The sequence below is a fragment of the Tribolium castaneum genome, chromosome 8 (assembly GCF_031307605.1).
Source record: "Tribolium castaneum strain GA2 chromosome 8, icTriCast1.1, whole genome shotgun sequence".
Classification (NCBI taxonomy): Eukaryota; Metazoa; Arthropoda; class Insecta; order Coleoptera; family Tenebrionidae; genus Tribolium; species Tribolium castaneum.
The window spans coordinates 17,398,657-17,654,693 of record NC_087401.1 but is presented as its reverse complement, the minus strand read 5'-3'; the positions used below and the strand labels follow the sequence as shown (position 1 = coordinate 17,654,693).

Genomic DNA, 256,037 nt, shown 5'->3' with positions numbered 1-256,037 from the left:
TCTGACCTGACCTGACCTTGACCTGACCTGACCTGACCTGACCTGACCTGACCTGACCTGACCTGACCTGACTCCTGACCTGACCCTGACCTGGACCTGACCTGACCTGACCTGACCTGACTGCTGACCTGACCCTGACCTGACCTGACCTGACTGACCTGACCTGACCTGACCTGGACCTGACCTGACCTGACCTGACCTGACCTGACCTGACCTGACCTGACCTGACCTGACCTGACCTGACCTGACCTGACCTGACCTGACCTGACCTGACCTGACTGACCTGACCTGACTGACCTGACCTGACCTGACCTGACCTGACCTGACCTGACCTGACCTGACCTGACCTGACCTGACCTGACCTGACCTGACTGACCTGACCTGACCTGACCTGACCTGACCTGACCTGACCTGACCTGACCTGTCCTGACCTGACCTGACCTGACACTGACCTGACCTGACCTGACCTGACCTGACCTGACCTGACCTGACCTGACCTGACCTGACCTGACCTGACCTGACCTGACCTGACCTGACCTGACCTGACCTGACTGACTGACCTGACCTGACCTGACCTGACCTGACCTGACCTGACCTGACCTGACCTGACCTGTAACCTGACCTGACCCTGACCTGACCTGACCTGACCTGACCTGACCTGACCTGACCTGACCTGACCTGACCTGACCTGACCTGACCTGACCTGACCTGACCTGACCTGACCTGACCTGACCTGACCTGACCTGACCTGACCTGACCTGACCTGACCTGACCTGACCTGACCTGACCTGACCTGACCTGACCTGACCTGACCTGACCTGACCTGACCTGACCTGACCTGACCTGACCTGACCTGACCTGACCTGACCTGACCTGACCTGACCTGACCTGACCTGACCTGACCTGACCTGACCTGACCTGACCTGACCTGACCTGACCTGACCTGACCTGACCTGACCTGACCTGACCTGACCTGACCTGACCTGACCTGACCTGACCTGACCTGACCTGACCTGACCTGACCTGACCTGACCTGACCTGACCTGACCTGACCTGACCTGACCTGACCTGACCTGACCTGACCTGACCTGACCTGACCTGACCTGACCTGACCTGACCTGACCTGACCTGACCTGACCTGACCTGACCTGACCTGACCTGACCTGACCTGACCTGACTTGACTTGACTTGACTTGACTTGACTTGACTTGACTTGACTTGACCTGACCTGACCTGACCTGACCTGACCTGACTTGACTTGACTTGACTTGACTTGACTTGACTTGACTTGACTTGACTTGACTTGACCTGACCTGACCTGACCTGACCTGACCTGACTTGACCTGACTTGACCTGACCTGACCTGACCTGACCTGACCTGACCTGACCTGTGCCATTTTGTAGAGTTTTTTATTCCGGTTATCCTCCATTTTTCCGTTTCTCGATATCTTAATAATAGTTTTGCCGTAATTGGCGACCGAAAATTGAAAAAAAGTGAAAATGGAAAACTTTTTTTCGTTTTTCTCAGAAACTGTAAGACTTAGAGCAACGGACAAAACATCATTTGATAGCGCTTAATTTTCTCTATTTTTTCGATTAAACCCGGAGCCGCTCCGGGTAACGGTTCCGGCTACAGAGGCGATCAAAGTTTTTCACTAAAAAAATTCATAAAAAAAAAAAAAAAAAAAAAAAATAAAAGTCGTAGAGCATTGCGGTTTGTTCGAATGAATTCTACGGCTCATTTTACATATTATATCGATTTTTCACAAGAATTAAAAAATTTAAAATTTTTTGCCTAAATTTAGGGTAGCCATTTGTCATAGTGGAAAATTTTATCCAACAAAAAAATTCATAACTCAAAAACTAAAAGTCGTAGAGCAATGCGGTTTTGTTCCATTGAATTCAGCGGATCATTTTCTGTATTATACGAACTTTTCATGAGATTTAAAAAATTTATTTTTTTTTGCTAAAATTTCCTGAGTAATACACATACTTTCAGAAAATAAAAAAATAAAAAAATTTTTTTAATTTGTTTTATCATACTTTTTCGTATTTATATATGCCTTTACAACTCTCTAGAGTTGTTAAAAGTCAAAAAAAAGTCCATATGTTCGATTTTTTGATGTTTGATTTTTTCAATTTTCGTCGCAATTTTTGTCGATTTTGGGTACCCGGAACATTTGTTGAGCAATAGCTCCGGAACTATCAGAGATAACCCCATGAAGTTTATTATCGTTGGAAAGCTCTTTGAATTATCTATTTTTTTCAAGAAAAATGTATTGTTCTCCAACTAATAGTTTTTGAGCAAATTGCAGATAAATGCAAAAATTGGTAAAATTTTAAAAAATTCAGAACTAAAAAACCATTGGGAATTTGGCAATTTCTTCGATGCCAATCGATTCCCCGGATCATTTTGCATAGGTATGGATCAAAACAGTCCCACTTTTTCAAATAGTTTAGTCGTAATTGAAAAAATAAAAAAAATTAAAAAAAAGTTAACACCCCCCCCTACAAAATGGTCAATTTTAAAAGTGTCTCAGAATCGAATAAAACCAATTTGATCTTATAGATTTTGATGTGCTCTTTCCGATCTAAAAAAGCGATTTCTCCTAGCTCTTTTAGTTTGGCCGTAATCGGCCTTTGAAAATTGAAAATTTTTTTGCGAGATATCGCCTTGAGTCCTATGCTATTTTGTAGAGTTTTTTATTCCGGTTATCCTACATTTTTCCGTTTCTCGATATCTTTAATAGTTTCGCCGTAATTGGCGATCGAAAATTGAAAAAAAGTGAAAATGGAAACCTTTTTTTGCGTTTTTCTCGGAAACTGTAAGACTTAGAGCAACGAACAAAAAATCATTTGATAGCGCTTAATTTTCTCTATTTTTTCGATTAAACCCGGAGCCGCTCCGGGTAACGGTTCCGGCTACAGAGGCGATCAAAATTTTTCACTAAAAAAATTCATAAAAAAAAAACTAAAAGTCGTAGAGCATTGCGATTTGTTCGATTGAATTCTACGGCTCATTTTACATATTATATCGATTTTTCACAAGAATTAAAAATTTAAAATTTTTTGCCTAAATTTAGGGTAGCCATTTTGTCATAGTGGAAAATTTTATCCAACAAAAAAATTCATAACTCAAAAACTAAAAGTCGTAGAGCAATGCGGTTTGTTCCATTGAATTCAGCGGCTCATTTTCTGTATTATACGAACTTTTCATGAGATTTAAAAATTTATTTTTTTTTGCTAAAATTTCCTGAGTAATACACATACCTTCAGAAAATAAAAAAATAAAAAAATTTTTTAAATTCGTTTTATCATACTTTTTCGTATTTATATATGCCTTTACAAATCTCTAGAGTTGTTAAAAGTCCAAAAAAAGTCCATATGTTCGATTTTTTGATGTTTGATTTTTTCAATTTTCGTCGCAATTTTTGTCGATTTTAGGTACCCGGAACATTTGTTGAGCAATAGCTCCGGAACTATCAGAGATAACCCCATGAAGTTTATTATTGTTGGAAAGCTCTTTAAATTATCTATTTTTTTCAAAAAAAATTATTGTTCTCCGACTAATAGTTTTTGAGCAAATTGCAGATAAATGCAAAAATTGGTAATATTTTAAAAAATTCATAACTAAAAAACCATTGGGAATTTGACAATTTTTTCGATGCCAATCGATTCCCCGGATCATTTTGCATAGGTATGGATCAAAACAGTCCCACTTTTTCGAATAGTTTAGTCGTAATTGGGAAAATAAAAAAAATTAAAAAAAAGTTAACACCCCCCCCTACAAAATGGTCAATTTTAAAAGTGTCTCAGAATCGAATAAAACCGATTCGGTCTTATAGATTTTGATGTGCTATTTCCGATCTAAAAAAGCGTTTTCTCCTAGCTCTTTTAGTTTGGCCGTAATCGACCTTTGAAAATTGAAAAGTTTTTTGCGAGATATCGCCTTGAGTTCTATGCCATTTTGTAGAGTTTTTTATTCCGGTTATCCTCCATTTTTCCGTTTCTCGATATCTTTAATAGTTTCGCCGTAATTGGCGATTGAAAATTGAAAAAAAGTGAAAATGGAAACCTTTTTTTGCGTTTTTCTCGGAAACTGTAAGACTTAGAGCAACGAACAAAAAATCATTTGATAGCGCTTAATTTTTTTTATTTTTTCGATTAAACCCGGAGCCGCTCCGGGTAACGGTTCCGGCTACAGAGGCGATCAAAGTTTTTCACTAAAAAAATTCATAAAAAAAAAACTAAAAGTCGTTGAGCATTGCGATTTGTTCGATTGAATTCTACGGCTCATTTTACATATTATATCGATTTTTCACAAGAATTAAAAATTTAAAATTTTTTGCCTAAATTTTCGGGTAGCCATTTGTCATAGTGGAAAATTTTATCCAACAAAAAAATTCATAACTCAAAAACTAAAAGTCGTAGAGCAATGCGGTTTGTTCCATTGAATTCGGCGGCTCATTTTCTGTATTATACGAAGTTTTCATGAGATTTAAAAAATTTATTTTTTTTTGCTAAAATTTCCTAAGTAATACACATACCTTCAGAAAATAAAAAAATAAAAAAATTTTTTAAATTCGTTTTATCATACTTTTTCGTATTTATATATGCCTTTACAAATCTCTAGAGTTGTTAAAAGTCCAAAAAAAGTCCATATGTTCGATTTTTTGATGTTTGATTTTTTCAATTTTTGTCGCAATTTTTGTCGATTTTGGGTACCCGGAACATTTGTTGAGCAATAGCTCCGGAACTATCAGAGATAACCCCATGAAGTTTATTATCGTTGGAAAGCTCTTTGAATTATCTATTTTTTTCAAAAAAATTATTGTTCTCCGACTAATAGTTTTTGAGCAAATTGCAGATAAATGCAAAAATTGGTAATATTTTAAAAAATTCATAACTAAAAAACCATTGGGAATTTGGCAATTTTTTCGATGCCAATCGATTCCCCGGATCATTTTGCATAGGTATGGATCAAAACAGTCCCACTTTTTCGAATAGTTTAGTCGTAATTGGGAAAATAAAAAAAATTAAAAAAAAGTTAACACCCCCCCTACAAAATGGTCAATTTTAAAAGTGTCTTAGAATCGAATAAAACCAATTCGATCTTATAGATTTTGATGTGCTCTTTCCGATCTAAAAAAGCGTTTTCTCCTAGCTCTTTTAGTTTGGCCGTAATGGGCGTTTGAAAATTGAAAATTTTTTTGCGAGATATCGCCTTGAGTCCTATGCCATTTTGTAGAGTTTTTTATTCCGGTTATCCTACATTATTCCGTTTCTCGATATCTTTAATAGTTTCGCCGTAATTGGCGATCGAAAATTGAAAAAAAGTGAAAATGGAAACGTTTTTTTGCGTTTTTCTCGGAAACTGTAAGACTTAGAGCAACGAACAAAAAATCATTTGATAGCGCTTAATTTTCTCTATTTTTTCGATTAAACCCGGAGCCGCTCCGGGTAACGGTTCCGGCTACAGAGGCGATCAAAATTTTTCACTAAAAAAATTCATAAAAAAAAAACTAAAAGTCGTAGAGCATTGCGATTTGTTCGATTGAATTCTACGGCTCATTTTACATATTATATCGATTTTTTACAAGAATTAAAAATTTAAAATTTTTTGCCTAAATTTAGGGTAGCCATTTGTCATAGTGGAAAATTTTATCCAACAAAAAAATTCATAACTCAAAAACTAAAAGTCGTAGAGCAATGCGGTTTGTTCCATTGAATTCAGCGGATCATTTTCTGTATTATACGAACTTTTCATAAGATTTAAAAAAATTATTTTTTTTTGCTAAAATTTCCTGAGTAATACACATACCTTCAGAAATTAAAAAAATAAAAAAATTTTTTAAATTCGTTTTATCATACTTTTTCGTATTTATATATGCCTTTACAAATCTCTAGAGTTGTTAAAAGTCCAAAAAAAGTCCATATGTTCAATTTTTTGATGTTTGATTTTTTCAATTTTCGTCGCAATTTTTGTCGATTTTAGGTACCCGGAACATTTGTTGAGCAATAGCTCCGGAACTATCAGAGATAACCCCATGAAGTTTATTATTGTTGGAAAGCTCTTTGAATTATCTATTTTTTTCAAAAAAAATTATTGTTCTCCGACTAATAGTTTTTGAGCAAATTGCAGATAAATGCAAAAATTGGTAAAATTTTAAAAAATTCAGAACTAAAAAACCATTGGGAATTTGGCAATTTTTTCGATGCCAATCGATTCCCCGGATCATTTTGCATAGGTGTGGATCAAAACAGTCCCACTTTTTCGAATAGTTTAGTCGTAATTGGGAAAATAAAAAAAATTAAAAAAAAGTTAACACCCCCCCCCTACAAAATGGTCAATTTTAAAAGTGTCTCAGAATCGAATAAAACCGATTTTATCTTATAGATTTTGATGTGCTCTTTCCGATCTAAAAAAGCGATTTCACCTAGCTCTTTTAGTTTGGCCGTAATCGGTCTTTGAAAATTGAAAAATTTTTTGCGAGATATCGCCTTGAGTCCTATGCCATTTTGTAGTGTTTTTTATTCCGGTTTTCCTTTATTTTTCCGTTTCTTGATATCTTTAATAGTTTCGCCGTAATTGGCGATCGAAAATTGAAAAAAAGTGAAAATGAAAACCTTTTTTTGCGTTTTTCTCGGAAACTGTAAGACTTAGAGCAACGAACAAAAAATCATTTGATAGCGCTTAATTTTCTCTATTTTTTCGATTAAACCCGGAGCCGCTCCGAGTAACGGTACCGGCTACAGAGGCGATCAAAGTTTTTCACTAAAAAGATTTATAAAAAAAAAACTAAAAGTCGTAGAGCAATGCCGTTTGTTTTATTGAATTCAGCGGCTCATTTTCTGTATTATACGAACTTTTCATGAGATTTAAAAAATTTATTTTTTTTTGCTAAAATTTCCTGAGTAATACACATACCTTCAGAAAATAAAAAAATAAAAAAATTTTTTAAATTCGTCTTATCATACTTTTTCGTATTTATATATGCCTTTACAAATCTCTAGAGTTGTTAAAAGTCCAAAAAAAGTCCATATGTTCGATTTTTTGATGTTTGATTTTTTCAATTTTCGTCGCAATTTTTGTCGATTTTGGGTACCCGGAACATTTGTTGAGCAATAGCTCCGGAACTATCAGAGATAACCCCATGAAGTTTATTATCGTTGGAAAGCTCTTTGAATTATCTATTTTTTTCAAAAAAAATTATTGTTCTCTGACTAATAGTTTTTGAGCAAATTGCAGATAAATGCAAAAATTGGTAATATTTTAAAAAATTCATAACTAAAAAACCATTGGGAATTTAACAATTTTTTCGATGCCAATCGATTCCCCGGATCATTTTGCATAGGTATGGATCAAAACAGTCCCACTTTTTCGAATAGTTTAGTCGTAATTGGGAAAATAAAAAAAATTAAAAAAAAGTTAACACCCCCCCCTACAAAATGGTCAATTTTAAAAGTGTCTTAGAATCGAATAAAACCAATTCGATCTTATAGATTTTGATGTGCTCTTTCCGATCTAAAAAAGCGATTTCACCTAGCTCTTTTAGTTTGGCCGTAATCGGCGTTTGAAAATTGAAAATTTTTTTGCGAGATATCGCCTTGAGTCCTATGCCATTTTGTAGAGTTTTTTATTCCGGTTATCCTACATTATTCCGTTTCTCGATATCTTTAATAGTTTCGCCGTAATTGGCGATCGAAAATTGAAAAAAAGTGAAAATGGAAACGTTTTTTTGCGTTTTTCTCGGAAACTGTAAGACTTAGAGCAACGAACAAAAAATCATTTGATAGCGCTTAATTTTCTCTATTTTTTCGATTAAACCCGGAGCCGCTCCGGGTAACGGTTCCGGCTACAGAGGCGATCAAAATTTTTCACTAAAAAAATTCATAAAAAAAAAACTAAAAGTCGTAGAGCATTGCGATTTGTTTGATTGAATTCTACGGCTCATTTTACATATTATATCGATTTTTCACAAGAATTAAAAATTTAAAATTTTTTGCCTAAATTTAGGGTAGCCATTTGTCATAGTGGAAAATTTTATCCAACAAAAAAATTCATAACTCAAAAACTAAAAGTCGTAGAGCAATGCGGTTTGTTCCATTGAATTCAGCGGATCATTTTCTGTATTATACGAACTTTTCATAAGATTTAAAAAAATTATTTTTTTTTGCTAAAATTTCCTGAGTAATACACATACCTTCAGAAATTAAAAAAATAAAAAAATTTTTTAAATTCGTTTTATCATACTTTTTCGTATTTATATATGCCTTTACAAATCTCTAGAGTTGTTAAAAGTCCAAAAAAAGTCCATATGTTCAATTTTTTGATGTTTGATTTTTTCAATTTTCGTCGCAATTTTTGTCGATTTTAGGTACCCGGAACATTTGTTGAGCAATAGCTCCGGAACTATCAGAGATAACCCCATGAAGTTTATTATTGTTGGAAAGCTCTTTGAATTATCTATTTTTTTCAAAAAAAATTATTGTTCTCCGACTAATAGTTTTTGAGCAAATTGCAGATAAATGCAAAAATTGGTAAAATTTTAAAAAATTCAGAACTAAAAAACCATTGGGAATTTGGCAATTTTTTCGATGCCAATCGATTCCCCGGATCATTTTGCATAGGTGTGGATCAAAACAGTCCCACTTTTTCGAATAGTTTAGTCGTAATTGGGAAAATAAAAAAAATTAAAAAAAAGTTAACACCCCCCCCCTACAAAATGGTCAATTTTAAAAGTGTCTCAGAATCGAATAAAACCGATTTTATCTTATAGATTTTGATGTGCTCTTTCCGATCTAAAAAAGCGATTTCACCTAGCTCTTTTAGTTTGGCCGTAATCGGTCTTTGAAAATTGAAAAATTTTTTGCGAGATATCGCCTTGAGTCCTATGCCATTTTGTAGTGTTTTTTATTCCGGTTTTCCTTTATTTTTCCGTTTCTTGATATCTTTAATAGTTTCGCCGTAATTGGCGATCGAAAATTGAAAAAAAGTGAAAATGAAAACCTTTTTTTGCGTTTTTCTCGGAAACTGTAAGACTTAGAGCAACGAACAAAAAATCATTTGATAGCGCTTAATTTTCTCTATTTTTTCGATTAAACCCGGAGCCGCTCCGAGTAACGGTACCGGCTACAGAGGCGATCAAAGTTTTTCACTAAAAAGATTTATAAAAAAAAAACTAAAAGTCGTAGAGCAATGCCGTTTGTTTTATTGAATTCAGCGGCTCATTTTCTGTATTATACGAACTTTTCATGAGATTTAAAAAATTTATTTTTTTTTGCTAAAATTTCCTGAGTAATACACATACCTTCAGAAAATAAAAAAATAAAAAAATTTTTTAAATTCGTCTTATCATACTTTTTCGTATTTATATATGCCTTTACAAATCTCTAGAGTTGTTAAAAGTCCAAAAAAAGTCCATATGTTCGATTTTTTGATGTTTGATTTTTTCAATTTTCGTCGCAATTTTTGTCGATTTTGGGTACCCGGAACATTTGTTGAGCAATAGCTCCGGAACTATCAGAGATAACCCCATGAAGTTTATTATCGTTGGAAAGCTCTTTGAATTATCTATTTTTTTCAAAAAAAATTATTGTTCTCTGACTAATAGTTTTTGAGCAAATTGCAGATAAATGCAAAAATTGGTAATATTTTAAAAAATTCATAACTAAAAAACCATTGGGAATTTAACAATTTTTTCGATGCCAATCGATTCCCCGGATCATTTTGCATAGGTATGGATCAAAACAGTCCCACTTTTTCGAATAGTTTAGTCGTAATTGGGAAAATAAAAAAAATTAAAAAAAAGTTAACACCCCCCCCTACAAAATGGTCAATTTTAAAAGTGTCTTAGAATCGAATAAAACCAATTCGATCTTATAGATTTTGATGTGCTCTTTCCGATCTAAAAAAGCGATTTCACCTAGCTCTTTTAGTTTGGCCGTAATCGGCGTTTGAAAATTGAAAATTTTTTTGCGAGATATCGCCTTGAGTCCTATGCCATTTTGTAGAGTTTTTTATTCCGGTTATCCTACATTATTCCGTTTCTCGATATCTTTAATAGTTTCGCCGTAATTGGCGATCGAAAATTGAAAAAAAGTGAAAATGGAAACGTTTTTTTGCGTTTTTCTCGGAAACTGTAAGACTTAGAGCAACGAACAAAAAATCATTTGATAGCGCTTAATTTTCTCTATTTTTTCGATTAAACCCGGAGCCGCTCCGGGTAACGGTTCCGGCTACAGAGGCGATCAAAATTTTTCACTAAAAAAATTCATAAAAAAAAAACTAAAAGTCGTAGAGCATTGCGATTTGTTTGATTGAATTCTACGGCTCATTTTACATATTATATCGATTTTTCACAAGAATTAAAAATTTAAAATTTTTTGCCTAAATTTAGGGTAGCCATTTGTCATAGTGGAAAATTTTATCCAACAAAAAAATTCATAACTCAAAAACTAAAAGTCGTAGAGCAATGCGGTTTGTTCCATTGAATTCAGCGGATCATTTTCTGTATTATACGAACTTTTCATGAGATTTAAAAAATTTATTTTTTTTTGCTAAAATTTCCTGAGTAATACCTTCAGAAAATAAAAAAATAAAAAAATTTTTTAAATTCGTTTTATCATACTTTTTCGTATTTATATATGCCTTTACAAATCTCTAGAGTTGTTAAAAGTCCAAAAAAAGTCCATATGTTCAATTTTTTGATGTTTGATTTTTTCAATTTTCGTCGCAATTTTTGTCGATTTTAGGTACCCGGAACATTTGTTGAGCAATAGCTCCGGAACTATCAGAGATAACCCCATGAAGTTTATTATTGTTGGAAAGCTCTTTGAATTATCTATTTTTTTCAAAAAAAATTATTGTTCTCCGACTAATAGTTTTTGAGCAAATTGCAGATAAATGCAAAAATTGGTAAAATTTTAAAAAATTCAGAACTAAAAAACCATTGGGAATTTAACAATTTTTTCGATGCCAATCGATTCCCCGGATCATTTTGCATAGGTGTGGATCAAAACAGTCCCACTTTTTCGAATAGTTTAGTCGTAATTGGGAAAATAAAAAAAATTAAAAAAAAGTTAACACCCCCCCCCTACAAAATGGTCAATTTTAAAAGTGTCTCAGAATCGAATAAAACCGATTTTATCTTATAGATTTTGATGTGCTCTTTTCGATCTAAAAAAGCGATTTCACCTAGCTCTTTTAGTTTGGCCGTAATCGGCCTTTGAAAATTGAAAAATTTTTTGCGAGATATCGCCTTGAGTCCTATGCCATTTTGTAGTGTTTTTTATTCCGGTTATCCTTTATTTTTCCGTTTCTTGATATCTTTAATAGTTTCGCCGTAATTGGCGATCGAAAATTGAAAAAAAGTGAAAATGAAAACCTTTTTTTGCGTTTTTCTCGGAAACTGTAAGACTTAGAGCAACGAACAAAAAATCATTTGATAGCGCTTAATTTTCTCTATTTTTTCGATTAAACCCGGAGCCGCTCCGGGTAACGGTTCCGGCTACAGAGGCGATCAAAGTTTTTCACTAAAAAAATTCATAAAAAAAAAACTAAAAGTCGTAGAGCATTGCGGTTTATTCGATTGAATTCTACGGCTCATTTTACATATTATATCGATTTTTCACAAGAATTAAAAATTTAAAATTTTTTGACAAAATTTAGGGTAGCCATTTGTCATAGTGGAAAATTTTATCCAACAAAAAAATTCATAACTCAAAAACTAAAAGTCGTAGAGCAATGCGGTTTGTTCCATTGAATTCAGCGGCTCATTTTCTGTATTATACGAACTTTTCATGAGATTTAAAAAATTTATTTTTTTTTGCTAAAATTTCCTGAGTAATACACATACCTTCAGAAAATAAAAAAATAAAAAAAATTTTTAAATTCGTCTTATCATACTTTTTCGTATTTATATATGCCTTTACAAATCTCTAGAGTTGTTAAAAGTCCAAAAAAAGTCCATATGTTCAATTTTTTGATGTTTGATTTTTTCAATTTTCGTCGCAATTTTTGTCGATTTTAGGTACCCGGAACATTTGTTGAGCAATAGCTCCGGAACTATCAGAGATAACCCCATGAAGTTTATTATTGTTGGAAAGCTTTTTGAATTATCTATTTTTTTCAAAAAAAATTATTGTTCTCCGACTAATAGTTTTTGAGCAAATTGCAGATAAATGCAAAAATTGGTGAAATTTTAAAAAATTCAGAACTAAAAAACCATTGGGAATTTGGCAATTTTTTCGATGCCAATCGATTCCCCGGATCATTTGGCATAGGTGTGGATCAAAACAGTCCCACTTTTTCGAATAGTTTAGTCGTAATTGGGAAAATAAAAAAAATTAAAAAAAAGTTAACACCCCCCCCCTACAAAATGGTCAATTTTAAAAGTGTCTCAGAATCGAATAAAACCGATTTTATCTTATAGATTTTGATGTGCTCTTTCCGATCTAAAAAAGCGATTTCACCTAGCTCTTTTAGTTTGGCCGTAATCGGCCTTTGAAAATTGAAAAATTTTTTGCGAGATATCGCCTTGAGTCCTATGCCATTTTGTAGTGTTTTTTATTCCGGTTATCCTTTATTTTTCCGTTTCTTGATATCTTTAATAGTTTCGCCGTAATTGGCGATCGAAAATTGAAAAAAAGTGAAAATGAAAACCTTTTTTTGCGTTTTTCTCGGAAACTGTAAGACTTAGAGCAACGAACAAAAAATCATTTGATAGCGCTTAATTTTCTCTATTTTTTCGATTAAACCCGGAGCCGCTCCGGGTAACGGTTCCGGCTACAGAGGCGATCAAAGTTTTTCACTAAAAAAATTCATAAAAAAAAAACTAAAAGTCGTAGAGCATTGCGGTTTATTCGATTGAATTCTACGGCTCATTTTACATATTATATCGATTTTTCACAAGAATTAAAAATTTAAAATTTTTTGACTAAATTTAGGGTAGCCATTTGTCATAGTGGAAAATTTTATCCAACAAAAAAATTCATAACTCAAAAACTAAAAGTCGTAGAGCAATGCGGTTTGTTCCATTGAATTCAGCGGCTCATTTTCTGTATTATACGAACTTTTCATGAGATTTAAAAAATTTATTTTTTTTTGCAAAAATTTCCTGAGTAATACACATACCTTCAGAAAATAAAAAAATAAAAAAATTTTTTAAATTCGTTTTATCATACTTTTTCGTATTTATATATGCCTTTACAACTCTCTAGAGTTGTTAAAAGTCCAAAAAAAGTCCATATGTTCGATTTTTTAATGTTTGATTTTTTCAATTTTCGTCGCAATTTTTGTCGATTTTGGGTACCCGGAACATTTGTTGAGCAATAGCTCCGGAACTATCAGAGATAACCCCATGAAGTTTATTATCGTTGGAAAGCTCTTTGAATTATCTATTTTTTTCAAAAAAAATTATTGTTCTCCGACTAATAGTTTTTGAGCAAATTGCAGATAAATGCAAAAATTGGTAATATTTTAAAAAATTCATAACTAAAAAACCATTGGGAATTTGGCAATTTTTTCGATGCCAATCGATTTCCCGGATCATTTTGCATATGTATGAATCAAAACAGTCCCACTTTTTCGAATAGTTTAGTCGTAATTGGAAAAATAAAAAAAATTAAAAAAAAGTTAACACCCCCCCTACAAAATGGTCAATTTTAAAAGTGTCTCAAAATCGAATAAAACCGATTTTATCTTATAGATTTTGATGTGCTCTTTCCGATCTAAAAAAGCGATTTCTCCTAGCTCTTTTAGTTTGGCCGTAATCGGCCTTTAAAAATTGAAAAATTTTTTGCGAGATATCGCCTTGAGTTCTATGTTATTTTGTAGAGTTTTTTATTCCGGTTATCCTCCATTTTTCCGTTTCTCGATATCTTTAATAGTTTTGCCGTAATTGGCGATCGAAAATTGAAAAAAAGTGAAAATGGAAACATTTTTTTGCGTTTTTCTCGGAAACTGTAAGACTTAGAGCAACGAACAAAAAATTATTTGATAGCGCTTAATTTTCTCTATTTTTTCGATTAAACCCGGAGCCGCTCCGGGTAACGGTTCCGGCTACAGAAGCGATCAAAGTTTTTCACTAAAAAAATTCATAAAAAAAAAACTAAAAGTCGTAGAGCAATGCGGTTTGTTCCATTGAATTCAGCGGCTCATTTTCTGTATTATACGAACTTTTCATAGAATTTAAAAAATTTTTTTTTTTTTGCTAAAATTTCCTGAGTAAAACACATTACCTTCAAAAAATAAAAACATTAAAAAAATTTTTAAATTTGTTTTATCATACTTTTTCGTATTTATATATGCCTTTACAACTCTCTAGAGTTGTTAAAAGTCCAAAAAAAGTCCATATGTTCGATTTTTTAATGTTTGATTTTTTCAATTTTCGTCGCAATTTTTGTCGATTTTGGGTACCCGGAACATTTGTTGAGCAATAGCTCCGGAACTATCAGAGATAACCCCATGAAGTTTATTATCGTTGGAAAGCTCTTTGAATTATCTATTTTTTTCAAAAAAAATTATTGTTCTCCGACTAATAGTTTTTGAGCAAATTGCAGATAAATGCAAAAATTGGCAATATTTTAAAAAATTCATAACTAAAAAACCATTGGGAATTTGGCAATTTTTTCGATGCCAATCGATTCCCCGGATCATTTTGCATAGGTATGGATCAAAACAGTCCCACTTTTTCGAATAGTTTAGTCGTAATTGGGAAAATAAAAAAAATTAAAAAAAAGTTAACACCCCCCCCTACAAAATGGTCAATTTTAAAAGTGTCTTAGAATCAAATAAAACCAATTCGATCTTATAGATTTTGATGTGCTCTTTCCGATCTAAAAAAGCGTTTTCTCCTAGCTCTTTTAGTTTGGCCGTAATCGGCGTTTGAAAATTGAAAATTTTTTTGCGAGATATCGCCTTGAGTCCTATGCCATTTTGTAGAGTTTTTTATTCCGGTTATCCTACATTATTCCGTTTCTCGATATCTTTAATAGTTTCGCCGTAATTGGCGATCGAAAATTGAAAAAAAGTGAAAATGGAAACGTTTTTTTGCGTTTTTCTCGGAAACTGTAAGACTTAGAGCAACGAACAAAAAATCATTTGATAGCGCTTAATTTTCTCTATTTTTTCGATTAAACCCGGAGCCGCTCCGGGTAACGGTTCCGGCTACAGAGGCGATCAAAATTTTTCACTAAAAAAATTCATAAAAAAAAAACTAAAAGTCGTAGAGCATTGCGGTTTATTCGATTGAATTCTACGGCTCATTTTACATATTATATCGATTTTTCACAAGAATTAAAAATTTAAAATTTTTTGACTAAATTTAGGGTAGCCATTTGTCATAGTGGAAAATTTTATCCAACAAAAAAATTCATAACTCAAAAACTAAAAGTCGTAGAGCAATGCCGTTTGTTTTATTGAATTCAGCGGCTCATTTTCTGTATTATACGAACTTTTCATGAGATTTAAAAAATTTATTTTTTTTTGCTAAAATTTCCTGAGTAATACACATACCTTCAGAAAATAAAAAAATAAAAAAAATTTTTAAATTCGTCTTATCATACTTTTTCGTATTTATATATGCCTTTACAAATCTCTAGAGTTGTTAAAAGTCCAAAAAAAGTCCATATGTTCGATTTTTTGATGTTTGATTTTTTCAATTTTCGTCGCAATTTTTGTCGATTTTGGGTACCCGGAACATTTGTTGAGCAATAGCTCCGGAACTATCAGAGATAACCCCATGAAGTTTATTATTGTTGGAAAGCTCTTTGAATTATCTATTTTTTTCAAAAAAAATTATTGTTCTCCGACTAATAGTTATTGAGCAAATTGCAGATAAATGCAAAAATTGGTAAAATTTTAAAAAATTCAGAACTAAAAACCCATTGGGAATTTGGCAATTTTTTCGATGCCAATCGATTCCCCGGATCATTTTGCATAGGTGTGGATCAAAACAGTCCCACTTTTTCGAATAGTTTAGTCGTAATTGGGAAAATAAAAAAAAATAAAAAAAAGTTAACACCCCCCCCCTACAAAATGGTCAATTTTAAAAGTGTCTCAGAATCGAATAAAACCGATTTTATCTTATAGATTTTGATGTGCTCTTTCCGATCTAAAAAAGCGATTTCACCTAGCTCTTTTAGTTTGGCCGTAATCGGCGTTTGAAAATTGAAAATTTTTTTGCGAGATATCGCCTTGAGTCCTATGCCATTTTGTAGAGTTTTTTATTCCGGTTATCCTACATTATTCCGTTTCTCGATATCTTTAATAGTTTCGCCGTAATTGGCGATCGAAAATTGAAAAAAAGTGAAAATGGAAACGTTTTTTTGCGTTTTTCTCGGAAACTGTAAGACTTAGAGCAACGAACAAAAAATCATTTGATAGCGCTTAATTTTCTCTATTTTTTCGATTAAACCCGGAGCCGCTCCGGGTAACGGTTCCGGCTACAGAGGCGATCAAAATTTTTCACTAAAAAAATTCATAAAAAAAAAACTAAAAGTCGTAGAGCATTGCGATTTGTTCGATTGAATTCTACGGCTCATTTTACATATCATATCGATTTTTCACAAGAATTAAAAATTTAAAATTTTTTGCCTAAATTTAGGGTAGCCATTTGTCATAGTGGAAAATTTTATCCAACAAAAAAATTCATAACTCAAAAACTAAAAGTCGTAGAGCAATGCGGTTTGTTCCATTGAATTCAGCGGATCATTTTCTGTATTATACGAACTTTTCATGAGATTTAAAAAATTTATTTTTTTTTGCTAAAATTTCCTGAGTAATACACATACCTTCAAAAAATAAAAAAATAAAAAATTTTTTAAATTCGTTTTATCATACTTTTTCGTATTTATATATGCCTTTACAAATCTCTAGAGTTGTTAAAAGTCCAAAAAAAGTCCATATGTTCAATTTTTTGATGTTTGATTTTTTCAATTTTCGTCGCAATTTTTGTCGATTTTAGGTACCCGGAACATTTGTTGAGCAATAGCTCCGGAACTATCAGAGATAACCCCATGAAGTTTATTATTGTTGGAAAGCTCTTTGAATTATCTATTTTTTTCAAAAAAAATTATTGTTCTCCGACTAATAGTTTTTGAGCAAATTGCAGATAAATGCAAAAATTGGTAAAATTTTAAAAAATTCAGAACTAAAAAACCATTGGGAATTTGGCAATTTTTTCGATGCCAATCGATTCCCCGGATCATTTTGCATAGGTGTGGATCAAAACAGTCCCACTTTTTCGAATAGTTTAGTCGTAATTGGGAAAATAAAAAAAATTAAAAAAAAGTTAACACCCCCCCCCTACAAAATGGTCAATTTTAAAAGTGTCTCAGAATCGAATAAAACCGATTTTATCTTATAGATTTTGATGTGCTCTTTCCGATCTAAAAAAGCGATTTCACCTAGCTCTTTTAGTTTGGCCGTAATCGGCCTTTGAAAATTGAAAAATTTTTTGCGAGATATCGCCTTGAGTCCTATGCCATTTTGTAGTGTTTTTTATTCCGGTTATCCTTTATTTTTCCGTTTCTTGATATCTTTAATAGTTTCGCCGTAATTGGCGATCGAAAATTGAAAAAAAGTGAAAATGAAAACCTTTTTTTGCGTTTTTCTCGGAAACTGTAAGACTTAGAGCAACGAACAAAAAATCATTTGATAGCGCTTAATTTTCTCTATTTTTTCGATTAAACCCGGAGCCGCTCCGGGTAACGGTTCCGGCTACAGAGGCGATCAAAGTTTTTCACTAAAAAAATTCATAAAAAAAAAACTAAAAGTCGTAGAGCATTGCGGTTTATTCGATTGAATTCTACGGCTCATTTTACATATCATATCGATTTTTCACAAGAATTAAAAATTTAAAATTTTTTGCCTAAATTTAGGGTAGCCATTTGTCATAGTGGAAAATTTTATCCAACAAAAAAATTCATAACTCAAAAACTAAAAGTCGTAGAGCAATGCGGTTTGTTCCATTGAATTCAGCGGATCATTTTCTGTATTATACGAACTTTTCATGAGATTTAAAAAATTTATTTTTTTTTGCTAAAATTTCCTGAGTAATACACATACCTTCAGAAAATAAAAAAATAAAAAAATTTTTTAAATTCGTTTTATCATACTTTTTCGTATTTATATATGCCTTTACAAATCTCTAGAGTTGTTAAAAGTCCAAAAAAAGTCCATATGTTCAATTTTTTGATGTTTGATTTTTTCAATTTTCGTCGCAATTTTTGTCGATTTTAGGTACCCGGAACATTTGTTGAGCAATAGCTCCGGAACTATCAGAGATAACCCCATGAAGTTTATTATTGTTGGAAAGCTCTTTGAATTATCTATTTTTTTCAAAAAAAATTATTGTTCTCCGACTAATAGTTTTTGAGCAAATTGCAGATAAATGCAAAAATTGGTAAAATTTTAAAAAACCATTGGGAATTTGGCAATTTTTTCGATGCCAATCGATTCCCCGGTTCATTTTGCATAGGTGTGGATCAAAACAGTCCCACTTTTTTGAATAGTTTAGTCGTAATTGGGAAAATAAAAAAAATTAAAAAAAAGTTAACACCCCCCCCCCTACAAAATGGTCAATTTTAAAAGTGTCTCAAAATCGAATAAAACCGATTTTATCTTATAGATTTTGATGTGCTCTTTCCGATCTAAAAAAGCGTTTTCTCCTAGCTCTTTTAGTTTGGCCGTAATCGGCCTTTGAAAATTGAAAAATTTTTTGCGAGATATCGCCTTGAGTCCTATGCCATTTTGTAGTGTTTTTTATTCCGGTTATCCTTTATTTTTCCGTTTCTTGATATCTTTAATAGTTTCGCCGTAATTGGCGATCGAAAATTGAAAAAAAGTGAAAATGAAAACATTTTTTTGCGTTTTTCTCGGAAACTGTAAGACTTAGAGCAACGAACAAAAAATCATTTGATAGCGCTTAATTTTCTCTATTTTTTCGATTAAACCCGGAGCCGCTCCGGGTAACGTTTCCGGCTACAGAGGCGATCAAAGTTTTTCACTAAAAAAATTCATAAAAAAAAAACTAAAAGTCGTAGAGCATTGCGGTTTATTCGATTGAATTCTACGGCTCATTTTACATATTATATCGATTTTTCACAAGAATTAAAAATTTAAAATTTTTTGACTAAATTTAGGGTAGCCATTTGTCATAGTGGAAAATTTTATCCAACAAAAAAATTCATAACTCAAAAACTAAAAGTCGTAGAGCAATGCCGTTTGTTTTATTGAATTCAGCGGCTCATTTTCTGTATTATACGAACTTTTCATGAGATTTAAAAAATTTATTTTTTTTTGCTAAAATTTCCTGAGTAATACACATACCTTCAGAAAATAAAAAAATAAAAAAAATTTTTAAATTCGTCTTATCATACTTTTTCGTATTTATATATGCCTTTACAAATCTCTAGAGTTGTTAAAAGTCCAAAAAAAGTCCATATGTTCGATTTTTTGATGTTTGATTTTTTCAATTTTCGTCGCAATTTTTGTCGATTTTGGGTACCCGGAACATTTGTTGAGCAATAGCTCCGGAACTATCAGAGATAACCCCATGAAGTTTATTATCGTTGGAAAGCTCTTTGAATTATCTATTTTTTTCAAAAAAAATTATTGTTCTCCGACTAATAGTTTTTGAGCAAATTGCAGATAAATGCAAAAATTGGTAATATTTTAAAAAATTCATAACTAAAAAACCATTGGGAATTTAGCAATTTTTTCGATGCCAATCGATTCCCCGGATCATTTTGCATAGGTATGGATCAAAACAGTCCCACTTTTTCGAATAGTTTAGTCGTAATTGGGAAAATAAAAAAAATTAAAAAAAAGTTAACACCCCCCCCCTACAAAATGGTCAATTTTAAAAGTGTCTCAGAATCGAATAAAACCGATTTTATCTTATAGATTTTGATGTGCTCTTTCCGATCTAAAAAAGCGATTTCACCTAGCTCTTTTAGTTTGGCCGTAATCGGCGTTTGAAAATTGAAAATTTTTTTGCGAGATATCGCCTTGAGTCCTATGCCATTTTGTAGAGTTTTTTATTCCGGTTATCCTACATTATTCCGTTTCTCGATATCTTTAATAGTTTCGCCGTAATTGGCGATCGAAAATTGAAAAAAAGTGAAAATGGAAACGTTTTTTTGCGTTTTTCTCGGAAACTGTAAGACTTAGAGCAACGAACAAAAAATCATTTGATAGCGCTTAATTTTCTCTATTTTTTCGATTAAACCCGGAGCCGCTCCGGGTAACGGTTCCGGCTACAGAGGCGATCAAAATTTTTCACTAAAAAAATTCATAAAAAAAAAACTAAAAGTCGTAGAGCATTGCGATTGGTTCGATTGAATTCTACGGCTCATTTTACATATCATATCGATTTTTCACAAGAATTAAAAATTTAAAATTTTTTGCCTAAATTTAGGGTAGCCATTTGTCATAGTGGAAAATTTTATCCAACAAAAAAATTCATAACTCAAAAACTAAAAGTCGTAGAGCAATGCGGTTTGTTCCATTGAATTCAGCGGATCATTTTCTGTATTATACGAACTTTTCATGAGATTTAAAAAATTTATTTTTTTTTGCTAAAATTTCCTGAGTAATACACATACCTTCAGAAAATAAAAAAATAAAAAAATTTTTTAAATTCGTTTTATCATACTTTTTCGTATTTATATATGCCCTTACAAATCTCTAGAGTTGTTAAAAGTCCAAAAAAAGTCCATATGTTCAATTTTTTGATGTTTGATTTTTTCAATTTTCGTCGCAATTTTTGTCGATTTTAGGTACCCGGAACATTTGTTGAGCAATAGCTCCGGAACTATCAGAGATAACCCCATGAAGTTTATTATTGTTGGAAAGCTCTTTGAATTATCTATTTTTTTCAAAAAAAATTATTGTTCTCCGACTAATAGTTTTTGAGCAAATTGCAGATAAATGCAAAAATTGGTAAAATTTTAAAAAATTCAGAACTAAAAAACCATTGGGAATTTGGCAATTTTTTCGATGCCAATCGATTCCCCGGATCATTTTGCATAGGTGTGGATCAAAACAGTCCCACTTTTTCGAATAGTTTAGTCGTAATTGGGAAAATAAAAAAAATTAAAAAAAAGTTAACACCCCCCCCCTACAAAATGGTCAATTTTAAAAGTGTCTCAGAATCGAATAAAACCGATTTTATCTTATAGATTTTGATGTGCTCTTTCCGATCTAAAAAAGCGATTTCACCTAGCTCTTTTAGTTTGGCCGTAATCGGCCTTTGAAAATTGAAAAATTTTTTGCGAGATATCGCCTTGAGTCCTATGCCATTTTGTAGTGTTTTTTATTCCGGTTATCCTTTATTTTTCCGTTTCTTGATATCTTTAATAGTTTCGCCGTAATTGGCGATCGAAAATTGAAAAAAAGTGAAAATGAAAACCTTTTTTTGCGTTTTTCTCGGAAACTGTAAGACTTAGAGCAACGAACAAAAAATCATTTGATAGCGCTTAATTTTCTCTATTTTTTTGATTAAACCCGGAGCCGCTCCGGGTAACGGTTCCGGCTACAGAGGCGATCAAAGTTTTTCACTAAAAAAATTCATAAAAAAAAAACTAAAAGTCGTAGAGCATTGCGGTTTATTCGATTGAATTCTACGGCTCATTTTACATATTATATCGATTTTTCACAAGAATTAAAAATTTAAAATTTTTTGACTAAATTTAGGGTAGCCATTTGTCATAGTGGAAAATTTTATCCAACAAAAAAATTCATAACTCAAAAACTAAAAGTCGTAGAGCAATGCCGTTTGTTTTATTGAATTCAGCGGCTCATTTTCTGTATTATACGAACTTTTCATGAGATTTAAAAAATTTATTTTTTTTTGCTTAAATTTCCTGAGTAATACACATACCTACAGAAAATAAAAAAATAAAAAAAATTTTTAAATTCGTCTTATCATACTTTTTCGTATTTATATATGCCTTTACAAATCTCTAGAGTTGTTAAAAGTCCAAAAAAAGTCCATATGTTCGATTTTTTGATGTTTGATTTTTTCAATTTTCGTCGCAATTTTTGTCGATTTTGGGTACCCGGAACATTTGTTGAGCAATAGCTCCGGAACTATCAGAGATAACCCCATGAAGTTTATTATCGTTGGAAAGCTCTTTGAATTATCTATTTTTTTCAAAAAAAATTATTGTTCTCCGACTAATAGTTTTTGAGCAAATTGCAGATAAATGCAAAAATTGGTAATATTTTAAAAAATTCATAACTAAAAAACCATTGGGAATTTAGCAATTTTTTCGATGCCAATCGATTCCCCGGATCATTTTGCATAGGTATGGATCAAAACAGTCCCACTTTTTTGAATAGTTTAGTCGTAATTGGGAAAATAAAAAAAATTAAAAAAAAGTTAACACCCCCCCCCTACAAAATGGTCAATTTTAAAAGTGTCTCAGAATCGAATAAAACCGATTTTATCTTATAGATTTTGATGTGCTCTTTCCGATCTAAAAAAGCGATTTCACCTAGCTCTTTTAGTTTGGCCGTAATCGGCGTTTGAAAATTGAAAATTTTTTTGCGAGATATCGCCTTGAGTCCTATGCCATTTTGTAGAGTTTTTTATTCCGGTTATCCTACATTATTCCGTTTCTCGATATCTTTAATAGTTTCGCCGTAATTGGCGATCGAATATTGAAAAAAAGTGAAAATGGAAACGTTTTTTTGCGTTTTTCTCGGAAACTGTAAGACTTAGAGCAACGAACAAAAAATCATTTGATAGCGCTTAATTTTCTCTATTTTTTCGATTAAACCCGGAGCCGCTCCGGGTAACGGTTCTGGCTACAGAGGCGATCAAAATTTTTCACTAAAAAAATTCATAAAAAAAAAACTAAAAGTCGTAGAGCATTGCGATTTGTTCGATTGAATTCTACGGCTCATTTTACATATCATATCGATTTTTTACAAGAATTAAAAATTTAAAATTTTTTGCCTAAATTTAGGGTAGCCATTTGTCATAGTGGAAAATTTTATCCAACAAAAAAATTCATAACTCAAAAACTAAAAGTCGTAGAGCAATGCGGTTTGTTCCATTGAATTCAGCGGATCATTTTCTGTATTATACGAACTTTTCATGAGATTTAAAAAATTTATTTTTTTTTGCTAAAATTTCCTGAGTAATACACATACCTTCAGAAAATAAAAAAATAAAAAAAATTTTTAAATTCGTTTTATCATACTTTTTCGTATTTATATATGCCTTTACAAATCTCTAGAGTTGTTAAAAGTCCAAAAAAAGTCCATATGTTCAATTTTTTGATGTTTGATTTTTTCAATTTTCGTCGCAATTTTTGTCGATTTTAGGTACCCGGAACATTTGTTGAGCAATAGCTCCGGAACTATCAGAGATAACCCCATGAAGTTTATTATTGTTGGAAAGCTCTTTGAATTATCTATTTTTTTCAAAAAAAATTATTGTTCTCCGACTAATAGTTTTTGAGCAAATTGCAGATAAATGCAAAAATTGGTAAAATTTTAAAAAATTCAGAACTAAAAAACCATTGGGAATTTGGCAATTTTTTCGATGCCAATCGATTCCCCGGATCATTTTGCATAGGTGTGGATCAAAACAGTCCCACTTTTTCGAATAGTTTAGTCGTAATTGGAAAAATAAAAAAAATTAAAAAAAAGTTAACACCCCCCCCCTACAAAATGGTCAATTTTAAAAGTGTCTCAGAATCGAATAAAACCGATTTTATCTTATAGATTTTGATGTGCTCTTTCCGATCTAAAAAAGCGATTTCACCTAGCTCTTTTAGTTTGGCCGTAATCGGCGTTTGAAAATTGAAAATTTTTTTGCGAGATATCGCCTTGAGTCCTATGCCATTTTGTAGAGTTTTTTATTCCGGTTATCCTACATTATTCCGTTTCTCGATATCTTTAATAGTTTCGCCGTAATTGGCGATCGAAAATTGAAAAAAAGTGAAAATGGAAACGTTTTTTTGCGTTTTTCTCGGAAACTGTAAGACTTAGAGCAACGAACAAAAAATCATTTGATAGCGCTTAATTTTCTCTATTTTTTCGATTAAACCCGGAGCCGCTCCGGGTAACGGTTCCGGCTACAGAGGCGATCAAAGTTTTTCACTAAAAAAATTCATAAAAAAAAAACTAAAAGTCGTAGAGCATTGCGGTTTATTCGATTGAATTCTACGGCTCATTTTACATATTATATCGATTTTTCACAAGAATTAAAAATTTAAAATTTTTTGACTAAATTTAGGGTAGCCATTTGTCATAGTGGAAAATTTTATCCAACAAAAAAATTCATAACTCAAAAACTAAAAGTCGTAGAGCAATGCCGTTTGTTTTATTGAATTCAGCGGCTCATTTTCTGTATTATACGAACTTTTCATGAGATTTAAAAAATTTATTTTTTTTTGCTAAAATTTCCTGAGTAATACACATACCTTCAGAAAATAAAAAAATAAAAAAAATTTTTAAATTCGTCTTATCATACTTTTTCGTATTTATATATGCCTTTACAAATCTCTAGAGTTGTTAAAAGTCCAAAAAAAGTCCATATGTTCGATTTTTTGATGTTTGATTTTTTCAATTTTCGTCGCAATTTTTGTCGATTTTGGGTACCCGGAACATTTGTTGAGCAATAGCTCCGGAACTATCAGAGATAACCCCATGAAGTTTATTATCGTTGGAAAGCTCTTTAAATTATCTATTTTTTTCAAAAAAAATTATTGTTCTCCGACTAATAGTTTTTGAGCAAATTGCAGATAAATGCAAAAATTGGTAATATTTTAAAAAATTCATAACTAAAAAACCATTGGGAATTTAGCAATTTTTTCGATGCCAATCGATTCCCCGGATCATTTTGCATAGGTATGGATCAAAACAGTCCCACTTTTTCGAATAGTTTAGTCGTAATTGGGAAAATAAAAAAAATTAAAAAAAAGTTAACACCCCCCCCCTACAAAATGGTCAATTTTAAAAGTGTCTCAGAATCGAATAAAACCGATTTTATCTTATAGATTTTGATGTGCTCTTTCCGATCTAAAAAAGCGATTTCACCTAGCTCTTTTAGTTTGGCCGTAATCGGCGTTTGAAAATTGAAAATTTTTTTGCGAGATATCGCCTTGAGTCCTATGCCATTTTGTAGAGTTTTTTATTCCGGTTATCCTACATTATTCCGTTTCTCGATATCTTTAATAGTTTCGCCGTAATTGGCGATCGAAAATTGAAAAAAAGTGAAAATGGAAACGTTTTTTTGCGTTTTTCTCGGAAACTGTAAGACTTAGAGCAACGAACAAAAAATCATTTGATAGCGCTTAATTTTCTCTATTTTTTCGATTAAACCCGGAGCCGCTCCGGGTAACGGTTCCGGCTACAGAGGCGATCAAAATTTTTCACTAAAAAAATTCATAAAAAAAAACTAAAAGTCGTAGAGCATTGCGATTTGTTCGATTGAATTCTACGGCTCATTTTACATATCATATCGATTTTTCACAAGAATTAAAAATTTAAAATTTTTTGCCTAAATTTAGGGTAGCCATTTGTCATAGTGGAAAATTTTATCCAACAAAAAAATTCATAACTCAAAAACTAAAAGTCGTAGAGCAATGCGGTTTGTTCCATTGAATTCAGCGAATCATTTTCTGTATTATACGAACTTTTCATGAGATTTAAAAAATTTATTTTTTTTTGCTAAAATTTCCTGAGTAATACACATACCTTCAGAAAATAAAAAAATAAAAAAATTTTTTAAATTCGTTTTATCATACTTTTTCGTATTTATATATGCCTTTACAAATCTCTAGAGTTGTTAAAAGTCCAAAAAAAGTCCATATGTTCAATTTTTTGATGTTTGATTTTTTCAATTTTCGTCGCAATTTTTGTCGATTTTAGGTACCCGGAACATTTGTTGAGCAATAGCTCCGGAACTATCAGAGATAACCCCATGAAGTTTATTATTGTTGGAAAGCTCTTTGAATTATCTATTTTTTTCAAAAAAAATTATTGTTCTCCGACTAATAGTTTTTGAGCAAATTGCAGATAAATGCAAAAATTGGTAAAATTTTAAAAAATTCAGAACTAAAAAACCATTGGGAATTTGGCAATTTTTTCGATGCCAATCGATTCCCCGGATCATTTTGCATAGGTGTGGATCAAAACAGTCCCACTTTTTCGAATAGTTTAGTCGTAATTGGGAAAATAAAAAAAATTAAAAAAAAGTTAACACCCCCCCCCTACAAAATGGTCAATTTTAAAAGTGTCTCAGAATCGAATAAAACCGATTTTATCTTATAGATTTTGATGTGCTCTTTCCGATCTAAAAAAGCGATTTCACCTAGCTCTTTTAGTTTGGCCGTAATCGGCCTTTGAAAATTGAAAAATTTTTTGCGAGATATCGCCTTGAGTCCTATGCCATTTTGTAGTGTTTTTTATTCCGGTTATCCTTTATTTTTCCGTTTCTTGATATCTTTAATAGTTTCGCCGTAATTGGCGATCGAAAATTGAAAAAAAGTGAAAATGAAAACCTTTTTTTGCGTTTTTCTCGGAAACTGTAAGACTTAGAGCAACGAACAAAAAATCATTTGATAGCGCTTAATTTTCTCTATTTTTTCGATTAAACCCGGAGCCGCTCCGGGTAACGGTTCCGGCTACAGAGGCGATCAAAATTTTTCACTAAAAAAATTCATAAAAAAAAAACTAAAAGTCGTAGAGCATTGCGATTTGTTCGATTGAATTCTACGGCTCATTTTACATATCATATCGATTTTTCACAAGAATTAAAAATTTAAAATTTTTTGCCTAAATTTAGGGTAGCCATTTGTCATAGTGGAAAATTTTATCCAACAAAAAAATTCATAACTCAAAAACTGAAAGTCGTAGAGCAATGCGGTTTGTTCCATTGAATTCAGCGAATCATTTTCTGTATTATACGAACTTTTCATGAGATTTAAAAAATTTATTTTTTTTTGCTAAAATTTCCTGAGTAATACACATACCTTCAGAAAATAAAAAAATAAAAAAATTTTTTAAATTCGTTTTATCATACTTTTTCGTATTTATATATGCCTTTACAAATCTCTAGAGTTGTTAAAAGTCCAAAAAAAGTCCATATGTTCAATTTTTTGATGTTTGATTTTTTCAATTTTCGTCGCAATTTTTGTCGATTTTAGGTACCCGGAACATTTGTTGAGCAATAGCTCCGGAACTATCAGAGATAACCCCATGAAGTTTATTATCGTTGGAAAGCTCTTTGAATTATCTATTTTTTTCAAAAAAAATTATTGTTCTCCGACTAATAGTTTTTGAGCAAATTGCAGATAAATGCAAAAATTGGTAAAATTTTAAAAAATTCAGAACTAAAAAACCATTGGGAATTTGGCAATTTTTTCGATGCCAATCGATTCCCCGGATCATTTTGCATAGGTGTGGATCAAAACAGTCCCACTTTTTCGAATAGTTTAGTCGTAATTGGGAAAATAAAAAAAATTAAAAAAAAGTTAACACCCCCCCCCTACAAAATGGTCAATTTTAAAAGTGTTTCAGAATCGAATAAAACCGATTTTATCTTATAGATTTTGATGTGCTCTTTCCGATCTAAAAAAGCGATTTCACCTAGCTCTTTTAGTTTGGCCGTAATCGGCCTTTGAAAATTGAAAAATTTTTTGCGAGATATCGCCTTGAGTCCTATGCCATTTTGTAGTGTTTTTTATTCCGGTTATCCTTTATTTTTCCGTTTCTTGATATCTTTAATAGTTTCGCCGTAATTGGCGATCGAAAATTGAAAAAAAGTGAAAATGAAAACCTTTTTTTGCCTTTTTCTCGGAAACTGTAAGACTTAGAGCAACGAACAAAAAATCATTTGATAGCGCTTAATTTTCTCTATTTTTTCGATTAAACCCGGAGCCGCTCCGGGTAACGGTTCCGGCTACAGAGGCGATCAAAGTTTTTCACTAAAAAAATTCATAAAAAAAAAACTAAAAGTCGTAGAGCATTGCGGTTTATTCGATTGAATTCTACGGCTCATTTTACATATTATATCGATTTTTCACAAGAATTAAAAATTTAAAATTTTTTGACTAAATTTAGGGTAGCCATTTGTCATAGTGGAAAATTTTATCCAACAAAAAAATTCATAACTCAAAAACTAAAAGTCGTAGAGCAATGCCGTTTGTTTTATTGAATTCAGCGGCTCATTTTCTGTATTATACGAACTTTTCATGAGATTTAAAAAATTTATTTTTTTTTGCTAAAATTTCCTGAGTAATACACATACCTTCAGAAAATAAAAAAATAAAAAAAATTTTTAAATTCGTTTTATCATACTTTTTCGTATTTATATATGCCTTTACAAATCTCTAGAGTTGTTAAAAGTCCAAAAAAAGTCCATATGTTCAATTTTTTGATGTTTGATTTTTTCAATTTTCGTCGCAATTTTTGTCGATTTTAGGTACCCGGAACATTTGTTGAGCAATAGCTCCGGAACTATCAGAGATAACCCCATGAAGTTTATTATTGTTGGAAAGCTCTTTGAATTATCTATTTTTTTCAAAAAAAATTATTGTTCTCCGACTAATAGTTTTTGAGCAAATTGCAGATAAATGCAAAAATTGGTAAAATTTTAAAAAATTCAGAACTAAAAAACCATTGGGAATTTGGCAATTTTTTCGATGCCAATCGATTCCCCGGATCATTTTGCATAGGTGTGGATCAAAACAGTCCCACTTTTTCGAATAGTTTAGTCGTAATTGGGAAAATAAAAAAAATTAAAAAAAAGTTAACACCCCCCCCCTACAAAATGGTCAATTTTAAAAGTGTCTCAGAATCGAATAAAACCGATTTTATCTTATAGATTTTGATGTGCTCTTTCCGATCTAAAAAAGCGATTTCACCTAGCTCTTTTAGTTTGGCCGTAATCGGCGTTTGAAAATTGAAAATTTTTTTGCGAGATATCGCCTTGAGTCCTATGCCATTTTGTAGAGTTTTTTATTCCGGTTATCCTACATTATTCCGTTTCTCGATATCTTTAATAGTTTCGCCGTAATTGGCGATCGAAAATTGAAAAAAAGTGAAAATGGAAACGTTTTTTTGCGTTTTTCTCGGAAACTGTAAGACTTAGAGCAACGAACAAAAAATCATTTGATAGCGCTTAATTTTCTCTATTTTTTCGATTAAACCCGGAGCCGCTCCGGGTAACGGTTCCGGCTACAGAGGCGATCAAAATTTTTCACTAAAAAAATTCATAAAAAAAAAAACTAAAAGTCGTAGAGCATTGCGATTTGTTCGATTGAATTCTACGGCTCATTTTACATATCATATCGATTTTTCACAAGAATTAAAAATTTAAAATTTTTTGCCTAAATTTAGGGTAGCCATTTGTCATAGTGGAAAAATTTATCCAACAAAAAAATTCATAACTCAAAAACTAAAAGTCGTAGAGCAATGCGGTTTGTTCCATTGAATTCAGCGGATCATTTTCTGTATTATACGAACTTTTCATGAGATTTAAAAAATTTATTTTTTTTTGCTAAAATTTCCTGAGTAATACACATACCTTCAGAAAATAAAAAAATAAAAAAATTTTTTAAATTCGTTTTATCATACTTTTTCGTATTTATATATGCCTTTACAACTCTCTAGAGTTGTTAAAAGTCCAAAAAAAGTCCATATGTTCGATTTTTTAATGTTTGATTTTTTCAATTTTCGTCGCAATTTTTGTCGATTTTAGGTACCCGGAACATTTGTTGAGCAATAGCTCCGGAACTATCAGAGATAACCCCATGAAGTTTATTATCGTTGGAAAGCTCTTTGAATTATCTATTTTTTTCAAAAAAAATTATTGTTCTCCGACTAATAGTTTTTGAGCAAATTGCAGATAAATGCAAAAATTGGTAAAATTTTAAAAAATTCAGAACTAAAAAACCATTGGGAATTTGGCAATTTTTTCGATGCCAATCGATTCCCCGGATCATTTTGCATAGGTGTGGATCAAAACAGTCCCACTTTTTCGAATAGTTTAGTCGTAATTGGGAAAATAAAAAAAATTAAAAAAAAGTTAACACCCCCCCCCCCTACAAAATGGTCAATTTTAAAAGTGTCTCAGAATCGAATAAAACCGATTTTATCTTATAGATTTTGATGTGCTCTTTCCGATCTAAAAAAGCGATTTCACCTAGCTCTTTTAGTTTGGCCGTAATCGGCCTTTGAAAATTGAAAAATTTTTTGCGAGATATCGCCTTGAGTCCTATGCCATTTTGTAGTGTTTTTTATTCCGGTTATCCTTTATTTTTCCGTTTCTTGATATCTTTAATAGTTTCGCCGTAATTGGCGATCGAAAATTGAAAAAAAGTGAAAATGAAAACCTTTTTTTGCGTTTTTCTCGGAAACTGTAAGACTTAGAGCAACGAACAAAAAATCATTTGATAGCGCTTAATTTTCTCTATTTTTTCGATTAAACCCGGAGCCGCTCCGGGTAACGGTTCCGGCTACAGAGGCGATCAAAATTTTTCACTAAAAAAATTCATAAAAAAAAAACTAAAAGTCGCAGAGCATTGCGGTTTATTCGATTGAATTCTACGGCTCATTTTACATATTATATCGATTTTTCACAAGAATTAAAAATTTAAAATTTTTTGACTAAATTTAGGGTAGCCATTTGTCATAGTGGAAAATTTTATCCAACAAAAAAATTCATAACTCAAAAACTAAAAGTCGTAGAGCAATGCCGTTTGTTTTATTGAATTCAGCGGCTCATTTTCTGTATTATACGAACTTTTCATGAGATTTAAAAAATTTATTTTTTTTTGCTAAAATTTCCTGAGTAATACACATACCTTCAGAAAATAAAAAAATAAAAAAAATTTTTAAATTCGTCTTATCATACTTTTTCGTATTTATATATGCCTTTACAAATCTCTAGAGTTGTTAAAAGTCCAAAAAAAGTCCATATGTTCGATTTTTTGATGTTTGATTTTTTCAATTTTCGTCGCAATTTTTGTCGATTTTGGGTACCCGGAACATTTGTTGAGCAATAGCTCCGGAACTATCAGAGATAACCCCATGAAGTTTATTATCGTTGGAAAGCTCTTTGAATTATCTATTTTTTTCAAAAAAAATTATTGTTCTCCGACTAATAGTTTTTGAGCAAATTGCAGATAAATGCAAAAATTGGTAAAATTTTAAAAAATTCAGAACTGAAAAACCATTGGGAATTTGGCAATTTTTTCGATGCCAATCGATTCCCCGGATCATTTTGCATAGGTGTGGATCAAAACAGTCCCACTTTTTCGAATAGTTTAGTCGTAATTGGGAAAATAAAAAAAATTAAAAAAAAGTTAACACCCCCCCCCTACAAAATGGTCAATTTTAAAAGTGTCTCAGAATCGAATAAAACCGATTTTATGTTATAGATTTTGATGTGCTCTTTCCGATCTAAAAAAGCGATTTCACCTAGCTCTTTTAGTTTGGCCGTAATCGGCCTTTGAAAATTGAAAAATTTTTTGCGAGATATCGCCTTGAGTCCTATGCCATTTTGTAGTGTTTTTTATTCCGGTTATCCTTTATTTTTCCGTTTCTTGATATCTTTAATAGTTTCGCCGTAATTGGCGATCGAAAATTGAAAAAAAGTGAAAATGAAAACCTTTTTTTGCGTTTTTCTCGGAAACTGTAAGACTTAGAGCAACGAACAAAAAATCATTTGATAGCGCTTAATTTTCTCTATTTTTTCGATTAAACCCGGAGCCGCTCCGGGTAACGGTTCCGGCTACAGAGGCGATCAAAGTTTTTCACTAAAAAAATTCATAAAAAAAAAACTAAAAGTCGTAGAGCATTGCGGTTTATTCGATTGAATTCTACGGCTCATTTTACATATTATATCGATTTTTCACAAGAATTAAAAATTTAAAATTTTTTGACTAAATTTAGGGTAGCCATTTGTCATAGTGGAAAATTTTATCCAACAAAAAAATTCATAACTCAAAAACTAAAAGTCGTAGAGCAATGCCGTTTGTTTTATTGAATTCAGCGGCTCATTTTCTGTATTATACGAACTTTTCATGAGATTTAAAAAATTTATTTTTTTTTGCTAAAATTTCCTGAGTAATACACATACCTTCAGAAAATAAAAAAATAAAAAAAATTTTTAAATTCGTCTTATCATACTTTTTCGTATTTATATATGCCTTTACAAATCTCTAGAGTTGTTAAAAGTCCAAAAAAAGTCCATATGTTCGATTTTTTGATGTTTGATTTTTTCAATTTTCGTCGCAATTTTTGTCGATTTTGGGTACCCGGAACATTTGTTGAGCAATAGCTCCGGAACTATCAGAGATAACCCCATGAAGTTTATTATCGTTGGAAAGCTCTTTGAATTATCTATTTTTTTCAAAAAAAATTATTGTTCTCCGACTAATAGTTTTTGAGCAAATTGCAGATAAATGCAAAAATTGGTAAAATTTTAAAAAATTCAGAACTAAAAAACCATTGGGAATTTGGCAATTTTTTCGATGCCAATCGATTCCCCGGATCATTTTGCATAGGTGTGGATCAAAACAGTCCCACTTTTTCGAATAGTTTAGTCGTAATTGGAAAAATTAAAAAAATTAAAAAAAAGTTAACACCCCCCCCCTACAAAATGGTCAATTTTAAAAGTGTCTCAGAATCGAATAAAACCGATTTTATCTTATAGATTTTGATGTGCTCTTTCCGATCTAAAAAAGCGATTTCACCTAGCTCTTTTAGTTTGGCCGTAATCGGCCTTTGAAAATTGAAAAATTTTTTGCGAGATATCGCCTTGAGTCCTATGCCATTTTGTAGTGTTTTTTATTCCGGTTATCCTTTATTTTTCCGTTTCTTGATATCTTTAATAGTTTCGCCGTAATTGGCGATCGAAAATTGAAAAAAAGTGAAAATGAAAACCTTTTTTTGCGTTTTTCTCGGAAACTGTAAGACTTAGAGCAACGAACAAAAAATCATTTGATAGCGCTTAATTTTCTCTATTTTTTCGATTAAACCCGGAGCCGCTCCGGGTAACGGTTCCGGCTACAGAGGCGATCAAAGTTTTTCACTAAAAAAATTCATAAAAAAAAAACTAAAAGTCGTAGAGCATTGCGGTTTATTCGATTGAATTCTACGGCTCATTTTACATATTATATCGATTTTTCACAAGAATTAAAAATTAAAAATTTTTTGACTAAATTTAGGGTAGCCATTTGTCATAGTGGAAAATTTTATCCAACAAAAAAATTCATAACTCAAAAACTAAAAGTCGTAGAGCAATGCCGTTTGTTTTATTGAATTCAGCGGCTCATTTTCTGTATTATACGAACTTTTCATGAGATTTAAAAAATTTATTTTTTTTTGCTAAAATTTCCTGAGTAATACACATACCTTCAGAAAATAAAAAAATAAAAAAAATTTTTAAATTCGTCTTATCATACTTTTTCGTATTTATATATGCCTTTACAAATCTCTAGAGTTGTTAAAAGTCCAAAAAAAGTCCATATGTTCGATTTTTTGATGTTTGATTTTTTCAATTTTCGTCGCAATTTTTGTCGATTTTGGGTACCCGGAACATTTGTTGAGCAATAGCTCCGGAACTATCAGAGATAACCCCATGAAGTTTATTTTCGTTGGAAAGTTCTTTGAATTATCTATTTTTTTCAAAAAAAATTATTGTTCTCCGACTAATAATTTTTGAGCAAATTGCAGATAAATGCAAAAATTGGTAATATTTTAAAAAATTCATAACTAAAAAACCATTGGGAATTTAGCAATTTTTTCGATGCCAATCGATTCCCCGGATCATTTTGCATAGGTATGGATCAAAACAGTCCCACTTTTTCGAATAGTTTAGTCGTAATTGGGAAAATAAAAAAAATTAAAAAAAAGTTAACACCCCCCCCCTACAAAATGGTCAATTTTAAAAGTGTCTCAGAATCGAATAAAACCGATTTTATCTTATAGATTTTGATGTGCTCTTTCCGATCTAAAAAAGCGATTTCACCTAGCTCTTTTAGTTTAGCCGTAATCGGCGTTTGAAAATTGAAAATTTTTTTGCGAGATATCGCCTTGAGTCCTATGCCATTTTGTAGAGTTTTTTATTCCGGTTATCCTACATTATTCCGTTTCTCGATATCTTTAATAGTTTCGCCGTAATTGGCGATCGAAAATTGAAAAAAAGTGAAAATGGAAACGTTTTTTTGCGTTTTTCTCGGAAACTGTAAGACTTAGAGCAACGAACAAAAAATCATTTGATAGCGCTTAATTTTCTCTATTTTTTCGATTAAACCCGGAGCCGCTCCGGGTAACGGTTCCGGCTACAGAGGCGATCAAAATTTTTCACTAAAAAAATTCATAAAAAAAAAACTAAAAGTCGTAGAGCATTGCGATTTGTTCGATTGAATTCTACGGCTCATTTTACATATCATATCGATTTTTCACAAGAATTAAAAATTTAAAATTTTTTGCCTAAATTTAGGGTAGCCATTTGTCATAGTGGAAAATTTTATCCAACAAAAAAATTCATAACTCAAAAACTAAAAGTCGTAGAGCAATGCGGTTTGTTCCATTGAATTCAGCGGATCATTTTCTGTATTATACGAACTTTTCATGAGATTTAAAAAATTTATTTTTTTTTGCTGAAATTTCCTGAGTAATACACATACCTTCAGAAAATAAAAAAATAAAAAAATTTTTTAAATTCGTTTTATCATACTTTTTCGTATTTATATATGCCTTTACAAATCTCTAGAGTTGTTAAAAGTCCAAAAAAAGTCCATATGTTCAATTTTTTGATGTTTGATTTTTTCAATTTTCGTCGCAATTTTTGTCGATTTTAGGTACCCGGAACATTTGTTGAGCAATAGCTCCGGAACTATCAGAGATAACCCCATGAAGTTTGTTATTGTTGGAAAGCTCTTTGAATTATCTATTTTTTTCAAAAAAAATTATTGTTCTCCGACTAATAGTTTTTGAGCAAATTGCAGATAAATGCAAAAATTGGTAAAATTTTAAAAAATTCAGAACTAAAAAACCATTGGAAATTTGGCAATTTTTTCGATGCCAATCGATTCCCCGGATCATTTTGCATAGGTGTGGATCAAAACAGTCCCACTTTTTCGAATAGTTTAGTCGTAATTGGGAAAATAAAAAAAATTAAAAAAAAGTTAACACCCCCCCCCTACAAAATGGTCAATTTTAAAAGTGTCTCAGAATCGAATAAAACCGATTTTATCTTATAGATTTTGATGTGCTCTTTCCGATCTAAAAAAGCGATTTCACCTAGCTCTTTTAGTTTGGCCGTAATCGGCCTTTGAAAATTGAAAAATTTTTTGCGAGATATCGCCTTGAGTCCTATGCCATTTTGTAGTGTTTTTTATTCCGGTTATCCTTTATTTTTCCGTTTCTTGATATCTTTAATAGTTTCGCCGTAATTGGCGATCGAAAATTGAAAAAAAGTGAAAATGAAAACCTTTTTTTGCGTTTTTCTCGGAAACTGTAAGACTTAGAGCAACGAACAAAAAATCATTTGATAGCGCTTAATTTTCTCTATTTTTTCGATTAAACCCGGAGCCGCTCCGGGTAACGGTTCCGGCTACAGAGGCGATCAAAGTTTTTCACTAAAAAAATTCATAAAAAAAAAACTAAAAGTCGTAGAGCATTGCGGTTTATTCGATTGAATTCTACGGCTCATTTTACATATTATATCGATTTTTCACAAGAATTAAAAATTAAAAATTTTTTGACTAAATTTAGGGTAGCCATTTGTCATAGTGGAAAATTTTATCCAACAAAAAAATTCATAACTCAAAAACTAAAAGTCGTAGAGCAATGCCGTTTGTTTTATTGAATTCAGCGGCTCATTTTCTGTATTATACGAACTTTTCATGAGATTTAAAAAATTTATTTTTTTTTGCTAAAATTTATACCTTCAGAAAATAAAAAAATAAAAAAAAATTTTAAATTCGTTTTATCATACTTTTTCGTATTTATATATGCCTTTACAACTCTCTAGAGTTGTTAAAAGTCCAAAAAAAGTCCATATGTTCGATTTTTTGATGTTTGATTTTTTCAATTTTCGTCGCAATTTTTGTCGATTTTGGGTACCCGGAACATTTGTTGAGCAATAGCTCCGGAACTATCAGAGATAACCCCATGAAGTTTATTTTCGTTGGAAAGTTCTTTGAATTATCTATTTTTTTCAAAAAAAATTATTGTTCTCCGACTAATAATTTTTGAGCAAATTGCAGATAAATGCAAAAATTGGTAATATTTTAAAAAATTCATAACTAAAAAACCATTGGGAATTTAGCAATTTTTTCGATGCCAATCGATTCCCCGGATCATTTTGCATAGGTATGGATCAAAACAGTCCCACTTTTTCGAATAGTTTAGTCGTAATTGGGAAAATAAAAAAAATTAAAAAAAAGTTAACACCCCCCCCCTACAAAATGGTCAATTTTAAAAGTGTCTCAGAATCGAATAAAACCGATTTTATCTTATAGATTTTGATGTGCTCTTTCCGATCTAAAAAAGCGATTTCACCTAGCTCTTTTAGTTTGGCCGTAATCGGCGTTTGAAAATTGAAAATTTTTTTGCGAGATATCGCCTTGAGTCCTATGCCATTTTGTAGAGTTTTTTATTCCGGTTATCCTACATTATTCCGTTTCTCGATATCTTTAATAGTTTCGCCGTAATTGGCGATCGAAAATTGAAAAAAAGTGAAAATGGAAACGTTTTTTTGCGTTTTTCTCGGAAACTGTAAGACTTAGAGCAACGAACAAAAAATCATTTGATAGCGCTTAATTTTCTCTATTTTTTCGATTAAACCCGGAGCCGCTCCGGGTAACGGTTCCGGCTACAGAGGCGATCAAAATTTTTCACTAAAAAAATTCATAAAAAAAAAACTAAAAGTCGTAGAGCATTGCGATTTGTTCGATTGAATTCTACGGCTCATTTTACATATCATATCGATTTTTCACAAGAATTAAAAATTTAAAATTTTTTGCCTAAATTTAGGGTAGCCATTTGTCATAGTGGAAAATTTTATCCAACAAAAAAATTCATAACTCAAAAACTAAAAGTCGTAGAGCAATGCGGTTTGTTCCATTGAATTCAGCGGATCATTTTCTGTATTATACGAACTTTTCATGAGATTTAAAAAATTTATTTTTTTTTGCTAAAATTTCCTGAGTAATACACATACCTTCAGAAAATAAAAAAATAAAAAAAATTTTTAAATTCGTTTTATCATACTTTTTCGTATTTATATATGCCTTTACAAATCTCTAGAGTTGTTAAAAGTCCAAAAAAAGTCCATATGTTCAATTTTTTGATGTTTGATTTTTTCAATTTTCGTCGCAATTTTTGTCGATTTTAGGTACCCGGAACATTTGTTGAGCAATAGCTCCGGAACTATCAGAGATAACCCCATGAAGTTTGTTATTGTTGGAAAGCTCTTTGAATTATCTATTTTTTTCAAAAAAAATTATTGTTCTCCGACTAATAGTTTTTGAGCAAATTGCAGATAAATGCAAAAATTGGTAAAATTTTAAAAAATTCAGAACTAAAAAACCATTGGAAATTTGGCAATTTTTTCGATGCCAATCGATTCCCCGGATCATTTTGCATAGGTGTGGATCAAAACAGTCCCACTTTTTCGAATAGTTTAGTCGTAATTGGGAAAATAAAAAAAAATTAAAAAAAAGTTAACACCCCCCCCCTACAAAATGGTCAATTTTAAAAGTGTCTCAGAATCGAATAAAACCGATTTTATCTTATAGATTTTGATGTGCTCTTTCCGATCTAAAAAAGCGATTTCACCTAGCTCTTTTAGTTTGGCCGTAATCGGCCTTTGAAAATTGAAAAATTTTTTGCGAGATATCGCCTTGAGTCCTATGCCATTTTGTAGTGTTTTTTATTCCGGTTATCCTTTATTTTTCCGTTTCTTGATATCTTTAATAGTTTCGCCGTAATTGGCGATCGAAAATTGAAAAAAAGTGAAAATGAAAACCTTTTTTTGCGTTTTTCTCGGAAACTGTAAGACTTAGAGCAACGAACAAAAAATCATTTGATAGCGCTTAATTTTCTCTATTTTTTCGATTAAACCCGGAGCCGCTCCGGGTAACGGTTCCGGCTACAGAGGCGATCAAAGTTTTTCACTAAAAAAATTCATAAAAAAAAAACTAAAAGTCGTAGAGCATTGCGGTTTATTCGATTGAATTCTACGGCTCATTTTACATATTATATCGATTTTTCACAAGAATTAAAAATTTAAAATTTTTTGACTAAATTTAGGGTAGCCATTTGTCATAGTGGAAAATTTTATCCAACAAAAAAATTCATAACTCAAAAACTAAAAGTCGTAGAGCAATGCCGTTTGTTTTATTGAATTCAGCGGCTCATTTTCTGTATTATACGAACTTTTCATGAGATTTAAAAAATTTATTTTTTTTTTGCTAAAATTTCCTGAGTAATACACATACCTTCAGAAAATAAAAAAATAAAAAAAATTTTTTAATTCGTTTTATCATACTTTTTCGTATTTATATATGCCTTTACAAATCTCTAGAGTTGTTAAAAGTCCAAAAAAAGTCCATATGTTCGATTTTTTGATGTTTGATTTTTTCAATTTTCGTCGCAATTTTTGTCGATTTTGGGTACCCGGAACATTTGTTGAGCAATAGCTCCGGAACTATCAGAGATAACCCCATGAAGTTTATTATCGTTGGAAAGCTCTTTGAATTATCTATTTTTTTCAAAAAAAATTATTGTTCTCCGACTAATAGTTTTTGAGCAAATTGCAGATAAATGCAAAAATTGGTAATATTTTAAAAAATTCATAACTAAAAAACCATTGGGAATTTAGCAATTTTTTCGATGCCAATCGATTCCCCGGATCATTTTGCATAGGTATGGATCAAAACAGTCCCACTTTTTCGAATAGTTTAGTCGTAATTGGGAAAATAAAAAAAATTAAAAAAAAGTTAACACCCCCCCCCTACAAAATGGTCAATTTTAAAAGTGTCTCAGAATCGAATAAAACCGATTTTATCTTATAGATTTTGATGTGCTCTTTCCGATCTAAAAAAGCGATTTCACCTAGCTCTTTTAGTTTGGCCGTAATCGGCGTTTGAAAATTGAAAATTTTTTTGCGAGATATCGCCTTGAGTCCTATGCCATTTTGTAGAGTTTTTTATTCCGGTTATCCTACATTATTCCGTTTCTCGATATCTTTAATAGTTTCGCCGTAATTGGCGATCGAAAATTGAAAAAAAGTGAAAATGGAAACGTTTTTTTGCGTTTTTCTCGGAAACTGTAAGACTTAGAGCAACGAACAAAAAATCATTTGATAGCGCTTAATTTTCTCTATTTTTTCGATTAAACCCGGAGCCGCTCCGGGTAACGGTTCCGGCTACAGAGGCGATCAAAATTTTTCACTAAAAAAATTCATAAAAAAAAAACTAAAAGTCGTAGAGCATTGCGATTTGTTCGATTGAATTCTACGGCTCATTTTACATATCATATCGATTTTTCACAAGAATTAAAAATTTAAAATTTTTTGCCTAAATTTAGGGTAGCCATTTGTCATAGTGGAAAATTTTATCCAACAAAAAAATTCATAACTCAAAAACTAAAAGTCGTAGAGCAATGCGGTTTGTTCCATTGAATTCAGCGGATCATTTTCTGTATTATACGAACTTTTCATGAGATTTAAAAAATTTATTTTTTTTTGCTAAAATTTCCTGAGTAATACACATACCTTCAGAAAATAAAAAAATAAAAAAATTTTTTAAATTCGTTTTATCATACTTTTTCGTATTTATATATGCCTTTACAAATCTCTAGAGTTGTTAAAAGTCCAAAAAAAGTCCATATGTTCAATTTTTTGATGTTTGATTTTTTCAATTTTCGTCGCAATTTTTGTCGATTTTAGGTACCCGGAACATTTGTTGAGCAATAGCTCCGGAACTATCAGAGATAACCCCATGAAGTTTATTATTGTTGGAAAGCTCTTTGAATTATCTATTTTTTTCAAAAAAAATTATTGTTCTCCGACTAATAGTTTTTGAGAAAATTGCAGATAAATGCAAAAATTGGTAAAATTTTAAAAAATTCATAACTAAAAAACCATTGGGAATTTGGCAATTTTTTCGATGCCAATCGATTCCCCGGATCATTTTGCATAGGTATGGATCAAAACAGTCCCACTTTTTCGAATAGTTTAGTCGTAATTAGAAAAATAAAAAAAATTAAAAAAAAGTTAACACCCCCCCCTACAAAATGGTCAATTTTAAAAGTGTCTCAGAATCGAATAAAACCGATTCGATCTTATAGATTTTGATGTGCTCTTTCCGATCTAAAAAAGCGTTTTCCCCTAGCTCTTTTAGTTTGGCCGTAATCGGCCTTTAAAAATTGAAAAATTTTTTGCGAGATATCGCTTTGAGTCCTATTCCATTTTGTAGAGTTTTTTATTCCGGTTATCCTCCATTTTTTCGTTTCTCGATATCTTTAATAGTTTTGCCGTAATTGACGATCGAAAATTGAAAAAAAGTGAAAATGGAAACCTTTTTTTGCGTTTTTCTCGGAAACTGTAAGACTTAGAGCAACGAACAAAAAATCATTTGATAGCGCTTAATTTTCTCTATTTTTTCGATTAAACCCGGAGCCGCTCCGAGTAACGGTTCCGGCTACAGAGGCGATCAAAGTTTTTCACTAAAAAAATTCATAAAAAAAAACTAAAAGTCGTAGAGCATTGCGGTTTATTCGATTGAATTCTACGGCTCATTTTACATATTATATCGATTTTTCACAAGAATTAAAAATTTAAAATTTTTTGACTAAATTTAGGGTAGCCATTTGTCATAGTGGAAAATTTTATCCAACAAAAAAATTCATAACTCAAAAACTAAAAGTCGTAGAGCAATGCGGTTTGTTCCATTGAATTCAGCGGCTCATTTTCTGTATTATACGAACTTTTCATGAGATTTAAAAAATTTATTTTTTTTTGCTAAAATTTCCTGAGTAATACACATTACCTTCAGAAAATAAAAACATTAAAAAAATTTTTTTAATTTGTTTTATCATACTTTTTCTTATTTATATATGCCTTTACAACTCTCTAGAGTTGTTAAAAGTCCAAAAAAAGTCCATATGTTCGATTTTTTGATGTTTGATTTTTTCAATTTTCGTCGCAATTTTTGCCGATTTTGGGTACCCGGAACATTTGTTGAGCAATAGCTCCGGAACTATCAGAGATAACCCCATGAAGTTTATTATCGTTGGAAAGCTCTTTGAATTATCTATTTTTTTCAAGAAAAATTATTGTTCTCCGACTAATAGTTTTTGAGCAAATTGCAGATAAATGCAAAAATTGGTAATATTTTAAAAAATTCATAACTAAAAAACCATTGGGAATTTGGCAATTTTTTCGATGCCAATCGATTTCCCGGATCATTTTGCATAGGTATGGATCAAAACAGTCCCACTTTTTCGAATAGTTTAGTCGTAATTGGGAAAATAAAAAAAATTAAAAAAAAGTTAACACCCCCCCCCTACAAAATGGTCAATTTTAAAAGTGTCTCAGAATCGAATAAAACCGATTTTATCTTATAGATTTTGATGTGCTCTTTCCGATCTAAAAAAGCGATTTCACCTAGCTCTTTTAGTTTGGCCGTAATCGGCGTTTGAAAATTGAAAATTTTTTTGCGAGATATCGCCTTGAGTCCTATGCCATTTTGTAGAGTTTTTTATTCCGGTTATCCTACATTATTCCGTTTCTCGATATCTTTAATAGTTTCGCCGTAATTGGCGATCGAAAATTGAAAAAAAGTGAAAATGGAAACGTTTTTTTGCGTTTTTCTCGGAAACTGTAAGACTTAGAGCAACGAACAAAAAATCATTTGATAGCGCTTAATTTTCTCTATTTTTTCGATTAAACCCGGAGCCGCTCCGAGTAACGGTACCGGCTACAGAGGCGATCAAAGCTTTTCACTAAAAAGATTTATAAAAAAAAAACTAAAAGTCGTAGAGCAATGCCGTTTGTTTTATTGAATTCAGCGGCTCATTTTCTGTATTATACGAACTTTTCATGAGATTTAAAAAATTTATTTTTTTTTGCTAAAATTTCCTAAGTAATACACATACCTTCAGAAAATAAAAAAATAAAAAAATTTTTTAAATTCGTTTTATCATACTTTTTCGTATTTATATATGCCTTTACAAATCTCTAGAGTTGTTAAAAGTCCAAAAAAAGTCCATATGTTCGATTTTTTGATGTTTGATTTTTTCAATTTTCGTCGCAATTTTTGTCGATTTTGGGTACCCGGAACATTTGTTGAGCAATAGCTCCGGAACTATCAGAGATAACCCCATGAAGTTTATTATCGTTGGAAAGCTCTTTAAATTATCTATTTTTTTCAAAAAAAATTATTGTTCTCCGACTAATAGTTTTTGAGCAAATTGCAGATAAATGCAAAAATTGGTAAAATTTTAAAAAATTCAGAACTAAAAAACCATTGGGAATTTGGCAATTTTTTCGATGCCAATCGATTCCCCGGATCATTTTGCATAGGTGTGGATCAAAACAGTCCCACTTTTTCGAATAGTTTAGTCGTAATTGGGAAAATAAAAAAAATTAAAAAAAAGTTAACACCCCCCCCCTACAAAATGGTCAATTTTAAAAGTGTCTCAGAATCGAATAAAACCGATTTTATCTTATAGATTTTGATGTGCTCTTTCCGATCTAAAAAAGCGATTTCACCTAGCTCTTTTAGTTTGGCCGTAATCGGCCTTTGAAAATTGAAAAATTTTTTGCGAGATATCGCCTTGAGTCCTATGCCATTTTGTAGTGTTTTTTATTCCGGTTATCCTTTATTTTTCCGTTTCTTGATATCTTTAATAGTTTCGCCGTAATTGGCGATCGAAAATTGAAAAAAAGTGAAAATGGAAACATTTTTTTGCGTTTTTCTCGGAAACTGTAAGACTTAGAGCAACGAACAAAAAATCATTTGATAGCGCTTAATTTTCTCTATTTTTTCGATTAAACCCGGAGCCGCTCCGGGTAACGGTTCCGGCTACAGAGGCGATCAAAGTTTTTCTCTAAAAAAATTCATAAAAAAAAAACTAAAAGTCGTAGAGCATTGCGGTTTGTTCGATTGAATTCTACGGCTCATTTTACATATTATATCGATTTTTCACAAGAATTAAAAATTTAAAATTTTTTGCCTAAATTTAGGGTAGCCATTTGTCATAGTGGAAAATTTTATCCAACAAAAAAATTCATAACTCAAAAACTAAAAGTCGTAGAGCAATGCGGTTTGTTCCATTGAATTCAGCGGCTCATTTTCTGTATTATACGAACTTTTCATGAGATTTAAAAAATTTATTTTTTTTTGCTAAAATTTCCTGAGTAATACACATACTTTCAGAAAATAAAAAAATAAAAAAAATTTTTTAATTTGTTTTATCATACTTTTTCGTATTTATATATGCCTTTACAACTCTCTAGAGTTGTTAAAAGTCCAAAAAAAGTCCATATGTTCGATTTTTTAATGTTTGATTTTTTCAATTTTCGTCGCAATTTTTGTCGATTTTGGGTACCCGGAACATTTGTTGAGCAATAGCTCCGGAACTATCAGAGATAACCCCATGAAGTTTATTATCGTTGGAAAGCTCTTTGAATTATCTATTTTTTTCAAGAAAAATTATTGTTCTCCGACTAATAGTTTTTGAGCAAATTGCAGATAAATGCAAAAATTGGTAATATTTTAAAAAATTCATAACTAAAAAACCATTGGGAATTTGGCAATTTTTTCGATGCCAATCGATTTCCCGGATCATTTTGCATAGGTATGGATCAAAACAGTCCCACTTTTTCGAATAGTTTAGTCGTAATTGGGAAAATAAAAAAAATTAAAAAAAAGTTAACACCCCCCCCTACAAAATGGTCAATTTTAAAAGTGTCTTAGAATCGAATAAAACCAATTTGATCTTATAGATTTTGATGTGCTCTTTCCGATCTAAAAAAGCGTTTTCTCCTAGCTCTTTTAGTTTGGCCGTAATCGGCGTTTGAAAATTGAAAATTTTTTTGCGAGATATCGCCTTGAGTCCTATGCCATTTTGTAGAGTTTTTATTCCGGTTATCCTACATTATTCCGTTTCTCGATATCTTTAATAGTTTCGCCGTAATTGGCGATCGAAAATTGAAAAAAAGTGAAAATGGAAACGTTTTTTTGCGTTTTTCTCGGAAACTGTAAGACTTAGAGCAACGAACAAAAAATCATTTGATAGCGCTTAATTTTCTCTATTTTTTCGATTAAACCCGGAGCCGCTCCGGGTAACGGTTCCGGCTACAGAGGCGATCAAAATTTTTCACTAAAAAAATTCATAAAAAAAAAACTAAAAGTCGTAGAGCATTGCGATTTGTTCGATTGAATTCTACGGCTCATTTTACATATTATATCGATTTTTCACAAGAATTAAAAATTTAAAATTTTTTGCCTAAATTTAGGGTAGCCATTTGTCATAGTGGAAAATTTTATCCAACAAAAAAATTCATAACTCAAAAACTAAAAGTCGTAGAGCAATGCGGTTTGTTCCATTGAATTCAGCGGATCATTTTCTGTATTATACGAACTTTTCATGAGATTTAAAAAATTTATTTTTTTTTGCTAAAATTTCCTGAGTAATACACATACCTTCAGAAAATAAAAAAATAAAAAAATTTTTTAAATTCGTTTTATCATACTTTTTCGTATTTATATATGCCTTTACAAATCTCTAGAGTTGTTAAAAGTCCAAAAAAAGTCCATATGTTCAATTTTTTGATGTTTGATTTTTTCAATTTTCGTCGCAATTTTTGTCGATTTTAGGTACCCGGAACATTTGTTGAGCAATAGCTCCGGAACTATCAGAGATAACCCCATGAAGTTTATTATTGTTGGAAAGCTCTTTGAATTATCTATTTTTTTCAAAAAAAATTATTGTTCTCCGACTAATAGTTTTTGAGCAAATTGCAGATAAATGCAAAAATTGGTAAAATTTTAAAAAATTCAGAATTAAAAAACCATTGGGAATTTGGCAATTTTTTCGATGCCAATCGATTCCCCGGATCATTTTGCATAGGTGTGGATCAAAACAGTCCCACTTTTTCGAATAGTTTAGTCGTAATTGGGAAAATAAAAAAAATTAAAAAAAAGTTAACACCCCCCCCCTACAAAATGGTCAATTTTAAAAGTGTCTCAGAATCGAATAAAACCGATTTTATCTTATAGATTTTGATGTGCTCTTTCCGATCTAAAAAAGCGATTTCACCTAGCTCTTTTAGTTTGGCCGTAATCGGCCTTTGAAAATTGAAAAATTTTTTGCGAGATATCGCCTTGAGTCCTATGCCATTTTGTAGTGTTTTTTATTCCGGTTATCCTTTATTTTTCCGTTTCTTGATATCTTTAATAGTTTCGCCGTAATTGGCGATCGAAAATTGAAAAAAAGTGAAAATGAAAACCTTTTTTTGCGTTTTTCTCGGAAACTGTAAGACTTAGAGCAACGAACAAAAAATCATTTGATAGCGCTTAATTTTCTCTATTTTTTCGATTAAACCCGGAGCCGCTCCGGGTAACGGTTCCGGCTACAGAGGCGATCAAAGTTTTTCACTAAAAAAATTCATAAAAAAAAAACTAAAAGTCGTAGAGCATTGCGGTTTATTCGATTGAATTCTACGGCTCATTTTACATATTATATCGATTTTTCACAAGAATTAAAAATTTAAAATTTTTTGACTAAATTTAGGGTAGCCATTTGTCATAGTGGAAAATTTTATCCAACAAAAAAATTCATAACTCAAAAACTAAAAGTCGTAGAGCAATGCGGTTTGTTCCATTGAATTCAGCGGCTCATTTTCTGTATTATACGAACTTTTCATGAGATTTAAAAAATTTATTTTTTTTTGCTAAAATTTCCTGAGTAATACACATACCTTCAGAAAATAAAAAAATAAAAAAATTTTTTAAATTCGTTTTATCATACTTTTTCGTATTTATATATGCCTTTACAAATCTCTAGAGTTGTTAAAAGTCCAAAAAAAGTCCATATGTTCGATTTTTTGATGTTTGATTTTTTCAATTTTCGTCGCAATTTTTGTCGATTTTGGGTACCCGGAACATTTGTTGAGCAATAGCTCCGGAACTATCAGAGATAACCCCATGAAGTTTATTATCGTTGGAAAGCTCTTTGAATTATCTATTTTTTTCAAAAAAAAATATTGTCCTCTGACTAATAGTTTTTGAGCAAATTGCAGATAAATGCAAAAATTGGTAATATTTTAAAAAATTCATAACTAAAAAACCATTGGGAATTTGGCAATTTTTTCGATGCCAATCGATTCCCCGGATCATTTTGCATAGGTGTGGATCAAAACAGTCCCACTTTTTCGAATAGTTTAGTCGTAATTAGAAAAATAAAAAAAATTAAAAAAAAGTTAACACCCCCCCCTACAAAATGGTCAATTTTAAAAGTGTCTCAGAATCGAATAAAACCGATTCGATCTTATAGATTTTGATGTGCTCTTTCCGATCTAAAAAAGCGTTTTCCCCTAGCTCTTTTAGTTTGGCCGTAATCGGCCTTTAAAAATTGAAAAATTTTTGCGAGATATCGCTTTGAGTCCTATTCCATTTTGTAGAGTTTTTTATTCCGGTTATCCTCCATTTTTTCGTTTCTCGATATCTTTAATAGTTTTGCCGTAATTGACGATCGAAAATTGAAAAAAAGTGAAAATGGAAACCTTTTTTTGCGTTTTTCTCGGAAACTGTAAGACTTAGAGCAACGAACAAAAAATCATTTGATAGCGCTTAATTTTCTCTATTTTTTCGATTAAACCCGGAGCCGCTCCGAGTAACGGTACCGGCTACAGAGGCGATCAAAGTTTTTCACTAAAAAGATTTATAAAAAAAAAACTAAAAGTCGTAGAGCAATGCGGTTTGTTCCATTGAATTCAGCGGCTCATTTTCTGTATTATACGAACTTTTCATGAGATTTAAAAAATTTATTTTTTTTTGCTAAAATTTCCTGAGTAATACACATACCTTCAGAAAATAAAAAAATAAAAAAATTTTTTAAATTCGTTTTATCATACTTTTTCGTATTTATATATGCCTTTACAAATCTCTAGAGTTGTTAAAAGTCCAAAAAAAGTCCATATGTTCAATTTTTTGATGTTTGATTTTTTCAATTTTCGTCGCAATTTTTGTCGATTTTAGGTACCCGGAACATTTGTTGAGCAATAGCTCCGGAACTATCAGAGATAACCCCATGAAGTTTATTATTGTTGGAAAGCTCTTTGAATTATCTATTTTTTTCAAAAAAAAATATTGTTCTCCGACTAATAGTTTTTGAGCAAATTGCAGATAAATGCAAAAATTGGTAAAATTTTAAAAAATTCATAACTAAAAAACCATTGGGAATTTGGCAATTTTTTCGATGCCAATCGATTCCCCGGATCATTTTGCATAGGTATGGATCAAAACAGTCCCACTTTTTCGAATAGTTTAGTCGTAATTAGAAAAATAAAAAAAATTAAAAAAAAGTTAACACCCCCCCCTACAAAATGGTCAATTTTAAAAGTGTCTCAGAATCGAATAAAACCGATTCGATCTTATAGATTTTGATGTGCTCTTTCCGATCTAAAAAAGCGTTTTCCCCTAGCTCTTTTAGTTTGGCCGTAATCGGCCTTTAAAAATTGAAAAATTTTTGCGAGATATCGCTTTGAGTCCTATTCCATTTTGTAGAGTTTTTTATTCCGGTTATCCTCCATTTTTTCGTTTCTCGATATCTTTAATAGTTTTGCCGTAATTGACGATCGAAAATTGAAAAAAAGTGAAAATGGAAACCTTTTTTTGCGTTTTTCTCGGAAACTGTAAGACTTAGAGCAACGAACAAAAAATCATTTGATAGCGCTTAATTTTCTCTATTTTTTCGATTAAACCCGGAGCCGCTCCGAGTAACGGTACCGGCTACAGAGGCGATCAAAGTTTTTCACTAAAAAGATTTATAAAAAAAAAACTAAAAGTCGTAGAGCAATGCCGTTTGTTTTATTGAATTCAGCGGCTCATTTTCTGTATTATACGAACTTTTCATGAGATTTAAAAAATTTATTTTTTTTTTGCTAAAATTTCCTGAGTAATACACATACATACCTTCAGAAAATAAAAAAATAAAAAAATTTTTTAAATTCGTTTTATCATACTTTTTCGTATTTATATATGCCTTTACAAATCTCTAGAGTTGTTAAAAGTCCAAAAAAAGTCCATATGTTCGATTTTTTGATGTTTGATTTTTTCAATTTTCGTCGCAATTTTTGTCGATTTTGGGTACCCGGAACATTTGTTGAGCAATAGCTCCGGAACTATCAGAGATAACCCCATGAAGTTTATTATCGTTGGAAAGCTCTTTGAATTATCTATTTTTTTCAAAAAAAATTATTGTTCTCCGACTAATAGTTTTTGAGCAAATTGCAGATAAATGCAAAAATTGGTAATATTTTAAAAAATTCATAACTAAAAAACCATTGGGAATTTGGCAATTTTTTCGATGCCAATCGATTCCCCGGATCATTTTGCATAGGTATGGATCAAAACAGTCCCACTTTTTCGAATAGTTTAGTCGTAATTGGGAAAATAAAAAAAATTAAAAAAAAGTTAACACCCCCCCCTACAAAATGGTCAATTTTAAAAGTGTCTTAGAATCGAATAAAACCAATTCGATCTTATAGATTTTGATGTGCTCTTTCCGATCTAAAAAAGCGTTTTCTCCTAGCTCTTTTAGTTTGGCCGTAATCGGCGTTTGAAAATTGAAAATTTTTTTGCGAGATATCGCCTTGAGTCCTATGCCATTTTGTAGAGTTTTTTATTCCGGTTATCCTACATTATTCCGTTTCTCGATATCTTTAATAGTTTCGCCGTAATTGGCGATCGAAAATTGAAAAAAAGTGAAAATGGAAACGTTTTTTTGCGTTTTTCTCGGAAACTGTAAGACTTAGAGCAACGAACAAAAAATCATTTGATAGCGCTTAATTTTCTCTATTTTTTCGATTAAACCCGGAGCCGCTCCGAGTAACGGTACCGGCTACAGAGGCGATCAAAGTTTTTCACTAAAAAGATTTATAAAAAAAAAACTAAAAGTCGTAGAGCAATGCCGTTTGTTTTATTGAATTCAGCGGCTCATTTTCTGTATTATACGAACTTTTCATGAGATTTAAAAAATTTATTTTTTTTTGCTAAAATTTCCTGAGTAATACACATACCTTCAGAAAATAAAAAAATAAAAAAATTTTTTAAATTCGTTTTATCATACTTTTTCGTATTTATATATGCCTTTACAACTCTCTAGAGTTGTTAAAAGTCCAAAAAAAGTCCATATGTTCGATTTTTTAATGTTTGATTTTTTCAATTTTCGTCGCAATTTTTGTCGATTTTGGGTACCCGGAACATTTGTTGAGCAATAGCTCCGGAACTATCAGAGATAACCCCATGAAGTTTATTATCGTTGGAAAGCTCTTTGAATTATCTATTTTTTTCAAAAAAAATTATTGTTCTCCGACTAATAGTTTTTGAGCAAATTGCAGATAAATGCAAAAATTGGTAAAATTTTAAAAAATTCAGAACTAAAAAACCATTGGGAATTTGGCAATTTTTTCGATGCCAATCGATTCCCCGGATCATTTTGCATAGGTGTGGATCAAAACAGTCCCACTTTTTCGAATAGTTTAGTCGTAATGGGGAAAATAAAAAAAATTAAAAAAAAGTTAACACCCCCCCTACAAAATGGTCAATTTTAAAAGTGTCTCAGAATCGAATAAAACCGATTTTATCTTATAGATTTTGATGTGCTCTTTCCGATCTAAAAAAGCGTTTTCTCCTAGCTCTTTTAGTTTGGCCGTAATCGGCCTTTGAAAATTGAAAATTTTTTGCGAGATATCGCTTTGAGTCCTATGCCATTTTGTAGAGTTTTTTATTCCGGTTATCCTCCATTTTTCCGTTTCTCGATATCTTTAATAGTTTTGCCGTAATTGGCGATCGAAAATTGAAAAAAAGTGAAAATGGAAACCTTTTTTTGCGTTTTTCTCGGAAACTGTAAGACTTAGAGCAACGAACAAAAAATCATTTGATAGCGCTTAATTTTCTCTATTTTTTCGATTAAACCCGGAGCCGCTCCGGGTAACGGTTCCGGCTACAGAGGCGATCAAAGTTTTTCACTAAAAAAATTCATAAAAAAAAAACTAAAAGTCGTAGAGCATTGCGGTTTATTCGATTGAATTCTACGGCTCATTTTACATATTATATCGATTTTTCACAAGAATTAAAAATTTAAAATTTTTTGACTAAATTTAGGGTAGCCATTTGTCATAGTGGAAAATTTTATCCAACAAAAAAATTCATAACTCAAAAACTAAAAGTCGTAGAGCAATGCGGTTTGTTCCATTGAATTCAGCGGCTCATTTTCTGTATTATACGAACTTTTCATGAGATTTAAAAAATTTATTTTTTTTTGCTAAAATTTCCTGAGTAATACACATACCTTCAGAAAATAAAAAAATAAAAAAATTTTTTAAATTCGTTTTATCATACTTTTTCGTATTTATATATGCCTTTACAACTCTCTAGAGTTGTTAAAAGTCCAAAAAAAGTCCATATGTTCGATTTTTTAATGTTTGATTTTTTCAATTTTCGTCGCAATTTTTGTCGATTTTGGGTACCCGGAACATTTGTTGAGCAATAGCTCCGGAACTATCAGAGATAACCCCATGAAGTTTATTATCGTTGGAAAGCTCTTTGAATTATCTATTTTTTTCAAAAAAAATTATTGTTCTCGATAACTCTAATAGTTTCGCCGTAATCGGTAGTCAAAAATTGAAAAAAAGTGAAAATGGAAACCTTTTTTTGCGTTTTTCTCGGAAACTGTAAGACTTAGAGCAACGAACAAAAAACTATCTGATAGCGTTTTCTCTATTTTTGCCGATATCTTCTGAACGATTTTTGCAGATTTGGATTCCGCTACGTTAGAAACACTACGTTACGTTAGAAAAACTTAATCATAAGAAAATTCTCGTGAAAAGTTGGTATAATACAGAAAATGAGCCGCTGAATTCAATGGAACAAACCGCATTGCTCTACGACTTTTAGTTTTCGAGTTATGAATTTTTTTGTTGAATAAAACTTTTCACAAAAAATTTTAAATTTTTAATTTTTGTGAAAAATTGATATAATATGTAAAATGAGCTGTAGAATTCAATGGAACAAACCGCAGTGCTCTACGACTTTTAGTTTTTTTTATGAATTTTATTAGTAAAAATCTTTGATCGCCTCTGTAGCCGGAACCGTTGCCCGGAGCGGCTCCGGGTTTAAACAAAAAAATAGAGAAAATTAAGCGCTATCAGATGATTTTTTGTTCGTTGCTCTAAGTCTTATAGTTTCTGAGAAAAACGCAAAAAAAGGTTTCCATTTTCGCTTTTTTTCAATTTTCAACCGCCAATTACAGCCAAACTATTTGAGTTATCAAAAAAACGAAAAAATCGAGAACAACCGGAATAAAAAGCTCTACAAAATAGCATAAGACTCAAGGCGATATCTCGCAAAAAAAATTTCAATTTTCAAACGCCGATTACGGCCAAACTAAAAGAGCTAGGAGAAAACGCTTTTTTAGATCGGAAAGAGCACATCAAAATCTATAAGATAGAATCGGTTTTATTTGATTTAGAGACACTTTAAAAATTTACCGATTTTAAGGGGGGGTGTTAACTTTTTTTTATTTTTTTTTTATTTTCTCATTTCTGGCTAAACTATTCTAAAAAGTGAAACTATTTTGTTTCATACCTATGCAAAATGATCCGGGGAATCGATTGGCATCAAGAAAATTGCCAAATTCCCAATAGTTTTTTAGTTATGAGTTTTTGAGCATATGATCTAATTTTTGCTTTTATTTGCATTTTCTCGAAAACTATTAGTCGGACAACAATATTTTTTTTTGCAAAAGATAGATAATTTAAAGACCGGCACTCAATAGTTTGACAATATTTTTTTGACAACCACCACCACGAAAATGTCATTTATAAGTGGCAAATTCAAACCGTGGGATTTTAAAGGAAAATTACAAAGTTTGACATGTAGTGATTTAGTGAGAATAATGATTTTTCGAAAATGTTGTTTTTGTGTGCCTTTACGGTGTGGTGCTGCTATGTTACTTGTCCTCCAAATGGCATGTTTGACGCCTTATACGATATACAATCCCACCGCAAAACTAATTTTCATCTCAATAGGAATCATGATCCTTTTGGCAACAGCTGCAGTGATATTTATGTGGGCTATTGTATGGGAAAAACCTAAATATCTTTATGCAACACTTGGATTATCACTGGGATCCATCATTTTTTATTTTGCCACAATAGATTACGACTATTCTTTTAAGACATCAACAACACCCACAACAAAGAAAGAAGGAACTGTTCATTTAATCCTCTTGATTAATAACACCACAGGAATATTAACATATTTTTATTTTATTTTTATGTTATACAATACATATGTTAAGTTACAACATAAAGCTAGAAAAAAACAACAATCTACTGTACTACCACAATAAACCATTTGTTAATGTGTCCGGTTTTGTCTTTTTACCACGGTCGGACTTTGCCTTGAGTTGCGTGAGTTAAAATCCATGTATTTTTCGGGTCTTTAACCATTGACATTTGTTTATGTCTACCGTGAGTTTTACAAAGGACATAAAGACGTTGCTCTCGCATCACAAAATAGCAGTCTTTACAACGTCTATGCAGCTTTCCTTTTACTTTGAAACCACAACACTGTGTTTGGTTGTAATTCACAGCGGCTAAAAGTTTGCTCGGTGATGTTGCAATCGACGGCGTAAATATGTGATAATTCTTGGAAGTTGCAACAACAACAAAGGGGCACTTTCTAATCACATTAATTACATTTCGAATGAGTGGAAACATTTTGTGAAAGATGAGGTTAGAAAACCGCTTAGGGATTTATCATTAGAAAAGTTACTAGGATTGGTGACAGACACTGCTGACTGTCACTGCTTGTCAATGTAACATAACCCAATTTTTTTATTGTTATTTTTTTTAACGATGTTTATTTACGATATGCCGTTTCTCGAACGTAAAAAACTCTGTAGTATTTTGGATCGGAATAATTGCTTTGAGGAATTAGCTGCGGTTCATATGCAATTTGATTCTGAGACGGTCCAAGTGAGTAAATTCGTATTTACTCTAAAGATACCTAATTAGCTTTACCTAATCCATTTTCAGAAAATTAGTCGCGAATTTTTCAGAGGCATTTCCCCAACTGAAAAACTCCTCGACTTATGGAGTCATCACAACCATACCGTTTTTGAATTGTTTATTCTCTTGTATCGAATGAAACATTATCAAGCCATGACAATCCTTAAACCACTTGTCGATTCAAAATATCATCATTTGATTAAACAAAGTACTTGTCTTCCTGAATTAATGGCCGATTTAAAATTAGAACAAGAGCCAATAACAAGTGAAAAAATACTAAACGCTCCAAGTTGTGAAAACAATGAAACAAAGCCCCAAAAACCAAACGGAATCTCGCTTATTTCTTGTGTGACGGAATCTGTGGGAGCTGTTCCTCAAATTCCCTATGATGATTTAAGACAGTCAACAAATGATTGGAACACTGGATCGATTCTGGGTCGTGGAGGCTTTGGGACGGTATTTAAGGGTGTTTGGAAGTGCACTCAAGTTGCTATTAAAAGAATTGAGAAAAAAGCGGATGACAATTCGGATCAAATTTTTCAATCCTATACAGAATTACATTGTTTGAATGCATACAGACACGATAACATTTTGCCACTTTACGGGTACGTATAAACCAATTCAAATTAGACATGAAATATTTATTATTTTTATTCAGGTATAGCATTGACGGACCTCAGCATTGTTTGGTATACCAATACATGTCCGGGGGTTCCCTCGAGCACCGTCTCCACATTCGTGATGCGTCACGTGTCCTTTCATGGCCAACTCGTCTCACAATCGCAATTGGAACCGCTCGAGGTCTTCAATTTCTACACACAATTCGTGACAAACCGCTTATTCATGGCGACATCAAGTCTGCCAACATTCTTCTCGACCTAAACGAAATCCCTAGAATTGGGGATTTTGGTTTAGCTCGTGAAGGGCCACCACAAACCGATTATGTTAAAGTGAGTCGTATTCATGGAACGAGGCCGTATCTTCCTGACGAATTTATGAAATATAAAAAATTTTCGACCAAAGTTGATACTTACAGTTTTGGAGTTGTTTTATTCGAATTGGCGACAGCTGGAGCTGCTTATTCAAATAAAAGGGTGAACAAGTTTTTGAGAGATCATGTCGTGTTTTGGGAAGGTGATGTGTTACAATTGAAAGATTCAAGGGCTGAAGGAGGAGAAGATTTTTTTAAGGGATTAGTGGAAGTTGGAAAAGGGTGTGTGAGGACGGGGGCAAAGGACCGACCGGAAATGGTTACGGTTTTATTGCAATTAGAAGCTGTGATGAATCAATAAATTTTTACATACATTTTTTACAATTGTTTCATTTCTCTAATCAACATTTTCCGTCAATTACTTTTATAATTTACGGCTATTGATAATCGCATTCTACACAAGGTTACAAGGTTATTCATTTCGACTAATTTTATCAGAAAAAAAGCAATGTGACAGTTGATCGGTTTTGTGGACACTACTACAATTCAAGGATTTCTTTATTGTATAATAATTAGTTTTCAAGTTTTCATTAACAAATAAGGTTTGTTAAATCTGCTGTTGGCTTTTAATTTTTGTCATTGCAGAAGAAAACATTTTGAGAGTCACTGGTCGACGACGCCTGGGACGTCTCGCTCTATCAAAGTGGGCAAGACGACGCCCTATTAACGTTACGACCACCACAGTTGTTTTTCCAAAAATATTATGTAGTCATCATAAATCAATTTACATGTAACAAAAAAAATATGGGAGTGCAAACCTTCCATCAAACAATGGATAATCGAATAAAATTGTAGAAATTTTAAGGTGAGTGAGTGTTTGGCAATAAAACAATTACGATTATCGATTTGTTTGTGTTTTTCAGGCTTCCAAGATCACGCGCGCGATTTACAACAAACAGTATTACAAAATTGATAGCAATACGAATAAATAAATTTTTTATAAGAATTTTGTTTAAAGAAAAATATTAAATAATTGTTAAATTTCCAATCAAAATAATGGACAAATGCATGTCACTAGAGTTAGATATTGGATCTTGGCAATATTGTTGTTTTTATATATAGCAGGCGTCTTATTTCTATCAGCGGTCACTCTACATGAACCCAAAAATTTAACACACGGAAAAGTAAGTAAAAATGATAATTATTGGTGTTATTTAATTGTTTTTAGCAAACGGACCGTAATCAGCCCTTTTCCCGTCTAAAAAACTATGAATATGGAATACCAGGACTTAGACCACCTCTTCGTGGTCGTTCCAAAATCCAATGGTGTTCCACAGAGCTGAAATACATCCATCCAGCTATACCACCCGTCGCCTTGGTATCATTTCCGGGAAGCGGAAATACATGGTTACGTTACTTACTTCAACAAGTTTCCGGTTTTTACACCGGTTCGGTTTACAAAGATTACGGTTTGTTGAAAAATGGTTTTCCCGCCGAAAATATCGCCAACGGTTCGGTTCTTGTCGTAAAAACACACGAATGGGGTTACAATGCTCGGAAAATCTTTTCGAAAGCGATTATATTGGTTCGTTCACCGGCAGCTGCGATCCAAGCCGAATTTAACCGACAAAGCGGTGGTCACATTGGATTTGCATCACCCGATAGATACAAACGGACTAAAGGAAAATGTATATTATTTATTGTATTGATAATTTTTTTAATAACTTATACTTTTATCAGATTGGCAACAATTCGTCAATGATAAGCTCGAAGCTTGGAAACAAACCAATCTCGACTGGTTATATAATTTTACAGGACCAACGCACGTAATTTTTTACGAGCAACTTGTCGATAATCTTGAACACACCCTCAAGACGATTATAAATTTTCTCGACATATCAACGGATGAAAATTTATTCAAATGTGCACTTGAACGAAAGGAAGGAATTTATAGGAGGAAACGTCGAGTGCTCAATTTCGATCCATATACGGACGAAATGAAACGAAAACTGGATAAAATACAAAAAAAAGTCTACGAGGCGATTTATAATTTTGCGACGCCGAGTTAACAACAACGTTGTTGCGACAATAAGGCCTTTTTAAAACGAAACGAGTGGCCAAATTTTTCTAGTATCTCTCTTATTCATGTAAACAGTGGCAATCAACACACGATTATAGGCCTAAAATAAAATTATACAAACACAATTTTGCGACTTATTTTCATTGCTCAAATTTGAATTTACATTAATAATAATAAAAGGTTGAGAATCGCTGAACTCGTAAAGTGATTTATCATTTTTCGACGTTGGTAATTCTGTTCCCACTATCATCAATAAATAATCAAGTTTGTAGTGGTAGAAAATTAGTTCGTTTATTTATTTTTCAAGTTTTTTCAATAAACAAAGGTAAGCCCCTTTATCCCGCCAATTTCCAGTAAATGATTATGTTTTTGTCGTACTTTTTACTCGATTTCATCCTCCTAACCTCTAAATGACACATGGCCATTTTGTTTCAGTTTTTTGAAAAGATGCAACAAGAGAACGCCGCCAACGGCCCCCAAAATGATTTAAATGTGGGGGCCGGAGATCAAGTCGAATGTGACAAATCGAAACTTATCGTTAATTACATCCCACAATTCGCAACTGAAGAGGATTTAGCTCTAATTTTCACTCCCATCGGACGAGTGGAAAGTATTAAAATAATGAGAGATTATAATACGGGCTATAGTTTCGGTTTCGGTTTTGTCAAGTATTTCAACGAAGAAGATGCCGCGAAAGCGATTCAAGTTATCAACGGAATGAATTACAAGTAATTGAAAATTTAAGATTAGAACTGTATTTATTACTGTTGCTATTGTCTTGTAGAAACAAACGCCTGAAAGTGTCATATTCGCGTCCTCCAGGTGCCGATATGAAAGCATCCAATTTATACATCACTAACTTACCCAAAGACGTGACTGAGGACGATGTTCACAGACTCTTTTCAAACTATGGAGAAATCATCCAAAAGTCCGTTTTAAAGGACAAAATTACCGGAATGCCACGTGGAGTTGCCTTTGTCCGGTATAATAATGATGATAATAATAATTATTAAAACTTTGTAAATAATAATTTGTTTTTCGTTTAGTTTTTCGCGAGGAGAAGAGGCCAAAGCTGCCATAGCCGACCTTGATGGCAAACTGCTTGAAAACGCAATGCTTCCGTTGAGTGTTCGCGTAGCAGAAGATCACGGCCGTCAAAAAGCTCAATATTTGGAAAATTGGAGTTTTTCAATGCACAACAGGGGTAAGAAACGGAGGTTTTGACTTAATTTTGGCATTTCGGGTGTTTAGGTTTTGTACCACCGTTTCGAGGAGGGACAATGAATCCCTTCAGGAAAATGCCACCACAGCCGCCTGATAATTTACAAAACCGTAATCGCTTCCAAAATTATAATTCGAATAATGTGAGAAATATGGGAGCAGGCGATAATTATCTACAAAATTCGTTTTTTTGTTAATTGCTTCATTTTTTCTTTTTTGTTTCTGACTGAGAATGGTTTTTGTGTTAATTGAAGAGTTGATTTTATTTTACAAAGTTTCTATATTTATTTTTATATTGATAGAAAAGCGTGCCAACTAATTGTATGTTGAACGCTAAATACAATAGACATTTATTTATTTATTATTATATATATTTATATAAAATAGGAAAAAATATGTACGCAATTGATGTGCCTAAGAAAAAACTTAACACCAGCTATGGTTTTTTTTTTCTTTTTGACACACAAAATGTGTTAATTTTTTTCTTAACCAACGATCTGAATAATTTATTGTAATTTATTTCTAGTTTCAAGTGAATAAAATTTTAATTGTTGTTTTCTATATTTTTTCCTTTTATTTAATAAATTACCTACTAGGTTTGGTGTTTCTTCATCTCTGCTTCTTTTGCCCTTTTCACTTGCATTTCTCTTTGTTGTTGTAGCACTTTTTTAAACACATCGTCTTCTTTTTCATTATCAACATCTAATAAAAGAATCAAATCAAATAATAAATTAATCAAACAAGTCCCTACTTTGTTGATATGGAGCCGCCTGTTCTTCACCCTCAGAGTCTTCACTACTGTCATTACCTGGATGTCTTAGAAAAACATCAGACAATTCGGCCCCAGCCGACAACGTAAAACATTGTTCATTATTTTTCGATTTTTCCAATTTTTGTGCTTCTGATTGTTGTTTTATTTTCAACCATTCGCTTCTATATTCACTAAAATAGATATAAATAAATAAATATTCCAGTAACTACAAAATATAGAAATAAAGTTATTACGTTTCGTATAAAATCCTAGCTTCGTCTATTAGTTTATATAAATCTTCAAGTCCTTGTCCTGTGGCAGCGCTTACTCCACAAACTTTTAAATTTCGGTAAAACTCATCCAATGTTAAAGCCATAGACCTCGTCAAATTGCTGATGTAGCTTTCGTCGTCAGCAGCTTCAAGTGCTTGTTGAAACGACTCAAAATCGGTCATCCAATCAACAGCATATGAATGATCAACGATATCAACTTTATTCATAACAACAATGAAAGGAAGACGCGTTTTATACAAAATCGAGCAAGCGTAAAGCATGTTTGACATAAACGTAACAGGAGAAGTACTTCGCACACAATCAACAACGTATAAAATGATTGTTGGTAAAGTTGAAGCCAAAGTTTCGGTAATAATCGAACCCGAAACCGACCAAGTAAACACCTCAATTTGACCAGGAGTATCCAAAATGCACAAATCATGATTCGACTTTTCAATAAAACCAATCACTTCAGAGAATTTCGTTGAAAATAAGTTCAAACTTGTGACGATAGCACCATTAGGGCCTAATTTGTACTGCTTCATAACCTCCTTGTAATTTACCGTATCTCTAATATCTGTAATTTAACATTAAATCCCAAGAAAACTTTGACGCCCGCGAATACTTGCCAATATTAGCGAAATAGGGTAAATTGAAACAAGCAGGGTCCAAATTCACAACGTACGGTTTTTTCGGAGAATTTGATAAGCGAGTAACAAGACAAGTTTTGCCAGAACCGGCCATTCCAAGCACTATTACACTCACGGGAGCTTTGCCCCCCGTTTCGGACATTTTTCATAAAATAAAGTGGAAAAAAAGTTTGGTTAGCTTCATGACATTTGACAGTTGGAACAGAAGCTGTGTATTTAGGTTCAAACAATCTTTGCAAATTTGTGCCTCAAGACAGAAAATTTTTGATTGTATATAATAACTTTTAAATCAATTCATGTAATCGCTTTTGCACTAACTGGATTTAAAAAACCCATAATTTAATTTTTACAAATTCTCCAGTGGCGTACTTTCTGGGGTTCTTTTTTTGAAAATTACATTTAAATCACAAAAATGTTCACTTCCGTTTCGGAATGATGGCATTGACCTATGATACTAATACTTTCATGTAATAATAAGCAATGCAATTATCTGTTTGGCCTTGATTTATGTTTACATCACTGATCTGTAAATGTGTCTCTATCCAACTCCAATCCAAAGTGCTCACGCAGATAAGTTAAAATTTCAAGTTTAGATAATAATTATTATTATCTCAAACACCTGTTTGAAACATTTAATCGAAATTACTTCTAGTCGTGACCATGGAGCTCTTACTCAATTTTTGTTATTACGTAACACTTTTTCTAATTCCGATCTCACTCTACGTTCTTGTATTCCAACATCGGACAAAAAATCGTTTTTACACAAACCGAGGTATTTATTTCTTTCCATAATTAATTATGTATTTACTTGATTAATTTTAGATTGGTTTTATATAATTAAATTCCTAATCGCAAAATCGGCCGTCAAAAAACATCAAAACAAATTCAAAACAAAAATTAACATAACCGAAAGTCCAATAGAAATTCGGACGGAAAATGTAAAACATTAAACTAATCTATTAGATAAGTTAGTATCAATTAATATAATTTTTTTTACAGTACTGTGATAATTATTTTATATATGGAGCAGATCAAAAAGGCAATAGTCTATCGTTACGTTTTATAATTGGGTCAGGTCTAGTAGGCGAGGTTTTTCTTTGTTTACGGCTTTCAACAGGCGCCATCTATACATTTCCTGGTAAACAATAATATTAACATATCTAACTGTAATTCTATTAATAAATAGGTGAAAAAAAGACAAAACAGTATAATCTATCAGATTGGCATTGGAAAACAAAAGACCTCCATTTGGAAATTCTGGAACCATTCAAACGTCACCGAGTGACATTTAATGGATTATTGAGCAACGCCACCAACGATATTGAACATGTCAGATTCAATTTGACGTAAAAATCAAATAAAATTAATTGGTCATATGATTTAAATCATTTTTGTTGCAGTTGGATTGCAACAAATGCTCCCCGTTTTCATCCCCAAGACGCCGCCACTGACTTACTCACCAATGCACTTGCACAGCACCCGTGGCGTGACGGTGATTGGCTATCACTGCTGTAAGAATAACCAATCAGATGCAATGTTATTGAATTTTTATTTTAAGAGGGGATGAATGCGGGTACGAACAATTCGGTGCTTTACACGGATTTATCAGAGGCGACTCGTTTAAAGATGACTTTTTTGTAAATTTACCGTCATGTCGGACAAGGTTTTGGGGTACTGCGGAAAAATTGGCCGTGTCAAAATGCCTTCATTTATTTGTTGCCGGCCATGATGGTACTTTGATTAGTATTTGGGTAAAATCATTGAAACATGGTTGCCATGGGTAAATTCCAAATTTTTATCTCCAGATTTTAGATAATTTAATTTTAGACTACAATATGGTAATGTCGTGATGACTAACGGTACCATTCAACCAATTACAGCAAGCGATATCAGATTTGATTGTTTGGGACAAAATAGCCAACTTCCCGAAACTTTTCTTATACATATTTACGGTAAATAGTAATAAGTTCACATTGTATGAAAAATATATATATTTTTTTTGTAGCATTGAAACAAACTTTCAGAATAGTTTTCCATACAAACACGATTAAAACAATTGTAGACGGGCATGACCTGTCAAATATTCCCGCCGATTGCGATTTAAATACCCAACAAGGTAAATCATTGGTTGAATTATGGCAAGGCGTAAAAAACACATCACGTGACAAACCACTCAAACCACTTTTAATCGAAAATAAAAGCAAAACATTACCAACGTGTTACGTGATCTCACTCGACGACGAATCAGCAAAAATTGTGAATTTGAGCGGAGGTAAAGGTTGTTCATTGGCAATGCTCACATGTTTGAAATCAGATGACGTAATAAAATTTTAAAAAATATGACAGAACCAAACACAATCGTTGCATTTCTAGTTTATTGTTCCTAATGGATTTATTATAACAGTTAATGCTTTCAATAAACAATTAGAAATGAATTTTAATATGAAGAAGGCAGTGTCTATCCTTGATGACATTTGTTGTGGGCGGAGCTTAGGCGATTTGGAGCACGCTTGTGCCCAGTAAGTTTGTACATATTTTAATATTTTTTTTCTCTCACTTATTTCTACTTTCCAGAACAATTAAAACCTTTGAAAGTGAAAAAATAATCCCCGAAGTTGCTTCGGTAATTTTGCAGGCTTTCCGTAATCTCAAGCCCCGCCCCACTGATCGATTTGCTGTCCGTTCGTCGGCAATTGGTGAAGATTCAGAGGATTTATCGGCAGCTGGTCAAAACTCCACCTTTTTGGGATGCTCCACCTTCGCCTCCATCCTTCAGTCAGTCTCCGCCTGTTGGGCGTCACTCTACACCAATCAAAGCGTGCGTTACCGCCATAAACACGGCATAGCTATCCCATCACAAATGGCCGTTGTTGTGCAAAAAATGGTACAAGCAGATTGTGCCGGTGTGTTATTCACTTGCCATCCCTCAACTGGAAACCCCGCCCATATTGTAATAACGGCCAATCATGGCTTGGGTGAAAGTGTGGTTTCGGGGCGGAGCGAACCGGATACAATCATACTTGAACGCACGTTCGATAATGACGTCACTATTCAATCGAAAACTTTAGGTTTGAAGAATAAAATTGTTAAAATGACGACGGATGGAGAGGGCGTGGTCGAATGTGATGGACTGCAAGGTTTTAGTCTGACAGATAATCAGGCGTTAGTTTTGGGGCGAGTGGGAGTGGCATTAGAAGAGAAAATGGGAGGAGCGAGAGATATCGAGTGGGCTTTTTCTCAAGGAAGGTTGTATTTACTTCAAGCTCGACCAATCACAACGCTGAATTTGTGGACCGATTACGAATTGTTACACGAATTTGACGTTGCCACATTGAGCGATGATGTTGTTTACACTGTTGCCAATACTGGAGAGATTTTGCCAGGAGCAATTTCCACTTTAACATTATCGACAGTTGTAAAGGCTATCGATAAGAGTATACAAATATCGGTTGAAGGTCACAGTAATGAATACTCTCTCAAATGTTTAGGGACGTTTCAAGGCCATCTTTTCGTCGATGTTATCACCGGGATACATCGACGTGTCAAAAATAAAATTGAACTGATATCAAAAATTGTCGATTTAGCAATTTTTGGACACCCAATCATCAATGAGAAAATTCATTACTTATCATTAAATCGATTCGGACCCATTGGAAGCTTGGAGCAATTTAAAGAATTGTACACTATGATCAAATTGGCTTGGTGTAATGAAAAGAACGCAAAAATGAGCAAAACAATTAACGAAACGTATCAAGTGGGCATCGATACAACACGCGACACTCTTAAAGATATCTACAACAAAATTGACAAGTCTTTGAATAAAATGGCGGAAGTTTTGCTCCTCCATTGTTACACAACACGAACATCCGTCAGTTATCAAATATTTGCAATGACTGTTCTTGCCGAAAATGCCCAAGATTTCACCATTGACCATTACAATGATATTGCCATGTTGTTGGCATCGTGCGATGAAGTCATTTCTGCGGAAATCCCCAACACTCTTGCCAACATAACTAGAATTTTGAACGAAAATCACCAAAACATGAAATTTGCCGAAATTGATCCGAATTTGGGGCGAAAATGGTTAAAAGACAATTCACCCGAAGCTAGTAAAATCTTTGAGCAATTTATAAAAAATCACGGACATCGAGCTTTGCGAGAGGTGAATACAAAAACTATCTCAATAAAATTTTCTATAAAAATTTTTTAGTTTGATATCTTTAATGAAACATGGGGTACGAATCCGGTCGAAGTGATTAAAATGATACAAACAAATTGTCGAAGTAAAAGTCCGAAACAGGAAAAAACAATTAAACCAATCGATGAAGTCATCGCCGGTTTGGTTTCACCGACAAAAACTTCTACGCGAAAATTTCTCAAGTTTTTGATGAATAAAAGTCGACGTGCTGTCGGGCTTCGAGAGCAAACAAAGTCAGAAAGTATTCGATTTGTGGACAAACTGCGTCAAAGTTATAGAATTTTGGGCCAAAAAATGGCCTTTCAAGGTTTAATTCCTGAACCGGACTTAATTTTCCACTTGTCGCACTACGAAATCGGGCAAATTCTCGATAAAAGTGACCGAAATCCGATCATAATAACCAAGTATTTTTTTGTATTTTATATATTATAAATCACGCAACGTCAACAATTTTTTTCAGAGCACTCAGACGCCAGAAATTGTACCCAAAATGGGACCGATTGAAATTCCCCGAAATTTCCTATGGGATCCCCTTGCCCGAAACTCGAGATTTTATTCCTCGAAGCGGCTCTGGAACAGTCAAATGTGAGGGAACACCGGTTTGTTTCGGTATTATTCAAGCAAGAGCGTGCGTTATAACCGATTTGAAGGAAATTGACCAATTACATGAAGGTACTTGTGCGGTTTTTAATAAAAATGATTAACCAATCAAATGTTTTTTTTTAGGGGACGTCCTCATTACGTATTGTACAGATATTGGCTGGTCACCGTATTTCCCCATGTTGGGGGGAATCGTCACCGAATTGGGAGGTTTGGTATCGCATGGTATACTCAAAAATGGCCTACTTTTTCGGGTAAAAATTTTAAATTTGTTTTTTAGGAGCCGTGATTGCACGAGAATATGGACTACCCTGTATTGTGGGGGCCAAAGGGGCAACGAAAATGTTTAAAACGGGAGATTTGGTTATACTTTCAGGGGAAAACGGAACAGTTGAGTTAATAGTATAATTTTTTTTCTAAATAAAAATTATGTTTATGCAACACACGATACACTAATTTAAGTTGATAATACACTTGCTCCTAACCCTACTTTTCGTGCAATGCAACAACTCTTAAAAACAATGCTTAGGCGATGTGCTACCAATATACCCCCCATATTTGACCATTTTACCCCAAAATGTGTATTTACACTACCAAAATGTTCACATAACCTCACTGTTACCAAGTCACGATTTTTCCATATACGGCCTCCGAACCGGGCTAAACTCTACACCGACGGTGAAAATGCCTACGCCTACATCATTTTACCGAAAATTGTTAAATTCACCACGTGTTATAACGCCCCAAAACAAATAAAAACCTCTGAACAATTCGACGAATTTTTAAACCGGAACTGGAGAGACTCTTGTGCTAGTGATATTGTTGAGGCTTTTGAATGCATTAAAGACTATTGTGTAGTGAAAGATATCAATGTAGGAGATGTACGGTTTGATAAACTCGTAGATGGATTAATGGATCACTGTGAAAAATTAACTGATGAGGAACTCTTAAGACTTCTCACACTATTGACAGAGTACCCCCAATGTGAGTCTAGCACTACACATAACTACCACGACATATGGAGCTGTCTCGATGATATCTGTTGTTGGAAAATGAGCAATTGGAATTTTCAAAAACTCTTCACTTTTGCCGAAATCTGGTATCGATTGAATTTGGGGCGTCTGTCCGACTTTGTTTACGAAGTTATTGACAAAGCTGTTAAAAAATCGCACCGATTACCCAACGAGTTTCTGGTCTATATTTGCTTTTACTTAAATGTGGCGAGAAAAAAAGAGGTGCCATTTGATTTCGAACACACTTTAGCGGAAAGAATCGATGAATTTAATGTTGAAGAACTGACAATTGTGGCAATGGCATATTTCAAAACAAAAAGTAAAGTAAAACTTTTACCAATTCTGAATGCTATGATAAGAGCTATAAATGCGAATTGTGACAGTATTAACGAAATCAGTTTAACAGCAATGTTAAAGGTATAATTACAATTTTACACTTGTAAATATTTAAGAAATGTTTCAGACGATCCGTTTGAGCCAACATATTCAAACAGCCGACCAAATTCCTCCATTATTGGACAATTTAATGCCACAAATCCCACGTTTGTCAAAGTTGGCAATATTGCATATAGCTCTTTTGGGGACAAGTCTCCAAATCAAACACGAAAAATCCCTGACACGTTGCGCACAATCTATACTCGAGGATATTGAAAATGTCCGTTTAAAAGACCTTGAACGCATCCTTTTAGCCTGTTCCATGTTCAATATTGACACAAATCCGAGCATTTTTGATTTGGTTTCAAATGAATTAAAGAAAAGCAATCGACAGCAAGAATCAATTCAATACAATCGGAGTCTTGGCAGCACTATACACTACCTCACTTTTCGTCAAGTTTATCCGTTTGAATTAATAAACAAAGTCTTGGATACCGAATACATAAACGATGTCTACGGCAATTCATCGAGAAATTTTCCACGAGAATTATTTTCCCTCGATTGTAGCCTAGAAATCGAATGTCCAAACTATTCGGGAAATCGTCTAGATCCGGTTAAAAAAACCAAATCAGCCAAATGGTTAACCGATTATACACCAAGTCACACTCAGTTTAAACGCTTAACTTTAGCTGACAAATTCTATCTAGATGTCGCTGAACATGTCTCAATCGCGATAGGCCAAAACTGCGTACGTCACTATCACGTGTTACCCCATTTTAGCAAATCAGATATCGTTATTTGTCGCGATTTGAGTGATGGAAACTTTGTTGTACCAAAACTACTGGATCGATACGTCCTCGGGGACATTATGAGACCATTTGGTGATTTTGATTGGTTCGCATTTATTGTTATGACAACGAATTTGACAGTTAGAGGCCGAAATGAGCCTTTAGGAAGCATGGTTATGAAAGAGAGACAGTTGCGAAGAATTGGATTCAAACCGATTTTTGTAAGTTGGCAGTTCTACGAGAGATTTATAGCAAATTAAGATTTTAGGTTTATTGGAGCGAGTTTGGGGAGCTGGGAACAGAGAAGGAAAAAGTGAAGTTTATTAAAGCATTGCTGAACATCGATTAGTCTTCTTTTTTTCGTATTGTATTAAATTGTGAAATAAAATTAAAAATCCACAAAGATATTCTAATTTGCACTTACCGGAGTCGATACACGTTGTTTTCCCACAAAAACTTTTATTATTTCGAATTTTATTTTGCAAAAATTGGCCATCACAAAATTTAATTAGCCGCCATATTTTTAGTACCAACTTTACGTGTCAATAAATTACTAGAAGTAGCGGTTCCTAATTCAAGCTTTTTCTCACAAAACATTAAATAATAATTTACCACTTTCAGTGATGATTGACTCGTAACGAATTTAAAATTGTGCATTAAAAAGCGAAAATATGCCAACGTGCCGTTAGCCACGTGTAATGTCAATTTTTGAAAAACGCAGTGTGCGTTTTAAATCAGTTGTTAAATATAAACAAGTTTAGTTTTTTTATGTTTTTCTTTGAGAAATCTCTTCCAAAAAATAATGAATAAACTTTATAAACCCAAAGGTAAGTGATTACTTATGATTTTAGCGACGTCTACGTTCCCTTGTAGTAACATTTTCAGATAGTTTAACAAAAATATCGAAAAATGTCCGTCGGGAGATTCGCCCTCGTAGTCGCAGTGTCTATACCACAAGTTCGTACATTAGCGATGACCTGGGAACCCCCCGCGATCTCAAATACGAGAATCCATCGTCATGGTCGCCTTACGTACCCAAACCCATCGTGGTTAAAAACTATTACCCCGATGACTTGAACGTGTGAGTCTGAATCATGGGTGATTTAAAGGTAGTTATTTGGGTTGTAGAGCGAGACATGGGCGGATGATGGAGGCTACATGGGTGGCACTACCATCACACCGCATGGTGTTATCTCGTTGAGACTGCACGACCGGATTCGAGTCGATATTTCACTCGATCGAGCGATTCGAATTATTAATATGAAGAATTATATTGTTTTGGCATTAAATGCGAGCGGAAGTTCCTCTGCTTTGATTCATCCCAATGGAAGGGTACTGCAATATGGGTCAAGGGTCGAGATTTTAGCCCATGATGGACAAGGCAATAACAAGTAAGTGATTTTTTTCACACAAAAGAAAAAAATAAACAATGTGAAATAACATAGATATGCAAAAATGTGGTACAAAGGAGTGAGTTTTACGAGTGATCAATGTGCCCTCGTCTATTTGGTGGATTCTGCCGGAACACGCACGACCACTGATACGTTTACTGATTTAACTGGCGATATCACACTTGATGTTTTCTACAATCGGCCAAATTGTGGCCTAGATTTTGCCTGTGTTACGCCTGGCACTCATCTGGTGAATGAAGCTGTTAGTGTTCTTCAGTCAGCCAATTACTGGTTAACTGAAGACAGAACCGATAATTGGATCATCAACAATGTGCGAATCTCGCAAACGGCCGATGGTCTAGTTAGGGTGGGGCGTAATAGTAACAAGTTCTCGCTACGTACCTCCCCCACAAATGGGTCCGCCTCTGTCTCCTCCCCTTATCTCCATTGCACCGGTTCAATGGGTCAGACACGACATTTGTTTGTGAGGCGTGGAGAACGTCGTATGCACTACGATGGAACCACTTTTATCGTACGAAATGCTGGCCATTCAGCCGGATTCGACGAAAGACACCAGTTGAAAGTTTATTGAATTTTTTGTGGGGGTGCATGGGGGGCAAATCAAGTGTTTGAATTTTTTTTATACAAAAAGTGAAAGCAACGACCAAAAAAAGTGCAATTTTTCTTCAAATAGTGTTACACTGCATTTCGTAATGAATGATTTTTTTAAGATACATTTAGCCATAATTCATGTCGAAGTTTGGCAAATAAATGGTTTGATGGTCAACTGCTATTTTGTTTAAACTATTTATATCCAGTCTCTTCTCGCAAACTCTCCAACAACCAGCTCCAGCTTGGCCTTGTGCAGATCACTGCCCCCCTCCAAACTCTTGAGGAAATCCTCCACTGTCATCTCTTCCAACTCCTTGACACTTCCTTTTGGTGCAAAAATGGGATTCAACATAAACACAATGTGTCCGAATTGTGTATTCCTAGCCTCCAATTTTAACTCTTGTTGGAATGTTTCAATAGTAAACTCAATATCATCGCATTTTAGTTCGCGTTGGAGTACCGAAACAAAATTTTCGTAGTAGAGTTGAAGCAAATCGTCACAACTTGACTCCAAAACGTGATTTTCAACACTCGTAAAAAGAAAAAAAATCAAATCGCGGACCGGTGAAGCGTATCTGGGTCGTTGAAAATCGATAAATTTGACTTCATTTGTGGATTGTTTGAAAAGAATGTTGTTGACCCAGAAATCGTCATGGGTGAAGGTGGCAAAAGGTTCACGAGGAGGTGGTGCAGGTTCTAACATCTTCATAAGGATTTGACGTGCTTTCTGAACGTAAAGACTACAACCAGGCGTTTCTTCTATCAATTTTGCGAGCGTTTCAATGATTCGAACGTCCTTGTCTGGGATGGACGGTGCAAGATACTTTTGAATTTTCTCGTGGAAAATTTGCGGTTGCTTTAGCTTGAGGCCTAGTGATAAGGCGTGAAAATAGGCCAAATGTTTCACAATCACTTGTGATACTTGCAAATTGAATCCTTGAGTGCGTTCAACTGTAGCGAAATTTTCAAATTTGAGATTTTCAAGGAGGAGAATTGCGTCCGAATCAACTTTATTATCGGTACTATTGTTTAAATTAATGCGACTTGTGTAATATTTCGGAAAAAGATTTGCAATACCAGTGGTAGAGATTTCTTGATCTTGTTCAAATTTTTCCAAAGTTGGTACCACCTTCTTGTAAAAGGCTATTTCATTCTTAAATGACTCTGGCGTATTGAAAATTTTCTGGATTAATTCGTTGGGAGGCACAGTTTTGGCTACGGAATGAATGGTTTTGGTACCATTCGGTGATTTGATGATAAAATCGATTTGTAACATGAGACTTCCGTAATTTTCGCCCGCTGCTGTCAAACGCTGTACCTTGTAGTCAACCATGGATTCGGAAGGACCCAATGGAACGATTTCCTCGATTTTTTGTATGTTCATCGTGACACAAACACTTTGAGATTTACGAAAGACTAACGTTAACAAGTGCCAATGTTAGACTTTTATTTTTTATGACAATGCTTATCATAAAGATAAACAACGTGTTTATTTGTGAATTCATTGCTATTATTTATTAAGTTAAGTTTAAATTTGAAAATTACGCAGTTAAATTAAAACCGTATTATATTTAAACCATATGATAAGTACAAATGAATTTACCCGCAAGAAATTAAAACATTGTGCTGAATTAGTAAATGCAACAAGAAATCTCTTCGTATAAAACTTTGGCCAAATCGTAAAAATTTGGAAGCACAACACGAATCAGTCAGGCATTTCAATGGAAATAATGGGCAACACGGGCTTTAACAAATCGGCTTTTTTTACATTTGTTGGGTCACTCTTATCACTTTGCGTCTGTAATTCAACACCATTGGTGCGCCGTTCGCTGTGATAGGCAATATTGGCATATTCCTGAAGAAGGGGGCACGCCCCTAGAACGAAAGCACAAAAGTCTTTTCTCATACCGAACCACCCTACAATTATTTCAATTTCTCTCTAACAAAATAATTCAAAGTACTACTTACATCGGTTGCCCCCTTTGGCACTAAAAGACATCAAAATTAAAGTAATAAATGAGACAAACAGGGGACTAACAACTGCAGTGTACGACATACGAATCTCCCCATCCAATTTATTGGCTAATAATACCTTAAAAAAAAAAACAGTTAGTTATTCGCAAGCGAATAGCAACAAACTCACTTGAAATATTAATATCGGGATGACTAAAAAAGTGTAACCTAAAGCTGATTTAAAACTAGAACGTCTCTGTTGAGCGTTGACTTCTGGCGTCCGTAATAAAATCGCAGCAAAAATAATTGTGTACAACACTCCAACAAGTGATAAACACATAACGATCCATAATGGCACAAAAACAACTTCCCACGACCATTTAATAAAATCGTCTAAACGCAACGCCAAAAAAATAAATTGCAACACGTTTACGGCACAAAATAATTCGAGCTCAAACGATCGGTCGTGTTTTACCGCCCATATGCATACCGCTATACTAACAATTGATATGAAAATCAACGGTATAAATACCAGAATCCACAAATGTCTATTTGACTCTAATTTATCACAAACAAGCAATTCGAACATTAATAATATCAAATGTAACGCTAACGAAATCAACATCGATTTGTAATGTATATACGCTTCACAATCGAGACGAAAATGAGGATACCTCCACCAGACATAACTCCCAACTGTGGCCCCCAAAATCACTAAAACTTTCCATATCCAAATCGGCGCAAAAACGCACCAATAAGACCACGTCACGTAATCATCGAGACGTATAGCAAAAAGGGCCGTAAACGTTAACAGGCACGTGTGTACCACAAATTTACTAAAAGACAAAAAGTTTGGTTAGGTTTTGTTGCACAAGACGTAAAAATTCGATGTAGGTTAACTTTAAATATATTAAGGCTCAAAAGTTAGCTACCTGGGATTAAAATCTTGGAAAAGTGTCTGCAAATTCATTTTTTCATAGTTATTTACAAACTTTTTGTTTTGGATATCATTTTGACAAGTTGTGGGTTCGCGCTACTGCCAACTTTTGCTGTTCAAAGTAACCAGATTTAATTTTTCAAATTTTATAAAACAAAAAAAAATTCAAATGGGTTAATTAACGGTTTCACCACCTCCTTATTGTATTTGCTTAGAAATTTCAACAAAATAAAAATCTCCTGTTTCTCTATACTTAAATACGAAATTTCTCTCATAAGCTCATTGATTGTGAAAATTACTCGTAAAATGTCTGACCGAATTGCGCAAATTTTCTCACAAAAAACAGTGCTCATAACTGGCGCCACTTTTATCAGTAAATTAATTGTTGAAAAAATACTACGGTGCTGTCCTAATGTTGACAAAATACATATTTTGCTGGATTCAACATTAAAAAACCTAACTGATGACCCGGTAAGTTACATTGAATTCTCTTCGGCAACTTCAATTTTTTTCAGCTTTTCGAAACGCTTAAAATTCAGCAAGGGTTTGAAATTTTCAATAAAGTCGTTCCCATTGCAGCCGATATGTCCCACCCCGAGCTAAATTTAAATGTTTCCAAGCGTCATGAAATATGTAAAAATGTTCAGATTATTTTTCATTGTGCTTCAATTGATTCAGACTTAAAAAAGACAATCCTTACCAATGTCAGAGGCACCAAATTGTTGCTCGAACTGGCCAAACAGTGCAAAAAACTAGAAATTTTTAGTTACATCTCTACAATTTATTGCCAACTTGACGAAGAAATTGTGCACGAAAAAATATATCAAAGACCGGAAAATGCACAGAGAATTATCAGAATTTGCGAAATTCTCGACGACGATATGCTCATATTAATCAAACATAAGTAATTCGACCACTTCCGATACGCAATGTTTCTAATAAAAAATTTTCAGAATTTTGGGTAATTTTCCCAATTCTTATATTTTTAGCAAAGCACTGAGCGAAAATTTAATCACCGATGAAATAAACAACCTACCTATTATAATTTTTCGACCTTCAGTTGGTATGCTTGTCCCAAATTTTACCAAAGCTGGAATAATGATTAATTTACAGTGGTGCCAGTCTGGCGGGAACCATTGCCAGGTTATGGTGACGACAATATGGAACTTTTAATAGGTGCAGCAGGAAAAGGACTTATTAAGACTTTGTATTGTAAAAACGACGCAAATTTGGATTATATTCCTGGCGACATTCTTGCCAACACCCTCATGTTTAGTGTTTTTGATTTTATTACCAACAATGGGTAAATTATTACTTCTTTTCAGATAACAAACAACAAGTTTTTAATTTAATTACAGACAACGGCGGGTGTACAACGCCGTCTCCTCAAACAAACATAAAATTACTTTTAGTCAAGTTGTAAACATTGGTCAAAATATAATTGAAACAAGTGTACCATTAAATTTCGTTTGGTGGTACCCCGGGGTTTCCCTCACTCAATCAAAATTCAAACATTACATATGTCTTGGTTTGCTTCACCTAATTGACGTTATTTTGATTTTATTAAGGAAAAAACCAATGTGAGTAATTGTATTTTATGTATTCCATGTTTACTCTTTTTATCGATTCAATAGTTTAGTTGACATACAAAGACAAGCGTCCCAACAGTGCGAATTTTATGTTAACAGAAATTGGAATTTTAATAATTCTGATAGTTTGAAAGCAATTGAAAATAATTTAAATCCATGTGAACGCAAGACTTACAAAATGGACGTTTCCGGTATCAATTTTAGGGATTATTTCAAGAGTTGTATACATTTTATGAAAGAGACTAAAACAGATGATCAGATTTATAAGGCAAAAAAACAGATGAAAATGTAAGTTAAGTAACACTGAGCAAAAATCAATATTTGAAAATTTATTATTATTAAAATTTCTTTTTCAGAATGCAATGTTTGGATCAGTTGGTGAGAGTTGTTTTCTTTACGTTGGCAATATATTATACATTTATAATTTTTGGTTACTGAATAAAAAAATACAAAACTATTAAGGCTGGCTTTCACTCTCTGATCTTTCTGTGAGATGACGTTACGTTTACTTGTCCCATTTGGATCAAAATCACCAGCAAAGTATTAACAGTGGCGAAAATCTGCAAAATTGTATTCTTGTCAATTTCGAAAAAGTCCGCAGCTGTGAATTTAGGTAAATTAACGACCACCAAATTAGTAAATTCATATAATTCTTGTTTTTGAATGTTTTCCGTCACAGCCCAACGCAATTTGTACGTCAGGCTTACCAACTTGTAACTTTCTTGCACGACTTTGCTACACGTCAAAATCAAAGACACCGTCATACACTGTGTATAATAAAAACGGTAATATACTCAAAATTGATAATACAATAACTTACCAAAGTAATAGAAATTAGTGACATTTGTACGACAATAACTTCAAAACTTTCTTCGTTTGTTATCATAAAATATAAATATATCAAAAATTGAAGCAACGTCTGATAAATAATAAAAAACAAGGGCCAGCCATACAAGTCATTAAAAATATTGACAGTATCTTTTAAATGACATACGATATATGACATTTTTCGGCTCGTACTATCATAGAATCTCAACTTTTTGGTGACGTACGAATTCAAAATGGTATTTAATTTTTTGTATCGTGTAAGCAACATTCCCAAAGTAATTGTCAAAAAAAGACTATAGAAAAAATGTATATAATTCTCCATCCTTCTTATTCCGAACTTCTTTATCATTGTTATTCCTTCAATTCCGTACCAAACACATGCATTGTACACTCCCACAGCAAAAAAAATCACATGACTGATTAGAAAAATCGTAAATGGATAATCTCGACGATTGTCATATGTTTGTGTCAATTTATAACTCATATTAAATTTCTCCCAAAACATTTTCCACTGTTTCCTTTTCCAGAAAGTAATAATAATAGTGACGTAGAAATTCAAACAAACGAAAATGACATCGTTGGTGTACAAAAAAACGTTCTTCATGAAAAAGTAATCGTAGTTTCGTTCAATTGTTGAATAGATGGCGCCGGCGAAAAGTAGCGTGAAAATCAAAATCGTGTACACTTTTCCTAGCGTATTATTTTGCGGCATTATGGCCAAAACATTGCCAACTTTAAAAAATAGGTGTAATTGTGAAGTGGTCATTTTATACTGGCGTGTTATTTTAGGGATTGCATGATCGGCGCGGCGTTTGTTTACTCAAAAGATAAAGAATTTTATGTTTTGTGGCAAGGTTAGATACAGTCTAAATCAATTGATTTTACGATATAATACTTAAAGTAATTTTTATTTTAAAATTAAACTTTTCACCAAACTTGGCAACACCGAATAAACTATTTGCAGATGGCGCTTTAGTTGTCACGTAATTTTAATAAGGTTACGTTGCTGTTATCATGTCCAGAATGTGTATTGTTTGTGGGGCAAGTCAGGATGACGACGAGATACGAGCTGTTCATTCTTTTCCCCAAAATAAGCAACGGTATTGTTTTTTGACCAAAGTAGTGTATGGCAACATTGAATTGTTGGTAACTTTTAGGGCCCAACTTTGGCGCCAATCAATGAAAATCAAATACACAGGGGATTTAAAAGGTTATCGATTATGTAGTAAACATTTCACCCCTGATTCGTATAAATCTCCGGAAGCAACGCTTTTAAACCACAACGCGATCCCGACTTTATTTCCTTTAACGTCCAATATGGACGATCCAGAAATTGGTAAATTACAGAAAACTGAAATGATTATCCCAAAATTTAACTTTTAGATCCTACTGAACAAATCATGCTCTTGGACATACTAGACGGTAAGTTTGACTTATCATCACGTTTCTGTCTCAAATTTAAATGATTAATTAGAATTTGAGCCAATTAAAGAAGAATTAATTGAATTTACGGGAGGTAGGTAACATCTAAAAATTACCTCCTCTATTAGCTACATAAATAAAATTTTAGAAACACAAACAGCAATTCCCAAATGCGATTTTTGCTTCGAATTCACTACAGATTCGTTTCAGCTAATGGATGAATCCGCAATTCAGTCATCAATTTGTAGAAACATTTTTGAATTCTTGTTTACTGATTTAGTAAGTTATCTCCCGCAATTTTTTTTTCTATCTCTGAATAACTCTCTAGGAACTTAACCCCAAGGAAACCCCACAAATTTGTACAAACTGTTACGCTTGCCTGTTTCAAGTGTATCTTTTTAAAAAATTTCTTTTGGACTCGGGATTGTGCTTACGAAAAATCACTTCAACCATCAGTATGGGAAAATCGTTGAAAAATGTGGTTTTTGCAACCCCTCAAGACCACGATTACCTTCCAAACGACACAAAACCTCCGTCCTATTTATGCGACACTTGTGGCGAATTTTTTATCACACTGTTCAATTTAAACCAACACACTTGCAAGCGTAAACCGTTATCGTTTGTTTGCCACATTTGTAATCACACAATTCGAAACATTTCGCCACAAGTTCATGTACGTCAAGTACACACCGCCAAACCGTACAAATGCCAAAAATGTGAGCGCAGTTTTGTCTATAAAGACTCGCTTGAAAGACATAAAGAAAGACACACAAAACCGAACGTAGTTTGTGAAATATGCGGCCAGATCGTACATAAATCAGGCCTTCAATGCCATAAAAGAAAACACGATACAGACAACTGGTTTAAATGCACTGTTTGTAAACGCAATGTTTCAATCAAATCGCGAGAAAAACATTTGAAATTTCACCAAAATGGTGGTTATAAATGCCTGACATGTGGAGCAGTGTTGCCAACTGTTGTAGCGTTTGCAGAACATACGAAAAATACCCACGAAAAAAGAGGATTTTATGAGTGTGCTTTTTGTGAAATGTTGTTCGAGACTGAGAGGGCTTTGAAAGAACATGTGACTGAACGGCACGAAATCGGCCAATGATTTTGGTTTTTCACAACTGGTCAAATTGTAATTAAAAAGTTGTGTCACTTTGAAATAATTTATTACATCAACCGTTTTCATTACGAGTTGTTTTTTTTTGCTTTTAAAGTACGCTTTACTGTACTAATTCCAGAGCCAACCCTGTGCTCTGTATTAAACATACAATAGAATGAATACAATTGTTTATCTTAAACCTTATTTTTGTACAATTTAAAAACTAATTATTATTTACAGCAATATCTTCATTTGTAAAACATCCACTTAACCTCAGATATATACGTTTTTTTTTCTCTTTTTTTCTTTTGCATGTACAGTACAATAATAATAATAATAATAATAATAGTATAATAAAATAAAAAGTAATACATCAAGGCCAGAGATCTAAGAACAGGGCTTTGGCCCTGTTTATTTCAGACAGTGCGAAACCCCGCGGCAGGATACCCGATTTGAAAACAATTTCTTTGTAAAAAAATCGAATTAAAATTCATCTTTAAAAAATGACTAGATTATCTAATCAGTTAAAAATCAATAATATGGAATGTGGTGTAGTCAAATCGGGCTCCAACAACAACACGGCGTCCAACCTAGTAACAATAAAATAAAAATCACCGTAAATTAAAAAAAATCACATGATAAAAGAGTTTGAAGAAACATTCATGCTGTCAACTCAATCACACCAAATGTTTTTTGAGGCCACTAGCTCGGTCTGCTTACAACGACCACTGGTTTGACCACGTATTGGGCGTTTACCAATGGAACAACTTTGCCGTTTATTTGCTGTTGGGTGATGAAATGTGTTGATACGAGAGGCGTCAGTTCGGTTATGCCTTTCGGAACGATGAGTTTTTGCAAAACTAAACCTTGAGGTACTGAATAACCGACAGGAAGTACCGACAAAGCTGTTGTCTGGACCGGTTGCTGACTCACCTATTGAATAAATCGAAAAATTCAAGTTTAAAAAAAATACTCTATGTACCTCTTTGATTGTTCCAACTTGAGTTGTTGCGATAGAAATTTGCGTTTTATTCGTCAAAAGCGGAATCTGTATTCTTTCGCCTCCTGCCCCATTTTGACTCGTACTACTAACCGTTTCGAGTTTAACAACCTCATCGGTTGTAACTGGAACAACTTCCGGTAAAATTTTGGAAAAATCCACATTATCATAATGCGAGGAAATATCCTTTTTTAACACAGCCAACTTTTGCTGAGCGGCAATTTTATCTCTTGCTAATCTTTCCATCTCGTGTTCTAATTCGCGTTCTTTGCGTTTCAACGACTGAATGCATCGCAACGCCGAATGTAAAATACTCAAATTGGAGGTTTTTTTTTCGTCTTGTGTTTGTGGCAGTTGCTTTTTCAACACATCGAAGCACTCTTTGAGATGTGCACGTCGATGTTTCTCCAATTTGTTGTGCACTTCTCTGGTGCCGGCACGAAACACCAATGGGGGCTGTTTTCGTTTCACTTCGGCGTTTGTCTCGTCGATGACAAGGGGGTTCATTATATCGAAACTGTTGTGAAGGATGCGTCGAGGAGGCTGCGGTGGTGGTGCTGCTGTTACGGTACTAGAAGACGACACTACTTGTTGCTGTTCAGCTTGGGGGGCTGCGGCCTTTTTGGCCGTTTCTTGCGTCAGAGTGAGTAAATTTGGCGATGTAATCAAAACTGTTGACAATTTATGGTGAACGGGGGGCGAAGTCTTTGAAGGCCCCGCCACCTGATGATGCTGTTGCTGCTCTTTCTGTTCTTGCATTTCCAAAAATTTTGCTGCTTCGATTAAGGTGTTCAAGCTCATTTTGACACTGGAAAAATGACATTTCGATACGACGAGTGTCACAAGGGGGAAATTTTGGGGCGCAAGACAAGAGCCCCCCGAACGTATAATACGTCAAGCAAACTAAATTGGTGGATACACGAGCTATTTTTGCAATTAATTTCACATTGACGTTTGAATTTTTGAAAATTGGCATTTTTAATACCAACTGTTCAGTGCCAAATTTAAATAATCGGGATTTGTTGTGCCTGCCGCACCTATTCGTGAAATGTCGGCTAGGTTCGTCGCGCACCGTCACTTGTTTTGGTTTACGCACGCTTGATGTTGCCTAGGCTGACCTAGACCAATACGCCCCTTATAGAAAAATCATCGAGAGAGCTGGCTGCTCCACGTGGCATGCGGTGCCGCAACGTTGCCACATCTCTCAGCGACCACTACATATCGACCGGTTTAAGTTTTTTATGAAATTTCAATAGCGCCGTAAATTTCCCCATATTTTCGGTAATGTGTTTTTTTTCCCTAATAAGACAGTTTATTGAGAAATGTCGATTTCTAACTGGGTGTGTACAAATATGGCAACATTGCACACCCATCAGCAACGTGTCCGTTCGTTCAATCCGACCGAATAATCAAAAAGCGTAGGCTTTGCAAATGGGGGCTCACTAAATTTAAGGGTAAACAAAGGCGTTCAGGTCGGAGGGGGGCTTCGACCAATGGCAGCGACGCACATGCTAACGTCACGAGGTGTCCCGGCCAATGCACCCAAGTCGGGCAGGGCAGGGCAGCCCCAAAATGCAGCCCCCTTACCTGCAGCCGGTGTGTGAAGTCCAGGGCACTCGTTGTAGTACGAAACGACCGACGACACTCTCGCACACTACAACAAGAACCACCACATCACGTGCGTGTTTGGCTGTATCGACCAATGGGAGTGCGCGTGATTCGATTGTTCCCTGGCCGCCGACGATTGGGGCGGTGGTGGAACACAAGCAAGGGGGCTGCTGTGCTGCACCAGCCCTTGCAGACGACACCTGGAGCCTTGTGGTGGAGGACACGACCTTGCCTACGTGACCGAAACGAAGGGAAGAAAGAAGGTATCTGCTGCAGGAGGTGGGGATGGAGGCCGCGTGCCCACAGCTTGTGTGGTGCGCAAATTCGATGCGCGATTGGGGGTTAGAGTACGTGAAAGGTGGGCTCTGTTGCCACATTTAACACAATTTCTTACAACTATCACTCGAAACACACTAATTTTACACAACACCACGAAACAACACTAAAAACCGCACTAAATAATTTACACAATAATCATATTGTGCCGTGATATTGTTGTTGTTGTTGTTGCCGGTTCGAACTGGCACCGTCGCAAGTGACTAATTATGACCTGTTTTTAATAATCACGTGGCCCCATTATTAAGAATCATCAGAACATGTCAGAATAGGGACTATTTTCGCAATAAAAACAAATTCGTCACAAATTAATTACACTAACCTGTATTTAATTTAGGTTGGTACCACTACATCAACTCATCAATCACATCAGTGAAAAAAAATCGCAATTTAATCGAAAAAAAAAGGTGAAAATAATGTCGAGACCATCCGGCTACGACTCACACAGCGAAGGCCCAGGTTTTGTTGGCATTCGCTTTTGCCAAGAATGGTAAAATCATCTCTAATTTTTAAACCTAACCTCACTCACTCATTACCAACTTGTAGCAACAACATGTTGTACCCCAAAGAAGACAAAGAAAATAAAATCCTGTTGTACGCGTGCCGAAATTGCGATTATAAACAACACGCCGACTCTAAATGTATCTACGTTAATAAAATTATGCACGAGATTGAGTAAGACCATGGAAAGCCTCCATCAATCGTTTATAATTTTTTTTTCTAGCGAATTAACCCACATCGTACCTGACGTCATCTCCGATCCGACATTACCGCGCACTGAAGACCACCACTGTCCCGAATGTAATCACAGGTAATTATAATAACATTAATTACTAGAGCAAAAAAATTGAAATATTGGTTTAGGGAGGCTGTGTTCTTTCAAGCCCAAACGCGACGTGCCGAAGAAGAAATGCGATTATATTACGTGTGTACAAATCCGATGTGCGCTCACAGATGGACGGAATAAAAGGCTCAAATTTTTCCATTTTTTTTATTCAAATACATTATGAGCAGTCTTTAAATGCTGTTTAATGTACGACTTGTCAATAAAACATTTATCACAAGCAGGACAATGAAATGGTCGCTCTCCTGTGTGCGTCCTTATGTGCTTTTGTAGTTTATTGTTTGCGAAATAACTCTTTGGACAAATACTACAAAAGTATTTTTTGATCCGTTCTGGTATTTTTACATCGCCAATCCCATGTATTTTCATCATGTGTATATCGAGACTTTTTTGATACTTATATCCTTGTAAACACAGATTACATTTGAACGATTTCACAATAGAGTGACTTTCAATGTGTCGTTTTAAAACCGATCGATTAATACATTTCCTATCGCATAAATGGCACAGAAAATTCCTCTCTCCCGTATGAGTTTTTGTATGTGTGTCGAGATTAGTCTTCAGAGGAAATCTCCTCTGACAGAAACTGCACTCGTATTTCCACTGCGATCTATCCTGGTGTACACAAATTTTGTGTTTATGTAAATCTGAAGAAGTGTTAAAAGCCTTAGGGCAAATGTGACATCTATATGCTCTTTTATTAGCATGAATTTTTTCATGGTGATACAAATCACTGGCTGTAATGTACCCCTTACCACAGAACGAACAAATGTGTTTTCTCTCGCCTGAATGGTACCGTTTGTGTGCATTTAAATACACAGGTGATGCGAATTTTCGTTCACACAATTCGCATTTAAATTTTTTCTCAGTTGCGTGCACGTTTTTCAAGTGCCGTTTCAATAAATATTTATTACTAAACGACGAACCGCACACATCACAAATATTCAACGGTTTCGTATCGGTGTGTTTGTATTTGATGTGTTCTTCAAGAACGCTCTTTATTTTGAATGTTTTCTCGCAATGGAAACACACGAAATGGTCGTCGTGTGGTGGAGGCTTCTCCTCTTCCAATTTGATTTCGTTTTTTCGACTAAGGTACGATTTTATGCACAAATCGCGAAATGCGCACACATTTTCTAATTGTTCCAAACACGTTTGACATATCTGGGATTCTATGGACCATTCCTGAGGCAAATGTCTCAACTTAACCTCACTATAGTACAAACACTTACCACTTCGGGGACGCATTGGCGCAGTTTTGTTATTATTTGGGTTTGTTTTGACGTGATTTCATTCAAGTTTTTGAGATTCGCTGTATTGTTTACGCAAACAATGCATAATAGTTTCGACATTACACAAATTGTTTACAGACAGAAAAATGACAGATGACAGGCAATCCCACCAACTGTTTCGTGTACGATATTTTATTAACCCTAAATAATTTAATAAAAATTAAAAAGGGTTAGTTCTTTTCTCTAATTTATTGATAATACAGATTTATGATGTACATAAAAACAGCAAGAAACCAAACACATTTCCTAAGGACGTAAATTAAAAATTATCACAAACGAGTTATTAATTAGTCTAAATTGAAACTAAACAGAAGCCGATTTGTTATCGGCTTAAATTGGTGACGTAGATATGTTTCAATTCGGTTTTTGGTATATTTTCAAAAAGGGCGGCTCTGTTTTGCCCTTCGCCTTTTTTCACCCAATGTCCATAAACTCGAAACGCACAACCATCAACAATCTGAAATTATTCTGTCTTTAATTGTTACAAAACAAAAAATAATATCGCACTTTTCTCAAAAGTTTAACACGATATGGATCGGTCCTAGCCGTATCCAAACTCAAAGGTTCCGGTGTAAACTTCAATCGTTGTAAACGTATCATTGCCCTAACCACCAAAATGGCCCATTGGAATTTTTGTCGGGCTTGAAACTTACGATGATGTAATTTCTGTAAGTGTCACAATCACTTCATTTACAAAAAAAAACAATAAATTTGTTATTAAAAAAAAATCGAGTTAGTGGAGAAAAAGACACACACATTGTTAGTCGGTGCAAGCTAAACATTTGTTTACCAAAGCCATCTCTGAAATTCTACTGAATCTGCGACTGTTCTTTCGCAATGCATATTTCAATGGTGCGATATCCTGATCCCACAATTGCTAGAAAAAATTACCACAAAAGCTCAACGAAAATTAAAGGAAAAGACGCCATCTAGCAGTGGTGATACATACCATCGTATGGAAGAACGGATGCCTTAACGCGTCATCAATTGAAATGCGTTGTTTCGGGTCGACTACTAGTAAACGTCGAATCAAATCCTTTGGTTCCTCTGATATTTTTTTTATTTATAGAAAAAACAACCAAAATCGTCGTATAGTTAGTTACCTGAAATATCGGCCCATTCGGGCGAGGAAAACGAGTACTTCCCCTCCATTATGTTACGCAACATGACCATTTGTTTGCGGTGCCAAAACGGGGGACAACCTACTAAACTAAAATAGATAGCGTCAGATGACGCCACTTGTGCTGACTTAACTATACTCACAGTGTGTACATAATGACACCACAAGCCCACCTAATAAAAGAAAAAAAACAGAATAAAAAATGATAAATAAGGTGACTTGACCTACACGTCAACTTCATACGAATAGCCGGGAGCGTCTTCAAACATGCTACACTTTAAAGTTTCCGGTGCTAAATAACCCGGAGTTCCACACAATTCATGAACCAATTCTCCCTCTGCTAATTTTTTTGCAAAACCAAAATCGGTAATTTTTACGTTGAGATTATCGTCAAGAAGGATATTTTCCGGTTTAAGGTCTCTATGGACTATATTTCTAGCGTGTATATGCGCCACTCCTTCCAACACCTGCCGCATTATATACCTTGTTTTTTTCTCTGACAAAGTCACCACTGAGGTGAGATAATCAAACAATTCACCGTTTTTGCACAATTCAAAAACCAAAAATATGAACGTGGGTGATTCAAAAACGTCTTGTAATTCAATAATGTACGAATGGCCGGCCACGTGACGCAAAATGGCAACTTCTTGCTTCGTTGCCTCTTTAGCTGAGACACCTTCACTGTTGTTATCATTGCTTAAATCGATTATTTTTGCCGCAAACGCTTTACCCGTTTCTTTTTCAATACATCGGCGAACGGTCGAACTTATTCCTCTAAAAGCATTTGAAAATCAAGCCGGATGTTAATTGAAATTAATTGTGCTGATTCAAGGTCATGTATTTACCTTCCAAGAATTTCCTTTGGTTCATATTTTGCATAAAACTCTTTTGCAGCATCTTGATCTGGTAATTTATCGTCTTCTTCTTCTTTAGCCATGATTTTATCCAAATTAAAACTAAAAATAACAATGAACCATCATGGTACCCTTCGCAGAGGTTAAATTGGAAAAGTCGCAGAAATACTCGAATTAACAAAAATTAATTCAATTTCAAGTCAATTGTTAGATTAATTGGACACAATTATGAACAAATTACTTACTTTTAGAACTGTTTACACGTTTTAACCTTCACAACAAAGTTTTTGCCACTAACAAATGTCAAACTCTTATGTTGGCAATAAGAGTGAAAATGAAAAACACTAGAATTTTAATTTTTGAAATAAAACATCCGATTCAGCGCATTTTTTGAGTTTTCAGAATTTTCAACAACGAAAGAAAATGAAAAAATTAGTACATAATTATAGATTTATTTACTAAAACCGTAAATAAACGTGATATTCAATTTGGGAAAAATGTCTTCGATTTCTTTGCGATTTTTCGTCTCTAGTTGGTCGGGACTGAAGAAAATTCGCTCCAAATTCGGAAGACTTGCTACCAACTTTGTCACATTAACTTTAGTAAATTTGTTGCGTTCCAAAAACAAGACTTTTAACGATTTCAATCCATCAAACTCATTCCATGTCAAATCTAATTCGTTGTCGGCCAAATTTAATACTTTCAGTTGGCTCAGCTGCTCAAAACTTCCCGGTACTATAGTTCGAATTTTATTATATTGTAAATCCAAAAATTTCAAACTCTTCAAATGTATAAACAAGTCTTTTTCGATTATTGTATAGTTTGAGTGTTGCACAGTTAGAGATTTCACCGAGTCCAGACCTTCCAAACGTGGCGGGAAAATCGTATTGTTTAGTGTCAATGCCTGAAGTTCTAAAGCATCAATCAGTGCGTTATTCTCCATTTGAAGGTCGTCTAAAATGATTCGTTTAATGTTTTGACATCCCTGGAAAACTTCTTTGGTGATTTTCGGAAATTGACGATTGTTTGAAATTGTGATCGAAGTCAAGTTAGGAAGGAGAGAACACAAAGCTCCGGCTGTTACACTTGTTATCTGACTTTCGCTTATTTTAAGCTCTGTTACTTGGAAAAGTTTTGCAAAATTTTCGGGTAGTATCGAACCTTTAGCGTTACGAATTGTCACTCTGTGGGTGGCAGCACTGTTTAATGTTAGATTGGGGTAAAATGTGTAGTTTTCACAAAATGTTTCTTCAAATTCTTTGTTGCAAACTGAAGATGTCATCAAACGAACGAAAAGAAATACGAAGAAAGCAAACATAAAATGCTTCATTTTGAGTTTTTTCGATGCAAGTTCACCGGTGACTGAATAAGATAAGGTCAAGATGTAATAAACAACTGAAGGACGCCTCGGACGTGTTTACTTAATTAACATTAATATGTTTTTCCGCAAAATCGCAACAATTTTCCAATATTGGAAATTAACACATTTTTAATTAAATTAATTATGTTAATTGTCATTGGCTATCACAGAGGTGTACATATTACATTATATTTTGCACATAACTGGCAGCAGTTAATTTATCAGAAATATTAAAGATTTTAACTTGAAAGTTTTTTTTACATTTTTAACATTGCTCCTATTAACAATTTTATTAAAAGCAAATCTTTAGTTTCAAAATTTCTTGTAAAAATTTAATAAAAAAATGTTTCAGTTTATATTATTTATTTTTTTCAAAGTTTCTTTCCGTTGAAATTGTACAAAATTTTTGTTATCGGAAACCTATAAACGTTCGTTTATCTCTCGTCGCCAACGTGTGAAATCACGTCTGCTTCACCTCCATTATTACAGCAAACACATCGCTTTAAAAAGTGAAAGGCATTGAAATATTCGTCATTCAGTCGTACTCTTCGCCTCAAGACGTTCCATCGCGTACCAAAAGTGAAATACATTTACCAACTTAACTTTCCGTGACTCAACCACTCATCCAACCCCAAAATGTAAACTCCCTTAAAAAAAACACACGGTAAGTCAATTAATTTGGAAAAATGCACATTCCGAATTTTGTTCTCTCAAATTACGCAACTCAAATTCTCGGAAACAATTGAAATTCTATCACTATCTTATCCCAGTCGGTTTTGATTTCACTATTTATATTCGCATCGCGTCTATCCGGTCGCGATTTTCAGATGTTCTACTCATTGTGGGTGCTACTATTTATTACATTTGGCTCCGCCTATGATTATCGCCACGCCCTCAAACTCTCCCTCCTTTTCTACGAAGCACAACGTTCCGGCCCTCTCCCTGCCTCTAATCGCATCACGTGGCGTTCAGACTCCGCCCTTGACGACCATGGTCTTAACAACGAAGACTTGACCGGTGGTTACTACGACGCCAGCGATTACGTCAAATTTTCATTTACGATGGCTTTCACAACCACGATTTTAACATGGGGGATGTTATCATTCCGACACGCCTATAACGAAGCCGGCCAATATCAACACGGTCTCGATGCCATCAAGTGGGCCACGGACTATTTTATTAAATGCCACGCATCCAAGTACGAGTTTTACGGCCAGATTGGTGATTTTTCGCTTGACCACGCCTTCTGGGGGCGGCCCGAAGAGATGAATATGACACGACCGGCCTATAAGATTGACATAGAGCATCCAGGGTCGGATTTAGCGGGAGAGGCGGTGGCGGCATTGGCAGCCGCTAGTCTTTTATTTGAAAATTTCAATCAATCATATTCAGACGAATTGTTACGCCACGCGACTGAATTGTACGATTTTGCGACAATGTATCGAGGGTTGTATCACGATTCTATACCAGGGGCTAAGGTCTATTACGAGTAAGTGTAGTGTAGGGGACAGTGGGAAAAAAAGTGACAAAGATTTAGGTCTACAGGGTACGGAGATGAACTAACGTGGGCTGCCATTTGGTTGTATAAAAAAACCAAAGATGTGAAATATATCGAACAAGCCGAAACGTTTTACACGAAATTTCGGATTAAAGACAGACCGAACGAATTTTTCTATAATAAAAAAGTGGCCGGCATTCAGGCAAGTGTTTTTTTTTGGGCCTAATTCAAATTTACATTTGTTATTTTAGCTTCTTTTAGCTGAATTAACACTCCGCCCAGAATACATCTCGACAATAAAAAATTTCTGCGATTATACAATCAAAGAACAGATCCGGACTCCCAAGGGCCTTATTTTCATCGACAAGTCAGGGACACTATCACATGCCGCTAATGTCGCATTCATTTGCCTACATGTAATACATTAGATAATGAAAAAAAAAATACAATTTTAATTTAAATCATTTTTTTCAGGCCGGTCTTACTTTAAACATATCGCAGGCGGCTTATGTCAGTTTTGCCAAAGAACAAATCAACTACATGTTAGGCTCAACGGGTCAAAGTTTTGTAGTTGGCTATGGCCAAAATTACCCTAAACAGCCGCATCATTCAGCCAGGTGTGTGTTCGTATTAGTTTTGTTTCATACTGTACATTTTTTACAGTTCCTGTCCGAATTTGCCCGAACCTTGCGGGTGGAAACAATTTACGTGGAAAGGGCCGAATCCACAAATTTTGTATGGGGCCCTTGTAAGTGGCCCCGATCAAAATGATCATTACGAAGACGTAAGAGAGGAATTTTTGTATAATGAAGTGACACTGGATTACAATGCGGGATTTCAAAGCACTCTAGCTGGACTTATTTATATTGAAAATGAGAATAAATTGTGATTTTGTGATAAAAACTTAATAAAAACTTTTCTACAATTTTGTTGTTTTATTTTCTACTTAAAATAATTGTGAATAGGCAATTTTTTATACAAGTGCGTATACAGAAAGTTGCATAACCAAACAATTGCATATTATTTAAATCTTTCAGTTAGGTATTTATTTGTGATTGGACATCTTTGTTTTAGAATGATTTTTCAAAAATGTACTTTCACTGGAAAGGGGTCATAAAAATCGCCTTTACACAATTCCTTTAATTTTTCTCCAATCACGCTTTCAACCTTTAATGACACCTATTATGGATTCAGTTCAAGTTTCATAATTAAAATCCGATAATTCTGCGGTATTTTGAACCGGTCGACACAATTTTTCTAATGGTTTAATATGAAACCAAAAAAAATCACTGTTTACACCAACAATCAAGGTTAAAAATTTCACAATTTGCATGATTTTTGGTATTTTGCAAGCAAAACGAAGCTTTGTATTCATAATTAAAGCAACTTAACCAACCATTATTCGGCTTAATTAACCGTATTTTTTTGTTAATTAATCGGCATTGACAAAATTTTGTAAAAATTTACATTTTTTCAATGGCGTTTGTGCCACCTGTTGTTGGCAGTTACATAAAACTTGACATTTAGGCTTACGATATCGATTGAAAAATTGTAATAGTAATTATAACAGTTGATAATAAATATTAAATGTCACAAATTCGTTATTAGAACGGTGAGAACTGATTATATAATTATTGAACCGGGTGCCGTGCAATTTTTTTCACAGTCTCTCGTATTGAATTATAGAATTGTGGCGTAACTTTTACTTATGAGAACGTTCATTCATCTCAGAATTGCAATAATATAAACAAGCGACTGATATAATGCCGGAAAAATGGTGATATTATTACAACGAAACTTTTGATCTAGTCATCTAAGGTAATTTTGATTCAGACTAATCAAATTGCCTGAAAATTTCAGTGTGGTACGAGAGGTCACACTTAATGATTACCAACTCCCAACATAAGGAACCATTTTGGGTTCCAAATTTTGAGTTTGCTAAACTTATCAACCTATACAAGTGTGGCACATTGATCCACACTAAAATTGACTGATTGAAAGTTTTAAGAAAAAATGTTAAACGTCAAATTAATCATAAGCTAGTTGTTGAAATAAAGATGGATAAAAAAATAAATTTGGTTTTTAATTCAACTAAACAATTCCTTCTCGAATTAAATCCGCATTGCCCACCTCCATAGCTCTCTACCACTACCATACTCTTCGTCTTTGGACCACAACCAGTGCACCGTACCATTCAACTCGGTTCGGTTCTTTTCTCGTGGTTGCAAATCCGGAACCAAAAGTGCAGTGCCCTTTAGCCTGTGACCCATTGGGATTACACGCAAATCATCAAGAACGGTATGTCCCACTGGTGTTCAAGCAAATTTCTTGAATTTATTGATGAAACCGTTCAAGCGGAACAGAGGTCAAGTTTTCGCACATAAATTTTACGGTTGTGTGAACACTGAATTATGCTATGGATGGACATAGGCACCCAAATTTATTAAAACCCATATAGTACCAAGGCTTTCACTTGCACTTTCAGCACGATTTTTTCGGTTATTTAAATAATAATTTCTCGGTTTGGTGGCAAGAACTCTACCAGAACCTCCTTCGAAATTAATTCGATTTGTAATAATAAAAAATTATGTAAATAAAACAAAAAATATAAAAATAATTTGAATATGTTTTATAGTTGGGCTATTTCAGTCTGAAATCGTGGGCAACACTACGATTTCCAAAATGTGGTACCAAAAAATTAATTTTTTTGAAGCTTGATTCGGTTCGTGTTGCACTTTACTGTTTCCGTTTTTTTTTTTATTTGAATGCATCTGTGCCGTCACAATTCATCGCTTTAGCATCTCATTCTTAAATACCGAGGGAAAGGTACTTCCAAGGTTCTTTCGTTTGTAGCTCTTCCTTTTGCGATTTGAATCAAGTAGCTTACAAAAAAAACGAATTGCGTAATAATAAAAAACAGCTTGAAAAATGTACCGTGAAAGCTACACCAACCGGTAATCAATCATTAAATGGGAAAATGGCGGTTCATTTAAAAATAGAGCTGTTATGTCATTTGACACATGTCATCAAAGTAAGCCATGTAATTACCCGTTGACTTGATATTTCGAAGCGTTACACAAGAATCAATTTAGGGTTCCATTCTATCGGAAATGGCACAGCGCGAACCTTGAACCAATCTAATTCTAGGTCGTGAAAAAAAAAATTGGGTTCCACTTTTTGGGTTCCAATTTTTGGAATCCGAAATCCCGTAGTGAAAGTTTAAAAGCGTGTTTATTGTGAGATGAGGAACAATTGAGCGTCCGTGACGTAATTGTTCCCACACGATTCGCTTTTGTTGCATAATTGGTTCAGTTGATGTGATCTAAAACGTAACCTTGAAACGAATGGAGGTTAGAGTGAAAGTTGGGCGAATCTGGAGTGATATGGGTTTTGTTGCGTGATTGGTGCCGTTGACTTGTGAGATTACCCCGAGGGGGTCATTAAAGGCACCAGTTTCTCTTTAAATACTTTTTTTGGGTACCTACCGGGGTTTTTGACACTTGGAATTTTTGTAGCAAGGCGAGGCCTGCTAAAATAATTATATCATACGGTCTAAATACATTTTGCAGCTCTAGTTATGTGGGTACCAATTTAGGTTCCAAAATTTTTGATTATAAGTGTAACGTAATATGATACCAAATATTTTAATCCTTACAAATTCATATTAATTTAAATGTACAGAATACAAAGCACTGAGGTGCATATCACTAATGGAATATTTCACCTTAGCCTACTCTGATTTTATCTCTAAACCTTAAACTTTCTTGCGTATCTTCACGATAACAATCAAATGTGAATTTTATTAGATATGCAATAATTATACACTTGAAATTGCGAATTAAACGACGTTGCATTTTTTATTAAAGTGTTTACACATTCTCAACAAGTGATTTAACGACTAATTTAACATTATTCAACAATTGCATAATGTTTACATCTTCTGTATGCCTTTAATTGGCCTGACAGCATCGTGAAATGCAAATTTAGTCATTTTATAAATGATCCTAACATTACTTTTACTTTTTTTTAACGTGTATATGTACTATAATAGTACAGATTTCCCCTCCCGGGGCCATGATCTGATCCAATAACCTCCCCTACAGCCGCCATAATTTTCGGAAATCTTCCATTTCATAGCTGATGCGTTCACGTTTGCGTAATTTTCTAATAAGTGAAAGCACGCACTACCAAAACAATCCAATTTATACGAATTTTAACACCGGAAAAACAAAACAAAAGCCGAATCAGAGCATAAAAACCGACCACTTAACCTGTCAATAGTTCACCACACACACGTTTCAGATGGCTTGCAATTGTCCCGTGACGCAACCAGGCCCCACCCTCGCCTCCACCTGTGGTGGTGCCCAATATATGCTTTTCATGGGTTTATTGGAGGTGTTTTTGAGGTCACAATGTGACCTTGAAGACCCATGTGGCCGACCCCATAACACCCCCGTTCTCCCTGAATACGATTTTATTATTGTCGGGGGTGGCAGTTCGGGGGCGGTGGTGGCAAGTCGTCTCTCGGAAATTCCCGAATGGAATGTACTTTTAATCGAAGCAGGCTTGGACGAACCAACCGGTACCCAAGTACCGTCAATGTTTTTAAATTTTATTGGTTCGGAAATTGACTGGGGGTATCAGACGGAACCAGAACCTTCAGCGTGTCTGGCAGAGACGGAACAGAGGTGCTATTGGCCAAGAGGGAAAGTACTGGGTGGTACTTCGGTCATGAATGGGATGATGTATATCCGAGGGTCGAGAAAGGATTACGACGATTGGGCAAAAGCTGGCAATGAAGGATGGAGTTATAATGAAGTACTACCCTATTTTCTAAAGAGTGAAGATAATAAGCAAGCGGATAGTATGGATAGGGGGTACCATTCAACAGGGGGGTTGTTGACAGTGTCACAGTTTCCCTATCATCCACCACTATCACAGGCGTTGCTAAAGGCGGCGCAAGAGTTGGGGTACCCAATCAGGGACTTGAATGGAGCGTATCATACTGGGTTTAACATTGCGCAAACAACCAATAGAAATGGGTCGAGGTTAAGTACGGCTAAAGCTTTTCTAAGGCCGTTCAAAAATCGAAGAAACTTGAATATTTTGATGAACTCAACCGTAACCAGAGTTCTCATCAATACAACCACGAAACAGGCATATGGAGTCGAAGTTATTAATAATGGCGTCAAACAAGTAATTTACGCGAGTAAAGAGGTTATAGTATCTGGGGGTGAGTCAAAAATAATTTTTATTAATATCACTAGACTGAGCAGACAAAACTAGCCTGGAAGGATGGGTCACACTTGATACTTGCGACTAATCGAAATCAATGGTACCACCTAATATTGAATTTTCAACCTCATTTTAAAATACAAGTGTGACATATCATTTCAGGCTACAATTCACCAACTAATCGTTTGGCGTGATGCATTTTTATTTTAGGTGCTATCAACTCGCCCCAAATCCTACTTTTAAGTGGCATAGGTCCCAGTCAGGACCTCCAACAGGTCAACGTTCCTGTGGTGCACAATCTCCCAGGTGTGGGCAAAAATCTTCAAAATCATGTCGCACATTTTGTCAATTTCAATATCAATGATACAAATAGTGCACCTTTGAACTGGGCCACAGCTATGGAGTACCTTCTTTTCCGTGACGGTCTAATGAGTGGTACCGGTATATCCGAAGTGACTGGATTCATAAACACGAAATATAACGATCCAAGACTGGAGCACCCCGATATTCAGTTGTTCTTTGGAGGATTTTTAGCAAATTGTGCAAGGACCGGACAAGTGGGGGAGCGGGTGGATAATGGTACTCGACAAATTCAAATGATACCAACTGTCTTGCACCCAAAAAGTCGCGGAGTATTAAAATTGAGAGATAACAACCCTCTCAGCACACCTTTGATTTATGCCAATTATTTCACACATCCGAATGATGTCAAGGTTATCACTGAAGGGATCAAATTTGCAATGAAACTATCGGAAACTAAAGGTAAATCAATTGTTAGAAAAATTCTAGCCTAAAAACATGTATCACACTTGACATTAATCGTAGTATGTACCAAATAATGGTACCACTTTACGAATTTGTAAACTTGCCTCAAAATATCAAGTGTGAACCATTATTTCAGGCTAAAATCACTCAACAAATCAATTGGTACCAAAATTGTATTTCTAGCTTTGAAACGATACGGATTCCAACTTGACCGGACACCGGTCCAGGGCTGTGAATCCCTTACTTTTGGTACAGATCCGTATTGGGATTGTGCCGTAAAACGACAAACCGGTCCAGAGAACCATCAAGCCGGTAGTTGTAAAATGGGTCCATCCAGTGACCCCATGGCTGTTGTTAACCCAATGCTCCAGGTCCACGGTATTGACCGGTTACGGGTTATTGATGCAAGTATTATGCCAGCGGTTACAACCGGAAACACCAACGCTCCCTGTATCATGATAGCGGAAAAAGGGAGCGATTTGATCAAATCAAGGTGGCTAACACCACAAGCTGGGTTCTTTTACACAAATATGCCCAACCAAAGGATAGACAGGCAATGGGGGTCCTGGTGATGGGGTAGTGCAATTGTAGGTTTACTTGTATTTATTTTCTGTAGATTGTGAATAAATTTTTAAACAGAAACCGGGTTTAATTGATATTATGCAACTTCATATACAATAAACGTAAATAAATCAATTTGCAACTAGCATTTACATAATTTAATTATTATTTAACACCTATTAATTACCAGCTAATTTGCAAATAATCATATTCAAAACAATATTCCGGGGTTAGATTTTTGCAAATTTTGTGGTTTTATCTGCTAGTTGAAATAAATGATCTTGAGAATTACAAGTCGTTGAAATATGGGCTTGTGACCCCTCAAACTTCGCATCTTGATTTGATTGCACGACTTACGGTGTTGTTGGAAGTTTAAGAGAGAAAACAAGCCGGATTTAATTTTGTTAATGAATTATTTTCATCACGTTTAGATTTTTATTGGCGTTGATTTAAAAATCTATTAGTATGGGGACGTGACGTACATAACAATTATTAGTTTGATGCACTTTCGGTCTCTAATTCTATGATAACTGAACAAATATTTAATAAATAGACTTAATAAGTTAATGGTTATCAGTATCAAAGAGTTCGAAGTTCAAGTCAACAAGTCATCTAGCTACGACGAAACGTAGGTACAGTTGACCCCACTGTCCCTTTTGTTTGATTTAAAAAAATAGCCAATTTATACGAGTATCTAGCTACAATTTAAAAAATTTTGCATAAGCAAAAAATCAGCGAAATTTTATCTCTAATTTAAGAGGGTACGTCGAAGACTATAAAAGAGTTGTTTTGATAACAAATTAGTTTCAGTGTTTGATTGAGAGTCAACAAGGACGCACAAAATGGCAGCTCGCATAGCTTTTGTCTTCTTCGCCGCTTTGGTGATATTTCAGGCAAGTGATCAGTTAAGTGATGATTTTTTATTTAAATAATATTTCACAGGTGTTAATGTGGGAATCGAACGCCACTGTCATCCGACGTGACGTCGCCGACGACTCAAAAACGGCTCAACAAACCATCGAAGATACTCTTCAATCATTCAAATCTAGTCTTGACGATTTGGTGAAAAATATTCAGGTAATTTCAAATAAAAATTTAAATTCATTAGATGATTTTAACTTAAAAATTACTTTTTTAAACTGTTTAAACACAAACGACCGATTGGTCTCATGTAAATTAATTTTATTTTTCAGAATATATTTTATAAATTAATTTATTTTTTCAGAATAACGAACTCGTCCAAAACGTCTCCGTGTCCTTGAAAACACTTGGCGAACAAATCCAAACCCAGAGCCAACAACTAGTCGCCAAACTCCAAAATACGACAAAAACCAATTAGTTTTAGCACATTTTGTAATTACGTAAACGATAATAAATGTTTTTAATGAAACGTACGTCCTTGTTGGTTCCTGACCTCTTACTATCAGTGATTTCGAGGATTTGCTAAAATTTGATTACTGACACATACCGGGCCTTTGTACAAAGGTCGTAATAAGTTATGTAAATTTGTTTTATCTTTTGTTTATGTTTTTTTTTTGTACACAAGTCACACGATCCGGGTCTCGACTCCGTATTAGTCAGCATCCTTAAATGATAATGGAAAATAATTCAATCAAATAAAAATTTTATATACCGACACATTTGGGCACGGATGATTCATTACAGAGCTATGTTGATGAGATATTTGTACAATTTTTTGATAAGAAACCAAAACCCAAGTTTGAAAATTTACGTACTTTTATTATAAAACGAAAATAAATGGTAATTTTGGAGCCAGTGTTTAAATTTGAAAGTAATTGTGGACCCCAAGTGCGACCCCTTGTTTCAGATCAAAATTTACCGTTGATTTCGAATACAATTTTTTTTTCTAACACGGAAATGAACCAATATTTCGGAAACTTTTCAATTTTTTGCATCATCTTTTCGTAATAGTTGTAAAATCAATTCGGATAAAACCGGTAAAGTATTGCAAAATTAACTTTGACCCAATCCTCGTGTCTATTCAAGCCAAAAACCGCAACACGAGCCCTCGTCTTCATCGTAATTTTTTCTTCCTTGATTCATTGACCTAAATTGGAGATGAATTTTTCCACAATCTGTGTTTACTCAAGTGCATACTCCGAATTTTCCCCGCACTGTGCAAATAAGCGATAACCAACCACGAGAGGTCAAGGTGGTAAAGGTCCGGGTGGTAAGAGGGCATTCTATAAAAGCGCTCGCTTCTACCACTCGTCAGTCACACACTTCACAACCTTTACAATGGCCAAAATCTTCGTTTTCGTTGTCGCTCTCATCGCCCTCCAGGTAACAAACTTTAAAACTCTTTGAAAAAAAAAATATATTTTTTTTCATTCAGGGCGTTTGTGCCAAACCCAAAGCCAAACAACAAGAAAAGTCAACTTTGGAAGAATTAGCCGCCCAAACGCAAGTTTTGGTCAACAATGTCACACAAACATTAGGCATCAAAGAACTGCCCGATTCCAAAAAGGTCGTCGAAGTTTTGAACACAAATGCCCAAAATTTGGCCAATCACGTGCAAGAAATCGTCGAAAAACTCAAAACTGAAGCCAAGGCTCACCAACCAGAGGTCGACAATGTCATCAAACAAGTTGAACAAAAATTGAGCGAAACTGCCGCCACTTTACAACAAGCAGCCGGACCTGAAGCCACCGCCAAAGCCAAAGAACTCAAAAAGAACCTGGATGATGGACTCAAGACTGCTGTGGCTCAAGTCGAAAAGTTGGTCAAGGCCGTCGAACCCGACGCAACCAGTAAGTACTCAAATTACAATTTTAACTCCACAAATGCATTACCCGGAAAATTCTACCCTGAAACGATAGGTCACACTTGATACTTTTGACACGTTTTAAATTTAAGGACCCAAATTTTGGCACCTTTTTATTTGTTTAAATCATCCTACACCACAAGTATGGCATATTAAATCAATCTGCAATCTCCCAATTTGTTAGTTTAAGACACTTTTGTAACAACTGGGCAATTTTTAACAATTTTGTCTGTTCGCAGAAGCCAAAACCGACATCCAAAACGCCGCTCAAACCCTTCTGAACCAAATCGCTGAAGTCAGCAACAATTTGCAAGCGCAAGTCAAACAAACCATCGCTGAACACGAAAAAACACACAAAAATTAAATAATTGAAATGTATTGAACGGCCTTTCTTGCCGAAAATTATTTAGGGGCTATGATATTTTAATTATGAAACGAAAATAAAGTGTTGAGATACATTTTGCGTGTTTTAATCAGTTTTACAACAAAATGTGATTTTTTTTTCGTAATTAAAAAAAATACAATAATAAATATGAAATATGTCCGTGCTGACACCATGAGCATTACCTTCTACCATATATCATATAGACTCGCCGTAAAACGAGTTTGTAGGCAGGTTGTTTGAAGCCAACATGTAATGGCGAGAGGAGTGAGAGGCAAGAGGAAGCTTACTCCTTATTCAATGGCAGCTCATAGTCAAGGGGCAAACAATTGAAAAAACATTACAAGTTTCAGAAATAATTTATGTATACAAGTTTAAAAAAAAATGCCTTAGTTAAAATACTTCTAATTTTACCTTATGACATGCGCTCAGAATTATAATATTCAAAAATATTCAGTATCAAAGCGGAAAATCAGAATACGTTACGACGCCACTGGTGTGTTTCCATATTTAGGTTAACACGAGTAGTTTCGTAGTTACGGATGGCATTACCGATGAATAAGCCCTTGTTGTGGATACTTTCTCCTGTATATTTCGACGTAAGAACCGAATTTTATCCATTCACAAGTAAATTTAAGCCCAAAATTCACAATTTTTCCCTTTAATCACAATCGTGAAGCACGAAGTTAGACGAATATTAACGAAACACTTGGAAATATTTTGAATGAACCAATCAGAGAAGGGGTACCTAAGGGTCAAATTCGCGTATTAAGCCTCATTTCCCCTGCACATGTTGGCTTCAAAACAAATCTCACCTTGCCCAGGCTATATGAGTTCACACCAGGAAAATTATCAAAATACTCGTAAATCATAATAATAAGCTGTTACGCTTACTTGCACATCACATTTGTAGAACATCTCCTGGCCATAATGTGTTTCTATTACAAATTAAAACTAATTTCTGCATTTTTTATTCTCATACTCAAGCAGTGCAAACTAATTTTTTTCAACCCCTTTATATTCTGCAATTTTCTTTATTTTTGCAGGAGGTTAAGCCCCATAAACACCTCTTGTGTCAACAGAGACAACGTTGTGTCTCGAACGGTTCACACTTGAGTACTGTCAAAATGCTGTGTCTCTGGCTGTGATGGGGCACAGAATAAATGAAACTATTAACTTGTCGCAACCCTTCGATATTTCATTGTATCTTCAGGCGCAGAATTTGTTTTGATTGAACAAGTGCGGCACGCACATAGATGAACAAAAGTACATTTTTACAGCCGACATACCAAATTTCCAGTTATACAAGATCCTTTTCAAACTGAGGCTGATCACCTTGTTGAAATGTGTCGTGTAAAAATCAAAGTTTCGTGTGCCGGGTGTAAAACTGTATTTTTGTTCATCAAATATCTTTGTTTCTTTTTCAATACCGAATGGGTTTGAATTTTCCTCCAAGCGCAAGCGATACGACTAGCGCTTACGTGACGTTACCAGTAAGTAATTTGAATGAACAATTTGTGGTGGGGACGACAGAGTCGCCAATCTACAACCATTATAATATCCATAATGGAAACTTAATTCGATTTAGTTTAATTTTGAAATTAATCTTAATTTTGCTCTGTGTAAACGGACCTTTAAATATTTAAGGATTGCTCTAATTAGTCAAAGTAATAACTAATTTGTCCAGCAAGAACCACGTGGAGGTTTAGAGCATTCTTGCCAGGAAAAAAGGAAATACGGATGAGGTCTAAAATTATAAAAATTTCGCATGCAGTTAATGGAAAAAAAAAATGCATGTTTTTAGTTAAACAGAAACTGGCAATGTGAAATTTTGGTGCGAAAATTAGTGGTATCGCAGTGCGTATAGCCACAAATTGTTTGGTTTGTTTTGTTGAAAATTCAGTAGGTTCGAAAAGTAGAGTTATGTTGTTACCTGGAAATGTAAAAATTTACACTTTTATGAGTTTTGTCTCCATTTCTGCCCTTTCAGAGCGTTATGATAGCGATATTTAGCGCAGAAATATCTACCTTGCGTCAAAAATTTATGTGCCAGATAGAAACAAAAGTTCAGAAAGTAGGGTTATGCTCTCTTCTGAAGTGTTAAATTTTAACTTTAATGGGTTTTGTGTGCTTTTCTGTACTTTTAGAGCGTTATTATTATTGAATATGTTTAAGGGCAGACAAATCTACATTGAGTCTACGACATAAACTTTAGTGTGATTTATTGAAATGTATATAGGGCAAAAATAAACTTTTCGTGCCAAACATTTTCATGAAAAAGGGTGTTTAATCGTTTATAAAGGGCGTGTTAACGTGTGTTAAGTTTACCACATAATAAAACATAAAGTACAACAACTTTTCTATAAAAGCATTTTGCAAAATTCTTATTCATTATTTTCACTATTTTCCTCCTCTCCTGTAATAACTGATCGCCCTTCGGGGGCCATTCTGAATACTGTTTCCACTTTTTTTTTTAAAGAGTATCCCTACATTTGATTATTATGTATACACTCACAACATCTTTTTTTATTTCGCTTTGGGACACTGAGTGGAGCTGCCACCAGAAACAGCTTTCAAAGCATTCGAAAAAAACATTTTTTATTGCATTCGATTAGTAAAAAAGTGAGGTTAAAAATTTGACAACTTGCGCTCTAAAGTAGCTACCGCGCAAGCTACAGAAATACTTAATAACAGAATATGACATAAAATTCGACAAATACAAAAAGGTGGTCACAATTTATATGTATTTGATAACATTAAACCAGTTACACCCAAAATGCACTAATTAATTAAAAAACAGTCATTAAATTGATACTTTTCGATCGTAAGAACGCTCGTCAAAAATCCCGGTCTGTGCGTAATATAATATCTAATAATGTTTGCGTATGAAAATTTCAAGTTTTCTAATTTTTATGAATAATAAGATCTTATGAAACTATTTAGACAAGTGAGCTTGAAGCATTACATCATCTTACACTAATTGTGGTTGACTTTTTTTTTAAAAATCAGGCAGAACTTCTCCATAGTTTGACACTTTGACAGTTGACAAATAATATGAAATCCAGTGGACCATGGTTAAGAAGTTGAGATCAAACATAACCCTTACAGACTACAAACTTTTTGTGCATAGAGGTATTAAAGCCGACTTATTATACAATTTAGGTAAGAATTTAAACATTTCTACTACGCCAAATTGTCTTAATTAACGTTAAAAATAATGTTCATTAATCATTACTGAAATGTCAACTGTCATTTTGACAGAACCTCAATTTTTCGCTTTGTATTGTTTTTTAATTTTTTGCTTCTGCACCTCTCATTTGCCCCCGGAATTTTCTATCAACAAACGTCATCAATTCTGTCAAATTCGGGGGCATGACTCATCGCCGCCAAGCCTTTCCTTCTTATCTTTTCTTTATTGTGCACGATGACGGAAAGTGACGCCCCAAATTGGCTCACAGAGCTCGAAAAAAAACGCGAAATTCGTCTAAAGACCCGTTTGGGTCACGAAGCTGGTGCCGGTGCCCCATGTATAAAATGTTCGGAAAAGTGTCCCGGTCTCGACTTGCATTTCTGGCGGAAAATCTGCAAGAATTGCAAGTGTTCGAAGGAGGATCACGACGTCCACGATGATGATATTTACGGATGGGCCCAATTTCAATTATTAGGAAGTAAACCAACAAGAACCAAGCGAAAAATTGGTGAGTTATTGGGGGTTTTGTAAGTGTGTTAAATTTAGACAGCCGTTGTTGTTTGGTGGCAGTTTTGCCGGGGAAAAAGGACGAAGTGGAGTTGGAATGGGCCCCCAAAGGCAATACCGAGACAATTGATCGCTATTTGAAAACTGTGGCGCCTGAAACGTTGCCAGTTAAGGGATCACAAGCGGCTCAAGAGCGCAAACAACTCCTCCAGAAGCAGATTCCAATTCATGATTTGGATCCGAGTTTGTGTCACGAATTGACCGATTCGGAATTGAATCAAATGCAAGATTACATCAAACATATGAAAGGGAGTGCTGGAGTGGGGCAAATCATACAATTTGGTGTCAATTATGGGAATTTGTACCACTTGGGAGAACCCAACACTGCTAAAATCGTCTCTGACCGAATTCCCAAAACAATTCCAGCGAACGAAACCGTCCAATTATTACCAGGGCTCCACCCCAAACAATTTGAGAAAAAATTATCAATGAAAGACCAAAAAGAACTAGACGCTTTCTTCGATAAAATACCCAAACCTGTTAATATGACAGCACATGCAGAAAAGTCGGGTTATGTCAATTCGCCCAATTTTGTCACTTCCGCTGGACAAATCACACAATATACAAATCCTGAGACGTCCGAAATAACCCCATTGGGATCCACACTTCCGGTTTCACGCTTTGCGCGCGAATTAATCCCTGATTCGAACCTAACCAGTGACGTGACCAATCAAAACCTTCCCGCGAAATTAAAAAATGACCCGAATTCAAACAAACTCCCCGAGTACAATCCAAGTCGTTTAAATGTTCCGGAAAGTCAACTAGTACCAAATCCGGTCAAAATTGGCTCAATTCGTGATATTACCTACACTCCAGAGATTAAAAGTGCCATTAAAACCGAAAATCCAACACCCGGGGAAACCCCAAATGAGAAAATACCACCACCAATCGAAACCAAACACTGTCGCAAGTGTCGTAAACAATTCGCACCGGGTGAATTTGCGATTTTTGTCGAGAAATCAAGCGATTTGTTTCACAATAATTGTTTTAAATGCGCCGGTTGTAACCAAAATTTGGCCGATTTATTTTATTTCTACGATAAAGAATCGGGTGATGTTTATTGCGGACGTGACTTTGCAAAAATTCGGGGCATTCCCCGATGTAAGGCTTGCGATGAGTTGATATTTGTTAAGGAGTATTGTTTGGCTGAAAATTCGACGTTTCACTTGAAGCATTTTTGTTGTTTTGAGTGTGATGAGGCTTTGGCTGGTCAAAATTATGTTGTTGAAGATTCCCAACCGATTTGTTTGCCTTGTTTTGAAAAAGTCAAAGCGAATAAATGTACAAGTTGTTTGCGAGTGATTCGACCAGATGAAGAAGGTTTGACGTTGGCTCAAGGAATACATTTTCATACGGCTGAAGAGTGTTTTTGTTGTTCGGTTTGTAAAAAACCGTTATTGGGGGCCAAGTTGTTGTTCAGGAATGGAAAGTTGTTTTGCTCGCATGAGTGTTTTAAAAGTGATAAATAATTCCATTTTTATACACTTGTATTTTTATAAGAATTTTTTATAAACTAAGTGCCATTATTTTATGAAATAAACGTTTTTCAAACACATTTGTTTTTTTTTGTTTAATTAACTATCATTAAAACATAAAAAAGTCAAGATGGCTTAAACTGTATCATGATTAACAAAAAATTGGTAATGCTGTATGTAATACCAAACAGCGTGGATTTGTGCAGGGAGAAAAAATCGGCAGCTTTGAATTCGGGCCGATTGTGTAAAATAATTCGATTCAATAGAATGAATTTGTGACCAAATCGATTTTTTCTTAATTTTAATTCACTCACAAGTTCTTCAATTTTATCAAATTCCTTCAACACAGCATCACATAGCAAAATATTGATCGTGATACAAATCTAGAAACGAAAAAGCTTCATCACAAATAAAAAACCGAAATTATTACCCAATATGAGCAAATTCCGATCATGTGTAACATCTGATTGAGTACCTCAGTCATGGTACGCGTGTCGTACGTAAAATGCCCATTACTTTTAATAAAAACATCAAGCGTTATAAGCACTGTAATGGACGCAGAAAAAATATTTGTAAAACATGGCCATCCGAAAATATCGTTGAAAACATCGATTGTTTTTTTCAAAACGTACAAATCGCGTCCAACTTTTCGTGTTTGCGGTACTTTGGACTCGAGCGTCCATAACTGTTGTCTGTACTTCCCCAGAATAATATCCAAAAGGATACAACGTAAAATTAAGAAAAACATCTGAAAGTAGCGACGAAAAAAATTGACAAACATCAAAAAAGCCAACTGGTAATTGGTGAAATAGGTATAGTACACAAGACCAAATACGCACTCAACTAATAAAAAAAGTTGCGACATTATGAACCAGAAATAATGAACTTTTCGCCGATTTTTTCTATTGTTAACCTTCCTAAGTCCTCGCGACAAGTCCAACCAAAAATTTCGCCAACATCTCACGAAAATAAAAACGTAAAAATCGTGCGTGTACACCGCAACAAGTGAAAATATCGCTAATATGTACTGAACGCTTGTCAATTGCTTGTAAGTCACATGACTGATTTTGTACGTTAAAGACGTAACAACAATGTACGTCACAACAATGAAACAACTGTGAATTTTATTTGGACTCGTTTGTAATAAACTAGACGGTGTTATTGTGAAGATTTTGCCAACTTTGAAAATCAAGTCAACCACTTGCAAGTCCATTTTTCGGACTGGCATAAACAAATTACAAGTCAATTTTCTTTAAATTGGATCATTACGAGAAGAAATGTTGTCAGTGAGTTCAAAACGCTGAAAAGTGTTGAACGATCGATTGAGAAAAATCGCGCCGCTTTGAATTCAGGACGATTATGTTGGACTACGTCGATAAAAATTTGGACTTCGTCCGTTTCGTACGTTGCAAGGTCATCAAAGGAGGCTTCGAGTTTGTACGCTTGTGACAAAATATCGTCCACTTTTTTTAAAATTGTGTCACAGAGAAAAATTGTTGATAAAATGCCCACCTATAAAATGAATGTCATTTTTTCAAAAACAAATAAAACAAAAAATTTACCCAAAGAATAAAAAGCCACACATTATCGAAAATGAACACGTCACTATTTTGTTGCGTCACATTTTTCTTGATAATCATGTCGATGTAAATAAGGCTTTTTGCGGCCGCTTCGAATATATTACACAAAATAATCCAGCCGAAAATATCATTAAAAGTATCAACACTTTCCTTCAAGATGAAAATATTTGATTTGGTTTTTTTCAAAATTGTGACAATCTGTTTCGAGTATAGTAAATTTTTCGCTTTTGTGATCTGAAGCAGCGTGACATCTTGTTGCCGATATTTGGCCAAAATCAATTTAAGTATCACAACAATGAAGAGAGAGCAGAAAAAAGTGACGTAATTTTCAAAATCGGACACAAGATACGTTTTTACAAAGTTTTCAAAACCCGACTCTTCAACCACGGTATAAATGTGATAAATTTCCAACGAGACGAAAATTATGAAAGCCATTGATATTGTGATGTAATACCATTTCAAACGCATTGTGTCGTGAATTGTAGCCAAATTTTGAATAAGTTTGAACCAACATTGTCGTTTAAATCGCATCACAATTATCACAATATACAAAATAAAGAAAAACTGGTTTGTGATACTCATTATGGCCAAAACGAGTTGTATTGACGTCAAGTTTGTGAAAATTCCATCCGTTGAAGTAATAAGTAGAAACAGACGTCCGCCTAAATATGCGAGAAAAACCGAAATTTCGTACAATTTTTGTACACATGATGGATTTTGGTTATTGGTCGAGGATGGAGTTAGTGATAGAAATTTTCCAATGTTGAAAAACAGTTCGAATAAGCGGTGGCTCATGGCGGATTACAAGGCTATAGTTGGAAAAATAATTTGTTTATAACGTCTAATCGATGGAAAATTATACACATTACAAAGATAAACATTAAGTGTTGTTGAGTGGACAAACAGAAGGCTTTTAGTGGAAAATACACGAAATTAGTTTTGGTAAACATGTTTTGGTTTAAACACCGAAATTTGAATGAAAATTGATCATTATTTTATTGTTACAGGATTAAGATGGAAGAGGAAATTACGGATGAAGAAATGGACGAAATGTTGGAGGCACCACTACAAAGTAAAATAACGACGTTACAGCCTTGCGTAAAAAGAAGCTTGAATATTTATTATTTTCGCGAAATCAAAACACTGGTTGATAATTTGCCCCCAAATAAAAAAGTAAAACTTGTGGGAATGTATAAATACTGTGGAGGAAGCCATTATTTAACTTTTAAAGATAATTGTAAAGTATTGTTAGACATGTCATGTGTTAAAACATACCCGATTTTTGATACTTTTATTGAAATTCTTGGTATTGTAAAAGTGCAAGAACCTATGATGGTCTTGGTCCATTTTTTCGGACAGTTCCAATACAACATTCACGAAGTTGAACAATATTTGAATATTTTAAGAAAACTTGTGTCAAAATATTCTTTACAATAAATATTTCTTTTTGTTTTTCATTTATTTCGTATCAAATTGTACCAAAACAAGAAAAAAGGTGATAAACGTATTAACAATTTTGAAAAGTAATAATTTATTGATTTGGAAAAAACGAGAAGCTGTGATTTTTGGCCGATTATTTTTCACGTCCTGAATAATTTTTTTCATGTTGGTAGTCGTATTATCAAGTTTCTTCGAATTTAAATTAATTCCATCCAATACTTTTAAAATATCGTCAAACTGTGCCAAAATTCGTTGAGACAAAATAACAATCGTCACAATTGAACCCTAAAACCAAATCTTTTAGTCATTAGAATCGGAATTAGGGATTTTTTTTACCCAAAATATTGTCATTATTCCACACTGAATGCAATAAAACAAATTGTTATTAACCCCTGGGCCTGCTTTTTTAAACGCCAACTCTTGTTTTGTAATGTTGTCAAGGTAAATTAAAGATTTTGCCGATATATACAGAATGTTCCATAAAATCACCGCTCCGAAAACATCATTAAACACATCCAAAGTCGCTCGAAGTGTTATCAAATCATTTTTCACATTTCTCAATCTAATCATATCAAATTTAGTTTCTAGTAACTTTCGTTTTTGCAAGTTGTACCGTCGCAGTACTAGTTTTAGTACGAAACAAGCAAACAACATGTAAAAAAATTGACTATAAAACTCATAGTTTTCCACTTGGTACAATTTGAGACATTCCGCACCCAATGCACCAAAACAACCATAAAGCATAAGACCCATTATGGCCAAAAACCCGAAATGTGCAAGTACAAAAATTCCTAAATCGTGTTTTCCCCTGACAGGTGTACCAATCTTTTGCATATTTTTTACCAGTTTGAACCAGTTTTTGCGCTTGAACCAAGTTAAAACCACAAAAATGTGCACTAAGTGACCGTAACGCGTCAAATCGGAAAACAACCAAAGTGTGGCTTGCAACGGACGCAATCTCATGTAGAGACTTTTGCGGAAATTTAATGTGACAATGGTGCCAATATTGCAAACAATGAACACTAAAATCGAGTAAAACCTCTCAAGCTTGGTTGGTTTTTTCGAAAAAGGGGTCAAAGCAAAAAAAATTCCGATTGTGAAAAAAGTTTTTACCATGTTGAGATTCATTTTTACACTGATTTGCTGACAGAATTTATTGTTTTGGTTACGACCTAATTGTGGGTTTTACAAACATTTATTATTGATTTTTTATAATGGCTAATTTTCCTTAAATTGTAGCACAATTAGTAAAAAAGTGGTCATTGAATCCAAAATGTTAAAAATCAAGGTCATTTCAATCACAAAATATCGACCAGCAGTGAATTTGGGCCGATTTTGTGACACGTTTTTGATAAATTCACAAATTTCGTTTTTATCGATTATCAAATCCAGGTCACAGTTTTCAAATCGATACGCCAGTGATATCAACCCTTCGAATTCTTCAATAATGGAGTCACAAAATCGTATCACAACAATAATACAAATCTGGAGAAACAAAAGCGTAATAATCGATAATGTAACTTGAGACTCACCCAAAACAGTAGTAGCAGAGTGATTTGTGATACAAATTGTGACGTACTATGTGTCACAAGAGTTGAGTAATTTTTAACTGCGATATCCAAATATATCAAAGTTTTAATAGCAGCGAAAAAAATATTGTATAGAATCGTCCAACCGAAGATTTCGTTGAATGTACTATCCGTACGTTTCAAAATAACTAAGTTAATCTCAATATCGTGCATATTTAAACTTGTGATTTGTTTCATTACACTTTCTTCTAGTATTAATTGTTTTTGATATTTGTACCGAAACAGCAACATTCTAAGAATAATACATGCGGAAAGAATGAAAAAAAATTGCGTATACATCTCAAAATATTCGATAAGATAAAAGCGAATAAAGTCGAATTTGAAACAAGTCCACCAAATATAAAAATTCAAACTTAAAACAGCCACCATTGTGATATACCAACCGAAAAATACGCAGTGATATTGTGATAGTCCACCAAGTTTGATTTTTTTTATATTCGTGACGAGACGTGTCAATTGATTTCGTTTCGTAATTCCAACTATTATGAAAACGTAGAAATTGTGAAAATACAAATCACAATTTAATAATAGTCTCAAAACGAATTGCATCGATGATAAAGTCCAATAACTTGAGTTTTGACGTGCGTGAAACTTGACAATTATGCCAACATTGTAAAGTAGAAAAAATCCAATTGCGAAGAGTTTGTAGAATTTATTTTGACAAAGTCCGAATGGACTTCCAATTAAAAAAATGCTTTTGAGGATGTTGTGATCCATTGGCGTGTTGAATGAAATAAAAATTGCATGTAATTTATTATGGAACGAACCACAACGAACAAAGTAAGCAAAGAGTTTATCATTTTGAAAATTGGTGTTTGTATAACACAAATTTACGAGTTTGTGTAGACTTTAATAATAGAAAAAAGAAAAAGCGTTTTTTGTGCAAATTGTGTAATTGTAATTCTGATATAATAACATTTTCACACTAAAGATTCCGTTTTGATTTGAATTATGACGATTAGAAAGGTGACAAGCGAATTAATGATTTGGAAAATCGTCGATCTCTTAATTAAAAAAAATCTCGCCGCTGAAAATTTCGGTCCATTACTCGTTACCGCCTTCAGGAAATTTTCAAATTGTTTGTTATCGTATAAAATCAAATCGGTTTGGAGCAATTTTTGCACTTTCTTTGTGATTTCTTCATTTTCACTAACAATAGCATCACATAAGAAAATCACCCAAAAAATCAAAGCCTGCAAAAATGTCTACGTGATTTTTTTTACTAGAATTGGACTCACCCAAAACAGCCCCAAAATTCCAACATGTGTCACTTTCGTTAGAACTAAAATTGGTGAATTATAAGACGGAGTGTGGACCTCTTTAATCATTTTGTTAACATAAATAAGACTTTTGGACGAATTGTAAATAATATTCAAGAGAATTGTTCCACCGAAAATCTCACAAAACGTATCAACGGTTTGTTTTAATTGCAGTTGGTTGATTTTGATTTGGTGCCAATTTTTTTGCAAGTGGAGTGTGTTTTTAAAGTGTTGGTACCTCAAAAGTATCATTTTGAGGATGATTGGAGCAAACGACAAGTAGAAAAATTGAGTAAAAATTTGTACAAACTCGACGAAATATAAACGGACAAATTCATACAAGTCAATGGTATTATACAAGACGAAGAAAATACAAGAATAAATGAAAATGTAGCAAAAATATGTAACAATAAATTTAAAATAGAGAGATTTATCTTCAGAATGACCAATTGCAATGTTCGGTTTTCTCAAATTTGTGAATAAAACAAACCAGAACTTGCGTTTAAAAATCATCACAGAAAGAAAAATGTAGAGATTGTGAACGTAGCGAGTGACATCAGTGAAAATCCATAAGAATGCCTCTATGAGGGGATAAGTTATATAAGCAAATAATCTGTATTGAAAGCCAGCAGTGGCACCAACCGTAAAAAAAATAAACACCAAAACTTTATAAATCCTTTGCGAAAGTGTTACTTTAAAATTGTGAGTTGTTGTCGGTGTCAAGGCAAGATTTCTTCCAATTTTGAAAAAAATTTCAATAATGTTTAAATCCATTTTGGGTTGGAATCATTCTGAACTTGGACTTTAATGATTCAAAAAAAAATTCGTTTGAATAAGTTATGAACAAACAAAATCAAAATGTTTACACACAAATGAGCGTGTAAACCCCTAATTGGGTCATAATTAGTTTTAAGTCAGGATCTTGAATAAACAAAAACTTGGCCCAAACTTTTCACTTATAAAAGAACAAACTCCTAGTCAATTGATTCAAACCGCGTATTTGTTTGCTTAGTGTAATCGTCAGTATAATGGATTTGAATAAAATTCAAGTTTTTTACAATTTCGGCAAAGTTTTAGCAATTACACCGTCACATTTATGTAATCGAAGGCGCAATTTCAGTCAAAAATTCCATTTTTTTGTACTTATTGTGATATACATTGGGAGTGCCATAAGTTCGCAATATTTTCGAAATTATACAAAATCAAAAACTTGCGAATTGGCGATGAGACTTTTCAAGGATTTTCTTCGTCACTCTCACACTTTTTACATTATGGGACCTTTAGCCACAACCAAACGCCACCATTGGTTTAAAATGATCAATATTTTGCGAAAAAATGACACTCCAGGAGTAGATCGGTTTTTTTTTTTGGTCTTTTTCAGCCTGGCATTGCTTATTTGTTACGATTATTGTGATATGGATCCGGCTCTGTTTTTTGCTACTTGGTTTAAAACTAATCCAAACACATGCATACGAATATTTCCAATTGTATTTTCAAGTCTATTTCATGTTTTTTGCTTGTGTTTTGCTCGAAATGTTCCGAAAAAGGTACGAATTGCAAAAAAAAGCATTGGGTCAAATGATTCCATTCCAACAACACTTTCTCGAAAAGTTTAAGATTGAAATTTTTCGACTGGCTTTAGGAATTGATAGTTTTAACAAAATTTTTGGTCCGATGTTTGTTTTGAACATATTTTACATTTCCGATTTGTTTCTTCTCTACATAAATGGCTTGATCAAGAGTAGAAATTTGGTTGATATTTATATTTGGCTGGTTGTGTACCGAATCGGACTAATTACGTTTTATTGGGTACGGAATACAAAAAAAATCATACAATAAATGTAGGTAATTTTTACTTCTAGCTTCATGTGGTCGCACTTGCTGTTCGATCCGAAGCAATTTCGCAACAATACGATGGAATTGTTCATTTAGCGAACAAATTACGAGTTATTTCGACGAAAATGGACCGAAAAATAGTTGAAGATTTTATCGATTACATCCGAGAAAATCGACCCGAAATCGACGCTGCTAATTTTTTTCACTTGAAACGATCGACAATTTTCACCATTGTCAACTGTGTTATCTACTTTCTTGTTGTCGTAATTGAATTTAAATAAACAGTGTTTTTTTTGTTGTAAACAAAGTTTTTACTTTAAACTATTTGAAACGGTAATACAGAGTGTTCCGTCTAAACTCCACATTAGATGAATTGAAAATTCTAATAAAGATATTTATTTGAAAATTGGTACTCAGCCATAATCCGTTGAGTTCTGCTGAATGAAAATATTTTCCAGATGGCGGTACTTCCGATTATACCGGAAATCGCTATCAACTTTCTTATTTTCAATGGAAAGCAATGTTTTTCACTGCGTTTTTGGATTAGTTGAGTTATTTCAAGGCTGTTTTTATGAAAAAAAATTGAAATTATTTTGAGAACTTGTGGCATTTCGATTGAAAAAATTGAGTTATGAGTGCTTAAAGTTCTGAAAACTTAACTTTAAACATTTGGGGTTTGTTATTCTTTTTTAGAAGTTTGAAAATACCAGAGGAAAGATATAAGCTTTCTCTTTCAAAAGAGCTAAAAAATATTTTTGAATTTTAAAAAATGGCAGAGTTATCGATTTTTGAAATGCAAGGTGCAAATCCAAAAAAAAATTAAAACCCAAAATATTTCGTAAACGGTTAAATTTAGGTATAGGGAAAGCTTATGAAAACTACCTTAAAATAACCCTAGTAATCCAAAAACACATTAAAAAATATAGCTTTCCATTTAAAATAAGGAAGTTGATAGCTACTTCCGGTATTACCGGAAGTGTCACCATCTTGAAAATATTTTCGCTGAGCAGAACCTAATAGATTATGATTGTATACAAATTTTTAGATGACTATCATTATTAGAACTACTATTACTTCTAATGTGGTGTTTAGACGGAATAGCCTGTATAATAATCAAATGTGGAGTTAGAACAAGGAATTTTCCGTTTGTGAAAATTGTTTCGATTGTTATCGGGGCTAGGGCGGGAGTGACGTCATCACCTTTACGTTTCTATTCAACTGCGAGCTCATTTGACGTCGTACAAATGTGCGGTTTTCGCTAAAATTCTTAGAAAAATCAGGCTTTTTTCTAAGATAAACATGTATTTCGAGCTAAGAGGGCATTTAACAATTCTCGTTTATTTAAATTGAACTATAACAATAAGAAAGTAGATAACAAAATTCAAAATATTGAAAATAGTTGACCTCTTGAGAATAAAAAATTCGGCCACGTCGATTTCGGGCCGATTTTTGCCAATAAACTCAACAAAATCTTCGACTATTTTTCGGTCCATTTTCGTGCAAATTAATTGCAATTTGTTTGCTAAATGAACAATTTCGTCATATTGTTGCGAAATTGCATCGGCAAGAACAGCCATTACGGCCACATGAAGCTAAAAATAAAATCATGCATCACTTGTATGAATTTTTTATTTCGTACCCAATAAAACACAATTACTCCAATTCGGTATGACAGCAATAAAATGTAGAGATCGGGCGAAATTGTGTGTCTTTTAGTCTTCATCAAACCATTAACGTAAAGCAAAAACATGTCGCAAATGTAAAGTATATTTAAAATAAGCAAAGGTCCGAAAATTTTATTAAAAATTCCAATCCCTGAAGTTAGTCGAAAAATATCAATTTTATATTTTTCGAAATTCGTTGGACGAAATCTGATCATTTGATCCAGTTTGAGTTTTCTTGATTCGTAAAATTTTCGGAACATATCCAGCAAAACACAAGCGAAGAACATGAAAAACAGGTGCGAATACAATTGGAAAAATTCCACAACATACACTTCGAGGAATTTCAAACCAAGTAATAGAAAACAAAGTCGGATCCATATCACAATAATCGTAACAAATAAGCAATGCCAGGCTAGAAAATAGTAGAAAAAAATTGGATTCGCTCCAGAGATGTGATTATTTTTTCGAAAAATTTTAATCATTTTAAACCAATAGTGTCGTTTAGTTGTGGCTAAAGGCCCCAGAATGTAAAATGTGTGACAGTGCCGAATAATGTCCTTGAAATATTTCAAGGCCATTTCGCAAACTTTTGACCTGCTGTAATCTCGAAAATACTGCGAACTAATAGCACTAGCTGTGTACAACACAATGACCACAAAAAAATACAATTTTTGGCCAAAACTGCGCTTTCTGTTGTACAAATGTGACGGTGTTAAAGCTAGAAATTTGCCAAAAGTGAAAAAAACTCCAATTTTTTCCATCGTATTGACACTAAAACTGGGTTTGTTAAACTAAATACATCGTTTCAGTTTGCTATTGATTCAAAATTTGGTTTAATTATGTTTACTCATCATTTATTTATAACAATTACTACATAAACGTAAAAAACCTAAAATTCAGAGTAATTCTAAACATGGATCTAAACATTATTCGGCGGTTTTTTCAAGTGGGCAAATTTCTAGCCCTCACACCTACAACTTTACGCGATTATAGTGCAACACCTTGGCAGAAAAATTACACAGTTTTGGTGTTTTTCTTTTTTACAGTTGGTGCCACTGCTGCTTTACAATTCTGTTGGTCGGATTACATGTCCGAAAATCCCATTGCGCTAGTTTTATGGATTGTGACTGACATCACTCGCTACGTTCACAATCTCTACATTTTTATTTCTGTGATGATTTTCAAACGCAAACTTTGGTTTGTTTTAATCGCAAATTTGAAAAAAACTAAATTCAGGATTGACTATTCCGAGTATAAATTTCTCTATTGTGCATTTATCACGAGTCATGTGTCATTTTCAATCATCATGTCTTGCATTATTTTCATCTGTTTTCAGTTAGATGATTGGTACACTTGTCTTCGTTATTATTTCGTCGAGTTTGTGCAAATTTTTACACAATTTTTCTACTTATCGTTTGCTCCAATCGTCCTCAAAATGATTTTTTTGCGGTACCAACACTTTAACAAAACGCTACAGACTCAAAAAACTTGGCACCAAATAAAAACCGGTCAATTGAGATTAAAACAAACCGTTGATACGTTTTGTGAGATTTTTGGTGGAACAATTCTATTGAATATAATTTACAATTCGTCCAAAAGTCTTATTTATCTCAACAAATTGATCAAACAAACCAAAAGTTGGTCGAGCGGTTCGCCAATCGTGATTTTAATGAAACTGACTCAGATTGGAATAATTGGCCTGTTTTGGGTGAGTTTCAGTTTTATTGAAAAAAAAAAAAATGCACTTGGATTTTTTTACAGGGTTTGATTTTTTGGGTAATTTTCTTATGTGATGCAATCGTTAGTCAAAACGAAGAAATAAGGAAAAATTTGTACCAAATGCTTCAAGCCGACCCGATTTTTTACGAAAACAAACAATTTGAAAAGTTTTTGAAGACGGTGCTAAGTAATGGACCGGAATTTTCAGCAGTGAGGTTTTTCTCAATTGATCGATCAACTATTTTCCAAATTATGAATTCAATTGTCACGTTTCTAATAGTCGTGATTCAAATCAAAACGGATTAGGGATTTTTTTGCCCTAACACACACTTATGTAATTATAGGTAAAATAAAAAAAACATACTTAAAAACTAGACGGAAAGCAAAAATAGATAAAATAGGTACAAAAACGCTACTACCAATGTAACAAATATATTTGCACCAAAAGTGTAATTTTACTACAATAAATAAATAGTGCTAATAAGAATTAGGCCATTTTTTCGTTCAATTCTCCCACATATTTCGCACAACTGCAGCAACAACAATCCTCATCATGCGACCTTGGTACCACTTCAGGTTCAGTCACTGGTACCACTAAATACTTGACCACTTGTTGGGGCCCCAAAACTGTCAAAATTGGTGGTTTTTGATATGCTACACTTTTCACCGGATCTGAATAGTACCAAGAACCTTCTGAAAATTTATATCCAACTGATTCACTTAAAGGCCTATTAAAAATAGGATGTGTCACTAAAAGTTTCGGCCTGATTTGGCCACTTCCCAAGTAGGGAATAAGTGACTCTTGAAGGTCACGCTTGTCATTATCCGGATTTTTTGTCGGTACTTGACTCAAATCCAAAGACACGAACTTAACGTTTGGTGACACTTGTTTGGGATCAATTTTCGAGGACACGTCCTTGAGACATTTTTCAATGTCGTCCACTGGTTTAATGGCATCATCAGGAATTTTGATAGTATCCAAAATGACAGGATGTTCATTTCTGACATTTTCTTCTATTTCATCAACCACGTTTTCGTTCAATTCATTTTCGGCCAATTTTGGTGGTGGGGGAAGCTCCGCTTTGACTGGCGGTGGCAGTAGTGGGGGAACATCTTTCATTGGTTGAGCATAGAGTGGGGGTAAGTAGGGGTAACAAGGCGGCAAACACAAACACAAAGGATAAAAGGGGTAATTTCTTCCTCCACAACATTTGCAATTGTTACCGCAAGCACAGCCCTCCTTATCTCCACCAATTCGGAGCAGAATTTGTGCATTTGCGTATGATTTTGGTTTTTCGTTGGGGTAATTTTTCGATTCTGAATTTTCCGATACAAAATTTGAGCGTTCAAGAATTTCGAATTCGTCGTAATTACGCTTGTTTGGAGTGCGAAAAATTGTTTTAAGGTCTTGGGTAGACGTTAAATCGACCTGGTAAAAAATAAATGAAACTAATTTTTTAAATTACTAATGTTTTTACCTGAGAGATTGTGAGTAACAAGAGAAGTGATGCGATTGGTGGCATTTTTGTGACTGTTTTTTGGTGTGAAATTTTAAGACTTTTATAAGTGAATTAAGTGAAGAGAGGCACGTTTTTTGCGACCGTGGTTCGTAATAAAGTGCTGACTTTGTTGTAAACATGACATTGAATGCAATTTTAACGGTTAACGCTTGAACGCATACTCCCAGTTCCACCGTCATGTCTTGGCTTTGATAGGTTGGGCATATTGTCAGTAAATTGAATTAAAATGATCAAATATGAGACAATAGAAGCTCCCATCTGTGAAAAATTAATTAAAATGGAATTAAAAAAAATAAAAAAAATTGTACCGAAAGTAACACAGAAGGGTCCAAATGAAACATTCCCAAAACGCTCAAATGAGCACGGTTTTCCTTCATTAAAAAATAACACTCAATTTGCTAAAAAATTAATTGATTTTCACCAATTTCTAACACAAAACTTACTTCTTTAAGACTGGTTTTGGTTTTGCCATTGACCGAAAAAATTCTAGGTGAAAGCGAAACAATTTCCCGAATTTTCTTATTCACCGAATAAAATACAAAAATAATTAAAACAATTTGACCAAAATGTACGAGAAAAAAATTAACATTCAACACAAACTGAATGGTATTCAAGTGCATTTTCAACATCAAATACAAATTAGTTGTTACAATCACAAAAACCATAAGAAAAGTCGTTGCAATTTGTAGCGAAAAATTCGCAACCATCGAATTACAAATTTCATTCAATTCCAAAAATAAAAGCGTGAATTGTTTCAAATCAAGCAAGCTTTCCTCACGCAAAATTTTAATTAGAATGGCTTCCAAACAAGAAAAACGTTCACTTACGAGAAATAAAGTCGAATAAATGATAAAAAGCCCGAAAGAATTATAAAAGAACGGGAAATAAAACGAAATCCAAGTAATTAAGTCCAACTTTGCTAGAACTATTTCCCCGACGAAATCCACCGTAGCCACTACAAAAAAAATCACCCAAAAAACACCAAATGATGCATAGAAGCGTTTTTTCATATTATTGTAATCAATTTCAACCGCCGGTTTGATCTGATAATCGAAAAACTCCAATCTGATTAAACCCCGAATGAAACTTTTCGAATTAAACCAGTTGGAGCAAATATTTGCGGAAAAAACAGCAACGTAGCACAAGACATGTAAATAAGTTACGACTTTACTAAGTGACTGTTCCGTTTTTTCTTGATTTCCCAAAAATCGTAATACTAGAATTGCGACATAAAGTACGACCAAAACCAAACTGTAGAGAAACAGCCTCCAGTTTGTTTTACTCGGTGTTTTTGCGGACAAAAGTCCGAAAATTTTCGCTACGGTGACCACAAGGGTAAAAGGGTGTGTCACGATGAGCGACATTTCACCAACTAATCGAACTAATCTTTTCCTGACCCAATTAATAAAATAAGTGTTATTGCAACATTCAATTTATTGATTGATTCAAAAATGGCGCGTTGCCAATGTCATTTGTTGATTATAAATAAAATCAAAATTCCCTAGCTATTTTCACACTAGTGCGTGACCGGTGTTTCGTATTTTTCTCCTAAAAAAATGGCAATTAGTTTATTAAACCCGAAAGCCGAAGTGGCAAGGGCTGCTCAAGCCCTTGCTGTGAATATTTCCGCAGCAAAGGGTATCCAAGACGTCATGAAGTCCAATCTGGGGCCCAAAGGGACCATGAAAATGTAAGTGTGGGCGAACACATGGCTATAATTGTATGTTTTGGGGCTTAATTAAAGGGTTTGTGCGATTATTATGTACGTATTTAGGTTCGTTTGAGCGAAATTGCGCAAATTTTGCATTTTTTCTAATGAGTTAAGTGACATAACCTCACTTTAATAATTGTGATTTTTTTTACGCCAAAGTCTCCCAATTTAGTAAATTGCATAATTTGGTCGATTTTTAATAAATAAGAATGACGTAAGCCCACTTTTTGTCAAGGGTGTTTTTGTGGGAATTGGTTGGGTAAAAACCATTGGGAAACACAGTCTGGAATAGATTAGGGTCGTTTATTTTAATGGTTTGTGTGGCGATAATTGAATTAAAAGCGATCAGAATTGGGAAATATCAACGAAAAAATGGAATTATTGTTATTTGGTTGCCATGGTTTTCCTAGGGATTTCACAATGAACAAATTATTGAATTGTTGTTTGGTTACCATAGTAATTATTAGAGATTTTTGTATTTGATTACTCTTTGCCCCAGGTTGGTTTCTGGTGCCGGCGACATAAAAATCACCAAAGACGGCAACGTACTCCTCCACGAGATGCAAATCCAGCACCCGACCGCCTCACTCATAGCACGTGCTTCAACCGCTCAGGACGACATGACCGGGGACGGCACCACGTCCACGGTCCTCGTTATCGGCGAACTCCTCAAACAAGCCGATATCCTCATCGGCGAGGGGTTGCACCCGCGGGTCGTCACCGAAGGTTTTGACAAAGCACGTGCCAAAACACTCGAAATTCTCGATTCGATTAAAATCGCGATTGAAATAAATCGCGAGAATTTACTTGATGTTGCACGGACTAGTCTACGAACTAAAGTGCACCAGATCCTGGCCAATGTCCTTGCCGATGTTTGCGTTGACGCTGTGTTGGCCATCAAAAGTAAGGACAAGCCGGTAGACTTGCACATGGTCGAGTTGATGGAAATGCAACATAAAACCGAAACTGACACCACCTTGATTAAGGGTCTGGTGCTTGATCACGGCTCCAGGCATCCAGATATGCCCAAAAGGTTGAAAAATTGCTACATTCTCACGTGTAACGTCTCAATGGAATATGAGAAAAGTGAAGTCAATTCGGGTTTTTTCTACAAAACGGCAGAAGAACGCGAGAAGATGGTTCAAGCTGAGCGTGAATTTATTGAACAGAGGGTGAAAAAAGTCATTGCTTTGAAGAAAAAACTTTGCGATGGCACTGATAAGAGTTTTGTTGTTATTAATCAGAAAGGGATTGATCCAATGAGTCTTGATCTTTTGGCCAAGGAAGGTATAATGGCCTTAAGACGAGCCAAAAGACGCAACATGGAAAGATTGGCTTTGGCTTGTGGTGGAATCGCTTTAAATCATTTCGATGATATGCAAGAATCGCAATTGGGTTATGCTGGAGTTGTCTATGAACATGTTTTGGGCGAAAATAAATATACTTTCGTTGAGGAATGCAAAATACCACAGTCGGTCACCATTCTTATTAAAGGGCCCAATAAACACACTCTCACTCAAATCAAGGATGCTGTGAGGGATGGATTAAGGGCCATCAATAATGCCATAGAGGACAAAGCCTTGATTCCAGGTAATAAAAAGACAAAACTGAATTAAAAAAAAATTAAATTATCCTTTTTATGAGTTTCTACATGGGAATTTTTGCTGAATTTCATCATAAATCTCCCAAAAAATCACCAAATTTGTGTATTTTTTAAATTTTGTAGTCAAGAATTGTAAAAAATCTAAACTATCGTTAAATTTAGGCCGTTTTTCAAGCATATTTGCACAAAACTACAAAATTAAGCCCAGCATTATATTATTTTTGAACTTTTTTTAAGGTTCCAGCGCATTATTTTTCAGTCAGAAACTCACTCATTTCCCGAAATTAACAAAATATCTAGTTGCTTAATGGATGACGTCACAGTCATTTTGTGACGCGTCTTAAAAATGTGCGTTACTAGGCTTTGAAATTGTAAATAGGGGTCAATGACCTGACCTGGCCACACAATTGTTAATTTATTAGACTCACAATGCGTTTTCCGTTTAAAATAGAGCTCAAAAATTGAATTTACGAGTTGCTTCAACTACTCCCATCACCAAAAACCCAACTTCGGTACTTACTTGTCAATGTTGAAAATCGCCGTTTAGATCAACACATCGGAACACTGAAAGTCTTTGAACACTTTTGCACAAACATTTGCACGAAATAACCGATTTAACAGCGATTTTTCCCGAATTTACTAAGCGGTAAGCGGCCATCACGAAATTTGATGCACCGCCAATTGTTTCGCTACCAACCGTACCAATAAAATCACTAAATGTCATAGCGCTTAATTCAAATTGATTTTGCACACAAAACAGTTTTTTGTGATATTTTTCAGGCGCAGGGGCTTTTGAGGTGACCGCCCACAAAGAATTGATGGCTTACAAGGACACCGTTAAAGGAAAATCGCGTCTTGGAATTGGTGCTTACGCGGAAGCCCTTCTTGTAATTCCCAAAGTTTTGGCAACGAATTCTGGTTTCGATGCTCAGGTTTGTGTGATTTTCTCATTGATTGTTTTATAGTTATTTGTTGTTCTTAGGATACTATTGTAAAACTTCAAGAAGAATCTCGTAACAATAAGGAACCAATTGGGCTTGATTTAGCTTCAGGACAACCGATTAATCCGAAAGATGCCGGAATTTTCGATAATTACATCGTGAAGAAACAAATAATTAATTCGTGTTCGGTGATTGCAAGCAATTTATTGTTGGTTGATGAAATAATGAGAGCCGGAATGAGCAGTTTGAAAGGTTAAATGGATTTTTTTTGTCAGTAATTTTATTCACGTATTAATGCTTGATTTTGTAATTATTATACAACAATAATAAAGGATTTTAACACCCATTTTTTGGCCAAAGCTATTATTTGGCGATCGTATAGTAATTTTGTGTGTCTGAAGTTGGTAATGTGTGTCTATTTACGCCAAAAAAAAGACAGGTTATTGTGATTGACGTGAGTGCGATAGAGACGGGGATAATTGTACCCGATTGGTTGGTTCAAAAATCTCCAACGAACTTTCTCCATATTTCTTCAAACGAGCCGTTAAAAGTGTGTAAAAATTAACAAAACTCGTGTGCTTTGAATAAAATATCGTGTTTGTGGTCGTGTAGGCATTGCAATTTGACGTTATAAACGTCATTTTAAGTGGAAAGTTTGGTTATATTGGGGCAATGTCGAAACAGGGGGCCAACATGGATGACTTCCTCAAGATCGAAAAAATTGGTGAAGGCACTTACGGTGTGGTGTACAAGGGCAAAAACAAGAAGACGGGTCAGCTAGTCGCAATGAAAAAAATCCGACTGCAACCCGAAGACGAAGGTGTGCCTTCCACAGCCATTCGCGAAATCTCCCTCCTGAAGGAGCTCACACACCCCAATATAGTCTCCCTGGAAGACGTGATGATGGAAGAGAATCGTCTTTACCTAATTTTTGAATTTTTGTCAATGGACTTAAAGAAGTACCTCGACACCATCCCACAGGGCTCCTACATGGACCCCCAACTCGTCAAAAGCTACCTCTACCAAATCAACGAAGCCATTCTCTTCTGCCACCAAAGACGAGTCCTTCATCGCGACCTTAAGCCCCAAAATCTGCTCATCAACTCCGAAGGGGCTATCAAAGTGGCCGATTTTGGACTAGGGCGCGCCTTTGGGGTCCCGGTTCGCGTTTACACGCACGAAGTTGTCACTTTGTGGTACCGCGCCCCCGAGGTGCTCCTCGGCTCTGCACGTTACTCGTGCCCTATTGATATTTGGTCTCTGGGCTGCATTTTCGCCGAAATGGCCAACAAAAAAGCCCTTTTCCAAGGCGACTCCGAAATCGACCAACTTTTCCGCATTTTTCGGTAATCAAATCATGTAACTATAGAAACGAAAACAACTTGCATTTTTTTTCGATTCAGGGTTTTGAAAACACCAAGCGACGAAATCTGGCCAGGGGTGTCCACATTACCTGAATATAAGGTTACGTTCCCTAATTGGAAATCATGTACTTTGGAAAGTCAGGTAAAAAATATGACTAGCGACGCTATAGATTTGTTGAAACAAATGCTGATTTATGACCCGGCCAAGAGGATTTCGGCCAAAAAAATCGCTTTACATCCGTATTTGCAAAAGGTTGATACGTCAATAAAGCCGATCCTTAAATAAGCGGTTAGGTTTAGGTTTATCGTGTTTAGTATGACTATTTTCTAAATATATTTGTTTAAAAAATCTTTTGTGTTTGAAAACCTCCTTAATACATCATGCACGAGCTGCACGTGTATATTGCTATGGTGATGCGTCAATGTAGCTATGGTAACAGTGAAAGGAAATGCGGGACAGTGGCGCAACATAAAGCAGATCATTTGGGAACATAGTTTTAATGAAACAATTGAAATAAATACATTTTGTGCAATTCAACAACGTCTAGAAAAATAAATTGTACCCTAAAGTTTAATTAAGCGTTGAAATGTTTTTTGTGTGAATTAATTTGTGCCATTTAGGCATTTATTTAAAAAATTGCATACGCTACTCACGTAACTTTCTTTATTTTCGGTGTAGTGTTTAACATGAGGACTTGTTTCGTAACAGAGAGTTGTTACATCGATACCCAGAGATTTTCGATAGTTGGCGAAATATTCAATATCCTTGAAAAAAAAAAAAAGATGATTGGCTACAATAGTTAAGATGGTTACCGTATAAGGAATAAGAATGTCTTTTTTCGAGTAGATAAAATGTTGGGGACAGTTGTTTTTATCATCTTTCAAGTTTTCTAACGGGTTCGATTGGAACGTTTTTTTCGGACTGATGTAATTGCTAACAACCTACAATAATAAATCAAGGAATATTTAAAGTTTTTGGTGCGAACGCACCTCGTATAACCAAATCATAGACAAAAACATAGTCATGAGGACTGAAGCGGGAATATTGTAAAGGGGCCTTCCACCCAAAATTGCCGAAATGGCCCGAAACAGACTCAGAACGCGACGTTTTCCGGGCGCTGAGTCGAAAATCACTCCTTTTATCTGCACAAACAGTACATTTTGTCCGATACTTTAAACAAACATTTTATGGCAAAGTTAACAGCATTTCAAGGCTTATTTTTGTATCTCATGAATAATCATTATACATGGAAAGTTTTACCTGAATCGGTTTGGGGCTCTTTTCAAGCGCCAGCGTGAAATTCTGATACAGAAAAGCGCCCCCATTTGAGAAACAATGCACAATAATCGGGTGATTCTCAAAATTTAAATCAACCAAAAGCTTAACGAGTCGTTCTCCAATCGTGATCATCTGCAGTCGCTTCCAAAAGAGGCATTTCACCGGAGCGGTGTATCTCAAAGTTATCAAACTGTTAAAAAAAATGGAAATTGAAATTTTGTAAAAATCAAAAAATTATTCTCACCCTCGGTCTTCGTAAATTTGCGAATATTTGGCCAAATACTTATCCTGACATCCGGCCCAACCGAAAAGTAGGATAACGGGGATTTTTTCTTCATTGACGACAAAAACGTAGTCACTTTCTCCGGTGCCATTCGGTTGGCTGTAGTTAAAATTTGGACTGGGAAATTTGATGTAATATTCGAGATTGTCGAGATCGGCGGCACCGGCCATTTTTCAAAAACGGTGCGCATCGATCGATAAATGAACGTGGATGACGGCGCCGAAGCTGAGTGACGTGGGGGACGACGTCAGTGACAATTTGTGTATTGTTGGTTACATATACTTTCCCAAATTTAAACGATTTCTCGACTAACTCAAGCGCTTTTCAAACAGTTCTAGATTAAATTGTTATGCATTACTCATATCAGTGGAGTTTTTTCAATAATAATCTAAATGATTGCATATACATTAGCAAGTTTTTGGCCATTGCAAACAATTTATTACGATTTCTAAAAAACTTTAGTCCTGTTGTGATTTAGTTTCACCAAGGACAAGTGTTTATTGCAAAAATCGTAAAATACTTAAACATAGATTAAAATACAATTATTTCACTACATAGATAAGAGATAAGCGCGTCTGATCTCAACTCAAATCCGCTGAGTAAATAATGAGTAATGTAAATAATGAAATTCTCACTTTTTTTCGTAATAATTACAATACCACGTGACCGATAATAAGTCACGTGTGCCTTTATTCGAAGGTTGCTTGATAAAATTCCGCTTTTATTGATTTCATAAAAATAAAAAATCACTCTAACCGAATTATTTTCGTGATTTATTCACCAAATTCTCAAAATTGATGATTGAATTGAACACTGACGTAAAAATTTAATTTTGGTCACGACATGACTAAGACCAAGCCTTGGGTCAGGTGTGACAATTGCGCCGAATTGCGAAAAACACGGCAAAAGTGGCGCCAGGAAGACACCCCGGACTTTTCCAGGCGTGGAAACTGTCCAACAAAAGGTCTTCTTTTACAATTTTGATAAAATCGCTCACATGGTCCGACCTGTATCACTCAACCCTTGACCTTGGACCCACCAATCGTAGCAAAGTTTAGGTGACGCATGCGCATTTAAATAACAAAGTGGCATTGTGTCAAGTCATTTGTACGAGTGTTGTCGTCCATCTTCAAATCATTCCTTTCTGTTGCCCATTTCGGCGGAAAAAGACCCATCAAACAGCGGAGGCCCATCGTAACCTTACCATGGTCACCCACATCAACGATAAGGTAAGGCCCATGTGGGCGTGGCACATTTTCCGGAAACGCAATAGATTTTTGACAGATCGTGACCTTCGATTAGCCGGAACAAAAAATTTAATATACAGAGTGTTTGTTTCACAGGCCGACCTTGTGTCGAAGCTCACCGATGCCGGCGACCAACTTGTCGTCATCGACTTCTTCGCTACTTGGTGCGGGCCATGTAAAATGATTTCGCCGAAATTGGAAGAGTTGGCTCAGGAATTCCAAAACGTGCACATTTTCAAGGTAGGCGGCTGTGTGTGTGTATCTATTTGACGTTTGTTTTGTCAACGTGTTTTGTTTTAGGTGGATGTGGACGAATGCGAAGATATCGCGATGGAATATAATATTTCGTCAATGCCTACTTTTGTTTTCGTGAAGAATAGTCAAACGATCACGCAGTTCAGCGGCGCCAACTATGAAAAGCTCAGACAGTTGGTAGTGGAGAACAAGTAGATTGTTTCGTTTTCTTTAATTTTTTCATGTACTTTTAACACAAATATTTGCAAAAAAAAATTGTAATCCGAGCATTTTTCTTGATTCAATGCGTAGGTTCTGTTATTTTTTATATTAATTGTATTTGAAAGCGTGAATTGTTGTATATTTTGAGATTCACCAAGTAGCGCCTTAAATGATGTAAAAGCAAAATAAAGTCATTAAAACGTAACAAAACTGCGTTTTTTTAAATCAAAAAAACAATTTATTTTACACAATCACAAAAAAATAAAACAATATTGCAATAATACATGATATTTACGCTAAAACTAGTATTTGTTCATTTATATTTTTAATTCTATAAAATAATAAAAATTTGTCAAACAAGAAAAATATTTTACAATACGATAAAAGTCTAATCTACACATTATACAATTTATTGGACGGACGAGAAAATTAAGTACATTATATGAGTCATAATCTAAAAACGCTACAATATTTTTTTGGTGCTTTTTCATTTTACACTAACTAGAAAAGTGTTCAAATCTTTCAGATACAGGTACTTCTACAACTAGGTGATGCTGTAGTAACATCGAACACTTTGATAAAACAATTAAAAAAATATAATATTTAAAAAAAAACACGTAAATAAATAAATGTCATGCATTTCTTGTTCTTAGTTTCCTTTTTTTGAGTAGTACGTATCGTTTATTCATCACAGTGCCGGTAGAAATGGAAATTATATTCGATAAATTCATCCAAGTTGCTCAATTTACACGTATTCTGCGAAAACAGAAGTAAATCGATAAATTTAATAGCATATTCGAAGCGCCCAGACAATTCCAGTCTGGATCGATGGGTCACAATTGGTTAAACCACAATGAAATTTCCAAAAATTGTCAAAAAAAAAAATTGTCAAATGACTCTTACCTGATTGGCTCGACTCGACGCTCGGTACGTCATAATTTTCGACTGAAAATCGGCCATATTGACCTCAAAAATGACACTTTGTGTACTAATCAACTGACTCGGACTGTGCTCATTGACTTTATGTCTTGTTTGCGGCTTCTCAAAGGCACATCCACGTTCCTTATAGTTATTATTGCAATACTCGACCTCCTTGATCGATTCTTGAGTTGATCTAAAAAAAGTGTCAAAAAAATTTTTTTCCCAAAAAATTGTCAAAATTCACCTGAATATGAGATTAATGAACTCGTCGGGCATATATTTCGAAATAGGAACGGAATAGGAATAATTATGCGGCTCAGGCTGAGCTATTAGATATTTATGCGTCAAGGTCGTGTTAAAGTTACGACCTTGAACAATAATCAAGAAAATCTGGTCATCTGTGAGTGAACAAAACAGTTAAATCAAGTTGACAAACTATAAAACAATCAATCACCTGGCATGTCAAACGAACTTATCTCGCCTGTCAAATCATAAGCGTCTCGTTTTTGTCGTTTGTCAATCTCATTGGTTGTCGAGTGAAATGGCGTGGCTAATTTCGCTTGTTCTAGATTTAGGACTGTACGATTCGTTGATTTATCGCCATAAATTGAATTGGGCGATTCCGGTGGGGGAATTACCGGTGGTTGTGTTGCTGCGCAACAATAAATCTGACAAAGATGGCTACTTTCAAGGTCTTGATCAACCGATAGACAATCGGGTGGTCGGCCGATGATAGCCGAAGGCCGTTTCGTTAAACTCGGATCTATGGTGATACGTGTGACGTCATCGTCTTTGTAATTATTGTTACTTGTTTTGTGGTATTCGGTGTGTCGTGATTGATGGTTTTTCGGCACTTTCATTTGTCGTTTGGTTACTATGGACGACCGATGGGTTTGTTGGAGGTTAGTTCGGACGAATTGGTTGTGTCGTGAGGCTTCCATCAGGTACAAGGTTGTTATAGCGGCCAAACTAGATTTTTGACAATTTGGTGTCAAGTCAAAAATTGTCAAAAACTTACCAAAATGCCATTATAAGAACCAGAATGACGATAATTATTTGAATAAATTTATTCGAACAGAGTTCGTCGTCACGGTCACAATGATGTTTGGAACATTTTTGCATTGAATTGGAATGTTTCAAGCTACTCACTGTTGAAAAATTATCAAATATTTTTTGACAATTTAACTTAAATTAAAATACCCACCTGTACTAGTCGATTTGAGACTATCACCACGTTTCAATTTATTCAATCGGCGATTGATTCGTTCTAATTGATCGATTCGAGTCTCCAAATTATCAGTCACTTTACATAATTCCTTAACAGCACCGATATTTTCCATAAAAATGCGCTCCTTGTTGACTACCAAAAAATTATCAATGGATTGACCATTCTTTAAGACAAGGTCACCAGCCGGTCTGACCGCTTCCGGGAGGATTTTAGCCACTTCCTGAGCTATCACACCGGTATCCGAGTGTTGTGAATCACGACTTAACTGAGATGCAAACGACGGTTCGTAGTCATACCTTAAAAAAATCACTCAATCGTCTCTAAAATTGGCTTAGTAAGGCGATTGTAGCGTGAAATGAGGTGTCACACTATAGGCTAAACGTTCAAGAAAAATCCAAAATTTCGAAAAAAAGCTATAAGTGGCCCACTTTTTGCAAAATAAAAACGCGAAAATTGCACTATGGTCTTAATTGGGTGATTGTAGTGTAAAATAAGGTGTTACACCGTTAAATAAAATTTCAAAAAATCGCCAAATTTTCAAAAAAACCTCACAACAAGGTTAAAAAAATCAAAAATAGGTAAATTGAGTCGTTCCAGATTGGCGCACACTTGGGGTCAATTCTTTAAAAAAATTATCAAAAATTTCCAAAAAAAAAACCTACAAATCGTCCGATTTTTGCGAAATAAAAACCTACCTAACAACTCTGAGTTTTTGGACGTTTCGTAGCTGCTCAGCCGTGTCACATTCGACGATATTTTTCTTCGCCCTTATGTCACTTGGTTGTATAATATGTCCAGTTACTTTAATATTACCATGGACGACCAATGATTCGTCCGGTCTGTCCGTATTAATACCAACTTTCCCATTATGAAAAATTGAGTCCTCCAACAGAAAAGAAAACCAATGAAAAAGTCCAAATTGCAAAATTTTGACTTACTTGCGTCTGGCCTTTTTGCCAACACAATTCAACGTCACTTTCAAATTGGCCAGGATTTGAAGCCCTCACAATTATTTTTTGACTCGCGTGACTTATAACCGGAAAATTACCATTTGTAGTATGTGCATGTAGACCTACAACCAACTAAGTACGCAAAAATTATCGAATATTTATATTTTTTGTGGAAAAAAACCTGAAAATATCGCTGTTCAGGATTCGGTTTACCCTTTTTTCGCATGTTATTCGACGTTGTTTCACTGAAATGTAATCGGCCTACTGTGACCTTTGTTACTTGTGAATTCACAAGTTCGACCCTAAATTAACAAAACTTTGTAATGCATTATAAAAAATTGTGTAAAAACGTACAAAACGGGATGAAATGGTTTTTTGCTTCTATCACTTTGACTTTGCTCAACTCGTATCGTTTGAGTCGGACAGTCATGTTTAACACCGTAAAAGTGTAGATGGAAGCTTGAGATCTTTTGGAAACCGTCGGGAGTTTTAACAAATTGTGCGTCACCCAATAATTGGACGTGGCAAGTTATCTAAAAGCGAAAAAATGTGTACAACTCGGGCAAAATTAACTTGATTGAAAAAAAAAACTTGCTTAAACATTTCTAGCCTGGAAACATGGGTCACACTTGTGCCCAAATCTGATTCAAAAATTCGTCAAAATTTCAAAAAAAATGTGAACAAATCGTCACAGAATCATCCGATTTGGACGCAACAAAAATCAATTTATTCGTTTTGATGTCACCTACCTGGAAATGGTTCTTTTTCTGGCATACAAAGGCATCGTCGGCGTTTGAAAAATTGAAGCCTTTATCGGCATCAACTCGATAATGTGGTACCGGCCTGTAAACACGTGATTTATTTTTTTTTACAAAAAAAGGGCAAAAAAACACACAATTCGGTCAAACTTTGATCGCAGAGTGCGTGCCATTGTGGCTGTTGAAAAGGGCTAAATCTAATACATTGATATTGAGATTCAGAAAGGCAAGCTTCAGAAGATGCGTACTCTTCATCCAACGGTGTGGAAAGAGGCCCAGGAGGGCTCAATTGACTCGTCGTGCAATTTTCTAAAATTGAAAAATTGTCAAAAAAAGTCAAAAAATTTTTTCAAAAAATTTTACCCGGCTCACTTTTGACCAAAGGCGAATCTTGCGATAATTTTCGTTTTTTGGGGGCACTTTGTAAATTCGTATAAACCGTTTGTATGTTATCCAAATTCGGTTCACACAAGTTATTTTCAATAGCCGGGGTATAGCCCAAATGTACCAAATTCTCATCCCCTTTATATATCCCTCTATCTGTAAAATTCTGATTCGAATCCTCAGGGATCATCAATCCCGTATCTTGCATGATCCCATTTTGCTCGGCTACTACGATGTGTGAGCCCAAAATTAAATTGTCGCCCAACATGGGGCCAATAACTGGTTTGTAGATATTTGGCCCCAAAGTGGTGTAAATATTCTCAGAGGGGTTAAGTGGCTCGCAACCCTCTTGGGGGCTATAAGGGTGCTCTGAACTGCTATCAGGAGGGCTTTCGGGCAAAGAATGGCCCGCATTTCGCTTGTTTTCCACAATAACATTCAGTAGTTTACCTGAAGGTGGCGTCGAATTTAGCGATTCGTTGAAATAAGGGTTCGTACTTTGGGAGCCTTCGCTGTTTATGAAGTCTTCCAATTGGGAAAAGTCAAGGGCTTCGTTATCGATGCCGCTGACAAAGTCCGAACCGCGACCTGTGAAATAACCACGGAATTCGCTTATTTGAATCATTTCAGTCTGAAATGATGGGTCACACTTGGCTAGAAATCGCTTTTTGAAAACTCAAAAATTGTCAAAAATTTTCGAAAAAATGCCAATTGACTATTAAAAATGACCTGAATCGTCTATAATAGGCTAGAAGTGCGCCCAAACGTATATTTTAGCAATTTTAGGGAACGGTAAAAAAAATTGACAATTTTTGAAAATGCCAACTTGGTGATAAACACCATGTGTGACCCATCGTTCCACACTATTTTCGTCCAATTAAACCAGCGGTCGTGAATTCGGTCTGATTTGATCATTCATAACGTCGAAAAAACCCAAATTCTAGGTTAACCGGACCGCTCTGATGCAAAACATTCAATCACGCCGGTTTTAATTATTTTCTTCGTGTAATAAACGACAATCGACTTAACAGAGCATATCAATGCCGAAGAAATGCTTTTCTTCAGTCGACGAAAAGAAAATCGAAACCGTTATGATTATTATTGTCTAGATTTCGATTGACTTTCGCTGGATAATTATTTTTATCATGATCATTAACAGAAGAACATTGAAGCGAGAAGAAAGAGAAAAAAAAACACGAATCAAGTTGGCACGCGCTTTTGTTCACTGAACGAGAGAAGAATGTTTGAGAATCGATTCGGCAACCTGTTATTCGCCAACTAGGATGAAAAATAATATGTTGTTGCCAATAACAACGACGATAAACAATCAAGTGTACTATCGACTAAACAAACCACCATCGCAATAATGACTATCGAAATCTTCAAAGGGGCGAGGAATGAGAATTTTTATCGCTTATCAAGTTGTCATTGAACGCGATTTAAAAATAATACAAAAAAATGGAAATAATTTGATCTAACAAAAAGTGCAAATAAAGACGTGTTACGTCACAATTGGACAATATTTGATTATTTTTACGCTAATAGATGAATAAGATGTTTTCACATACTAGTTGGCCAGGCTAAAACAAATGAACTTATCTGACATGCGACAAAATTATGATTATTGTAAGCCTAAAAAGAGTTTAAAACCAACTAATTTAAGATAAAACTGGTTTCAAAACTAAGTTGATTCCTTTATTCAATTAATATTAAATAAAACAATACAAGCGTATGTCCAGAAACAAAAATTTACGTAAAAACTAGCAAAAATGTCAAAAAAGCACAAATTCGTCGCGTCACCTTTGCTCAGTTATTCATTTATCTTTCACTCGACACGTTTAATTAAAATTTTACATTCAAAAAACCTAAAGAAAGTTGCGAAAAACAAATGAAAGTATTGTAAAACGTGAAATTCGAAAAAAATCACCTGGCCCACTACGATGTCTATTCTCTCTACGATCGTCCATATCCCAAAATTCCATAATTCCAATCACTGACACATTCCAAACAGAACAAAAAAAAACACCAAAAACAAACAAAAATTTATATTTCCCGAAAGTGCAAAACAATTACGTCACACAATCATGTCATTTTCGCCGCCGCATCCAGTAGGCGTCAATTTTACAGAAAACAAAACACACAACAATCTGTTGCAAAGATAACTGGATTATTTAATAAAATACTTAAGGAGTTAAACGATATTTAACCCACCAGCCGTTGCCCGGCAACTTGTGTGGGGGAGGGGAACGAAATCGAAAATTTCCACATTGGATTGGAAGAGGCGGAGCTTGGACGCGTGACCGACCAATGGGAAACACGCGCAAAAATCGATCGCTGCTCTGATTCGTTCGATGCGGTGGGAAATGGACGGCCGACAAAATATAGCAAAGATGGAGGATTTTTGCGAAAAGGGCCTACTTGATTTTCGGGATAATGTCGGGATCGCGTGTAAATGCTCGTTGACAACTGCGTTTGGTCGATACAGTGATGGGCGCGAAGGGGGAGGGAGGGGGTGGACAATAATTCCATCATTTTGATCAAGTGGCCACGGTTTTTGCAAGAAATGTCAAGTTTTTGTGTTTTTTTTTATAATTTAGATTTTTTTTATTCATACCCTTGTAATTTTTTTAATGAAATAACAATTTTATTCTATAGAATCATCAATTTAGCTTTATGATGACATACTGTGCCTGACAATTTTTTGTCACAATATGACAAAATAGTAGTAAATAATTAGAAAAATATAGATGACAATATAACAATTATTATAAACTTTTATTTACTAACTTAAGCAAAAACACCAAATTTTTGACACTCCTAGATTAAAATCACGTCTAATCTTATTTTATTCGAATAACTGGTCATTTTTAAATAAAATTTCAACCGATTGACACGTCGCGATTTTTCCACAGTTTAAAATGAAATAAAAGTGGTTTCATAGGTAACCAATTTTTTTTGAGTATATGTATGAGGTGTCATACATATTTTGATTTAGAAGTTAATTACCCATTAAATGGTGCAAAAAATAAACAGGGTGCCATTGAAAAAAAAAGGTTGACACTCACAATTTTGACATACGTCATCGTAAAGCGAAGTTGATAATTTTATCCAGTAGATTTCGTCAATTCATTCAAGAATAATATTTGGTTTATTATACATTTTGTTTAATAAAAAAGTACCAAGGGTGAAAATGGAAACTGAAACACACGGTATAAAGTTTTATTAAAAACAAGTCATATGTTAATTGATTTATTTTTTAATTGCAAAATACATTTTTAATGGATTTATTTTAAAATTTTTATTGTTTTTCTTACTCTTTTATTTTTTTTGGAACATAAAAAAGTTTTATTTTGATTTTATTAATAAAATAATGATGTAGTTCATATCCTTTTGCTGAGATTTTTATTTCGTAGATATTTTATACCGATTCAAGTAAACCAAAAAAAAAAATAAATAAAGTACGCGTTTTAACATCGTAACTCAATTTTTTACCACAACTCCCAGAAAAATTGCCGGATTTGACTCAAATTTTCACACGAGTTGTGTCAAAGCCTGTCCTAAAAACCCCCCAAATATAAACCTCTTCGAACGTTTACAAGTCCAATAAAAACAATGCTTTAAAAACCTACATTATTTTTTCTTTCCGTTTAAATCGATCGTCCAAAAAAAGGGACCGAAACGTTGCTCACCTGTCGAGGGTGTGTTTGATACCCTTTTTAAATCGTCGATAAATGCACAAGCTGCGTTCACGCATCAACGACCCGAGAAATTATATCGATACGTTAATTTTGAAACAAAACACAGTTGTAACGTCACGATTTATCAAAACAATGTTCTGTTTTCGGTCTTATCAACACGTTGTGATTAGAAAATCATAAATCAAAACAATTAAAAATCATTGACTAGGCAACCAAATATACACTGTCACAATTTTTTGCTCCAATTTTACACAAAAACTAAGTAAACAGTTTTTTTTTTAACGAAAATGATTTAATTCTTGTGTTCTTCCCCTAAATGGGACACAGCCCCTAAGCCACCTGTCGCTCCTTCCGGTGCAAATTCACAATTTCCGGTCAAGGGACTCCCCGAATGACCCTCTTTATTTCATCAACAATATTCCCCTCAATTACCAATTTATTCAATTGAATTCAAGTTAATTCGAATACAATGCCCCCCTAAGCCCCCCTACACTCACCTAAAATCGCCTGTAGCGCCAAATCGGCCGATAATGCGTCCATTTCTTGCAAAATATCACATCAAAACTCAATCATTTTCACGTTTTTTTTTCGCATCACTTGAATGAATTTTGAACGATTTTCTACAAGAGATTGTGTCAAAAACAAGACACGTTCTTTGACATTTGACAGGTGGCCATAACAAGTCGCTCAGTAAAGGATGCGCGACCAATCAGACGCCGGCTAAGTGCGTTAAAGCCTCTGATTGGTCAATTTTTTAACAACAAATCATAAACACGAAATTTTGCAAGATATATTTGCAAGTTGTTGCTTGATTGTAGCAAATCAGATGAAAATATTTTTCTTTTTAAGTATTTGGTGAAGTAGGTTCCTGTTTTTTTGTTCGCGTCAGTGGTCACAGGTGGCGTTCCTTTGATTTCATTCACTAAACAGCTGAATCGATCGTCCACAACTGGTCCGAAAGTCATACACCTATTTCAATGCAAGTTAAAGGAGGTAATTTTGTGTTTTTGGATCGGCTGTATATCAGATTGACCTACAGACAGCTGTTTACGATCTTTGCAATAATGGCCGACTTGTCTTGCCCTAGTCGTGTTTTAAAAATGTTTCCAACGAATTTAAATTTCTCCCCGATTTAAACGTGACAAAAATCAAGTGTACCATGACCGTAACAACAAGCAACAATTGGTATGACTGCCCAAATAAAAAGACCCAAAATATAAACAAAAGTGTGAATTTCGATGTGAGTCACTAGATCGATTCAAAGGGGTAGGTTTGAGCCAAGAACCCCCCGATTTATATTTTTTTGCTTGGGATTGTAGAAATCGGGGGTTGGTATCGCCTGACATAACCTTCAAAAAAATTCAAAAAAAATGGACGATGAAGCGAAAAAAGAACGCACTTTCCCCACATTGGAGTTAACCCCCACGGGGGCAACGTCCCCCGAGATCCAATCCCCCAAAACGCCAACTCTATCACGCAAACTCAAAGCTGTAAGTCTCGATTCGGAGCCCCCCAAGCAATCGACAAGTCTTGAAGTGTCTCGAGATGTGTTCTCAATGCCCAACACCCCCAAAAGACAAGCCAAACACAAGCTGGAATTCGACAACAAACCTGTAACCCTAACCCCAAATTTTAGCTCAAATTTGAAGAAATTTGCATCGAATAATAGCATCTCAGGCTCACAAACACTCAAAACACTACCAGAAATCATGACATTGCAGGACTTTTCTGATGGTCGCACCAGCGAACCGGTGCGAGTCAAAACAAGGGGGCTGCTGGAGCGCCGGGGCTCTAATGCCAGTCTTACCATCGATTTGGGCTCAAACTCGAGCATTGCCGAAAAAACTACAACTTTTATGCGACTCAATTCGGCGAAAAGTGTCTCAAATTTGAATCTCTCGACGTTTGGCGATAGGTGTGCATGCGCAAAGTCGGAACGACGCAAATCGCAGGAGGCTTGTGGTAATTGCATTATTTACGAATCAGTGCCCAGTAAAGCCAATGGATGCAAAACTAATAAATGTGGGGCTATTGCCAAACGGTGCAACTGTCGACGGAAGTCACTCTCCAATGAGAATCTCTATGTGCCCCCTTGTGGCTTTTGCCAAGGGGCCGCTACCAAGCATTGCAAAGGCTATCGCAAGGCCTACTATCCAAGACAACCCGATGTGGACTCGTCACAACTTCTATCAGAAGATTTCAAAATGCATCTTGAAAATGTACAATACCTTCAAACGGCCGGGAGCGTACTTTCCATAACCGACTTGAAGATGGCGTGTGAGGTAAATCACGTGACTGACTTGACACAAATGTCAAGTCAATCTTTTGACATTTGATATGATTTTTACACCGAAAAATAATCGATCCGTTTTCGTTACATCTCAATTAACATGACTGTGAAATTTGTTTGATGATTCGATTCATCAAATGTCAAAATTTTGACAGCTGAAGTGACATAATCATATGTAAATTGCACCATTGTTTCATAAGGTATCACGAGTGCCGAAACTGCACTCGGAATTCTGGGAAGTCCCCTTAAATTTGCAAGAAAAGTGTTACGTGTCGGGTAGTCAGAGTCGTAACCGGTATAAGGGTGTATTACCCAATGAACACAGTCGGGTTCATTTGCCCGGTCCGCAAAGTTACATCCACGCCAACTATATCAAGGTAATCGGTTATAACCGCCCAAATTCGGTTTAATTCGTTACTTGACAGGGCCCCGATTACACTGAAACTGCATATATCGCAACCCAGGGCCCGATGGCTCACACTTGTCTCGATTTTTGGGACATGATATGGCACACAAACGTAAGTAACGACTCCACCCACTTGACCACTTGACTTAAACCCCTCTTTCTGATTAGTGCGTTCGCATCGTAATGTTAACCGGTTTGGTTGAAAAGGGTCGGAGCAAGTGCGAACTGTATTTTCCATTGGGTAAGAAGGACCAATCAGCGTCCAAATCCTTCTATTATGTCACAACAATCCGCGAACGCGACCAAACCGAAGAAGAAATCTTCAAATTTGAAGAACTGAATCAAGTCGACTACGTTCCCTACTCCATAAAATATATCAAAAAAGAGAATCTCGATGAATGTGTTATCCGCCATCTTGAAATTATCCATACGAACAAAAACGAATCGCGTACAATTCGCCATTATTGGCTGCCAAATTGGCAAGATCACAAAATGGCCAATCCGGAGCAATTGCTCAAGATGGCATTGCATTTGCTCAACGACAATAAAACCGAAACGGTTAAAACCGAAAAACCGAAATTGAAACCGATACGACGCGAACGTCGCCGATCTAGTGACAGTGGACCGAAAGCTCCACCTGTTGTTGTACATTGTAGCGCTGGGATTGGTCGAACTGGTTGTTTTCTCGCCATCTTGAACGGTATTCAACAGTTGAAAACTAACTTAAATGTTGACGTTTTGGCCATTTTGTGCTCGCTGAGATTGAATCGAGGCGGCATGGTACAAACAGCCGAACAATACGAGTTGATACATCGCGTATTGAATTTGTATGTTGACACAATGTAATAGTAATCAAAATTTCAGGACAAAAAAATCCATGATGATAATCATTTGTATAGAATGTAAATGTGATAATTTTGTAGGATTAAGCGATATATTTTTTTTGTTGTTGTTCTGTTGCGTCATATTTATTACGATTTGTTTTTTATATAAATATTTAGGGAAAATCAATTTTAGCCGTTGGTAGTATTCATGTTCGCAATATACTTTTTTTATAGGTTAAGTTCATCTCATCGCACAATTGTGATTGTCAGGTTGGCACTATTGACTCATTCGTTTCATATACCACCAGTGGTGCCAATTTGAATATTCAAAAGAGTGATTTTTTACCAACCAAACGAAACGAAAAAAGCATTTTTTGATGAATATCTCTCCCAAGTACAAATTGATTTATCGGTGTTTTTCAATTATTTAATTAGGAGTGTTAATTAGACAATTGAGGAAAAAGAAAACAACTCTAAACACCAAATACCAGACTAATTTGTAAATTAATGTGTCAAAAATAATAATAATAATAATGTAAGACTTAAAACTGGTGTTTTTTTTATTCCTGCAATTCCGCCAAAGCTTTCTGAAACTTAAACTGCGTTTCCAACAAGACATGTGTCTTCACTTCAAATTCTTTCAAACTTTTTGTAAAGGCGGCTTTATCGAAATCTTCATCCTTGGCCTGCTGGATTTGCTTCTGTTTGGTCATTAACACCTTATTATAAACTTCCAAAACCTGAAATTTTAGGTGTTTTAATTTTGTTACCATGGTAACACCAATCAACAAACTTCGCCATCTACTACATCCAGAGCTGCTTTGATTTCTTGCCGTTTCAAATCTTTGACAACTATAGCTTTCAAACGTTTCAATTCCTCAACATTATACTCATTGACAGCTGTCAATTCTTGTTGACATTTTTTTATTTCTTGTAAAATCTCATCGTCGGGCATTGTTTTAGATAAATCCTCAACACTTAATAATCCTTGTTCGACTAAATCTTTCTTAAGGCGGCGATCCATACATATGGCAGCACGTGGACCACCAGCTGACTTGATTATATTCAAATCGGACGCTTTAAAAGTGAATTAAATGAGTTTGAAGTTACGACAAATGTGATTTTATTACGTTTGAGTTTCCCAGTAACACCCGGAAATGACGTCATCACTTTCTCCTCAATCAAGGCGGCCAATAGGCGTTGAGTTTTCGGGTTTGAAAATGAATCAACCATTCTATTGATTGATTGTAAATTTTTTTGAACTTTATGACTTGATAAAAAATACTTACGCACTCAAACCGTTCTTTTTCAAATCAAGGCCAACTGTTTTAGAGGTTAGCCCCAATTCTTGTTCCACTCCGGTTGCATTATCTGACCACTCATTGGCGTAATATTCGCCCAAATCGGGTATTTTTACATCAATTTCTTGCGAACATTCCTCGATTAATTTATCGAGGAACTAAAATTTTTTTTGTTAATACATAATTATAAAATTGAAAAAATCAATCAACCGTAGCGTGTGAATTCGTAACGGGGGCGCAATAGGGCTCCACAGTCGCCCAAAACTTATCCGAAGTATCATTCTTGGGTAAATTAATTTTGGGCATTTCATGCCTCAAGGGCACATCCACCGGAAGTGGATAATGACGTTTCAGGGGGCGTGCGCCCCCTTTCAAATCACGATACTTGGCCTTATCATCGGGCCGTTTCCGTTTGAGCCCCCCTTTATCATACGATTTGCCCTTTTTGTCTCTTTTTTCCTCAACTCGATCAATCGATTCGATTTCGCCCCTTAAAAACCGGTTACGCACAGCACACGTCGAAATTAACTTCTCAAGGTCGAGTTGAAGTTGATCAAGGTCGTCCATGTTCACTCCATCGTCTTCGGTGCGCCCCAAAACTAAAAACTTGCTCATTAATCAAAAGGGGCAAAACGTTAGGTTAGGGTTGATTACTGGATGAAAAACGGGGCAAAAGCTTCGTGTTGTCGCATTGACGGATCAAAGGGACGGTGTTTATGAAGTTTTCGGTGTCAGGAGGGATGGAGTCGTGACGGGAGGACGAGGGGGCGTCTTTCGCTTTGCCCCCTCGGGGGGCGTTTTTTGACATGAGGTGGCGTTTGGGGTTGTTCATATCACGCTTTAGGCACAAAGAACATGCAAAATGTTAATCATCAATGTTATTTTAGCCAATTTCACACAATTTTGTTGTTTGTTGACAATCGATACATAAAAATTGACACTTGAATTACAGGAAACTGTAAACTAAATCGAACATAAAGGGGGAAAATTTAATACGTGTTTCCGAAACGTAGGGCTTTATTTACTAATCAAGTAGATACACCTGGAGGCACAAATAATTATTAATTGATTACTGGACGCACTGAAACGTGATTAAATATGATTAAGATTTGGGCAGTACCATGTATCAAAAAAAAAACGGTGCAAAATTTTTATTGATTTCGAATTTCTAAAGGCGGGCGATCAAAATGCCGTATATTCCTCGGCATAACCATGTCATGTTGCCACTTGGCCACATCTTTCATGTAATTACAAACGGCCAAAATTAAATTTTCGGGGACTTTCGGCCCGATTCCTGGAACTGGATCCACGAACACATCCTCATACTCAATCTAAAACAATTATAAAAAAAAATTTCCCACTTTTTTTTTCTACTTCTGGCGCTTTTTCCTTGACGGACGGTTCACTTGTCGACGTTTCGTAACTTTTAAGTGACTCATTAGTGAAAATTTCACTCTCAATTCGTGTTTCAAAATGTTCAGGTGCATCAATTTGTGATTGAGTTAAACCAGCTTCAGCTAAAATACTAGCTTTGAATTTCTCAACTTCGTCGTCACTTTCACCCATCATGGCTTCCTGTAATGACTAAACCCGAATTTATTTCGGGGAAAAACCTAGTAGACTAGTCGGTGAATTACCCGAAGTCTTGCCAAATCTTCCATAAGATAAGTGTCTTGTTTCAAATCCTCTTCATCTTTCTTCAATGATTCACTCGGTGCTGATGACATTCGCGTACTTTTCGAAACAAGGTCATCTTCAACCGGAAATTGCGGAATTTTTTCGTCTTCAGCCAACTGTTCCGGAAATTTTTTTTCGGAAACAGCGACCGATTCTTTACGTTCTTCAACTTCTTCTTCTTTCACTTCTTCATCAACAGGTTCCGTCTTTTCTTCTGTTTCTTCCTTTATTTCTTCGTTGCTTTCTTCAAATTCGCCTTCGGCTCGTATTTTCATCAACAATTTCATGTAGTTGTCCGGATCCTGACTTGTGACACTTGGACACGAAACAACCGAACCCTCATCGTCTTTTTTCGTCTCCCTTTCACTTTTTTCCGTCACTTCGGACACAATCTCGCTCATAAAATCCGTTTCGAGTTCCTCTTCCACCGGTTTTTCCCCTGAATCTTTGGCAATTTTCTCGCGAAACAATTCGAGAAACTTATCCAAAAAATAGTAATTTTTCAAAGTTTGTGGCAACGAAGCATCAATTCGTGCTAAAAACTCATACAAATCGAGAAAAGTCGATAGAGGAATCATTGCAGAGCCACCTTCAGGCTCTTCGGTCAATATCTCACAAATCAAAATCATTGTTTGAGTGAGACTATCGGTCAAATGTGCGGCACAAAGTGCAATAAAACGCAACCAAGGCACGGCTTGATTATCGTCAAAGCCGCCCAAGACCAGAATTTGGATTAAGTTTGGGTGTTGGAGACATGCACCAATCCAACGATCCCATAAAGTTTTAAACGTGACGGTTTGGTGGCCTGCCATTTGGTACAAAAGGGCACGCAGCCAACCAGGCGTGAGACCATGATGGTCCCGTGGGATAGGGTATTCGAGCCGGGGTTTTACCGGTGGTGGGATGTTCAATGATAGGCATCGGAAGTACGTTGTGGCCCATCTGGAAGGTGATAACGACTTGGTTTTATCACCAATGATCAAATCGGGAAATTCTAGAGTGGAATGATGGGTCACACCATGGATCTAGCTCACATTTAAATTTCCAAAAATTGTCAAATTTGACAATTTTTTTCGCAACAAAAAAAATTACTAGTAGAGTGACGTGGCTATCACTGTTTATAACAAGTTTGTGATAGTTTTTTATAATTGAAATTCAGTCCGCGATAAAAACGCCAAAACGGGCCAAAATTTAATTTTTACGTAAAAATGTGTATCACCAATCGACTAATTGGTTAATTTCAGTCTAAAACACTATGCAACTATTCTGACTTTAATTTTCCAAAAATTGTCAAGTTTGACAATTTTGAATAAAAATTTCGCGTTTAAGGCAAACAAATCGTTACCAGTGCACTTTAATCACAAAAATACAATTCAAAAATTGTCAAATCGTCCAAAATAATCGATTCTGGTGGTGTTTTTAAGCAAAGGATGTTTCAGAAAAGCTACAAACTCACTTTAAAAGATCGTTGGGTTGCGTCCGAATGGCAGCTTTGGCAAACTGTCGTAAAAGGTAAGGAAAAGTCGGTGGAATACAGATTTGTTGCGAGCAATACATATCAGCCCCCATTTCGGGCATTTTGACAGCACTTTTAGTTGCTATCAAAGGGTTGCTATAGGGATATTGATCGAAATTAGGAAGTTTTTTAAAAAATGTGCAAATAAAAATAAAAACAAGTCGGAGACCTTGCCACGATTTGAATAAATGATTGAAAACTTGTTTAGGAGTCCGCAGTTTGGGTTTCAATGTCGTTGCGAGAGTGGTTTTGAAAGTGAAAGATGCTGCTGTTGCCACCAACACCCGAACAAAGAATTCACACGAAAAAAATTTTTAACGAGAGTGAAAATGTTGAAAGGGACTTGGAGGAGATTAAACAGTGGCTGAGGGAGCAACCACACCTTCCGGATTCTTGGGGTATCAAAAACAAAATGTTTAGACGTGTAGGCAACCAATAATTCACTGTACAATGGGTTGTCTAAACATTAAATATTGTTTCGGTAATTTTTTTTCACACGTCAAGCTTTCTATTGATATATGTTTTTCAATTCCTGTTATTATTAACTAAAAACTGGTTATTACGTGTGAGGAAAAAAACCCAAATTAATTGCAGCCGATTGCATTGAATTTTAATCCATTTTATTATTTTCGAGAATTAACAAAAAATATCCGGTCATATAATTTTTCCCTTGACACTAATTAGCGGATATCAAATGCAAAATTATCTAACACCATTTGAATTAATTAACAGGTTTTGCTCATATAGTAAAAAATTGGAAAGAAGAATGTTCAAGGGCGATAAACTTGACCTTGTTTTTTCATCTAATCTTGGGTCCATATTACAATTTTCGAAAAAAAAGATCCTTGACACAAAAATTGTAAAATAATTTAGAAACAATTTTTTTGCGATAAGTGAATAATTTTAATGCAATATCCAATGTCTTTACAATTGAAAAAATTGTCAATTGTCAAATTGCCAGGCTAGTATCATTTCCTGAAATAGTTTTTAAATCGTTGATTTTTTCAGACGACAGCCGCCTCCTAACATTTTTGCGCGGTTGCCGCTTTTCCCTCCCCCAATGCAAGAAAAAACTGGAAATGTATTTCACAGTTCGTTCCACAATGCCTGAGCTTTTCTCCAATCGCAATATTGCAAATCCCGGCTTGCAAGAAGTCCTCGACGTTGCGTAAATCCCCCAAAACTGATGTAATTCCCCTAATTAACCCGGTTTTCCCTCCAAACAGAGACGGAGCCGTCCTTCCTCATCTCACCCCCGACTGTGGTCGTGTTTCAATTATCAGAGCCGCTCGTCCACACTTTGAAACCCCAACGCCTTCCGAATTCTTTAAATTGGTTTTTATGATCGGAGATCTTCGGCTCGAATTGGAAGAATTCGGAGTACCGTTTGATGTGTATATTTTGGATGCGGGGTTTCCCTGGTTCGGTCATTTTCTCAAAGTGTCGCCATTTTTGTTCCGGAAGGCTTTTATTTGTATACAGGAGGCGTATCCGGTTGTTATTAAAGAAGTGCACATTGTTAATGCCAACTCGTTTATTGACTTTGCCATCAGTTCGATTAAACCGTTTTTGAATGAAAGTCTGAGGAATGCCATTCATGTACATCGAAACGTTGAAACTTTGTATGATTTTGTCCCTCGGGATATCCTCCCGGAAGAATATGGTGGGAGTGGGGGTAAACTAACGGATTTGAAACAATCCTGGATAAGGGAATTGGAGAAATCAACTCAATGGTTTGAAGAACAGGAAGATATAAAAGCTTCAATTAAATCAACTAGTTTTTGGAGTGGTTTTTTCGGTTTATGATGTAGGCAACCAAATATACAATAAAGAATTTAATTCGTGATGAGTTTGTTTTTCTATGTGTGAGGCTAAAGGTCGCAAATGAAACGAGGAAAAGTTTCATTTAATTGTAAATTATCGATCTTATGGCTCTTGTTGGGAATTCTGCAACAAACAATGAATGTTTATTGCGGTGTGACAAAACTTTGCAATTACGCTGTCATAAAGATAATTGCCACTTCAAAATCCATTAAAATAAAGTAAAACGTTTCCTGGATAACGACACGAATTGTACAATTATCGTGTTTCAATTGTTACGAACAAATGTTACAGATAAGCTGGAAATTGTTTTTTTTTTCTACTACACACAAAAATTGTAAACAAGTATTGTTTAACAAATTGTCAATAAAAACACCAACAATGTTTGTGACTCGCTTTTCACCAAAATAACTACTATTTTTATTTTTTTAATTGTTTGTCTAAAATTTCAGTGGTTATACCACTTTATTTTTTTGAAACTTAAAACTTTGAAAAGCTATATCTCGTGAAAAAAAGGTCAAAAAATTTTTTGTCATAGGAATTTTTAATTCAGTTTGATGTCCTTTATCAGCACCCGAGAAATTGTCCGGTACTTTTGAATCACCCGGTATACTAGTTTTTGCAAAATTTGTTTTTTGAAATTTTTTGCCTGAAAGTCAATAATCCAAAATTTTTAAAAAATTTTTAAATAAAAATCATTTTTCCTAAAGATTTTAAGTATTTTCACTAAATTGTTTCATTAAAAACAAAAAAAACCTAGGTCAAACCGATTTGCACAGACGAGGTTGATTTAAGATGTTTTCTTAACTTAAAAACGTAACGTTAGGTCAGTTTAATTAGTTTTTCCCCATCAATTAGGATAATCATTACAATCGACATAAACAAAATAATATAGTATATAGAGTAGAAAGAAATAAAATGTCCGCAATAGAAGACTGATTAAATAAGTATCGTTTAATTCTTTCCACTCTGTGAATAAATTATTCTACGATTAATTGCCATAATAAGTGATAATTATTTTGTTGATTTTAATTAGCGTAATGTAACGAGAAAAAAACACGTAAATATAATATTTGTTGTCAAAAAAAATGTTTGAGACTTTTTTCTGATGAACAAATTTAAGTTAAAGGGTGGATCAAACTTAGTATTTCCTAGACCTAGAAATTTCTCTTTCAATTTTATTTGTTTTTTTCGTAACAAGGCGTCAAAAATTTGTAATTGCTTCATTGTTTGTCGTAGAGTTTGAACGATTTTGAGGCCAAATTTCACTCTAGGTAAACAGGAATTACGTGTCGTTTCGACGAATCTTCGTTCTGTGTGACACACTTTATTTTCCAATCGGTATTAACATGATAATGGGATGTAACAAGTGCCTATGCTCATGTAACGAAACTTTCGCTTCGCTTTGTTAATTATTTGGAAAAATCAACGCATCAGACATTTAAATATTCATTAAAATGCAGACGAATTTATAATCGAGGACCGCTTTCATAATTCATAGCAAATGAAAAAAAAATTTTAAATTTGAAAATTCCAACATAATAGAAATTTGCATTGAGGCTTAATTTAATAATTCAAATGGCATTTTAATGGCCATTTAGGCAAGAAATGGTAAGAAATCGTAAAGAAAGTAGTGTTTTGCATCGTTGATAATCAATTCAAGTTGAAACAGTAAAATCTTTAATCGACCATTGTCGAAACATTTCTTGGAGAAAAATATTTGCAAGTGGGGGAATTACAGTTGGCGTGCTTTAACTTTTGCCTCTTCTTTTGTTTCATTCGTACGACGAACGTGAAACTAACAAGTTTTTGAATTTGGTGGTGAGTGACGTTTGAGTGAAAAAAAACTTCAAGGTATTTTCATATTTGCTATGATAATTTTATGTTTGTTTGCTCATCTTTTATGACAGTTTCTATTGTTAGTTAATAGTTATTATCTATTCAATAATTATGGAATAAAATTGAGGAAATAAGACGTAAATTGATCTCGTACGTAGAAACGTAGTTAATTTTGTGACGATAAGGCGATTAATTGCAAAATTACGAACAATTTCCAAAAATTAACTCTTTTACAAAAAATCATGACTGAAAATAGTTTTCTTGACAACCATTAGAAGACGTTGATTTCGTATTTTAGAAAAACAAAAAAATTACACAGTTGATTTCAAGTTTTACATTTAACAATTTTCCAAAATTGTCAGAAAGTTATTTATTAAAAAATGCAATTCTTTAATAAAATTTTGAAAAAAAAAATTGATAAGTATTGTCAAGCATAATTACGAGTCCCAGATTAATGCTACACATGATTTTTCATTAAATTGTGTAATATAAAAAATCCATTAATATTTTATCTTGGGCTTTTTTAACTTATTATAAAATGATTAATTTAACTAGGTTTTTTGGCAAAAAATTGCCAAAATTAGAGATTTTCAAAATTGTCAAAAATTTGTTATTATTACCACTGATTCAATTATCATTTATCATAAAATTAGGTAGATTTAGGTGAAAACAGTTTTCTCCCCAACCCTTTAAGAAGCTAGAAAAAATAGCTGTCAAAATTAAAATAAAATTAAAAATTGGGCACAACTACGAATAATGCATAAGATAAATTAGAAAGTTGTAGTGTAAAAAGTTGGGTATCAGTGAATTTTTATTTCGCTTTTTATCCAGAAAAAATAGTATGTATTACAAAAAATGCATTAATGTTAATTTTGCCTTAATATTATCGTAGAATAATAAATTTAACATAAAGAAGTGAAAAAAACGATAGTCAAAAAAGTACATTTATTTCCTTAATAAAATTTTATGAAAAAATTTTTTTTTCAAAAAATTCATCTGTAAATAATGTTAATTACAAGTCAAAGACAAAATAAATCAGAAATTTGTGGTGTAAAAAATTGGACACTTTATTTCATTTCGCTTCTCATTTCAAAAATTGTCAAAATAGTCAAAACAAAATTTGTGTTTTATCTTGGGCTTTTTTAATCAGTCGTAAAATAATTTTTATTATTAGTTAATTTAAACAATTTTTGCCTAAAAAAATGTTAAAAAAAATCAAACTTGAGAGAAAAAAATAAGACTTTAATAGAAGTATTATGCTAATTAAATTATTATTATTGATCGCCTGCTAATCGGAAACACCCGTGCGTAAGCTCCGACAAATTTCCCCATTAAGTAAAATTTAATCGTAATCAGACGTCATTGAAATTTTCATAATTAGACGAATAAATCCAAACCCGTTCCAGCGTATCAATGGACCCTAGCAACCATGACGAATACCCAGATCGCGTGGCCGAAACGTTTGTCGATCGAACACTTCTAATCACAGGCGGCACTGGTTTCGTTGGTAAAGTTTTCGTCGAGAAATTACTTCGATCATGTCCCGGTATCAAAAAAATCTACCTTTTTATTCGTACGAAAAAAGACAAAGAACCAAACGAAAGAATCAGAGAGATGTTTAATGGACCGGTGAGTAAAGAAACCATAAAGCGCAAACATTTATTTCGGTTATAGTTGTTCGATTTATTGAAGAAACAACAAGGTGATGAAATTTTAAAGAAAGTTGAAGCAATTTCTGCAGACATGGAAGCACCTGATTTGGCCTTGGCCGCCTCTGATCGGAAGAAATTAGCCGAGGAAGTGGAAATGATTTATCATTGCGCTGCGACAATCAGATTTGATGAATCTCTTCGTAAAGCCGTGTTTCTCAATACTAGGGGCACTAAACTAATGCTTGATTTGGCTAAAGAATGCAAAAAATTGATCGTAAGTCGCTGATTTTGCCCTAAATTGAAATAATTTCCACATAAGTAGAATAATCAAGCGGATCATTTCAGTGTAAAAAGATGTGTCACACTATACATTTTCAAAAATTGTCAAATTTGACAGGTTTTCGCCCATTTGAGCACAGCCTACTGCCACCTCCACGAACGCGTGTTGTACGAAAAAGCATACCCTCCCCCCACCAGTCCCCATCACGTAATCAAAGCTTGCGAATGGTTGGATGAAAAAGCACTCGATACAATCACAGACAAGTTGGTTTTTTTGACAATTTTTTCCAACGAGTGATTGATTTGTCAATTTTTTAGAATTTTGGGCGACATTCCCAACACTTACGCTTTCACTAAAGCTCTCGGCGAGAGCCTGGTCAATGACGAAATGGAAAATCTCCCCACGATTATCCTCCGACCGTCAGTCAGTAAGTATTGTCAAATTTTTTCCAACTCAAAAATTTTCAAATTTTGAAAAATTTACAAAATTTGACACTATAAAATTGTCAACATCTTATACTCAAAAATTGTCAATTTTGACACTCAAAAATTGACAATTTTTTTCAGTTATACCAATTTGGAAGGAGCCCCTGCCGGGGTGGACCGACAACATCAACGGGCCGATAGGTCTCCTGATCGGGGCCGGAAAAGGCGTGATACGGACCATGTATTGTAAAGGCGAAAGTTACGCTGATTACATCCCTGTCGATATCGTCGCCAACTGTTTGATCTGTTCGACTTTCATTTATTTGCAATCCAAGTAAGTCATGAATGCAGGACCGGTTTTGTGAAAATTTCTAATCCACATTGTTTCTAGTAAAAGAATTTTCAATTTAACGAGTTCGGCTGAATATAAAGTATCATTTGATGAGATTATTGAAATTGGTCGTAATGTTGTCTCGAATAAAATACCCCTAAATGGGGTCCTGTGGTACCCTGGAGGCTCAATGAAAAGGTCCAGATGGCACCATAACGTCGATTTTTTCCTCTTCCAGCTGGTACCAGCTGTGTTTCTCGACGCTCTCTTAATTGTTTTGGGATATAAACCAGTGTGAGTATGCAACTTGTATTTCAAGCAGATGTTCGCTCAGTTGTATACCTCATATTTACGGTCTGAATGAAATAAAAACAACACTTCGTTTCATGACTTGGAAAAATCCGAAATGATGAGTTTTTTTTAATTTCAAAATTAATTAAAATTTCGCTTTATTAAAAAGTAAGCTAATAAATCACAGAATTATATCAAAAATGACATTATTTATGCAACTTTTGAGGATTTAATCACAGTTTTAGCGTAAAAGCTCTAAAAAATTTTTCCAGTTTTTATTAATCTAGAACAAAAAAAAAAAACACAAAATTTGGTCGAAAATGACCAAAAATTTACTTTTCTTAAGCGTTTAGCAAAAACTCACTTATTACGCAATTTTTTTTAACTAAGGCAATAAATCACGGAATTATGTAAAAAATGACTTTATTTTTGATAAATACGAAGCAAATTGGCAAGGGTTTAAAATTTTTTTAAACACAGTTTACGACATAATTTTTGTAACATTTTTATAGCATACTATTAATGCGCTATCTGCCTGTATTTTTTATTTGCCTTGTGCTGACTATTATTTAAATATATACTATTTTTTTTCAATAATCAGTAGTAATCAGTATTTACTTTTTCCTCATCCTTCAACAGTTTGATGCGAGTGCAAAAACGCGTCTCCAAAGGCTATGAAGTGTTTGAATATTATGCCAACAACCAATGGGATTTCAATAATGACGACTCAATGAAAGCCCGCCAAATGCTCAACCCAAAAGAACGAGCAATTTACAAACTAGATGGAGATGGAATTGACTACCACGACTATTTCACCGATTGTGTACGAGCTGCACGTCTCTACATTCTCAAAGAAGGCGATGAAACAATACCTTCAGCCCGGAGACACATGAGATTGTAAAAAAAATACAATTTTGTTCTCAAAAATTACAATTTTTTATTTCAGGATGCGTTTTGTGGATGTGACGTGCAAAACCCTCCTCTTGTTTGCATTCCTCTACATGTTGTATAAGTATTTAGTGTAAAAATAATTTTGTGAATGGAATAAAGTAGGTATAGATTGACCTTGAAGTGAAAAATTCCGATTCGCTTTCTAAAAATTCGAGTAAAACTTGACCCAATTAGGTCACGTGACATAAACACTAACATGTTATGTAACAGCGCTTTCTAGAAATGATTGTTACGTTAATTTGCAATTTTTTTCGGTGGAAATTAGATCTGCTGGTACGATTGTAATTAGAAACAGAAGTAAAAAGAGTACGAAATTGATCGCTTGCATCTAATAGGCACACAAAGTTTTTTTTACTTTCTCTTCTGTAATAATTTGATTCCGGCAAGGAATAGGATTACCCAATTCTCCAGAGAGAGATTTTACCTTTACGAAACATGGAATATTTTGTTGTTTTGATACTTGATGGTATTTCGAAGATGACACGAAAATTTATATGCGGAGGAAGATTTTACTGTGAAAGTTGTTAATTTGGAATTTTCCCCTTGAGACTGGTTTGAAAATTTTTAAAATATTTTTTCACCCCAAAAAGCAAAATTCACGTTAATCTCTAGTTTTTGACATTTTTTCTACAATAAAATAGACTTGAACATTTTGAAATTATTTGGATAATTTTCGTTAAAACACCAATTGAAGACGAAATGTAATAACCGGAGTTTAGGACAAAATTAATAAGCAAATTATCAAAAGACTTGACAATTTTTGATTTTATTATTATACTGAAAAAAACTTGCGATTTTGCGTTAATAATCCAGCTACATTTCTAGAAAATAATAAGTTACACTCTTGACTTTTGATCAAACCTGGTCATTTGGAAAAAATTGCACCTGAAGACATTGAGCGTCATAAACAACATAATTAGCAGATAAGTGAATATAATAAATGATGTTTCATCAACGATGGGTACGTTATAAGGAAAAAAACCATTGCAATATCTATCATAAAATGAAAGTAAGAGCTTAAATATTAATAACAACTCGTAGGTATATTATAAAAGTAACTGGTCACTCTCACACACTTATTTGTTACGGTGCCTCCGAAAGGTAGTGTTCTGTGCTAGTGCAGTGATCGACCTCACAGTGTCTTAGCCTAAAATTCAAGGTTACTAAAATGCCACCACCGGACCCAGACCGAATCGCACAAATGTTCACCGATAAATCGGTTTTCATCACTGGAGGTTCTGGATTTTTGGGCAAAGTCCTTGTAGAAAAACTCCTCAGAAGATGTTACAATGTCAAAACAATCTACCTTCTAATAAGAAATAAAAAAGGAAAAACACCAAACGAACGTATGAATGATATTTTCGCAAACATGATTTTTGATACTTTACGAAAAGAAAATCCACAATTATTCAAAAAATGTAAACCAATCTCTGGCGACGTCACACAAATTAATCTCGGAATATCGCCCGAAGATCGACAAGTGTTACGTGATGAAATTGAATTCATTTTCCACTCGGCGGCTTCGACAAGGTTTGACGAAACGGTCAGAGTGGCCACTCGTATGAACACCAGAGGCACCAAATACGTAGTAGATTTGGCACACGAGTGCAAAAAACTGAAGGTAAATTCGGCCGAATCTCAAAAAGTTGTCAAATTTTGACAATTTCCGAAATTGTCAAATTTTGACAATTTTCGAAAATTATCAAATTTTGACTACTTTTCACGAGAGGCTTAAAAAACGTGTCTAGGTTTTTATCCACGTGTCAACAGCGTACGCCTACCCTTATGAGAATGTGTTGCACGAAAAAGCGTACCCACCACCTGCCGATCCCGAAGAAATTCTAAAATCAATCAATTTCGAACTGGAAAACGACTCGGAACAAAGCATACACTTGGGTCTTTTAGGTGATTGCCCCAATACTTACACCTTTACGAAAGCTCTAGCTGAGAATCTTGTTGTCAAAGAAATGGATAAATTACCGGCGATTGTCGTCAGGCCATCCATTGGTAAGTGTCAAGCAATTGACAATTTGACCGTGTAGTTTGTCCCATTTGGAGGGAACCTTTCCCTGGTTGGTGCAACACACTTCAAGGACCAATGGGTTTGTTTGTGGGTGCTGGTAAAGGAATAATTCGCTCCATGTACATCCGGAAAAACTCACGTGCCGATTTTATACCAGCCGATGTTGTTATAAACGGAATATTGGTTGCGGCTTACGTTCATTTGAATTTTGACAAAACGCAACGAATTTACAATTTCACAGCATCGTCAAAACACAGCAAAACATGGGAGGAAATCATCGAATTGGGCAAATATGTAGTCACAAACACGGTACCGTTCAATGGTATTGTGTGGTACCCTGGTGGCTCCCTTAAGGAATCAAAACTGGTTCACAACTTGTGTTTTTTCTTCTTTCAAATTGTTCCAGCTTTGTTAATTGATACACTTTTGACGGTTTTGGGCTACAAGCCGGTGTAAGAGTGTCACAATCTTAACGTTTGACAATTGACAACTTTTTATTGCAGCTTATACCAGATACAGAAACGTATTCACAAAGGCTCAGAAATGTTGGAGTATTTCACGACCAAAGAATGGGAATTCACCAATGACAAATCAGCCGGAATGAACAAATATCTCAACGAGAGAGAGAAAGAAATTTATAAAATCGATGGGGAGGGGGTTAATCTTGACGAGTATTTCACCAATTGTATTTTAGGTTTGAGAAGGAATAATTTAAAGGAGAGCGATGATATGCTACCAGCAGCAAAACGGCAATTGAAAATGTACATTTTTAAAATTGGCAAATTTTTTACTCAAAATTTTGTTGTAGAATGTGGGCCCTGGACAGGGTTTGTAAAACACTACTCGTATTAGCAGCAATGTACTACTTGTACAAGTGGATTCTAGCACCGGTGTTTCGTATTTAAAAGCCATACTAAACTCAAAATAGTCAAACGTATTTAATATATTAAGCACTTATTATTGTATTCCTTAATAAAAGTGGTTGTTGTTTTACTGAGTTTACTTAATCCGCATTCAAACATTCACGGATTTGACAATTTTCAAAAAATGTCAAACAAATAAAACACGGTTTTTCCCCCAGAAACTTTATTACAAATTTTTCAAAAACTGGTAAACCTCTTCATGTCCCTTCTCCTTTGCTACATCGGCTGCAGTACACATTCTCCCATTGCAAATATCGTTCCGAAAGCCCTTCTTTAGTAGAAACTTGACAATTTCCAAATTCCCCTCACTTGCTGCATCATGTAGTAAAGTATTTCCTTTCTGGTCGCTTCGAATCACTGCATTTTTATCATTCTCGAGTAAAAGGTATAAAATTGAGAAATGTCCTCTCTTGACTGCACATTGTGTCGGTGTTTCACCACTACGATTAGCATCATTCGGTTTTAAACCGCTTTTAAGTAAACGTTTAGTCAAAGTCAAGTTGCCACGAGAAACAGCCAAATGTAGAGGTGTGTCACCGAGATCGGTTGCCATGGTGGAGACATCAGCGTCGGGGAGTAAATCCCACACGTCCATGAAATAATCAACGTGACAAACTGATTCGAGGAGATCGGTTTGCTCGCTTGGTGTGAGAGCGGAGGGGGAGATATGTGGGCGGAGTTCTGGGAGGAGTTTCCATCCGTATCGTACAGTATAGTAAATAAGATCCTCCTCCTGACTCAAATCACAATATTTTATTAATAATCGAACAATTTCAGCATGAGAATTTCGTAAAGCGTAAATCACAAGATTTTTTATTCCAGTTGAGGCACCTCGATCAAGTAGCCATTGCACGACATCCGCCATATTGTAATTGATAGCAATATGGAGTAAAGTATCACCATTACGATTTGTTTTGTTCCAGTCAAAACCATTCGTTTTAAACAACACATTTTTCACGATAATCCCGCGATTCAACAATATATCCAAAACAGTGTTACCGTCATTGTCCATTAAATTGACATCGCCACCTTGATCCACCAAAAATTCCAATAAAATGTGTTTCAATTTTGCCAAAAAATGTAAAACGGTCTCTCCCTTGTTATTTTGCACATTTAGACCACTATTGTCAGACTTGACCAACAATTGCAAAATGTAGAAATCATCACAATTATAAAACGGCGTATTGCCATCACTGTCACACACGTCAGTTCTGGCACCCATTTCGACAAACTTCTCAACTAGTCTTAGTTTTTGAAAATTAGTGGCCACATGAAGTGGATATTTCTTATACCGTCGACTGTATTTATTAACGTCAAAATTTGACAAGTCCATAATGTCAAAAACCTTAAAATGGCGGTTATATAAAGCTTCCTCAGCTGGTGATGTTCCATCACAATCCTCACTAGTCATAATTCCATCTTTTTGAAATGTTTCGACTAAATCAAGCAGGCCTTGTTTCGCAGCCATATGTAAAACGTTCCGTTTTTTACGATTGGTCACAGACAAATCATTCGTTAATAATTTGATAGTTTCAATACTTTCAATTTTTAAAGCATCATCTAGTGGAGTATCACCTTCGTAGTCATTGATTTGTTGTGCCCCTCTATCTATTAAATATTTGACAACAAAGTGGTGACCTTTGACAGCAGCCATATGTAACGGTGTCCGAATGTATCGATTGATTTGATTAATTAAATTGTCACGTGTCAAAAGTTTGACAATTGTCAAATTACCACTCTGTGCTGCGTAATGTAACGGTGTAAAACCATCATCATCACATGCTTCAATATTTGCCCCTTTGTCAAGCAATAGCTGTGTCAAATCTTCAAAAATTGTGTCTTCACCTGGTACTAGTATAAAACAACCGGCCTGTGCTGCGATATGTAACGGTGTCAAGTTTTTGACAGTTTTTGCGTTGATTTCAAGCTCACCTCGACCCGTTACAAGTAAGTCAAAAGTGTCTCGATCGGGACAACGACCTTGTAACAAGTGATGGAGAGGTTTATACCCATCTTTGTCTCGCAAATTGACATTGGCTCCATTGTCAAGTAGAGTTCTGACAGTGTTGAACGGTTGGTACAAATTGACAGCTAGGTGTAACGGTCTCATCCCTTGACTGTCAAATTGGTTGATGTCATGTCCAAGTGTTACAATCTCAGGGATTGCAACGTAATTGCCTTTAGACGTTGCTGTATGTATTGGATATGTGTCAAATGTCATCATGAGCATGAAAATGTCAAGACTGTTAACTAGATCGAGTGCTGTAGTACCGTTACGGTTAGCAATGTCAAATCTAGCACCAGCTTCGAGTAACAAACGACAACAATCGTAATTTTCCGCTTCTGTGGCAAGATGTAACGGTGTGTAACCGAAATTGCATCGAATGTCAAAACTGGCATTTGACAATAGTAGGGTTTTGACACAGTCAGGATGACCGTTCCAAGCGGCATAATGTAACGGTGTTCGTCCGTAGAGACTTTCAACACAGTCAACTGAATTTGACTGTTGTAGTAAAACTTGGACAATGTCAGTCAAATCGTTCATTGCGGCAAGATGTAACGGTGTCCTTTTGTACACATTGACTGGTTTAAAGTCACACTTTGCGTCCAGTAGTAACGTAACAATTGACAATTGTCCTGACAATACTGCTAAATGTAACGGTGTCAAACCTTGATCATCAGAAACATCAATGTCAATTCCAGCTTTGATCAGCACTTTTGCGGCTTCAAGTGACCCGGAATGTGCCGCCCAATGCAAAGCATTGCGTTGATTCTTGTCAAAAATATTAATTTTTGCCCCACGTGCCAACAACCACTCGATTACATCAGGGTGGTTGTTTTGTGCGGCATGATGAACACTTGATTGTTGCTTGCCGTCAACTTGATCAATATTAATGCCATGTTCAAGGAACACGTCCGCAATTTCATATTGTTGATGTTCTAAAGCCATATGCAAGGCATTCATGTTGTTTTTGCCAACGTTGTAGAATTTTGCCCCGTTTTTGACTAAAAATTTAACAATGTCAACTAGCCCATGACTTATCGCCAGAGGTAACGATCGTGTGAAGTAATTGTGATGGTAGAATTCATTCACGCTACATTCACATTCTATCAAAAAGTCGAGAATGTGACGATGAGGGTGCGACGTAGCGAGTGACACAAGTGAGGGATCACGTAATGGAAACGTTGCACCTTTGGTTTGCAAAAGCTTCAAAAATGTCAAATTGCCATTAAAGGAGGCAATTTGAATCGGTGCCCAATGACTCGAATTTTGCATATTAATGCCTTGGATGTAGACTTTTTGTGTCAAAAGCCATGTCAAAAAATGCTCACGACCGAATTCTGTTGCAACATGAAGGAAATTAACACCATTGGTGTCTTTCACAAACGTTATATCTCTTTGTGCAGATTTGAATAAGTTTTGGTAGTCAAATTTAAGGGCATAATACAGTACGGTGGACATGTCATTGAAATTTGACAATGTTGGAAGAACGTTGTCAAGATTTGGCAAAAGTTCGAGAAGGCCAAGTGAGAGTGAACGATCGGCGTAATCAAAACACGTCCAGTTGAACAATTTGTCTTTTTCCCCAACGTCACACTTGAGTGTCAAATTTTTGACAAGTTGTTTGACAAGTGGGGCATCTTCATGTACCAGATCCCCTTGACTGAAGGCATATTTCTCGTCTTCCGTGCGTAAAAGTGGGTGCTTTATGCCGTAAGAACAAATCAAGTGTAGGGCATTTCGACCCATTTTGTCCCTCGTGTCAAAATTGTCAAACCTGTCAAAGTTTTTATAAAGTAGTGAAATTAAATCTGGCTGACCCTCAGCCATAATCAAATCGAATAAAAAGCGAATATTTCGATATTTGACTTCAAAAATAAATTCAAGATCCAACATTTGACAATTTTCCGAAAGAAACAATGCAGCAAGATATTCCCCAAGTATTTTAAACTCAAAAACAAACTCGTCATCTTGACAATTGACAAGTCCCAAAAAATCGCCATTTTGTACGTCTTCTATAAAACGTGCGGTATTTTTCAAGTTGAGTTTGTCATAAACATGACTTAGGTGTGTCTTGACAGCAGCTATTTTGTATTGGTCCAAACGGTACTCTCGACTATCATTAATAATGTGTGTCAAAAATTCATGATTGGGGTGTTTTGATAAAAAATGTTGGTAACGTCCCTCAATTAATGCACGAAACATGTCGGCAAGACTGTAAACCCCTTCGAGTAGTTTAGGGTTTTTATTGAAGATGTCGCTAATGATGTAGAGTTGGAGGGGAATGCCCAGGTACTCCTGATTGTCTAAGATTTGACAATTTGACAAGAAATTTGACTCGATTAAATTAACACTGACACCACAGCGCTTCTCCAGGTATTGGATTTGGTCGATTTGGTGGAACGGTACCATAGATAATGCGAAAACTTGAAATTCGTTTTCCAGAGATTGACGAAAATGATTTTTCGAAGTTATCCATTGAGAAACTCCCAACATGCGAAGTTCTGACACAACTTTGACAAATTTTTCCCTTGACCCGAATGACAATTCGTCGAAACTATCCCAAAGTATTAAAGTTTGTTGTTTTGGAAATTCCTTGAGAAGTCCAGTCTCAAATTCGTTATATTTACGATTTTTGGCGTAAAATTTTGTCACATAATTCCAAACTTCCTTCGAAGTCTGAGACTTTTGGAAAAATGTTGAATGTTCCCTCAAGTCAAACAACATGACAAAGCAATTAGTCAAAGCTCGGTTTTTGACACTTTTCAAAAGACTGGTTTTGCCACTGCCCGTATGCGATGTCAAAACTTTGACATTACAATGGAAATTATCGTCAAGTTGTCGCTCGGTGCAAATTTCATTCGAATTCTTGACATATTTGACAATTTCGTTGATAAATTCATAACACCTATCACGATTTGACAACCACTGTACGTTCTGTCCAGTGACACGGAAGTGACAATCGGCCTTGTAATAACGATATTTTTCCTCTGTTAGTTCCTTAGGGTATTCCCCATCAGTAGCATAGACATAATGCTTGGGAAAATTAGCAAAACCAGTCACAGCCGTTGTGATCTTAACCATACGTTTAGTAATTTTTTCGCGAAATTGCTCCTTTTGGTTGTTACAACTGAGACAGATTTTCCACTGTTTGGAATCCTCAATCACTTTACAGTCGAGGATAATTTTGGGGAATTTTCGCTCGATGTAAGTTGGCGGCAATATTTCTAGTGGCTCTCCAATGTTAAAGTTGGTGCCAGTGGCAATTTGGACAAGCTGGTCAACCTTGAAGTGTGACATTAGACACGACCCAAGTTCGGCTAGTGTCACATCAAGTTTGCCTTGTAACGAACAGTTGAATTTTTGCATAATCGCAGAACGTAAAGTGTCACCTTCAAGCAAATCTGACAAGTTCCGGAAAATGTGAAAACCATTCATATCAACATCATGGTCCAATAAAACAACACGTTTTTTGTTTTGTTTTAAAAGGTTTAAAGCACAGTTGAGTTGATTTCGTTTGGTTTCGTCGACTTTTACGACCAAAGGCCACAAATTCATGTACCAAGCGATGCGTGATTGTTGGTCACGTGTCAATTGCTTCAAATTTGACACACCTTGGGTAACTAGACCGTACTTGAGACCTGTCATACTGACAGTTTTGATTGTATGGTTGTCAAGTGTCGGATGCCATATTTGTGTTATCAACGAACCGCCATTTTGTTCGACTAATGTCAAATCAAATCGCATAATGGCGGCTTGTAGTAGTTTGGTTTTTTCGTTGTCAATGTCACACGTTAGCGTTTGTATCATTGGTGATAGTGTCAATTCAACCAATTTGGCAACAATGTCTGATTTTGACAACATGAAATTTCTCGCCCACCACATTCGCATGAAATCGACGAAAGTTGATTTGATGTCGGTTTGAAAGTGAGTTTGGAGTAAATCGGCGATTGATTTGTGTAAATTCGAAACGTTTTTTTGATTGGTATAGAGATAAAACCTTTGGTAAAAGTCGGAATTTTGCTCGCTTTCAAATTTATAGACTGAATTTTTGGCAGTGTTGAGAAAGTTTCGAGCAACACATTGCGAATGTCTTAAACTAATCTTCTCATCAAGCTGTGTTTTGTCCTTGAATTTGGCTGTCCGATTTGTAAACAAAATGTAGACAAAGTTTGACAGTTGTAGGGTATTTTCGTAGGATTTTTCGTATTTGTAGATTGTCAAACCGCCTTCGTCTGACGTCAGAGCTTTAACAGTGACGGTTTTTGGTTGTTCGCTGTGTTTTGTTTGGAGAAGGTAAACCTTAACGACGCCATCTTTGAAGCGAACTCTTAAGGTGACATCATCGAAATCACCGAAAAATGCATTATTTGTACACAGCTCAAAGTCGGAAATTTCCGAACTCAAGGATAATTGTATAGCGTAATAAACGCAGAGCAGCCATTCGTATTCCTTGCCTTGGTCGGAAGTGCCGCTTCTTTTTTTATAGGTCTGAAATGAAGTTTAAATGCCATTTTTTGGTCGGAATTGTTTCTTTAGACTTTTAAAAAAAATCGTAACTCAAAAACTGAAAGTCGTAGAGCAAAACATTTTGTTTTAGTGAATTCAGCGGCTTTTTTTCTGTATTATACCAGCTTTTCATGAGAATTAAAATTTTGAAATTTTTTGCTTCAAATTTTGATGATGAAGGCAAATACCTTTATAAAAATGAAAAACAAATATTTTTCTAAACTCGCTCTAGTAAAGCTTTATGGACTTTTATAAGTCTTAAGAAGCCACTAGAGTGGTTAAAAGTTAAAAAAAAATCCAATTGTTCGATTTTTTTTGGCTAAAATTTTTACCTTCACAAAAAAATTAAAAATATATATTTCAAACTTCGGCACTCTAGCAAAGGTATAATGATAAAAATTATAAAATTCATAAAAATTATCGGGTATTTAATAACGCCAATCGATTCCTCGAATCAATTTACATAAAAAAGTTCCACTTTTTTGGAATAGTTTTGCCGTAATTGAAAAATTTAAAAAATGTCAACCAAATCCAAGTGTAATTTTTACTTATTTTTTCATTACCAAATTATGTGGGTTGACAAATGTACTTCCAAAAATTATTCGATAAAAAAATCGAGTTCTAATTTTACTTTTATCAAGGAAAACCCCAGTGCTTTAAATGCGGACAATCACGTCATCCTTGACATTCCTTATCCTATTTTTAACAGTTCTGCGAATCGAGTTGCCGCATCACTTCCACTCATTTGTTTATTCTAACCTCAATAAATCGTAAAAAAATCAATAAAATCATGCTTACCTTCAATGACATATCTGGCGAAAGAATCATCACAAAAATGCACTACACAAACATTCATTCATTTTTTTGCGTGATTTCAACAAGAAAATGTGCTCAGTGAAAAAACCAACTGTCTACGAACAAATAATGGTTGGTTATGACTACGAATGAATCATGGTGCCTTTGATTAGATAAAATAATTTTATTTAAACATTTGTACAAAATAAATTAATAGTCGTAATCGTCATCCCTGTCCAAAATCCCATAATCATCACCCCCATAATCGTAATCGTCAACCCCCGGAGGCACAAAAGCCCCATTTAAGGCCACTGCGATTTGTTCGCCAAAACCCAATCGCGTAGCCACCCCATATACAAGCCTCATAATCGCCAGTCTGCAAACTTCCATAAAAATCCTGTATGATACAATATTTTTTTACCTGAGAAAATTAATCGCATTCGTTTCTTTTTGCCGCAAAATCAAACCTTTGGTATTTTTCTTGCGTATTTTCGCATCACTAGCACACAAAATTATCACAATAACGACAAAAATTATTTTGAAAAAATTCATTTTAATTGTTGGACGCATCGAAACGAAATGATTGATTTGATTGTTAATAGAACCATGTCAACAATTATTAATAAACAAATCGTGTAAGCCAAGTACACTTTTGGTGTATGAAAGTCGAGCGGATTTCGTGTACAGTTAAGTCCAATTGGGTCGAGAAACGGAACTTGTATTTGAATTTGGCGGGGCGGGTTCAGGGACTTTTGGTTTTGAGGTTTGTTACAAATTTTGCATTTTTTACGATTTTTAAGGAAAAACAAGGAACTTACCTTAATTACAGCGACAGCCAATCAATTGTGATTTGGATGGAAATGGGTGGGATTTTGGTGCAATTGGTGGGATCTTGGTGATTTATGTAACTAAACAAAAAAATAATTTATTTCACTTAACCACCAAAAAATCACATTTGTACCCTACCTAGCTGATTTTATTGCTCAAATGTCCGTTACTTTGGCTATTCTGGTTAATACTTTGTTCACCTGTCCCGTTAACATTCGAAGGGGTTAACAAACGACTCCTCCGCCTGGTGTAGTGTTGCCACAATAAAAGTTGTTGATCGTCGATAAATTTCGAACACTGAGCATTCACCAATTCCCTCCGGAAGTGTTCATATTGCAACAAATCCAAAAAATACAAACACATTGGATATTTCAAATATTTGGCGTATTCGGGCTCCTTCCAATAAAGCAAATACTTCAAATAGTTAACAAACGTACTATCCTTAAAATAACCACGCTGTGCGAGAACTAAAACGCAAAAAATTGTATTTTTTCCCTCCCGAAAAAGTGAGGTTACGTCATTACAGTTGAGATAATTAGGATTTCCGAGACACTGCACAAACTCTAGCTCAATCTGGAAGCGGAGTCTTTGCTGATCGTCGGTTTCCGGAGCCCCTGACATATAATTCCAGCCTAAAACTTGTTTATTACCTAAATTTAATTAAAGGACGCTTACCTTTCCCAGCCATGTTTGTTGTGCATAAAATGGCGCGTGATTCGAATTCGAATTTTTTTAATTAATCAATTAGGATAAATGCAAGTTCGTGTTGTAAGAGCGTGCACTTAAAATGTCACAAGTAACAACAATAGAAAAGCGACCATTAGAGGCTTGGCAAATTCCCTTGTTCTTCTATTGAAAGTATTATTCTTGCGTAATTCAATTCTCAATAATAAGAAATCGGATCGAAACGGTACATGTTGTAAGAAGCGTGTGGAAAAATCAATCGCTGGTGAAAGTAGCCCAGTTATTTAATTGAGCGGGAAATTGACCACCAATAAGAAAATAACTGACTAACATAATGATCCCCAACACGAGGAATTTTCATGGAAATTCCCATGGTGGTGGTATATGGTAATGGTATTTGTATGAAAACAGGTGGATGGGTTGCGGCTTTGTCTACAAAACATTGCTGCTTTGTGTGTGAACAATTTTATTGTTTTGTTGCTGCCTTTCAGTAAGTCGAGATTTTTTCTTTTCACTTTTGCGGGATCAATAAAAAATTTAAAGTGAGGACTTTAATCGCGTTTTTTTTGGCTCATTTATTGTAATTTTGAATTATCTTATCATTAATTATTTCATTAATTAATTTAACAATTTTCTAATTATTTAATCAGCTATTTAACGCCTGATTAGCGTTTTTAGTCTCAAATATGTTTAAAAATCATAATTTCTTTTTAATTTACTGTAATTACGGTTTAATTATTATCAGTTATTATTACTATTAAATCCTTTTTAAGTAAAGAATTAATTAAAAAAATGCTTTTCGATTTTTACAATTTTTAATTAAATTAAAGTTTCTTGGTAATCATAATTAAAATAAAAAACAAAGTCACCCTTTTATATGATTTTGCTTCATTTTTCGATCATTTGTTTTATAAAAAATTTGATGCAATAATTAATTCACTGTTTAATTTAGTAAATATCAGTAATTTATCATTGCTAATTTTAATGGAAACACATTACTTATTATTTTATTAATGTATTAATGAGAATTGACGAAATTCATAAAAAGTTCACTGCATTATTTTGAAATTTTTTTCTATTTGTTAAAGCAATTGTGCAAAAACTCGTGTATTGTTACGCGGCTACTTATCACAAGTGCTGTGTCCACAATCAAATATTTGCCGAAATCGTGTTTGACATTTCCTTGTACGCCACTGTCCTATTACCTAACTTTTTCACCAGTGGCGTGCACGTTACACAACACGCAAATAAATCAATTCTTAATCGTTTTTGAGGTTTCTCAACAATGAGCAATAAATCAGCGGTTGCGGAATTCTACAAAAACCGACACATCCTCATCACGGGCGCCACTGGTTTTATGGGGAAAGTACTAATCGAGAAATTACTACGCTCATGTCCTCAATTATCAACAATTTATTTGTTAGTTCGTCCAAAAAAAGGGAAAAAACCTAACGAAAGACTTGAAGATATCATCAATTGTCCTGTACGTATGTCTATCACTTGTCAAAATTTAAATCACACGCCTTTTTGGCTAGGTCTTCGATAAGTTGCGTGACCAACCCGACGGCGAAAAATTACTAAATAAGATTTACTGCATTTCTGGGGACATTACCCAAACTAAATTAAATCTATCAAACGATGATGAGAAAACTTTAACGGATAACGTCGAATTGGTGTTTCACATGGCTGCCAACGTGCGATTTGACCAACCGTTGAAAAACGCGGTTCTATTGAATACAGGAGGGACAAAAAATTTGCTAGATCTGGCGTGCTGTTTCAAACAATTGAAAATTTTCATTCATGTGTCAACATCATACTGTCATTGCAATGAAGTCAAACTTGAGGAAAAACTATACAATGCGCCACATGACCCGCGAAAAATCCTAGATCTAGTGACCTGGATGGACGACGAAACGCTAAAAACTTTAACTCCAAAACTACTAAAAAAATCACCAAACACGTACGCTTATACTAAATGTTTAACCGAACAATTGGTGAGTGAATACAAATCAAAGTTACCTTTGGTTATCACTCGACCGTCGATTGTTACGGCCGCTTGGCGCGAACCAATTCCTGGTTGGGTTGATAATTTAAATGGACCAACAGGATTATTGGTAGGGGCGGGTAAAGGAGTGATTCGATCAATGCATTGTGACCCTTATTTGGAGGCAAATATCGTACCAGTTGACAGTGCGATTAATTCACTTCTCCTGATTGGCTGGAAGGAGGGGGCGGGACCGTCACGTGACGTGCAAGTCTACCACGTGACGTCAAACAACGACAATGTGATTAGTTGGGGGGAGGCGCTTGAAGTAGGCCGTAAACATTTCTATGACAACCCGTTTAGCGTTTGTTTGTGGTATCCAGGTGGTAGTATCAAGTCGAATTATTGGTACCACGCCATCGCTGTTTTTTTCTTACACATTATCCCAGCCTACTTGGTCGATTTTCTTATGGTTTTGACAGGAAATAAAACATTGTAAGTTGTGAGTTGGTGTTTTCCCATAAATAATTTTTATGTTGGTAGCTTGGTGCGTACCCAGAAACGCATACAAAACGGTTTGGAGGTGCTCCAGTACTATACTACAAGACCTTGGTACTTTTACAACGATAATTTGGATAAGATATGGAGCGAGTTGTCAGATCTTGATAAAGAAATTTTCTATACCGACAGACTTAAAATCGACTACAACCAATATATTTTGAATTATGTGTTAGGTGCGAGGAAGTACTGCGTACATGAGGAACCGGAAACGCTCCCCTATGCCCGAAAAGTACTAAAAAGATTGTTTTATTTGGATATGACCAAAAACATTGTTTTGGGAATTTTCTTTTTGTGGATTTTTTCCTACTACGCATCTGGGTTTATCACAAAGCTAGACAACCGGTCGATTTTTAATAATACAACAATTATAGGTTAATTTTAATTATATTCACAGGTGCTTGGTTATTTTTATGTAATAAATTTGCAATTTACGACGTTATTAAAAAATATATTGTTGTTTAACGCGCTCACTCGTCTTGGCAAACATTATGCTTGTTAAACACAATCGGTGTTTTCATAACTGATTATGTAAATAACGATATGATTTGAATTTGAAAAGCTTTAGAACCAATTTTTTTAGTTCATTGTTTATTTTACAAGGTCAATGTACAAAATAAAAATAAATAAATAATTACAATAACAATTATCCTGTTTGTGAAGCTCGTGTGTGTGTAATTTCGACCATTTTGGCGTCATCTGGGTGTAAATCCTTGTCACCCCATCCCCACACATTATGGGTACCATCACCTGTCCTTTTAACCCTCTTTTCGACCATTGCCAATGGGACACTTTTAAGGTCATATGCCCATCCAATTCGGGCCATAAAATCAATAAATGCCGTACTCCAATTGCCATAATATGACCCCAATTCGGCCGCTTTGTAGTCCCATGGGAAGGCATGGTGGTAATTATGGAAGCCTTCTCCGTTCGTAATGTACGAGACCAACAAATTTTGCGTTGGTAAAATGTTCCTAAAGTGGCGCAATTTAATTGTTATACAAGACGATAAAAATATTATTTACACGATCTTAAGCGTCGTGTATAATACATTTTTTTTTTGATATCTTGGAAATTTGAACTCATAAAAGTTGAGAGAGAAAATAAAAATAATTGGTACCACCACCATCAGTACCTACTTGTCATATGGACGATTTCCGTAAATATGGGCGGCGCTATTTACCAGACAGGTACCATGAAGGGTTAGACAGTATCTAAACATGCTACAGACGTACCATGAAACTACAAATCTCTCACCCCAAAAGTACCACGGTACAAAGGCGGGCATTCCCAAAGCTATAACCGGTGCCAAGTACCAATAGTACCTACAATGGTACCATTAAAAACACAAAACCATGAAAAAAACCCATGTACTTTCTCTGAAACATGACGATTGGGTCGGCTTCCAAGTCACTCAAGTCCAATTTTTTGCCCTTATCGATGGTACATTGGGTCTTTTTCAACATTAACCAACCCATGTGACTGTAAAAGAACCCATTGGAGGCATTATGTGGGTCGGGTTCCGTGTCAGAGTACTTGTGATGGACTCGATGGTCGCGCACCCAATCGTAAATATCTTTTTGGAAGGTTAAAGTTTGGTAAAATGTTAGTAAGAGTCGAAGTGGTACCGTGGCCTTGTAGGCCCTATGTGCCCATAAGCGATGGACACCTGCTCCGGTACCTTGCGTCGAGATTTGTACCAGGAAATAGACTAGAAATTTATTTATTGCCCATTATCATTTTTTTTTTTTTGTTAAAACTTACACCAAAAGCAGGTCAACCACGAAGCTTCAGTTAGGATGAGGTACAAGCCGTACAAAGCCCCCAAATGTAAATACACAAAGAAAAAGACTTTCTTCCACGCGATTTCACGTTCCATTTTTTGTTTCGACTAATGATTTAAAAAAAATTCGGCGATTTTTATATAGATTGAACGATTAACAAACAATGGACGAGGTTAAGTGTTGGGCAAATTTGGGGTTTCGTTTCGGTAATTTATTCATAACTGAATTACCAAATTTGTACAAAAAACTGGGGTAAAAAAATTACTTAATTTTTCACTTTTTTCACTTAACTGGACTATCTTTACACATTATGTTATCATGAGTACGACCTTAAGTAATAAAATTAAAAACTATTTTGTGTACGTAAGCCGCGATAATGTTGCTAGTAACAGTGAAAAATGTCTAGCGAGCTAGCGCCCCTTAACATCCGACCAGTTTGGTTAAAAATAGTATATTTTGCGTACCTACATTACGGTACCATTTTGGGTACTTACTACTTGTTAACAGCGGCCCAATGGAAAACAATTCTATGGAGTAGTACCATTTTTTTTAAATAATTCGCCCCCTAATTTTATTAATTCCAGCCTATTTATTACTCCTTTCGGCCACTCATGGTATTGCAGTGGGTGCCCATAGATTATGGGCCCATAGGGCTTACAAAGCCAAACTACCATTGCGCCTCCTTCTGGCCTTTGACCAGACTTTAACATTCCAGAAAGATATATATGATTGGGTTCGAGACCATCGAATCCATCACAAGTACTCTGACACAGAGTACGACCCCCATAACGCAACCAGAGGGTTCTTTTACAGCCACATTGGTTGGCTGATGATTAAAAAATCGGATAAAGTTATCGCAAAAGGGAAAGAACTAGACTTGAGTGATTTGGAGCAAGACCCAGTAGTATGGTACCAAAGAAAGTACTACTGGTATATGGCACCGTTTCTCGCCTTTATTTTCCCAGCTATGGTACCATGGTACTTTTGGTCGGAACAGTTCAAAGTCTCATGGTACCTTTGCAGTATTTTTCGCTTATGTGTTACTCTACATGGTACTTGTTTGGTAAACAGTGCGGCCCACATTTGGGGCTCCAAACCATACGATAAGTATGACGGCACTAAATCTATTAAGTGGTACTTTGATGGTACTGTTCCAGAAATATTAAACCAGTGGAAACGTCATGGGTGGCTCATATTAGTCATGGTGAGGGTTGGCATAACTACCATCATGTCTTCCCATGGGATTATAAAGCTGCAGAATTGGGGTCATATTATGGCAATTGGAATACGGCCTTTATTGATTTTATGGCCAAAATTGGGTGGGCCTATGACCTTAAAAGCGCCCCATTGGACATGGTCAAAAAAAGGGGGGAGAGGACGGGCGATGGCACCAAATTGTGGGGCTGGGGGGATGAGGATATGGATAAGGAAGATGTGTGTAAGGCGAAAAATTAATAAAGTTTTTATTTTGATTGAAGTTTTATTGAAATAATTTTAGTAAAGTTTCTTATGAATTTGTCTTGTTCTCCTCCTAGTACTTCAAAGTTTACGAATGTGAGTTCACAAAAACTGAAAATAAAATTGAAATGGCTGATAATTGATAATTTTGATCACAACTGTAATTTGTCCGAGCTGTTTTTTCCCTAATTGTGTAATAATCCGAATTATCGAGCAATTATCGAAACATTACTATAAAAAATTGCATTCAATTGTGTGATAATTCTTGACACAATGTTATTTGTCCCAAATCCATATTTTTTTTCTCTATTAAAACCCAAGCACAAATCCACAAACACCGAACTAAAAAAATGTCAACGCTTGAAACACAAGTCCAAATCGTTTGGCGAAACGTAATTTTATTTATCTATTTACATGTCGCAGCTATCTATGGCCTCTACTTCACTTTTACAGCCGCTAAATGGCCCACAATATTGTTCAGTAAGTACTTGAATTTTTTTCAAACAAATTTACTTTCTTCAATTAAATGTACAATTACCAACATATTATTTGAAGGATTTAAAGTCCTGCCATAGAAAAAAAATGTAAATGTATATAGGACTCTTAAGATTGTGTAAACAATCTTTTGATCGTCTTGTATAACAAATAACTATTTTTCCAGCATATTTTTTAACAATTATCTCGACTCAAGGCACCGGAGCCGGTGTCCATCGTTTATGGTCCCATAGGTCATACAAGGCCAAACTACCCCTTCGTATTTTACTCTGTATAAGTAGATAACGAATGGGGGGACAACACAACACAACCTTGACCTTGAGTTTGACCCCGCCCATTTTCCCTCTCTTTCTTTCAAGGCCACTCGTTCTCTCTCTTACTTTTTCAAGGCCAACCCCTCTACTTCCCCCACCACTTCAAGGCCAAGGCATTATTGGACCTTGATGTTTTCAAGGTCAAGGTCCCCACTTTTGCAAGGCCAACAACTCCTCACTCATTCAAGATGAATCGCGCAATTGTCCTTACTCATTTTCCACCCCAAACTGTATAAAAGGTAATGTGTTGTGTTGTGTAACACAGTTCTTGTGTATATCAGTGTATAACAAGAAATTCTTAAAAAATGGAACCCATCAGAAAAAGTTCTATTTTTAATACTCCTGGTAAGTTTAATATTTTTTTAGTAGTTTAGTTGGAAATAATTTTTTTTCAGAGGATATTATTATTTGTCCATACGACAAAAACCACGTTCTTCTTTGGTTTCGGCTCGAAAGGCACATTTGGAAGTGCCATCGGGCCGATAAAGAAAAGCAAAGGGCCTCAAGTAAAGTGATGGTGCAAGAAGAAGAAGAGGAGAACTGGGATCATTTTAATGAGCCCAGCTACCTCGACTTCCTGAGGAGTAAAAGGAAACATGTCATAAAACAAAGGGCCTCAAGTAAAGTGATGGTGCAAGAAGAAGAGGAGAACTGGGATCATTTTAATGAGCCCAGCTACCTCGACTTCCTGAGGAGTAAAAAGAATCATAATGCCTTAAATTAAAGAAGTAAGTTTTATTGAATCTTTTTCAACAGTAATTTATTGTGAATTTTTTAGGGCCGGGGTTCTTTCGTTAAAATAGTGTAGAATAAGTTTAGCTAAGTAGTAGTAGTAGTTGTAGTAAAATGTAAATATTATTGTATAAAAAAAATAAAAGTTGTAAAAAAAAGCTACATGTTTTTATGTACACCTATTTCAACCTACTGATACAAGTAAGTGTGACCAGCAAGCAGAGTCGCTCCCTGTTTCAAGACCACTCATTCCCTCTTTATCTTTGATGTTTTCATCTCACTTTTTCTCATTATTTCACTTTTTCAAGGCCACAATATTGGTGCATTTTCATTCAAGGTTAAAAAGTGGGGGTATAGTTAATATATAGAATTTAGTACAAGTTTGATAGCAGTCAGTACTGATTTAATCCTCCGAGAAATAAGAATATAAAAAAGTGCATATATCTGTGTTAATGTCTAAGAGTATTCGCTGCTGGGTCATGGATGTATTGAATCGAATCGCTCGATGCGGACAGAAGCCCATTTTAAAAGCTGGTGAGCTAGAGTTGAACACAAGATTCCGCATACATAATATTAGACGCACAAAGTCTCTGTTCGGAAATTCAGTGCTTGTTGAGTTGGACAATTATGCAGTGTTTCTGCCGAGAAGAATAAGTGATTATTTGACTGAGGAGAAAATTGATGAGTTATTACGAGATCCACGTCCACTATATTTAATATATTTGGGAAAAGAAGATGCTAGAAACCCGACATCTGCACATTGTTTTGAGTTTCAACGTGTGGATGATGAAATATTAGGTGAGTGAACATAATGTAAAATGGAGGATGAAAAGAAATTAAAGAAATGTATATTTCATTTACAGTTAACGAGGGTGCCGAAGAGTAGGATGAAATTATCGGAAAAAGACTTATGTGTGTGAAGTAGTGTGCGTTTTGTGCTAGTGATAGTTTCTTAAAATAAATAAATAAATAAAAAATCATGTGTCTAGACGATGGACAATATGAAAAAAGTTTATACGAGTGTTTTGATAAAAGACTGTTATCATATAAGAACTGGGTACATTCATACCCATCTCCATGGAGTTTAGCAAAAGCGGGATTGTTTTATATTCAAATATCTGATTGTACCCAGTGTTTTGTTTGTGGAGTAATAATTTCACGATGGGAAAAAAGTGATGATGCGTTTATGGAGCATAAAAAACATTCTCCAAAATGTGGATATGTGAAATTGCTTTCCACAGACAAAACTACAATTCAAAAATTCAAATTAGTTACTAAAAATAGCATTGTTGTAGTTTTATTTTTTTTTATATTTGTATTCATGTATTATTTATGTGCGTCTTCTTATGCATAGGTATGCAGACTTGTTAACCTTGATCAGTGTCGGGCGCGCGCCAAAGGCGAGGTAAAAATCAAGAGGCGTCTTGATTTAATTAGTTTATAATTAAATAAGTGGTAGAATAATATGGAGGATTTATAATAGATTTAAGGATATTTAATGTACTACCTATAATATTGATGAAATAAAGTGTTTTAATCGATTCCTTATAGTTTATTTTATTAAAAAAACAATTCATAATAATAATAATTATCTATGTAATATCCGATGAATTAATCCAAGAGTTATGAGTTTTATCCATTCCACTCCACTTGACGAATAAACGGTTACCTTTCTTTCGTAAAACTTTCTCAACGAGATATACATTCGGATATTTAACTTTTTGTAATTCTTCAGTGTAGAAACCTCCTCGTATTGTTTCTCCAGAAACATCTTGTAGCAAATAAGTTCTAGGATTAGTATTTTGAACCTTCGAAACTGTAAATACTTCATTACTCCAATTTGGGGTGTACCCTTTCTTAAAAAGATGTCGATGTTTACTAATTCGAACAAAATCACCAACTTTAAATTTGGGTTTATAAATGTCCATTGTTTTAAGATGACTATAAACTTGATCCAAAACTTTGCGTTCGTTTTTCTTATTTATTGAAATCGGTTTTAAACCAGTAGTCTTATGTCTGGTATTATTGTATTTTTTTATTATGTCAGGTAAAATGTTTATCCAGTTGTAGTGACCTTGCACCGAAAATTCTTTATACATCATTCCCTTGATTGTTCGATTCACGCGCTCGACGACACTACTTTTTAAATTCGAATAAGAACTGTAGTGATTAATTTTGTATTTATTCATTAATTGTTGAAAATGTTTATTGTAAAACTCCTTTCCCAGATCTGTTTGAATGTTTTTAGGAACGTTACGTCGAGTTTTTAAAATTTCACTCATTGCATTTACAACACTTAAAGCCGACTTATTCTTTAATGGAACAGCCCATACAAATTTAGAAAAAACATTGATAACCATTAAGATATACTTAAAGCCTTTATTGACGCGTGAATATGGTATCATTTCAACCAGATCGAGTTGCAATAAATCATTTAAACCTTTCACTATCACACGTCGTCTTTTAAAGTTCACTCTCGCCGGTGCATGTAGTTCATTAACAACTTGACGCTTAATATTTAAATCACTACGCTTCATGGTGGATTGGTACTTTTAAAACTATTTCTATATATATCGGTTTAGCTTCTGATGTTTTGGGTCCATATTTAAATGATAGTTTGTCACCTTCACGTAAAATTTGACCAATTAAATTCGTAGTTTGTTTCGAATTAATTAATGCAATCCACCCGCTCGATGGACTACCATGTACAGACGTAATCGTTGCTTCTTTTAATGGGAAAATATAATTCGTACCAATATTAAATAATACAAAAAGTTTTTTAGCTGGATCCAGTGTCCCAAAGAGTGAGATTGTGGTATATGAGAAAGATTTGACACGTTGTAAAGTTGTCCGAATTCTGTGTTCACTAATGTGTTCACCAAATTTATCTAATGTCATATTCTTGTCTATTGAATGAATAAAGTATGTAGAAATACTAACTATAAAATATAATGTGTTTGCAATATATACAAGTCGTCTCTAAATTATTAACGAATTATTTTCGATTCACGCAATTCTGTTATGATGCGATTGATTTCATTCATATGATTATTATTACCAGCTACTGTCGATGATAATAAAAGACGTAGTCTATTTACGAGTGTGTTGGGATTTTTGTAGGGAACAAATTCTAAATTTTTATCTGTTAAAGCCAATGTGCGAAGAATACCACCACCCTTAACTCTTTTTGATATTGGTTGGATACTACTTGTCGGAGTTGATTGTTCATGACCTTGAGCCTGCAATCGTTGTATTGCAGGTATGTTGCGAAGTCGCGGATACTGTTTACGTGCTGGTGGTACGAGAATTGAAAGACTACTACTGCGGCTTCGTTGCTGGACAGGAGTCGATTGACCTTGATCGGCATCAAGGCTTTCTTCAGTATCACTGTAAAATGGCGGCGACTGAGATGCACGGTGTTCCTGAAGTGGCTGTCTCGAGAAATGTCGAATAATTGTTTTATATTTGTTCCCTACATTACCCAGAATTTGTGCATTTGGTTTATAGTTTTTTCTGTCTGCATTGGTTCGAATGACAATATTTCGATAAGTTTCTAAATCTGATTGAGTATAATTAGTTGGATTTTTTTTAAATAATAATTCATACAATCCAGGTGTATCAGGATAAGCTACATTTTGAACGATTACATGATCGTCTTTGAAATCAATTTCAGAATTGCCAATAAAAAATTTATTTGCCTCGGTTCCATGTCTCACACCATATTGATGATCAAATTTGTTTTCTGTGTTAATAATCATATCTTCAATGTACTGTCGAGGTAAACCGGTCCATTGTTTAAGAAAATGGCGAAATGCATCGGTTTTTGACAAATTTATTAATGTTTCTTGCAACTTTCCAATGGTCACGTTCCTGAGTGACTCTCCCTCCTCTCTGGGTGTGCTAGCAGTCGCATGTTGTCGCATTAAACTGAATCGTGGATCGAGCGATGTAGTACTACGGCTTGTAGTCGTTGACTCAAAAAGTCGCTTCGCCTCCGGTTGTTTGATCTCATGATGAATTGATATTTTTTCCTGTTTTGGGACAACTTCGCGTTCATGTTTAATTTCAGAAATTAAACTTTTTATTGGATCGGTTAGAGGTTGAATGTGGGTTGCGAAACGTCTTTGCGAACTTGCAATGTGTGAAGATAATGATCGTACTTTTTGTTTAACGTGTCGTCTTGCCTTATCCAGCTCTAAAGCTAAACGTTTATCCATGTCGATCGTCGACTAATAAATAAATCTTTGACAAACATTTACATTTATATTTTAATGAACTGATCAAAACCGTTACGATAACGCCCATTGTCTTGTTCAGCATCCTTATCAATAGTAACAAATCCATACGGTTTTTGCCAACACTGTGAACACATTTTCTGAAAGGTTTCAAATGACATATCTGTACCAACGTGATCATTAAAAATATGTTTTAAATTTAATACATCCTGAGGAAAGATAATTATAAAATTAGCATTATCACGAATTAATTGTTTCTGAATGGAAGAATACGTTTGGCTTATAAATATACAATCGATATTATAATGCCTACCAAAGCAAAAATAATCACGTATTATATTTTGGTTACAAGTGACTACATCATCAAATATTATTATGGAATAGGGTTTGATTTCTTTAGGAGGGGGAATTTCGGCACCATCTTCATATTCATAGTAACCGACTTTATCGAGAGGTGCCAGAACCGATTTTAAAAATTGATATTTTGGTTGTTGTAGCGTTTTTGAAAATAAGTAAATGTCTGTGAAGCGTAATCCATTTGGATGCAGCAAGAGACTTAATATCACATTTGTTTTTCCACATCCAGAACGTCCAACCACTAGTCCTCTTTTTACACTATTATTGAATAAAGTATTATGTTTAGGAAACTGTTGATAGGGTACACAAACTGAATAGTCGTGATTAGAAATTTTTAATAAATCTTTTTGTTGCACAAGTTTCATTGTTGACTTACAAAATACAAATAAAAATACTTTACACATTACATCAATTATAAATACATAATAATAATAACTATGTAGTATAAATAAATGGTTACATATCGTTACATATCTACAATAAGGTAAAATTCAATCAGTGGGTTCCACATATTTTTGCAATTCTCTAATTAGAGAATCTAAATTTCGATCTCTATCAATATCGTAATGTCCCCAGGCTAATGTATCAATTGAATTACCTAAAATGTATCGTTTATCATCGAAATTAGACAGTGCTATTTTATTCCTTAATTCGGTATACATATTATGTAAATAAGATTTGAAAACGTTCATAACACAGAAAACTGATGAAGATGAAGGATTTGTTGCAATTGCCCGATATTGTAACAGTGTTAGAGATTTATCAATTACATGTTTACTTACACCTTTAGCCTTTTTAATTAAATCATTCACTGTTTGCACACAATATGCTTTGGCACCGGTGCCATAAAGTAGTACAATTGGTACACCAGCATACTCATCTTTCATTTTACCGATAACAGACACAGTTTTAGGAATATCATGAATATTATTCTCGGGATAATTTGAAGTATCAAACCGATCGATATTCTGTTTAATATCATTATATACGTTTTCCGTATAAATTTCTAAAATTAATGAATCCGTATCCGTATACAAAAGCTGTACATTATTTCCATACTTAACTTTAAGGAAATTATAAAAAAAGTCATACATTAAAGTTTTTGAAATTTCCAATATACTGAATCCTACATAAATAGGTTTATCATACGTTACTTGAACTTTATTCATTTCTATTGCAACTAAATTTTCAGTAAAAATAGAACAATTTTTAAATTGTGGTTTGGCTATCCATGTCTCTGCTCCATACTTGTGACCGTTTTTTTTCCAATGTGTAGCCAGTTTAATATCTACCCGATTATCGACATTTTCCATGGTTTTTCCATACACACTATTATTCATGAGTTTAAATAAATCTTTTTCAAACTTATTTTTAGTCTGATTTCGTAATTTCGTATTTAAATCAATATATGGTTTGAGCCATGACGATTGATTGAATTTTAGTACTCTATGAATTTTTGTCAATTCTAGTCCATTTTGTAGAGCTTGTTTTAAATTTCGATAGTGTATTATGTAGTTTGTTTTAGCACATAGATTTGGAATGAGTTTAGCACATTTTCCGTTTGGTGGAATTAAATTTTCAGGTAGAAATGGCATATCATTATGAGAGTTGTGTAAATGATGAGGATAAGAGATATCTACTTCAAGGACATAACCTTCAGGTGTGGTATCAGTCAAATCCATAATACTAAGTGAATTAATTTCGTCTTGCGTTAGCCAAGTAAATCCACCTAAAGGGAGTACTTCACTCATAGCCCAACCATAGAGATTTGTTGCATCGAGGTATAAAATGTATGATGTCGGTTTCGAAGGGTCATAATTTGGAAGAAATTTATTATTTGCTTGAGCCGCTCGTTTAACACATGTACTAACTCCCCCACGAATCCCTTTTTTGAAAAAATGCAACATATCTATATCAGTCAATAATTCTAATTTTACATGGGTAAATTTAAGCATAGCATTCCAACTAAGAGATGGTGCAGTCACGTAATGTGCTGGATCAAGTTCATAATGCTTAAGGCACATGTTTCGAAAATTCTCAAAGACATCAGCTAATAGCAAAATATCACTTTTTAAATAGAGATCAGAATATTCGCCTAGAGTCTGACAATGGAATGTATTCCATACGGTATTAGCTCGTTGATAATCATCTTCAGAAATATGCTCATCGCGAAGTTTATCGTAAAAATCAATTTTTTGTGGTAATTCCGTGAGATCTAATTTAGAAAAATCATCGATAAATGAATATGGAAAAACCCCTTTCTGTCTAATTAACTGAAATTCTCTGTCAACGGGAAAGTATCGTTTTACTTCCATACATTGAGCATCATCCAAGGCTGCTGCCAGTTTTTCTAATGAACATGTCAAAAACTGAAAACTATCTATAAAACGCAAGTGTAAGTGCTCCTTGACTATTCGATTGTTTGAATTTAGATATTCGCCTACACAAATTTTTTTCGAAAATGTAATATATTTCTCTTTAGTTTTACCAAGAATATTAATTTCACTTTCTTCAAGGGCCAACTCTTTAATGAATAAGTGACTATCATAATTTGTTAAATTATGAAATACTATCGGAATAAAATTTGGAATTTGAAAATTCAAGTTACAATTACTGTGCGCAGCGGACCTATAACGACCCGTTAAATGACAGTGATCTTTTACTTTAATATCATTCTGTTGAAAAGGTTTTTGACAAATATGACATTCCGTTGCTGTAAGATAATCAAACTCTTCTTGAATAGTTAATGGAAGCATTGGTTGTACAATACTTAAATACTTTTTATAAATCTCTATCAAATCTATTTCTAATGCTGTAATAAAGTCAACCACAGATGACTGTCCTCGAAAACTTTGGAATTTAGATAATTGATCGTTATATGAACATTTAATGTAATATGCACATGAATATGGTTGATGGAGAAAAGTTTTTATCGAAAATGATTGATTTGGATTTGGTGCAACTGTACTCATAGGTTTCAATAAACATTCGAAATCAGCATAAACAATAAATGGGATAGTCATTTTATGATGATAATTTTGAAATTCTAATACATTAGCGGGAACATTATAACCAAATCTATTTGTTATTAATTCATTATTTGGGATTCTAGCATAAAGTTTTCCACAATCAGTCGAAGAATGTCTATCTAATAAAGCTTGGGTTGTGAAATATTGTAGACATCCATCACAGAAAAATTTTGAATGATGATGTTTTGAGAGTTGGGAAGATACTAAACGTGGCAAATTAGTTATTGTACAGTAATGTTGATTACCATCGTTATCACTCAACAATAATAAATTTATGTGTACCGGTTTCTTAAAGTTTGTAAAATATAATGGTCCCACAATTTCAAATTTTACCTTATTGTTTACATAAAGTAATTCAAGTCCGTAAACATTAATAGAGACATTATTTTGACTTTCAAATTTTGCAATACTATCCAGTTTTACAGGAAATTCAATACCTTGGAAATTAAAAAGTGTCGACCAATGTGGATATGAACTGGGTAAATGTTCTGGTCCCATAGGTAGACACACTGCTGCTACGACACTCCAACCAAAACAATGAATATCCTGATTTTGAACATTAACTATTGCCCTCTTCATTTTCACGCTTGGCGGTAGTGGGATATACGATGAAGCTTTCAATGGATTGTAATAGTTTACATTTAATTCTAAATGTAAGATTTTCACAAGTGTCCAGCCTAAAACAAAGAAGCAAAAAAATAATTGTATTATAAAGATTTTTACAATATATAACTACCTGAATCTCGTTCCAAAAAATCCATCATTTTTTGACTAATAACTTCTTGAAAGTCATGCAACATATTCCTAATATTCGTGCCTAAAGTGACAATTCTGTTAGTAGTATTGAAAGATTTTACATCAAATATATTTTTTGACTCAATGGTATACAATCCAAATAATTCCAAATTTATTTTGATTGTACTAAATTTTTCAATTTGTGAAACAATAAGTCTAAGTAATTTATTGTGAATTTTATCCATAAATTCATTTAAATCGATATAATGGCCCTCATCACAAATCCTATATGAAGCGATGCGTGATTTAAATGCACTGCTGAGTGCAAACACCCCATCCTCCAAGGGAGTACTTTGACAATTATTTCTATGCTGTCTACTTCTCTCATGGGCCGTAATAAGCTTTGGAGCAATTTCTTGATTACATGTAACGCACATATAATTGTTGCTAGCTAGAAAAGAAAAATTATTGAAAAATAGAGTACCTATTAGTTAAAACTTACCAGTTGAATGACATATTTTCTGTTTTTTGGCGGCCGGTCCTCCATTTTCCTGTTTTTTGACCACTTGACAATAGAGCTTTTCGTGGCGTAGTCGTGATTGACGGGTTGTAAATTGTTTATTACAGTTTTCACAGTGATGCATTTTCTTATGAAAATATAAATCAATAAATTAAACAGGTTACTAACAAAGTTTAATTATAAATTTGCTGCCTTCTGTTACTATCTTTGAATGACTTTTATTTATACTATATAAATATATATTTTTTTGTGTTCAGAGATAGGTATCCAGCAAGACCTCGAGGAGGAGCAGCATGCTTGCCATCGTGTTGTAGGTAGTATGATGTTAAAATTTGGAAAATCGCGTTCGAATTAAATGTACTTGATATGATTGTGGGATGGAAATAGGATTTATTAATATTAATTATTAATATTAACATCATTAATATTAATATTAATATTATAATTATTAATAATTAATATTAATGGCGACTTTCGCGAACGTCTACGAGGCTTTCTAGGGCGCCGACGCCTCCTTGATCGTGAGTGAGGGGGAGTGGGTGGAATGATGTCATCGTCGTCGTCATCGTCTCCACCCTCCACCCTATTCTCAATCCTATTATTTGTTTGCCCTAGAATGGGTGACAATTGAGAGGGTTGAATGATGTCATTTTCAACATCCATCTCTTCACCCTGCCTCCTCTCTTCAACCCACGGCTCTGCCAGTGCGTCAATGACAGATGGTTGTTGCATGTCATTGACGCCCTGTGATAATATTATGGGTGACGGTGGTGGTGAAGGTTGTGGTGACCGAATGATGTTATTTTCGGTCTCTACCACCACCAATCTCTCTGGCAGAACATCATTTTCCTCAATAATCGGTGAATTGGGTTGAGGGGGATGTTCAACGTTACCATTGATAATGTTTTCCACCTCAACCCAAGGCTCCGATAAGGCGTCAATGATGTCCTGCGATATTATCATAGGGGGTTGAGTTAATACCGCGGGTGCCGCTTCAGGAGATATTGGTGTAACGGGGCGGGTAAACACTGGCTCAACGAAGGGGCTTTGTGGTGGTAGTGGTGGACTGGGAGAGATTGGGGGTTCTTCCACCACGACCATATCATTATCAAATACATTTAACTCATCGGTAATCGAATTATTGATGGGACAAGTTCCTTCATCCACAACCGGATTGGACACCGCCTCGTCTTCGTTAATAAACTGGTCTATTAAGGTCAACGAGATGTCGTCCGAATAATCATTTTCAATACCATGTTGAGCCAGGTATTGCGTGAATGGTAAAGAAAACGATAATTCACTATCAGGTTGTGATAAAGGAATAACCATAGAATCATCATCATCCTCATCAACGATTTGAACAATATTAGCAACAGCGTGATTAGCTAATTGCTTCTCTTTCACACTTAACTGACTACATTCAATCTCATCCTCTTCAAAACAATCTTCCCTCAAAGATTGACTTAAAGACGACTTGGCAAATTGTTCAAATTGTGTCTCATCATTTTTGATTAATTTTGAATAAGTAGGTCTAATAATTACATCAGAAACGATATTGATTCTAGGTTTATCCCTATTAAAACCACTACGGTTTTGATAGGGATTTGCAACTTTTCCCTTCAATACTTTAAATAATAACTTTGATGACTGGTTACTTACAGTTGTCCTAGTTGAGGGACCGGGACACTGACAACACTCGTCACCATGAGTGCACGGTTTAAAATTAGCAAAATAATTTGAACACATTATTTCGTACACAGACTACCTGTACAACACAGAATGAATTTCTGCATTCACTCTCTGCACATTTATAAATTGTTAAAAGCTCCCGTCAAGGTCAACTTCTTTGTATGCACTTACTGCAACTACATTGGTGTATTCCATCAAGGTTAACATATAGACACAAAAAAATGTAAAAAGAAGACCTATGTAGACAGGATGGAGTGTAACCGCCTGTTTCAAGGACATCGTTAACCTGTTTAATTTATTGAAAAAATGAGAAAAATCACTCATATCCACTGCAATAATCAACTCTTTTTTTATAAATAAAATGAATTTTTTTGGGTGGTGTATAAGGATTATTGAAAGTGTAAGGGAGTGGTAAATATTATGAAAAAAATACAAATGTTTATAAATCTATAACATTTATTTATAAATACTACAATTAATTAATTCAATTAATATTCCATATCATTACAAAAAATATTTTTTGAAGAGTTTGTATTTTCAAAATTGCTTCTCGATGATTGTTGATAATCATTATTAGTATTATGGGATAAAGTTGAATCAAAATAATTCCCATTTCCGCAATCAAAACTCCTCCAAGAATATTCACGATGTGGAAGACATCTTCGTAAATGTCGTCGAAGATGTTTTACTTTCAGGCGATGTCCTGGATTATTACGACACGTTATCCAACTCTCTTGATCCATGATTACTAATAGACTGATGAGTTGAGATTATTTACACAATGTTTTGTACACTTTTAACGAAATGTTTGTTTTAAAAAAAATACATTATGTAGACTGCAATATGCGTTATCGTTCAGATGGTACATGCATTTAACTTTATCGGCGTGTAATGTTGGTTGTTGTGGAAATTCAATAACTTGTTTATGTGTATATTTTTTCAAAAATTCGGCTTTTTCTTTTCCTTTTACGTAAATTTTGTCAACATCCTTCAACACATTGTTTATAACTTGTACGTGTTTCCAATATGGAATATGTCCCATATTCCAGTCAATACAATGATAATTCTTCATTAACCATTTTACTTGTTTTTCATCTTGAGGATTCAAGAGTTGTGAAGGGAAAGGGGGTTGAAAAACATAGTGTGCGAGTTTGTCTCCTCTTAAAGCAGCCAGTTCTTTAACTATAAACTTTTTTCCAATTTTGTAACCTTGAACGTCTATAATCACTTCGTTCTCCATCACTATTAATATTAATTTAGACTTGTTTTACAGATTTTGTCAACGGTGTATATGTAAAGGCTCGATCACTAATGACTAATGCATATGCGGTGGTTCCCTCACTTATACCGGTGTCTGTATCAAATTCAATTCTCAGTGCAATAGACTGTGTTTGTAAACCAGTTTTTTGCATCGAACAATCAATTATGATTAGTGGATAACTGTCGAAAAACTGTGTAGGTGTAATGTGTGTTTCTTTTTTATCTGTATAATAGTATCGGGATCTAAAGTTTGTAAACATTTCATATAATATACCGAAATGGTGTTTTTTATATGAAATATTTAAATTTTCATACGGATATCGTTCATTATTTAGAAATACTCTCATATTGGTTATATCGCCTCTATCAAATTTACTCATATTTTTATCAAGTTGTCCTTCTCTATTGCTTTGAAGGCCAAAGATAATATAACGAGGTGTTTCAAATTTTGTAGAGATTTTCACAGGCCAACTACACTTTGTAGTATTTGTAAAGAGTGGCAGCGAATGAAGTTCCCAGCTTCTGTATGGTACTGCAATTTCTTTATCTTTTTCAATGGTTTTTGTCAATTTAACCTCTTCCTTTAAACCGGGCACAATATGTGGAACTAGCCATGCAATTTTATCAATTACAACTCGTGCTTTCTCATTTGTTGTACAAATTAATGCATTGACATCACTATTACTACGAATTAATATTAACTCTTGCGGTATGTTTAGCATTATATTTTTATAATCTTCTGCAAATCCTAATAGTCGATTTAATGGGATACATGCTTGAAAATATCCATCTATAGGTTTAGTGGCTTCTTCATTTAGATCCCAACCAGACATTGTTAATTTCAGACTTTCACTTTGATTTAATGATGCCAGATTTTTCATAGTTGTTGTAATACCTGGCTTTGTGTTTGTATCTACAGTTACTCCACTTACTTCATACCGTATTTCACTAAACAAAAAAGCGACACCATTATTTACAAACTTGGTTTCTGTTGCTGGTACAGTTTTATTGGTTGTCGCGTCGGTTTTAACCAATTGTCCCTCAATTAAAATTAAACTATCACATGGTAGTGTACACAAATCTTCTTGTAAAGGAATTCGAATTTCATCCGTGTTTTCATATCTGGCTGTATATGCCTCATGACTTTGAAATTTGTAACCTACCACACCTTCATCCCACTCAATACCCTTCTCAATATCGAACATTTTTTATGTGTATAATTCAAATCCTAATGATTTTAGAAACAGTTTATTTTTATTACTTAATTGTTGCACGGTTCGTTTCGTACTAACTGTTTTTCTACACTTTTGTTGCTTTTTATATGAGTCAGTTCTAAAACTAATACCCATTTTCTTCTTTCTTCTGCAAATGTAATCCAACTGTTACAGTCTCTTGTTGAAAATTGACCAACTTTTCATCTTGATCTATTATTTTAAGTGTAATATTTCTGATAGTTTTAACACTAATGGGTAGGTAAATCACATGATCTGGTGACTGTACTATTTTAAATCCAGGTGGAACGTTTGGAAAAAATTGATAAATTATGTGTACAGGTTCTCCATTTTTAAAACTTCCAATTGTAATATTACATTCAATCATAATCGAATTAAGTTTCATTATGTCTGCAATATTGTCCGAATCTTTTCCAACATTTTTCGGAACTATTTGACTATTAAATCCCAACACTGGTCCGATAGTATTTGGTTTGGTAAAGTCAACATCTTTTGTTGCTTTGATATGTGTATGTAATGTATTATTGTTTGCAGTAATATATAAGAGGTCATTACTGAATTGTTTTTCAATTACATGTTGTAAATAGTTGTTTATATCGGTTAATTGATAACAACCGGTCGGTATTTTAAATTCGACATCCCCGAAAAAGAATTTATTATTTTCTTCATCAATATTCGGTATACTGTTGTAGACTTCAAAATTTGTAACACCCAGTTCATAGACACCATCACTAACATCAATCGGTGGATTAAAGTCAGCACTTAGTATCGCTGATTTTCCTGTTAATACAAACAGCATCTTTGATTCGACTAAACTTATAATTTGCATGTGTGTCTATATAAAAACTTTAAACATAATTGTCCACAATTATATGAACCCATTTTCTGATATCCATCATAATTGTATGTAATGTTATTACCATCATTATCACTTTTGAAATAATTGATAATCTCTGTTGGAGGTTTTAAATTGCCCATACTATCAAAGTATAATATATTATTTTTATTTTTTACATATGCTGTCCAATGAGTTCCACTATTTTTTTCTTCATCTAAATTTATAATTCCTGTTTCATTTTTATGTATAAGTTTCGGTAATTTATTACGCATATATACACCTCTAAAATTTGGAATTTGTAATAGTCGAGCAAACTTTATTATTTCAATATTAGTGAGGGCGTGACGTGGTAATTTTACTGGGAGTTTTTTTTCTGATACCATTTATATGGACCAATGTAAAGACCTTTCCCTTTAGTTTTTCCTACACCTTTACCGCTACTCATTTCCATTGCTTTATTATGTCGCATAGTTTCCTCCAACATTTTTTTATCTACCGAAGCTTTATTTACAGCAGTCGCTATCCCTGCAGCTCCTCCTCCTAAAGCGCCTAGAGCACCTAATAGTGGTAATAGGAATGGTAAAAAACCACCATATTTAGGAGCAACTAGAATTCGTTGTTTTTTTGTCTTCTTTTTTTTACCCTTTTTACTTTTAGCTCCCATTCCGAATTTTACTTTGCCTTTCATTATACCAGCAATTGCTAATGCAGCTGCTTTTTCCCCAAACGATGCGTCTTTTGCTTTTAAACGTTCAACTGCTTTACTTAATAATAACTTATCTGCTTCGTGTCGTTTTTGCAAATTAGTTTCGTTGGCGTACGATATATCGTGTTCTTTACAAGCCTGATCTAATTTATTTCTACCACTATGTCCAAGTGCAATTCGTTCTTGTAATTTGGTTCCAGGGCCACAAAACTGATAACCCGGTATATGTAATTCAATGGGTAATTTATTTATTAATTTATTTATTAGACCCCAACCTCTCTTTGTCAGAGTTGAATCAATACTATGTTGAGAATCACAAGTCTGTTTATTATATAACTTCATTTATTTACTTTTATCCATACACCAAAAGAACAATCTAGATACTAATTTAATCTAAGGTTACAAGTTGTTTATATCTAATTTCTACTCTTATTAACTAACTAACATTCTATACCACTATCACAGCTACTTGATGAGTCGTCAGAATCATAGTCATCAGAATCATAAAACATCATTTGTCGCTCTCTACTAAAATACCATATTTTAACAGTCATTTTGTTTATTAAATTATTTCCACACAACTGAGAATTCTGTCCTATTACTGTATTACACCAAAAACACTTGTAGTTTAACACTGAAGTCACATGTAGATGACAAATGTGAAATCTCACTGCCATAATCTTCACACATTTCAAACAAAAGAATTTTCTGTTACTACAGTCCTTTGGAGACAGGCAAAAGAGCATGTAGCAGTAAGGATCTGAAAACATTTAAAACTTAATTTCTACAAGTACATACAATTTCATATTACATACCATTGTCAACTTCCATTATGCTGATTTAAGTTAGTGGTATATAGCTATAATTTTTTGGGCATTTTCCGGATCCACTTGGCTAGCTGTGTAGCACGGAGTTTTACACTTATGACAAAGGAAACCATATTTTCTAAGTAACTCTTTAAATTCTTCTTCATTACAAGTAATGTCAATACTTAAAGAATTATTCCACCCATCTGGATTAATAATAGAAATGTCCTTAGTACTACACTGTTCACACACAACCACTCTATTAAAGAAACGTTCCCAACCACCTTCCAAAGATATGTGTCCTAACTGGTTGTGGAAACACGTTTCTTCCACTATTATGACACCTTCACAAGTAAAACGATACCACATTTTTTTACTACTTTAATATTGAGAAATACTTATTAGATACTGTTTTTGAATTTGTATTGAATTCTATATATATTAGCTGCAGTGACCTTGAATGATAAATAAAGAGGGAAGTTGTTGGCCTTGCAAAAGTGGGGACCTTGGCCTTGAAAACATCAAGGTCCAATATTGCCTTGGCCTTGAAGTGGTGGGGGAAGTGGGAGGGATTGGCCTTGAAAAAGTAAGAGAGAGAACGAGTGGCCTTGAAAGAAAGAGAGGGAAAATGGGCGGGGTCAAACTCAAGGTCAAGGTTGTGTTGTGTTGTCCCCCCATTCGTTATCTACTTGTATATACCAGACCCATTGCCTCCAAAACCATATTTACGAATGGGTGCGTGACCATCGTGCCCATCACAAGTTTAGTGACACCGATGCTGACCCACATAATTCTACTCGGGGATTTTTTTTCTCCCATATGGGTTGGTTACTAGTGCGCAAACACCCACAAGTCAAAATTAAAGGCAAATTGATTGATTTGAGCGATTTAGAAGAGGATCAAGTGGTCATGTTTCAAAAAAAGTACTACTTGATTCTTGCCCCATTTTTCGCGTTTTTATTACCAGCATGGGTACCATGGTACTTCTGGGGTGAAGATTTACATGGTTCATGGTGCGTGGCTAGTATGCTACGGTACGCTTTGAGTTTGCACGGAACATGGCTGGTTAATAGTGCTGCCCATATGTGGGGTACTCGCCCATATGACAGGTAAGTACCACATTTTTAGAATTAAAACAATTATCAAAAGTAATAAATTCAACGCAAAAATTGAAAATTGCTTCAATCAGATTTTTTGAAAAATTAATAAAATTGACATATGAGCTATGACACATCGTTTTACTGAATAATCGATTGGTTGCGCTTTTATTACAAAAAAATAAAAATAACTTTTTTAATAATTGGTACTTTAGGAACATTAAAGCGACCGAAACCAATGTCGTGTCGTACATTACCAACGGGGAAGGGTTCCATAATTACCATCACACTTTTCCATGGGACTATAAAGCAGCTGAACTTGGTAGTTATTGGGGAAATTGGAGTACCGCGTTTATTGACTTTATGACTAAAATTGGATGGGCCTATGATTTAAAAATAGTACCACCTGAACTGGTTGAAAAAAGAGCGAAAAGGACCGGTGATGGTACCCATAAAGTTTGGGGTTGGGGTGATAAAGACATAGATAAGGAAGAAATCGAAATTGTTGAACGAAATCGAGGATAAATTACTGTGATTTTTTGTGATAAACTTATTTATAAAACATTTTTTACAATAAAACATAACTAAAATAATTAAATTTTCCGACCAACTGCGCCAATTCAAGAATAAGGGTAAATAAAACTCGTAAAGTTTTAGTACTGTATTTATTTTCTTTTTGCATCATTACAGTATAATAAAAATCCTCTACCAGCAAAAATAATACATGTTAATAACACATAAATATTGCTTAACAATGTTAATACCGTTATTCCTCAAGTCTTAGTTGTCTTAACGAAAATATTTAAGAAACAAAGACTGATGTCGTCTCATAAACAATAAATTAAATCACCATAACAACACTATTAAAAATATGGCTCGATAACATTAAGTAAAATCAGCTCGATCAAATAATTAATAATTATATACAACCGACTATACAATAAGGCCACGTGACCATTGAGCTATTCAGTATTTTCATTAAAAAAAATCTTCGTCACGACTATATCTCCAGTACTTAGCGTTTGAGTACCAATATTTGAATGATTCGACTTAACTTCTACTTCTCTATCCTCACCTTTGAAACTACTAGTTGGCGAAATAACCCTTTCGCCATTATAACCATTTTTATGACACTGACATTGACATTTACCACCAGTCGGTAAAAACGCAGCCGTCGATAAAATCGTCTCTAAACGATCCAATTTATCCAATTTTTCAATCTTACTATCGTTTAAAATCGAATCAACTAATTGCATTGATTCTGTAAGACTTGTTGGTTCGGAATTACGTGGTGACGTCATATCACTCTCTAAACTAGGATAATCAGGATCATTATCCTGATCCTCATCATCTTCATCATCATCTCTATTATCCTGACCTAAACTTTCCAATTTTTCGAGTTTTTTTGCAACTTTTGCCGACGATTTTAATTTCTCTTTCTCTTCTTCGGTTAATTCAATGTAACGCAAAAGTCGCACTTCACGATTACTTAAAACTACATTTTTTGTCGCTTGTGACAGTTTTTGACGTAATTCTGACACTTCGGTTTCGGTTTTGCGTTGACGTTTGCGGCCCTTGACAGATTCAGGGTCGATGTGCATGAAAATCTACCATTTTGTGCAAAAACAAAAATTAATATACTACCTACCGACTGCACCAATTCACAAAATTAGAAAGAAAAAAATCGGTTCAAAAAAAAAAAAAAATAAATAAATAAAATAAAATAAAAAATCACTATCACGAACAAATAAATTAGTAATTAAAACTGCACTTCTTCAAACGTAAAAAAAATTTTCCTAACGAATGCGCCAATTAAAAACAAAATGTCACAAGACATTATAAAGTCTTATTTCTTCAATTATTTTCACGAAACGATTGGCGAGACAAAAAATTTCATAATTTCAACAAAAAAATTACTCCAAAACCGTACATAAAAACACTCCTACCGACTGCGCCAATTAAAAATTTTCATAAAACAATAAAAAAAAAACAGTATAAAACACTCACCTGTTCATGGCACAACTCCAAAAACAACTGCCGATTCTCCATCTTAATCGCCTTCGACATGGGATAATAAATTTTCTCATTAACCAAACTTAAAACATCAGCAGACGCATACAAAATCATTTCACGTGTTAATGGCCTTCTTGACCAATATTTCTGGTCACGTCGATAAATATTCTTGAGTTGATCTTTCATTGGATTAATTGGTGCACCATAATGTTCACAGAGGGCGTTTAACGCTACACTTTTCGCCTTATAAACAGGACGTCCAGTTTCTTGAAACGTTAGAACAGCATGTGCTGCTTGAGTATCGAAAATTGTATTAAGGGTAATGTTAAACTGATTGAAAAGATTAACGGAATCGTTACGACAATCGTGCACAATCTGTAATTAAATAATTATATGTTCGAAATAAAAAACACAAACAACTCACCTTAACAATCTGTGAACTTTCGAGTAGTTTTTTTAAACCGGAATCAATCATTCCGGGACATGTTATCAAATCAAAAACGTACGAAAATCCACTCATTGTTGCAATTTGAAGCAAAGTTAATTGTCCCTTAACCCCTAAATTAATCCCTTCACAGTCCAATCCAACGACGACTTGATCGTCATCAAACGGCCAATCATTAGACATTTGAGACTTAACCTTTGACATAATGTCATCAATCACCATTTGACATTCCCTGACACTGCATATAACGCGCGTATTTTGAAACAACTTGACTTTCCATGACTCGTTATGACTTTGATTATTGAGAAACGACTGTCTTTCACGCCCCGTATTTTCTTGCAACGTTTTCAAGACGAGATTATTAATCCTCTGTTTGAGACTTTGATTAGAAGGCGGTGATTTTTGTTTAGGCGGTTCGGGTGATAAACTTTTCGCTTCAGCAGATAGTTGTTTTTGTTGCAATTTGGGCTGTTTCAACCTATCACTAATTGACTTGGGACTAGTAACCGGTGGCGCCCTTTCAATAATCTCACTCGAACTATCTTGACAGTTGTTTAAATTTTTGGCATTTTTCGCCTCCAAATCCAAATTTAAATGCTTCTGACTGACTTTAGGGGGCTGCAGCAATGTCACTAGGTTGGCTTGGATGTGAAAACTGTCCGAAAAAAGACGCAAAAAACTGGTCAAGTGTGCCGGTGTGTTAAATAAATTTGTCCACATAGCCTCTGGTAGGTTACAACTGACGATTTGGAACAACTGTTCGACTAAAATCGGCCCTTTAACTTCGATACATTGAGCAAGAAAATCGAGGAGTGTTTGTGTGGTTTCAGGGTCGATTTTAACGTCGGGTTGGAAGTGCAGCTCTGGGGGGCAATGCGAGCGAACGGCTGTATAATTTGTTAAAATTACGGTTTCTTTTTCGTCGTCAATTGTAAATGTGTCGGGATGTTTAAGAAGAAATTCCCTGAATTCGTGGAAGTGTTGGCCCGAAACGTGACGTACCTCTGGACTGGCTTGGGAACGGTGCCCCAAAAGACTGCGAATTGGGACTTCGGTGCCTTCACCATATTGGGACAACTTTTCGGAGAAATATTCAACGGCTTGAGTTGTGTAGTCTTTGCCCCCTAAAATTTTTGACAAATGACATGTGGCTAACTTCACACAATTGGGGGGAAAAATGCAAGTTTCGGCTCCAATTCGCTAATTTAGGCAAAACTGGCATAATTAACAAAACCACTGACACGATTATCTATTAACACGAATCATAAATTATTAATGACGAATTGAATGCCTAACTTTTTGATCGCAGCTAACTTCATTCGATTGATTTATTACTAAAACAAATAGATTTTTTTGTCAATAATCAATTGTAAATCATGCACAAACCACTCGTTTTATTAACAATAATTAATTAAAAGTCGCGAAAATCGTACATTGGGCTAGTTGTAGTTACCAACTCCCAGCAAAAAACTCACCAGGGCTGTCTTTACTCCCCAGATTCTGGAACATGTTTATTGTAACATATTCACCCTCAATCGCAAAAAGGGCCGGATATTGTGCTAGAAACTTCTTAAGGCCACTTTGTGACCCTCCGGCGATTTGGCGCATTTCCTTGGTGAAGCCCTTTGAGCCAAATTGACAACTCAAATCGTGAAGGGTTCTTGGTTCGCCCTTATCTAATAGGCGCTCGAAAAAGAACAACAACGTCATGTTTCGAGCCAACTCATATTGCATTGCCTCCATGGTTCACTCTGTTTTTTCTTTTTTAATACAACATGTTTGAGGTTTAAGCACTTAACACTTGAACTTGCAGGTGTGTTTGTAACATCGGAGACGTTTTAATGAAAAAATTAAATTAAAAAATTAACCGAAAAAGTGATTTTTTGCGACGTTCACAACGTCAAGTTGGCCGACGACGCCATTTTGAATTCTTTTGACAGGTCAGGTGGGCTGTGACGTCATTGCAAACACCAACAAATAACAAATTAATTGATTTTTCAACGTTAATTGAACTTTTGCTCAATAATTTCATCTTTCAGCAATAATATAATTATTCAACATCCACAAAACGCTAAAACCACCAGAATGGGTTGTTTATTTCGTCCCGTTGCGTTGGTAGTACTTAGACGCTTGTGATTGCGTCATGCGCGTCAGGTTTTAGCAAATTCGAATTTTTGTGTGTTAATCGTTTTTTGTACATATTTATAGTGTTAGTGGACTAGTGTTTGGACATTTTAAGGAATATGATTAAGGTAAATGCACATAATTATTATTCTAGAAAGCCTAGACATTTTGACACTTCAAAAAGTAGTGGCATTAATTTATGGATTATTCAAAGGAAAGTAAATGAAAATAATAAGTTTTATACTAATTTGGAGGGCACTAATCATGTTTTAACCGATTTATTAATGATTTTGAGGCAAAATTTGGCAAACCAAACCATTGACTTACCACATCCGGACGTCCGGTGGTCCCACTGACATGAATAAAATAGAGCGCATCATAGAAAATTATGTATTACTTCATGAATATCATTTTATATACACATAGCCTTACAATTACTGAGTATGGGAATGACTTAAGTTATGTACTAGTCGAAATCAATATAAAAAAATAAATATAAAAAAATAGCTTAGAATATCCTATCCTAAACAAGCAGATCACTTACAATCCTAAATACTCATTATTAAAAAAAAACAGTCTCTTCATATTACATCAGAAAAAAAAATCATGAGTTATATACAGATATGCATCATAAAAACTGAACATCGAATTCTAACCTATCCTTATTTACAATATGCTCCCCACCGCCGACTCGATTTCATTATCATTCAAACTTTGCGCTTGCATATCGCAATATTCCTCCTCCACCTCCTCCTCTACCTTTTCCACGCACTCATATTTAATCGATCTGATCGCCGATTCCAACTTTTCCTCCTCACTCTCTTCACTTTTAACCATAAACCAACTTCCACTCGACTCTTCTTCCTCACTCACAGAACTCGCTTCGTTCGTCTCACTATCACTATCATCCTCCGAACTTGATTCCTTATCTTTCGTTTCGACATTTTCACTTTCCGAACCCGAGGAACACTCGACTTGTTCAATCAAACTCTCGTAATTAATTTCAGACGCATCCTGGAACCCATTCTCTTCCTTCTTCTCCTCTTTCGGTTGTTCAAGCATCGACCAATCAAAATTCTCATGAATCGCCATATGCAATTTTAATTTACTTGACGCATTGTGATAACGACCACAAATACGACAAATAAAATTCGAACCGAAACCTTGACCGTGCAAAAGCGTTGGATGAGTTTCCATCAAGTGGGCTTGAAGTGCACCATAGGAGGAATTTGTTTTGAGACAAATGCCACAAACCGTAGCCGCCACTGATTTATGACACCGGATATAGTGTTGCCAGAGATGTTTCTTAGCAGGCCATGTCTTGTGACATATCTCGCAAAATGACGGATCGTTACTATTGACGTAAACTGTACGTTTTGAACTGTTATGTTGCGGATTCGTGTCAAAATCGAGTTCTTTGAGTTTTTTATTATTAATTTTGGTTGGTAACACCTTCTCATTTTTCCCAAGTAGACGTTTCTCCAATAGTGAGATTTTATTATCGTATTGTTCGTCTTCTTCTTGCTCATCACTTTGTTCGCTATTCGTTTCTCGCTCACTTTCACTCTCACAGTGATTTTGTGGTTGGCTAACTTGTGACGTTACGACCGGTATATTGTTTTTACCCCCACCATGTACACTATCATAGTGGGCTTGTAATTGATTTTCATTGTCAAAAACTTCAAGACAAGCCTTACAAGCTTTAAAAATACGTCCGTGTGACTTATTCAAGTGATCGTAGGTTTTCCATTTTGAACCGTAATTTTTACCACAGACGGGACACGAAGTCAGTGGCGCCAACTGATCACGATGTACTAACCTGACATGGTCGCGTAGAACATGTTGCGTTTCAAACAATTTCAAACAAACACCGCAACTTAAACTTAATATTTTACGATGTAGACTTAAAATGTGCATTTTAAGTTTGATTTTGCTTGGTAACGCATCAGCGCAGAATTGACAGACGTAACTATTCATATGGTCACGTGTGTGGTCGGCCATATCGTTACGACTACGTAATATGTTACCACATATCGTACAAAACAAATGACAACCGGGATGTGTGAACCTAATATGTGAGACAATCTCACACTTACTTTGGACTTTTTGACCGCATATTTCACACGCATACTCTGAATGGTAATTAACCAAATGTTTGGCGAGACTTTGGCGATCTTTAAATATACGAGCACATGATTTGCAACGAGTGAGTAAATCTTTCTGGAGACGTGGTCTACAGTTCTTTTTGTGTTTCTTAAGGAGGGTTTTCTTGTGAAAACCTTTACCACACTTGGGACATTTGAATTCGCCTTCGTTGGCAGGTGGCGTATAGTTTGTAATAATGTTAGTGTAGAGGTCACTAGATGAGTCAATTTCTTTAGGTGCAGATGGTGGTTCCTGATCGGATAAATGATTATTCGAGTTGTCGTCGTTTTCGGAAAACTTCTTTTCCTGTTGTTCGAGTAATTCCTGTCGCATGAAACTCTGTTTGACCGATTGAAAATCAAAAGCTTGGAATTTCTGTGACATAAAATCGTCCGTATTGTCAAAATTCAATTGATTTTCGCTCTTTTTGCAGCTCTTCGTACTGTGGATTTTATTGAAATGTTGTGCGAGATGATACTTTGAAGCACTCGTTTTGTAGCACAACTGACACGTGATACTTGGATGTCCTTTATGCAATCGATTGACATGTTTCCATAAATGCGAATTACGGCCGTAAAATTTATTACAAAGATCGCAATGAAAAATTGAATGTTGGCTTCTTCTATGCGTACTAAATTCTTTAAAATTATCAAAATCGTCCATTCCGCACTCACTACACGCTAGACTTTTTGTCATTGGTGACGAACCACCCGATTCGTAATTACCATTCGTTTCGATATAGTCGGCTGGATCGAACATTTTCGATTGTTTTTTACACGCATCCAACAAAAAGTCATGGACGAGTATATGATTTTCCAATGATTTGGAATTATCATCACCATAACGACACACCTGACAGACATATTTTGTTGTGGTTGGATGTTGGTGGGAACATAATTCAACATGTGACTGAAGATTAGCCAATGATGAAGCTTGATAGAGACACATGCCACATAAGAGAGCCGATTGGTCGGAATGTTTCACACGAAGATGGCCAAACAAGTCCGGACGTGATGTAAACATCGCCGGACAAAGGGAACAAACGAAGCTCGGGAGAAGAGTCGGCGGCTCCTCTTCTTCTACCAAACAAACAAAAATTCATCATTACTTAATAAAGCTTCAATTAAATTATGTCACGGTGCGTTAAAATAACTATTTCTGCTTTAAAATCTTTAAAATTAACAAAAATAAACAATATCCTGAGTTATTAATGAACCTTTAGGTTGTTCTGAGTGGCTAAAATAAATAATTAAATTATTAAAAATCTAAAAAATGATAAACAAAAGAAATTTTTAGAATGTTTTATTTCTTCTTGAAATAAATTAAATCGGTAATCGGTAAAGTCTTTGTTTTAGAATTATTAAAAATAAGAAAATTTTTTTGAGTTGCTGAAATAAGTGATTATGTAATTAAAGACAAACAATTACGATAAATTAAAAAAAAACGATATTTTTCTTGTTGAAATAAATTGGGCATTATATAGGTTGCTGTTTAAAAAAAAGTTTTCCGGTAGTTTAATATAGCCTTACCGATCGAATCGCTTTTCCTGAGATCTGAAATCTTGAGTAGATTTGGTAACTTTTTCTTTTTGTCGTTAGTATCGCCGGTAACGGCCGCCATGTCAATGCCGTGCGTTTCAAACACGTGACTAGCCAACATGGAAGGACCAGTGAATTGTTCATCGCATAATAAACAAACTTGCGGTAAATCTCCTAGAAAATCGTTCTTGATTTCGAGTTTTTTCGGTTGTTTGTTTTTCCGCCGATTGGTTGTTTCGATTTTACAGATTTTTGCACGTGACGATTCGATTGTATCTTCGTTTTTGCGCTTTTTACGTTGAGTAATTTCGTCGATAAGGTAGTTTTCTGCATCGTCGAAATATTTTCGGCCAAAATTATCAAAGATCGACGCTGCTTTTTTGACGTCTTGTTCAGAATCAGAGTCGTCATAGTCGACCAGTTTTTTAAGGTTAGGAAAATTCAATTCGTTTTCTTTGAGGAGGAGATCAAGATAATCGATAGTTTGAGTATTTTTGTCGCTTTTTCTGGCCAAATCAGTGGTGCATCCTTTGTCATGTTTGCGTTTTGTCTTCAAACAAGACTCGTTTATGTCATATTGGGCTTCAAGTATGATAATATTCTGGAGACAATTCTTGATAAAACTGTAGAAATTGTCCACATTGTCTGAGCATTCGCCACAAATCGTATCGGGGAGAAGTGAATGGGGCGACACCTGCAACCCACTAATGAAACCACCCCAAAAAAGGGGACCCAACTCACAATAATAGGGAGACATGTTTCGATCTTGTTCTTCAGGCCTTCGGTTCGAAAAATATTCACGTAGTTTTGGCCGAGTTTTCCGCATATTCGGCACAGTTTCGTCTCCATTCTCGTGCATAGCGGGGCCCCCTGGAGCCTCAAAGACAAAGGGGGCTCTTAACGCATCAAAAATACATTCATCGCTTTGATGCACCGAAATTTGCAATTTTCAACAATTCGAGCACAAACACAACGACGCCATTGCTGATTTTAGTGTCAATTTTGCACACTAGACGGCGTTTCACCGGCTTTTCCACCCCCAACAAAACGAGAAACACAACTAAAACACTGGCCGTGTATTAAAACTACTCCCGAATTAATTTTTACGTTAAAACCAACAAACAAAACCCACTCGATTCTTATAAAAGAGCGCAAAAATGGCAAAATTGAGCGGAAAAATGGCCATCAGGTGGCGCCATAGTCATAAATTTGACAGTTGTTGTCTAACCTATAATTTTTCCAAAAACAAAAATCGTATTTATTGAACGAAATGGCTCTAAACGGTTTCTTTGACTTCTTCCAAAAGGGCAAAGTGAGTTGTTACGTCATGTTTTGTTAGTGTCATTCCCTTGGTTAGACTTTTAGGCCCAAAAAGAAATTCACTCACGGTACCATTCGGTACAGTTTACACAAACAAGCCTGTGCGAGCCTCAATTCTGGGATTAATCTCAGATCAGCGGTAAAACTCCCCGAAGGCGAGGATTTAAACGATTGGATTGCTGTTCATGGTAATTAAATAACAACGCAACTAACGCAAAAAAGATGATCGCAGTTGCTTCTAGAGGAGTTGGTTTAGCTTTTGTTTGCATTTTATAGTCAGTTTGTTTGCGATTTGCATTCAGTTGGCTTTGATAAACCTCAGAAGCGTCAGATCATCCAATTTGGATGGCTTACGCCATTGCTTATATTGCTAGCGGTGGCCGATTTGTGTTAGTGAGATGTAATGATACGAGGGTTGTTTCATAATTATTGTAGTTGTGGATTTTTTCAACCGAATTAACTTGATTTATGGCACGATTTCGGACTATTGTACCGAACAGTCGTGTCCGACAATGTCGGGGGGTCCCCGATTCGAGTATTTGTGGGCCGATGGTGATAAATATAAAAAACCAACACCACTTCCCGCCAAAGAATATATCAGTCATTTAATGGACTGGATTGAGATGCAAATCAACAATCAGGCGTTATTTCCGTGCACTTCTGATCTGCCATTTCCCAAACATTTCGATAAACATTGTAGTAAAATTCTGGCACGGTTGCATAGAGTTTTTGTACATGTTTACATCCACCATTTTCAAAACATCGTCGCCATTTCTGCGGTAAGTTTGGGTGACATTTGGTCGGTTGTAACCGGTTTTTTTAGGAGGCACACGTCAATACGTGCTACAAACATTTTTATTATTTCGTCACTGAATTTGATCTAGTGAGTCAGAAGGAGTTGGAGCCATTGGCTGTCATGGCTTCTCGAATTTGCAAAGATTAGCTTAAGTGTCACGTGATTAATTTATAATCAGGGTTTTTTTAATTAATTAATTAAGGCCAGTCGTTTACTCGGGGACTGTTTTATTATACTAATCGGCCATATTTATATATTGTAGTTCAGTATTAATCGACTAAGTCAATAAACAACCAAAGAAAAACTATTTTTTTCCACCCAATTTATTCAAAGTTTGAACCACCGTCGCCAAATCTCCCATTCCTTTAACAACGTCGCTAATTTGAGGCATGGGCATTTTGACCAATTGGAACGAACCCATATACATAGTGGGTAAATTTTGCCCACCATTATTATTTTGTGCCAATTGTGTAAACCAATTATTTATGTTATTCATCGTGTTTTGCGTATTGGTCGACATATTTTTGCCCAAATTTTCGAACCACTCCTGTATAGGATTTTTCCCGTTTGCTGGAACAACACAAATCGAGTGACCCTCGTATAATTGCAAATTTAAAAATTTGAGTTATACTTGTTTCAGCATTGTCTTCCTCTTGTAATAAAATTTCAGGTTGTGTGTTGTTTTCTTCGCTCATTGTTGCCTCGGTTACGTCTTCAAAGGGGGCGCAGAAAGCCCCTTTATTTAAGGTTATGCCATTTGTCAAATTTTTAGCTTACCTGACGCGATAAAAGCACAAAATAAAACAAACAAATACATTTTTAGATTTATTTAAGGTGTATGTAAAGCCTTTTATACAAATAATTATCAACTAGTCCACATTTACATAATAATCAAATAAATTTCAATAAAAAGGAATGATAAAGTAATCACTTAATGTTCACTTCCGATTCTTTGGCAATGCCTCACAGCGTCTTTGAGTTTATTAACCAAATCCTGTAATTCCTGACTATCACAAGTGAATTGAATAAAATCAATTTTTTTGCCCTCATTTTCACAATCATATTTTTCCGTCTGTAATCCAATTCTGAAGAGCGGGCCTTGACTACTGTCCAAATAACTCGACTAAAACAATCCATCAAAATTAAAAAAACAAAAAATTAACAAACACACCTTAATTATGTAATCAATTTTCCACGTAATGTCCGTAACATGAGGCAAGTGATTTCCAATATTGATAAGATTGACTTCGATTTCGCAGCGATTTTTTTCGTAAAAATCCAAAAATAGGGCCGTTTTGCTCGCACTGAAGTGACATTCGTTTAAAAATTGGCTCGTATTTACCTTATTTTGTCCGGTTTGGATCAAATTTGCAGTTAGGGCCAATAAAGCTGCATATAATTCATTAATTTGGTCGGGTTTGGAGTTGTAAAGGGTTGAAATGTCTGAAAAAATGTATAAATATGTGGTTTGTCTTTGGGGTTATGTTACTGTGAGGTTCTGGAAAACCAGTCAAGGTGACAAAACAATTTTCGAGGAGTTTTTTGTAAGTTGCGTCGGCTAAATTGTTGGCCAAAACTAGCGATTTTTTGAGTTTTTCTCGCATTTTTCCGGAGGTCATCTAACCTCGAATTTTACTGGGGACAGTGTTGCCAACTGTTATTTTGCCGGTTTTATTTTCATCGAAAAAATTGCTAATTGGTGGGGTTTGTGTCGTTTTCCGCCACTTGAATGTAAATTTGCTAAATTTAGCACCTTGTTGTCGCTATAATTAATTAAAAAAGCCAAGTCGAGTGCCAACCTAAACCCTGTTACGTAAATTTTGACGTACGCCAGTGTGTCAAATGGTGAACGTCAAAGTTGGTTCGTTTTGTTGAATTTCCCTCTTGAAAATTTTCCCCGTGTGAGAAAAGTGCAACGTTTGGAAAGCAACCGACAGAATGTTATCGGCGTGTAAACAAACAATCTCGACGAGTTTCCAAAGGTCAGTCAATAAATTTTGTCGATAATCTCTTATCGTATTTTCGACGATTTTAACCGAGTTACGTTCACAAACAAGCCGAAAAAATCATAAATAGGGCTTATCTGTGTCTGATTTGTATTTGTGGGGGCACGACCTATGGAAATTTCCACTCTCTTGGGCTAAAATCGATATTCATTCCAGTGGCGTAGCATTTAGGGGGCAACGATGCGCTTTTTTTATGTTCACCTTCACGGCCCACTCGATTTAAATTTAGTCGGCCGTGAAGGCACATCCATCTGTTTATTTTTATGTTATTACAGAGTCGGTGTGCGATGTTTGGGTTCGGTTGTACCCGAAGTAAAAATCAGTGATTTTGGCGTGAAAAATGAGCCCGTTTTGCAATATTTGAAGGGTTCAAAAGAGCGTAAAGAGTTAGAGGAGGCGCTGAAAAAAACAGCCGCAACGACCGAAGAAGTACCGATTGTGATCGGTGATAAAGAATTCAAAACTGACGATGTCAGGTATCAGGTAGGCATTGCTAGTCGATTACGTTCGAGGACGAAAATTGCGTTTTTTTCGGAAACTAAAAATCGTACGACAAAAATAAAAAACCACAAAATTTTACGTTTAATTATCTATCGAATGGTGAAAATCTGGACTTGGACTCGCTCTGGGTTCCGGTTCCGGCAACAAACATATTCTTATTAGAAAAAAAAAAAAAAAAACTTCTAGCTTGAAACTGTTTGCGTAGGTTTGCCCTCACAACCATAAGAAAAAATTGGCGAAATTCTACTATGCCAATAAAGATCTCCTGAATAAAGCGATCGATACGGCTGTTGAGACACAAAAAAAATGGGACCGAACACCGATTCCTGACCGTTTAAAAATTTGGGAAAAAGCTGCATCTCTTATGGCCAACGAATATCGTCAAACTCTCAACGCTGCAACAATGCTTGGTCAAGCCAAGACTGTTATTCAAGCTGAAATTGATTCAGCCGCTGAATTAATTGATTTTTTCCGTTTAAATGCATATTTTCTTAAAGAAGCCACCAAATATCAACCGATTTCCGAAAATCCGAAAGTTACGAAAAATTCAATGCGTTATCGTGGAATTGATGGCTTTATTGCAGCCGTTTCACCGTTTAATTTTACCGCCATTGGTGGGAATTTGGCGTATACGCCTGCTTTGATGGTGGGTGTTTCTTTAATTTATTAAAAGGGGGAGCGAGGTAAATTTATTGTTTTAAGGGTAATGCAATTTTGTGGAAACCAAGCGATACGGCCCTGTTATCGAATTGGGTTATTTTCAAGATTTGTAGAGAGGCGGGGGTTCCCCCAGGTGTTGTGAATTTTGTACCTGCGGACGGACCTGTTTTTGGTGATACAATCACTGCATCGAAATATCTAGCCGGGATTAATTTTACCGGAAGTGTTCCGTAAGTATGAAAAAAAAAAGATGAATAATTACAGTTTTCTGTCATTTTTTTGCGATCCGTAAATTTGGCAAAGTATTGCCAATCACAGAAACATTAACAGAGAGAGAAAAAAGAAATTAAAAAACAAAATAAAAAAATAATTTTTATTAAAAAATTATCGATGTGGTAGAAATAGGAAACAAGTGAAGATAAAATCAACAAAAGAGACTTTGCAGAATTATTAAAAAAGCCTCCAAATTGTATTTAAAAAAAATTGTAATTACATTTTTCTATAATATTAATTATACAAGATGATTTTGAATATTCCGGATATAATAACCGAATATTTACTTTTATAATGTTATTAAAAAAAGACAATTTTTGGCAAAATTACGGTTACCTGTAATTCCAAATTAACAAATGAATGTTTCCTAACTCTCTAGAATTGTGATTATAATTACAATTTAATTATATTTGTAATTCTCATTTGAATTTTTTGTAAAATTTTCATATTAAATTTATTAAAATGATTTTTCGCGAGTTTTTGTCACATTTAATTTACTATGAAACAAAGTGCAAAAAGATTTTAAATATAATTCCGTGGAAGAAACGAAATTACAATTTCGGGCAAATAAAAAATAATAAAAAAATACAGTTTCCTGTAATATAAAAATAAAGAAAGATTAAAAAAAATGATGTATGCCACTCTTCGAAAACGAGATTTTCCTTCGTTTTCTAGTACGTTCACCCGTCTTTGGACCCAAGTCGGCCAAAATATCAACAAATACATCAATTTTCCTCGTTTGATTGGTGAATGTGGCGGTAAAAACTATCATTTCGTCCATCCAAGCGCCGATGTGACAACTGTAGTTAACGGCACAATTCGTAGTGCTTTTGAATTTTGCGGTCAAAAATGCAGTGCTTGTTCACGCATGTACGTCCCCGAATCATTATGGCCAAAGATCAAAGAAGGCTTATTGGCCGAACGCGCCAAATTGAAAATTGGCGATCCGACTGATTACGAAAGTTTTACTTCGGCTGTCATCGACGATAAAGCATTCAAACGTATCAAAGGTTACATTGATCATGCGAGGAATTCCCCCAATTTGGAAATTATCGGAGGGGGGAAATGCGATGACAGTACGGGTTATTTCATCGAACCGACGATTGTGGTAACGAAAGATCCGAAAGATAAGATAATGGTTGAGGAGATTTTCGGCCCTGTTTTGACCATTTATGTTTACAAAGACAGTCAACTACAGGAAACTGTAGAACTAGTTGGGAACTCGACACAGTTTGCGTTGACTGGCGCTGTGTTCGCACAGGATGAGTAAGTTGAGATTAGAGTGTAACGAACTGTCACTAAAATTATGCGTTTGCTAGGAATTGGTTGAAGAAAGCAATCGAAGATTTAAAAATGACAGCTGGTAACTTTTACGTCAATGATAAATCAACTGGTAGTGTAGTTGGGCAACAACCGTTTGGAGGGGCGCGTTTATCAGGTACGTGAACCAATCATACGCCAGTATTTTTTATCACGTGATTACAGGAACCAATGATAAGGCCGGTGGGCCGCACTATGTGCTCCGATGGGGTAATCCTCAAGCTGTCAAAGAGACATTTGTCCCGCTTACTGAGATTTCGTATCCCTACATGAACCAATAATTTTTGTTTTTATCAAAAATTTTATATTGTTGGAATCTGATTTTTTGTTTCGTTTTTATCGATTAGGTTTGAGTTAAAAACTCAACGTTTAGGAAAAAAATGTGTTAGAAGTTGTATAAGGAAACTCGACAATATTAATGTAATTATTGTAACTGTTATGAACGGAAAAATGTAATAAATGTGTATCATAATTCACTTTCTTGTCATTTGTATAAGTAGTGTACATTGTGTAATTGTATGAAGGGAACTTGGAGTTGTAAAGTAGCAATAAATGCTTTTTGTTTGTTAAAAGTTGGGGGTTTTTACTCTTTTCACACGCACTGTTACCAACCGTTAATTATTGGTGCAGCAATCGCTAGCACGTGCAAAAATAATAAGAGGAGCGGTCTTACCGTGTTGTTATTACACGCGTCTGATAACTACTGAATATCGACTGATAAAAAGAAATTTAGTTATTGGTTTGATCAATTATGTAGGCAACACACCGTACGAGGTGTATTGTGTGTTGCCTGTCGAATTTTTTTAAATCAATAATTAAGTGTTCTCCAGTGTTTAAATCGAATAAATTCGCAATGCAAACGAGCGAAGACGGTGAATATATCCCGTGTAAGTACCCTAAAGACTCCCTAGCGCTCTTAAACTATAAACCTAACCTCAACTAATGACAGCGAAAGAGCTGGAAAAAAACTTTAAAATACCAAAACGGAAATTAAATTTGGACGAGAGCGCCCCCGTGGTGGCTCAAGTAATGGAAAACTCATACTATAACTACATGGTGGAGCCCCAACCGCCTGTGATAGCGCCCATTGAGGTGGAGGCAGCTCGTAACCTAATTTTGCAATCCTTGCAAAAACGCGAATGTGAACGGCCAAAAACGTACCAGAATCATGTTTGTAAGTACATTTTGCGTGTTTTCTGGCAATTGTTGGCGTACTTTTTGGCAGTAAAAGAGACAATTCCGGATTGTTTTGATGAGACGCTTCCGCGCGACTTAACCTCTCTTTTCCAACCGTTGTATTGCAAATTATGCTCGGCCCAACTTAGCAGTAACCTTGTGGCCAAGTTACATTACAAGTCGAAGAACCATGAGAAAAAAATTCGCAAATTTTTGATTGATTATTCGGAACGGACTGGGGAACCGTTGCATAAGCGGGCCAAGGTGGCCCCAGGGGGCGATTCGGATGATGGCAACCCCTTGTATTACTACTGTGACGTGTGTGATTTACCCCTTACGGGGAAATTGCACGCAGAGTCTCATTATTTGGGAAAAAACCATCGCAAGTAAATTACAGGTTTCTGTAATTTCGTGTTTGGTATTTGAGTTTTTTAGGGTCACTTTGGGAATGAAAGCGCCTTCGGCGAAGGGGAAAACACGCAAAAGGTGAGTCGGGGAAACCCCGACTGTCTTTCCATTCCAAAAAATTAATAGTTGTAGTAGTGGTAACAGTGATGGTTTTGGGGCCGATTTTCACCCAGTGGAGTCCGTGGGGTTCCGGTGCGAGTTGTGCAATATTACAACGACGTGTCAGGAGCAGTTAGAGAGTCACTATAACGGGCAGAAGCACCGCAAAAAGTTGAAACAACAAGCTATGGAGGGGGTTCCAGTTGGGAGCCCCCATGATAGCATTTTGACGAGTGTCTTAACGGCAGATGCGGGAGATTGTTCTGTTTATAGGACCCCCTCAGGACAGTACTACTGTCAGACGTGTAATTGCTCGAGTAATTCCGAAGTTCAATTCAAGCAGCATTTACACAGCAAGAATCATTTGAAGAAGGCGAGTCAAAAGAAGGCGTAAAAGTTTTGTGTATGTATGAAATACTGTGTTTTTTTAGAAAATTGTGTTGAAAATTTGAAAATTATGTGAAAAATTCAGTTATTCAGTTAATTTAGTTATTTTGAACAAAAAATGACCAAGTTAGTTGTTTAAATCTTTATTTGTGCAAGAATACAAATACCTAAAAAAAAATTAAAAATACAAAAATTAAATTAGAAACAAGGATTTTTTTTATTAGTTGAATTAATAATTTTTCACCAACTTCACGTGCCTTGTTTATTGTTAGTGTTGCATGCAATGGATTTAGAAGTGTTGGAAATTTATTTCACAGTGGCTAATAAATTTTCAGGCAAATTGTGGCCAATTTCCATCGTATTGATTTACACAGTTGGTGTTGTTTACTCATTCAAAAGGCGCATTTTTTATCAAGATGAAAGTCCAATTTCTCGACTCGTTTACATTGGAACTGACTTATCGTATTTTATTTCTAATGTTTACCAAATTTTGGCTTACAATTTTTGGAAGAAAAAGTACTGGAGTGAATTTTTGGCCAATTTGAAACTGTTAAAAGGACGAAAAATACGTAAAAATCTCTACTATTTGTTGCTTTTCGTCATAAATGTGCTCTATGTTTTAACTCTTTGTTATGCCGTTTATTACTGGAGACAACAATATGAAGATTTTTGGCATCGCTATACTTTAAGTTTCATCGAGAATTATTGTCAATTTTTGTATAATTGTTTCCACTCCACTTTATTATTAATGATTTTGTCACGATATCAACGTTTGAAAGCACAATTATGGCAAAATCGATACGAAACGGTCGCTCATGGCATGACCGTTCAGAAAACAACGCTATTTTTTTTCAATCGAACTTTTGGCGTCCCCATTTTTCTAGTTCTTGTGTTTGTTCAAATGCAATCTGTGCAAGATTTGAGCGATATTTTCTACTACAAAGATACAGCTCAGCTTGTCTCTCTTGCACTTTTAATGCAATTAACTCAACTAGTTCCGGCCTTGTTTGTGATTTATTTGTGTGGACGGGTGATGGAAGAACAGAACAAAATTCGCTTAATTACCTTTGAAATGAACAAGAGCTTCGAACGTGATAAGAACAAGTTGGGGGATTTTGTTGCTTTGATAAGGGATGCTCAAGTTAAGATAACAGCTGCTGATTTTTTTATTTTGGATAAATCGACTATTTTGAAAGTTTTGGACACGGTTGTGGCGTTTTTGATGGTGGTTGCGCAATTTCAGGATTAAATAAAGATTTTTTTCTTCTTTGAATTGTGTTTTTTTGCAAAAAATTAGAAGCCGCTTGAAAACACAAATTAATTATTTTGGTCATTTTTTGTCGAAATTTTTCTAAATCACTGAATTTCAAGTTTAGAATAACACAAGATTAAGTGAGCTTTTGGACTTAATCAATATTTATGCCTAACATTTTAGTGCATTTTTCAATCAACAAGCGCACATTTCTATGATTAATATTATTCTTCTACAAACAAATATTTGAACAATTCCATAATTCGAACACAACTGTTTATTGTCGAAATGAGTTCCCAACTATTGAAACTGACTCACGACGCCCTCAAAATTTTAGGAATTGGCCCAAAAAGTAACAAAATTTACTCGTTCCTGTTACTCACAACTTTGACTCTTTTGGTCATTCTGTCCAGCATTGATCGACCTTATCTCAAATCCTACACTTACATCAAGCTCGTTGTGAGTGTTTTGATGGACTTTATTGCTTACTTCTTCAATTTTTGGACGATTTTGTTCAGTCGAAGCGATTTTTTCCAACAGTTTGAGTGTGACAATGAGCCGAAACTGCGCCACTATTTAATCTTTATTTTTGTGAATGTGTTTTTTTGGGTGATTATTTTAATGTCGAATTATGCCTTCACTCGCATCATTCTATTGAAATCTGTGCTCGAAATCGTGATAATTGACATCGAAATTTACAGCCAATTTTTATACGGTTTCATGATTTATCTAATTTTGGACACGATCAAGTCAAAGTATCGCCAAATGCACCGACTTTTGGCCAATTACAAGGTGATAACGTCCGATGAGTTTTTCTATCTCGTTTCAAAAATCGAAAGTTTGGCTTGTGAGTTAAAAAATACAGTCGACGATTTTAATGACATTTTCGGGATTTCTTTCCTTTTAATAATATCGTACTCGACTCTACATTTCGTCAATTACATCGACGATTTATTTTTTTTCCGGTTCGAAAAATCAAAATTTGAGCCGTTTCTCATCTCAAACATTTCGCTAGTTTCGCTAATTTTCCTCTTTAATTGCACTTTAATCATTATGTGTGATTGTGTGCGTAGCGAAGCGTCAAAAGTCGTGAAAAATGCACAAAAGTTGAGACATAAATTCGATTTAAAAACCCTTGTTTTGAATTTTCCCAAGTTTACAGCCGGCGGTTTTTTCCACGTGAAAAAGTCCACGATTTTTAGTATTTTGAACACAGTTAGTACCCTTCTAATCGTTATGGTCCAGTTCGATAAAGAACGATAAGCGTGATACACTGACCCCTGACCGAAAAACACGAATTTGTTTGCCAATAATTCAGTTCCGATCAAATAACTGTGATGATTTGTTTAATTTTGTTGATTGTGTTGTTCGTTTCTGGGGGTTTTACCCTTGAGTGTAATACGATAAACCACCGCCAAAAATTCAAGCCTGATATTATTTTGGCACAACATTACTGTAAAAATGTTCCGTCGAATTTGGTCATTGATAGTTTGTATTTCGTTGAAACAAATTATCCGCAAGAAGTGACTATCGTTGATTCGGAAATACCAACAATTTCCAATTATTCGTCGCTTCTTAACATGAAATATGTGCGAAAGTTGGTTTTGAAAGGCTTGGGGATTAGGAATATAATCCCTGGTGCGTTTCGCAACATGAACAATTTGCAAGAATTGGATTTGAGTTTTAACCAGATCAGGGAATTGTCCGGTGATGCGTTTCAGGGATTAGAAAGGTTGGAGACGTTGCATTTGGAGGGAAATCAGTTAAGGGATGATTTGGAGGAGAAGAGAAAGTTTTTGCCCAATTTGAAGAATTTGTTCCTGAGTGATAATCCGATCGGAGCGGCTGAATAATTAATCAAGTAGTGAAATAAAAATAAACTGAAAACAAAACTAGTTTTTTTTCTAAAACCTAACAAATGGTTTCATTTTTATATTTGGCGGATGCATTGTTACAGAAACCTGTAAACGAGTCGTTCAAGTGTTGAGTCAGAGATAAGCATTTTTATTGTGTGGCTTAAAATATTGAATAATTGCAAATAATTACTTAATATTCATAAATTAAAGTTAGTTGTAGCGTATTTTAATTATGTTTTAGCTTTAAACTTGTGCAAAATTGCTTAAAAGGTGACAAATCTATTTATTTACAAATTGACGAATTAATTTTGTCACAACTGGTAAGTTTTATCTAAATACACAATAACCGACCCTCGTATATAATTTCAAACCACCCTCGTATACAATGATTTAGTGTTGGCGCGCTTGATTTCCACTAAATACGTCACGAATGTTACCGTAAAATACGAGGGCAGTTTTAAATATGATTGAAACCCAGACTTTTAGGTGAATAAGTGGCTTGCCGGACAATTTTTCAATTCTCAACTACACCGAGAGTGTCCACGTGTTAGACGGCGATAGAAATATAATTTATTAATTTAATTTCGATTAAATTTAATGGCGGGAATGATAATTTTCGGGCCGCCCTCGTATCATGTATGTTGGCAGACTTGGTTTCCACTAAACTGTCACTTGTCACCTGATTATTGATTTTTCAATACCGGGGCAGACCTAAAGGTCATTGAAATTCAGGATTTGGGGTGAAAAGGCGGTTTCTGGAACATTTTTTATATTGTCAACCCCTTTGTTACACGCAGTGTAATCACGTGTGAGTGGGCTGTGTGAAAAAATATAATTTTTAATTTTTAAAATGGTTAAAATTGGGTGGCGGGCGGAACACTTTTTGGGGTGCCCTCGTATACGGTGCAAATTTATCGGGCCTACGTCAGCAGGGTACGTCAGCGGTTGCATGACAGCGGCAGTTTTCGGGCGGCGGTCGAAGCGGTCGGACGTGTGTGTGTCGTGCGTGCATTTTGTTCGTTAAATTGTTAAATAAATTGTTAAACGCGAATTAATCGAAGTGATGCTGTGCTGTGCTGTGCTGTGCTGTGCTGTGAAGTGAAATTTTGGAGAAAATCGCACAACACGGGACCGTTTAACCGCAAGTACACTTTTATTAAATTGGGGCGCGAATTAAACTTTAATTTCGAAACGAGACAAATTAACCTCAAACTTGAATACAGTCAATTTAGCGGCCGGTTTGATTTATTTGTTAATTTTCAATTTAAGTCGAATTTATGCACGTACTCGAAATAATTTAATTGCAATCACGGGCCGGTTTACAGTAAAGGATTTAAATTTTAATTCCGACTCAAAGAATAATTTCTTTTCGTTTTCAATTTAATTCGAAGCGCGAGTCCGTGTATTTTTAAATTTAAATAAATTAAAATGAAAACGAACTTTAATTTTGAAACGAAACAAATTAACCCCGAACTTGAATGCATTCAATTTAGCGACCGGTTTAATTTATTTATTAAATTTTTATTTCCAATTTGAAACAAATTTATTCGAAATAATTTTATAACAATCAAGGGCCGGTTTACAGTAAACGAATTTAAGTTTTAATTCCGAAATAAAGAGTAATTTGTGCGTGTGCGTCTGTTTGTTAAATTATTAAATAAATTTTTAAACCGCGACCGCGACACGAATTAATTAAAGTGATAATCACTTTTATTAAATTGGGGCGCGAATTAAACTTTAATTCCGAAACTAAACAAATTAACATCGAACTTGAATGCATTCAATTTAGCGGCCGGTTTTATTTATTTATTAAATTTTAATTCAGAATTCAAATCAAATTTATTCAAGTACTCGAAATAATTTAATTGCAATCAAGGGCCGGTTTACGGTAAACGATTTAAATTTTTCAAATTCCGAATTAAAGAATAATTTCTTTTCGTTTTCAATTCAATTCGCGAGTCCGTGTATTTTTAAATTTAAACAATTTCAAATGAAAACGAACTTTAATTTTGAAACGAAACAAATTAACCTCGAACTTGAATGCACCTCACGGCCGGTTTAATTTATTTATTAAATTTTTATTTTCAATTTGAAACAAATTTATTCGAAATAATTTAATAGCAATCAAGGGCCGGTTTACAACAAACGAATTTAAATTTTAATTCCGAAATAAAGAGTAATTTGTGCGTGTGCGTCTGTTTGTTAAATTATTAAATAAATTATTAAACTGCGACCGCGACACGAATTAATTAAAGTGATTCTGTGCCGTGCCGTACACTTTTATTCAATTGAGACTCGAATTAAACTTTAATTTCGAAACTAAACAAATTAACATCGAACTTGAATGCATTCAATTTAGCGGCCGGTTTGATTTATTTATTAAATTTTAATTTTTAATTTAAATCAAATTTATGCACGTACTCGAAATAATTTAATAGCAATCACGGGCCGGTTTACAGTAAACGATTTAAATTTTTTAAATTCCCAATTAAAGAATAATTTCTTTTTGTTTTCAATTCAATTCGCGAATCCGTGTATTTTTAAATTTAAACAATTTCAAATGAAAACGAACTTTAATTTTGATACGAAACAAATTAACCTTGAACTTGAATGCACCTCTCGGCCGGATTGATTTATTTATTAAATTTTAATTTTGAATTTAAATCAAATTTATGAACGTACTCGAAATAATTTAATTGCAATCAAGGGCCGGTTTACAGTAAACGATTTAAATTTTTTAAATTCCCAATTAAAGAATAATTTCTTTTCGTTTTCAATTCAATTCGCGAATCCGTGTATTTTTAAATTTAAACAATTTCAAATGAAAACGAACTTTAATTTTGAAACGAAACAAATTAACCTCGAACTTGAATGCATTCAATTTAGCGGCCGGTTTTATTTATTTATTAAATTTTAATTTTGAATTTAAATCAAATTTATGCACGTACTCGAAATAATTTAATTGCAATCAAGGGCCGGTTGACAGAATTTAATTCAAAATTATTTTATTTTGTCTCGTTTTACGTTTACGATTCAGTTGATCAAACGATTTAAATTTTAATTCCGACTTAAAGAATAATTTGTTTTCGTTTTCAATTCGATTCGAAGCGCGAATCAGTTTAATTTAAAATTTAAACAAATTAAAATGAAAACGAATTAATTTAACTCGAGAATTAGAATTTGAATTTTCGGTTCACTTTGATAAAAACTGTTGTGATGTAAATGACTAATCGGTTACTATGACAACTCACATATAAAAGCCAATGCCAATGTTTTTTTTTATGAAAGTGAACCGAAAGTAGAATCTTTTGGGTGTTTCTGTAGCATCATTGGCTTGACATAAATTTTATAAATTTCCACCCTCATTTTGAGACGTTCTGTACCAATAAATAATTTTGAAATGAGTCTTTGATGCTACATAAACGTATTAGTATGGTTTTATTAATAAAGGTGTGCTTAACGATTTCAATTTATTTATTGCAATTATTATTTTTTCTTTTTAATTAATTTTTTAAATTTAAATCGTTTTGCGATTTGCTACAAGTACGTATTGATAAGCACACCTTTAATAAAAAAGGGAAGTATGTGTACTGCGTTTTCAAGTTCACGTGTTTTGATAAAAAAAAAATAAATTACCACTACCGAAAGTAGCCAACAAAATTCATAATTTTTACCGCGCCTTCTCTTGCTTTTTTTTTCTTTTCCTTCTCCGTCATATCGCTTCAAATGGTAATAGATGTAACCGCTGATGCTGACTGACTGCAGTCAGTCAATTAAATTTGTTTCCAATACATTGAAGAAAAAGCTATGAATGCAATTTTACTTATGAGATATTTTCCTCACTCCAAGTAATTTATTGCTTGCGTCATCATCGCCTACTGGGCCAACCGGGGATTTTGAATTAATTCACATTGTCGCATCGAAAACAAATGGTCTCGTAGCATGGTGCTGAACCATTGGGAAAAGGAAACTATCTGATGGTTATAATAGAAGACATAAGTGAATGTCGCTCCAACTCATGGCATGTTAGGGAAAAAGTGGAGGAAATAATAAAAAAAATTGGATTCGATGGAATTGACTGATCTAATTATGATTTCTTAAAAGTGGGTTAGTATGATTCTCTTGAATAAGTGGGCACTGATTATTTTCCTATGACTAAATTTTATTAAAATTGATCAAAAAAAAAAAAATAGCAAACCCCTAGATTTGTTAATGTATCAATGGTGTACTAAGCTCGTAGTAAAATCGAATAAAGACTCGATCTCATTAATTTGAGTGTGTTAGTCGTGCTGATGCTCCTCGATAGACACATACCTATAAACGGTATTAGTTGTCGTGCAAATACATATCCTAGATATGTAGAGGAGATGCTACGAGCATAAAATAGTACACTAAATACAGGCATTTTCTAGGATGGCTTTGCATTCATTTAAAATAAATTCACAAAAAATACAAAAATAAATACAAAAAAATAAAAAAAATAAAAAAAATAAAAAAAAATAAAAAAAATAAAAAAAAATAAAAAAAAATAAAAAAATAAAAAATATAAAAAAAATAAAAAATATAAAAAAAAATAAAAATGGTCGCAAAAGGAAATTAATCATTGCCTGTTTATTTAAGAGAATTGCTTAGGTAGCCCAAGAATCATAATTAGATCAGTGAATTTCATCGCGTCCGCCTCTGCTTTTTTCCTGTTTGCCATGAGTTTGAGTGGCATTCCCGTCTTTTATTATAATCATCACACTGTTTCCTTTTCCTGGTGGTGTCTGCACTGTGCCACGAGACCATTGCTTTCGATGCTTCATTGTGGGTCAATTTAAAATCACCAACTGGCCCATTTAGCCGATTATGGCACCAGCAAGAATTATTTGGACTGAGAATAAAATATTTTATGGGTAATGCGCGTTTATAGTTTTTTCTCTTTGTTTTTTTTAACGGTGTCACATAATCACAGTCAGCAATTGCTTTCTCATTTATTTCCACTTTAAGCGATTTTTTGTCAATATTTTTTTGTTAATTTAATGAATTTGGTGGCTGATTTCAGTAGCGGATTTTTTTTTAATGTAAAGCTCGAGTCTCTTATTTATGCTGTTATAAGTACATACTTTCCTTTACATTTACATTTAAGTGGGAAGTTTTGAAACGTTACAATTCCGAAGCAAATTAAAAATTTAATTTAAATTAACTCTAACTTTTTTTATAATATAATAAAGGTCGATTTACATTATTAACCTAATTGCAGTCAAACTTTAGATTGATCACATGATCAAATTGATTGGTACCCTAATTTTAGACTTATATAAACCGGCCTTTAGTATATTATTTTTTTATTAACCGAGGTTTTGGGTTTGTAATTTTGGGTACAGAAAATATTTTTGTTTTATTTGTTTTTATTTAACATTAATCTTAGATTCGGTTTATTTGTTTTTTCAATATATAATATAATTTTAACCATCATAGGGGGATTTTTTGACACTTTATCAAATTTTTTTTTTTAATTGATAAATAGTCTCAATCCCTTCAAGAGCAGCTTTTACAATTCTCGTATAAATTTCGGTTAAGTGTGTTAATCGTGGTATCGTGCAATATCAATAATTGTTACAATTTTTTTTTCATAAATAAATAAATTTATCCGACGATTGTAAATGCAGCTCTTATTATTTTTATTTTTATTAATCATAAATAATTTCTTTGTTTGTTAGAAATTTTTATCACATGTTTTGAAGCAAGGGTCGTACTGTTGCTCGCCCAACACGAATAAACAGTGAGTAAATTTAAAGTTGTTAAAGTAAAATTAACAATCGTCTTAGGTCGTCAAATGTGCTAACCATTGCAATTTCCGCTTGGAGTTACGAATTTTGAAAGCTCAAAAGCTGGTGTCTGTGTTGTAAGTTTTTAACTTACTTTTTATGCATTTATTATATGTTTATTTATTAGGGATTGCTTTATGGACTGGTTGCGGCCGGCCTGCGGGATCCGGAGGACTTCAAAGACGTTCTTCGTCTGGATCTTCAAAAATTATTTTTTTTTAACTGGCAATAATTATTATTGAACATTGTTATATATTTGTGTGATTGTTTATGTTTTATGAATAAACGCTAGAGAAATGTGTCTTTTATTAGGGGGGCAAATAAAAGTTCAATAAATTATAGGCATATAGAAGAAAAAGGTAAGTGGAAAAATGATGTACAATTTAAGTGTTTTAAAAAATCGCACGAAATCGGTAATTAAATTTAAAAAATGGCGCGAACACGCGTTTAAAGCGTGACTAAATTTAAAAACTCGCGCGGGCACGTGTTTAAAACACGTTGCCAACCTAAAAAATCGCATGAAATCGGTAATTAAATTTAAAAAATCGCGCGGATACGTGTTTGAAACGTGTCTAATTTAAAAACTCGCGCGAACACACATTTAAAACACGTTGCCAACTTAAAAAATCGCACGAAATCGGTAATTAAATTTAAAAACTCGCGCGGGCACGTGTTTAAAACACGTTGCCAACCTAAAAAATCGCGCGAAATCGGTAATTAAATTTAAAAAATGGCGCGGACACGTGTTTAAAGCGTGACTAAATTTAAATAATCGCGCGGGCACGTGTTTAAAACACCTTGCCAACCTAAAAAATCGCACGAAATCGGTAATGAAATTTAAAAAATGGCGCGGGCACGCGTTTAAAACACGTTGCCAACCTAAAAAATCGCACGAAATCGGTAATTAAATTTAAAAAATGGCGCGGACACGTCTTTAAAGCGTGACTAAATTTAAAAAATCGCGCGGGCACGTGTTTAAAACACGTTGCCAACCTAAAAAATCGCGCGAAATCGGTAATTAAATTTAAAAAATGGCGCGGGCACGTTTTTAAAACACGTTGCCAACCTAAAAAATCGCATGAAATCGGTAATTAAATTTAAAAAATCGCGCGGATACGTGTTTAAAACGTGTCTAGTTTAAAAACTCGCGCGAACACACATTTAAAACACGTTGCCAACTTAAAAAATCGCACGAAATTGGTAATTAAATTTAAAAAATGGCGCGGACACGTGTTTAAAGCGTGACTAAATTTAAAAACTCGCGCGGGCACGTGTTTAAAACACGTTGCCAACCTAAAAAATCGCGCGAAATCGGTAATTAAATTTAAAAAATGGCGCGGGCACGTTTTTAAAACACGTTGCCAACCTAAAAAATCGCACGAAATCGGTAATTAAATTTAAAAAATGGCGCGGGCACGTGTTTAAAGCGTGACTAAATTTAAAAAATCGCGCGGGCACGTGTTTAAAACACCTTGCCAACCTAAAAAATCGCACGAAATCGGTAATGAAATTTAAAAAATGGCGCGGGCACGCGTTTAAAACACGTTGCCAACCTAAAAAATCGCGCGAAATCGGTAATTAAATTTAAAAAATGGCGCGGGCACGTTTTTAAAACACGTTGCCAACCTAAAAAATCGCATGAAATCGGTAATTAAATTTAAAAAATCGCGCGGATACGTGTTTAAAACGTGTCTAGTTTAAAAACTCGCGCGAACACACATTTAAAACACGTTGCCAACTTAAAAAATCGCACGAAATTGGTAATTAAATTTAAAAACTCGCGCGGGCACGTGTTTAAAACACGTTGCCAACCTAAAAAATCGCGCGAAATCGGTAATTAAATTTTAAAAATGCCGCGGACACGTGTTTAAAGCGTGACTAAATTTAAAAACTCGCGCGGGCACGTGTTTAAAACACGTTGCCAACCTAAAAAATCGCACGAAATCGGTAATTAAATTTAAAAAATGGCGCGGACACCTGTTTAAAGCGTGACTAAATTTAAAAACTCGCGCGGGCACGTGTTTAAAACACGTTGCCAACCTAAAAAATCGCATGAAATCGGTAATTAAATTTAAAAAATCGCGCGAACACGCGTTTAAAACACGTTGCCAACCTAAAAAATCGCGCGAAATCGGTAATTAAATTTAAAAAATGGCGCGGACACGTGTTTAAAACGTGACTAAATTTAAAAACTCGCGCGGGCACGTGTTTAAAACACGTTGCCAACCTAAAAAATCGCGCGAAATCGGTAATTAAATTTAAAAAATGGCGCGGATACGTGTTTAAAACGTTTCTAATTTAAAAAATCGCGCGAACACACATTTAAAACACGTTGCCAACTTAAAAAATCGCACGAAATTGGTAATTAAATTTAAAAAATGGCGCGGACACGTGTTTAAAGCGTGACTAAATTTAAAAACTCGCGCGGGCACGTGTTTAAAACACGTTGCCAACCTAAAAAATCGCGCGAAATCGGTAATTAAATTTAAAAAATGGCGCGGGCACGTTTTTAAAACACGTTGCCAACCTAAAAAATCGCACGAAATCGGTAATTAAATTTAAAAAATGGCGCGGGCACGTGTTTAAAGCGTGACTAAATTTAAAAAATCGCGCGGGCACGTGTTTAAAACACCTTGCCAACCTAAAAAATCGCACGAAATCGGTAATGAAATTTAAAAAATGGCGCGGGCACGCGTTTAAAACACGTTGCCAACCTAAAAAATCGCGCGAAATCGGTAATTAAATTTAAAAAATGGCGCGGGCACGTTTTTAAAACACGTTGCCAACCTAAAAAATCGCATGAAATCGGTAATTAAATTTAAAAAATCGCGCGGATACGTGTTTAAAACGTGTCTAGTTTAAAAACTCGCGCGAACACACATTTAAAACACGTTGCCAACTTAAAAAATCGCACGAAATTGGTAATTAAATTTAAAAACTCGCGCGGGCACGTGTTTAAAACACGTTGCCAACCTAAAAAATCGCGCGAAATCGGTAATTAAATTTTAAAAATGCCGCGGACACGTGTTTAAAGCGTGACTAAATTTAAAAACTCGCGCGGGCACGTGTTTAAAACACGTTGCCAACCTAAAAAATCGCACGAAATCGGTAATTAAATTTAAAAAATGGCGCGGACACCTGTTTAAAGCGTGACTAAATTTAAAAACTCGCGCGGGCACGTGTTTAAAACACGTTGCCAACCTAAAAAATCGCATGAAATCGGTAATTAAATTTAAAAAATCGCGCGAACACGCGTTTAAAACACGTTGCCAACCTAAAAAATCGCGCGAAATCGGTAATTAAATTTAAAAAATGGCGCGGACACGTGTTTAAAACGTGACTAAATTTAAAAACTCGCGCGGGCACGTGTTTAAAACACGTTGCCAACCTAAAAAATCGCGCGAAATCGGTAATTAAATTTTAAAAATGCCGCGGACACGTGTTTAAAGCGTGACTAAATTTAAAAACTCGCGCGGGCACGTGTTTAAAACACGTTGCCAACCTAAAAAATCGCACGAAATCGGTAATTAAATTTAAAAAATGGCGCGGACACGTGTTTAAAACGTGTCTAGTTTAAAAACTCGCGCGAACACACATTTAAAACACGTTGCCAACTTAAAAAATCGCACGAAATCGGTAATTAAATTTAAAAACTCGCGCGGGCACGTGTTTAAAACACGTTGCCAACCTAAAAAATCGCGCGAAATCGGTAATTAAATTTAAAAAATGGCGCGGGCACGTTTTTGAAACACGTTGCCAACCTAAAAAATCGCACGAAATCGGTAATTAAATTTAAAAAATGGCGCGGGCACGTGTTTAAAGCGTGACTAAATTTAAAAAATCGCGCGGGCACGTGTTTAAAACACCTTGCCAACCTAAAAAATCGCACGAAATCGGTAATGAAATTTAAAAAATGGCGCGGGCACGCGTTTAAAACACGTTGCCAACCTAAAAAATCGCACGAAATCGGTAATTAAATTTAAAAAATGGCGCGGACACGTGTTTAAAGCGTGACTAAATTTAAAAAATCGCGCGGGCACGTGTTTAAAACACGTTGCCAACCTAAAAAATCGCACGAAATCGGTAATTAAATTTAAAAAATGCCGCGGACACGTGTTTAAAGCGTGACTAAATTTAAAAACTCGCGCGGGCACGTGTTTAAAACACGTTGCCAACCTAAAAAATCGCATGAAATCGGTAATTAAATTTAAAAAATCGCGCGGATACGTGTTTAAAACGTGTCTAGTTTAAAAACTCGCGCGAACACACATTTAAAACACGTTGCCAACTTAAAAAATCGCACGAAATTGGTAATTAAATTTAAAAACTCGCGCGGGCACGTGTTTAAAACACGTTGCCAACCTAAAAAATCGCGCGAAATCGGTAATTAAATTTTAAAAATGCCGCGGACACGTGTTTAAAGCGTGACTAAATTTAAAAACTCGCGCGGGCACGTGTTTAAAACACGTTGCCAACCTAAAAAATCGCACGAAATCGGTAATTAAATTTAAAAAATGGCGCGGACACCTGTTTAAAGCGTGACTAAATTTAAAAACTCGCGCGGGCACGTGTTTAAAACACGTTGCCAACCTAAAAAATCGCATGAAATCGGTAATTAAATTTAAAAAATCGCGCGAACACGCGTTTAAAACACGTTGCCAACCTAAAAAATCGCGCGAAATCGGTAATTAAATTTAAAAAATGGCGCGGACACGTGTTTAAAACGTGACTAAATTTAAAAACTCGCGCGGGCACGTGTTTAAAACACGTTGCCAACCTAAAAAATCGCGCGAAATCGGTAATTAAATTTTAAAAATGCCGCGGACACGTGTTTAAAGCGTGACTAAATTTAAAAACTCGCGCGGGCACGTGTTTAAAACACGTTGCCAACCTAAAAAATCGCACGAAATCGGTAATTAAATTTAAAAAATGGCGCGGACACGTGTTTAAAACGTGTCTAGTTTAAAAACTCGCGCGAACACACATTTAAAACACGTTGCCAACTTAAAAAATCGCACGAAATCGGTAATTAAATTTAAAAACTCGCGCGGGCACGTGTTTAAAACACGTTGCCAACCTAAAAAATCGCGCGAAATCGGTAATTAAATTTAAAAAATGGCGCGAACACGCGTTTAAAACACGTTGCCAACCTAAAAAATCGCACGAAATCGGTAATTAAATTTAAAAAATGGCGCGAACACTTGTTTAAAGCGTGACTAAATTTAAAAAATGGCGCGGGCATGTTTTTAAAACACGTTGCCAACCTAAAAAAATCGCGCGAAATCGGTAATTAAATTTAAAAAATGGCGCGGATACGTGTTTAAAACGTTTCTAATTTAAAAAATCGCGCGAACACACATTTAAAACACGTTGCCAACTTAAAAAATCGCACGAAATCGGTAATTAAATTTAAAAAATGGCGCGGACACGTGTTTAAAGCGTGACTAAATTTAAAAAATCGCGCGGGCACGTGTTTAAAACACGTTGCCAACCTAAAAAATCGCACGAAATCGGTAATTAAATTTAAAAAATGGCGCGGACACGTGTTTAAAGCGTGACTAAATTTAAAAAATCGCGCGGGCACGTGTTTAAAACACGTTGCCAACCTAAAAAATCGCATGAAATCGGTAATTAAATTTAAAAAATGCCGCGGACACGTGTTTAAAGCGTGACTAAATTTAAAAACTCGCGCGGGCACGTGTTTAAAACACGTTGCCAACCTAAAAAATCGCATGAAATCGGTAATTAAATTTAAAAAATCGCGCGAACACACATTTAAAACACGTTGCCAACTTAAAAAATCGCACGAAATCGGTAATTAAATTTAAAAACTCGCGCGGGCACGTGTTTAAAACACGTTGCCAACCTAAAAAATCGCATGAAATCGGTAATTAAATTTAAAAAATCGCGCGAACACACATTTAAAACACGTTGCCAACTTAAAAAATCGCACGAAATCGGTAATTAAATTTAAAAACTCGCGCGGGCACGTGTTTAAAACACGTTGCCAACCTAAAAAATCGCATGAAATCGGTAATTAAATTTAAAAAATCGCGCGAACACACATTTAAAACACGTTGCCAACTTAAAAAATCGCACGAAATCGGTAATTAAATTTAAAAACTCGCGCGGGCACGTGTTTAAAACACGTTGCCAACCTAAAAAATCGCACGAAATCGGTAATTAAATTTAAAAAATGGCGCGGACACGTGTTTAAAGCGTGACTAAATTTAAAAAATCGCGCGGGCACGTGTTTAAAACACGTTGCCAACCTAAAAAATCGCATGAAATCGGTAATTAAATTTAAAAAATCGCGCGAACACACATTTAAAACACGTTGCCAACTTAAAAAATCGCACGAAATCGGTAATTAAATTTAAAAACTCGCGCGGGCACGTGTTTAAAACACGTTGCCAACCTAAAAAATCGCATGAAATCGGTAATTAAATTTAAAAAATCGCGCGAACACACATTTAAAACACGTTGCCAACTTAAAAAATCGCACGAAATCGGTAATTAAATTTAAAAACTCGCGCGGGCACGTGTTTAAAACACGTTGCCAACCTAAAAAATCGCGCGAAATCGGTAATTAAATTTTAAAAATGCCGCGGACACGTGTTTAAAGCGTGACTAAATTTAAAAACTCGCGCGGGCACGTGTTTAAAACACGTTGCCAACCTAAAAAATCGCATGAAATCGGTAATTAAATTTAAAAAATCGCGCGAACACACATTTAAAACACGTTGCCAACTTAAAAAATCGCACGAAATCGGTAATTAAATTTAAAAACTCGCGCGGGCACGTGTTTAAAACACGTTGCCAACCTAAAAAATCGCGCGAAATCGGTAATTAAATTTTAAAAATGCCGCGGACACGTGTTTAAAGCGTGACTAAATTTAAAAACTCGCGCGGGCACGTGTTTAAAACACGTTGCCAACCTAAAAAATCGCACGAAATCGGTAATTAAATTTAAAAAATGGCGCGGACACGTGTTTAAAGCGTGACTAAATTTAAAAAATCGCGCGGGCACGTGTTTAAAACACGTTGCCAACCTAAAAAATCGCATGAAATCGGTAATTAAATTTAAAAAATGCCGCGGACACGTGTTTAAAGCGTGACTAAATTTAAAAACTCGCGCGGGCACGTGTTTAGAACACGTTGCCAACCTAAAAAATCGCATGAAATCGGTAATTAAATTTAAAAAATCGCGCGAACACACATTTAAAACACGTTGCCAACTTAAAAAATCGCACGAAATCGGTAATTAAATTTAAAAACTCGCGCGGGCACGTGTTTAAAACACGTTGCCAACCTAAAAAATCGCATGAAATCGGTAATTAAATTTAAAAAATCGCGCGAACACACATTTAAAACACGTTGCCAACTTAAAAAATCGCACGAAATCGGTAATTAAATTTAAAAACTCGCGCGGGCACGTGTTTAAAACACGTTGCCAACCTAAAAAATCGCGCGAAATCGGTAATTAAATTTTAAAAATGCCGCGGACACGTGTTTAAAGCGTGACTAAATTTAAAAACTCGCGCGGGCACGTGTTTAAAACACGTTGCCAACCTAAAAAATCGCATGAAATCGGTAATTAAATTTAAAAAATCGCGCGAACACACATTTAAAACACGTTGCCAACTTAAAAAATCGCACGAAATCGGTAATTAGATTTAAAAACTCGCGCGGGCACGTGTTTAAAACACGTTGCCAACCTAAAAAATCGCGCGAAATCGGTAATTAAATTTTAAAAATGCCGCGGACACGTGTTTAAAGCGTGACTAAATTTAAAAACTCGCGCGGGCACGTGTTTAAAACACGTTGCCAACCTAAAAAATCGCACGAAATCGGTAATTAAATTTAAAAAATGGCGCGGACACGTGTTTAAAGCGTGACTAAATTTAAAAACTCGCGCGGGCACGTGTTTAAAACACGTTGCCAACCTAAAAAATCGCGCGAAATCGGTAATTAAATTTAAAAAATGGCGCGGGCACGTGTTTAAAACACGTTGCCAACCAAAAAAATCGCGCGAAATCGGTAATTAAATTTTAAAAATGCCGCGGACACGTGTTTAAAGCGTGTCTAAATTTAAAAACTCGCGCGGGCACGTGTTTAAAACACGTTGCCAACCTAAAAAATCGCATGAAATCGGTAATTAAATTTAAAAAATCGCGCGAACACACATTTAAAACACGTTGCCAACTTAAAAAATCGCACGAAATCGGTAATTAAATTTAAAAAATCGCGCGAACACGCGTTTAAAACACGTTGCCAACCTAAAAAATCGCGCGAAATCGGTAATTAAATTTAAAAAATGGCGCGGGCACGTGTTTAAAACACGTTGCCAACCTAAAAAATCGCGCGAAATCGTTAATTAAATTTTAAAAATGCCGCGGACACGTGTTTAAAGCGTGACTAAATTTAAAAACTCGCGCGGGCACGTGTTTAAAACACGTTGCCAACCTAAAAAATCGCACGAAATCGGTAATTAAATTTAAAAAATGGCGCGGACACGTGTTTAAAGCGTGACTAAATTTAAAAACTCGCGCGGGCACGTGTTTAAAACACGTTGCCAACCTAAAAAATCGCATGAAATCGGTAATTAAATTTAAAAAATCGCGCGAACACGCGTTTAAAACACGTTGCCAACCTAAAAAATCGCGCGAAATCGGTAATTAAATTTAAAAAATGGCGCGGGCACGTGTTTAAAACACGTTGCCAACCTAAAAAATCGCGCGAAATCGGTAATTAAATTTTAAAAATGCCGCGGACACGTGTTTAAAGCGTGACTAAATTTAAAAACTCGCGCGGGCACGTGTTTAAAACACGTTGCCAACCTAAAAAATCGCATGAAATCGGTAATTAAATTTAAAAAATGGCGCGGACACGTGTTTAAAGCGTGACTAAATTTAAAAACTCGCGCGGGCACGTGTTTAAAACACGTTGCCAACCTAAAAAATCGCATGAAATCGGTAATTAAATTTAAAAAATCGCGCGGATACGTGTTTAAAACGTGTCTAGTTTAAAAACTCGCGCGAACACACATTTAAAACACGTTGCCAACTTAAAAAATCGCACGAAATCGGTAATTAAATTTAAAAACTCGCGCGGGCACGTGTTTAAAACACGTTGCCAACCTAAAAAATCGCGCGAAATCGGTAATTAAATTTAAAAAATGCCGCGGACACGTGTTTAAAGCGTGACTAAATTTAAAAACTCGCGCGGGCACGTGTTTAAAACACGTTGCCAACCTAAAAAATCGCATGAAATCGGTAATTAAATTTAAAAAATCGCGCGAACACGCGTTTAAAACACGTTGCCAACCTAAAAAATCGCGCGAAATCGGTAATTAAATTTAAAAAATGGCGCGAACACGCGTTTAAAACACGTTGCCAACCTAAAAAATCGCACGAAATCGGTAATTAAATTTAAAAAATGGCGCGAACACGTGTTTAAAGCGTGACTAAATTTAAAAAATGGCGCGGGCATGTTTTTAAAACACGTTGCCAACCTAAAAAAATCGCGCGAAATCGGTAATTAAATTTAAAAAATGGCGCGGATACGTGTTTAAAACGTTTCTAATTTAAAAAATCGCGCGAACACACATTTAAAACACGTTGCCAACTTAAAAAATCGCACGAAATCGGTAATTAAATTTAAAAAATGGCGCGGGCACGTGTTTAAAGCGTGACTAGATTTAAAAAATCGCGCGGGCACGTGTTTAAAACACGTTGCCAACCTAAAAAATTGCACGAAATCGGTAATTAAATTTAAAAAATCGCGCGAACACGCGTTTAAAACACGTTGCCAACCTAAAAAATCGCGCGAAATCGATAATTAAATTTAAAAAATGGCGCGGGCACGTGTTTAAAGCGTGACTAAATTTAAAAAACCGCGCGGGCACGTGTTTAAAACACGTTGCCAACCTAAAAAATCGCATGAAATCGGTAATTAAATTTAAAAAATGGCGCGAACACGCGTTTAAAACACGTTGCCAACCTAAAAAATCGCACGAAATCGGTGATTAAATTTAAAAAATGGCGCGAACACGCGTTTAAAACACCTTGCCAACCTAAAAAATCGCACGAAATCGGTAATGAAATTTAAAAAATGGCGCGGGCACGCGTTTAAAACACGTTGCCAACCTAAAAAATCGCACGAAATCGGTAATTAAATTTAAAAAATGGCGCGAACACGTGTTTAAAGCGTGACTAAATTTAAAAAATGGCGCGGGCATGTTTTTAAAACACGTTGCCAACCTAAAAAATCGCGCGAAATCGGTAATTAAATTTAAAAAATGGCGCGAACACGCGTTTAAAGCGTGACTAAATTTAAAAAATGGCGCGAACACGCGTTTAAAACACCTTGCCAACCTAAAAAATCGCACGAAATCGGTAATTAAATTTAAAAAATGGCGCGAACACGTGTTTAAAGCGTGACTAAATTTAAAAAATGGCGCGGGCATGTTTTTAAAACACGTTGCCAACCTAAAAAATTGCACGAAATCGGTAATTAAATTTAAAAAATGGCGCGGGCACGTGTTTAAAGCGTGACTAGATTTAAAAAATCGCGCGGGCACGTGTTTAAAACACGTTGCCAACCTAAAAAATTGCACGAAATCGGTAATTAAATTTAAAAAATCGCGCGAACACGCGTTTAAAACACGTTGCCAACCTAAAAAATCGCGCGAAATCGGTAATTAAATTTAAAAAATAGCGCGAACACGCGTTTAAAGCGTGACTAAATTTAAAAAATGGCGCGAACACGCGTTTAAAACACCTTGCCAACCTAAAAAATCGCACGAAATCGGTAATTAAATTTAAAAAATGGCGCGAACACGTGTTTAAAGCGTGACTAAATTTAAGAAATGGCGCGGGCATGTTTTTAAAACACGTTGCCAACCTAAAAAATCGCACGAAATCGGTAATTAAATTTAAAAAATGGCGCGAACACGTGTTTAAAGCGTGACTAAATTTAAAAAATGGCGCGGGCATGTTTTTAAAACACGTTGCCAACCTAAAAAATTGCACGAAATCGGTAATTAAATTTAAAAAATGGCGCGGGCACGTGTTTAAAGCGTGACTAGATTTAAAAAATCGCGCGGGCACGTGTTTAAAACACGTTGCCAACCTAAAAAATTGCACGAAATCGGTAATTAAATTTAAAAAATCGCGCGAACACGCGTTTAAAACACGTTGCCAACCTAAAAAATCGCGCGAAATCGGTAATTAAATTTAAAAAATGGCGCGGGCACGTATTTAAAGCGTGACTAGATTTAAAAAATCGCGCGGGCACGTGTTTAAAACACGTTGCCAACCTATAAAATTGCACGAAATCGGTAATTAAATTTAAAAAATCGCGCGAACACGCGTTTAAAACACGTTGCCAACCTAAAAAATCGCGCGAAATCGGTAATTAAATTTAAAAAATGGCGCGGGCACGTATTTAAAGCGTGACTAGATTTAAAAAATCGCGCGGGCACGTGTTTAAAACACGTTGCCAACCTAAAAAATTGCACGAAATCGGTAATTAAATTTAAAAAATCGTGCGAACACGCGTTTAAAACACGTTGCCAACCTAAAAAATTGCACGAAATCGGTAATTAAATTTAAAAAATCGCGCGAACACGCGTTTAAAACACGTTGCCAACCTAAAAAATCGCGCGAAATCGGTAATTAAATTTAAAAAATGGCGCGAACACGCGTTTAAAGCGTGACTAAATTTAAAAAATGGCGCGAACACGCGTTTAAAACACCTTGCCAACCTAAAAAATCGCACGAAATCGGTAATTAAATTTAAAAAATGGCGCGAACACGTGTTTAAAGCGTGACTAAATTTAAGAAATGGCGCGGGCATGTTTTTAAAACACGTTGCCAACCTAAAAAATCGCACGAAATCGGTAATTAAATTTAAAAAATGGCGCGAACACGTGTTTAAAGCGTGACTAAATTTAAAAAATGGCGCGGGCATGTTTTTAAAACACGTTGCCAACCTAAGAAATTGCACGAAATCGGTAATTAAATTTAAAAAATGGCGCGGGCACGTGTTTAAAGCGTGACTAGATTTAAAAAATCGCGCGGGCACGTGTTTAAAACACGTTGCCAACCTAAAAAATTGCACGAAATCGGTAATTAAATTTAAAAAATCGCGCGAACACGCGTTTAAAACACGTTGCCAACCTAAAAAATCGCGCGAAATCGGTAATTAAATTTAAAAAATAGCGCGAACACGCGTTTAAAGCGTGACTAAATTTAAAAAATGGCGCGAACACGCGTTTAAAACACCTTGCCAACCTAAAAAATCGCACGAAATCGGTAATTAAATTTAAAAAATGGCGCGAACACGTGTTTAAAGCGTGACTAAATTTAAGAAATGGCGCGGGCATGTTTTTAAAACACGTTGCCAACCTAAAAAATCGCACGAAATCGGTAATTAAATTTAAAAAATGGCGCGAACACGTGTTTAAAGCGTGACTAAATTTAAAAAATGGCGCGGGCATGTTTTTAAAACACGTTGCCAACCTAAAAAATTGCACGAAATCGGTAATTAAATTTAAAAAATGGCGCGGGCACGTGTTTAAAGCGTGACTAGATTTAAAAAATCGCGCGGGCACGTGTTTAAAACACGTTGCCAACCTAAAAAATTGCACGAAATCGGTAATTAAATTTAAAAAATGGCGCGGACTCGTGTTTAAAGCGTGACTAAATTTAAAAAATGGCGCGAACACGCGTTTAAAACACGTTGCCAACCTAAAAAATCGCACGAAATCGGTAATTAAATTTAAAAAATGGCGCGGACTCGTGTTTAAAGCGTGACTAAATTTAAAAAATGGCGCGAACACGCGTTTAAAACACGTTGCCAACCTAAAAAATTGCACGAAATCGGTAATTAAATTTAAAAAATGGCGCGGACTCGTGTTTAAAGCGTGACTAAATTTAAAAAATGGCGCGAACACGCGTTTAAAACACGTTGCCAACCTAAAAAATTGCACGAAATCGGTAATTAAATTTAAAAAATCGCGCGAACACGCGTTTAAAACACGTTGCCAACCTAAAAAATCGCGCGAAATCGGTAATTAAATTTAAAAAATGGCGCGGGCACGTATTTAAAGCGTGACTAGATTTAAAAAATCGCGCGGGCACGTGTTTAAAACACGTTGCCAACCTAAAAAATTGCACGAAATCGGTAATTAAATTTAAAAAATCGCGCGAACACGCGTTTAAAACACGTTGCCAACCTAAAAAATCGCGCGAAATCGGTAATTAAATTTAAAAAATGGCGCGGGCACGTATTTAAAGCGTGACTAGATTTAAAAAATCGCGCGGGCACGTGTTTAAAACACGTTGCCAACCTAAAAAATTGCACGAAATCGGTAATTAAATTTAAAAAATCGTGCGAACACGCGTTTAAAACACGTTGCCAACCTAAAAAATTGCACGAAATCGGTAATTAAATTTAAAAAATCGCGCGAACACGCGTTTAAAACACGTTGCCAACCTAAAAAATCGCGCGAAATCGGTAATTAAATTTAAAAAATGGCGCGGGCACGTATTTAAAGCGTGACTAGATTTAAAAAATCGCGCGGGCACGTGTTTAAAACACGTTGCCAACCTAAAAAATTGCACGAAATCGGTAATTAAATTTAAAAAATCGCGCGAACACGCGTTTAAAACACGTTGCCAACCTAAAAAATCGCGCGAAATCGGTAATTAAATTTAAAAAATGGCGCGGGCACGTATTTAAAGCGTGACTAGATTTAAAAAATCGCGCGGGCACGTGTTTAAAACACGTTGCCAACCTAAAAAATTGCACGAAATCGGTAATTAAATTTAAAAAATCGTGCGAACACGCGTTTAAAACACGTTGCCAACCTAAAAAATTGCACGAAATCGGTAATTAAATTTAAAAAATCGTGCGAACACGCGTTTAAAACACGTTGCCAACCTATAAAATTGCACGAAATCGGTAATTAAATTTAAAAAATCGCGCGAACACGCGTTTAAAACACGTTGCCAACCTAAAAAATCGCGCGAAATCGGTAATTAAATTTAAAAAATGGCGCGGGCACGTATTTAAAGCGTGACTAGATTTAAAAAATCGCGCGGGCACGTGTTTAAAACACGTTGCCAACCTAAAAAATTGCACGAAATCGGTAATTAAATTTAAAAAATCGTGCGAACACGCGTTTAAAACACGTTGCCAACCTAAAAAATTGCACGAAATCGGTAATTAAATTTAAAAAATCGCGCGAACACGCGTTTAAAACACGTTGCCAACCTAAAAAATCGCGCGAAATCGGTAATTAAATTTAAAAAATGGCGCGAACACGCGTTTAAAGCGTGACTAAATTTAAAAAATGGCGCGAACACGCGTTTAAAACACCTTGCCAACCTAAAAAATCGCACGAAATCGGTAATTAAATTTAAAAAATGGCGCGAACACGTGTTTAAAGCGTGACTAAATTTAAGAAATGGCGCGGGCATGTTTTTAAAACACGTTGCCAACCTAAAAAATCGCACGAAATCGGTAATTAAATTTAAAAAATGGCGCGAACACGTGTTTAAAGCGTGACTAAATTTAAAAAATGGCGCGGGCATGTTTTTAAAACACGTTGCCAACCTAAGAAATTGCACGAAATCGGTAATTAAATTTAAAAAATGGCGCGGGCACGTGTTTAAAGCGTGACTAGATTTAAAAAATCGCGCGGGCACGTGTTTAAAACACGTTGCCAACCTAAAAAATTGCACGAAATCGGTAATTAAATTTAAAAAATCGCGCGAACACGCGTTTAAAACACGTTGCCAACCTAAAAAATCGCGCGAAATCGGTAATTAAATTTAAAAAATAGCGCGAACACGCGTTTAAAGCGTGACTAAATTTAAAAAATGGCGCGAACACGCGTTTAAAACACGTTGCCAACCTAAAAAATCGCGCGAAATCGGTAATTAAATTTAAAAAATGGCGCGAACACGTGTTTAAAGCGTGACTAAATTTAAAAAATGGCGCGGGCATGTTTTTAAAACACGTTGCCAACCTAAAAAATTGCACGAAATCGGTAATTAAATTTAAAAAATGGCGCGGGCACGTGTTTAAAGCGTGACTAGATTTAAAAAATCGCGCGGGCACGTGTTTAAAACACGTTGCCAACCTAAAAAATTGCACGAAATCGGTAATTAAATTTAAAAAATCGCGCGAACACGCGTTTAAAACACGTTGCCAACCTAAAAAATCGCGCGAAATCGGTAATTAAATTTAAAAAATGGCGCGGGCACGTATTTAAAGCGTGACTAGATTTAAAAAATCGCGCGGGCACGTGTTTAAAACACGTTGCCAACCTAAAAAATTGCACGAAATCGGTAATTAAATTTAAAAAATGGCGCGAACACGCGTTTAAAACACGTTGCCAACCTAAAAAGTCGCACGTAATCGGTAATTAAATTTAAAAAATGGCGCGGACACGTGTTTAAAGCGTGACTAAATTTAAAAAATGGCGCGAACACGCGTTTAAAACACGTTGCCAACCTAAAAAATTGCACGAAACCGGTAATTAAATTTAAAAAATGGCGCGGACACGTGTTTAAAGCGTGACTAAATTTAAAAAATGGCGCGAACACGCGTTTAAAACACGTTGCCAACCTAAAAAATTGCACGAAATCGGTAATTAAATTTAAAAAATGGCGCGAACACGTGTTTAAAGCGTGACTAAATTTAAAAAATGGCGCGAACACGCGTTTAAAACACGTTGCCAACCTAAAAAATCGCACGAAATCGGTAATTAAATTTAAAAAATCGCGCGAACACGCGTTTAAAACACGTTGCCAACCTAAAAAATCGCGCGAAATCGGTAATTAAATTTAAAAAATGGCGCGAACACGTGTTTAAAGCGTGACTAAATTTAAAAAATGGCGCGGGCATGTTTTTAAAACACGTTGCCAACCTAAAAAATTGCACGAAATCGGTAATTAAATTTAAAAAATGGCGCGGGCACGTGTTTAAAGCGTGACTAGATTTAAAAAATCGCGCGGGCACGTGTTTAAAACACGTTGCCAACCTAAAAAATTGCACGAAATCGGTAATTAAATTTAAAAAATCGCGCGAACACGCGTTTAAAACACGTTGCCAACCTAAAAAATCGCGCGAAATCGGTAATTAAATTTAAAAAATGGCGCGGGCACGTATTTAAAGCGTGACTAGATTTAAAAAATCGCGCGGGCACGTGTTTAAAACACGTTGCCAACCTAAAAAATTGCACGAAATCGGTAATTAAATTTAAAAAATGGCGCGAACACGCGTTTAAAACACGTTGCCAACCTAAAAAGTCGCACGTAATCGGTAATTAAATTTAAAAAATGGCGCGGACACGTGTTTAAAGCGTGACTAAATTTAAAAAATGGCGCGAACACGCGTTTAAAACACGTTGCCAACCTAAAAAATTGCACGAAATCGGTAATTAAATTTAAAAAATGGCGCGGACACGTGTTTAAAGCGTGACTAAATTTAAAAAATGGCGCGAACACGCGTTTAAAACACGTTGCCAACCTAAAAAATCGCACGAAATCGGTAATTAAATTTAAAAAATCGCGCGAACACGCGTTTAAAACACGTTGCCAACCTAAAAAATCGCGCGAAATCGGTAATGAAATGTAAAAAATGGCGCGGGCACGCGTTTAAAACACGTTGCCAACCTAAAAAATCGCGCGAAATCGGTAATTAAATTTAAAAAATGGCGCGGGCACGTGTTTAAAACACGTTGCCAACCTAAAAAATCGCGCGAAATCGGTAATTAAATTTAAAAAATGGCGCGGGCACGTATTTAAAGCGTGACTAGATTTAAAAAATCGCGCGGGCACGTGTTTAAAACACGTTGCCAACCTAAAAAATTGCACGAAATCGGTAATTAAATTTAAAAAATCGCGCGAACACGCGTTTAAAACACGTTGCCAACCTAAAAAATCGCGCGAAATCGGTAATTAAATTTAAAAAATGGCGCGGGCACGTATTTAAAGCGTGACTAGATTTAAAAAATCGCGCGGGCACGTGTTTAAAACACGTTGCCAACCTAAAAAATTGCACGAAATCGGTAATTAAATTTAAAAAATCGCGCGAACACGCGTTTAAAACACGTTGCCAACCTAAAAAATTGCACGAAATCGGTAATTAAATTTAAAAAATCGCGCGAACACGCGTTTAAAACACGTTGCCAACCTAAAAAATCGCGCGAAATCGGTAATTAAATTTAAAAAATGGCGCGGGCACGTATTTAAAGCGTGACTAGATTTAAAAAATCGCGCGGGCACGTGTTTAAAACACGTTGCCAACCTAAAAAATCGCACGAAATCGGTAATTAAATTTAAAAAATGGCGCGGGCACGTGTTTAAAGCGTGACTAGATTTAAAAAATCGCGCGGGCACGTGTTTAAAACACGTTGCCAACCTAAAAAATTGCACGAAATCGGTAATTAAATTTAAAAAATCGCGCGAACACGCGTTTAAAACACGTTGCCAACCTAAAAAATCGCGCGAAATCGCTAATTAAATTTAAAAAATGGCGCGGGCACGTATTTAAAACACGTTGCCAACCTAAAAAATCGCGCGAAATCGGTAATTAAATTTAAAAAATGGCGCGGGCACGTGTTTAAAACACGTTGCCAACCTAAAAAATCGCGCGAAATCGGTAATTAAATTTAAAAAATGGCGCGGGCACGTATTTAAAGCGTGACTAGATTTAAAAAATCGCGCGGGCACGTGTTTAAAACACGTTGCCAACCTAAAAAATTGCACGAAATCGGTAATTAAATTTAAAAAATCGCGCGAACACGCGTTTAAAACACGTTGCCAACCTAAAAAATCGCGCGAAATCGGTAATTAAATTTAAAAAATGGCGCGGGCACGTATTTAAAGCGTGACTAGATTTAAAAAATCGCGCGGGCACGTGTTTAAAACACGTTGCCAACCTAAAAAATTGCACGAAATCGGTAATTAAATTTAAAAAATCGCGCGAACACGCGTTTAAAACACGTTGCCAACCTAAAAAATTGCACGAAATCGGTAATTAAATTTAAAAAATCGCGCGAACACGCGTTTAAAACACGTTGCCAACCTAAAAAATTGCACGAAATCGGTAATTAAATTTAAAAAATCGCGCGAACACGCGTTTAAAACACGTTGCCAACCTAAAAAATCGCGCGAAATCGGTAATTAAATTTAAAAAATGGCGCGGGCACGTATTTAAAGCGTGACTAGATTTAAAAAATCGCGCGGGCACGTGTTTAAAACACGTTGCCAACCTAAAAAATTGCACGAAATCGGTAATTAAATTTAAAAAATCGCGCGAACACGCGTTTAAAACACGTTGCCAACCTAAAAAATCGCGCGAAATCGGTAATTAAATTTAAAAAATGGCGCGGGCACGTATTTAAAGCGTGACTAGATTTAAAAAATCGCGCGGGCACGTGTTTAAAACACGTTGCCAACCTAAAAAATTGCACGAAATCGGTAATTAAATTTAAAAAATCGCGCGAACACGCGTTTAAAACACGTTGCCAACCTAAAAAATCGCACGAAATCGGTAATTAAATTTAAAAAATGGCGCGGGCACGTATTTAAAGCGTGACTAAATTTAAAAAATGGCGCGAACACGCGTTTAAAACACGTTGCCAACCTAAAAAATCGCACGAAATCGGTAATTAAATTTAAAAAATTGCGCGAACACGCGTTTAAAACACGTTGCCAACCTAAAAAGTCGCACGTAATCGGTAATTAAATTTAAAAAATGGCGCGGACACGTGTTTAAAGCGTGACTAAATTTAAAAAATGGCGCGAACACGCGTTTAAAACACGTTGCCAACCTAAAAAGTCGCACGAAATCGGTAATTAAATTTAAAAAATGGCGCGGACACGTGTTTAAAGCGTGACTAAATTTAAAAAATGGCGCGAACACGCGTTTAAAACACGTTGCCAACCTAAAAAATCGCACGAAATCGGTAATTAAATTTAAAAAATGGCGCGGACTCGTGTTTAAAGCGTGACTAAATTTAAAAAATGGCGCGAACACGCGTTTAAAACACGTTGCCAACCTAAAAAATCGCACGAAATCGGTAATTAAATTTAAAAAATCGCGCGAACACGCGTTTAAAACACGTTGCCAACCTAAAAAATCGCGCGAAATCGGTAATGAAATGTAAAAAATCGCGCGAACACGCGTTTAAAACACGTTGCCAACCTAAAAAATCGCGCGAAATCGGTAATTAAATTTAAAAAATGGCGCGGGCACGTGTTTAAAACACGTTGCCAACCTAAAAAATCGCACGAAATCGGTAATTAAATTTAAAAAATGGCGCGGAAACGTGTTTAAAGCGTGACTAAATTTAAAAAATGGCGCGAACACGCGTTTAAAACACGTTGCCAACCTAAAAAATCGCACGAAATCGGTAATTAAATTTAAAAAATGGCGCGGGCACGTATTTAAAGCGTGACTAAATTTAAAAAATGGCGCGAACACGCGTTTAAAACACGTTGCCAACCTAAAAAATCGCACGAAATCGGTAATTAAATTTAAAAAATGGCGCGAACACGCGTTTAAAACACGTTGCCAACCTAAAAAGTCGCACGTAATCGGTAATTAAATTTAAAAAATGGCGCGGACACGTGTTTAAAGCGTGACTAAATTTAAAAAATGGCGCGAACACGCGTTTAAAACACGTTGCCAACCTAAAAAATCGCACGAAATCGGTAATTAAATTTAAAAAATCGCGCGAACACGCGTTTAAAACACGTTGCCAACCTAAAAAATCGCGCGAAATCGGTAATGAAATGTAAAAAATGGCGCGGGCACGCGTTTAAAACACGTTGCCAACCTAAAAAATCGCGCGAAATCGGTAATTAAATTTAAAAAATGGCGCGGGCACGTGTTTAAAACACGTTGCCAACCTAAAAAATCGCACGAAATCGGTAATTAAATTTAAAAAATGGCGCGGACACGTGTTTAAAGCGTGACTAAATTTAAAAAATGGCGCAAACACGCGTTTAAAACACGTTGCCAACCTAAAAAATCGCACGAAATCGGTAATGAAATGTAAAAAATGGCGCGGGCACGCGTTTAAAAAGTAATGCCAACCTAAAAAATCGCACTAAGTCGGTAACAAAATTTTAAATGGCGCGGACACGTGCACTTAATCGGTAAATAAATAAAAAAAAAATGGCGCGGACACGTGTTTAAAAAAACAATTTCTAACCTAAAAATTACGCTAATCCGGTAATTAAATTAAAAAAAGGGCGCGGACACGTGTTTAAAAAGTAATGCCAACCTAAAAAATCGCACTAAGTCGGTAACAAAATTTAAAATGGCGCGGACACGTGTACTTAATGGGTAAATAAATTAAAAAAATGGCGCGGACACGTGTTTAAAAAGTAATGCCAACCTAAAAATTGCTCTAAATCGGTAACAAAATTTTAAATGGCGCGGACACGTGCACTTAATCGGTAAATAAATAAAAAAAAATGGCGCGGACACGTGTTTAAAAAAACAATTTCTAATCTAAAAATTACGCTAATCCGGTAATTAAATTAAAAAAATGGCGCGGACACGTGTTTAAAAAGTAATGCCAACTTAAAAAATCGCACTAAATCGGCAACAAAATTTAAAATGGCGCGGACACGTGTACTTAATCGGTAAATAAATAAAAAAAAATGGCGCGGACACGTGTTTAAAAAAACAATTTCTAATCTAAAAATTACGCTAATCCGGTAATTAAATTAAAAAAATGGCGCGGACACGTGTTTAGAAAGTAATGCCAACTTAAAAAATCGCACTAAATCGGCAACAAAATTTAAAAATTGCGCGGACACGTGTACTTAATGGGTAAATAAATTAAAAAAATGGCGCGGACACGTGTTTAAAAAGTAATGCCAACCTAAAAATTGCTCTAAACCGGTAACAAAATTTTAAATGGCGCGGACACGTGCACTTAATCGGTAAATAAATAAAAAAAAATGGCGCGGACACGTGTTTAAAAAAACAATTTCTAACCTAAAAATTACGCTAATCCGGTAATTAAATTAAAAAAATGGCGCGGACACGTGTTTAAAAAGTAATGCCAACCTAAAAAATCGCACTAAATCGGTAACAAAATTTAAAAATTGCGCGGACACGTATACTTAATGGGTAAATAAATTAAAAAAATGGCGCGGACACGTGTTTAAAAGTAATGCCAACCTAAAAATTGCTCTAAATCGGTAACAAAATTTTAAATGGCGCGGACACGTGCACTTAATCGGTAAATAAATAAAAAAAATGGCGCGGACACGTGTTTAAAAAGTAATGCCAACTTAAAAAATCTCACTAAATCGGCAACAAAATTTAAAAATTGCGCGGCGGACACGTGTACTTAATGGGTAAATAAATTAAAAAAATGGCGCGGACACGTGTTTAAAAAGTAATGCCAACCTAAAAATTGCTCTAAATCGGTAACAAAATTTTAAATGGCGCGGACACGTGCACTTAATCGGTAAATAAATAAAAAAAAATAGCGCGGACACGTGTTTAAAAAAACAATTTCTAACCTAAAAATTACGCTAATCCGGTAATTAAATTAAAAAAATGGCGCGGACACGTGTTTAAAAAGTAATGCCACCTTAAAAAATCGCACTAAATCGGTAACAAAATTTAAAAATTGCGCGGACACGTGTACTTAATGGGTAAATAAATTAAAAAAATGGCGCGGACACGTGTTTAAAAAGTAATGCCAACCTAAAAAATCGCACTAAATCGGTAACAAAATTTTAAATGGCGCGGACACGTGTACTAAGCTAAAAATCGCATTAAATCGGTAACTAAATTTAAAAATGACGGCAAAACACATGTATTAACTATCGCACTAAATCGGTTTTCCCGCTTTAAACTAAATTTAAAAATGACGGCAAACACAAGTACCAACCTCAAAATCGCGCTAAATCAAGTCGCTACGACTAACCGTTCTGAAAATATCGGTACAAATTTAGCCTTGTCAAAATTTATCGAAACCAAATTTTTTTTAATTATTTTCCAACTATTGGGGGATATTGCCTAAGAATTGAAAAATGTAAAAAATCACGCTGCTAGCTGAAAACTGTGTTCAAAAAAGATAAAAATAAAAGCAGGCGCGAAAATTTGAATTTGAAGTTAATTCTTTAAATATCGCGGAAACTAAGCGTCGGGCGCAATTTTGTCCTATGAGAGAAAAGATGCATCTTGATGTAATCTAAATGACGGTCTGGTTGAAATTGTAATTTTCAATAGTCATTTTGCTATCTCTTTAAGGAGCCATAAAAGACCTACACATTTTTGTGTTTTTGTAATGCCCAATTCAGGCGGTGAAGTTTGAGGGGTCACTCGATGGGGTTTACATTAGTTTGAAAAACCCACCCTTAATGTTTTTTCCAACTTTTGTTATTATTTTTTCTAGTTTCGGGAACTGTTTGCAGTGGAGAATAGGTTGGTTTTGTTTTTAAAATTTTTGGTCAACTAGGAACAGAGATACGAGATTTATTTATTGAAGGGTTGTTTTTTATGAAAGTGGCTAAATGTCATTTAAATCTTCTCATTTTGTTTTATTTTGTCTCTTGTTGCTGTAATTGTACGACCATGTTAAAAGTCCACAAAAACGTAAAAAAAACGGAATTTCCGCCCCACCAAAAACTAAGGGTGAGTTTATTTTTGTGTTTGTATGATGGCTGTGAGGGTCTCAATGCGTAATCGTAAAAGTGGGACTTAAAAAAAAAAAAAAAAAAAGGAGAAAGAAGGGGGTGAATTACATGTGGCCTATTCCATATTAATGGATTTCCATATGTCTTAACAACCCACAAAAGTTGTTTTTAGTCCACAAAAAGTCCATATGTTCGATTTTTAGATGTTTGATTTTTTCAATTTTCGTCGCAGTTTTGGTCGATTTTGGGTACCCGGAACTTTTGTCGAGCAATAGCTCCGGAACTATCAGAGATAACCCCATGAAGTGTATTATCGTTGGAAAGCTCTTTAAATTATCTATCTTTTTCAAAAAAAATTAGTGTTCTGCGACTAATAGTTTTCGAGCAAATTTGAGAAAAATGCAAAAATTGGTAAAATTTTAAAAAATTCATAACTAAAAAACTATTCGGAATTTGGCAATTTTCTCGATGCCAATCGATTCCCCGGATCATTTTGCATAGGTAAGGATCAAAACAGTTCCACTTTTTCGAATAGTTTAGTCGTAATTGGGAAAATAAAAAAAATAAAAAAAAAGTTAACACCCCCCCCTCAAATCGGTCAATTTTTAAAGTGTCTCTAAATCAAATGAAACCTATTCTATCTTATAGATTTTGATGTGCTCTTTACGATCGAACAAACCGTTTTCGTCTAGCTCTTTTAGTTTGGCCGTAATCGGCGTTTGAAAATTGAAAAATTTTTTGCGAGATATCGCCTTGAGTCCTATGCCATTTTGTAGAGTTTTTTATTCCGGTTATCCTCCATTTTTCCGTTTTTCGATAACTCTAATAGTTTCGCCGTAATTGGCGGTTGAAAATTGAAAAAAAGTGAAAATGGAAACCTTTTTTTGCGTTTTTCTCGGAAACTGTAAGACTTAGAGCAACGAACAAAAAACCATCTGATAGCGCTTAATTTTATCTATTTTTTCGACTAAACCCGGAGCCGCTCCGGGCAACGGTTCCGGCTACAGAGGCGATCAAAGTTTTTCACTAAAAAAATTCATAAAAAAAAAACTAAAAGTCGTAGAGCACTGCGGTTTGTTCCATTGAATTCTACGGCTCATTTTACATATTATATCAATTTTTCACAGGAATTAAAAATTTTAAATTTTTTGCCTAAATTTAGGGTAGTCATTTGTCATAGTGGAAAATTTTATTCAATAAAAAAATTCATAACTCGAAAACTAAAAGTCGTAGAGCAACGCGGTTTGTTCCATTGGATTCAGCGGCTTTTTTTCTGTATTATACCAACTTTTCACGAGATTTAAAATTTTCAAATTTTTTGCTCAAATTTCCTGAGTAATAAATTTGTGCCTACACCTTACCTTCAAAGTGATGAAAAAAAATTTTTTTTTAAATTCACTCCACCAAATTTTTATGGACTTCTTTATGTCTTAACAACCCACAAAAGTTGTTTTTAGTCCACAAAAAGTCCATATGTTCGATTTTTAGATGTTTGATTTTTTCAATTTTCGTCGCAGTTTTGGTCGATTTTGGGTACCCGGAACTTTTGTCGAGCAATAGCTCCGGAACTATCAGAGATAACCCCATGAAGTGTATTATCGTTGGAAAGCTCTTTAAATTATCTATCTTTTTCAAAAAAAATTAGTGTTCTGCGACTAATAGTTTTCGAGCAAATTTGAGAAAAATGCAAAAATTGGTAAAATTTAAAAAAATTCATAACTAAAAAACTATTCGGAATTTGGCAATTTTCTCGATGCCAATCGATTCCCCGGATCATTTTGCATAGGTAAGGATCAAAACAGTTCCACTTTTTCGAATAGTTTAGTCGTAATTGGGAAAATAAAAAAAATAAAAAAAAAGTTAACACCCCCCCCTTAAAATCGGTCAATTTTTAAAGTGTCTCTAAATCAAATGAAACCTATTCTATCTTATAGATTTTGATGTGCTCTTTACGATCGAACAAACCGTTTTCGTCTAGCTCTTTTAGTTTGGCCTTAATCGGCGTTTGAAAATTGAAAAATTTTTTGCGAGATATCGCCTTGAGTCCTATGCCATTTTGTAGAGTTTTTTATTCCGGTTATCCTCCATTTTTCCGTTTTTCGATAACTCTAATAGTTTCGCCGTAATTGGCGGTTGAAAATTGAAAAAAAGTGAAAATGGAAACCTTTTTTTGCGTTTTTCTCGGAAACTGTAAGACTTAGAGCAACGAACAAAAAACCATCTGATAGCGCTTAATTTTATCTATTTTTTCGACTAAACCCGGAGCCGCTCCGGGCAACGGTTCCGGCTACAGAGGCGATCAAAGTTTTTCACTAAAAAAATTCATAAAAAAAAAACTAAAAGTCGTAGAGCACTGCGGTTTGTTCCATTGAATTCTACGGCTCATTTTACATATTATATCAATTTTTCACAGGAATTAAAAATTTTAAATTTTTTGCCTAAATTTAGGGTAGTCATTTGTCATAGTGGAAAATTTTATTCAATAAAAAAATTCATAACTCGAAAACTAAAAGTCGTAGAGCAACGCGGTTTGTTCCATTGGATTCAGCGGCTTTTTTTCTGTATTATACCAACTTTTCACGAGATTTAAAATTTTCAAATTTTTTGCTCAAATTTCCTGAGTAATAAATTTGTGCCTACACCTTACCTTCAAAGTGATGAAAAAAAATTTTTTTTTAAATTCACTCCACCAAATTTTTATGGACTTCTTTATGTCTTAACAACCCACAAAAGTTGTTTTTAGTCCACAAAAAGTCCATATGTTCGATTTTTAGATGTTTGATTTTTTCAATTTTCGTCGCAGTTTTGGTCGATTTTGGGTACCCGGAACTTTTGTCGAGCAATAGCTCCGGAACTATCAGAGATAACCCCATGAAGTGTATTATCGTTGGAAAGCTCTTTAAATTATCTATCTTTTTCAAAAAAAATTAGTGTTCTGCGACTAATAGTTTTCGAGCAAATTTGAGAAAAATGCAAAAATTGGTAAAATTTTAAAAAATTCATAACTAAAAAACTATTCGGAATTTGGCAATTTTCTCGATGCCAATCGATTCCCCGGATCATTTTGCATAGGTAAGGATCAAAACAGTTCCACTTTTTCGAATAGTTTAGTCGTAATTGGGAAAATAAAAAAAATAAAAAAAAAGTTAACACCCCCCCCTTAAAATCGGTCAATTTTTAAAGTGTCTCTAAATCAAATGAAACCTATTCTATCTTATAGATTTTGATGTGCTCTTTACGATCGAACAAACCGTTTTCGTCTAGCTCTTTTAGTTTGGCCTTAATCGGCGTTTGAAAATTGAAAAATTTTTTGCGAGATATCGCCTTGAGTCCTATGCCATTTTGTAGAGTTTTTTATTCCGGTTATCCTCCATTTTTCCGTTTTTCGATAACTCTAATAGTTTCGCCGTAATTGGCGGTTGAAAATTGAAAAAAAGTGAAAATGGAAACCTTTTTTTGCGTTTTTCTCGGAAACTGTAAGACTTAGAGCAACGAACAAAAAACCATCTGATAGCGCTTAATTTTATCTATTTTTTCGACTAAACCCGGAGCCGCTCCGGGCAACGGTTCCGGCTACAGAGGCGATCAAAGTTTTTCACTAAAAAAATTCATAAAAAAAAAACTAAAAGTCGTAGAGCACTGCGGTTTGTTCCATTGAATTCTACGGCTCATTTTACATATTATATCAATTTTTCACAGGAATTAAAAATTTTAAATTTTTTGCCTAAATTTAGGGTAGTCATTTGTCATAGTGGAAAATTTTATTCAATAAAAAAATTCATAACTCGAAAACTAAAAGTCGTAGAGCAACGCGGTTTGTTCCATTGGATTCAGCGGCTTTTTTTCTGTATTATACCAACTTTTCACGAGATTTAAAATTTTCAAATTTTTTGCTCAAATTTCCTGAGTAATAAATTTGTGCCTACACCTTACCTTCAAAGTGATGAAAAAAAATTTTTTTTTAAATTCACTCCACCAAATTTTTATGGACTTCTTTATGTCTTAACAACCCACAAAAGTTGTTTTTAGTCCACAAAAAGTCCATATGTTCGATTTTTAGATGTTTGATTTTTTCAATTTTCGTCGCAGTTTTGGTCGATTTTGGGTACCCGGAACTTTTGTCGAGCAATAGCTCCGGAACTATCAGAGATAACCCCATGAAGTGTATTATCGTTGGAAAGCTCTTTAAATTATCTATCTTTTTCAAAAAAAATTAGTGTTCTGCGACTAATAGTTTTCGAGCAAATTTGAGAAAAATGCAAAAATTGGTAAAATTTTAAAAAATTCATAACTAAAAAACTATTCGGAATTTGGCAATTTTCTCGATGCCAATCGATTCCCCGGATCATTTTGCATAGGTAAGGATCAAAACAGTTCCACTTTTTCGAATAGTTTAGTCGTAATTGGGAAAATAAAAAAAATAAAAAAAAGTTAACACCCCCCCCTTAAAATCGGTCAATTTTTAAAGTGTCTCTAAATCAAATGAAACCTATTCTATCTTATAGATTTTGATGTGCTCTTTACGATCGAACAAACCGTTTTCGTCTAGCTCTTTTAGTTTGGCCGTAATCGGCGTTTGAAAATTGAAAAATTTTTTGCGAGATATCGCCTTGAGTCCTATGCCATTTTGTAGAGTTTTTTATTCCGGTTATCCTCCATTTTTCCGTTTTTCGATAACTCTAATAGTTTCGCCGTAATTGGCGGTTGAAAATTGAAAAAAAGTGAAAATGGAAACCTTTTTTTGCGTTTTTCTCGGAAACTGTAAGACTTAGAGCAACGAACAAAAAACCATCTGATAGCGCTTAATTTTATCTATTTTTTCGACTAAACCCGGAGCCGCTCCGGGCAACGGTTCCGGCTACAGAGGCGATCAAAGTTTTTCACTAAAAAAATTCATAAAAAAAAAACTAAAAGTCGTAGAGCACTGCGGTTTGTTCCATTGAATTCTACGGCTCATTTTACATATTATATCAATTTTTCACAGGAATTAAAAATTTTAAATTTTTTGCCTAAATTTAGGGTAGTCATTTGTCATAGTGGAAAATTTTATTCAATAAAAAAATTCATAACTCGAAAACTAAAAGTCGTAGAGCAACGCGGTTTGTTCCATTGGATTCAGCGGCTTTTTTTCTGTATTATACCAACTTTTCACGAGATTTAAAATTTTCAAATTTTTTGCTCAAATTTCCTGAGTAATAAATTTGTGCCTACACCTTACCTTCAAAGTGATGAAAAAAAATTTTTTTTTAAATTCACTCCACCAAATTTTTATGGACTTCTTTATGTCTTAACAACCCACAAAAGTTGTTTTTAGTCCACAAAAAGTCCATATGTTCGATTTTTAGATGTTTGATTTTTTCAATTTTCGTCGCAGTTTTGGTCGATTTTGGGTACCCGGAACTTTTGTCGAGCAATAGCTCCGGAACTATCAGAGATAACCCCATGAAGTGTATTATCGTTGGAAAGCTCTTTAAATTATCTATCTTTTTCAAAAAAAATTAGTGTTCTGCGACTAATAGTTTTCGAGCAAATTTGAGAAAAATGCAAAAATTGGTAAAATTTTAAAAAATTCATAACTAAAAAACTATTCGGAATTTGGCAATTTTCTCGATGCCAATCGATTCCCCGGATCATTTTGCATAGGTAAGGATCAAAACAGTTCCACTTTTTCGAATAGTTTAGTCGTAATTGGGAAAATAAAAAAAATAAAAAAAAAGTTAACACCCCCCCCTTAAAATCGGTCAATTTTTAAAGTGTCTCTAAATCAAATGAAACCTATTCTATCTTATAGATTTTGATGTGCTCTTTACGATCGAACAAACCGTTTTCGTCTAGCTCTTTTAGTTTGGCCGTAATCGGCGTTTGAAAATTGAAAAATTTTTTGCGAGATATCGCCTTGAGTCCTATGCCATTTTGTAGAGTTTTTTATTCCGGTTATCCTCCATTTTTCCGTTTTTCGATAACTCTAATAGTTTCGCCGTAATTGGCGGTTGAAAATTGAAAAAAAGTGAAAATGGAAACCTTTTTTTGCGTTTTTCTCGGAAACTGTAAGACTTAGAGCAACGAACAAAAAACCATCTGATAGCGCTTAATTTTATCTATTTTTTCGACTAAACCCGGAGCCGCTCCGGGCAACGGTTCCGGCTACAGAGGCGATCAAAGTTTTTCACTAAAAAAATTCATAAAAAAAAACTAAAAGTCGTAGAGCACTGCGGTTTGTTCCATTGAATTCTACGGCTCATTTTACATATTATATCAATTTTTCACAGGAATTAAAAATTTTAAATTTTTTGCCTAAATTTAGGGTAGTCATTTGTCATAGTGGAAAATTTTATTCAATAAAAAAATTCATAACTCGAAAACTAAAAGTCGTAGAGCAACGCGGTTTGTTCCATTGGATTCAGCGGCTTTTTTTCTGTATTATACCAACTTTTCACGAGATTTAAAATTTTCAAATTTTTTGCTCAAATTTCCTGAGTAATAAATTTGTGCCTACACCTTACCTTCAAAGTGATGAAAAAAAATTTTTTTTTAAATTCACTCCACCAAATTTTTATGGACTTCTTTATGTCTTAACAACCCACAAAAGTTGTTTTTAGTCCACAAAAAGTCCATATGTTCGATTTTTAGATGTTTGATTTTTTCAATTTTCGTCGCAGTTTTGGTCGATTTTGGGTACCCGGAACTTTTGTCGAGCAATAGCTCCGGAACTATCAGAGATAACCCCATGAAGTGTATTATCGTTGGAAAGCTCTTTAAATTATCTATCTTTTTCAAAAAAAATTAGTGTTCTGCGACTAATAGTTTTCGAGCAAATTTGAGAAAAATGCAAAAATTGGTAAAATTTTAAAAAATTCATAACTAAAAAACTATTCGGAATTTGGCAATTTTCTCGATGCCAATCGATTCCCCGGATCATTTTGCATAGGTAAGGATCAAAACAGTTCCACTTTTTCGAATAGTTTAGTCGTAATTGGGAAAATAAAAAAAATAAAAAAAAAGTTAACACCCCCCCCTTAAAATCGGTCAATTTTTAAAGTGTCTCTAAATCAAATGAAACCTATTCTATCTTATAGATTTTGATGTGCTCTTTACGATCGAACAAACCGTTTTCGTCTAGCTCTTTTAGTTTGGCCGTAATCGGCGTTTGAAAATTGAAAAATTTTTTGCGAGATATCGCCTTGAGTCCTATGCCATTTTGTAGAGTTTTTTATTCCGGTTATCCTCCATTTTTCCGTTTTTCGATAACTCTAATAGTTTCGCCGTAATTGGCGGTTGAAAATTGAAAAAAAGTGAAAATGGAAACCTTTTTTTGCGTTTTTCTCGGAAACTGTAAGACTTAGAGCAACGAACAAAAAACCATCTGATAGCGCTTAATTTTATCTATTTTTTCGACTAAACCCGGAGCCGCTCCGGGCAACGGTTCCGGCTACAGAGGCGATCAAAGTTTTTCACTAAAAAAATTCATAAAAAAAAAACTAAAAGTCGTAGAGCACTGCGGTTTGTTCCATTGAATTCTACGGCTCATTTTACATATTATATCAATTTTTCACAGGAATTAAAAATTTTAAATTTTTTGCCTAAATTTAGGGTAGTCATTTGTCATAGTGGAAAATTTTATTCAATAAAAAAATTCATAACTCGAAAACTAAAAGTCGTAGAGCAACGCGGTTTGTTCCATTGGATTCAGCGGCTTTTTTTCTGTATTATACCAACTTTTCACGAGATTTAAAATTTTCAAATTTTTTGCTCAAATTTCCTGAGTAATAAATTTGTGCCTACACCTTACCTTCAAAGTGATGAAAAAAAATTTTTTTTTAAATTCACTCCACCAAATTTTTATGGACTTCTTTATGTCTTAACAACCCACAAAAGTTGTTTTTAGTCCACAAAAAGTCCATATGTTCGATTTTTAGATGTTTGATTTTTTCAATTTTCGTCGCAGTTTTGGTCGATTTTGGGTACCCGGAACTTTTGTCGAGCAATAGCTCCGGAACTATCAGAGATAACCCCATGAAGTGTATTATCGTTGGAAAGCTCTTTAAATTATCTATCTTTTTCAAAAAAAATTAGTGTTCTGCGACTAATAGTTTTCGAGCAAATTTGAGAAAAATGCAAAAATTGGTAAAATTTTAAAAAATTCATAACTAAAAAACTATTCGGAATTTGGCAATTTTCTCGATGCCAATCGATTCCCCGGATCATTTTGCATAGGTAAGGATCAAAACAGTTCCACTTTTTCGAATAGTTTAGTCGTAATTGGGAAAATAAAAAAAATAAAAAAAAAGTTAACACCCCCCCCTTAAAATCGGTCAATTTTTAAAGTGTCTCTAAATCAAATGAAACCTATTCTATCTTATAGATTTTGATGTGCTCTTTACGATCGAACAAACCGTTTTCGTCTAGCTCTTTTAGTTTGGCCGTAATCGGCGTTTGAAAATTGAAAAATTTTTTGCGAGATATCGCCTTGAGTCCTATGCCATTTTGTAGAGTTTTTTATTCCGGTTATCCTCCATTTTTCCGTTTTTCGATAACTCTAATAGTTTCGCCGTAATTGGCGGTTGAAAATTGAAAAAAAGTGAAAATGGAAACCTTTTTTTGCGTTTTTCTCGGAAACTGTAAGACTTAGAGCAACGAACAAAAAACCATCTGATAGCGCTTAATTTTATCTATTTTTTCGACTAAACCCGGAGCCGCTCCGGGCAACGGTTCCGGCTACAGAGGCGATCAAAGTTTTTCACTAAAAAAATTCATAAAAAAAAAACTAAAAGTCGTAGAGCACTGCGGTTTGTTCCATTGAATTCTACGGCTCATTTTACATATTATATCAATTTTTCACAGGAATTAAAAATTTTAAATTTTTTGCCTAAATTTAGGGTAGTCATTTGTCATAGTGGAAAATTTTATTCAATAAAAAAATTCATAACTCGAAAACTAAAAGTCGTAGAGCAACGCGGTTTGTTCCATTGGATTCAGCGGCTTTTTTTCTGTATTATACCAACTTTTCACGAGATTTAAAATTTTCAAATTTTTTGCTCAAATTTCCTGAGTAATAAATTTGTGCCTACACCTTACCTTCAAAGTGATGAAAAAAAATTTTTTTTTAAATTCACTCCACCAAATTTTTATGGACTTCTTTATGTCTTAACAACCCACAAAAGTTGTTTTTAGTCCACAAAAAGTCCATATGTTCGATTTTTAGATGTTTGATTTTTTCAATTTTCGTCGCAGTTTTGGTCGATTTTGGGTACCCGGAACTTTTGTCGAGCAATAGCTCCGGAACTATCAGAGATAACCCCATGAAGTGTATTATCGTTGGAAAGCTCTTTAAATTATCTATCTTTTTCAAAAAAAATTAGTGTTCTGCGACTAATAGTTTTCGAGCAAATTTGAGAAAAATGCAAAAATTGGTAAAATTTTAAAAAATTCATAACTAAAAAACTATTCGGAATTTGGCAATTTTCTCGATGCCAATCGATTCCCCGGATCATTTTGCATAGGTAAGGATCAAAACAGTTCCACTTTTTCGAATAGTTTAGTCGTAATTGGGAAAATAAAAAAAATAAAAAAAAAGTTAACACCCCCCCCCTTAAAATCGGTCAATTTTTAAAGTGTCTCTAAATCAAATGAAACCTATTCTATCTTATAGATTTTGATGTGCTCTTTACGATCGAACAAACCGTTTTCGTCTAGCTCTTTTAGTTTGGCCGTAATCGGCGTTTGAAAATTGAAAAATTTTTTGCGAGATATCGCCTTGAGTCCTATGCCATTTTGTAGAGTTTTTTATTCCGGTTATCCTCCATTTTTCCGTTTTTCGATAACTCTAATAGTTTCGCCGTAATTGGCGGTTGAAAATTGAAAAAAAGTGAAAATGGAAACCTTTTTTTGCGTTTTTCTCGGAAACTGTAAGACTTAGAGCAACGAACAAAAAACCATCTGATAGCGCTTAATTTTATCTATTTTTTCGACTAAACCCGGAGCCGCTCCGGGCAATGGTTCCGGCTACAGAGGCGATCAAAGTTTTTCACTAAAAAAATTCATAAAAAAAAAACTAAAAGTCGTAGAGCACTGCGGTTTGTTCCATTGAATTCTACGGCTCATTTTACATATTATATCAATTTTTCACAGGAATTAAAAATTTTAAATTTTTTGCCTAAATTTAGGGTAGTCATTTGTCATAGTGGGAAATTTTATTCAATAAAAAAATTCATAACTCGAAAACTAAAAGTCGTAGAGCAACGCGGTTTGTTCCATTGGATTCAGCGGCTTTTTTTCTGTATTATACCAACTTTTCACGAGATTTAAAATTTTCAAATTTTTTGCTCAAATTTCCTGAGTAATAAATTTGTGCCTACACCTTACCTTCAAAGTGATGAAAAAAAATTTTTTTTTAAATTCACTCCACCAAATTTTTATGGACTTCTTTATGTCTTAACAACCCACAAAAGTTGTTTTTAGTCCACAAAAAGTCCATATGTTCGATTTTTAGATGTTTGATTTTTTCAATTTTCGTCGCAGTTTTGGTCGATTTTGGGTACCCGGAACTTTTGTCGAGCAATAGCTCCGGAACTATCAGAGATAACCCCATGAAGTGTATTATCGTTGGAAAGCTCTTTAAATTATCTATCTTTTTCAAAAAAAATTAGTGTTCTGCGACTAATAGTTTTCGAGCAAATTTGAGAAAAATGCAAAAATTGGTAAAATTTTAAAAAATTCATAACTAAAAAACTATTCGGAATTTGGCAATTTTCTCGATGCCAATCGATTCCCCGGATCATTTTGCATAGGTAAGGATCAAAACAGTTCCACTTTTTCGAATAGTTTAGTCGTAATTGGGAAAATAAAAAAAATAAAAAAAAAGTTAACACCCCCCCCTTAAAATCGGTCAATTTTTAAAGTGTTTCTAAATCAAATGAAACCTATTCTATCTTATAGATTTTGATGTGCTCTTTACGATCGAACAAACCGTTTTCGTCTAGCTCTTTTAGTTTGGCCGTAATCGGCGTTTGAAAATTGAAAAATTTTTTGCGAGATATCGCCTTGAGTCCTATGCCATTTTGTAGAGTTTTTTATTCCGGTTATCCTCCATTTTTCCGTTTTTCGATAACTCTAATAGTTTCGCCGTAATTGGCGGTTGAAAATTGAAAAAAAGTGAAAATGGAAACCTTTTTTTGCGTTTTTCTCGGAAACTGTAAGACTTAGAGCAACGAACAAAAAACAATCTGATAGCGCTTAATTTTATCTATTTTTTCGACTAAACCCGGAGCCGCTCCGGGCAACGGTTCCGGCTACAGAGGCGATCAAAGTTTTTCACTAAAAAAATTCATAAAAAAAAAACTAAAAGTCGTAGAGCACTGCGGTTTGTTCCATTGAATTCTACGGCTCATTTTACATATTATATCAATTTTTCACAGGAATTAAAAATTTAAAATTTTTTGCCTAAATTTAGGGTAGTCATTTGTCATAGTGGAAAATTTTATTCAATAAAAAAATTCATAACTCGAAAACTAAAAGTCGTAGAGCAACGCGGTTTGTTCCATTGGATTCAGCGGCTTTTTTTCTGTATTATACCAACTTTTCACGAGATTTAAAATTTTCAAATTTTTTGCTCAAATTTCCTGAGTAATAAATTTGTGCCTACACCTTACCTTCAAAGTGATGAAAAAAAATTTTTTTTTAAATTCACTCCACCAAATTTTTATGGACTTCTTTATGTCTTAACAACCCACAAAAGTTGTTTTTAGTCCACAAAAAGTCCATATGTTCGATTTTTAGATGTTTGATTTTTTCAATTTTCGTCGCAGTTTTGGTCGATTTTGGGTACCCGGAACTTTTGTCGAGCAATAGCTCCGGAACTATCAGAGATAACCCCATGAAGTGTATTATCGTTGGAAAGCTCTTTAAATTATCTATCTTTTTCAAAAAAAATTAGTGTTCTGCGACTAATAGTTTTCGAGCAAATTTGAGAAAAATGCAAAAATTGGTAAAATTTTAAAAAATTCATAACTAAAAAACTATTCGGAATTTGGCAATTTTCTCGATGCCAATCGATTCCCCGGATCATTTTGCATAGGTAAGGATCAAAACAGTTCCACTTTTTCGAATAGTTTAGTCGTAATTGGGAAAATAAAAAAAATAAAAAAAAAGTTAACACCCCCCCCTTAAAATCGGTCAATTTTTAAAGTGTTTCTAAATCAAATGAAACCTATTCTATCTTATAGATTTTGATGTGCTCTTTACGATCGAACAAACCGTTTTCGTCTAGCTCTTTTAGTTTGGCCGTAATCGGCGTTTGAAAATTGAAAAATTTTTTGCGAGATATCGCCTTGAGTCCTATGCCATTTTGTAGAGTTTTTTATTCCGGTTATCCTCCATTTTTCCGTTTTTCGATAACTCTAATAGTTTCGCCGTAATTGGCGGTTGAAAATTGAAAAAAAGTGAAAATGGAAACCTTTTTTTGCGTTTTTCTCGGAAACTGTAAGACTTAGAGCAACGAACAAAAAACAATCTGATAGCGCTTAATTTTATCTATTTTTTCGACTAAACCCGGAGCCGCTCCGGGCAACGGTTCCGGCTACAGAGGCGATCAAAGTTTTTCACTAAAAAAATTCATAAAAAAAAAACTAAAAGTCGTAGAGCACTGCGGTTTGTTCCATTGAATTCTACGGCTCATTTTACATATTATATCAATTTTTCACAGGAATTAAAAATTTAAAATTTTTTGCCTAAATTTAGGGTAGTCATTTGTCATAGTGGAAAATTTTATTCAATAAAAAAATTCATAACTCGAAAACTAAAAGTCGTAGAGCAACGCGGTTTGTTCCATTGGATTCAGCGGCTTTTTTTCTGTATTATACCAACTTTTCACGAGATTTAAAATTTTCAAATTTTTTGCTCAAATTTCCTGAGTAATAAATTTGTGCCTACACCTTACCTTCAAAGTGATGAAAAAAAATTTTTTTTTAAATTCACTCCACCAAATTTTTATGGACTTCTTTATGTCTTAACAACCCACAAAAGTTGTTTTTAGTCCACAAAAAGTCCATATGTTCGATTTTTAGATGTTTGATTTTTTCAATTTTCGTCGCAGTTTTGGTCGATTTTGGGTACCCGGAACTTTTGTCGAGCAATAGCTCCGGAACTATCAGAGATAACCCCATGAAGTGTATTATCGTTGGAAAGCTCTTTAAATTATCTATCTTTTTCAAAAAAAATTAGTGTTCTGCGACTAATAGTTTTCGAGCAAATTTGAGAAAAATGCAAAAATTGGTAAAATTTTAAAAAATTCATAACTAAAAAACTATTCGGAATTTGGCAATTTTCTCGATGCCAATCGATTCCCCGGATCATTTTGCATAGGTAAGGATCAAAACAGTTCCACTTTTTCGAATAGTTTAGTCGTAATTGGGAAAATAAAAAAAATAAAAAAAAAGTTAACACCCCCCCCTTAAAATCGGTCAATTTTTAAAGTGTCTCTAAATCAAATGAAACCTATTCTATCTTATAGATTTTGATGTGCTCTTTACGATCGAACAAACCGTTTTCGTCTAGCTCTTTTAGTTTGGCCGTAATCGGCGTTTGAAAATTGAAAAATTTTTTGCGAGATATCGCCTTGAGTCCTATGCCATTTTGTAGAGTTTTTTATTCCGGTTATCCTCCATTTTTCCGTTTTTCGATAACTCTAATAGTTTCGCCGTAATTGGCGGTTGAAAATTGAAAAAAAGTGAAAATGGAAACCTTTTTTTGCGTTTTTCTCGGAAACTGTAAGACTTAGAGCAACGAACAAAAAACCATCTGATAGCGCTTAATTTTATCTATTTTTTCGACTAAACCCGGAGCCGCTCCGGGCAACGGTTCCGGCTACAGAGGCGATCAAAGTTTTTCACTAAAAAAATTCATAAAAAAAAAACTAAAAGTCGTAGAGCACTGCGGTTTGTTCCATTGAATTCTACGGCTCATTTTACATATTATATCAATTTTTCACAGGAATTAAAAATTTTAAATTTTTTGCCTAAATTTAGGGTAGTCATTTGTCATAGTGGAAAATTTTATTCAATAAAAAAATTCATAACTCGAAAACTAAAAGTCGTAGAGCAACGCGGTTTGTTCCATTGGATTCAGCGGCTTTTTTTCTGTATTATACCAACTTTTCACGAGATTTAAAATTTTCAAATTTTTTGCTCAAATTTCCTGAGTAATAAATTTGTGCCTACACCTTACCTTCAAAGTGATGAAAAAAAATTTTTTTTTAAATTCACTCCACCAAATTTTTATGGACTTCTTTATGTCTTAACAACCCACAAAAGTTGTTTTTAGTCCACAAAAAGTCCATATGTTCGATTTTTGGATGTTTGATTTTTTCAATTTTCGTCGCAGTTTTGGTCGATTTTGGGTACCCGGAACTTTTGTCGAGCAATAGCTCCGGAACTATCAGAGATAACCCCATGAAGTGTATTATCGTTGGAAAGCTCTTTAAATTATCTATCTTTTTCAAAAAAAATTAGTGTTCTGCGACTAATAGTTTTCGAGCAAATTTGAGAAAAATGCAAAAATTGGTAAAATTTTAAAAAATTCATAACTAAAAAACTATTCGGAATTTGGCAATTTTCTCGATGCCAATCGATTCCCCGGATCATTTTGCATAGGTAAGGATCAAAACAGTTCCACTTTTTCGAATAGTTTAGTCGTAATTGGGAAAATAAAAAAAATAAAAAAAAAGTTAACACCCCCCCCTTAAAATCGGTCAATTTTTAAAGTGTCTCTAAATCAAATGAAACCTATTCTATCTTATAGATTTTGATGTGCTCTTTACGATCGAACAAACCGTTTTCGTCTAGCTCTTTTAGTTTGGCCGTAATCGGCGTTTGAAAATTGAAAAATTTTTTGCGAGATATCGCCTTGAGTCCTATGCCATTTTGTAGAGTTTTTTATTCCGGTTATCCTCCATTTTTCCGTTTTTCGATAACTCTAATAGTTTCGCCGTAATTGGCGGTTGAAAATTGAAAAAAAGTGAAAATGGAAACCTTTTTTTGCGTTTTTCTCGGAAACTGTAAGACTTAGAGCAACGAACAAAAAACCATCTGATAGCGCTTAATTTTATCTATTTTTTCGACTAAACCCGGAGCCGCTCCGGGCAACGGTTCCGGCTACAGAGGCGATCAAAGTTTTTCACTAAAAAAATTCATAAAAAAAAAACTAAAAGTCGTAGAGCACTGCGGTTTGTTCCATTGAATTCTACGGCTCATTTTACATATTATATCAATTTTTCACAGGAATTAAAAATTTTAAATTTTTTGCCTAAATTTAGGGTAGTCATTTGTCATAGTGGAAAATTTTATTCAATAAAAAAATTCATAACTCGAAAACTAAAAGTCGTAGAGCAACGCGGTTTGTTCCATTGGATTCAGCGGCTTTTTTTCTGTATTATACCAACTTTTCACGAGATTTAAAATTTTCAAATTTTTTGCTCAAATTTCCTGAGTAATAAATTTGTGCCTACACCTTACCTTCAAAGTGATGAAAAAAAATTTTTTTTTTAAATTCACTCCACCAAATTTTTATGGACTTCTTTATGTCTTAACAACCCACAAAAGTTGTTTTTAGTCCACAAAAAGTCCATATGTTCGATTTTTAGATGTTTGATTTTTTCAATTTTCGTCGCAGTTTTGGTCGATTTTGGGTACCCGGAACTTTTGTCGAGCAATAGCTCCGGAACTATCAGAGATAACCCCATGAAGTGTATTATCGTTGGAAAGCTCTTTAAATTATCTATCTTTTTCAAAAAAAATTAGTGTTCTGCGACTAATAGTTTTCGAGCAAATTTGAGAAAAATGCAAAAATTGGTAAAATTTTAAAAAATTCATAACTAAAAAACTATTCGGAATTTGGCAATTTTCTCGATGCCAATCGATTCCCCGGATCATTTTGCATAGGTAAGGATCAAAACAGTTCCACTTTTTCGAATAGTTTAGTCGTAATTGGGAAAATAAAAAAAATAAAAAAAAAGTTAACACCCCCCCCTTAAAATCGGTCAATTTTTAAAGTGTCTCTAAATCAAATGAAACCTATTCTATCTTATAGATTTTGATGTGCTCTTTACGATCGAACAAACCGTTTTCGTCTAGCTCTTTTAGTTTGGCCGTAATCGGCGTTTGAAAATTGAAAAATTTTTTGCGAGATATCGCCTTGAGTCCTATGCCATTTTGTAGAGTTTTTTATTCCGGTTATCCTCCATTTTTCCGTTTTTCGATAACTCTAATAGTTTCGCCGTAATTGGCGGTTGAAAATTGAAAAAAAGTGAAAATGGAAACCTTTTTTTGCGTTTTTCTCGGAAACTGTAAGACTTAGAGCAACCAACAAAAAACCATCTGATAGCGCTTAATTTTATCTATTTTTTCGACTAAACCCGGAGCCGCTCCGGGCAACGGTTCCGGCTACAGAGGCGATCAAAGTTTTTCACTAAAAAAATTCATAAAAAAAAAACTAAAAGTCGTAGAGCACTGCGGTTTGTTCCATTGAATTCTACGGCTCATTTTACATATTATATCAATTTTTCACAGGAATTAAAAATTTTAAATTTTTTGCCTAAATTTAGGGTAGTCATTTGTCATAGTGGAAAATTTTATTCAATAAAAAAATTCATAACTCGAAAACTAAAAGTCGTAGAGCAACGCGGTTTGTTCCATTGGATTTAGCGGCTTTTTTTCTGTATTATACCAACTTTTCACGAGATTTAAAATTTTCAAATTTTTTGCTCAAATTTCCTGAGTAATAAATTTGTGCCTACACCTTACCTTCAAAGTGATGAAAAAAAATTTTTTTTTAAATTCACTCCACCAAATTTTTATGGACTTCTTTATGTCTTAACAACCCACAAAAGTTGTTTTTAGTCCACAAAAAGTCCATATGTTCGATTTTTAGATGTTTGATTTTTTCAATTTTCGTCGCAGTTTTGGTCGATTTTGGGTACCCGGAACTTTTGTCGAGCAATAGCTCCGGAACTATCAGAGATAACCCCATGAAGTGTATTATCGTTGGAAAGCTCTTTAAATTATCTATCTTTTTCAAAAAAAATTAGTGTTCTGCGACTAATAGTTTTCGAACAAATTTGAGAAAAATGCAAAAATTGGTAAAATTTTAAAAAATTCATAACTAAAAAACTATTCGGAATTTGGCAATTTTCTCGATGCCAATCGATTCCCCGGATCATTTTGCATAGGTAAAGATCAAAACAGTTCCACTTTTTCGAATAGTTTAGTCGTAATTGGGAAAATAAAAAAAATAAAAAAAAAGTTAACACCCCCCCCTTAAAATCGGTCAATTTTTAAAGTGTCTCTAAATCAAATGAAACCTATTCTATCTTATAGATTTTGATGTGCTCTTTACGATCGAACAAACCGTTTTCGTCTAGCTCTTTTAGTTTGGCCGTAATCGGCGTTTGAAAATTGAAAAATTTTTTGCGAGATATCGCCTTGAGTCCTATGCCATTTTGTAGAGTTTTTTATTCCGGTTATCCTCCATTTTTCCGTTTTTCGATAACTCTAATAGTTTCGCCGTAATTGGCGGTTGAAAATTGAAAAAAAGTGAAAATGGAAACCTTTTTTTGCGTTTTTCTCGGAAACTGTAAGACTTAGAGCAACGAACAAAAAACCATCTGATAGCGCTTAATTTTATCTATTTTTTCGACTAAACCCGGAGCCGCTCCGGGCAACGGTTCCGGCTACAGAGGCGATCAAAGTTTTTCACTAAAAAAATTCATAAAAAAAAAACTAAAAGTCGTAGAGCACTGCGGTTTGTTCCATTGAATTCTACGGCTCATTTTACATATTATATCAATTTTTCACAGGAATTAAAAATTTTAAATTTTTTGCCTAAATTTAGGGTAGTCATTTGTCATAGTGGAAAATTTTATTCAATAAAAAAATTCATAACTCGAAAACTAAAAGTCGTAGAGCAACGCGGTTTGTTCCATTGGATTCAGCGGCTTTTTTTCTGTATTATACCAACTTTTCACGAGATTTAAAATTTTCAAATTTTTTGCTCAAATTTCCTGAGTAATAAATTTGTGCCTACACCTTACCTTCAAAGTGATGAAAAAAAATTTTTTTTTAAATTCACTCCACCAAATTTTTATGGACTTCTTTATGTCTTAACAACCCACAAAAGTTGTTTTTAGTCCACAAAAAGTCCATTTGTTCGATTTTTAGATGTTTGATTTTTTCAATTTTCGTCGCAGTTTTGGTCGATTTTGGGTACCCGGAACTTTTGTCGAGCAATAGCTCCGGAACTATCAGAGATAACCCCATGAAGTGTATTATCGTTGGAAAGCTCTTTAAATTATCTATCTTTTTCAAAAAAAATTAGTGTTCTGCGACTAATAGTTTTCGAGCAAATTTGAGAAAAATGCAAAAATTGGTAAAATTTTAAAAAATTCATAACTAAAAAACTATTCGGAATTTGGCAATTTTCTCGATGCCAATCGATTCCCCGGATCATTTTGCATAGGTAAGGATCAAAACAGTTCCACTTTTTCGAATAGTTTAGTCGTAATTGGGAAAATAAAAAAAATAAAAAAAAAGTTAACACCCCCCCCTTAAAATCGGTCAATTTTTAAAGTGTCTCTAAATCAAATGAAACCTATTCTATCTTATAGATTTTGATGTGCTCTTTACGATCGAACAAACCGTTTTCGTCTAGCTCTTTTAGTTTGGCCGTAATCGGCGTTTGAAAATTGAAAAATTTTTTGCGAGATATCGCCTTGAGTCCTATGCCATTTTGTAGAGTTTTTTATTCCGGTTATCCTCCATTTTTCTGTTTTTCGATAACTCTAATAGTTTCGCCGTAATTGGCGGTTGAAAATTGAAAAAAAGTGAAAATGGAAACCTTTTTTTGCGTTTTTCTCGGAAACTGTAAGACTTAGAGCAACGAACAAAAAACCATCTGATAGCGCTTAATTTTATCTATTTTTTCGACTAAACCCGGAGCCGCTCCGGGCAACGGTTCCGGCTACAGAGGCGATCAAAGTTTTTCACTAAAAAAATTCATAAAAAAAAAACTAAAAGTCGTAGAGCACTGCGGTTTGTTCCATTGAATTCTACGGCTCATTTTACATATTATATCAATTTTTCACAGGAATTAAAAATTTAAAATTTTTTGCCTAAATTTAGGGTAGTCATTTGTCATAGTGGAAAATTTTATTCAATAAAAAAATTCATAACTCGAAAACTAAAAGTCGTAGAGCAACGCGGTTTGTTCCATTGGATTCAGCGGCTTTTTTTCTGTATTATACCAACTTTTCACGAGATTTAAAATTTTCAAATTTTTTGCTCAAATTTCCTGAGTAATAAATTTGTGCCTACACCTTACCTTCAAAGTGATGAAAAAAAATTTTTTTTTAAATTCACTCCACCAAATTTTTATGGACTTCTTTATGTCTTAACAACCCACAAAAGTTGTTTTTAGTCCACAAAAAGTCCATATGTTCGATTTTTAGATGTTTGATTTTTTCAATTTTCGTCGCAGTTTTGGTCGATTTTGGGTACCCGGAACTTTTGTCGAGCAATAGCTCCGGAACTATCAGAGATAACCCCATGAAGTGTATTATCGTTGGAAAGCTCTTTAAATTATCTATCTTTTTCAAAAAAAATTAGTGTTCTGCGACTAATAGTTTTCGAACAAATTTGAGAAAAATGCAAAAATTGGTAAAATTTTAAAAAATTCATAACTAAAAAACTATTCGGAATTTGGCAATTTTCTCGATGCCAATCGATTCCCCGGATCATTTTGCATAGGTAAAGATCAAAACAGTTCCACTTTTTCGAATAGTTTAGTCGTAATTGGGAAAATAAAAAAAATAAAAAAAAAGTTAACACCCCCCCCTTAAAATCGGTCAATTTTTAAAGTGTCTCTAAATCAAATGAAACCTATTCTATCTTATAGATTTTGATGTGCTCTTTACGATCGAACAAACCGTTTTCGTCTAGCTCTTTTAGTTTGGCCGTAATCGGCGTTTGAAAATTGAAAAATTTTTTGCGAGATATCGCCTTGAGTCCTATGCCATTTTGTAGAGTTTTTTATTCCGGTTATCCTCCATTTTTCCGTTTTTCGATAACTCTAATAGTTTCGCCGTAATTGGCGGTTGAAAATTGAAAAAAAGTGAAAATGGAAACCTTTTTTTGCGTTTTTCTCGGAAACTGTAAGACTTAGAGCAACGAACAAAAAACCATCTGATAGCGCTTAATTTTATCTATTTTTTCGACTAAACCCGGAGCCGCTCCGGGCAACGGTTCCGGCTACAGAGGCGATCAAAGTTTTTCACTAAAAAAATTCATAAAAAAAAAACTAAAAGTCGTAGAGCACTGCGGTTTGTTCCATTGAATTCTACGGCTCATTTTACATATTATATCAATTTTTCACAGGAATTAAAAATTTTAAATTTTTTGCCTAAATTTAGGGTAGTCATTTGTCATAGTGGAAAATTTTATTCAATAAAAAAATTCATAACTCGAAAACTAAAAGTCGTAGAGCAACGCGGTTTGTTCCATTGGATTCAGCGGCTTTTTTTCTGTATTATACCAACTTTTCACGAGATTTAAAATTTTCAAATTTTTTGCTCAAATTTCCTGAGTAATAAATTTGTGCCTACACCTTACCTTCAAAGTGATGAAAAAAAATTTTTTTTTAAATTCACTCCACCAAATTTTTATGGACTTCTTTATGTCTTAACAACCCACAAAAGTTGTTTTTAGTCCACAAAAAGTCCATATGTTCGATTTTTAGATGTTTGATTTTTTCAATTTTCGTCGCAGTTTTGGTCGATTTTGGGTACCCGGAACTTTTGTCGAGCAATAGCTCCGGAACTATCAGAGATAACCCCATGAAGTGTATTATCGTTGGAAAGCTCTTTAAATTATCTATCTTTTTCAAAAAAAATTAGTGTTCTGCGACTAATAGTTTTCGAGCAAATTTGAGAAAAATGCAAAAATTGGTAAAATTTTAAAAAATTCATAACTAAAAAACTATTTGGAATTTGGCAATTTTCTCGATGCCAATCGATTCCCCGGATCATTTTGCATAGGTGAGGATCAAAACAGTTCCACTTTTTCGAATAGTTTAGTCGTAATTGGGAAAATAAAAAAAATAAAAAAAAAGTTAACACCCCCCCCTTAAAATCGGTCAATTTTTAAAGTGTCTCTAAATCAAATGAAACCTATTCTATCTTATAGATTTTGATGTGCTCTTTACGATCGAACAAACCGTTTTCGTCTAGCTCTTTTAGTTTGGCCGTAATCGGCGTTTGAAAATTGAAAAATTTTTTGCGAGATATCGCCTTGAGTCCTATGCCATTTTGTAGAGTTTTTTATTCCGGTTATCCTCCATTTTTTCGTTTTTCGATAACTCTAATAGTTTCGCCGTAATTGGCGGTTGAAAATTGAAAAAAAGTGAAAATGGAAACCTTTTTTTGCGTTTTTCTCGGAAACTGTAAGACTTAGAGCAACGAACAAAAAACCATCTGATAGCGCTTAATTTTATCTATTTTTTCGACTAAACCCGGAGCCGCTCCGGGCAACGGTTCCGGCTACAGAGGCGATCAAAGTTTTTCACTAAAAAAATTCATAAAAAAAAAACTAAAAGTCGTAGAGCACTGCGGTTTGTTCCATTGAATTCTACGGCTCATTTTACATATTATATCAATTTTTCACAGGAATTAAAAATTTAAAATTTTTTGCCTAAATTTAGGGTAGTCATTTGTCATAGTGGAAAATTTTATTCAATAAAAAAATTCATAACTCGAAAACTAAAAGTCGTAGAGCAACGCGGTTTGTTCCATTGGATTCAGCGGCTTTTTTTCTGTATTATACCAACTTTTCACGAGATTTAAAATTTTCAAATTTTTTGCTCAAATTTCCTGAGTAATAAATTTGTGCCTACACCTTACCTTCAAAGTGATGAAAAAAAATTTTTTTTTAAATTCACTCCACCAAATTTTTATGGACTTCTTTATGTCTTAACAACCCACAAAAGTTGTTTTTAGTCCACAAAAAGTCCATATGTTCGATTTTTAGATGTTTGATTTTTTCAATTTTCGTCGCAGTTTTGGTCGATTTTGGGTACCCGGAACTTTTGTCGAGCAATAGCTCCGGAACTATCAGAGATAACCCCATGAATTGTATTATCGTTGGAAAGCTCTTTAAATTATCTATCTTTTTCAAAAAAAATTAGTGTTCTGCGACTAATAGTTTTCGAGCAAATTTGAGAAAAATGCAAAAATTGGTAAAATTTTAAAAAATTCATAACTAAAAAACTATTCGGAATTTGGCAATTTTCTCGATGCCAATCGATTCCCCGGATCATTTTGCATAGGTAAGGATCAAAACAGTTCCACTTTTTCGAATAGTTTAGTCGTAATTGGGAAAATAAAAAAAATAAAAAAAAAGTTAACACCCCCCCCTTAAAATCGGTCAATTTTTAAAGTGTCTCTAAATCAAATGAAACCTATTCTATCTTATAGATTTTGATGTGCTCTTTACGATCGAACAAACCGTTTTCGTCTAGCTCTTTTAGTTTGGCCGTAATCGGCGTTTGAAAATTGAAAAATTTTTTGCGAGATATCGCCTTGAGTCCTATGCCATTTTGTAGAGTTTTTTATTCCGGTAATCCTCCATTTTTCCGTTTTTCGATAACTCTAATAGTTTCGCCGTAATTGGCGGTTGAAAATTGAAAAAAAGTGAAAATGGAAACCTTTTTTTGCGTTTTTCTCGGAAACTGTAAGACTTAGAGCAACGAACAAAAAACCATCTGATAGCGCTTAATTTTATCTATTTTTTCGACTAAACCCGGAGCCGCTCCGGGCAACGGTTCCGGCTACAGAGGCGATCAAAGTTTTTCACTAAAAAAATTCATAAAAAAAAAACTAAAAGTCGTAGAGCACTGCGGTTTGTTCCATTGAATTCTACGGCTCATTTTACATATTATATCAATTTTTCACAGGAATTAAAAATTTTAAATTTTTTGCCTAAATTTAGGGTAGTCATTTGTCATAGTGGAAAATTTTATTCAATAAAAAAATTCATAACTCGAAAACTAAAAGTCGTAGAGCAACGCGGTTTGTTCCATTGGATTCAGCGGCTTTTTTTCTGTATTATACCAACTTTTCACGAGATTTAAAATTTTCAAATTTTTTGCTCAAATTTCCTGAGTAATAAATTTGTGCCTACACCTTACCTTCAAAGTGATGAAAAAATATTTTTTTTTAAATTCACTCCACCAAATTTTTATGGACTTCTTTATGTCTTAACAACCCACAAAAGTTGTTTTTAGTCCACAAAAAGTCCATATGTTCGATTTTTAGATGTTTGATTTTTTCAATTTTCGTCGCAGTTTTGGTCGATTTTGGGTACCCGGAACTTTTGTCGAGCAATAGCTCCGGAACTATCAGAGATAACCCCATGAAGTGTATTATCGTTGGAAAGCTCTTTAAATTATCTATCTTTTTCAAAAAAAATTAGTGTTCTGCGACTAATAGTTTTCGAGCAAATTTGAGAAAAATGCAAAAATTGGTAAAATTTTAAAAAATTCATAACTAAAAAACTATTCGGAATTTGGCAATTTTCTCGATGCCAATCGATTCCCCGGATCATTTTGCATAGGTAAGGATCAAAACAGTTCCACTTTTTCGAATAGTTTAGTCGTAATTGGGAAAATAAAAAAAATAAAAAAAAAGTTAACACCCCCCCCTTAAAATCGGTCAATTTTTAAAGTGTCTCTAAATCAAATGAAACCTATTCTATCTTATAGATTTTGATGTGCTCTTTACGATCGAACAAACCGTTTTCGTCTAGCTCTTTTAGTTTGGCCGTAATCGGCGTTTGAAAATTGAAAAATTTTTTGCGAGATATCGCCTTGAGTCCTATGCCATTTTGTAGAGTTTTTTATTCCGGTTATCCTCCATTTTTCCGTTTTTCGATAACTCTAATAGTTTCGCCGTAATTGGCGGTTGAAAATTGAAAAAAAGTGAAAATGGAAACCTTTTTTTGCGTTTTTCTCGGAAACTGTAAGACTTAGAGCAACGAACAAAAAACCATCTGATAGCGCTTAATTTTATCTATTTTTTCGACTAAACCCAGAGCCGCTCCGGGCAACGGTTTCGGCTACAGAGGCGATCAAAGTTTTTCACTAAAAAAATTTATAAAAAAAAAACTAAAAGTCGTAGAGCACTGCGGTTTGTTCCATTGAATTCTACGGCTCATTTTACATATTATATCAATTTTTCACGGGAATTAAAAATTTTAAATTTTTTGCCTAAATTTAGGGTAGTCATTTGTCATAGTGGAAAATTTTATTCAATAAAAAAATTCATAACTCGAAAACTAAAAGTCGTAGAGCAACGCGGTTTGTTCCATTGGATTCAGCGGCTTTTTTTCTGTATTATACCAACTTTTCACGAGATTTAAAATTTTCAAATTTTTTGCTCAAATTTCCTGAGTAATAAATTTGTGCCTACACCTTACCTTCAAAGTGATGAAAAAAAATTTTTTTTTAAATTCACTCCACCAAATTTTTATGGACTTCTTTATGTCTTAACAACCCACAAAAGTTGTTTTTAGTCCACAAAAAGTCCATATGTTCGATTTTTAGATGTTTGATTTTTTCAATTTTCATCGCAGTTTTTGTCAATTTCTCGAGCAATAGCTCCGGAACTATGAGAGATAACCCCATGAAGTGTACTATCGTTGGAAAGCTCTTTAAATTATCTATCTTTTTCAAAAAAAATTTTTGTTGTCTGACTTATAGTTTTCGAGAAAATGCAAATAAAAGCGAAAATTAGATCATATGCTCAAAAATTCATAACTAAAAAACTATTGGGAATTTGGCAATTTTCTCGATGCCAATTGATTCTCCGGATCATTTTGCATAGGTATGGATCAAAATAGTTCCACTTTTTCGAGTAGTTTTGCCGTAATTAAGAAAATAAAAAAATTGAAAAATTTCCAAACTTCCTAATTTTGAACCTATTGATAGATTTTGTGTAAATGAATTATTAAGACAGGAAATGTAATAATATCTGTTCTAAATTGCTTGTCAAATATCTCGATTCTAATCTCCATCGTAAATTAATCGTTGAAGTTGTGCGACACGCAATCATGGATTTGGAAATGTTTGGAATTTTTTTAACACTTGCTGATAAATTTTCGGGGAAAGTGTGGCCAATTGTCATTGTCATTATTTACATTTTTGCCGAATTTTACTCGATAAAGTATCGAGAATTTTACGTAACGTTTAAACCAATTGTTAAATTGCTTCATTCATTTACCGACTTGTCATTATTTCTTTGCAACACTTATTTAATTCTGGGGTTGAATTTTTGGAAAAAGGGCCAATGGAGCGAGTTTTGGGCAAATTTGAAACTCGTGAAAGGGAAAAGAATGGGAAAAAAACGTTATTATTTGGAATTATCTTGTGCGAATTTAATCTACGTATTGATTGTTTTCTACGTTGTGTTTTATTGGTATCAGGAATTTCCTGGCGATTTTTTCCACCGATATCTAGTCCGAATCATTGAAAATCATTGTGTTTTCTTGTACAATTATTTCATTTGCACAATTTTAGTCATGTTGGCTTCGGGGTACCAGAACTTAAAGAGCCAACTCAGAAATGGCCGATTAAAAACGGTCGCTTTCCGAATGACAATGCAGAAGAAAACTTTGGAGCTTTTCAACCA

At 34.6% G+C, this 256,037-nt stretch overlaps 45 protein-coding genes, 3 long non-coding RNA genes and 1 other non-coding gene across 69 annotated transcripts; 28 read left to right on the top strand and 21 right to left on the bottom strand.

Annotated features, from left to right (window-relative positions):
- The first annotated feature begins 52,062 nt into the window (after positions 1–52,062).
- pll (pelle) lies at positions 52,063–54,600 on the top strand. Its single transcript, XM_961290.5, has 4 exons — positions 52,063–52,240; positions 52,302–53,252; positions 53,313–53,890; positions 53,944–54,600. The coding sequence occupies exons 2-4, from the start codon at positions 53,133–53,135 to the stop codon at positions 54,575–54,577; spliced, it is 1,332 nt and encodes a 443-aa protein (XP_966383.1). The 5' UTR covers positions 52,063–52,240; positions 52,302–53,132; the 3' UTR covers positions 54,578–54,600.
- Positions 54,601–55,264: 664 nt separating this feature from the next.
- Positions 55,265–56,421, top strand: LOC654932 (uncharacterized protein). The gene is made up of 3 exons (XM_015980746.2): positions 55,265–55,400; positions 55,445–55,904; positions 55,957–56,421. The coding sequence occupies exons 1-3, from the start codon at positions 55,281–55,283 to the stop codon at positions 56,283–56,285; spliced, it is 909 nt and encodes a 302-aa protein (XP_015836232.1). The 5' UTR covers positions 55,265–55,280; the 3' UTR covers positions 56,286–56,421.
- A 63-nt stretch (positions 56,422–56,484) lies between these two features.
- Positions 56,485–58,080, top strand: Sxl (sex lethal). Of its 2 annotated transcripts, XM_008196221.3 has the most exons (5): positions 56,485–56,621; positions 56,732–57,024; positions 57,081–57,278; positions 57,343–57,500; positions 57,548–58,080. In XM_008196221.3, exons 2-5 carry the CDS (start codon positions 56,744–56,746, stop codon positions 57,712–57,714), a joined length of 804 nt encoding a protein of 267 aa, XP_008194443.1. In that variant the 5' UTR covers positions 56,485–56,621; positions 56,732–56,743; the 3' UTR covers positions 57,715–58,080. The 2 variants fall into 2 exon arrangements, with proteins under 2 accessions (XP_008194443.1, NP_001139415.1); NM_001145943.1 differs by having other exon boundaries at positions 56,543–56,621; positions 57,343–57,681.
- LOC655062 (uncharacterized protein) lies at positions 57,778–59,474 on the bottom strand. The gene is made up of 4 exons (XM_961556.4): positions 59,170–59,474; positions 58,523–59,117; positions 58,269–58,459; positions 57,778–58,219 (listed from the first exon to the last, which is right to left on the bottom strand). Exons 1-4 carry the CDS (start codon positions 59,330–59,332, stop codon positions 58,110–58,112), a joined length of 1,059 nt encoding a protein of 352 aa, XP_966649.1. The 5' UTR covers positions 59,333–59,474; the 3' UTR covers positions 57,778–58,109.
- Positions 59,475–59,713: 239 nt separating this feature from the next.
- LOC655131 (rifampicin phosphotransferase-like) lies at positions 59,714–64,429 on the top strand. 2 transcript variants are annotated; one of them, XM_008196223.3, is made up of 14 exons: positions 59,714–59,962; positions 60,013–60,128; positions 60,190–60,328; positions 60,377–60,536; positions 60,591–60,701; positions 60,749–60,970; positions 61,018–61,142; positions 61,196–61,509; positions 61,564–61,709; positions 61,765–63,352; positions 63,401–63,792; positions 63,849–64,060; positions 64,115–64,213; positions 64,269–64,429. In XM_008196223.3, the coding sequence occupies exons 1-14, from the start codon at positions 59,851–59,853 to the stop codon at positions 64,394–64,396; spliced, it is 3,864 nt and encodes a 1,287-aa protein (XP_008194445.1). In that variant the 5' UTR covers positions 59,714–59,850; the 3' UTR covers positions 64,397–64,429. The 2 variants fall into 2 exon arrangements, with proteins under 2 accessions (XP_008194445.1, XP_015836216.1); XM_015980730.2 differs by lacking the exons at positions 64,115–64,213; positions 64,269–64,429 and having other exon boundaries at positions 63,401–63,802; positions 63,849–63,977.
- A 59-nt stretch (positions 64,430–64,488) lies between these two features.
- LOC103313289 (uncharacterized protein) lies at positions 64,489–66,569 on the top strand. The gene is made up of 3 exons (XM_008196225.3): positions 64,489–65,418; positions 65,465–66,385; positions 66,433–66,569. The coding sequence occupies exons 1-3, from the start codon at positions 64,489–64,491 to the stop codon at positions 66,511–66,513; spliced, it is 1,932 nt and encodes a 643-aa protein (XP_008194447.1). The 3' UTR covers positions 66,514–66,569.
- A 282-nt stretch (positions 66,570–66,851) lies between these two features.
- Positions 66,852–68,342, top strand: fest (wurstfest). The gene is made up of 4 exons (XM_008196226.3): positions 66,852–66,991; positions 67,038–67,243; positions 67,293–67,555; positions 67,610–68,342. Exons 1-4 carry the CDS (start codon positions 66,967–66,969, stop codon positions 68,145–68,147), a joined length of 1,032 nt encoding a protein of 343 aa, XP_008194448.1. The 5' UTR covers positions 66,852–66,966; the 3' UTR covers positions 68,148–68,342.
- Positions 68,225–69,644, bottom strand: LOC655205 (uncharacterized). The gene has a single exon (XM_961721.4). It carries the CDS (start codon positions 69,549–69,551, stop codon positions 68,364–68,366), a length of 1,188 nt encoding a protein of 395 aa, XP_966814.1. The 5' UTR covers positions 69,552–69,644; the 3' UTR covers positions 68,225–68,363.
- Positions 69,645–69,716: 72 nt separating this feature from the next.
- LOC655280 (uncharacterized protein) lies at positions 69,717–71,171 on the bottom strand. The gene is made up of 4 exons (XM_961809.5): positions 71,053–71,171; positions 70,311–70,956; positions 70,136–70,259; positions 69,717–70,084 (listed from the first exon to the last, which is right to left on the bottom strand). The coding sequence occupies exons 1-4, from the start codon at positions 71,088–71,090 to the stop codon at positions 69,873–69,875; spliced, it is 1,020 nt and encodes a 339-aa protein (XP_966902.2). The 5' UTR covers positions 71,091–71,171; the 3' UTR covers positions 69,717–69,872.
- Positions 71,172–71,319: 148 nt separating this feature from the next.
- LOC135266861 (uncharacterized) lies at positions 71,320–73,465 on the top strand. Its single transcript, XR_010335062.1, has 3 exons — positions 71,320–72,637; positions 72,692–72,934; positions 73,003–73,465. It is a non-coding gene; the product is annotated as an uncharacterized LOC135266861 (long non-coding RNA).
- A 705-nt stretch (positions 73,466–74,170) lies between these two features.
- On the top strand, positions 74,171–76,093 carry LOC103313292 (zinc finger protein 836). Of its 3 annotated transcripts, XM_064358209.1 has the most exons (7): positions 74,171–74,328; positions 74,439–74,574; positions 74,632–74,810; positions 74,858–74,896; positions 74,949–74,990; positions 75,045–75,175; positions 75,225–76,093. In XM_064358209.1, the coding sequence occupies exons 2-7, from the start codon at positions 74,489–74,491 to the stop codon at positions 76,008–76,010; spliced, it is 1,263 nt and encodes a 420-aa protein (XP_064214279.1). In that variant the 5' UTR covers positions 74,171–74,328; positions 74,439–74,488; the 3' UTR covers positions 76,011–76,093. The 3 variants fall into 3 exon arrangements, 2 of the variants coding, with proteins under 2 accessions (XP_064214279.1, XP_064214280.1); XR_010335057.1 differs by lacking the exons at positions 74,171–74,328; positions 74,949–74,990 and having other exon boundaries at positions 74,422–74,574; positions 75,107–75,175; XM_064358210.1 differs by lacking the exons at positions 74,171–74,328; positions 74,949–74,990 and having other exon boundaries at positions 74,422–74,574.
- Positions 76,094–76,341: 248 nt separating this feature from the next.
- Positions 76,342–77,805, bottom strand: LOC655367 (max-binding protein MNT). Its single transcript, XM_015980699.2, has 2 exons — positions 76,987–77,805; positions 76,342–76,937 (listed from the first exon to the last, which is right to left on the bottom strand). The coding sequence occupies exons 1-2, from the start codon at positions 77,803–77,805 to the stop codon at positions 76,707–76,709; spliced, it is 1,050 nt and encodes a 349-aa protein (XP_015836185.1). The 3' UTR covers positions 76,342–76,706.
- Positions 77,806–78,584: 779 nt separating this feature from the next.
- On the top strand, positions 78,585–80,012 carry Polr2I (RNA polymerase II subunit I). Its single transcript, XM_961993.5, has 5 exons — positions 78,585–78,959; positions 79,286–79,438; positions 79,495–79,623; positions 79,673–79,759; positions 79,813–80,012. Exons 1-5 carry the CDS (start codon positions 78,898–78,900, stop codon positions 79,913–79,915), a joined length of 534 nt encoding a protein of 177 aa, XP_967086.2. The 5' UTR covers positions 78,585–78,897; the 3' UTR covers positions 79,916–80,012.
- LOC103313291 (zinc finger protein 33B) lies at positions 79,276–81,165 on the bottom strand. Its single transcript, XM_008196227.3, has 2 exons — positions 81,025–81,165; positions 79,276–80,977 (listed from the first exon to the last, which is right to left on the bottom strand). Exons 1-2 carry the CDS (start codon positions 81,142–81,144, stop codon positions 79,940–79,942), a joined length of 1,158 nt encoding a protein of 385 aa, XP_008194449.1. The 5' UTR covers positions 81,145–81,165; the 3' UTR covers positions 79,276–79,939.
- A 93-nt stretch (positions 81,166–81,258) lies between these two features.
- PhKgamma (Phosphorylase kinase gamma) lies at positions 81,259–84,580 on the bottom strand. 2 transcript variants are annotated; one of them, XM_962083.4, is made up of 10 exons: positions 84,220–84,580; positions 83,304–84,012; positions 83,050–83,160; positions 82,433–82,978; positions 82,348–82,377; positions 82,188–82,294; positions 82,034–82,131; positions 81,875–81,961; positions 81,592–81,750; positions 81,259–81,541 (listed from the first exon to the last, which is right to left on the bottom strand). In XM_962083.4, the coding sequence occupies exons 3-10, from the start codon at positions 83,139–83,141 to the stop codon at positions 81,407–81,409; spliced, it is 1,254 nt and encodes a 417-aa protein (XP_967176.1). In that variant the 5' UTR covers positions 83,142–83,160; positions 83,304–84,012; positions 84,220–84,580; the 3' UTR covers positions 81,259–81,406. The 2 variants fall into 2 exon arrangements, with proteins under 2 accessions (XP_967176.1, XP_064214281.1); XM_064358211.1 differs by lacking the exon at positions 81,875–81,961 and having other exon boundaries at positions 83,304–84,570.
- Positions 84,581–84,817: 237 nt separating this feature from the next.
- On the top strand, positions 84,818–86,841 carry LOC655607 (endoglucanase F). 2 transcript variants are annotated; one of them, XM_008196233.3, is made up of 6 exons: positions 84,818–85,082; positions 85,246–85,907; positions 85,950–86,118; positions 86,168–86,332; positions 86,391–86,533; positions 86,580–86,841. In XM_008196233.3, exons 2-6 carry the CDS (start codon positions 85,246–85,248, stop codon positions 86,803–86,805), a joined length of 1,365 nt encoding a protein of 454 aa, XP_008194455.1. In that variant the 5' UTR covers positions 84,818–85,082; the 3' UTR covers positions 86,806–86,841. The 2 variants fall into 2 exon arrangements, with proteins under 2 accessions (XP_008194455.1, XP_001810693.2); XM_001810641.4 differs by having other exon boundaries at positions 84,820–85,082; positions 85,956–86,118.
- A 1,220-nt stretch (positions 86,842–88,061) lies between these two features.
- On the top strand, positions 88,062–93,867 carry Gld (Glucose dehydrogenase). The gene is made up of 6 exons (XM_962247.4): positions 88,062–88,214; positions 90,219–91,149; positions 91,362–91,913; positions 92,100–93,370; positions 93,420–93,554; positions 93,703–93,867. Exons 2-4 carry the CDS (start codon positions 90,219–90,221, stop codon positions 92,486–92,488), a joined length of 1,872 nt encoding a protein of 623 aa, XP_967340.1. The 5' UTR covers positions 88,062–88,214; the 3' UTR covers positions 92,489–93,370; positions 93,420–93,554; positions 93,703–93,867.
- Positions 93,868–94,624: 757 nt separating this feature from the next.
- Positions 94,625–95,720, top strand: LOC655732 (apolipophorin-III). Its single transcript, XM_970691.5, has 3 exons — positions 94,625–94,781; positions 94,834–95,248; positions 95,502–95,720. The coding sequence occupies exons 1-3, from the start codon at positions 94,737–94,739 to the stop codon at positions 95,624–95,626; spliced, it is 585 nt and encodes a 194-aa protein (XP_975784.1). The 5' UTR covers positions 94,625–94,736; the 3' UTR covers positions 95,627–95,720.
- A 2,434-nt stretch (positions 95,721–98,154) lies between these two features.
- LOC107398045 (uncharacterized) lies at positions 98,155–103,913 on the top strand. The gene is made up of 2 exons (XR_001575028.2): positions 98,155–98,806; positions 103,464–103,913. It is a non-coding gene; the product is annotated as an uncharacterized LOC107398045 (long non-coding RNA).
- On the top strand, positions 98,834–100,954 carry Tes (Testin). Its single transcript, XM_008196236.3, has 2 exons — positions 98,834–99,342; positions 99,405–100,954. The coding sequence occupies exons 1-2, from the start codon at positions 99,069–99,071 to the stop codon at positions 100,868–100,870; spliced, it is 1,740 nt and encodes a 579-aa protein (XP_008194458.1). The 5' UTR covers positions 98,834–99,068; the 3' UTR covers positions 100,871–100,954.
- On the bottom strand, positions 100,871–102,765 carry LOC107398040 (uncharacterized). Its single transcript, XR_010335063.1, has 3 exons — positions 102,439–102,765; positions 101,307–102,388; positions 100,871–101,259 (listed from the first exon to the last, which is right to left on the bottom strand). It is a non-coding gene; the product is annotated as an uncharacterized LOC107398040 (transcript).
- An 8,466-nt stretch (positions 103,914–112,379) lies between the features above and the next one.
- On the bottom strand, positions 112,380–113,881 carry LOC103313296 (uncharacterized). Its single transcript, XM_015980739.2, has 3 exons — positions 113,792–113,881; positions 113,442–113,741; positions 112,380–113,392 (listed from the first exon to the last, which is right to left on the bottom strand). The coding sequence occupies exons 2-3, from the start codon at positions 113,484–113,486 to the stop codon at positions 112,451–112,453; spliced, it is 987 nt and encodes a 328-aa protein (XP_015836225.1). The 5' UTR covers positions 113,487–113,741; positions 113,792–113,881; the 3' UTR covers positions 112,380–112,450.
- Positions 113,882–115,039: 1,158 nt separating this feature from the next.
- On the top strand, positions 115,040–118,084 carry CCT6 (Chaperonin containing TCP1 subunit 6). The gene is made up of 4 exons (XM_962655.5): positions 115,040–115,173; positions 115,694–116,784; positions 117,578–117,729; positions 117,780–118,084. Exons 1-4 carry the CDS (start codon positions 115,040–115,042, stop codon positions 117,993–117,995), a joined length of 1,593 nt encoding a protein of 530 aa, XP_967748.1. The 3' UTR covers positions 117,996–118,084.
- Positions 118,085–118,202: 118 nt separating this feature from the next.
- Cdk1 (Cyclin-dependent kinase 1) lies at positions 118,203–119,455 on the top strand. The gene is made up of 2 exons (XM_962733.5): positions 118,203–119,084; positions 119,142–119,455. The coding sequence occupies exons 1-2, from the start codon at positions 118,411–118,413 to the stop codon at positions 119,386–119,388; spliced, it is 921 nt and encodes a 306-aa protein (XP_967826.1). The 5' UTR covers positions 118,203–118,410; the 3' UTR covers positions 119,389–119,455.
- A 126-nt stretch (positions 119,456–119,581) lies between these two features.
- LOC656272 (uncharacterized protein) lies at positions 119,582–121,062 on the bottom strand. Of its 2 annotated transcripts, XM_962813.4 has the most exons (5): positions 120,626–120,920; positions 120,364–120,571; positions 120,093–120,245; positions 119,916–120,044; positions 119,582–119,867 (listed from the first exon to the last, which is right to left on the bottom strand). In XM_962813.4, exons 1-5 carry the CDS (start codon positions 120,832–120,834, stop codon positions 119,706–119,708), a joined length of 861 nt encoding a protein of 286 aa, XP_967906.1. In that variant the 5' UTR covers positions 120,835–120,920; the 3' UTR covers positions 119,582–119,705. The 2 variants fall into 2 exon arrangements, with proteins under 2 accessions (XP_967906.1, XP_015836233.1); XM_015980747.2 differs by lacking the exon at positions 120,093–120,245 and having other exon boundaries at positions 120,626–121,062.
- A 669-nt stretch (positions 121,063–121,731) lies between these two features.
- On the top strand, positions 121,732–122,577 carry Trx2 (Thioredoxin 2). Its single transcript, XM_962894.5, has 3 exons — positions 121,732–121,893; positions 122,008–122,151; positions 122,212–122,577. Exons 1-3 carry the CDS (start codon positions 121,870–121,872, stop codon positions 122,359–122,361), a joined length of 318 nt encoding a protein of 105 aa, XP_967987.1. The 5' UTR covers positions 121,732–121,869; the 3' UTR covers positions 122,362–122,577.
- A 62-nt stretch (positions 122,578–122,639) lies between these two features.
- Positions 122,640–130,997, bottom strand: LOC656437 (uncharacterized protein). 3 transcript variants are annotated; one of them, XM_008196240.3, is made up of 14 exons: positions 130,804–130,997; positions 126,588–127,196; positions 126,362–126,533; positions 126,216–126,309; positions 125,821–125,999; positions 125,648–125,768; positions 125,455–125,598; positions 125,212–125,402; positions 124,493–124,812; positions 124,307–124,436; positions 123,743–124,257; positions 123,533–123,686; positions 123,271–123,481; positions 122,640–123,123 (listed from the first exon to the last, which is right to left on the bottom strand). In XM_008196240.3, the coding sequence occupies exons 1-14, from the start codon at positions 130,844–130,846 to the stop codon at positions 123,049–123,051; spliced, it is 2,958 nt and encodes a 985-aa protein (XP_008194462.1). In that variant the 5' UTR covers positions 130,847–130,997; the 3' UTR covers positions 122,640–123,048. The 3 variants fall into 3 exon arrangements, with proteins under 3 accessions (XP_008194462.1, XP_008194460.1, XP_008194461.1); XM_008196238.3 differs by lacking the exon at positions 130,804–130,997 and adding an exon at positions 128,536–129,179; XM_008196239.3 differs by lacking the exon at positions 130,804–130,997 and adding an exon at positions 128,536–129,175 and having other exon boundaries at positions 125,212–125,399.
- A 103-nt stretch (positions 130,998–131,100) lies between these two features.
- Positions 131,101–134,374, top strand: LOC656520 (uncharacterized). The gene is made up of 5 exons (XM_008196242.3): positions 131,101–131,572; positions 131,626–132,588; positions 132,797–132,973; positions 133,022–133,114; positions 133,171–134,374. Exons 2-5 carry the CDS (start codon positions 131,677–131,679, stop codon positions 133,846–133,848), a joined length of 1,860 nt encoding a protein of 619 aa, XP_008194464.1. The 5' UTR covers positions 131,101–131,572; positions 131,626–131,676; the 3' UTR covers positions 133,849–134,374.
- On the bottom strand, positions 134,312–136,113 carry Ada3 (transcriptional Adaptor 3). Its single transcript, XM_963121.5, has 6 exons — positions 135,782–136,113; positions 135,338–135,726; positions 135,116–135,285; positions 134,957–135,060; positions 134,620–134,903; positions 134,312–134,566 (listed from the first exon to the last, which is right to left on the bottom strand). The coding sequence occupies exons 1-6, from the start codon at positions 135,957–135,959 to the stop codon at positions 134,387–134,389; spliced, it is 1,305 nt and encodes a 434-aa protein (XP_968214.1). The 5' UTR covers positions 135,960–136,113; the 3' UTR covers positions 134,312–134,386.
- A 13-nt stretch (positions 136,114–136,126) lies between these two features.
- On the bottom strand, positions 136,127–138,498 carry LOC103313297 (uncharacterized). Its single transcript, XM_008196243.3, has 4 exons — positions 138,261–138,498; positions 136,765–137,746; positions 136,502–136,711; positions 136,127–136,458 (listed from the first exon to the last, which is right to left on the bottom strand). Exons 1-4 carry the CDS (start codon positions 138,380–138,382, stop codon positions 136,279–136,281), a joined length of 1,494 nt encoding a protein of 497 aa, XP_008194465.1. The 5' UTR covers positions 138,383–138,498; the 3' UTR covers positions 136,127–136,278.
- Positions 138,499–138,582: 84 nt separating this feature from the next.
- Positions 138,583–140,166, top strand: LOC656768 (alpha-tocopherol transfer protein-like). Its single transcript, XM_963275.4, has 3 exons — positions 138,583–138,718; positions 139,329–139,488; positions 139,547–140,166. The coding sequence occupies exons 1-3, from the start codon at positions 138,583–138,585 to the stop codon at positions 140,124–140,126; spliced, it is 876 nt and encodes a 291-aa protein (XP_968368.1). The 3' UTR covers positions 140,127–140,166.
- MED31 (Mediator complex subunit 31) lies at positions 139,714–158,117 on the bottom strand. Of its 4 annotated transcripts, none has more exons than XR_010335060.1 (5): positions 157,666–157,693; positions 157,515–157,622; positions 157,129–157,457; positions 156,981–157,070; positions 139,714–140,267 (listed from the first exon to the last, which is right to left on the bottom strand). XR_010335060.1 is itself a non-coding variant. In XM_064358212.1 (3 exons), exons 1-3 carry the CDS (start codon positions 157,676–157,678, stop codon positions 157,129–157,131), a joined length of 450 nt encoding a protein of 149 aa, XP_064214282.1. In that variant the 5' UTR covers positions 157,679–158,117; the 3' UTR covers positions 157,072–157,128. The 4 variants fall into 4 exon arrangements, 1 of the variants encoding a protein (XP_064214282.1); XR_010335058.1 differs by lacking the exon at positions 139,714–140,267 and adding an exon at positions 156,327–156,545 and having other exon boundaries at positions 157,666–158,117; XR_010335059.1 differs by lacking the exon at positions 139,714–140,267 and adding an exon at positions 156,628–156,661 and having other exon boundaries at positions 157,666–158,117.
- LOC656856 (putative fatty acyl-CoA reductase CG5065) lies at positions 143,394–146,023 on the top strand. The gene is made up of 8 exons (XM_001811257.4): positions 143,394–143,609; positions 143,655–143,906; positions 144,030–144,175; positions 144,230–144,339; positions 144,479–144,671; positions 144,729–144,962; positions 145,599–145,856; positions 145,906–146,023. The coding sequence occupies exons 1-8, from the start codon at positions 143,394–143,396 to the stop codon at positions 145,982–145,984; spliced, it is 1,488 nt and encodes a 495-aa protein (XP_001811309.1). The 3' UTR covers positions 145,985–146,023.
- Positions 146,177–161,127, top strand: LOC656943 (uncharacterized). The gene is made up of 8 exons (XM_963437.4): positions 146,177–147,531; positions 147,659–147,917; positions 147,953–148,385; positions 148,437–148,694; positions 148,742–148,830; positions 158,949–159,157; positions 159,210–160,153; positions 160,202–161,127. The coding sequence occupies exons 1-8, from the start codon at positions 147,079–147,081 to the stop codon at positions 160,593–160,595; spliced, it is 3,039 nt and encodes a 1,012-aa protein (XP_968530.2). The 5' UTR covers positions 146,177–147,078; the 3' UTR covers positions 160,596–161,127.
- On the bottom strand, positions 149,003–156,303 carry LOC103313299 (uncharacterized). Its single transcript, XM_008196245.3, has 2 exons — positions 156,166–156,303; positions 149,003–155,349 (listed from the first exon to the last, which is right to left on the bottom strand). The coding sequence occupies exons 1-2, from the start codon at positions 156,193–156,195 to the stop codon at positions 149,023–149,025; spliced, it is 6,357 nt and encodes a 2,118-aa protein (XP_008194467.1). The 5' UTR covers positions 156,196–156,303; the 3' UTR covers positions 149,003–149,022.
- On the bottom strand, positions 160,863–162,095 carry LOC657267 (acyl-CoA Delta(11) desaturase-like). Its single transcript, NM_001319265.1, has 4 exons — positions 161,981–162,095; positions 161,591–161,927; positions 161,356–161,541; positions 160,863–161,190 (listed from the first exon to the last, which is right to left on the bottom strand). Exons 1-4 carry the CDS (start codon positions 162,093–162,095, stop codon positions 160,863–160,865), a joined length of 966 nt encoding a protein of 321 aa, NP_001306194.1.
- Positions 162,096–162,398: 303 nt separating this feature from the next.
- On the top strand, positions 162,399–163,455 carry LOC657339 (acyl-CoA Delta(11) desaturase). Its single transcript, NM_001319266.1, is given in 3 exon segments — positions 162,399–162,534; positions 162,585–163,107; positions 163,158–163,455. Coding segments are annotated over 3 exon segments (957 nt in total).
- A 327-nt stretch (positions 163,456–163,782) lies between these two features.
- Positions 163,783–182,159, top strand: LOC657416 (acyl-CoA Delta(11) desaturase). 3 transcript variants are annotated; one of them, XM_064358181.1, is made up of 5 exons: positions 163,783–163,938; positions 164,120–164,230; positions 165,375–165,379; positions 181,109–181,515; positions 181,719–182,159. In XM_064358181.1, exons 1-5 carry the CDS (start codon positions 163,809–163,811, stop codon positions 182,026–182,028), a joined length of 963 nt encoding a protein of 320 aa, XP_064214251.1. In that variant the 5' UTR covers positions 163,783–163,808; the 3' UTR covers positions 182,029–182,159.
- Positions 169,910–175,978, bottom strand: LOC135266857 (uncharacterized). 2 transcript variants are annotated; one of them, XM_064358207.1, is made up of 4 exons: positions 175,535–175,978; positions 173,858–174,002; positions 173,357–173,806; positions 169,910–173,297 (listed from the first exon to the last, which is right to left on the bottom strand). In XM_064358207.1, the coding sequence occupies exons 1-4, from the start codon at positions 175,619–175,621 to the stop codon at positions 170,083–170,085; spliced, it is 3,897 nt and encodes a 1,298-aa protein (XP_064214277.1). In that variant the 5' UTR covers positions 175,622–175,978; the 3' UTR covers positions 169,910–170,082. The 2 variants fall into 2 exon arrangements, with proteins under 2 accessions (XP_064214277.1, XP_064214278.1); XM_064358208.1 differs by lacking the exon at positions 175,535–175,978 and having other exon boundaries at positions 173,158–173,297; positions 173,858–175,215.
- Positions 179,925–181,089, bottom strand: LOC135266860 (uncharacterized). Its single transcript, XR_010335061.1, has 2 exons — positions 180,416–181,089; positions 179,925–180,360 (listed from the first exon to the last, which is right to left on the bottom strand). It is a non-coding gene; the product is annotated as an uncharacterized LOC135266860 (long non-coding RNA).
- egl (egalitarian) lies at positions 182,154–185,904 on the bottom strand. The gene is made up of 4 exons (XM_963953.4): positions 185,437–185,904; positions 183,941–185,085; positions 183,511–183,891; positions 182,154–183,110 (listed from the first exon to the last, which is right to left on the bottom strand). Exons 1-4 carry the CDS (start codon positions 185,702–185,704, stop codon positions 182,466–182,468), a joined length of 2,439 nt encoding a protein of 812 aa, XP_969046.1. The 5' UTR covers positions 185,705–185,904; the 3' UTR covers positions 182,154–182,465.
- A 557-nt stretch (positions 185,905–186,461) lies between these two features.
- LOC103313300 (zinc finger protein 729) lies at positions 186,462–190,768 on the bottom strand. 2 transcript variants are annotated; one of them, XM_008196251.3, is made up of 3 exons: positions 190,510–190,768; positions 189,760–190,462; positions 186,462–189,306 (listed from the first exon to the last, which is right to left on the bottom strand). In XM_008196251.3, exons 1-3 carry the CDS (start codon positions 190,615–190,617, stop codon positions 186,752–186,754), a joined length of 3,366 nt encoding a protein of 1,121 aa, XP_008194473.1. In that variant the 5' UTR covers positions 190,618–190,768; the 3' UTR covers positions 186,462–186,751. The 2 variants fall into 2 exon arrangements, with proteins under 2 accessions (XP_008194473.1, XP_008194472.1); XM_008196250.3 differs by having other exon boundaries at positions 186,462–189,309; positions 190,510–190,766.
- A 156-nt stretch (positions 190,769–190,924) lies between these two features.
- On the top strand, positions 190,925–192,191 carry Mob3 (MOB kinase activator 3). The gene is made up of 4 exons (XM_964101.4): positions 190,925–191,080; positions 191,126–191,276; positions 191,524–191,867; positions 191,912–192,191. The coding sequence occupies exons 1-4, from the start codon at positions 191,039–191,041 to the stop codon at positions 192,029–192,031; spliced, it is 657 nt and encodes a 218-aa protein (XP_969194.1). The 5' UTR covers positions 190,925–191,038; the 3' UTR covers positions 192,032–192,191.
- On the bottom strand, positions 192,095–192,796 carry LOC103313320 (uncharacterized). The gene is made up of 3 exons (XM_008196312.3): positions 192,662–192,796; positions 192,516–192,620; positions 192,095–192,454 (listed from the first exon to the last, which is right to left on the bottom strand). Exons 1-3 carry the CDS (start codon positions 192,699–192,701, stop codon positions 192,189–192,191), a joined length of 411 nt encoding a protein of 136 aa, XP_008194534.1. The 5' UTR covers positions 192,702–192,796; the 3' UTR covers positions 192,095–192,188.
- On the bottom strand, positions 192,697–193,514 carry LOC100142004 (uncharacterized protein). Of its 2 annotated transcripts, none has more exons than XM_001811849.4 (3): positions 193,374–193,514; positions 193,056–193,327; positions 192,697–193,007 (listed from the first exon to the last, which is right to left on the bottom strand). In XM_001811849.4, exons 1-3 carry the CDS (start codon positions 193,501–193,503, stop codon positions 192,816–192,818), a joined length of 594 nt encoding a protein of 197 aa, XP_001811901.2. In that variant the 5' UTR covers positions 193,504–193,514; the 3' UTR covers positions 192,697–192,815. The 2 variants fall into 2 exon arrangements, with proteins under 2 accessions (XP_001811901.2, XP_008194474.1); XM_008196252.3 differs by having other exon boundaries at positions 193,227–193,327.
- Positions 193,515–193,723: 209 nt separating this feature from the next.
- P5CDh1 (delta-1-Pyrroline-5-carboxylate dehydrogenase 1) lies at positions 193,724–197,216 on the top strand. The gene is made up of 7 exons (XM_964315.4): positions 193,724–193,866; positions 194,166–194,373; positions 194,597–195,037; positions 195,094–195,281; positions 196,000–196,590; positions 196,644–196,762; positions 196,810–197,216. The coding sequence occupies exons 1-7, from the start codon at positions 193,823–193,825 to the stop codon at positions 196,923–196,925; spliced, it is 1,707 nt and encodes a 568-aa protein (XP_969408.1). The 5' UTR covers positions 193,724–193,822; the 3' UTR covers positions 196,926–197,216.
- A 155-nt stretch (positions 197,217–197,371) lies between these two features.
- On the top strand, positions 197,372–198,742 carry LOC103313301 (zinc finger matrin-type protein 3). Of its 2 annotated transcripts, none has more exons than XM_008196255.3 (5): positions 197,372–197,531; positions 197,594–197,818; positions 197,870–198,206; positions 198,256–198,306; positions 198,364–198,742. In XM_008196255.3, exons 1-5 carry the CDS (start codon positions 197,498–197,500, stop codon positions 198,719–198,721), a joined length of 1,005 nt encoding a protein of 334 aa, XP_008194477.1. In that variant the 5' UTR covers positions 197,372–197,497; the 3' UTR covers positions 198,722–198,742. The 2 variants fall into 2 exon arrangements, with proteins under 2 accessions (XP_008194477.1, XP_008194475.1); XM_008196253.3 differs by having other exon boundaries at positions 197,373–197,531; positions 198,355–198,742.
- A 1,512-nt stretch (positions 198,743–200,254) lies between these two features.
- Gr88 (gustatory receptor) lies at positions 200,255–207,931 on the top strand. Of its 3 annotated transcripts, none has more exons than XM_064358173.1 (4): positions 200,255–202,963; positions 207,525–207,586; positions 207,633–207,709; positions 207,760–207,931. In XM_064358173.1, exon 1 carries the CDS (start codon positions 200,255–200,257, stop codon positions 201,227–201,229), a length of 975 nt encoding a protein of 324 aa, XP_064214243.1. In that variant the 3' UTR covers positions 201,230–202,963; positions 207,525–207,586; positions 207,633–207,709; positions 207,760–207,931. The 3 variants fall into 3 exon arrangements, with proteins under 3 accessions (XP_064214243.1, XP_064214244.1, NP_001137598.1); XM_064358174.1 differs by having other exon boundaries at positions 200,255–202,967; NM_001144126.1 differs by lacking the exons at positions 207,525–207,586; positions 207,633–207,709; positions 207,760–207,931 and having other exon boundaries at positions 200,255–201,229.
- On the top strand, positions 201,304–201,819 carry LOC103313321 (vasorin). The gene has a single exon (XM_008196313.1). The coding sequence runs from the start codon at positions 201,304–201,306 to the stop codon at positions 201,817–201,819; it is 516 nt and encodes a 171-aa protein (XP_008194535.1).
- Positions 207,932–256,037: the final 48,106 nt, after the last annotated feature.

Bases quoted from the DNA above. Each gene is read 5' to 3' on its own strand.
- pll (XM_961290.5), top strand. From the start codon at position 53,133: ATGTTTATTTACGATATGCCGTTTCTCGAACGTAAAAAACTCTGTAGT. The intron at 53,253-53,312 runs GTGAGTAAATTC...ATCCATTTTCAG, and splicing joins TTGATTCTGAGACGGTCCAA to AAAATTAGTCGCGAATTTTT. The intron at 53,891-53,943 runs GTACGTATAAAC...ATTTTTATTCAG, and splicing joins AACATTTTGCCACTTTACGG to GTATAGCATTGACGGACCTC.
- LOC654932 (XM_015980746.2), top strand. From the start codon at position 55,281: ATGCATGTCACTAGAGTTAGATATTGGATCTTGGCAATATTGTTGTTT. The intron at 55,401-55,444 runs GTAAGTAAAAAT...AATTGTTTTTAG, and splicing joins AAAATTTAACACACGGAAAA to CAAACGGACCGTAATCAGCC. The intron at 55,905-55,956 runs GTATATTATTTA...TACTTTTATCAG, and splicing joins CAAACGGACTAAAGGAAAAT to ATTGGCAACAATTCGTCAAT.
- Sxl (XM_008196221.3), top strand. From the start codon at position 56,744: ATGCAACAAGAGAACGCCGCCAACGGCCCCCAAAATGATTTAAATGTG. The intron at 57,025-57,080 runs GTAATTGAAAAT...ATTGTCTTGTAG, and splicing joins ATCAACGGAATGAATTACAA to AAACAAACGCCTGAAAGTGT. The intron at 57,279-57,342 runs GTATAATAATGA...TTTTTCGTTTAG, and splicing joins CGTGGAGTTGCCTTTGTCCG to TTTTTCGCGAGGAGAAGAGG.
- LOC655062 (XM_961556.4), bottom strand. From the start codon at position 59,332: ATGTCCGAAACGGGGGGCAAAGCTCCCGTGAGTGTAATAGTGCTTGGA. The intron at 59,118-59,169 runs GCAAGTATTCGC...GTTAAATTACAG, and splicing joins ACCCTATTTCGCTAATATTG to ATATTAGAGATACGGTAAAT. The intron at 58,460-58,522 runs GTAATAACTTTA...TATCTATTTTAG, and splicing joins GCTAGGATTTTATACGAAAC to TGAATATAGAAGCGAATGGT.
- LOC655131 (XM_008196223.3), top strand. From the start codon at position 59,851: ATGGAGCTCTTACTCAATTTTTGTTATTACGTAACACTTTTTCTAATT. The intron at 59,963-60,012 runs GTATTTATTTCT...GATTAATTTTAG, and splicing joins TCGTTTTTACACAAACCGAG to ATTGGTTTTATATAATTAAA. The intron at 63,793-63,848 runs GTATTTTTTTGT...AATTTTTTTCAG, and splicing joins AATCCGATCATAATAACCAA to AGCACTCAGACGCCAGAAAT.
- LOC103313289 (XM_008196225.3), top strand. From the start codon at position 64,489: ATGCAACAACTCTTAAAAACAATGCTTAGGCGATGTGCTACCAATATA. The intron at 65,419-65,464 runs GTATAATTACAA...GAAATGTTTCAG, and splicing joins GTTTAACAGCAATGTTAAAG to ACGATCCGTTTGAGCCAACA. The intron at 66,386-66,432 runs GTAAGTTGGCAG...TTAAGATTTTAG, and splicing joins TTGGATTCAAACCGATTTTT to GTTTATTGGAGCGAGTTTGG.
- fest (XM_008196226.3), top strand. From the start codon at position 66,967: ATGAATAAACTTTATAAACCCAAAG. The intron at 66,992-67,037 runs GTAAGTGATTAC...GTTCCCTTGTAG, and splicing joins TAAACTTTATAAACCCAAAG to TAACATTTTCAGATAGTTTA. The intron at 67,244-67,292 runs GTGTGAGTCTGA...TTTGGGTTGTAG, and splicing joins ATTACCCCGATGACTTGAAC to AGCGAGACATGGGCGGATGA.
- LOC655205 (XM_961721.4), bottom strand. From the start codon at position 69,551: ATGAACATACAAAAAATCGAGGAAATCGTTCCATTGGGTCCTTCCGAA.
- LOC655280 (XM_961809.5), bottom strand. From the start codon at position 71,090: ATGAATTTGCAGACACTTTTCCAAGATTTTAATCCCAG. The intron at 70,957-71,052 runs GTAGCTAACTTT...TTTGTCTTTTAG, and splicing joins TTCCAAGATTTTAATCCCAG to TAAATTTGTGGTACACACGT. The intron at 70,085-70,135 runs GTAAGTAGTACT...AAATAATTGTAG, and splicing joins TGCCAAAGGGGGCAACCGAT to GGTGGTTCGGTATGAGAAAA.
- LOC103313292 (XM_064358209.1), top strand. From the start codon at position 74,489: ATGTCCAGAATGTGTATTGTTTGTGGGGCAAGTCAGGATGACGACGAG. The intron at 74,897-74,948 runs GTAAGTTTGACT...ATGATTAATTAG, and splicing joins GCTCTTGGACATACTAGACG to AATTTGAGCCAATTAAAGAA. The intron at 74,991-75,044 runs GTAGGTAACATC...ATAAAATTTTAG, and splicing joins ATTAATTGAATTTACGGGAG to AAACACAAACAGCAATTCCC.
- LOC655367 (XM_015980699.2), bottom strand. From the start codon at position 77,805: ATGAGCTTGAACACCTTAATCGAAGCAGCAAAATTTTTGGAAATGCAA. The intron at 76,938-76,986 runs GTACATAGAGTA...TTTATTCAATAG, and splicing joins AAGTTGGAACAATCAAAGAG to GTGAGTCAGCAACCGGTCCA.
- Polr2I (XM_961993.5), top strand. From the start codon at position 78,898: ATGGAGGCCGCGTGCCCACAGCTTGTGTGGTGCGCAAATTCGATGCGC. The intron at 78,960-79,285 runs GTACGTGAAAGG...TATTTAATTTAG, and splicing joins ATGCGCGATTGGGGGTTAGA to GTTGGTACCACTACATCAAC. The intron at 79,760-79,812 runs GTAATTATAATA...ATATTGGTTTAG, and splicing joins TGTCCCGAATGTAATCACAG to GGAGGCTGTGTTCTTTCAAG.
- LOC103313291 (XM_008196227.3), bottom strand. From the start codon at position 81,144: ATGTCGAAACTATTATGCATTGTTTGCGTAAACAATACAGCGAATCTC. The intron at 80,978-81,024 runs GTAAGTGTTTGT...CATTTGCCTCAG, and splicing joins GCCAATGCGTCCCCGAAGTG to GAATGGTCCATAGAATCCCA.
- PhKgamma (XM_962083.4), bottom strand. From the start codon at position 83,141: ATGGCTAAAGAAGAAGAAGACGATAAATTACCAGATCAAGATGCTGCA. The intron at 82,295-82,347 runs GTGAGTATAGTT...TATCTATTTTAG, and splicing joins GGTGTCATTATGTACACACT to TTTAGTAGGTTGTCCCCCGT. The intron at 82,132-82,187 runs GTAACTAACTAT...AAAAAATATCAG, and splicing joins CGAATGGGCCGATATTTCAG to AGGAACCAAAGGATTTGATT.
- LOC655607 (XM_008196233.3), top strand. From the start codon at position 85,246: ATGTTCTACTCATTGTGGGTGCTACTATTTATTACATTTGGCTCCGCC. The intron at 85,908-85,949 runs GTAAGTGTAGTG...AAAGTGACAAAG, and splicing joins GGGGCTAAGGTCTATTACGA to ATTTAGGTCTACAGGGTACG. The intron at 86,333-86,390 runs GTAATACATTAG...CATTTTTTTCAG, and splicing joins TCGCATTCATTTGCCTACAT to GCCGGTCTTACTTTAAACAT.
- Gld (XM_962247.4), top strand. From the start codon at position 90,219: ATGGCTTGCAATTGTCCCGTGACGCAACCAGGCCCCACCCTCGCCTCC. The intron at 91,150-91,361 runs GTGAGTCAAAAA...TTTTTATTTTAG, and splicing joins AGAGGTTATAGTATCTGGGG to GTGCTATCAACTCGCCCCAA. The intron at 91,914-92,099 runs GTAAATCAATTG...TTGTATTTCTAG, and splicing joins GAAACTATCGGAAACTAAAG to CTTTGAAACGATACGGATTC.
- LOC655732 (XM_970691.5), top strand. From the start codon at position 94,737: ATGGCCAAAATCTTCGTTTTCGTTGTCGCTCTCATCGCCCTCCAG. The intron at 94,782-94,833 runs GTAACAAACTTT...TTTTTCATTCAG, and splicing joins TCGCTCTCATCGCCCTCCAG to GGCGTTTGTGCCAAACCCAA. The intron at 95,249-95,501 runs GTAAGTACTCAA...GTCTGTTCGCAG, and splicing joins CGTCGAACCCGACGCAACCA to AAGCCAAAACCGACATCCAA.
- Tes (XM_008196236.3), top strand. From the start codon at position 99,069: ATGACGGAAAGTGACGCCCCAAATTGGCTCACAGAGCTCGAAAAAAAA. The intron at 99,343-99,404 runs GTGAGTTATTGG...GTTTGGTGGCAG, and splicing joins AAGAACCAAGCGAAAAATTG to TTTTGCCGGGGAAAAAGGAC.
- LOC103313296 (XM_015980739.2), bottom strand. From the start codon at position 113,486: ATGCCACCAATCGCATCACTTCTCTTGTTACTCACAATCTCTCAG. The intron at 113,393-113,441 runs GTAAAAACATTA...ATTTTTTACCAG, and splicing joins TGTTACTCACAATCTCTCAG to GTCGATTTAACGTCTACCCA.
- CCT6 (XM_962655.5), top strand. From the start codon at position 115,040: ATGGCAATTAGTTTATTAAACCCGAAAGCCGAAGTGGCAAGGGCTGCT. The intron at 116,785-117,577 runs GTAATAAAAAGA...GATATTTTTCAG, and splicing joins GGACAAAGCCTTGATTCCAG to GCGCAGGGGCTTTTGAGGTG. The intron at 117,730-117,779 runs GTTTGTGTGATT...TGTTGTTCTTAG, and splicing joins ATTCTGGTTTCGATGCTCAG to GATACTATTGTAAAACTTCA.
- Cdk1 (XM_962733.5), top strand. From the start codon at position 118,411: ATGTCGAAACAGGGGGCCAACATGGATGACTTCCTCAAGATCGAAAAA. The intron at 119,085-119,141 runs GTAATCAAATCA...TTTTCGATTCAG, and splicing joins CAACTTTTCCGCATTTTTCG to GGTTTTGAAAACACCAAGCG.
- LOC656272 (XM_962813.4), bottom strand. From the start codon at position 120,834: ATGGCCGGTGCCGCCGATCTCGACAATCTCGAATATTACATCAAATTT. The intron at 120,572-120,625 runs GTGAGAATAATT...TTTTTTTAACAG, and splicing joins CAAATTTACGAAGACCGAGG to TTTGATAACTTTGAGATACA. The intron at 119,868-119,915 runs GTAACCATCTTA...TTTTTTTTCAAG, and splicing joins ACATTCTTATTCCTTATACG to GATATTGAATATTTCGCCAA.
- Trx2 (XM_962894.5), top strand. From the start codon at position 121,870: ATGGTCACCCACATCAACGATAAG. The intron at 121,894-122,007 runs GTAAGGCCCATG...TTTGTTTCACAG, and splicing joins TCACCCACATCAACGATAAG to GCCGACCTTGTGTCGAAGCT. The intron at 122,152-122,211 runs GTAGGCGGCTGT...GTTTTGTTTTAG, and splicing joins AAAACGTGCACATTTTCAAG to GTGGATGTGGACGAATGCGA.
- LOC656437 (XM_008196238.3), bottom strand. From the start codon at position 128,590: ATGGAATTTTGGGATATGGACGATCGTAGAGAGAATAGACATCGTAGT. The intron at 125,769-125,820 runs GTACGTTTTTAC...TTGTTAATTTAG, and splicing joins AAACCATTTCATCCCGTTTT to GGTCGAACTTGTGAATTCAC. The intron at 125,403-125,454 runs GTAAGTCAAAAT...TCTTTTCTGTTG, and splicing joins GGCAAAAAGGCCAGACGCAA to GAGGACTCAATTTTTCATAA.
- LOC656520 (XM_008196242.3), top strand. From the start codon at position 131,677: ATGGACGATGAAGCGAAAAAAGAACGCACTTTCCCCACATTGGAGTTA. The intron at 132,974-133,021 runs GTAATCGGTTAT...GTTACTTGACAG, and splicing joins TCCACGCCAACTATATCAAG to GGCCCCGATTACACTGAAAC. The intron at 133,115-133,170 runs GTAAGTAACGAC...CTTTCTGATTAG, and splicing joins ACATGATATGGCACACAAAC to TGCGTTCGCATCGTAATGTT.
- Ada3 (XM_963121.5), bottom strand. From the start codon at position 135,959: ATGAACAACCCCAAACGCCACCTCATGTCAAAAAACGCCCCCCGAGGG. The intron at 135,286-135,337 runs GTTGATTGATTT...AAAAAATTTTAG, and splicing joins TTACGAATTCACACGCTACG to TTCCTCGATAAATTAATCGA. The intron at 134,567-134,619 runs GTTTGTTGATTG...CTAAAATTTCAG, and splicing joins TGGATGTAGTAGATGGCGAA to GTTTTGGAAGTTTATAATAA.
- LOC103313297 (XM_008196243.3), bottom strand. From the start codon at position 138,382: ATGCCCGAAATGGGGGCTGATATGTATTGCTCGCAACAAATCTGTATT. The intron at 136,712-136,764 runs GTAATTCACCGA...ATTCGGGTTTAG, and splicing joins AAGATTTGGCAAGACTTCGG to TCATTACAGGAAGCCATGAT. The intron at 136,459-136,501 runs GTAGAAAAAAAA...TAATTGTTTTAG, and splicing joins TCAAGGAAAAAGCGCCAGAA to ATTGAGTATGAGGATGTGTT.
- LOC656768 (XM_963275.4), top strand. From the start codon at position 138,583: ATGCTGCTGTTGCCACCAACACCCGAACAAAGAATTCACACGAAAAAA. The intron at 138,719-139,328 runs GTATCAAAAACA...TGATTTTTTCAG, and splicing joins ACACCTTCCGGATTCTTGGG to ACGACAGCCGCCTCCTAACA. The intron at 139,489-139,546 runs GTAAATCCCCCA...CCCTCCAAACAG, and splicing joins CAAGAAGTCCTCGACGTTGC to AGACGGAGCCGTCCTTCCTC.
- LOC656856 (XM_001811257.4), top strand. From the start codon at position 143,394: ATGGACCCTAGCAACCATGACGAATACCCAGATCGCGTGGCCGAAACG. The intron at 143,907-144,029 runs GTAAGTCGCTGA...CAAATTTGACAG, and splicing joins AAGAATGCAAAAAATTGATC to GTTTTCGCCCATTTGAGCAC. The intron at 145,857-145,905 runs GTAAAAAAAATA...TTTTTATTTCAG, and splicing joins GCCCGGAGACACATGAGATT to GATGCGTTTTGTGGATGTGA.
- LOC656943 (XM_963437.4), top strand. From the start codon at position 147,079: ATGCCACCACCGGACCCAGACCGAATCGCACAAATGTTCACCGATAAA. The intron at 148,386-148,436 runs GTAAGAGTGTCA...TTTTTATTGCAG, and splicing joins GTTTTGGGCTACAAGCCGGT to CTTATACCAGATACAGAAAC. The intron at 160,154-160,201 runs GTAAGTTGTGAG...TTATGTTGGTAG, and splicing joins TTGACAGGAAATAAAACATT to CTTGGTGCGTACCCAGAAAC.
- LOC103313299 (XM_008196245.3), bottom strand. From the start codon at position 156,195: ATGATTCTTTCGCCAGATATGTCATTGAAG. The intron at 155,350-156,165 runs GTAAGCATGATT...ACTTCATTTCAG, and splicing joins CGCCAGATATGTCATTGAAG to ACCTATAAAAAAAGAAGCGG.
- MED31 (XM_064358212.1), bottom strand. The intron at 157,458-157,514 runs GTAATGACGTAA...TTTGCGTTTTAG, and splicing joins AAATCCTAATTATCTCAACT to TTCTCGCACAGCGTGGTTAT.
- LOC657267 (NM_001319265.1), bottom strand. From the start codon at position 162,095: ATGGAACGTGAAATCGCGTGGAAGAAAGTCTTTTTCTTTGTGTATTTA. The intron at 161,928-161,980 runs GTAAGTTTTAAC...ATAAATTTCTAG, and splicing joins GTGGTTGACCTGCTTTTGGT to TCTATTTCCTGGTACAAATC. The intron at 161,191-161,355 runs GTAGGTACTGAT...GCGCCACTTTAG, and splicing joins GGAAATCGTCCATATGACAA to GAACATTTTACCAACGCAAA.
- LOC657416 (XM_064358181.1), top strand. From the start codon at position 163,809: ATGTCAACGCTTGAAACACAAGTCCAAATCGTTTGGCGAAACGTAATT. The intron at 163,939-164,119 runs GTAAGTACTTGA...CTATTTTTCCAG, and splicing joins ATGGCCCACAATATTGTTCA to CATATTTTTTAACAATTATC. The intron at 181,516-181,718 runs GTAAGTACCACA...TTGGTACTTTAG, and splicing joins GGTACTCGCCCATATGACAG to GAACATTAAAGCGACCGAAA.
- LOC135266857 (XM_064358207.1), bottom strand. From the start codon at position 175,621: ATGTGTTCAAATTATTTTGCTAATTTTAAACCGTGCACTCATGGTGAC. The intron at 174,003-175,534 runs GTAAGTAACCAG...TATTTTCATAAG, and splicing joins GTCCCTCAACTAGGACAACT to AAAATGCATCACTGTGAAAA. The intron at 173,298-173,356 runs GTAGTTATATAT...TCTTTGTTTTAG, and splicing joins TTTTTTGGAACGAGATTCAG to GCTGGACACTTGTGAAAATC.
- egl (XM_963953.4), bottom strand. From the start codon at position 185,704: ATGGAGGCAATGCAATATGAGTTGGCTCGAAACATGACGTTGTTGTTC. The intron at 183,892-183,940 runs GTGAGTTGTTTG...ATTTAATTACAG, and splicing joins AAAGTTCACAGATTGTTAAG to ATTGTGCACGATTGTCGTAA. The intron at 183,111-183,510 runs GTGAGTGTTTTA...ACAAAATGGTAG, and splicing joins TGGAGTTGTGCCATGAACAG to ATTTTCATGCACATCGACCC.
- LOC103313300 (XM_008196250.3), bottom strand. From the start codon at position 190,617: ATGGAGACGAAACTGTGCCGAATATGCGGAAAACTCGGCCAAAACTAC. The intron at 190,463-190,509 runs GTGAGTTGGGTC...AGTGGGTTGCAG, and splicing joins AAACATGTCTCCCTATTATT to GTGTCGCCCCATTCACTTCT. The intron at 189,310-189,759 runs GTAAGGCTATAT...TTTGTTTGGTAG, and splicing joins CAGGAAAAGCGATTCGATCG to AAGAAGAGGAGCCGCCGACT.
- Mob3 (XM_964101.4), top strand. From the start codon at position 191,039: ATGGCTCTAAACGGTTTCTTTGACTTCTTCCAAAAGGGCAAA. The intron at 191,277-191,523 runs GTAATTAAATAA...TAATTATTGTAG, and splicing joins CGATTGGATTGCTGTTCATG to TTGTGGATTTTTTCAACCGA. The intron at 191,868-191,911 runs GTAAGTTTGGGT...CGGTTTTTTTAG, and splicing joins ACATCGTCGCCATTTCTGCG to GAGGCACACGTCAATACGTG.
- LOC103313320 (XM_008196312.3), bottom strand. From the start codon at position 192,701: ATGTATTTGTTTGTTTTATTTTGTGCTTTTATCGCGTCAG. The intron at 192,621-192,661 runs GTAAGCTAAAAA...CCTTAAATAAAG, and splicing joins TTGTGCTTTTATCGCGTCAG to GGGCTTTCTGCGCCCCCTTT. The intron at 192,455-192,515 runs GTATAACTCAAA...GTGTTGTTCCAG, and splicing joins GGAAGACAATGCTGAAACAA to CAAACGGGAAAAATCCTATA.
- LOC100142004 (XM_001811849.4), bottom strand. From the start codon at position 193,503: ATGACCTCCGGAAAAATGCGAGAAAAACTCAAAAAATCGCTAGTTTTG. The intron at 193,328-193,373 runs GTAACATAACCC...ACATTTTTTCAG, and splicing joins TGGTTTTCCAGAACCTCACA to ACATTTCAACCCTTTACAAC. The intron at 193,008-193,055 runs GTGTGTTTGTTA...GGATTGTTTTAG, and splicing joins AAATTGATTACATAATTAAG to TCGAGTTATTTGGACAGTAG.
- P5CDh1 (XM_964315.4), top strand. From the start codon at position 193,823: ATGTTATCGGCGTGTAAACAAACAATCTCGACGAGTTTCCAAAG. The intron at 194,374-194,596 runs GTAGGCATTGCT...CTGTTTGCGTAG, and splicing joins CTGACGATGTCAGGTATCAG to GTTTGCCCTCACAACCATAA. The intron at 196,763-196,809 runs GTACGTGAACCA...ACGTGATTACAG, and splicing joins TGGAGGGGCGCGTTTATCAG to GAACCAATGATAAGGCCGGT.
- LOC103313301 (XM_008196253.3), top strand. From the start codon at position 197,498: ATGCAAACGAGCGAAGACGGTGAATATATCCCGT. The intron at 198,207-198,255 runs GTAAATTACAGG...TGAGTTTTTTAG, and splicing joins TTGGGAAAAAACCATCGCAA to GGTCACTTTGGGAATGAAAG. The intron at 198,307-198,354 runs GTGAGTCGGGGA...AAAAATTAATAG, and splicing joins AAGGGGAAAACACGCAAAAG to TTGTAGTAGTGGTAACAGTG.
- Gr88 (XM_064358173.1), top strand. From the start codon at position 200,255: ATGAGTTCCCAACTATTGAAACTGACTCACGACGCCCTCAAAATTTTA.
- LOC103313321 (XM_008196313.1), top strand. From the start codon at position 201,304: ATGATTTGTTTAATTTTGTTGATTGTGTTGTTCGTTTCTGGGGGTTTT.